The sequence below is a fragment of the Phyllostomus hastatus genome, unplaced genomic scaffold, assembly GCF_019186645.2.
Source record: "Phyllostomus hastatus isolate PE091 unplaced genomic scaffold, TTU_PhHast_1.1 phas_scaffold_21, whole genome shotgun sequence".
Lineage (NCBI taxonomy): Eukaryota > Metazoa > Chordata > Mammalia > Chiroptera > Phyllostomidae > Phyllostomus > Phyllostomus hastatus.
Genome location: NW_025334017.1, coordinates 9527490 through 9815847, shown reverse-complemented (window position 1 = coordinate 9815847; position 288358 = coordinate 9527490). Strand labels below are relative to the sequence as shown.

The following is a 288358-nucleotide window of genomic DNA, read 5'->3' as shown; positions in this document are numbered from 1 at the left end:
CTTTAAAGGCTACCTTTTGTGTAACTTATGAAATGCAAAAAAGTATATAGTGAGGACTAAAAGGGTTTCAAGTTTAAGCAATTGGAGAGGAGAATTATTTGTTGGCTTGCTTGTGTTTGTTTGCTATTGTTATTTAATTGAAATTAATTTTAGCAGAATTATTAGAAAGAACCAGTGAACAATATGAGATTAAAATGGAAAACAAAAACACAAGAAAAAAGAAAACACACTTGACAGAACTCTCCTCCATGAGAACAAAAGAAAGTAAAGAAAGAAAAAAAAAGATATTTTTTAAATTTTTTTAATTGTAGTTTTTTCCATTACTATTTAGTCCCTTTATAAACCCTCCATAGTCACCACACTGTGGTCTATGTCCATGGGTCCTTTTTTCTTCCTGCTCAATCGGCCCACCTTCCTACCCCCTTAGCTGTCATCCTGCTCTTTATCTAAGAGTCTGTCTCTATTTTGCTTGTTAGTTCAGTTTGTTCATTAGATTCTACAATGAAGTGAAATCACATGGTAATTGTTTTTCTCTGACTGGCTTATTTCACTTAGCATAATGTTCTCCATGTCCATCCATACTGTCACAAAGGGTAAACCTTTCTTCTTTTTTATGGTGAAGTGGTATTCCATTGTGTAAATGCCTCTTCGTTGTTTTATCCACTCATCTACTGATGGACACTCGGGCTTCTTCTATATCTTGGTGATTGTAAATAACACTGCAATGAACATTGGGGTGCTTATGCTCTTTTGAATTAGTGTTTTGGGTTCCTTTGGATATATTCCCAAAAGTAGGATCACTGGGTGAGCAGGCAGATCCATTTTTAATTTTTTGAGGTGTCTTCATACTGCTTTCCATGGTGGTTGCAAAAATCTGCATTCTCACCAACAGTGCAAATGGTTGCCCTTTCTCCACATCCTCACCAACACTTCTTGTTTGTTGATTTATACATGATAGCCATTCTGACAGGTGTGAGATGATATCTCATTGCAGTTTTGATTTGCATTTCTCTGATGATTAGTGATGTTGAGCATCTTTTCATATGTCTATTGGCCATCTGTGTGTCTTCTTTGTTTAAGCCAAAACTTTAACAAAGTCCTAACTTCTGATGACAAACTGCAAGATATAGCACATTTGGGAACAAAAATGTTTAACAACTAAGTAGAAACTACTCAGCCAAGGAATTAAAATCCATCAAAAGCATACAAAGGTCATACATCTTTGTATATCTAACAACATTTTATTTTAATGCATAAAGTAGAAGGTGTTAAAAATATAAGGAGGACTAAACAAAGGTGGTAGTGGAACACATCAAAAAACCATTCCAAAGCCGGTATATCAAAAAATTAACAAATAGGCTTATATACAAATAATCCGGATAGCAGTCTTGATTCTTTATACAAATGCTATTCAACTTATGATGGGGTTACCTCTTAATAAACTCATTGTAAGCTGAAAATATCCTAAGTCAAAATACATTTAATACACCTAACTTACTGATCATCACAGCTTAGCGCCACCTACCTTAAATGTGCTTGAACACTTACATTGGCCCACCTTTGAGCAATTATCTTGAGTTTCATCTCACTTGCCTTTTTATTTTCACCAGAAGCAGGAGATGGAGATGGGCATTGTGTAGATATGATAGAGTGTGAAAACACAAAGCACACACTATCTTAAAAAATGCTGGAAATACAAGTGTGCGGTATAGAGTATCAGTTGTTTATCCTCATGATTGTGTGGCTGATTGGCAAGAACAGCTTTCTGCCACTGTCCAGCATCACAAGAATATTGTACTGCATATTTCTAGCCTAGGAAAAGATCAAGATTCAAAATTTGAGAGTTTCCACTGAGTGGGTATTGCTTTTACATCAACATAAAGTAAAGACATACTAAGCAGAAGCATGGCAAATCAGGGACTGTCTGTACATGCACTATTGCAAAATTTAATCATATACTCAGGCTCGATTCCCAGTCAGAGCACATGCCTGGGTTGCAGGCCATGGCCCCCAGCAACCGCACATTGATGTTTCTCTCTCTCTCTCTCTCTTTCTACATCCCTTCCCTCTCTAAAAATAAATAAATAAAATCCTTAAAAAATTTAATCATGTACTAAAAAGTGAACCATCAGGAAAATGAGAAAAAGTCATGAAGAGGAATTCACAGAACAAGAAATATAAATGGATAATATAAATAAAAAGCATGCTTGATCTTATTATTAATGAAAGATATGCAAAATAAAAACAATGAAAGATACCTTATCTTTCATCTTAGATCTCAAAAGATGAAAAAAACAATAATGCCCAGTGATATTGAAACTATGAGAAACTATGGAATAACATATATTTTAGTATGAGCATAAATTGACAGTTTTCTTAAGATAATTTGGCAATAAAACTAAATCTTAACTATTTAAATTTTGTCAAGAGATTCCACTTTTAATAATTTCTTCAGGATATAGCAGATTAAATGTGTATGTTCAAGAATGTTTCCTTCATTGATGTTTAAAGAGTCATAAATTGAAATCAATTAGAGAGTTTCAAAATAAAATGGCAGCTTTGCAAACATCAAAGAGAATAAATTATTTATGTACTGACATGAGAAAATAATAATAAAATTAAAGAATGTATGTTGAATGAAAGATAATGAATAAATCATGATTTCTCTTATGTAAATGAAAAATTCATATATGTGTATATGTAGCAAATAAGTTTTTTTTTTTAATTGAAGGAATATTTTTTTACTTGGGGATTGCTTAAGTGTCTCTTAGACAAATAAGGAGTTCTCTGCACAAAGATGACTGTACCTTAGGTCATCAGTTGCACAAGATTCAGATCTGCTCCCTGAGATCTGAAGTTATGTAGACCTAATGACATGGATCAGAGTTGCGTCACCAAGGCCCATGTCAGGAAATCCTTCTGAAATAAAATTACCTCGAGGAGATACTGAATATAGGCCCATGAGCAGGGCAAAAGGTAAGAATCCCTTGTGAAGATCATCCCAGCAGAGCTTTAGCCGACCACTGAAACAACTTGAGAACCCACCACACAAGTGTTTGTCTCTGTGAAATAATGGAATGTAGTTGGAAAAGGGATACAAAGCTTTTATTCAAGAAATACTTTATGAATGCTTTCTCCATGGCAGTTGCTGTTCCAGGTGACTTTGCTACAGCAGTGAACCAAACATACAAATATTCTTGCCTTCATGGATCTTGCAGTCTAGCAGGAAGAAATAATATATAAAGAAATACACATTATATTGGTGGTATTAAGGGCTATAAAATAAAATATTGCCAGGAAATGGGCAGGATAGAAATATTGCTATTTTTATATAAAGTAGTCATTGAAGACCTAGCAAGATAAATTTTGAGGAGTCACTTGAAACAAGTGAGGGAACAAGTCATCTGGATATCTGGGAGAAAAGATTCCAGATTAAGAGAACCACAGAATCAAATACCTGGAATGTGTTTCCTATGTTAGAAATGTAAAGAGTCCAGTAAAGCTAAGATGAAATTAAGGAGGAGGAGGTAATAGGAAATGAAATAGGAAGGGCCAGTCCCTGAAGGGCATCCTAAGCCATTTTTAGAATTTTGGCTTTTACTCTGCAGAAGAGAGGAAGTCACTGGAGGGTTCTGAGTAAAGGAGAAAACTTGACTGAGGTCTGCACTGAGGAACTGAGACTGTTATTCAAAGGACTACAGTTGTTTGCATAGGAGGCTATGAAAGATGTCCTGCAAAAGATTACTGAAGAAAACAGTAGTAACAGCTGAGATCCAAAATGAAGTATTTTTAATATGCATGGAGAATGGCTTTTACTCTTCTACAGAGTTTCATCTTTTGTAGTACTCATGTTTTCAGACAAAATAGTAAAGGTACAATAACAATAAAAACGTAGTAAAAGAAAAATGTAACGGGGAAAAAAAGCAATTTATGATTAAAGTCACAGGAAAGAGTAAAAGAAATATATAATGAGCCCAGAGGAATGATGTGGTTTGAACAGGCAAAGAGTACATGCCCCCAAAAGATTAAAAGGAAAAAAGTAGAAGTAGGAATAGATATGTTTGTAGTCACATTAATGGGAGATTTGAGGAATTTCCATTAAGAAACTCTTAAGCTCCTCTGTAACATATAAAAAGAGTTAATTTGCTTGACAGATTCTAGATGTTGGAATTGGGGACTTGAAGAAGTTTGCAAGCATTTGAAGTAGCTGTAGTAGGATGTAGTATTATTGAGAAGACAGCTGAAATTGAGAAACAGAAAAATATAATGTCATCATTGCTCACATTTATTTATTTCCTCCTGCAGCTCGCTAGCATCTCAGAAATACAGGTAGAAAAGGCAGATGTTTGAGTTATACCAAGGTTCTAGTTGCAATATAACATGGAAGAGACTCTGAGAGGCTTTCTTTCATTTACGGTGAGTACTTTCATAATGTACTAATAGGGACTGGGTTTGCCCTGTACCTTAAACTACTACACAAGTAGACAAAATACATGAAATAACAATGTCAGAAAATTTATGAGGCCAAAACAGTGATCCTTGAAAAAAGGAAACTGGTGAGGTGAGACCTGTAGTTGTCCAAGATAACTACCCACAGAAACTTCCCAGATCTCAGGGCAAAAAGAAACCCAACTAAAGCCAAGAGGTCTGGCTGAGTAGAAGAGATGGAGTTGGAAATTCAGGAAGGCCAAGATGGCTAGAGTTTGTGGGGAGGGGTGAAACTCAGAGAAAGGATCTGCATTGAGTTAGCTCCAGAGATCTGCAAAGGCTTTCTCTTGAATGTTAGACTAAGGACTGATTTTCACATACATGGGAGTAAAGTAGAAGAGGCTGAGGGGGAAAGTATGAAAAAGAAAGGAAATAAGTGTGATAATAATACAGTTAATGTGGGATTGGGAAGAATCTATGTCCCAATCAGCTAGAGTGCAAAGGCCTGCAAATAAAAGAATCAAGTAGTGTCTAGAAGGATGTTGTTTTGGTAGTGGGGCTCTGAATGTGCCCCACGAAAGCTTTAAAACAAGCCTGGAAAGAAACAGACTGATTCCAACCAACTTAACTCTGTCCCAGAAAAAAGCTCAATAACATTTAAAGAAATACAAATGTAAAATTCACAATGCCTATATATTTGCTCAAAGAATAAGAAAATGGAACTCAAAAACAGGAGGTAAAGCAGTCTATACAAACAGACACAGCAATGACAGGTTGAGAGAATTATCAGATGTGAACACTCTCAGATAGTGTTATTTCCACTCTCTCAGATAAACTCCATATATATTTTAAAAACAGGAAATCATGAACATGATAAACACAGTAATGGAATATGCAAAAAGACTTCCAGAGTTAAAAATAAAATATTTAGTTTAAAATTCACTGAGATGCAACCATAAAAAAGAATGAAATCTTATTTGTGACAACACAGATGGACCTAGAGGGTATTAAGTTCAGTGAAATAATTCAGTCAGAAAAAGGCAACTACTATATAACTTCACTTATATTTGGAATCTAAAGAACAAAATAAACAAACAAAATTAAAAGAGATTTGTGGACAAAGAGAGAGAACTGGTATATCATGAAGAATGAAGACACTGAAGACACACTGTGCTTTTGTCACAGTTTCTCATGTGACTGACCCTGATGATTAACATTTCAATTGAAGAAGTGTTATGCCAAATATTTAGAAATATTACTTTGAGATAAGTTTTACTGATAAGGCCTGCCTCTTTTAATATCACAATCCATCAGTTAAGTGAATGGCAATTAATTTAGGGGCCCAATCCCATTGGAGGATAGGGAATGTTGCTGAGACTCTTGCAAACAAAAAATGTCAGAGAGTGTTGAATAGAAGAACTGTGGTACAAGCATAAGATTGCATATTACTCAGCAATAAAAAAGGAATGAATGGTTGATATGAGCAAAAGATGGAGGAATTTCAAAAGCATGATGCTAAGTCCCAAAGTTACCTACTGTTTGACTCCATTTACATGATATTATGGGAATGGCAAACCATAGGGACAGACATGTGGAGGAGAAGGGCATTGACCTCAGGACACGAGGGACGTTTTGGGTTGGTGAAACAGTTCCATATCTTGATTGAGATGGTGACTGTACAACTATGTGCATTCACCAAGGCTCCTAGAACTTTTAACAAGTTAGTCATACATCTTTGCACATTTTAACAAGTGAATTTTACTATATGTAAATTACAACTAAGTAAAACTGAAAAAACAATAGCATAGAGATCGTTACAAAATAAACCTATAGGCAAACATTTTTTGTACTTTAAAAAAGTTTAAATTCACCTAATAAAATGCACATATACCTTGACAATTACTCCTACTTAATCTTTGATACAGATATTCACTAGCAACACAGGGAGATAAAAGTATAAGCATGTCTATTACCTCATTGCTTGGATTTAGAAAAATCACCAAATTAATATATGAAAAAATTAAAGGACTAAAAGACAACCATTAGGGGAATGCTTAAATAAATGTATATATTTATATAAAAGTTAATGTAATGTAATGTCTTATATAAACTTTCATGTCAGATTATAAATATATATACTGTGTACATACTATTATATATAATTATAGAATATTATGCTTTTAAGTTGCAGAATAATATGTATAGTATGATCCCCTTTGGGGTTAAAAGAAGAGAACCAAATACTTTATATTAATGAAGTCAACACACCCTGATATTTGCTACAGTGAGCTTTAAGTTTTTAGACAACCAGGAGCAAAATGGTCAAGACCGTGAATTCTTGAGCCAGATCTTTCCGTTCAAATGCTGGTTCTGCTGCTGTGAGCAATGTGACTTTAAACAGATTACTTAACCACTCTGTGCCTCAATTTTCTCCCTCACAAAATGGAAATAGCAATAAATGTCCAACTCGTAGGTTTTTTGTGAGGATTAAATATGTCAGTACATAGAAAGAACTAAGTGTAGCACTGGTGCATAGTCCACATTAAATGTTTGCTGTTATTAGGAGTAAAGTCTGAAATTTCAACTCATTTTGGAATCTGAAGTAAGAAAAATTAAGATCATGGTTTCTTTATAGATTATCAAACTCTAAATAAGTTTCTCTTTTTATTATTCAAGGAAAGAAATAATCAAAAATACATATAGAATTTTCCACCATGTCACTTAAAAAAGTAAAACTCTAGTAAAATCATAGTGTCATTTTTAGTGACTAAAAATGTCTTTCTGTAAAAGCACTCTTTACTCATAATATAATTCTGTATATTAAGCCTGACACTTTTTTTTCTTTTCTTCACCTCCTTATCCAAAATTGTACCCAGGTGCAGAAAAGGATTTGAGTCAGTAAAAGGGAATTCACTGCCATCTAAACTCCATATGGTCACAAGAGATACCAGAAAATGAAAGAAGTTTCAGTCAAAAAGACACTCGCAGTAAAACTGAATTTTTAAAGCTACATCTGTCATATTATTTGTGCCACATGAATCATTTGGTTGCAATGAGGACAAAAGGAACTCAGTGCTAGGACTGTAGGATATGTGTATATTCCCCATGTGTGTGCATGTGTGTGTACATGTGCATGCATGCACACATGCCTTTCTCACAGAACATATGTTATCTCACTCAGATTTTGGCAAAGGTGAATTTGGACCATGTAATAAAATACAGTGTTACACAATCAAAATGTTGGGGTTTAGTCCTCATCTGAAGAAAAGCATTTGATTTGAACTTGGATTACGTGACTGTGTTGACATTTTAGCTACGACTATAAAAAAATGTTTTTATCATTTCCAAATCAGCTTTTTTTCCCTCCTCCCCTTTTGTGTGGCACTCAACAACAGGAAGGAAAACTTTGCAGACAATAAATGCAGCCGAACCATGAAAAAAATAAAATGGAATTGCTTTGTGACTCGCATGGTGTGGCTACAGCAAGTCAGATCCTACAGAGTTGGAATCGTATCACCCTGAGCATCTGCACCACTCCTCCTTGGAGAGTGCATACTAATCATCTCTCTTCATGGTCAGTAACCACATAAGGACAACACCAGACGATGCCAGTGGTTTTGGTCCTGTAGCATTTATATGCTTCCCCGCAAAGATAGTCATGCCAGATAATATTCGTCAACCTTGTCCTTGGTCTTTTCTCTTGATTGAGGCAGATGTTTATTTTCCATCTGTACTATATGTCAGTGCAACTGCAGCCTTCATCTGGCAAAGGGTGCCTGTAATATTATGAGGCCATCACATAAGCTGCTGGAAAGATTACTCTGGTGAATAAAATCAGTTTATGGCTAAAAACATTTATTCTTCATTTTGATAAGCTCTTAACAAATGGAAATTTGCTTTCTTACACTTTTGCCAAGCATAGGACCATGTTTATTTCTTGCTATATGGGTCATGAAGGATTCCCAGCTGTTAGCTAGAGTCAGTTGTGCATTGCTGCACTCAACAACATCTGTTTCACAAAAACAGTATCCAGCTTTTAGCACTCAAATGGAGGTTATACCATATGCCGGCAGACCACTTAGTTTTTACCTTGGGAACCAACTTTACTCTAGTCAAGGTAACAGAGGAAAAACTGAATATTTAAATGTTACCCAGCTTCAGTCACATCTTCACGCAGGCTTGTCATTTCCAACTATATATAGTAAAATTAGTTTCAACCATATAACGCAAGCTGTTCTTCTGTTTAATTATTAATTGGAAGAAAGTTTGTTTGCAAAACAGTTGAAATGTATTTCATGATAGATCCTGGTATTGAAAGTTAGTGCCATTACTGATGTTGCAGACAGAGCATTCTGTTGAAATGTTGATTAATACTATTAGCTATGGACAAAAACAAATTAGGCTTATAACCCACAAGTAAAGTGTGACATGATAGAAAACTACAGACTATCAAATATTTTCTTACATTACAAAATAGTCTTCATTGCTTGACTTTTGTCTTGGTTCTCTTATCTTAGCATATGATACTTTTTTTAGAAAATTAGAAAATAAAATTGTGACTTCAGTTTATGAGAAATTTAAATTTTAAAGAAACATATTCAAATGTGTATTGGCTTTCACATTTATATCCCTATTAGCACAGTCTTTAAATCCCTATGAAAGTTAGCTCACTTGTATCCTAGAAGCATAAAAATAGTTTATTGATTCTGATAATTTAATGTGCTGTCTTAGAATTTTTTTCATGGGTAATGAACATTAAAAAAATAATACTAAAGAACATTAAAATTCTATGTTTAGGTTTTCTAATTTCTGCAGTTCCAAAAATGAAGACATTGGTCCTTTTTGCCTCTAAGGCCCTTTCCAAGTGCTGTGATTCTATTGTACAATAGTCTATAATGATTACTCAAAGAAGTCTATGTATTTTCCCCCTGGGCAGAAACATTAGTATTTTTTAAGATTTCCTTAAAGCTATGATAAATGCTAAGAGATTTTCCTGAATCAAACTTTAATTATGAAGGCAGAGCATCAAGAAGGCCTTACTTGAACCTCAACTGGGGAACATCTTACTTTTCCAAATATCATTTTCAAAGTAAGTAGGAAATATGCCCTTCTGCGGACTGATTCTCCTTAGAGACTCTAGAACAACCAAGTTAGAAATCTGATGAATAATTACCAAAGCTAATTATTAGGTTATTGAGATTTTTCACTTGTGAAATTTCATGTAAGATTATAAATCCACCTGTGGATTAATCACACAATTAAAAAAGAAAAATATGATAGGTTATTATTAGCATTACAGGTCATTCTAATTCTTAACTTTGATTATCTTCTACTTTAGAGAATTGTCTTTTTTATAGTTTTTTTAGTTTTCTTAATTTTTTTTAAAATTAAGTCACATTCAGTCCTGAGTACAAATGTGAATTTGTCCAAGTTCATTGTTGGCCTTCTCTGTAGCTCAGTCCCTCTCTCCTTCCCTTGAAATCTCCTGAAATGTTCTATCTTTTGAGTTACACCCAAATAATCTTGTCTACCAAGTATCAAGATGACCAGTGTGCCTTTTGGCTGCCCACAAATTGACAACCTTGGTTATAGTGAATAGGAATCCAGACATAGTAGTATCCTATGGAGCCAAAGCAAGAAGAACAGGTAGCTCTTACAATGAACTCAAGCCAGGAACCAGAAAACAGGAATCAAAGTCTTTTCTCCATCTACTTGAGGCCTTGAAGTGTTTGTTTTCCTCTGTGGTAGTGTATGTGATGTGCCAAACATATGACCATGCCCTGCAGGAAGTGGCTCTGTAAGGCTTGACACTACACAACTTTAGTCTCTAGTGCTCACTTTGTTCTGATTCCAAATTCCAAGAAGGGAGAACCTGACTGGCCCAGGGGGAGGCCTGTGTTCAACACTGGTCTATTCAGCTGTGGTCAGTGGGTCCATGACCACACAGAAACAACATGGAAGAGAAGCTTGTTCCTTCACTAGGAATTCTGAGTAGTAAACAGCTCTCAGACATGAGGCTGTGACTCAGTAGTGCATTGCAATAAGTGTTTCTTATACCGCCTTTTCCTGGAAGTACCAGTGAGCACTCAAGTTCCTAAAGCCAAATTTGGAGAGGCAGCTTGGTGTTGTGGTTGAGGATGTGGACTCGACCCCACCAGCTGGGAATGGAGCCTGGATCTAGCATTCTCCATAAACCTTAGCCTTAGTGCCTCACTCTTCTGGCTTACAAATTGGGTATTGCTTCTCTAATGGGCTTGCTCTGAAGATTAAATGAATTGCAAAGCTCTTGGAATAGTGCCCAGTGTGTAGTAAGAGCTACATAAAGATGTATAAATGTTGCTTGAAAAGATAATAGAAATAAAGGCACTGTAAAAACATAGGAAAATAAATTATACAACTATTTCTTGATCATATTTGGCACTAGAGGTACAACCCTTCCTATGGAAGCTATAATGCTAGGAGATGAATATCATGAACAGATATAGGGTATAAGGAAAATCAGTCTATGGAATGTAATCATGATGAGGAGAATATAGCTTAAGATCTAGAGTTTGAGGATAGTTACATATACATCTAATCTCATAAATATGGCAAGGTGGAATACTGCCTTTGTATTTGTTATAAGGCATTCTTAGTACTCTGTGGGCCCTCGATACATGTTAATAATATTGAATGTCACCTATAACACCTTTTAAACTTTCCCTACTACTAAAAAAATACACAGATTGTATGCCATCTACCAGAACAATCCTCACTGAACAGTAATTTATTTGGTTATTTTCCACTACATTAATATTGCAAAATTTTGTGGAAGAAAGAGGAAGTTGTCTGCCTCAAAGGGATTCTTATGTTATCCAGATACTATTGTGGCAAAGATGCAGAAATTTAGGGTGTAATTTTCTGCCAACTAAAGAACTACATAGGGAATTTTAATTAGGAAAAGAATATGATGTGGAGAAGGGATTGGGAGTGAAGCTTAAAAGGGAGCAAAACCTGTCCATGTCAGACAGTGCAATTTAATAGGCATTACTTAAGTGCTTATACTGCAGTTGGCAAGTTGATAGGTAGATCTATTTTTTATTTGTAATAAATTAAAATTACCTCTTAAGATGTCTGTCTTGCACACATGTCATAAATTATTGGAGGGCTGAGATTGTGCCATTTCATCATTCTTACACCCTTCTTCCCAACGAACTCAACATAAGAAGTAATGAATGAATATGTATTGAACTGAACTTGATGTACAACTTTATTAGAGTTCTAAAAGAAGAGACCTTGGAAGAAAGATATGCTGAAAGATCAGCAGCAAGCCAGAGGGATTGAAGAGGAAGTAGGATCTAGCTTATTAAAATCAATCTTGGTATAAAACTGCCTCTCAAGAAGGGGGTCTCACAAGAACAACAAAACCATGTTTGATTAAGATCAACCAGACATACTATTCCAAAGATTGTCACTTGTGAGTGGAGCATGGGAACAGGAGTTACAAAGTGATGGCACTGCTCAACATCATATCATGTAGACTGATGCTTATCAGATGTTTGGTGAGATGCCAAACAAAGATCAGAATTTTAAGGACCCTGGGCAGAAAGTGACACGAACTAGGAAGTGTATCATAGCTTCAGCTCATCAAACTACTGTTCAAGCTCCAATTCCAAAGGAAATAGAATGCTCACCAAACCCATAGGAAGACTTACAGTGTGAACAGATACCACAAGATCTGGGGATGATAAAAATTCACATTCACAGGTGACTGGGATTCATGTTGCTTCAACAGACATCAGGCTTACAGCGTTACTGTAAGCTGTTGACCCTGACTTTTACATGCTCAGGAGCTGGTGTGATCAGGTTCTACTGACAGAACAATGAGAGAGTTATGGAAGGCAATGGCTAATACTATAGAGATTACAGAGATAGTATGGATTTGGTCTCAGAGAAATTAATGAATAAAATTAGCAGTGGCAATTATTTTTCTTCAAATACAGGACAACTTAGAGATGATAGGGAAGCTCAAGCCAGGGTAGCATAGAGAGTAGGCATAGCTCAAGGACAAGATTGCTTATACTGTAGCTCAACTATTGGTTAAGAAGGGGCAGTGAAACAGAAAGGAAAAAGGGATAATCACACTTTGAGTCCTGGGAGGAGGTGACCACATGGCATTCAAGATCTGGATGGCAATTTCATGACTAGAGTGTAACTCAAGCAAGATAAAACATAATCTTTAATTCCACTTGGGGTAATTTTACTCAACCTGAGGTACCTATTGTTAATTAACTTCCTCTGTGAAGAAAGCTTTCAATTCATAGTACTTTTTAGCACTTTTTATAGAGAAGGATGAGCTCATCAAATGGAATAAGCTTCAATTAAAGATATAAGAAATGAACACATGGCAAAAGGTTAATAGACCTTATAAAAATGAAATCTTTCATGTTTTCAAATAGTTCATTTTCTTGGTTCTTGACTCAAATTCATCCTCCTGCATTTCTACTGTTGACTGTGTTCAGTTTCAAGGAAGGAATGTGGTTTTTCAGAATTGTGTTTCGATATGTAAACCAGCAAAGATACTCTCACAGAAACCACTTAGTTACTTCATATTCGCTGTGTTCTATCACTTTATTTTTAAATTAGCAATCAAATTCGATCAAAAGAAAGGGTGAAAAGCAAAAGACAACCTAAAATAATAAGACTCACTTCCTAAGCTTTTGAAAATAACTCTGGGAAATTAGTCTTTAGCTGTTAATTGAAAATAATCTTACTTCCCCATAAAAGTTTATCTTTGAGTTACTGATAAAGACTGAGCATAACTTCCTAAGAAGCTCTAACAAAATCACCTCCTTCTTTTTTATCATCAATGATGATCATGCAAAGCTCTGAGCAAATTTAAATTTTATTGTTGTCAAGCTAGGATTGGAATGTGTCCTTGGCTTTTGCATATTATATTTTCAAAAATAAAGAAAAATTACCAAATATTCTTTGTGTGTGTGTAATTCTTCTTCCTCTTTTCTTTATTCCCAAAGTATTTAGAGCAAGAATTACTATATAATTTACTGTATAAATAAGGAAATTTTTGAAAATAAAAAGGGATATAACTAAGAATAATTCTAGGACAACTGGTATTACCCTACTTAAAGAGTACTTTAAGTTCATCTCTCTCTTATTGTTATCTGTATAAAATGGGTTATAAACTCTTTTGTCAGCATTTTTGTTGAATTAAATGTTTTTCTTCTCAGTCCCCATTTGAAAATTATATATAAAAAGAATGTCCTTACAAGCCATGTGAGTTTTGATCTATGAGCACAAATGCTGCTATAAATAATTATAACAAACACATTCTTTAACCTTGACACAGTCACCTGTTTCCCATTCATTTATTCATTCATGGGCTAATTATTGAGAACTTACTGGACTTGAGATATATTGATTAGAAAACCCCACACTTCACTGCTTCATGAGTCTGTCATTTGGTGAGAAGATATTTAGAAACTGTGGATGCAAGGGCTATGTTGAGGATGGTTCATGGTGCCATGGCAATATCTAAGAGGCGCACTGGGGCCAGACATGGGATGAGTGGGTATAGGGGGACAGCTTCCTGGAGATGCAAGAATTTAATGATGACTTTATTTTCAAGTGAAAGGAGGTCTACAAGGATGGGATGTAAGATGGAGGAGGAAGGAGTGGGATAAAAGGTTTTCAGGAAGAGAGAACGACATGCATGCAGGCCCTAAGGATAGGGAGATCAAGAGAACTAGAAGCAGTTTGGTATAGCTGGGGAACTCACCAATGCAGTTGTGGGAGTGAATGTAGAAACAGCAGATCACTTGGGGTTGCAGTTTAGAGCTCTAGGCCTAAACCAGGCAAGAGATAGTAGTTAGATGAATCAAGGAACTGAGAATGAAGACACTAGATCTCCAGCTTGAGGGAACTTCCAAATACCATACTTATATTCAGCAGGATCAAAGAGAATATTGGCTTCTAACCGTCTAGTTGTTTTAAACCAGATAGGTCTCTCTGTGAGTTCTAATGTGTGTTCAGCTGCAAGGCAAGTGTCTCTCAGCCACAGCACTGATAAATGACAAGTAACACCTACACCCAGTGTGGAGAAGCTGGTTTTCTTCCATGCCTGAGCACCTCATAGAGATCCTCTGATAATCCCCAATCCCCATTTTGGGGTTATAAGGAGACTTTTAGTTGTTCATTTACTACCTCTGTTACCATACAGGGGCCTGGCCTTGAGTAGATCTGCTAGAGCCAGCCAGTAGTGTGTGGGTTCTTGAATTCATGCAGGAAAAATTTCATGGCACAAACCCAGGTGACTAAAAGTGTATGTTTATTAAAGCTGGAAACAGTAAAACAGGGAAAAGCTTAGCACAGAAGAAGCAACAGGAGAGCCCATACTGGGCTGCCTTAACTCACTGGGAACTCTGAAAAAAGGGGCCTTGGGGACAGATTTAGGGGACTAGCCTGGGATGAGCTGCTGCCGCCCATTGCTCCTCTAGTTGCAAGTCTCATGGGGACTCTTGCAGTTCAGGAGATGTGTGCCTGTGGGGAAGAAGACAGAGAAGACAATGCCATGGGCTGCTCCCCAGAGGGAGAGTACGCATGCTGGGTCCTTTGTCTTGAGGCTTTTATCTTTCTCTTGCAGATGAGAATCTTAGGAGAGGTCTCAAGGGAGGTTTTCAGCAGAATATTCATCAGTTTTTCAGGTGTGCTCTTTCAGGGTTGTGGTCTCTGCTGATTGGTCAGTGCCAGGGGAGGGGATCGTTAGTTATTGTAGCTGGTCCTGCTTTTGTTGCTTTTCTGGGCCTGGAGCTGAAATATAACTGGGGCCTGGATGTTATCTATAGGGAGGTGACCTTCTCTATATCTGGCTGTAAATTGCTCAGTTTGTTCAGCTGTTTGTCTCAGTTCCCCTATTCTACTTGTCCTGGCTTACTGGCCTATCATATCTCCATATCTTGAATTGTATTTTAAAAGAAAAATAAATTTTGTTTAAAACTAAAGTACTGTCCTGGGTTATCTAAAATCCCTGGGGATTTTTTAAAGTTCAGTTAAGAACCAAAACTTTTATCGACCACTTACCGTGATAAACAATGGGGATCAAAGGACATGACTAAGTTCATCCTTGACTGCTGGGAACTCACCACCTGCTAGGGGATTGCAACATCACACCATCCAGTCACGCACAGGATGGGGAAGGCATTAGATGATGTTTTGTGGAAGATTCAGAAAACCCTACCTTGTGAAAGTGAAAGTACTTCTGGTGAGCTTTTTAGTCTCAATTCCTTTTTCATTGACATAGATAGGGATATGTGTGTGCATGCTTACGTGGTAAAAACTATGATGGGGATTTTCAGAAGAGAGTGAAGAAATGAAAAAAAATTTGTAATAAAATAGTACTAGGGCTCTAAAGAATCCCTAATTTTCCATGACACCTTAAGACCCATCAGCTGCTGCCTCCATTTGGGTCTGAGGAGAGGCTCCTAGGTCCCCTTCATGTATTACAAAATCATCTTTATAGACCAATGGCCCTTCCTTTGCTTTGTTTGGGTCACTGGCCCCATGATATTCCGATAAAGCTGAAAAATCCTCTCCTTGGGGAGGAGGGGTGGGAATTCTCATCCAAATTTTCTCATTGAATTAGTGAAATTGTTTTCTCCCCCAAAATTCTATGTGGAATTCATGGACTCCCTGACACCTATCTGTGGAATCCCATTTACGAAGCTCTGTTTCACACTGAACTGTCAGAAGTTAGGGAAAAGATGGGGGATATCATCACTCATTTTTTATTCCCACCTTTTATTCCCTTCTGGCAGGGGGTCTGACAAAAAATTCTTTTAACAAACAGCAAATAGTAATAATAAAACTGATATTTATCCTCTAACATTTATTACGTGCTTACTAATTACAAACTTTTTTCAAACATAGTATAGTTAATGAAATTCACAACAACCTTTGAGGTAGATTTTATTATCTCCTTTTTGCAGATGAGAAAGGTCACAAAAGTTGTCACAAAAGTTGTCTAACTTTTTAATGGTGAAAGTTCAGAAGTGATAAAACAAAGTTTCATACCCAGATGTACTGTCACCAAAATCAGTGTTTTTCACAACTAGTTAGGGAAGAAATAAACGAGTGAATTAAAATCATTTTCAGGTGTCACAAACCTAGCAGGTCAAGGTTTAAGTTGTAACTTTCTTAAAATTCTTCTTAAGTACTTACCTAAATTTAGCTAGGAGATGGTAACGCAGATTTCCTATAGTTCAAATTCACAAGAAAAGAATGTATTCTGTTCTAAGAGGAAAAAATGCCACAAAATCCCAGATTTTCCTATTCTATAGGTTCTTTCTGAGTAACTTCCTGTAGTTACTCATTACCAGTAAATACCCTATAGACCTTCCCATTCATCTGTTGTTATTAAAAATTAAAAGTCTGTCCAGTGATTTCCAAGGTGAAAGTTCCAAATACCTAAGATAAGAAAATATCACCATTGAGTTATTTTTAAAGGTATCACAGATTCCTCTAAGTTGACTAACATTTCCCAATAGAGAAATGCACAGATTCTAGAGAAATTGCACAGATTCTAGAGAAATTGCTAGATTTTTTACTCTATTTTCCTTTTTAATTGGTATTTCCATTGTAATTTGTTGCTGCTGTATTTTCCTCATTTTTAGTTCCCTATTACTTTCATTTAAGTTCTCCCTAACCTATACACTTGATGAGCTTTCTATAAAGAAAGCGGGAAAGATATTAAAAATAAGAGGATTTTCCAGGTGGGTTCTCCCAAGCTCTCGGTTCTCTCATTAGAATAAAAATTTTACAGTTACATCTGCATGGTTCTTTAAAAAAAAGGAGAGGGGAGAACAAGGGACATAAAGGGGAAAGATTAAAAGGGGTTTGATATGTGCCATCGCTCTTCCCCCAGCGCCATCCACATATGCAGTGCCATTACCGGTGGCGCAGAGACTGGAGGTGACCCTGAGTGGGAGTGCACCAAAGCACTCCAGTCCGCTATAAAAGCATCACTTTCCTTCCCAAACGGCGGCAGAAGATGTCCTTCCCTGTAAGTGTGCCCAGCTAAAAGCGTTCTTCCCATATTTGCATATCTTATTACATTTTATTGAGATTCAATTAGTGAACAAGAATTAAGGAAAGCACACACAACCAGCCTCTAGGTAAAATAATGCCAGAGGACAAGGCAACCGGCGGTGCGGTGGAGTGGTGCGGAGAGTCTATTTTCTTTTATGTTGCTGTAAAATTGCTCTAGGAGCTATTTTTATTAAAATTCTCTAATTTTTATATTTTTTAATTGGGTATATCAATGTAGCAAATGTCCAAACTTGTGGAGAATTTTTATGAATTTATTTAATCAAACTGCTGACAATTGCTGGGAAGCAAAATCTCCATGGATTGAGAAAAGGCTCTAAGAATGGCAGTTTTGCAGCTTATTTTATATATTACAATCAAAGGAGGAGGTGAGTCCTGGCTGGTGTAGCTCAGTGGATTGAGCGTGGGCTGCAAAACAAGGGGTCGCCAGTTCAATTCCTAGTCAGGGCACATCCCTGGGTTGTGGGCCAGGTCCCCAGAGGGGGCAGGTGAGAGGTGACCATACATTGATGTTTCTCTCCCTCTCTTTCTTCCTCCCTTCCTTCTCTAAAAGTAAATAAATAAAATCTTAAAAAAAAAAACGAAGGAGGAGGTGTAAAGAGGGTTACATGAGATCTATTGGTGGTAGAGTAAGAGGATGGGAGAAAGCAAATGAGGGCAGAAATCTCTGGGACTGAATAAAAAGTAAAATGGAAAGACGAATACTATTCTTACATTGGTGGGTATAAGATAATTAATTAGCATTTACAGCACATAGAAATGGTATTCAGTGAACAAGATACCAGTGAGAGATTCTGTGGTCTCCTGCTCTGGTGTGGAGGTGGTGCCCTGAGGGGTCTGGAAAAGATTACTCTGACATTCCAAAGGTTTGTTATCTTAGATGCAAAAGGACAATAGACAAGCTCACTTAAGGTGAAGACTGACCTTTGTCAAGAAAGCTACCGGCCTACCTGTCATGGCTTGTTTTAGTTGGGAATTTTCATATCTAGACCATCTTATGTGGTTACTTTTTTAATAAAGCTTTTATTTATTTATTTTTAGAGATGAGGAGGGAGAGAGTAGAGAGGGAGAGAAACATCAATGTGTGGTTGCCTCTCTCGTCCCCCCCTACTGGGGTTCTTGCCCACAACCCAGGCATGTGCCCTAGACTGGGAATCAAGCTGGCGACGCTTTGATTCTCAGGCCAGCACTCAATCCACTGAGCCACACCAGCCAGGGCTTTATGTGGTTAGTTTTAGTCCCTGGGTTTGTAAGGCCAACATGCAGGGCTCTCCTCAGCTTTTCAGGTTTAGTATATGACCCCTTTTTCATCCACAGATAAATGCTGTCTCATATTTATCTATCTTAACTATGAACATCTGTATAGTATTGTTAAATACATGGGCAAGTGACTAGAATTATGTATGACATGGGCTCCGAGTTACTGCTTTCAAATGGACACTTCATATTACCCATTTTTGTACTAAGAAAACTTAACCGTGTGAAATCAGCCCAGGATTCTTTGAAACCATATTTCTTTTGGCCTTTTGTCTTGCTACGGATAAAAAGGACAGAAAAAAATGTCAAAAATCTAAATATTTAAAATAAAAAAATTTCTCATAAATTAGAAAGTAGATGTTTGAAATTATGCCCATATTAAATTAACCCAAGGTGCAGTTTCAAGGCAAATAATGTGTCTGGGAGTAGTCATCTGCTTCCTAAATTAGTGTCATTATTTTATCTATGGGAAGATAATCAGTCAGTATCCTGAAGAAAAGAGGGCAGTTTTCTATTTATTAGCTTTCTTATGGAAATTCCCTTCAAAAGAAATTTTTCATTGTACTTACATCATTGAAAGACATGCTTACCTAGTTAAAGAAATCACTAGAAGATGGACACATTGCCTACAATGGAAACAAAATACCTAGCTCTCAGAGCAAGGGTCTCAGCAGCAAACCCACCAGGCATTCATCCAGCCAGAGTTGAACACAAAGCATGATCTCTGCCCCAGACAGCTTTCCATGTATGAGAGAGAGAAGCTAGAATAAGACAGGCACACCTATGGGGCTGAGGCTCACATCAGGGTAGCTGCTTGGTAAGCAGGTCACCAGAGAAGCAAGGCAATTTGAGTAGGTGACAAGTTTTTAGGAACATGACACTACTGTGGTAGTGTCTAGGAGGAGATAAACTAAATTAGAATTGTTAAAGAACACAATTCAACCTAGTAAATTTAAAGATCTAATTGACTCTATTAAGTGAGTCACGAGTTGGGCAGCATCCCACCTAGCACCTAGCACTGTGTTCCCAGGGATTGTGCAAAATGGAAGGAAAGAAGGGTGAGGCGAGGAACCATTTACAATGGAACCAAAAAGGAAATAAGCATCTGGAGTGTGGCAGTGGAAGGGTGTCACCACCATGTCCCTGCAGGCTGATTTTGATCAGGCAGCCAAAGATGTGAGGAAGCTGAAAACAAGGCCAGATGATGAAGAACTGGAAGAACTCTACGGGCTCTACAAACAGTCTGTAATTGGAGACATCCATATTGAGTGTCCAGGAATGTCAAATTTAAAAGGCAAAACTAAGTGGGAAGCATGGAACCTCCAAAAAGAATTATTGAAAGAAGATGTCATGAATGCCTATATTTCCAAAGCAAAGGACCTGATAGAAAAATAATGAAATTTAGAATCCAGCATATGAAAAAACTTTCCCTTTGAAGCCTTCATAATGGTATCATGACCTAATATTAGGGGAGAAACACATTTTTAACTCTTCATATCATGAATGTTTTTGCAGTAACATGAATTATAATCCTTAAGAGATATAATGAAACTACATATTTAAGGAAGTTTTACTTGCTAAAACAAGGTGAATGTTTTTTACATTTAAAAAGTTATCTTTAGCCCTAGCTTGTGTGGTTTAGTGGAGTGAGTGCCAGCCTGTGAAATGAAAGGTCTCTGGTTCAATTCCTGGTCAGGGCACATGTGTGGGTTTTGGGCCAGGTCCCTGGTTGGGGGCACACGAGAGGCAGCCGATTGATGTTTCTCTTGCACATAGATGTTTCTCTCCCATTCTTTCTCTCTTCCCCTCTCTCTCAAAATAAACAAATGAAACCTTAAAAAAATTGAACTGAAAAGGTTGTTTTTAGACCAGGACCTCTTTTTTTATGGTGTGGGAGAGGAACTGCAAGGGCTTTTATCAGATGGATTGCTTCTTCTTTCTATGGGAAGAAGGGATGGAGAGGGCCCACATGAGAGATTACGTCATTCATGTTAACTGGAAAATTTCAGACTGGTTATTAAGATTCTATTTCTGAGAGAGGTTAAGATAGCAATTAAGTCAGGTATTAAATCTCCATTTGGTGTCATGGGCTTTGGCACTAGTAATTACATTTGGGGGCTTATAGCTTTCTTTTTAACAAGATGTAGGATAAAAACCTCTCATAGAAATGGGGTTGGAGCTGGACCTACAGGATAAGGAGCCAGCTATGCAAAGATCTGGAAGAAGAGCATTCCAGACAGAAGGCAGTGCAGACACCTAGAATGTGTGGTGCGAGGAGACAGCAGGTTAGAGGAAAATCAGAGGTACCCAATGAATGAGCAAAGGTAGGAATTGAGACAATGAGATCAGAAAGGAAGGCAAGAAATAAAAGCCAATCTGTCCATTCTGACAAAAAATTTCATGGGTGGCTCATAAGAGAGGCCACATTTGGATATACAGAGCCAGGCAGGGCTCTTTAAGTCAAATTCAGCCCACCCCATATACACACAGCCTAACAATAAGCCATGGCCCAATGCCTCTCTTACTTGCCAAGACAATGATGCAACTCATTCTTTACTTCATGTTCTTCCTCTATTCGTTCTGTTGGTTCCCTAAACTTTGGTCTACCACTCTTGTAATTCACCCCCAGACTCTCTGATCCCAAACTATCTGCTAGAAAGACATATCTCTGCCCTTAGTCTGGGCCAGAAGGGACCAGAGTAGCCAAGCCTGTCCATGCAGCTGCCTGCCAAGGGAAAGGAACTGGATAAAAAGAAGACACCCCCATCCTCCAACTGTAGCCTAGAAACTGTGAATGGACTGAAGGAGCCATGGGCAGGAAGAATGACTGCCATGGAATAGAAACTGGAGCTACATGGGAACCCAGGGAAAGCCACAAATTCTAGTAGAAGCAAAGACCGTGGGTGTGGCCTGGTTTCTTGACTCTGTTCTTCCTCTCTGCCTCTCAGAGGATGGTAGCTTTGTTAGTGTATCAAGTCCCATATTCCCGCTGGTAAGGCATCTGTTGGAAGTTGTCTCCACCACTAGACTAACCTGCAAGAACTACATGTACTCATCTTTGTATATTCAGTGGGTAGCAAGCACATTGCTCAAGTAATATTTGTTAAAAAATTAGAGATATGCAGTGATATATGTCTGTGATGTTCATTACAGCATTATAATAAAAAATCAGAAATTGTCTAAATATACAAAGATGGGGTCAATTTTTTATAACCATAATACAGAGAATTATATGATGAAAATTTTGTTTTAGGAAACATGCATCTATAGAAAATAATTCATAACAGAGAAATGAGAGAGAGAGAGAGAGACTTATTTTCTCTCCAGATTTACTCTCAACTTTACTTCACAGGATGGTGACAGGGCATGGTTTCCTGGGACCATTCCAGTTTATGCTGTAGTCCTGGATTCATTGGCATCATGAGTAATTCACTCCTTCTCACTCTCAAAAGTGTCCTTATTCTCATACCAGATTTTAAAGTCACCCTTTAGCTCTGCATCCATCAAGGAATCCCAGACATGTAGGCATGATAGCCTTGTCTCTTGTGTCCTGTCTTCTAGCTGGGCTGATCTAGGAGTAGAACTAAATGGTGATTGACAGTAGGGTGGAGGCCAAGGAGGCACAAGAGTTTATTCCTCCAGATCCCTCTCTGCAAAGCCAGTCTGGTCCTGTTGTACTTCTCTGCCAAAAAGCCAGGCAGCTCTCTTCATACAGTCTCTCCATCTCCAGGTCCTGGACCCCTTCCTTTCATTACCCCATTAGGCTTCTAGGTCAAGTCAGACTCCTTGCTGTTTTCCCTGATCCTTCCAGTTACCCCTGTTCCTTCCAGTTTCCCTACAAGCAACTCATATCTTTACAGATAGTCTTTTTATGAAACTCATCAGTTCATCCCAATTGAGTGTGCCATCTGTTTTGTACTGGCACCTGGCTGATTAACAGAGACAGCAACAGAAACAGACAGACAGAAGAAAGAAAGAGAGAGAAAGAAAGAAAGAGAAAGAGAGAAGGAAGGAAGGAAGGAAGAAAGGAAGGAAGGAAGGAAGGAAGAAAGGAAGGAAGGAAGGAAGGAAGGAAGGAAGGAAAGAAAGAAAGAAAGAAAGAAAGAAAGAAAGAAAGAAAGAAAGAAAGAAAGAAAGAAAGAAAGAAAGAAAGAAAGAAAGAAAAAAAGAAAGAAAGAAAGAGGGAAGAAAGAAAAGAAAGATTACCAAAGTATTCTCAGTGGTTATCTCTGTGGCGCAAAAGTATGGGTGATATTCTAAGGCCTTTGTGTTTTGACATTGTCTCATTTTTTTCCATTTAGCTTGTATTTAGTGTTTAGACAAATGATACAAAATAAGGTGCAAATTCTCTGAAGAAACTGATAAATTATTGAAATACCTTTCTCTGACCTCTAGAATCAGAGTTCATGTTCAAGCTTGATTCATGTTTACACTAAAATGTGCTGCTTATGAATGTATGTTCAGTTTAAAGATCATTACTGTTATGCTTGCCATTTATGGAACCATCACTATGACATCCTGTTTAAGTCCATTATTTTACTTAATCCTTGCAACAACCAAAGATAGGTGTTTTTAATCCCATATTATAGGAGAGAAAATGAAAGTACATAGAAATTCTGTCATCTGCCCAAGTCCATTTAGGTAAGAAGAGGCAGAGCCAAGGTTTAAGCCCACTCTCTCAGTCACTGCCTCCCAGAAATAACACAGACATGCACATAGACAAGTTAATTAGAGCACGGCATAAAATCCCTTTGAGAACAGACTGGTTTTTTGTTCTAAAAGAATTAATTGACCTTTTGATTATGCAAATATCAAGTAAGAAAAAAATCTATTCTCTTCATCTTTAAGAAGGGGCCTTGGATAGGAGAGCTATGTTCGAGGGGACTCGTATTAGTAGTGGCCCAAGAATTTAGAGACATGGTGGTTCCCAAGATTAAGGAGAAAAGCTACCAGCAGGCAACCCTGGTGGAGAAGCCAGGGTAGATTCTTATCTATGAGCTGTTGTTTGCATGTTTTCTGCATTGTAATGCCCATTTGGTTTTCCCTGCTGTTCAGTATATCTCATTAATATAGTTTGGTCTCATCCAGCCCAAGGTGAATTAACTATAATCTGTTTCCTCAGGTAACATTGAAGTGGCTTAAGGAAAGGAAGAGAAGGCCGGCACAGGTGTGGAGCAGTGATCCGGAGCCAGACCACTGGCTAGGTCAGGTGACCTCCAGAATCAAGCTCTGGGAACACATGCCCTAGGGATTCTCAGAGATCTGTGGGGTGATGACTTTGGCGGGGGGTGGGGGGGGCACACACTGGATTTTCTGTAGCCAAGCAAGATGGAGGCTCTTGCAGTCTTAACTTGAGGATAAAAAAGGAAATGTGAGCTCAGTTTGTGCTCAGTTTTTATGAATATGTGAATATAAGATACATATATCAGCCAATCTCCTAAATCAAAAATTATGTATTGATTTAGTTTCTTTGATAATTGAGGATGGTAATGAGGCTGGACCTTTAGTCAGAGGTTTATTGGCAGTATGTATTCATCTTAGTGTGCTCTACTACTTTTATGTTTTCAGTTTTTAAATTTCAATGTTAATACATCTGAAATTTATTTTAAATTTTTACCCACTGTCTAAATTCTACTTATTGAATTTATCCTTTCCCAAATGAATTGAGATATCCCATTTTTGGAGCTTTAAAATATTACACATATGTGTATATCTATTTCTGTTCTGGCTTTCCTCAAATTTGTAAGAAAGAGATTTATCTTGCAAGATGCATTTTAAAAAGAATTCTAAGGTCAAATAAGCCTAATAACTATTGTGTATAATAACTCCTTAGAAATTAACAATGTATATCAGTAAATTAAACATCCAGAGCAGTCCTAACACCTTTACACAACTTATGGTCCTAAGGTTCGTCGATACACATCTACATATTGTTCTATTCTGTTCTATGAATTCACCTCACTATTTCAATACCAGTAGGAAAAAACTTAATGGAATTATCATTGCTTTATAGTAAACACTACTATCTTATAAGGAAAGTACCCATATTGCTCTTTGTTTTCAAAATTGGTTTGGTGATTTTGAGCATGGTTTTGCTTTCTAAAAATTTTAGAATAATCGAGTTGCATTTTAATATCTCCCCCATTAGTATCCTCATTATGTTCACCTAAATTCAGAACAATTTGGGGTAGAATTCACATATTAAAAATTGAAAATCCTCTAATTCAGAAACTTTGTATTTCACTCAATTTATTCAACTTTGTTTTTACCATGCACAGTAAAAAATTTCAGTTTTCTTCACATAGTTGGTACACATTTTTGTTAACTTAATTCTAAATATTTTACATATTGACTGTAGTTAGGCATAAAATTGTTTCACATTATTTTTAGGTGACTATTATTAATACACAGTAAAGTCTATATTTTCATAATTATAATGCAACACTTTATTGAATGTACATATTAGTTTTAATAGTACTTACAGCTGATTTCTATATGTTTAACAAAAAGTAAAATAATAAAACTACTTATCAGCTAATTTCCTGTAACTATACTGATTATATATTTTTCTCATCTTATATTAGATAAAATTTCCAAAGCAAAAGTTAATAATATTATTGATAGTCAATATGTTTGCCTTATTGTTAATTTATAGCAAAAGACTCTAGTAATTATCTGTGAACAGGTTGCATTCTAATTGAATTTGCTTTACAAAGCAGCAACATTACCTTTGCTAAGGCAAGAGGGAACTCAGTATGAGATGATTGCAAAGAACCTGAGGAAATCAAATTTTATGATTCATCCAGCTACTTCCAGACATTCTCATTGCAATTACCAATGCCCTACATATTCAAATCTGGGCAATACATATAAACAAAACCACTTTGATTGTTTCTACTCTTACAAATTATGCTTCAATAATTAAAAGTGTTGTATGTCTTTTCATGGTGTCCTCTATGTATAAGAGTATATTGGTATGATACTGACTTATCACTGTCCTAATTCAAGTCCTTATTTTTTATCACCTAAAATCAATACATGGTATCCCTTTCACTATCTTATCCTCAAAATCCTTGTTGAATTTTGCCTCCACACAAATGTCAGAATGTTTTCTTTAAAACATGAATCTGGCTGATTGAATACCCTGATGAAATCTTTAAATACTCAACTTTCTATTGAGTTAACTTAAGTTCCTTGAATTGGCCACACAGAGCTCTTGGCAATTTGATACCATGTGTTGTTTTTGCTCAGTTTCATGATGTACCTCCCACCTCTATTTGTAGTTCCATGTGCACATCACACCGCTGCACACACCATGCCTCTGCTGTGTCCGGAATGCCTTCCCCACCTTTCCTACTTATCTTATTAGACACACAGAGGCAGCATGTCCTTCAGGAAGCCTCTCCCATTCCCATGTCTTCTTCTGCACTGGTCAAGTCAGGGTCCCTTTATCTGTGGTCCAGTAAGGTCAGTGCCTCATCTATCACTGCATTTAGATTGTTTTTATAAGTAGGTGCTATTATGTCTATCAACTTGAGGTCAGAGGTTATGTCTTATTTTGCATTGGTATTCTCTGTTCCTAATATATTTCTTAGCATATAGGAAGAACTAAATATACTTCTTTTAAACTAAAGAAAGTAAGAAACAAAGACATTTTATAAATTGTTTAGACTTATTGCCTCTTTTTAGGAGTTCTGTTGCAGCTTATGCACCAGGAATCACATCTGAAGTCTTAAGATTTTATTTTACAACATATGCTTGTGAAGTTTTTTTCCTCTAAATCAGGTATTATGTTCCCCTATTGATTACATTCTTGGGGAAACATTACATTTGCTCTAAGTTGTCATCAAATTGGTTTTCATAAAACAGAAAACTTAGCCCTTATTCAAAGGAAAATGAATCTTTTGAATTTAACATTCATAGTATTATATAATATTGTATATTGATATTTAATCATTTAATTTAGTCACAACATGTTGTGACTAAAGATGTAAGGGTTACATCTTATTTGGGCACTAATGTTTAATGGATTCTAAGGAAATAAGAGTCTATAAACAATATTTATAAAGCATTTATAATTTATCATGTAATTATCATATAATTTATCATGCTTAGGGCTTTATAACAAACTTAATCCTCAGAAACCTCTTGTAGTTGAGTGTCATTATTCTAATTTTAAAATGAGGAAACCAAGTCTCAACAATTCTTTTCATGCAGCATTATTCCACTTCTTTGCAGGAGTAAGATTTGCCAAAATAAATGATCATATTCATAAATATCTTTCCCTTCCTCTTTCTTACCTCTGAAACCATACATCCTGCTCTCTAAGAACTTCCCTCTTTTTCTTTTCACTAGGAACCTTGTTATAGAGATTAAAAAGGCTAGTTTATGCAACCGACTATTAAGAAAGCAGGGAGGGAATAGCATTTGTCATAATAGTTCCCCCTAAGTGTGCCTTCATGAATGACAGGCAGACCCACTCTGGTTCTAGACTCTTAGAGGCAGTCACTGAAACAGTCCCCTAGGACAGCACACACATTGGATCCTTCCCTCAACACATGAAATATTTACTAGGAACATTCTATCTCCCCTGTGCATACAGAGCTCAAACATTAGCAAGCTTTCCCCACCTGAAAGATAGTAAGAATCAGAAAGCAATCAAACTGCATCAAACTTGTTTATGGTCACATCAAACAGAAGAAGGCACATTGGAGTTCACTCACTCGGCTGATGCGTGAACCTCTCTTCCTCACCCAGAGCACATTTATGCCCATGTAGCATTTGTCTTTAACAACTTTCTTTGTATTGTTTTAAAATCTACTTCACATAAATAGCAGAAAAATCACCAGAGAGAAAAGCAGCCACCCCTCTCAGATGAAATGACAATCCCCAGAAATGGCAGTTGAGAGCAAAGGAAGACACCAGGACACTGCAGATGTGTGTAGAATGTTAACAATGACTAGTGAAATATTTAAGGAGAAGCTTGTCTAGGATCAACACATTAGACTGTCTTTCTATTTTAAATGCTCAAATAAGGATGTTATGAGAACAAAAAATTCTAACCAGTGCTCACTGCTTCCTCTCAGAATTCAATTCACCATTCCTCCACTGGTAATGCCGTGTCGAAATTGCAGTAAAGCTCTATATGGCCAAGTATAAGGCAGATCTTGAATAGCCCTGTAATATTATGGGTAAGGAGTCACAGCAGATGACAAATATGTTTTAATTAAATAGGGAAGCAAATGGTCTCAAACTGAAGTTTGCAGTGAACCAAGCCCTAGATATTAACTTCACAGACAAGTCAAACATGGTTTATTTTCCTCTTTTCCCAAGTTTGCTTTAAGGCTAAATAGCTTTTCTCATCTGTTACTGTATGCAGAAAAGTGTGTTGTGTTATTTTAAAATAGCTTTTGGGTGGGGTGTGTACACATGTATCTGAGTGTGTGTGTGGTTAACTAATTATTTTGTGGCAAGGAGCTACTATCATTGATGAATTGATTTCATTTAACCAAATTAACTCTGTTAGTTACATGAAAGATTAGGCACTATCGTCTTATACTGGTATGCAGAGAGTTACACAGAAGTACAAAATGTACATTGAGGGCCAATTACACATGAAGAACTACTGATAATTATGAGAGCTGGTTAATATTTCTGAATTATTAAGCCTGACAACATAATCCTGCTTTCTGTGTGGTTTGTTCTATTGATACCAGATGCTTAATGCATAGGAAAATGCGACAGTGCAATAGAAGTTAATGCTATTTTGAAAAATGAAGAAAATTACTTTGTGCAATGTGAAATGCAGCAGGCACAAGCTGAAAGTTAGAATTGGCTTTAAATAAAAGGGCGGCTGTAAGTCTGAAAGCGTATTCAGCTTCAAACATGGTTAGATCTAATTTCTGCATGCACCAGAGTTCAGAGGGCTGCTGTTGCCTTCCACCACAACAGCTGGTTGGAGACTGCCCATCTCCTATCACCGTGTCTGACAAAGGCCACTACACAGTTATGTCACAATACCCCTTCCCTCAGATGTTGAAACTGCTATGTATCCCTTCTGACAGTTCACGTCCCAATGTCACTGGAACTTTCTCACCTGTGAGGGTGTTATTTTGGGGTCACAGGTCATTTGCCATCAAGCTGATGTTCAACACTGGTTCACAGCTGTGACACTAAGGTTTTTGTACCTAAAACTAGTTTCTAGAAAGCAGCATCTAAAATAAGTGCGAACCATGCACCTGGTTAGATTTGAAAGAATGCTAGTTATAAAATTCACTTAGTGACACAAGGGAACAAAATTCACAAGGGCCAGCTGTACATAATATACCAAAGATGATTATGAGTGAATTGATATTCTTGAATTATTAACTCTGACAGTACAGTAATGTTTTTTCTTGTTTCTTCTGATATTTAGTGCAGAACAAAATGAGGTAGTAACATTATATGCTGTACTTGTGTCTAGAAAACACAAAAAGTATACATGCTACCATTGTGACTACATACAAACATGTACATACCATGTAAGAAAAGACAGATCTTCTTCAGGATTTTCACAGTTAAAGTAGGTGAATCCCCCATAGAAAGTATGAATAAGAGGGAATTTTCTGTAACAAATGGGATTGCATTTCATCGTTTGGATAAGGAAATGTGTCACTTTTGTTAACTGGTATTATTAGTTGCAGAGATAATGTGATAGATGTATTAGACTCTTCCCACAGGAACTGAAATTTCAGTTGTATGAACTTTGGTCAGTGAAATTTCTTAATGAAAATAGCTAAGTAATGACACAAAATAGGCTAAGTATACTACATGTATTAAGTTAGTCTTAATATCCTTGTGAGATGGGAACTGTCATTATCCTCATTTTGCAAATGAAGAATAGACTCAAATAGGTTAAAAAAGTTGCCCAAGATCATGCAGATATTAAGCTGCAGAACTGCGATATGAAGCCAATGAGTTTCTAGGCCACACTCTTAAAGTACACGTTAATACCAACACCACAGCCCACTTACCCATAACACCCTCACTTTCCCCTTAAGGGGAGCCAGCCTAACTGTTGTTTAGGACACAAAGTCATGGCTCTTGCTGATGCAAAGAGGTAGAGAGCCTCTATTTTCTTGCTAACAGAATAGGAGATAAATAAGGTGCAGCTATCACCACAGACATGCATTCTGTATGCTTCCATTCTTTAGCAATCACTTATACTTCATGGCATAAATGAGCTGTTTCCAGTAAAACAGGATCCAGTAAAACAGGATTTGCCAGACCAGTCAATTCTACCATCATTCACTAGCAAGAAGCTTAGTCATGACATTTTATTTTTTTAAAAAACCTCAGCAAACAACAGGAAATGCTGAGACCAAAGATATTTGTAATGTGCCAGGACACATCGGTTAGTCCTGAGTAAGTGGCAAGACTGACTGTATCAGCATTTGTTTAACCTTGAAAAAAAAAAAACCTCCAAAGAATTTTAGGTTGTTTACATACAAGGAAGTCAAATTCCATGTTTACTTTTTGCCACTTGATATTGAATTAATTCTGATATTTTCAGACAGAAAAAGAAGATCTTATCTTAGCAAAATAGTTTAAAGAAAATAATTACTTTGTATTTATGAGGGGAATATATATATAATTATAATATATTAATTCCCTTCATAATATCAATTCTTGTTCAAATTTCTTTTTATGTAGTTTATATTTTTACAACACTGTCATTTGATTTCATTTAGGAATAGGGATGTCTTCCTCCAAAAAGAGATGCTTTAGCGGGGAAGGAAATGGTAAATTACTGAAAGGAAGGAAGGAAGGGGATGTATCTTGAAGGACAATTAGCAGTTTCTCTCAGAATAATATTTCTTATTCTCCCCCTGGTTGAGAAAATTGTTGTTAAGCTATATCAAACTCCATGCAAGGGATGGTTTATGAGCATGAAGAAGGAATGAGTTTCAGGCCACAGTCCACATGGTTCAGGCAGAGCCTACTAGAGACCAGAATTTGAAGAAGCTAGGAGAATGAATGTGTCTAAGAATTTGCAGAAACTCTTTGGATTCCTAGAGGCCAGGGAATTGATATGTTGGATGCAATTTCCACTGAAATAGAAGTGGTAGAGTATTCCCCAGCTAGATGGAGTCTGGACCTCATTATTAACATTTAGAACATACTACAGTTTGCACAGACAGGAGTTCTTATATTCAGAAGTTTTAGGGCACACAGAGAAAACATAAAGAGCAAACTAATTATTAAAGTTTTATGAAGAAAAAGACCACGAAGAAAAAATTGGAGTATTACTTATCTGTGAGAACCATTTTATTTGAAATATGTCTAATGTCATAATAAATGGGCAGCAACCACTGAATTTGAGAGTGGCATTTTGGAATTCTATAGAGCAATGTTTCACAATCCTGGTAGACCATCACATTCACTCATGCAGCTTTTGTTTTAAAGAAAAAAATTAATGCCTAGGCCCATTCAAATCCAACTGAATTGAAATCTCTAGGTCCAGGGACCTTGGCATTAGTATTCTTTGTGCTGTATTCCTACCATTGAGTGATTCTAATGACTGGTGATACTGAGAACAACAGTATCACCTGTTTCAGTGGAACATTTTAATTAGGTTTTCTACTGATCATACTATAGCTGTTGGAGTTTGAATTCCTCTTTATTGATTATGTATAACTGTAATCTGATGAATAAAAAACTTACCCAGATTGAAAAACTAATTTAAGAATTTTAAACACACCTTGGTTTGATAAAATTTGTTTTAATTTCCCTTGTTTTTGGAAACAAGGAAGATGCCTTATGTAACAAGTTTATACATTTGAATTTTTCTGGGTTTTTTTAATAATGCAAGTAGTAGTTTATAAATTAAATATTTCAGTCTCTGGTAAATTTAAAGAAAGATATAACTGGAAATTTGCACAAATGCAAAACACATTTTAGAAGTGGGTATCTTCTAGAAGCTAATGATGTAAGTAATAGAATTTATAATGAGAAAATAATGTTTTCCTTTGGAAAAATTAAATAATAATTTCTTCACTCTTTATAAACTATATTTTCTAGTGCATCATCTTACTAGTTGACAACTTTGAGATAAGGTAAAATATTCAGATGTTTCTTTTTTTATCTGAGGATCTTCAAGCATGGTATGTCCTGGATATATTATTTTGAGGTTTAGGGTCAGGTAGGGTGAGGTGCTTTTGGTATATTGGAAGTGAAAATAAGGTACTCCTCAATATCTGCAGATAAAATTGTTCTCAAACAAAATAAGCTAATAAAAGTTTCATCATTTACCAAAAAATTCTCACAAATCAAATCCTCAGAAAAATCTTATCAACTTTATCTTAAAAATAATTGACTGCTTCTCACTTTAACCTTCCAGTCAGCACACCTGAGAGTCCCTATACATTCTTACTAAGTATGCCAAGAATATAAGGCCCTGACCACTGTTCACTCAAGAAACCTTTTATGGTTGTGTTTATAATGAGCAACCTGAAGGGAAGGGACAAAGAGCAGCTTTGTTTACTGTCTACTACTATAAAAGAGATAGATTTCCTAAGCTCAGTGTTCCTCAGCTGTAGCACATGCCCACCAATTATGTAGCACTCATCTGGACCCATCCATATTGCCTCCAAGGGACTTGGCAGGACAAGGGGAACTAACACAAACATGAATCTCATGCTGCTTGCTATGCCATGAGTAATAAAGTCCTTTGTCTCTGACCCAAGAGTCTCATGTCTTTTGCCAGAATCCATGAAGCAGTTACAGTTTAATATATTACCTTATAAGTAGGGTAAAATCAAATCCCATATTACTGATACTCATCAAATACCACCCTAACCCGAGACACCCTCATCTCTTACCTGGATGATTACAATAGTTTCCTCATTGGTCTCCCTGCTTGTGCCCCTTTGCTATCTTTTCTCAACACAAAAGTCAGAATAATTCTGTTAAATATAAATCTATTATGTCACTCCTCTATGTACACTCTTTAGTGTGTTCTTATCTTAGAATGAGATTCAAATTTCTTACCATGAGCCAAAGGTCCAACATTCCAACATTATCCCTCTCAACTTTGTCTCTTACTACTTTCACCCTAATTTTATCTGAACTGTCCCCTTTCCCACCTGGCACACTCCACTGTCTGTCAGCGTTTCACTAGGTTAGCTCCCTCATTTCCTGCAGGCATTAACTCACTTCCTGAGGACAGCTTCTCCTGCCCATCCTACATAAAATTTCCATAAAAACACTACTTATTCCTCAACATTTCATATTCTCCTTCTGCATTTTATGTTTTACCTCTTTATTCTTATAACATTTATTTTGTTTATTGTCTTTATCCCTCTTAGATAAGATACAAGATCTATGAAGAAAGGGGATTTTTCACTTCCGTATATCTCTAGCATCTAGAACAAGGCCTGACATATAGCAGCAATACATATCTGTTATATGAATGGATAAAGACGGCTTGTGAAAGTAATTAATGAGTAACTGAATACAAAAGAATATAAAGCTTATTCAATATCTTAGTCTATCTAAAAAGATAGACTGGGGAATGGTAGACGATTGCTTCTAGAATCTATTGCTGTATATAACATGTCATCACAAAACTTATGGCTGAAAACAACAATTTGTTATTATTTCTCATGGTTCTGTGATGTGACTGTCCTTAGCTGAACAGCTCTTGATCAGGGTCTCTCATGCACTCATGTCAGATAAAACGTGAGGCTTAATAGTTGTCTAACATGGGTTGGGCATAAGGTGGCTCACTTACAGGACTCACAGATGATGCTGGCTCTCAGTTGGAAGCTCAGCTGAGACTGCAGCTGGAACACCTATCTATGGTAGCTGGGTTCTGGGAGGAGCATCCTAAAAGCCAGTGTTCTAAATGTCAAAAAGAAGAAAAAGCCAGGATTATAAAGGGCTACATCTGGAACTAGCTCAGTATCATTTCTGCCATATTCCATTGACTGGAGCCGTTACAGGGCTCACCCAGATTGAAAGAAATGCACACATAGCCTCCACCCCTTAATGGAGGACTGGCAAGCTCATAATAGAGAATGTTGCAGCTATCTTTGCAAAATGCAGTCTGCCACAATGATCTTTAAAGAAGAAAGGATTATAAGATTAAAGAGCATAAATTTAGCAATCTTCACAAGAAGGTAAGGGAAAACGACCCTGATTTTAGCAGGCAAGAGTGTTCATTTAATTAGAAAGTTGGACTAACCTTTGTTACAGAAAAGTTTCATGAGATTTTCTTCCTTGTCTAAGGGATATCCCTCCTCAAAACATCCATTCCCTAATGCCCCTTTTTTCTCTCCTCACAAAATCACACATTTGATTCTTTATTAACACATTGACATTTTGATTCATCTATCCATCTCTGTCACAGCATTCAGTGTGAATCTATTCTAGACAGTATGATTATTCTAATATGCATAAAATCAAATATCTCTTACAAACCAGAACCCAGTGATCCCACTAACAAACTGTTGCCTTGTGACGTGTCCTATCAGCATTCAGCTTCTATGTCATATTTATCTTATTTCAACCTAAGATTCTAGGAGTTTCAACATGTAAACATCATTTTTCTTAAAAAGTAGAGGGCAAGTCTATGGAAAACTGTCCATTTAGACTATAGAAAACTCTTACTGCTTTCAGGTGTCTATTGAGTATAGGATGTAGTCATAGTTTCCTCACATTCCACACATCTGGTCATAGGATTTGTTTGATTCATGAAAATTTACATTTGAATACTTACTACAGGCTAGGCATTGTATGAAAGGCTTTATGTGTATTGTCCCACAAATGCATGGGTTCTATTATTCTCAATATCTTACAGATAAAAAAACAAAGCTATGAAAAGCTAAAGCCATGTGACTGGTGGAAGATGTAAATGGCCCTATCTATTTTACTCTTTATCCACAGACTATCTCACTTTATATTTTTTTCTTATTTGCAAACATAATATGCTATGCTCAAAAAAATAAGAATTGACTACAAAATTATTTTACATTCATAATGCCAGTGTCAGCATTTAGTGTGGATTTTATTTTATATACATATTAGATATAGACATATAATTTATATATAAATATATATTATTTGTTGATGCTTTTACCAAAAAAATTAAGCTTGAAAGACAAAACTTCTGCTATTTCTTCATCAGAGGTAACCTATAGTCTTGGGAAGATTATTAGCCTGCCTAGTCTAGTTGATTTATTATCTGCTAATTCGGGGAGAAAAAAAACAACTGTCTTAAAGCAGTTTAATTTAGCAAAATACTTGATTAAACTACTTACCTATTAGCTAGTAAAACTATAAAAGCTGCTGTAATTGATGATATTAGTGCTCTTATAAGTCTTGACCTCTCTGTGTTTGGATGGGATCTGAGAAGCAGTTCTGTATGGTATTTGGTAGCTCTTCAGATCAGAGCACCCTGTCAAGGTGCTCTGATATTAGGTTGGTGAGAAGTAGGGGGTTTCCCTTGGCATAATGTACCTGGTCAGAAGTTTTATTAATAATTTTAATTGAGATTATGTGCTTCTTTTAAAGAATTAGAGTTTTGGTAAGTTACTTCAAAGTCAAGGTGCAGTAACACAACTTTCATTAAAACTAAGTGGGAAAGCACAAGGAATCCTAGTGATCTGCTGAGATCTACAGCAGAGGTCTTAGTTAAATGTGACCAAGAGGAGAGTCCAAGTGTGTAACCCTCCTACTGCCCTTTCTTTGTTGGTCACCTCACTCAAACTTACAAGAGCATTGTAGTTGCCCTTGTTCTCTCTTAACTTTCAGTGAGACCATCATTTCTGATGCCTTTCTATAGATTTAACTGTTTGCATAGTCACTGTTTCAGTAGGATTTTTGCCTCCATATGGCTGAGATTAAAAATGAATACAACTACACATCTGTCTAATATAACTAATTTTTTAATGAGGCCTCAGAATGTTAAGTTACATTTCTGTTTGCTTATTTTGCTGTGTGGCATTACTTCTCTTATGAGATCAGTCATGGTCATTTTCTTTTTCTTCTCTATTTTCTTTCATTTATTTCCATTAGCTGTCAAAGTCTAATGCACCCCTCGTGCCCTGAGTTATGTGACTCATAAATATGCATCATCACTCACTACCTTCCCCTTTCCCAATTCCCTGAAAGTAAAATTGTTTACAGAAACTGACCACTTTTGAGCTATGTGGTAAAAAACTTACTTGGAGATGCTCAGAAGACAAATATAAAAATAAGAATCCTTGGAGAGATCTCACATGTATTTCACTCTATATGTTCATGTACAAAATGTGTTTAAACATCAAGACCATGACCAGTTCAAATATACAGTATATAAAGTAAATAAATATACAAAAATAAAGGCAGGTCAAAATGGCAGATTTGATCAGATGTACATAGAATGATTGGGATTCAAAAATCCCATTGGAGCCCTGGCCAGGTGGCTTGGTTGGTTGGAACACTGTCACATACACCAGAGGGTTGCAGGTTCAATCCAGGGCACATACCCTAGGTTTCAAGTTTGATCCCTGGTTGGGGAGCTTATGGGAGGCAACAGATTGATGTTTCATTTCTCTTTCTCTCTCTTCCTTCCTCTCTCTCTTTCTAATCAGTAAACTTATCCTTGAGTAAAGATTTAAAATCATGTCGGAAAAGATTGAAATTGCTTTCCTCAGAAAAGTCTTCCTCTATTGATGGATCATCCAGTTTGTGGGAATTGGGGAAAACCCAAGGAAGAAATCCATGAAAACCAGTTGCACTTCTTGCACAAGTCACATAAATCCCTTTGCATAATCATTAACAACATAATATAAATAAACAGCCTTTTATCTTCCTCCTCTCAATCTCACTTGGCAGTGATCTGCATTCCAACTGACGAGAATCCGTCAGACTAACTTAAAACTATGCTTATTTTATTATTGCTCAGTGACCACCACTGGAAGACTTGTGTGAAGATGACTTTCATCACTTTCATGACTGCTGGTCATGCCAGAAAGCTGGATGAATGATTGTTTCCAGAAGTCAGAAGAGATGTGCTATGTGACATTTATTTAAATTTAGGTAACTGTCCATTTTACAGAGAATATACTGTGACTATTTTACTTTGTCATTTTAGGTTTGGGGGCAACCTTCTCTCCAGTCACACTGATCATGTTCTTTCCTTCTTAACTTCTCACCATGCTGAATTTATATAAATTTACTTTTCCACAAATAGTAAGTGAAGGCATCAAAGTTATTCTAGCAATTTCATCTTGGCAAATAGTCTTGCATTATGGTCCTTCATACACATAGCAGCAAAATTGGGGTCAGGCAAGGAGGATTTTAGCTTCTTTGTGTGGCAGATACACACTTCAGGGAGTGTGGTCATTAACACAGGCTCCAGGTCCCAGCCCCTCGAAGGTCTGCTTCAGCTGCAGAGAGCACATGCTTCCTAAGTGGTCCACACTCAGTGACTGCATGAGGTAGTGATATAAAGACCTGGACAATTTGACCCAGCAGGGAACACTCGGACAGTTGATCTGTAATCCAGAGTTCCCAACAGGTTGACAACAACTTTGTGGGTCAAATACGGCATTTGGATTTCTTCTTCTACCCAAATATGCTTCCTTCTCCTTTCATAGGTGTTGATCACTAAGCCCAACCTGTGACAATTATTTTAGCTCTTTCTGTATTCCTGTATCAGGACATTGGAAGGAACTTTTTCTGTGATTCTGATATTAAAGATTAGGAACAAAAGCTAGTACATTGATACCAACAGTCCAGTGTCAAAGAATTGGGGGACCAGACTTCCCTCTTCTCAGTCTTGTTTGGCGTGACCAAACAGTTCTTGTTACACCCATCACCCCAGGAATCTCTTTCACATGACCTTGTAAGCTAAAGGCAAGCGGGACAGGAAATGTCCAGCAGGACTGCTGCTTCTGTTTCCATCCCCTTTATTGTCAGAAAGAAAGAGAACATGCCCCCGCTCTAAACAGGGCACCAAGAAAATCAATTGTAGAGATTTGGGAAACCTGTACAGAGAAGACTCACAGCTAATTCCCCAACTGATCAGCCACATGCTTTTTGTTCGTTTGTTTGTTTGTTTGTTTGTTTGTTTTAAGCAGACAGGAATATAGAAAGAAAGACACCTAAAAAATGGGCACAATGATACAGCTTTCACTAACACATCTTGATTCAACAAGGGTATGTGAGCTTCTTATTAGTCAAATTGGCACAGCTCAGGTGCCCCACTTGGGCCATCCTATAAACCTCCCATGAGATCTAAGAGGGAGAAAGACCTTACAGGATTAAGATCTATCAGCTGGACCACGAGGGAAGGGGGCTGAGAGGTCAGATGTCCTTCCAGACTGTATCTTCTGCCATAGGAGCTGGGCAGCAAGGATACTTTGTCTAATCTCCCTGAGAAACACACACAAGATGCCCACAGGAGGATGAGAGGTTTCCCACACACAGAGTACTGATGGTCCCTCTGTGCTGCCCCTGGCTGAATGAAGAGTGCAATACCAGAGTTGCACAATGCCTGTGTGCTTTCCACCAGTCCCACCCTTATCCCGTGTTACCACTACAGAGAAGTAAAAAACTTTAGGTGAGTGTGGAGTGCCAGAAGAGTAAAGAAGAGGTATTCCAGGGGCAGGCCTTGCCCCTCCCCATTCATGTCCCTTAGTGGAAGCTTGGTGGACCTTGAGGATAGGGGAAGGGGAAGCATAAAATTATATGTAAAACAAAAGTTTTAAATTGGATTAAAGTGGTTTATAATTTTTATGCCTTAAAGTTACACACAAACTATGAAGTTTGTGGCAGATGTCATTACAAGACCTGAGTTTCACAATAGCACTGTTGAAGGCAGTAATTAGAGAAAAATTAAACCATTTACTGTTTGCACCTCATTGACTTACCACTCTTCAACGTTTGCTTCCAAATGGTTGTTTCCAAGCGTTTGCATGACAGATGGAGGTGAGGTTTTCTTTCTTTCTCTTCCTTCCTTCCTTCCTTCCTTCCTTCCTTCCTTCCTTCCTTCCTTCCTTCCTTCCTTCCTTCCTTCCCCCCTCCCTCCCTCCCTCCCTCCCTCCCTCCCTTCCTTCCTCTCTCTCTCTCTTTTTCCTTTCTTTTCTTTCTTTCTCTCTTTTTTGATTACTTTCAAAGGGCTCAATTTCTGGTCTTATTTTTATAACTGCCTTATTGTATGAAGACAGGCAATGTTGATAAATTAAAAAAATACCTTGAGATAAACTACAAAACACTTTGGGTACTTAGACTCACTGAAATGATTTCATGCAACTGACTGAGAGGCTGTGAGATAGAAGCCATCATAAACTGGCTAAAATCAAATGTAATTTTTCTTCGATATATGGGCTGACCATTGCCCACTGATCCTGCTTCACAGCAGCCTCAGACAACAGATCTTTCTTTGGTGAACATTGTGATTCATCCACATAACGTGCCTTCTATATTGACCACACCTGTGACTCAAACATCACTTAGACTACTTAACCTTATAGAGCTCAAAATTTTTAAATACCCTCTTTATTTACTCCTTTGCCCACCATGGTCCAGAGATCCTTGTTTTTTTGGAGCCTTTTTCACAAGGGCTCTAATCTCCCAACCTTCCTTCTTCTGGCTCAAATGCCTTCCTATCCTGTGTAGTCCTGGTGGTTACTTTAGGACCTGCCCAGATTTATTGACGGAGACAATGACAGAATAGGGACTAAAATGCAGTTGTCCTAATTAACAAAATTAACATCTCGAAGGAGAACCAGGTTGTAGTTAAAGCCTGGCTTTTCAAGTCTGAGTATCCCCCAAGAGATTTGGGTATTGTGCCAGAAGCAAAGGGAGGCCCAAGAGGAACAAGACACACCTTCACGGGGCACCAGTTTCCCTCATAGGACAGGTGGAGGCAGAAAGTCATCTGAGCTAAGATATTTACAACATTGGTTTCACATTCATGGTATTAAAATTTCTCTTGATTTTGAAATTAAAGTATAATAGGAGCTATTATTGTTTTAGCTGGCAGGTTCAAGGCCAGCTGCAGATGACATGAAGAATAAACTTTCTTCTGTGTGAGATAGAAGTGCCTCGGTAGGAAGTATTTATAAAGTACCATGTTAGGGAGAAGATGAAGACAGGTTACATGTAAGAGGGAGAAGAAGAGGTACTTGTGCAGAAGACCATGGAAGATCTCACAGAGCAGTGTAGGAAGCACTCACAGAGGAGCCTGGGTCTAAGGAATTTGAATTGAAAATAAGCAGAACCTGGGATCAGGACAGAAGAAAAGTGACCTTGCAAATGACACTGACCTTTATCAGTTTCCTATTGCTGCTTTTACAAATTGACACAAGTTCAGTGGCTTAAAAGTGATCTTGCAAATGACGCCAACCTTTATCAGTTTCCTATTGCTGCTTTTACAAATTGACACAAGTTCAGTGGCTTAAAACAATGCAAATTTATTACCCTACCAGCATCTCTCTGAGCTAAAACCAGGATGTTGGCAGGACAGAGTTCCTTCTGGAGACTCTTGGAGAAAATCCATTTTTTTGCCTTTTCTAGCTTCCAGTGGTCACCCATGTTCCTTGGCTTGTGGTTCTCTTCCATCTCCAGAGACAGGAATGACATTAACCTAACCTGTGCTCCTGTTGTCATATCTCCTCTGATTCTCCTATGTCCTGCTTCCCCTTATAAGGACCCTTGTTCTTACAATTAATCTTCCCACCTCAAGATCCTTCACTTAATTACACTGGCAAAGTCTTACTTGCCATGTAAGGTAACATATTCATGGGTCTCAGGGATTAAGGATGTTAAAATTTGGAGGCACATTTTTCTGCAGACCACATTTAGGGAGTTGGAAGGCAGTCTGGAAATACACAAAGTTTGATATCAGAAAAGTTTGAACCATTAATCTGCTTCAACACCACAATAAGGGCTAGTGGGTCCAGAAATGTTATGTCAATTTTCCAAGGACACATACTTAATGAAAGAGCCAGACCTCAAATTCTTTTTACCCAGACTGCATGCTTCAGGATTATGGTTAATAGGGGCTACAATATGTAAAATGAAAATCTAAAATAAAAATTAAGATACTTTGATTAAATGTTAACAAAATATAAAACTAAGTCAACTCTTTTATATTTATTAAATTTAGAGTTCATAGTAGTATAGTAACATTTTCAGTATTTTATATTTGATTTTGTCACTTCTCAAGAATTCCTAAGAGGGCAAGATGATGGTTGACAAATGATATCTAATATAAATTTTAATGAATTACTTAAAAAATAACTTGTAAAATAAAATTATAAAATTCTTTCCATCTTTATAGTAAAAAATGGTTTTTATAGTAGGTTGTGAGTATATTTTCATCTATGTAATATGATTGGGGGTTTACTCCAAAAGGAAGAGTGCCAGGGCCTACCACGGTCTTCTAGCGCATGAGATGAAATGAGGGCTCATGGCTGGACAAATGCATCATGAGAATTTTACCACTGGGTGAACTCCCCTCAATGAAACCTTGATGCAGTACATTTGAAGGAGTTCCAACTCCATCACCTTCCTCCAAGTCATGGAATTCTGAAAAAGGAGGTCATTCCAGCTGTCTAAATAAAGGAGGTTCTCCTTCGTTTGTGTTTAAATGTTTTGATTTAGCAGTTAGCATAAATAGAGAAAATGAGCAGTTCCCCTTCAATTCAATTTGTATATTTAAATAATTTCTAATTAAACAGCACTACATGTTCACCAACTAATTTAAAATACATCATCTCATGCAACCTTTGCAATAATCCCATAGAGTAAACATCATTAGTTTCACTGTACATGTGGAAAAAGAGCCTCTGAAAGGCTCCTAACTCAATAAAGATAAAACATCTGGGAAATATCAGAGACAGAATTCAAACCAGGTTTTTTGTTTTCTTTGGCTCTCCACAAATTTGTTGATCCTGTAAGTTTTTATGGCATCTTTCAATTACAGAAATACTTTTAGAGATTTAGACATAATAGGTATGGAAAACTGCAAGAAGTCAAGAAAAAGAAATAATTAAATTTGTGGGTAATGATTCTAGAGAAACTCTTTTTGTCACCAAATCAAAAATCCCAACAAAGCACACATGCAAAAAATATATATTTTCTCATGCTGCAAATCTTCTATCCCAAACATGTAGATAAATGTGATATAACAGAATATTAAGACAGATTTATACATACTTAATTTGATATGCGATTGTGGCAAGTTAATTCAAAGAACACAATCACTCTATTTTCATTTAAAGCAGAAAGAAAAGTGGAGAGAAGGCACTGCAATATATATAATAATTAAAAATATATGCACGCGCCCTGACTGGCGTAGCTCAGTGGATTGAGCACGGGCTGCGAACCAAAGTATCGCAGGTTCGATTCCCAGCCAGGGTACATGCCTGGGTTGCAGGCCATAACCCCCAGCAAATGCACATTGATGTTTCTCTCTCTCTCTATCTCCCTCCCTTCCCTCTCTAAAAATAAATAAATAAAATCTTAAAAAAATATATATGCACGCATGTTTGTAGGCACTGAAGAATAACAGAATATCAGTCTCATCTTTTTATTGGGATACAAAGAAAGGTAGAGAAAACAGCTCTTTCCCTGAAGGAACTGCAGCAACTGGAGGACAGAATTGCGGAAGCCACTTTGAGATCATACATGAGGAAAAAAGTCAGCGAATGGCTACTAAGTGGTTAATTTAGGAGTTAACATGAGGCGATTGGCTCCAGCATTCTAAATCAATGGCTAAAAAGAGACAAGACCTCAGATTGCATATGACATAGATTTCCCTCCCCATTATCATTGAAACACAATTACTAAAAGAGTTTGGAGGGTTTGCATTAATGTTCAGTACATAGTGACTCCTCTTACTTCCCACTGTGCATTGGGTACACTTCCCTGTGTTATTGATATTAGACTTGGCCATGTGATTTCCTTTGGCCAAAGGAATGTTAGTAAGCAAGATACATGCAGAGGTCTTGAATATTTTGTGGGGTTTGATGACCTGATGATCTATGAAAATAATGTGTATAAGGTAATTTCTGCCTTCAGCTTGAACTTCAGAATGAGACACATGAAGCAGATCACATGACCTAGTAAGTACTGATGCCCAGGAAGGTGAGAGACACGTATCTGACAGGAATCCAAAGAGCAGCCTAGGATCTGGAGTCTAGTCAGACTGCAGCCAACCTGAGGACCTATAAACAGGAAAATAAGTTTTAAGTCACTAAGTTTGGGGATGGAGTTTTTACGTAGTATCATTGTAACAAAGCTGATTAAACAGAGTAAATATATCCCTGTCAAGTATGAGAATGTACTAGGAAAGAATACTCCTATTTTCAGTCTGTAGGACTGTGTGTGTTTGTGTGTGTGCATATACATGTGATTTGTTTGTTAAATAATACTTGCATATATTCAATCATCTATCATTATATATGTGTTGAAACAAGCTTGATACATTGTTACTTTTAAAAAGTCTGTAAATTGGTATACATTTACAGAACTTACCTTTACCAAGATAAAAGGAATCCTCATTAGGCTATTAGCAGATTTCTCAGCAGAAACCTTACTGGTCATGAAAGAGCGGGATAATATAGTCAAAGTGCTAAAAGAAAAAACTGCCAACCAAGAATAGTTTACTTACCAAAACTATCATTCAGAAATAAAGAGATTAGGGCTTTCCCAGATAAACAAAAGCTAAGGGAGTACATTATTATGAGAGCTTCCTTATAAGCAATGCTGAAAATTTTGAAACTTAAATAAAAGGACACTAATTAGTAATGTGAAACATATAAAAATAAAAAACACACTGGGAAGGTAAATATACAGTCAAACAGCATACGCTAATACTGTAATATGGTGGTATTTTAATCATTTAACTCTAGTGTAAAGGTTAAAGTAACTATAGTACAATAATTTAAATATTTATAACTACAAAATAACTATAGTACAATAATTTGTTAATAGATAAACAATATAAAAATAAATAAATTTTGACATCAAAAATACAAAATCAGGGGGAGGTGAGTATTTTTATATAATTGAAGTTAATTTATTATCAGCTTAAAATAGACTATTATAATTATAAAATGTTTTATGTAAGCCTCATGGTAATCAATAAACAAAACCTATAGTAAGTACACAAAAAATAAAGAAAAAAGAAATAAAAGCATACTGGTATAGAAAATCATCAATTCATAAAAAACTTCAGCAAGAGAAGAAAAAAGAAACAAAGGAACTACAGATCAGCCAGAAAATAATGAATAAGATGTTATTAGTAAGACCATAACTATCAATCACTACTTTAAATGTAAATGGATTACATTTCCTAATCAAAAGGTACAAAGTGACTGATTAGATATGAAATCAAGACCCGACTATATTCTACCCACAAGAAATTCACTTCAGTTTTAAAAACACACATAGATTGAAATTGAAGGGATGGAAAAAATTTTCCATTAATATGAAAACAAAAACGTAGCAAAGATAGCTTTTCTTCTATCAGACAAAACAAACTTTAAGGAAAAAATTGTAACAAGAAACAAAGAAGGTCATTATTATATACTGATAAAGGGGTGAATTCATCAAGAGGATATAAAAGCCATAAATATATATGCAGCTTACATTGAAGAACCTAAAAATATTAAGCTTACATAAGAGTTCTGAGGGAGAAATAAACAATAATGAAACAATAGTAGAGGACATCGATGCCATATTTTGCCATGTAAAATGCACACTTTTTGCCCAAGTTTTTGAGGGAAAAATAAGGATGCACATCATACATAGGTATAATGATACATACCATGAGTATAATAATGCATAATGCATACAAAAAGGTGGGTACACATTATACATGGTAAAAATATGGCAGTTTACTTTCTTTTTTAAAAAGATTTTATTTATTTATTTTTAGAGAGGGAAGTGGGGGAGAAAGAGAGAAAGAGAGAAACATCAATGTGTGGTTGCTGGGGGTCATGGCCTGCAACCCAGGCATGTACCCTGACTGGGAATTGAACCTGTGACACTGGTTCGCAGCCCGTGCTCAATCCACTGAGCTACACCAGCCAAGGTGGGTACTTTACTTTCTGTATGGAAGGATCATCTTTATAGAAAATCAATCAGGAAACATTGAACTTGAAGTATACTCTAGACAAAATAAACCTAATATATATGTATTTATATATGTATGTATATGTATACATATATATATACACACACACACAGGGCATCCTATTAACAGCAACAGAATACTAAAAATCAATAGTCAGAGCAAAGATGGAAAATTCACAAATGTGTAAAAATTAACAATTCTTGAATAACCAATGTATCAAAAAAGAAATAAAAAAGAATTTTTTTTAAATCTTAAAAAAAAAACAAAAATGAAAATACACATACCCAATTTTATGGGATGCAGCAAAGCAATTCTACCAGGGAAGTTTACATTGACAAATGCTACTTTAAAAAATAAGTAAGTTCTCAAATAAACCACTGAATTTTATGTCCCAAGGAACTAGAAAAAGTAGAACAAACAGCCCAAAGATAGCAGTAGAAAGGGTACAACAAAGATTAGAACAGAAATAAATGTAATAGAGACAAGAAAATCAATAGAAAGCACAACAAGCTTTGCACAGTGGCAGTATTGTAGCACAATCCCACAATCTGAGGTGCTATTATTGCTATGTGAAAAAAGAGAAAGAAAAAAAATCAATAAAACTAAGAACTAGTTTTTTAAAGATTAACAAAATTAACAAATTATATTAGCTAGTTTAAGAAAAATAGAGAGAAGACTCAAAATCAGGGATGACAAAGAAAGCATTACAACTGAAATCACAGAAATACAAAGTACTTACTTACTCTGTATTACTTAAATACTTACTCTGAACAATTATATATGACAACAGATCAGATAATCTAGAAGAAATGGATAAATTCCATGAAACATATAATCTACTAAGACTGAATCATAAAGAAATAGAATACCTTAACAGATCAATAATGAGTAAGGAGATTAAGTCAGAAACCAAGTACCTTTCATGAAATAAAAGCCCAGGACCTGGTGACCTTATTGGTGAATTCTGCCAAGCATCTAAAGAGTAATTAATATCAGTCCTTCTCAAATGCCCCCAAAGAATTGAAGAACTTCCTAATTCACTTTATGAGGCTAGAATTACCCTGATAACAAAACCAGAGAAGGGTACTACAAGAAAAAAAAATACAGGCTAATATTCCTGATGAATATATGTGTAAAAGTCCCATAATCTTCTAGAATATAGACGTAAAAATCATTGACAAAATAGTAGCAAATAAAAATTCAGCAATATAGAAAAAGAAGTATATGCCATAACAAAATGAGTTTTATTTTAGAAATTCATAACTGGGTAATGTAATTCACATGTCAATAGGCTAAAAAAGAAAATATATACTGTGATCATATTAATCTATGTAGAAAAAAGCATTTATCAAAACCAACACACTTTCACAATAAAACCTTCTGAAAAACAGCAATAGGAGGAGCTTTCTTAACTTGAAAAATAGCATTTGCAAAAAACCTACATTATACTTTATGATGAATAAATGTTCATTTCCTAAGATCAGGAACAAGGGCAGGATAGCCATTTCACCACCCTCACTAAACATAAAGCTACAAAATTCTAGCTAGCGCATAAGACAGAAAAGGAAATAAAAGATATACAGATTGAAAAGTAATAAATAAACCTGCCTATAATGACTGTCTAGATACAAAATCCCAAGGAATCATATGCAAAAACAAACAAACAAACAAACAAAACAAAACCATAACCTCTAACTAATAAAAGTTTAGCAAGGACAGGCAATGAAAGATAAACATTTAAAAATAAATTATGTTTTTATATAATGGCAATAAATGTGAATACTGAAGTTAAAAATGTTATACTGTTTACAATTATTCAAAAACAATGAAATACTTGTATATAAATCTAATAAAATATGTTACAGTACTTGTATACTGAAAACTACAAAATGTTATGAAAGAAATCATCAAAAATCTAAAGTAATGGAAAGACATGTGTTCAGATATTGAAAGACCAAACATAGTAAAGATACCAATTCTCCCCAGATTGATATACAGTTTTAAAATAATTCATGTAAAAATCCCAGCAAAATTTTTTAGATGTAGACAGAATTGTTTTAAAACTTACACTGAAAAGTGTAAACAAACAAAGTTTGAGGATTCAGTCTGTCTGATTTCAAGATTATCTTTATAGCTACAGAAATCAAGATGGTGTGGTATTGGTAGAGGCAGAGAAACACTAATCAACTGAACAGAACTAGATTCACGCAAATAGCATTAGACACCAAAATATACTCACACACATACACCCAACTGATTTTTGATATAGATGCAAAAGCAATTCAATGAAGAAAAGAGAAAGATTTTTTAACAAAAATACTGGAGTCACAATGTATCTATAAGCAGAGAGAGAGAAAAGAAGAAAATCAAAGAACCTCAACCTGTCTCAAATTTTATATAAAAATTAACTCAAAATGGACCAAAATTTTAATTGATAATGTTAAACTTATAATACTTTTTAAAAAAATCATAAAAATAATTCCCTAGGATCTCAGGCTAAGCAAGTATGTCTTAAATTTGACACCATGAACATAATCCATAAAAGGAAAAATTATTTGCAAAGTACATATCCAACAAAAGACTAGTATCTAGAATATGGAAAGTACTCTCAAAATTCAATATGGAATAAAAATCAATCCAATTAAAAAATAGGAAAAAGACATGTTTTAGTCTGTGCTGCTATAACAAAGTACTATGGACTTTGTGGCTTATAAACAACAGATATTTATTTCTCACTATTCTAGAGGTCAAGATCAAGGTGTAAGCAGATTCAGTGTCTGGTGAGACTCCTCTTCTTGGTTCATAGATAGCCATCTTCTTGCTGGGTCCTCACATGGCAGAAAGCAGAGAGAATATAGCTCTCTTAGATGGGTAGTAATCCCATATATGACTTCACTCTCATGACCTCATCTACTCCTAATTACCTCCCAAAGACCCCACCTCCTATTGCCATCACATTGAGGGGAATAGGATTTCAACATAAGTTTTGGGGGATGCAAACATTCAATTGATAGTGACATGAAGAAACGTTTTACCAAGGAAGACATACAGGTAGCAAATAAGCACATGAAAAGATGTTCAGCATTGCTAACTATCAGGGAAATGCACATTAAAATTATAGTAAAATATCACAGCACACTCATCAGAATATATAAAATTAAAAATAGAGACAAGCCAATGTCTAAGCAAACCATGGTTCATCCACACACCATGAAAAACTACTGAGCGGTAAAGATGAATAACTATTGATACACACATCTGAATGAATCCCTGGCGAATTATGGTGACTGTAAAAAGCAAATTTCAAAAGATTATGTGTTGTGTGATTCCATTTAACATTCTTGGAAGGAAAAAAAACTATAGAAATGAATGACAGATTAATGATTGTCCAGGATTGAGACAAGCTAGAGGTGGGAGGGAAGTGGGTGAGGCTAATAAAAGAGTAACATAAAGATCCTTGTGATGATGGAATTGTTCTGTGTCTTGAAGGTGTCAGCTTGGGTATATTATTCAGAGAACTGGATAAAGAATGCAGGGGTTCTCTCTGTATTATTCTTATAACTCTATGTGAATTCACAATTATCATAGCCTAAAAATTTTTTTTTAAATTATGAATTTATTTGTTATTTTTAGTCATGTATTTCAGAGCCTAAAAATAGCTTGTTTATCTCCACTGCAGCCCATAATGAATAACAAAGAGAGAGATCATTTAATGCTTATCTTATACCAACTGTGTGACAAACATTGTCTTAGCAAAATCAGAGTTCTTGTTTTTACATAAATACACACACAGTCACAAATATAAACCTTTCCATATGTATTTATGTTAATTAAAATGCATAGAATTGTTTTTTAATAATCTCTCATTTCCCCAAATACACCAGTGTTGTTAATTTGCTCATGTGATTAAGTTAGACCTTTTTACAAATTTCGAACAATATGTTTGTGTTGATTTGACAAAAGCTGAGGGCAAAGTCAGTGACTTTGAGAACACAGAAATATTAAGACTTTACTTTCTGTGAAGACTGAAATGTAATCACAAGGAGCATTAACATGCCTAGCCTTTTTGCTGCCACATTGGTCACCAGATATTATAGTTGACATAATAGGAGTCTAGAGTCATTACTGCTCAGGGCCATTAGGTCCTACTAGGGAATTTTGTGCAAAATACCTAGAAAGATAGATGAAGATGGAGAAAAATGAGTGCTAAAATTAATAAAAATAATACACTTCACTTACTTTGAATCTATTATTTAATCTTTGAAATATCTAATTTATATCATAAAATGTGATCATGTTAACTTATAAAAATGTTTGAAATTCTGTGTAATAGGTTAAAACCCTCTTATTCCCTTATTTAAACAGTTATATCTTGGAAAAATATATACAGTGAATTATGTGGGGGAAATATATGTCAGATAAAAAACAACATGGTAAACAAGTAAAAATTTTAAGAGAAAAAAATAAAGGAACAAAATAAGAAAAAATATGAATTAATTTTTTCAGAAATAATTAAATTAACATAACAGCAGAAAATTACCTACAATTAATATTTCCCCAAAACACCATTTTCTATAAAGTAATCAAATGTGAGATGATAAAACAGTGCATAGATGCAAAAAGACATTCTAGAGCTAAACAAACAAAGAATTAAGGAACAAAATGTCTCTATTCAAAACTAAAATAATATATATCTAAGTCTAAAATAGTAACAAAAATAAGAAAATAGATTACTATAAATTTCATTAACATCATGGGGAAACCTTGAGAACATCTAGGAACATCTAATCCAGGTGCTGTGATTCAGCCAGGGTAGGGGATTGAAGAATAAGAGATTAAAGTATATGGAGAGAAGACATGGAAAGAAGGGACAATTGTAGACCTAGGGCTAATTGGCAACTAAAATAGAAAAAAACAACAAATGGAAAAATGAAAGAAGAACCAAATAAAGGCATATTCTATTTCAATAAAAGTTATACATAAAACAGAAATAAGTATACATCTTTGAAACCTCTAGGGGATAAAAAATAATGTTTAATCTTAAGATAATAGGAAACATCATCATCATCTTTTACCACCTGGATCCAAGTGGCTTTTTTTATATAAGTGACCAGTGGGGGTGGGGGAGGGAGATAACCAGGGAAAGAAGGGGAAGAGACAAGTCAAGGAACGTGAATAGAGGGCTCCTGGGCACAGACAATGGGGTGGGGATTGACTGTGGGAGCAGGGGTGTGGAGTGGGGCAGGGGAGAGCAACAAGGGAAAAAGGTGAGACAAGTGTAACTGAACAGCAATAATTTAAAAAAAGTAAGAATAAAGGACTAGTGAAAAACAACTTTATTTAAAATTTTAATAAGGCGTTGAACATGTCAACCACAGGTATTCCATTTCATCCTACAATAACAACTCAAATTAACTAAAGTATGTGAATATGGCACTGTGGGAACCAATGATCTGAAGACAGTTACATATCAAGGTCACCTTCTTTAAAAATTTTTGTTTATTCAGTGTCGCAGGTTCGATTCCAGTCAGGGTACATGCCTGGGTTACAGGCCACAGTCCCTAGCAACCGCACATTGATGTCTCTCTCTCTCTATCTCCTTCCCTTCCCTCTCTAAAAATAAATAAATAAATAAATAAAAATCTCTAAAAAAAAGAAAGAAAAAAATTTTTGTTTATTCTTTTACAGTTGTCCCAATTTTTCCTCCTTTGCCCTCTTCTGCCCAATCTACCCCCATCCTCCTGCTTCCACAGTCAATCCCCATACCATGTCCACATCCATGGGTCATTGATACATGTTCTTTGACTAATCCCTTCCCCCTCTTTCCATCATTTCCCCATTTTCTCCTTCCTCTCTGGCAGCTGTCAGTCTGTTCCATGTTTCCATGTCTCTGGTTCTGTTTTGTTCTTTAGCTGATTTTGTTCATTAGAGTCGTCTTATAAATAAGATCATGTGGTATTTGTCTTTCACTGACTGGCTTAGTACTTCACTTAGCATAATAGTCTCCAGTTCCAACCATGTTGTCACAAAAGGTAGGAGTTCCTTCTTTCTTTCTGCTGTGTAGTATTCCATTGTATAAATATACCAGTTTTTTAATCCATTTATCTACTGATGGGCACTTAGATATTATGACTCAACAACAAGAAGACAAACAATTCCATTAAAAAGTGAGCAAAGGACTTGAACAGACACTTCTCCAAGGAGGACATAGAGATGACCCATATGAAAAAATGCTCAACATCACTAGACATCAGAGAGATGCAAATTAAAACCACAATGAGATATTATTTCACCTCTATCAGAATGGCTATCATTAATAAATCAACAAACAAAAGTGCTGGTGAGAATGTGGAGAAAAGGGAACTCTAGTGCACTATTAATGGGAATGCAGACTGGTGCAGCCACTGTGGAAAATAGTATGGAGTTTCCTCAAAAAATTAAAAATGGAACTGCCTTTTGACCCAGGAATTCCATTGCTGGGAATATACTGTAAGAAGCACAAAACACAAATTCAAAAGGATTTATGCACCCTGTTTCTAACAGCACTATTTACAATAGCCTAGTGTTGCAAATGCCTTTTCTTTTTATGGACATTAATGCAGGATTTCACTAAAATGAGGAAAAAGAGCAAAATGTCTTTTAAGAATTAATGTTTTTACAAGATCTTAACAAACAAATTTGGGGAAAATCTAGAACATTCAAGCAATTTCCTTGGCACAAGTCACCTTTCACTGTAATTAAGCATTGCCCTTAAAGCAAAATAAGTGCTCCAAGTACTCCTTTGTCACTATAATCATACCAACAGTTATGATTAGGAACCCTGTTAGCTATCCCGGGTTCCTCTGGGAATGCTGGGAAATACAAATTCTGTGAGAGAGAGGTCAGCTTTATCAAGGAAATTTCAGCGATACCCTATCAGTTCCAGTGTATAGAGAACTCATGGTGTCCAACAAGCCCCTAGGAGTTGTGTCCTGTTTGTCATCAGTGAGATGTTAGTGTTTATAAACACAGGTTCGATCTGTTTAACTCTTTTAAACCATATCTTAGAAAAAAAACAGTTTTCACCAAACTTTGAGAGTATGTTTGGAGTGGTCTGATTTAAAATACAGGTTATATACTATGTACAATTACACAAATAATATATAGGGGCTAAGGGAGCATAATTTTAAGGATTTCAGTCAGTTATATTGTATTTTGAAAAAATGCTTTGTGTTTTAAATAAAGAGGGCCCCAAATGTTCATTAACTTTCTAATATGATTAATTTCAATATTCTTTTGGCCACAGACATGAGTATATCAAAGGGCAAGCTCAAAAATTAGTACATCTCAGCTCTGTGTCATCAAAAGCCTAAAAGCACAAATGAGAATTTCAAAGTGAGCACAAATGAGAATTTCAAAGTGAGTCCAAATGAGAAAAGCACAAATGAGAATTTCAAAGTGAGTCCAATGGCTGTGTGGAAAGGAAAACTACTTGAGGCCACTCAGGAAAGGCATGTTCTGTCGAGGAGACTTGGGACTGATGCACAATGTGAGGGAGGGCTGACCACCAAGGACAGGCATCTTCTAGAACAGCTGAAACTGAGGCATAACCAAATGCTCATGTGACTGCAAACCCAGACAGGGTTGCCACCAGTAGTTAAAAGTCCAGCCTGAGGGAAATTTGGCCACAACTCAGGAGAGACATGCCTTGCATATTTAGATCTCATGGACAGGGAAAACAAACAATGGTTAGAAATATGAGCCCCGAGCCAAGGAATGTAATATTGGTTGTATCTGAGCTTTGTCATTATTGATAAATATTAAAAATAAATGATCAGTGCAAAGGTACCATGTGGTCAATTAATGAGTCTCCAGAATTATTAAATAATAATTAACAGGACAAAAACCACAAGAAAATTTTGAAAATGACATCAAGGTAAAAAACATTATATGAACAAAGGGTGCACTAAAAGGAAGCCAGTGTTTTACATGCTGGATTGCACTGTTTCCTTGTACCACTCTTCCTGTTTTAAACCTCCACAGTTCCTATGGAGCATTTCTTTCACCTTAGACATCTATGGGCCACAAGTAGAGATGCTACAAATTGCAGGCACTAGTTGGTGACTGAGCTGCTTCTCTATGCAATGTGCTCCACAAAGAGAATAGCATTCATGTGTGCATTGTATAGCAAATGTTTACACGTATAAATTTTTTAAAGTTTTAAGTTATTATAGCTCTATTTTAATTATATTACAAAAATATTGCAACAGTAACTTTTAAAAAATCACACAAAGATGATTTCTTAAGTATTCTTAAGAAAGGCTGGACAATATGGCTGGATGTAAAAACAAGAGAGAGATAAACAAGAGGAAGAAAGAACAGAGGAGGAGAGGGGAGGGGAAGGGGAGGGAGGGAAGAGGAACTGATTGAGTTTAAAAATTTAAACTAATAAGCTGACTTTTATATAAGAATTTGGACCAAGTACACATTTTTGTTGATGGTTGAAAACTTCAGTGGACATCTCTACCCCAAATATACTTTTTCTCTTTCTTCCAGTAGAAAACCTACACTCCCCTTTTTTTTAACCTTTAAAGAACTTTATTCTTTGTAATTATGATGGAACTACCAATTATAATCACACAGCTATTCCCAGAGATGGAAAAATGACCCAAGCAACATAAACCATATTCATGCCCTGAGGGGGTTAAATTGGAACAAAGATCCATAGGTGCCAAAGGTATTTGTGACAAGATGATCTAAGAAAGTCACTTCAAGAAGTGGGCTCTCATATTCCTGAAGCTGAAAGCAACAGACACACTAGATCCTATCTTTCATTTTGGCAAGCTTATCTATATTCTGAAAGTGGATTCCATTTTCTTGCTTAAGTTATGGTTCTTTTTGCTTTCAACCAAAAGATCCTAGATAGCATCTCCATCTATTTCACTCACTGCTACATCCCTATCTTGTCTCTGCACTGAGTTTTTGTAGGCTTTCAACTCTTTGTGAAATGATGGAACATGGTGAATAAGTGTACCCCAACTCCTAAAGATACTTCCTGACTTTAAGACACAACGAGTAATTTATATCTTAAATCGAAATAGTTGAAATAATTTTCACTAAATATATAAAATAATATGACAGATGAGATGAATATTAATATGAAAAGTTGTGTTCTAAAAGACAAAAATTAACAGAAATTTTTAAAAATGACTTTTGTCATTTCTATTACATGTTCCATTTTATAGAAACTAAGTGTAATTTATGCCCAATACCTACTCATTCTCATTAATAAATAACATTTTAACATGCTTCTTTTCATTCTTATCTGTGCACATTAATGGCTTATCTGCATGAATTATTTTGCTTTATCATAGCCATCAACTTACTAAAATTTAATGATACTTTTAATTTTTTGGAACACTGCTATGAACTGAATCTTTGTGTGGCCCTGCTTCAATTCTTGTGTTGAAATCTATTCTCCAATATGATGATATTTGAAGATGGGGTCCTTGGGAGGTAATTAGGTCATGAGGATACCACCCTCGTGAATGAGATTAGTGCACTTACAAGAAGAAGCCAGAGAGACTGTACCCACCATGGGAGGAAGTAAAGAGAATTCAGTAGTCCGTAGCCCAAAAGAGCACTTCCACCAGAATCCAACCACGCTAGTACCTTGAATTGATCTCAAAATTTTAGGTTTGAGAACTTTGAGAAACAATTTTTTTGTTATTTATTGACTAAAACAAGCACATAGGCAATAATTAGCAAATTAGGTACAAATGCCTCTGATGATCCATGAAGATTTTCTGAGAACTTTGTAGGCAGTGAAAGATTTAAGAAATTTTTTTCAAATTTTCAACTTTTATTTTTAACTAAAACTGATGTCTGAGAATAGGCTTGTGATCAAGGAATTAATTTGGCTTATCTTTCCTATATTTCCTTCTCACAGTGAAACTTTCCTCATCTCACAAAAGAAAAGGTTGTGTTTTGTCCAACCCAAATTTTACTGCAAAGTATCAGAAAGTTCCTTTAATCAAGTCACCATAAACTTCTCACAAGACTTTTGTCTTTTACTTACTCATACATTTTTCTTTTTGGACAGAGTGTGTCATTAAAAATAGGGTATTTGGCCTGTGTTGGAATATTCTGAGATCAGATACATTTGTAGAGCTGGATTAAAATAGTGACAATCATCTTTTAAAAACCTGTTTGCTTCTCTCTCTCCCTAGTTTTTGTCAAAGAAATTGTTGATGCTGAAGAAGACCCTAAGAAGAAAGCAACAAAAGTGTGTCCAGAGCAAATATTGGAGGGCATTGTAGGTTATTTCATTTAGGTGAGAAACTCATAGAAAGGCTGTGTTCTATCTATCTATCTATCTATCTATCTATCTATCTATCTATCTATCTATCTATCTATCTATCATCTATCTAATCTATCTATCTTTCTTAGAATAAAAGAGTTTAGATTTGTAAAAATGCATGCTTTCTTTCCCCTCCCTATCTTATTTTCTTTCAGAATAATTTGGTCCATAGGTCAGTAGTTGAGTCAGAACAAAACACAAAAAGGAGAAGTAGAGTGCAAACCCAGTGCTTTTGTTGTGTCTAAGCAGGATGAAGGAGGCACCGGCACAGTGACCATGCATAGAGTGTCAGAGCTAAGAGGTTTGAGGAGGTTGTGGGAATGGGTGATGCTGGTGGTTGTTTACATGTAGATGGGGTTGATCAAGTAAGTAAATATATTGAGGGTGATGGGATCCCAGGTTCTCACCATCAGAGAAGAGAGTTATATGTATTACACATATTAATATGTGCATTTCTAATTAAACTTTATGTTTATTAAATTTCTATAATATATTTAAGTTTCTTTGATCAATAATGTGCCAATAATGACTGTAGTGACAACTTAATACAGATAAAGACTTAAATAACACTTAGGTCTTCTGGTCACAGAGAATATAAAAAAAATTCCAATTTATATACATATTTTTATAGCAGAAAGATAAAATGTTATCAATAAAATACCCTCAAGCATAAAAATATATTATGTTAGGAAAAGGTCTGTGAAAGAAATGGAATGGAAATATGAGTTCAAGGAGAAAATGAAAAATGTAAAATTTAAAAAAGAGCTTGTTCATGGATTTTAAAAAATGGATTATTGTGGGCATTGTCACTATAGTATTTAAATTGCATTGAATAGACCCTTTCCCCAGCTGCTACTAAGGTGCTCTGTCCTTCCAAGGAACCTAAGGCTGCACTGGGGTGAGGCCCCCATTTCATCCCTCGGGACTAGCACCACTCCTGGCAGCACTAGCCCAGCATTCGCCCACACCATGGCCACCATCTCTTTATCCGGAACAATGATGAGGTGATGGTGACAGAGGATAAGATCGATGCCCTCATTAAAGCAGCTGGTGTAAATGTTGAACCTTTCTGGCCAGGCTGGTTTGCAAAGGCTCTGGCCAATGTCAACATTGGGAACCTTATCTGCAATGTAGGGGCAGGTCAACCTTCCCCAGCAGCTGGTGCTGCACCATCAGGAGGTCCTGCCCCCTTAACTGCTGCTGCCCCAGCTGAGGAAAAGAAAGTAGAAGCAAAGAAAGAGGATTCTGAGGAGTCTGATGATGACATGGGCTTTGGCCTTTTTGATTAAACCTCTTTGGTAACACAGTCAATAAAAGCTGAACTCTAAAAAAAATAAAAGCAAAAATAATAACGTATTGAATAGATAAGTTAAAAAGAATAGTGCAGTTTTGAAATCAAATGTTAATAATTAAAATATGCCAAAAGACACATCTTTTGAAAGTATTTTAACTTATGATGAAAATTGTTCACTGTCAATGTAAAAATAAACAAAAAGGTAACATAGTTTTCAAATGGCATATTAGGGGCATGCAAGTAATTCCTGACAGTAAATATTTTATACTGTGTTTTAAAACTGGAATAATAGAAATCACAAAAATTGAATCAAAGTTCCCAATTTCACTATGGTAAGTGGTGAAACTGAGAGTGTCTGACTGACTCTGATCCTCTAAACCTCTTACTTCACCTTGCTTCACTTTGCCAGATTTTCCTCACTCCACTTCACTTCCTGTTCAGCTCATCTGTCCAACTATTGGCACAGGTGACCCACAGCGACTCCAAGATACCGCTACAACCTGCTTGACCGAAGACTCATAAAGGCAATAGCTGCACCTATGCCACAGCTTCCCACATACCTGTCCGTGAACTTGAACTCTGTAAGCTCCAATAAGTTCACCTGCCACAGTGCTTCAGGAGGTCTGGTACTTGAATACTTCTTTCTCCAAATTGTCTTTCTGTAACTTCATTTTAATAACTCCTCCCCTAATTGTGTAAAGTTTAATCTCTATAATACATCTTCTATTCTCATAATATGCAGGATGGCTCTGCTTTTTTTCTGACACAATTATTGTTATCTCAAGTAATTACAGAGTAATAGAATCTTAGTACTAGGAATCTGGAATTGGTTCTCTGGTCTGGCTAGATTTAAAGATAGTTATAGTACTGTTGCCAGCAGCATGTGAGGCAGTGGTAGTTTCTGGCATGCAGTGTAAAAACAGTATTTAAAGTAGAATTTATAGCCACCTGGAAAGATCTTACATGTCTAAGTGATTGTTGTCATCAAACAACTTAGTGGAAATAAGAGTAAAATTACCATGGATTGATTTGCTTGATTCTCAGTGTGCTGGAGAACATGGAGGAAAAATGAGATTATTTATTTGAGTCTGCTTTTTTCTTGGTGAGCCTAGCTAATGTTTTTCAATTTTATTTATGTTTTCAAAGAACCAGCTCCTAGTTTTATTGATTTTTTATTATCTTTTTAGTCTATATTTAATTTATTTCTGCTCTGATCTTTGTTATTTTCCTCCTTCTACTAACTTAAGGCTTTGTTTATTCTTTTTTTTTAGTTTCTTGAGGTGTAAGTTTAGGTTGTATATTTTAGATTTCTTTGTTTTGTTTCTTGATTAGGCATATATTACTATGAATGTCCCTTTTAGAATTGCTTTTGCTGCATCCTGTGAGTTTTGATATGTTGTATTTCCATTTTTATTTGTCTCAAGCTATTTTTTATCTCTATTTTGATATTATCTTTGAGCCCTTGGTTGTTCAGTAGGTGGTTGTTTAATCTCCTGATATTTTTAAATTACTCCTATTTCTTCTTGTAATTGATTTCTAGTTTCATACCACTGTAGTTGGAAAAGATATTTAGTATGATTTCAAACTTAATAATTTAGTAAGACTTTGTGGTCTAATACATAGTCTCTCCTAGAGAGTGTTCCCTGTGTGTTTGAAAAGAATGTGTACCAGTGGTGTCTGACTTATCATGGTTTGACTTACAATTCTTTGACTTTAATATGGTGCAAGAGTAGAAACTATACTCAAATTTTGACCTTTCCTCAGGCTAGTGATACATAGTATGACATTCTGTTGTGATGCTAGGCAGTGAGAGTGAGCCACAGCTTCATCAGCCATGCTATTAGCAGTGTGAGCAACGGACACTCTAACCCTGTACTGTGTTGCCAGCATTTTTGGACATTGTGTTTTGTGTTTTTGCTATCCCATTATGTCTATAAAATGACCATCTGTGTGCCAGTGTGCTTTCAGCTGTATATGTTAATGATGAGAACCCATACAACTATTCTGTTTCTCACTCTCAGTATAGTATTCAATAAATTACATAAAATATTCAATATTATAAAATAAGCTTTGTGTGAACTGGTTTTGCCCAGCCGAAGGCTAAAGTATTCTGAGCATATTTAAGTTAGATGAGGCTAACTATGATGTCCAGTAGGTCAGGTGTATTAAATGAAATCTAGACATAATGTTTTCAATTTCCAATGAGTTTATCTGCACATAGCCCCATTGTAAGGTGAGGAACATTTGTATTCTGTTGCTTTTGGATCTTTTAAGTCTATCTGGTATAACATGTCATTTAATGCCAATGTTTCCTTATTATTTTCTGTCCAGGTAACCTACCTATTAATGTAAGTGGGGCATTAAATAGCCCTACTATTATTGCAATTCTGTCATTTATCATTTTAGGTATGTTAGTATTTGCTTTATATATTTTGATGCCCCTTGGCGGGTGCATATTTTTAAATGTTATATCCTCTTGTGGGATTTACCCCTTTATCATTATATAATGCTCTTCTTTATCTTTTACTACATACTTTTTTAAAAATCTATTTTATCTGATATAAGTATAGTTATAGCACCTTTTTTTGAGAGGGAAGGAGGTTCCATTTTCATGGAGTATCTTTTTCCATTCCTTTACTTTCAGTCTGTGTGTATCCTTACATCTGAAATAAGTCTCTTGTAAGCAGGATATAGATGGACCTTTAAGAACAGCAACAACAAGAAACCACTCGGCTACCTATGACTTTTAACTGTAAAACTTAATCTATTTAAATCTGAAGTAATTATTTATAGGTATGTACTTATTGCCACATCATCCATTGTTTTAAAAACTGTTTGGCAATTCCTCTCTGTTCCTTTCTTCTTTTAAACTCTTTGTGATTCAATGACTTTCATTAGTGGTAGGCTTAGATTATTTTCTCTCTATTCAGAGTTTCTTAAAGCTTACCTGTTCAGAGTTTGTAGCAAGAAGAGAGAAACACCTGGGATCAAGCCCTTTGACATTTACTGATCAAGGAGAGGATGAATGGGCCAAGGAGATTAAGAAGCAACTGGAGAAGTTAGAGGACAATCAGGAGTATATAATCATAGAAGTGAATAAGAAAAATAGTTTTTTCTTTTCTAAAGATTTTATTTATTTGTTTTTAGAGAAAGGGGAAGAGAGAGAGAAAAACATTGATGTCCTAGAGAAACATCAATTGGTAGCCTCTCTCACACCCCCGGCGAGGACCTGGCTTGCAACCCAGTCATGTGCTCTGACTGGGAATCGAAACAGCAACTATTTGGTTTACAGGACCATGCCCAACCCACCAAGCCACACCAGTCAGGGCTAAAAAGGAAATATTTCTTGAGAATTAGAAAGCTGCTAGGGGAAAAATAAGATGCAGACTGTGAAACAAACAGTGAATCCAGCACCATGGAGTTGGGTTACAGCAGATCACTAGTGATATTGCAGAATTCTATCTCTTCCTTCAGAATTTGATCACCCAAGTCTAGGACACCTAGACTAGCATTTCATAAAAGAAGAAAAATACTCTTTTCCCTCTATCAGGAAACATGAAATGTGTGGGCCACAAAATGATACTGCTTTGTGCTACCAGTTATCTTACAGAAATCTTAGCAAAATTGTTTTTTTTAATGGACTTCATTTTCTAAAGCTCTGTTTCAAGTTCTAAAGGAAGTGAGAGATGTAGAGACATGAGAAAAAGAAATGTCTATTAATTCAAAATTTATCCCTTTTTTCTCTTTATCCTCCAAACGATCTTGTATATTTCATGTGGCCCAAAATCTCTTATGCAAGTGAGAACAACTCCTTTGGCCCTTCTTCAAGACTAATAAATTCTTACAATAAACACAATGAAGCTGTTAAGATGAGGGCCCTGCTAGATACCATTGAGGTGTTTTCTTTCTAAAATAGATAGTTACTGAGCCTTAGGAGAGATTGTTGTTGAAGTTTTTCATTATCCTGGCATGTGAATTTTGCAATGCTTGTCTACATTCTGCTCCAGATTATTTATTTAGAAAAGAAAACAACATTCAGGAAGATCAGTCCCATCATTGATCCCCTAGAGTTTTTACTATTTGTTCTTTTGATTTCTCAGAAATAACCAACTAAGTCTACCCTTTGTTCACTCTAAGTTAGTTCTGTGTTCATAATGTTTTCCTCAAATTGAAGCTTAAAATGTTATATAAATCTTGACCCCAAATCTAAAAATATCTTTTAGAAAGAGTTATATTGCAAGGTAGGCTGATACAGAAGGAATCATTACACATAGTAATGCATTACATATAGCGAGATAAACTCATACAGTAGAAAAACTACCACTAATATTTAGGTTAAAAATGAGAATCCATATGTTTGTACTATCTGACTATTGAACTTGGTCAAGTTCATAGAAATACTATAAAGATAAAATGTAGATTAAAATATTTAGCTTGGTGACCAGAACATAGCAGACATTCAACAAATTGTCATTTTATTTGTGAACATTAGTTTTCTAATTTTCATTCATTCAACAAATATGTATTGAGGATCTTCTAAGAGCCACACCAGTCTACCAAGCATTGTGTGAACAGTCTTAAACAAACAGACAGATGTGGTGTGGTTATTGCCAGGGAAGTTACTGGGTATGTGTATAAAACTAAGAATATTTAGCTCATTAGATTTTCAAGTGGTCACATGAAATATTGCTTGAAAGTGCCTTGTTGCCTAGAAATAACTAAAAATAAATATGCAGGTTCATTTTCAGGCTTCTAATTGCAAAATAATCATGTTCTATTTTTTAAACTTTATTTTTATTGTTGACACTATTACAGATGTCTTCATTCCCCACCCTCAGCTTTGCCCATGTCCTCCCAGTCTCTAGTGCCCCTTCCCTCTGGCCATCACCACACTAGTGTTTGTGTCTATGGGTTATGCATATATGAATATGTTCTTTAACTAATCTTATCATCTTCTTTCACCCAGTCTTCTGTTATTATTTCATTTGTCCATATAGTTTGTTCATTAGATTCCACATATATGTATATTCATACAGTATTTGTCTTTCTCTGACTGGTTTATTTCACTTAGCATGATAATCATCAGGTCCATCCATGTTGTTGAAAAAGGTAATATTTTCTTCCTCTTTTAATGCCATGTAGTATCCCATTGTGTAAATGTACCACATATATTTTTATCCACTCATCTACTGATGGGCACTTGGGTTGTTTCCAGCTCTTGGGTATTGTAAATAATGCTGCTATGATGATAGGCGTGCATATAATCTTTCAAACTGGAGTTTTGGGATTCACAGGATATATTCCCAAAAGTGGGATCACTGGGTGAAAAGGTAGTTCCATTTTTAGTTCACAACCAATGATATATTGATATTGGGCTCTAAAGGCCTGAACCTTCACCCCATCTTGAGACATTTCTGAAGGGCTCTCTGAGTTATCACCATGGTCTTAGTCATTTGTTGAAACTGCATCCTGGCTCAATTTCTCCCTCTATCTGTTTCCTTAACTTTTCTACCTCTAGTGCTGATCCTGTCCTAAAAAACTCCTGTTGTGGTCCTAAGTCTGTTTTCCAGGACCTCTTCTATGACAGCTGAAAAATGACACAACCTGGTAGGAGGGGTGGTGTGGGTAGATCTTATTTCAGACCAGGGTTCTTTGTTGGTTCTTCAAGAGCCAGGAAGGCCAAATTCCCCACTCCCACAAAAAACATTTTTAGTTTATAAAATTTTTCTTTATATATTGATCATAGGTAGCTGGGGGGTGAGGGTGAAGAGAATGGTTCTTATGTAAATGAGAGCTTAGAGAGTTTCTTGTGCTTTCTCTGCTCAAAAGTCTGGGATGAAGGGCTAATCAGGAAATGAAATTTTGGAAAAGCCAGTGAGTCAGAGAAAGAGAAAGAGTTGAGTCTTGAATCTTGGCATAGGAAATAGGGTCAGACCATGAGAATACACTAAATTTTAGCATGAAATTGTTAATTTATAAGCCAGAGCATTCATAACTCAACTGTATAAAATTCTAAGACTATTAAACAAGAAATTACAAAACTCTTGAATCTTTTCCTTCCTCTCAGAGATAATCAGAGCCATCTGTTCCACCATTTTGAAAGTTGATTCAAAGTAAGTATATTCAGGTCTTAACTAAAATTTTAGTTTATTTAAAAATTAGATTTAAATGTGATAACACTTTCTATTGTTGGATTGTTCTGTTCATTAACAGCATTTTATTTTATAACCATTTTTGCCTGCCATGTCTTTGTGTATAAGCTGAATGCTAGGTCAATGCTATAAAATGCCCTTTTAGAAGGAAGAGAAACTGAAGTAAAGAGAAAATAAGGGAATTTATTTAAATCATAAATAAAGACAAAATAAGAGGAAGCATTTGTGATTTAAAATACTTTTAGTTGGGTTCAGGGCCAACATCTAAGGTGCATCACTATTTGCAATGTGCCAATTAATAACTATAGGCTTGCAGCATCTCAGGAGTCAGGATATACTGTTATTGTTACCTCAGCTTCACAGAATAGCCACTTAAAACAAGAAAATGGAACATTTTACATTTTAATTGGGCAGAAGTCATATATCAACAAACTAATACCTCAGCTGGGCTGAGTTTGTGTGATAAACTCATTTCTAATTTTACCTTATATCAATGGAAGAAAAGGTGCTCCAATGAGAAAAAAGGGAGAAGATCCAGACGTTTCAATGATCATATATTTACTCCTCACAATTTAACCCTCATAAATCTAAAGGGGAGGTAGACATATCATTTTTCAGATGGAAAAACTGAGACTAGCTTCAGAGCTAGATAAGGGTTGAGGTAGGCCAAGGTACAAAGCAGAGACCCAACTGTCTCCATGAGGTAGCTCAGGCATAGACAGCTCAAGGTAAAAACAGGAACCACAGACTTGGGGCCAGAATGACTGCACAGAAACAGTAAGGTGTTCGTGAAAGAAAACTCAAAGAAAGGCAGGATAAGACACTGAAAGGAGGGGTGACTTCACAGTGAAATGTGAGAGCTGAATAATCACAGGTACCCTAAAACTCTGTGAGTCTGGTTTTCTTTTATGTAAAAAGGAATAATACCTATATCAGAATTTTGTTTTGAAGACAAGATGAAGTAATTTATACAAAACATGAGGCACTACCTGACACTAAGCAGGTCCTCTCTCTCAATCCATGTTCCTTTCTTCTTCCATTTTTATCCCTTCCTCTCCTTCCCAATTTTGCCCAGGTGTGGTCTTAGTTCTAACAGAAAGGGATAGGAAATCAAAGGTAGTTAAAACAAAGCTCATGAAGAAGAGGAGAAAGTTAACTGCAGTCATTCTTTTTAATTATAGATATGACTCTATAGGGGAGGTAATAACTTCAATTCATCTTCTATGATGTTAGGGCTGGTCTAATAATTAAATCAACATAAGACAGATTAACAAGAGAAAATAACCAAATTTGCCTATGCATGTATGAGAACCAATACACTAAAGGTTCTGAGACAGAGGTTAAAATGGGTATATATGACATTTGGAGTCGAGCAAAGAGTTAAGGCACTGGGACTTCAGAGGGGAGGAGGGCAATTCACAGGACAAAGAGAAGAGCAGTAATTAGAAGTTTGTCCTGCCGTGTAGATAGGTTATAAACAGTTATTTTTTGGTGACTCTTATTACTGGCAAGGCTCTGAATTTAAATTATTTAAGGGAGAGGTAAATTTTTCTCTTGAGCCCACAGGGTCTCAATTAACTTCAGTGCAAAATAATTCATAGACCAAAGTGGCACATCTTGAGGAGGTTGGTTCTGAATCCTTTCAACTCAAAACCCAATCTACATTTTATGTCAAAAGTTGATAGACCCTTTCAGGCTTAAATGGTCAAATCTGATTTTTGGAACTTACCAATATTATAAAAAAGAATGTGTAAAATTCTGCTTTGACATTTCCCACAGTGGCAACTTCAATTGTTTCCCAACAACTGAACCTTATAACCGACCCTTCTCCAGGCCCAATTTGCAACAGGATTGAAGCCATATGGATGCATATTCTCAAATCCCTTAGTTGTCACACTACAGTCTCACGTTGACTAGCCTCTTTTCTTTCTCCTTTCCAATGTTAATACTTTTGGTCCCCTTAGTCCCAGCCCTTTGAAGGTAAGGCCACCTCATTCACTTTTATAGCTGTAGTAGTCCAGGACATTATTTGCACTTAACAAAAGTTCTTGACTACATAGGTGGACTTGGAGATCTCAGTTCAGTGTTATCAGTATTTTCAAAGTCACACCAGGAGAATCAGGACATAGATGTTGCAATGCAAGGGAAAATAGTCACTATTCAATTTTGGTGACTTCCAAATAGGATCTTTAGAATCAAGAGAAGGCCTCAAGGGAGAGAAGCAGGGACAGAATCCAGGCACTAATCACTGTTCAGAGAACAGAGGAAGAGGCTGACAGCTCCTACCAGCTGGTAGATGAGGGTCACCTAAGCTGGTCATCATCTAGATTTCATGGCTCTTATTGTAGAAACTTCAATGTATCATCCTCTCCCTTTACTCCTTCATTTTCAATTCTGATTTTGTTTGTATTTCTCTATCTCCACGTGTCTCAAAGTCAATGTTTTCTGAAGAGAGATCAGTTGCTATCTATACTGAACATATGTCCGTATTTGGATACCTCAAAGTCTAAGGGCTACACCATCACTCTTTTGGATTAGACTGTTGGCCCAGGTTTAATTAGTGTAGCCAAGGTACACAAGGCACTGACACTGGTATATGATGTTGAAGGAGCAATTTGTGGCTGGGTTCTGAAGGGGAAAGTTGGGCAGCTACAATTTTATACTTGTCTTATCTGTATGCCTTCTGAACCCTTGTGTTGGAATTAAGCTAGAGTTGCCAGATTTAGCAAATAAAATGAAAGGATACCCAGGTATTTTGTAAACAAATTTCATGTAAACAGAAAACAATATTAAATGCAGTATTTGGGACATACTTAAATGTGCTAGAGGGCCATTTGAGTTCCAGGAATATCATCCACATGCTAATCAGCGGGAAAAGGGCAAGGAGGCAAAGAGTGTGTCCATTCCTGTTAAATGTGCTTTTCCGGAGTAGTAATTTATATTTGACCTAGTTAGAATTGAGTCACATGGTCACAACTAACTATAAGGGAGGCTGGGAAAGCAGTGTGTACATTGGACGGTCTCACGCTCAGCTAAAGATTGAGAGCTATTCCTGAGGAGGAAAAAGAAGTAGATATGGAGAGTCAATTGGTCATCTCTGTCAGAGAAGTGATGGGAATCAAGGCATGTGTATGAGGTAAAAGAAATTGAACTGGACTGAAGATAATGATGCTGTAACTGGGTTACATAAACGAAAGAGGATTCAAAGATGTCTTCAGATTTTATTTCAACCAGATCAGTTTACAGAATGGAGGCTCCTTTTAACAGAAATGGAAAACACAAGAGAAACACTCAAAAAGTATTAAGTGGATATCAAGTGGAAGATGGCGGTGAGATAGGTGGGAGTGGAGTCCACTTTTTCATGCACACGGGTGGAACACCTAGCCAGTCTTCTGAGGAACAGAGTGAACAGCCAAAGGTATCCCAGCATATATGAAGGTTGGAGGCCAAAACTGTAGAAGGCATTGAAAAATCCGGTGCTCAGGAACCTAAACAACAAAACAAAGAAACAAGCAAAATATAACCAAAGACACTGAAATAGGGGGCAGACCAACAGTGACCAGAGGGGAGAGAAGAGGGAATTTCAGGGGGGAATGGGTAGGGTTTACAGGAACAAATTTGGAGGACACATGGACAAAACCTAGGGGTGGGGGGTAAGGGGGGGAAGAGGGGAGGGTTGGATGGGTGGGCTGGAATGGGAGTAAGTGGGAGAAAACTGTACTTGAACAATGATTAAAATAAAATTTAAAAAAATAAAAAACAAACAAACAAAAAAACAAAAACCAAAAAATCCGGTGGTAAGGAGAGTGCTTCAGGACAATAAGGTCCCTGGGAGCAGTGTGGGGACCAGGGCAGCTGCAGCCCCAGGCTGGCACCCCTGGGTCTGCTGCAGGGTTCTTGGGAGAGAGCCAGGTCAATGGCTCCCTCCCCTGCTAAACAAGGTTTGAGCAGCACCAGGAGGGACCTGGATGCTTGAAGTAACTGGGGGGAATAAGGACAAAGTGGCAAAAACACAGGGGCTATGTGCACCTGCTGAGACCGTGGACGCTGGCTGGGAAGAGTTGGGTGGAGATGGACCCTGACCTGGTGCATCCTTGGTCTGGTTGGAGAGTTGGACTGTGTGAGAGGCCAGGTGCTTGTTTGGAGGGGCAGGCTTAAACAGGAGGAATTTTTCAAAAAGAAAAAAAAGGCACTTGCTGGCTGTTTAGGGAATTTTCCCGCAACAGCCACCTCTGCCACCCCTGAGGCCCCCGGCTGCACCTGTGCAGCCTCCGCAGCCTCAGCCATGCACCCACCTCTGCTGCAAGGACTGAGGCTGCACCCCTACCCTTAGCAGTGGCAGAGGGCACCCATCTGCAACACTTGTGGCATACCACCGACCCACCTGCCCCCCACCCTGTCTCGGCTGCAGCCACAGCAGAGGAGGCCTTGAACTCACACCAGAAGCCAGGGGATGGTATGCACCTGACCCTGTGCCCCAGTGGCTGCCCATCCTGCCCCAGCAGCAGAGGCTGAGTGCTCACGCCCAGAGCCCCGGGGGCACTGAGTGCCAACCAATTGCCCCTGGCCCAGCAGTATTGGAGGTGCATGCTCATGTCTACCACAGCAGCCACAGTGGCGCCCCTGCCCTGTGGGGTGACTGGGTCACTAAGAGGAAGGTGGAGATTCCCCAGCAGAGAAAAGCAGCAGGGCTCAGGGAGTCAGCAATCCCCAGAAAGACTTAACTCAGTGGGGTAGCTGAACTACCCTGAAAAGACTCTGATAGTCCCTAGCATCTAGGATAGCAAAGAGCGAGAATGTGCTGTGTGAGTTGCCTCTAACTGGTGCACCTCAAGGGCAGTGCAACTGATGGACTGAAGGCATAGGCTGGGTGCAGAAGGGTACTGGGGGCCCAGCAGCAAACCTAGGAACTGGGCTGGAGGCTGGGCAACTGTGAAGTGGGTGGCTCAGACCTGGTCTCCATGCTCACAAAACCACAAGAAGGGAGAAAAGTGAAACCAATCCCCTCTCAGCCTGCTGCAGCCAGGAAGATGAGCAGAACTGGCTTGGCTGGTTTAAAGCCAGCAGGAGGCTTTTTTTTTCCTCTTCTTCTTCCTTTCCTTTCTTTTTTTTTTTTAATTCCCACAAGTAAGACAATAAAACCTGGAGCTGTGTAAAACCAGAGTTAGACCCACAGAGGGGTCATCCCAACAACTGAGACAGTGAGACAGATTTCACTTTGCTACTCCAGAGAACTTGCAACTTATTGTATATTTGTATTATTATTATTTTTCATTATTTTTACATCTTTTATTCTATTCATATTTTTTTATTTCTCTTCATTCTGTTTAGTCTTCTTCACTTGGTTTGTTAAATCTCATTGTTTGACTGGTTTTCGTTGTTTTATCTTTCATAGTGCATTTTTAATTTTCCTTCTCTCATTTCACTTGTGTTTCAATAGCACACTACTCTAGGTTGTGTACTTCCCACTCTTGTTATTCAGATCACATAGATTCTGTCATATGATTGTTGCTCCATTATTATTGTAAATCATTGCTGTTCCATATCATTATAAATACTACACTGAACCCCGCCCCAGATCTTAGCTCCCTTCACTGTTTCTGGAACTCATTACTGTTGTGGTTAACTCTATTCTCTCACACACCACACCTATTTTCTATCCTTTGCTCTCACTATGTCTCATACTCTGGCCTCCCACAAGCTCACTGCTTTCTAGATACGACTCACAAAACTCCCCCCCCCCCCACAAGAGTCTTATCTTTATTCCACCCTTTCTAAAAATTGACTAGTTGGGTTAAATATCACAGTTAACACTATACATATCCAAAGGATCTCCTATCTCTTCTCTACAGGTTGGTACTTTAAATACTATAGAATACACGCCCACTGTCTTCATCCATTTTGCCTTCCTCCTCCAACTGATCACATAAAAGAGTAGGTGGAAGATGTGAATACCAGTATACCTGCTGGAGGAAGAAACCCACCAACAAAGGAACCACCAACAGATAATAACAGAAGAAGGTGAAGGAGTGAGTGGAAGACACACTAACCTCCAGCCAGGATCAATCTGCAAATACAACTAAAAGGCAGAGAAATTATCCAGAACAAACAACTGAACAATAGCTAGAGAGAAGCCTCAAAACCTCATATGGATAGAAGAACCAGCTTTAATACAGTCTGTCCACACCCACACAACAGAATACAAGACGTGGTAGATGGAATGACCCTCAGCTAACCACCTGGAGGGAAGGACCCACCAAAGAAAGATCCAACAACAATCAAAACCCAAAGACATATGGAGAGCTAACATAAACAACAGACCAAGACCAGCAAGCTCAGGAGATTAAGGAGACAGCACTACTGAATCTCACAGGTCTCCTACCATAGAAGTTCACACCATAGATCCAGAGAGTCAGAACCGATCAATTTAAGAAGCTGAAGTTAACAAGAAGAGTCTCACAAACAATGGGAATACAAAGAAACAATCCCCAAATGAAAGGAAAGGAGGAAGCCTCAGAAAGAATGCTAAATGAAATAGAGGCAACTCAACTATCAGATATTGAGTTCAAAGCAATGGTTGTAAGGAAGCTCAATAAGCTCACAGAGAATTACCAAAAACTACAGGGAAAATACAATGAACTCACTGCAAACTTTATCAGCATGAAAAAACATAAAAAATATCAACAAGGGCCAAGAGGAAATGAAGAATATAATTTCTGAACTGAAGAACACAGTAGGAGTCAAAAGCAGGCTAGATGAAGCAGAGGATCAGATCAGCGAGCTGGAGGACAAGGTAGCAAAAAAACACACAGAAGGAGCAAGAAAAGGAAAAGAGACTCAGAAAGAATGAAGAGGGGTTAAGGGAAATTCAGGACAACATGAAATGTAATAATATCCATATAATAGGGATACCAGAAGGAGAAGAAGAAGAGCAAGGGATAGAAAACTTGTTTGAAAAAGTAATGATGGAAAACTTCCCTAATTTGATGAGAGAAAAAGTCACACAAATCCAGGAAACACAGAGAGTCCCAATCAAGAGGAACCCAAAGAGGCCCACTTCAAGACACATCATAATTAAAATGGCAAAATTCCAAGACAAAGAGAGAATTTTAAAGGCAGCAAGGGAGAAACAGGAAGTAACATATAAGGGAGCCCTGATAAGGCTAGCAGCTGATTTCTCAACTGAAACATTCTGAGCCAGAAGGGAATGGCAAGGAATATTCCAAGTAATGAAAATCAGAGGCCTGCAACCAAGATTACTCTACCCAGCAAGGCTCTCAATTAAATGGAAGGCCAAACAAGGAGCTTCCCAGACAAAAGAAGCCTCAAACAATATACCTCCTTCAAACCAGCCCTGTAAGAGATGCTAAAGGGTATGTTTTAAGAACAGGAAGAAAAACAGTGAGAGAGAGAAGAACACAAATATGAAAAAATGGCAGTGAATAAGTACCTATCAATAATAACCTTAAATGTAAATGGATTAAATGCTCCAATCAAAAGACACAGGATAGCTGAATGGATAATAAATCATGACCCACACATAGGCTGCCTACAAGAGACCCACCTCAGAACAAAAGACCTACACAGACTGAAAGTGAAGGGCTAGAAACAAATATTCCAAGCAAATGGACAGGGAAAAAAAAAAAAGCTGGGGCAATGATACTCATATCAGAAAAAATAGACTTCAAAAAAACCCATAAACAGAGACCCAGAAGGTCACTTCATAATACTCAAGGGAAGAATCCATCAAGAAGACATAAACATTGTAAATACATATGCACTCAACACAGGAACACCCAAATACATAAAAAAAAAAAGCTTGGAAGACTTCCAGAAAAATATTGATAGCAACACAATTACAATAGGGGATTTTAACACCCCACTGTCAAAAATGGACAGATCTTCCAAACAAAATATGGACAAAGATACTGAGACATTGAACAATGACCTAGATCAAATGGACTCAACTCATATATATATATATATGTGGGAAGTCTTTCATCCCAAAGAAGCAAAATACACATTCTTTTCAAATGCACATGGAACATTTTCAAAGATAGACCACATGATAGGACACAAAACAAGCCTCAACAAGTTCAAGAAAATTGAAATCATATCAAGCATTTTCTCTGACAACAAGGGACTGAAACCAGAAACTAACCTCAAGGAAAAAACCCCAAAACATTCAAACACAGGGAGATTGAATAGCATGCTATTAAACAAAGAATGGGTCAAGAACGAGATTAAGGAAGAAATCAAAAAGTTTCTGGAAACAAATGAAAATGGACTCACAAAAATCCAAAACCTATGGGACACAGTGAAGGCAGTCCTGAGAGGGAAGTTCATATAACAGCAATACAGGCCTACTTAAAAAAGATAGAAACATTTCAAATAAACAACCCAACCTCATACCTACAAGAACTCGAGGAACAAAAGAGCCTAGAGCAAGTAGAAGGAAGGAAATAACCAAGATCAGAGCAGAATTAAATAACATAGAGGCTAAAAGCCCAATTCTAAGGATCAATAAATCCAGGAGCTGGTTCTTCGAAAATATAAAAAAAATTGACAAGCCTTTAAGCAGGCTCATCAAGAAAAAAAGAGAGAGGACCCAAATAAACACAATGAGAAGTGAAAGGGGAGATATTACAACTGATACCACAGAAATACAAAGGACTGTAAGAAATTACTACAAAGAACTATATGCCAAAAAATTTAAAAACCTAGGTGAAATGGAGAAATTTCTAGAAAAATATAATCTTCCCAAACTGAATGAAGAAGAAGCAGAAAACCTGAACAGACCAATAACAGCTGATAAAATTGAAACAGTAATCAAAACACTCCTGACACACAAAAGCCCTGGACCAGATGGTTTCATAGGAGAATTTTACAAAGTATTTAAGGATGAGCTAACCCCTATCCTTCACAAACCATTTCCCAAAACCCAAGAAGATGGAAGGCTCCCAAACTCTTCAATGAATGATAGGGGTTAGCTCATCCTTAATCCAAAAACCAGATAAAGATATAACAAAGAAAGAAAACTTCAGGCCAATATCACTGATGAACATAGATGCTAAAATCCTCATCAAAATACTCACAAACTGTATCCAACAATATGTTAAAAACATCATACACCATGATCAAGTAGACTTCATCCCAGGGATGCAAGGATGGTACAATATTTGCAAATCAACAAATGTAATACATGACATAAACAAAACAAAAGACAAAAATCACATGATCATCTCAATAGATTTGGAAAAAGCATTTGATAAGATACAGCACCTGTTTATGATAAAAACACTTAGCAAGTGGGATTAGAGGGAGCATTCCTCAACATAATAAAGGCCATGTACGAGAGACCCAGAGCCAACATCATACTCAATGGGCAAAATTTAGAGTTTTCCCACTAAGATCAGGAACAAGACAAGGATGCCCACTTCCACCACTCCTATTCAACATAGTACTGGAAGTCCTAGCCACAGCAATCAGACAAGAAAAAGAAATAAAAGGCATCCAAATTGGAAAGGAGGAAGTAAAACTGTCACTGTTTGCAGATGACATGATAGTGTACATAGAAAATCCTATAAACTCCACCAAAAAACTACGTGACTTAATAAGTGAACTTGGAAAAACAGTGAGATACAAAGTCAATATTCAGAAATCAAAGGCATTTTTGTATACCAACAATGAAATATCAGAAACAGAAATCAGGAAAAAAAATCCCATTTGATATAGCAACAAGAAAAATAAGGTACCTAAGAATAAAACTAACCAAGGATGTAAAAGACCTGTACTCAGAAAATTACACAACACTGAAGAAAGAAACTAAGGAAGACACAAACAAATGGAAGCATATACCATGCTCATGGATTGGAAGAATTAACATCATCAAAATGTGCATACTACCCAAAGCAATTTATAGTTTCAATGCAATCCCTATTAAAGTACCAATGATATATTTCACAGATATAGAACAAACATTTCAGAAATTTATATGGAACCATAAATGACCCTGAATAGCTGTAGCAAGTTTGAGACAGAAGAACAAATTAGAAGGGATGGCAATACCTGATCTTAAACTGTATTACAAGGCAACTGTAATCAAAACAGTCTGGTACTGGCATAAGAACAGACACATAGACCAATGGAACAGAACAGAGAGTCCAGAAATAAACCCAAGTCTCTATGGTCAATTAATATTTTCAAAGAGGGAAGAAACATAAAATGGAGTAAAAATAGCCTCTTCAACAAAAGGTGTTGGGACATCTGGACCGCTATAGTCAAAAAAATGAAACTCAATCACCAACTTACACTATACACAAAAATAAATTCAAGGTGGGTAAATGACTTAAATATAAGTCATGACACCATAAAAGTCCTAGAGGAAAACATTGGCAGGAATATCTCAAGACCTTCCATGCAAAAATATCTTCACTGATATGTCCCCTAAAGCAAGGGACATAAAGGAAAGAATAAACAAATGGGATCTCATCAAATTAAAAAGCTTCTTAATGGCTAAAGAAAACAGCATTAAAGTGAAAATAGAACCAACTATATGGGAAAACATATTTGCCAATGATACCTTGGAGAAGGGTTTGATCTCTAAAATATATAAGGAACTCACATGACTCCACACCAGGAAGACAAACAATCCAATTAAAAAGTGGGCAAAAGACTTGAACAGACATTTCTCCAAGGAACACATAAAGAGGGCCCAGAGACATATGAAAAGATGCTCAGCATCACTAGCCATCAGAGAGATGCAAATTAAAACCACAATGAGATACCACTTCATACTGGTGAGAATGGCCATTATAAACAATTCAACAAACAAGTGTTGGAGAGGATGTGGAGAAAAGGAAACCCTAGTGCACTGTTGGTGGGAATGCAGACTGGTATAGCCACTGTGAAAAATAGTATGGAATTTCCTCAGAAAAATAAAAATGGAACTGCCTTTTGACCCAGCAATTCCACTGCTGGGATTATATCCTAATAGCCCTGAAACACCAATCCAAAAGAACCTATGCACCCCAATAATCATAGCAGGACAATGTACAGCAGCCAACTACTGGGAGCAATCTAAGTGCCTGTCAGTAAATGAATGGATCAAAAAACTACGGTACATTTACATAATGGAATACTATGCAGCAGAGAAAAAGAAGGAGTTCCTACCCTTTGCTACAGCATGGATGGAACTGGAGACCATTATGCTAAGTGAAATAAGCCAGGTGGTGAGGGACAATACTACGTGATCTCACCTTTAACAGGAACCTAATCAATAAAAGAAAAAAGCAAGCAAAATATAACCAGAGACATTGAAGTTAAGAACAATCTGACAGTAACCAGAGGGGAGGTAGGAGGGGATAATGGGGCGGTTTTCAGGAACAACTATAAAGGACACATGAACAAGGGTGGGGGTGGAAGCAAGGGAGGGAAGTGGGTTTGGCTGGGGTTGGGGGAATGATGGGGGATAAATGCAGACAACTGTAATTGAAAAACAAAATATTTTTAAAAAGTATTAAGTGCATACTATCTTCTAAGTAAGGTTCTATACTGCTACCATAGGAATATGACATAGCTGCTAACCAAATCTAGTAGGGGGTAGTGTAGTCTTTTTCCTTTCATTTCTAGGGGACAATGTGATCAACTGCAGGCGTTTGATGTTATTGTTTAATAAAAATTAAAATGTTTAGCACTTAGTAAATGTTCAAAAAATTGATTAGTACTTGATATTTTTACTATATTTTAACACAGGTGAGTCTTCCAAGTGACCAAACAGAAAATAAAAGTACAAAAGTTGAATCTTCTTGTGAAAATTAGCAAGAAGAGGGGATTGCTGCCATGGTTACAGAAAAGCACAGCATGGATACCATCCTGTAAACGGGCTCTGCTGGCCAAACAGTGATGGAAACCAATTTGCTTTCTTTTGGAGGAGGCATTGTAGCTATTGGCTCACTGTACCCTTTTGGATTTCCTGGAAAACTGAATTTACAGCAGGAGGAAGGGGAGGCAGTAGAAAGACCCTGGAATGAGAGTCAGAGATGAAGATAGATACTCATAAACATCAGGGTTCCAATGCTGGCCCAGCCATTCACAGCTCTGAGGCCAAGGACAACAGCACAGCAGTAATTCAGTTATGCAGACTGACTAACAGCCAGACACATGCAAAATCCTTCCAAATATGTTACCTCAGGATATGGGGTCAGGAAGTTGGGGGATAGAGAGTGGGTGCAGACATGATTATCCAAGAGATGGTTTTCACCTGCTATAACAGGAAAGACGGTCAGAAAAAACTCAGATGTAGTGGGAAAATGTGATGGGGTGAAAAGTAGAGACTGTTAACATTTTTGTATGGAGGAGAAACAGATTAATTACAAGAGAAGAGTAACATATGGGGGTGCAGGGATGGAGCAATAGACAAAAAGAATTCATGGACATGGACAAAAGTTTGGTGATTATGGGGTGGAGATGGAGGTGGAAGAGGTTATAAGGTGGATAAATGGTAATGGAAAAAATACAATGAAAACAACAGCCAAAAGTAGTTAGGGATAATTTCTCAAAGGAAGGGGTAAGCAAAATTTTAGTATTTAGGGAAGAGAGGAAAAATTTTCATGCAGAATGAGTATCATAAACAAAGATGTGAAAGGGCTGATTGTGAGGGACATATTGGCTCAAGCTTTAATGAATGTGGAACTGTGCTAGCCATGGGAATTGTACCATAAACAGAAATTGTGGAGGGCTTCTCATTGCAAGTCGGAGATTTACGACTTTATCACGGAGGCAACTATGAAGGACTTTGAACACTGTAAAAGCAGAATAGGTCTATGTTGTAGAGAGGTGGCAACAGGGGCAGGATGGGCTGGAAAGATCAAAGGTTTGAGGTATGGAGGGCATTTCTGAAGTGATAATAGTTCAGAGAGAATCCTTGGAATAAAATGTTGCCAAAAAAAACAAACAAACCCCACAGTTGTCTTGGAATAGCCTTGGTTAGAATGGTTATTATTTTTTATTTATCAACAAACCGGGGTAAGTTACTAAACCTGAGTCTCATATGTTCTCTAAAACTCTGCTAAGAATTGTATCATAAGTTTGGTGTGGAGAGTAAATAAACATATGAGGTTGCATGTGCATGGTGACTACTCAGGAAAAGGTATGTTAAAATCTCTCCCTTCTTTCTAAGTACAACCTGTGGGGTTTCTACCACTTCTACTTGGGCCCTTAGAGTTGTTCTGCAGTCCTCTCTCTCTCTCTCTCTTCTCCGTTGCTGGGCTGTATGCCACTTTGGGGCTCTTGAAGGGTCGGCTGCGCGTCTGTACTCCAGGCCTGGGTATTCCGGGCTCTGGGACTGTCCCTACACACAACACACTCTCAACAAAAGCAAATAGGACGTGCGGGGTGACAAGGCAGCCCGAGGCAGCGCACTCCGCAGGTATCTGCCACCCGCCTGCCGGACTCTCGGGTGCTAAGAGAACCCCGGTGTCAGAACGTGACGGGCAAAGTCCTGCTCTCCTAACGGGCAAGCAAGGTCCCTCTTGAGGGGCGCGGGCTAAGGGACGGAAAACCTAAGCCACACTCACTGCCAACTCAGAACAGAAATCCCCCTCCTCCAGGCCTTTAGAGGCTCACTCTCGGGAAAACCCAACGCTTTCCCTTTCTACGGCCCTTCTTCCCGCCTGGTTTTCAAGGAGTAGCCAGGAGGAAGGCGTAGCCGAGCGGGGCGGTGCGCGTGGGTGGGAGTTGTGCCGGGGGAGGGGAGTCCGGGAACTTTGAGACCCAGCCTCCAGGGGTCCCACCGTGGCATCCCGACAGTGCCCAGGACAGGCCAGCCTCTTCGGCCAGACCGCGCGCAGAGGAGAAACCGCGCCAGTCTGCAGAGTCGCAGCCCGCACCACGGGGAGAGACCTGAGCAGCTCACTGCGGTCGCGGGTCGCGCGCGAACCGGACTGCGGAAGAGGTGTCTGAGAGCATGGGCCGCTTCCCGCTGGAGACGTTGCTGCAGAGGCTACTCAGCCCCTGGGGCCTGGCCCTGGCCGCGGCCCTGCTCCTCCTGGTCCTGTGCCTACGTGCCCGGCGCACCAGGTAATGCCTCCCCGAGACCTCCCTGCGCGGCCCCGCGGCCGGGGCCACGCATGCGCTCTGGGACCCCTGGACCGTGCGCAAACCAGAGGACCTAGAGACCCCTCCAAGATTTTGGGAGCAGATAGTCGAAACTTGCGGGACACCGGCGCCTATTGAGATCCTGTGTAATGATAAAGGCTTTTTCTGCCTCTCTCCCGTACATACGCATACATATGAAAGCGCCGGGACCCAATTCGATATGCTGTTCCAGTACAGTTTGTAATAAGCCTTAGGTTTGTGTTATACATTATGCATGACGCACGGCTTCCAAACACATTTTGGTGCCTTCTTACAGCGAGTTGATAACTTCAACGCCTAGAATTCATTGAGCATTTCGGGAGGGGAATTTTGTTTTACATTTATTTCATTTGGTTAAAACTGAATGTTTCGGGAATTGTGTGGTATGGACGGTAACTCTGGGTGCCTCTCTGCTTCAGTTCACCTCATTGTACTTCATCTGGAAAAAGCGAAATAAAAGTACCTCTACCTTTCCTATTTCCCTCCATTCCCCTTTCCCTCTGGTAATCACCATAATGTTGTCTGTCTATGAGGGTCTTTTGTCTGTTTTGCTCAATCCCTTCACCTTTTTCACCCAGCACCCAACGCCCTCTCCTCTGACAGCTGTTGTTTTATTAGTCTGTTTCTTTTTTGTTAGTTTATTTTGTTCATTAAATTCTACATGTAAGTAAAATCATATGATATTTGTCTTTTTCTGGCTGCCTTATTTCACTTAGCATAATGTTCTCCAGTTTGATCCATGTCACAAAAGGTAAGATTTCCTTCTGTTTTTACAGCCAAGTAGTATTCCACTTTGTAAATATACCACAGATTTTTAAAAATTTGTTGACACTGTTACAGATGTCCCCATTTTCCCTGCCTTTGCCTTCCACCACCCAGCTCCCAACTGTGCCTATGAGTTATGTATATTCATTCTTCTGCTGATGGGCATTTGGGCTTTTAGTCTGATGTAGTCCCACCTTTTTTCCTTTTGTTTCCTTGTCTGAGGAGATATATCAGAAAAAATATTGCTGTGAGAAATGTCTGAGATTTTACTCCCTATATTTTCTTCTAGGATTTTTATGGTTTTGAGTCTAACATTTAAATCTTTAATCCATTTTGAGATTATTCTTGTATGTGGTGTAAGAAGGTGTTCTAGTTTAACTTTTTTTGCACATATCCGATTTTTCCAACACCATTTATTGACTAGAAAATCTGTCCACCACTATATGTTTTTCCCTCCTTTGTCAAATATTAATTGACTATAAAGGTGTAAGTTATTTCTGGGCTCTATTCTGTTCCAATAATCTAGGTGTAAAAGACCTGTACTTGGAAAATTATAAAATACTAAAGACAGACACTGAAGAAGAGCCCTGGCTGGGTAGTTCAGTTGGTTAGAGTGTCATCCTGATATGCCAGGGTTGCAGGTTTGATCCTGCAGTCAGGAAACATACAAGAATCAACCAATGGCCCTGGCTGATGTAGCTCAGTGGATTGAGCACCAGCCTGCGAACCAAAGGGTTGCCAGCACGATTCCTGGTTGGGGCACATGCCTGGGTTGTGGGGCCAGGCCCCCAGCTGGAGGCACATGGGAAGCAATCACACAACAATGTTTCTCTCCCTCTCCCCTTCCCTATCCCTCTCCCCCAAAATAAATAAAATCTTTTAAAAAAATCAGTCAATGAATACATAAATAAGTGGAACAATAAGTCAATCTCTCTCAATAAATAAATGAATAAGTAGATAAAAATGTTTAAAAAGAAATTGAAGAAGATACAAGTAAGTAGAAGCATATACAATATTCAGGAAGAATTAACATCATTAAAATGCCCACACTTCCCAAAGCACTCTATAGATTTTTTTGCAATTCCTATCAAGATACCAATGGCATATTTTGCAGAAGTAGAACAAACATTCCAAAAATTGATATGGAACCACAAAAGGCCCCCAAATAGCCACAGTAGTCTTGAGAAAGAAGAACAAATTTGGAGGAATAACTTTACCTGATATCAAACTATACTACAAGGTCATAGTATAGGCCAATCAAAACCATCTGGTACTGGCATAAAAATAAAGGTCTAGATCAATGGAAGAAAATATATTTTAGACACCTTTCTATGTCATGTTATTGAAATCATTATTTGTAATTATTTTATAGAGATATACCATGCTGACACACAGATATCTTTGTGTTTTGGGGAAGTATTTGTGTAGGATTTTGGAGTTGTCAAATATACATGTGCCTCACATTTTAATAGATGTCACCAAAGTACTCTAAGTCCCAATTTATGTTACTACTAATGAGTTATGTAAGCTCCAGCTTCTCCTTTTCCTGTCATACTGGTATAAGTCATTTTAATTTCACCAATTTGATATTAATAAAAATAAACCTTTACATCATCTCAATTTTTATTTATTTACTTTTGAGGGACTTTGGAATTCTTAAAGGAGATAATTATCTCTTTGTTTTTGTATGGTTAATAATGAATGATCATTAACTACTTCTGATTATTAGGAGCTGTTATATAAAAGGTATCTTTAAACTTTCATATGAGCTATAATTATTTTTACTATTGTTATTAGTATTTAAGAGTTTCTGGATATACCTCTTGCTTAGAAAGCCCATCCACACTTCAACATGATAAAAACATTCACCATTATTTTCCATTTAGTTTATTTTTGAAGTATTTTACACATACATATTACATTTTTATTTTCATTCAATATCCATCCTTTGAACAATTATGTCGGACAAGTTTGTAATATAGCATAATATAGGAATGCTGGATATTCTAAAGCAAACATTTAAATGTTACCTAAAAAATTGGTAAAAATTTTTCAAAATAGGTAGACATCAGCTCAGAGGTCATTTGTTGTCCTTGGCCACCTACCAGCTCATTCCTCCTCTTTTGAATATAGCACTTGGATTTCCTTCTGTGAAATTGTTTTCCCTTTTAGATATGATCTGGTGAGACTGTCAACCACAGAAGCTGTTACAGTGTCCTTCAGGAGAGAGTACAGTGGCTTGACCTAGAGTTGTAACTGTGGGGTTGATGGAAAGTAAGTAGAATCAGGATATATTTTTGGTGGTAAAGTCAATAGGACACACTAAAGGAATTAACATGGCATATAAATGAGAGAAACGTCAACAATGAAGTTTAGAAGGTATTTTTTCTCCATTTTTTATGCTTCTTGTCTGATCATCTGTGCATAGTGTGATGTTGTTTCCTGAGATAGGATTTCTGGGATTTGAGGAGTTCAAAAATTTGATAGGTAATGGGGTATGTATTTCTGGTGCTCAGGGGAGACGTCCAGGCAGGATATAAAATCGTGAAAGTCACAAATATGAAAGTGGCATGTAAAGTCATGAGTGTTGATTTGATCACCTGGTGAGTGAGTCTGATGGAGAAGTAGAGGGCCCCGGCCACTCTCCCCGCTGAAGAGGCTGTCAGAGAAAGAGGAACCAGTAGACTGAGAAAGAAGAGCCAATGAAGGGGAAAGAAACTCAAATGAAGTTGGTGTCCTGGAAGCTAGGGACAAATGTCAACAAGTTGGGGGAGTTATTTGTGTCAAATGTTGCTAAGAAGTCTAGTTTGATGAGGACAAAGAAATTAGTATCAGTTGACAAGATGCAAAATTGGTAAGAGCTATGCAAAGAATTGGTGGGAATGAGTCTCTTTGAAGTGGATTGAAATGCTGTCCTACCTAGCTTCTGAGATTTTATACTCAGACTAGAATGCAATTCAATATTATATTTTATATCTCTTGAGTCCATAATTCCAGTAATTTTATTTAAAAGAATTTCTCTTGGTGAAATAATCATGAAGTTTCTTAAAAATTTAACCTTGACACAGTTCATTAGGACTGCTTATTATAGTGAAACATTAGGAAAAAACTAGATTATCAAAAAATGCCTTATTTAAAGTATTATTTATTGCTTTAAATGCTTTATTTAAAGAAATTCTAGTATGTCCAATAATAGAAAATCATGTAGCCATAAAACATATAATGTAGAATATACAAAGATATGGAAAGCCATATTCAAGCTATATTAAGTAATAAAAATTATAAAACAACATGTTCATATACACGGTATTAATGACTTCCAGCCAGAGACCAATAGGAACACACCTATATTTGAGCAAGAAGATTTATTGTTTATTGTTTATTGCAGTGAAAAAGAACACATACCATTCAGTCTCCATAGAAAACAGTTAAAAAGACTATTTTGAGCATGTGGTTTAGGACTTTGGAGAGGGTTTAAGGAAACAAGGTTTTGCTCTATTGGTAAAGTACTGTCAGAAAGTGGAAGCTGTTCTGATTGAACATTATTTTTTAATTCCATTTTATTTATTTTTACTGTTTAAATTCTATTTTTCAATTCAATATTATTTTGTATTAGTTTCATGTGTATAGCACAGTTAAACCACCATGTACTTTACAAAGCATTTCCCCAATATTTCCAGTGCTCACTTGGCACTATACATAGTCATTACAATATTATTGACTTCTGTCCATGTTCATGAGTCCTTTTTCTTTTTTGCTCATTCCTTCTACTCCCAAAGCCCCATGCCCCTCCGCAGAGCTGTCAGCCTGCTCTCTATCTATAAGTCTGTCTCTACTTTGCTTGTTAGTTCAGTTTGTTCATTAGATTCCACATATGAGTAAATCATATGGTATTTGCCTTTCTCTGACTGGCTTATTTCCCTTAGCATAATGTTCTATGGGTTCATCCATGCTGTTGCAAAGGACAAAAAATTTTTTTAATGGCTATGTAGTATTCTATTGTGTAGATGTCCCATAGTTGTTTTATCTACTCATCTACTGATGAGCGTTTCCATATCTTGGCGATTGTAAATAATGCTGCAATGAACATAGGGGTGCTTAAGCTGGGCAGCTGAGTAGTATAGCTGGAGACATTGATTAAGCCTAAGAGAAAGCCTGCAGGCAAAAGTGGATCTCTGGGAGCTCTGAGACTTGAGTTGACCCTACCCCAGGCCCAGCGCTGGATAAAAACCTGCCTTGGTGCTCAGCTTGGTTCTTTCTGCACACACCCAGGTCCAGCACAGGGAGCTACAAGCTGTGGATCACTGATAGCTCCAAATAGGTTGCCTAGGGCCAGTCACAGGCAGCATTGTACATAGGTTTGATCCAGAGTCTTTGCAGATCTACCTGATACATAGACACAAACACAAAGAGGCAGCTAAAATGGGAAACAAAGAAACAGGCCCCAAATGAAAAAACAAGCAAACAAACAAACAAACAAGAGAATCCTCCCAAAGAACAACTAAATGAAATGGAGGCAAGGAATTTATCATATATAGAGTTTAGAGTAATGATTAAGGATACTCAATAACATGAAAAAAGACATAGAAAACATAAAAATGGACCAGTCTGAAATAAAGAATGCAATATCTGAAATAAATAACACTCTGGAAGGAATAAACAGTAAGTTGGATGAAACAGAGGATCACATTAGTGATTTGGAAGACAAGATGGAAAAAAAACACCCAAGCCGAGCAGCAAAAAGAAAAAAAAATTAAAAAATGAAGAGAGTTTAAGAAACCTTTAGGACAACATGAAGAGTAACAACCTCCAAGCAGATAGGAATACAAGGGGAATAAATGGTGATGGAAAAAAAGAATAAAAAATAAAAATACAATAAAAATAAATTAAAAAAAACATTATTGACTATATTCCCTATGCTTATGAGTATTCCCATGAGTATTTTGTAACTATGAGTATTCCCATGAGTATTTTGTAACTATGAATTTGTACTTCTTAATCTTTTCACCATTTTCACCTAGTCCCCTCCATGACTTCTCCCAGCTGGTAACCATCAGTCTGTTCTCTGTATCTTTGAGTCTGTTTCTGTTTTGTTTATTTATATTGTTCTTTAGATTCCATAAATAAGTGAAATCATGTGGTATTTGTCTTTCACTGACTGATTTATTTCACTTAGCATAATGTCCTTGAAGTCCATCCATGCTCTTGCAACTGGTAAGCTTTCATTTTTTTATTGAACATCTTTCATAACTCTCATCTATAAGGCAAGAAGAATGGATTGAGGCTAAATTGGTAATTGGTAAATAAACAACAGACACTAATATCAGTAAGGTTTGGGGAATGTTTCTTCATCTTATTGATTTTGATGATTTTGTCAGTATTTAGACATGGTTTTATGTTTGTCTTTTTCCATAATGGTCATGGAGTAGTGTTGCTTTATGTGGATGTTTGTGCAAGTGCATGATCAGTGGAAGAACAAGGTATCCTAGCTGTTGGTGCCAAACAAGCAATTAAATCTCAGGGGCTACATCTATCTTTCTTAAAAGTAAAAAAGGTTTCAAGGCTACACCTCAGACGGTTTGGGAGGGTAAAATTTAAATGAAATGTGCAGATTTTTAGTGTAGAGTTTGATTAGTTTTCATAAATGTATATACCAATGTCTCCCATCCCAATCAAGACAGAATATTTTCATCATCCCAGAAAGTTTTCTCATGATACTTTCTAGTTAGTCCCCACTCTTGAACTCTGATTTAGTTTTGCCTATTCTTTAAACTCATATGAATGAGATTTTGTGGCACCTGCTTTTATGTATGGCTTCTTTCTCTCAATTTACTAATTTTGAGATTCACCCATGTTATGGCATGTGTCAGTAATTCATTTATTTTATTGCATTGCAGAATAGTTTTTATATATTAGGTTGGCCAAAAAGTTCATTTGTTTTTTTTTTCATCAGATGGCTCCAGTAGTGCTGAGTTGTCTTTAACTTCATTCTAAACAATTTTGTTAGGTTGTATCATGACAGCTGTCATATCAGCATGCATTTAAAAAATTATCAAAATTGGTGAATTTTTATGTAGCCATTTTAATATTGAAGATGGAAGAAAACAAGCAACATTTTCTTCAAGAAAAGTAAAAATGCAACTGAAATGCACAAAAATTTGTGCAGTGTATGGAGAATGTGCTGTGACTGATCAAATGTGTTCAAAGTGCTTTGTGAAGTTTCTTGCTACTATTGACATTTTGGCTAAATAATTCTTTCCCATGGGGCTGTCTTACACATTGGAAGATGTTTAGCAGCACTCCTAGCCTCTGCCCACTAGAAGCCAATAGTGGGAGATGGCCAACACACTCAAAATATTTCAGGTCAGTAAAGTTATTGGAGAAAAGAAAAATGTGTCTTTTAATTTATGGAAAAAGCTAAACAATTTTTTTGGCCAACCCCAACATATAATGCATATATATTTAGTTTTGAGAGGGTTAAAACCTTAAGGTCTTGGACAAGTTTGATGGGTCATATGGTAAAGACTTATATACCCACAACCATTTTGGAAAGTTGACCCTTTTCCATAGTAATTGCACTATTCTTTACACTTCCACCAGGACTGTCTGTGAGTTCCAGTTGTTGCATATCCTCATCCATACTTAATGTGTCTAGTCTGTTGCTTATAAGCACTATCTTTCTAGATTCTGTATTTTGTTATCCTCCCCTGAAGAGTTTTGGATTTTGTTTTAGTGTGTAGATTTCTGGCTGATTTTCTTGATAGCGCTACATTTCTCTTGGTGGGTCTAGAGGAGTGTCCATTTCCTTGCCTTTTCCAGCTTCTAGAGGCCACCAGAATTCAAAGCTTGTTTTTATATGCTGACATTCCTACCTCTTTCTTATGAGGACCCATGTGATTACATTGAACCAATCCATATTAATCTAGGATAATCTTCCCATCTCTAGGCCCTTAATTTAGTCACATCTGCAAAGTTCCTTTTGCCACATAAAGTAACATATTCACAGGTTTGGGGGATTAAGACATAGACATCTTTGGGGGACATTATTCTTCCCACCATTAGTACTCTCACCAACCACCAAAGATTTATTATTTCCATCCTGCATGCAAAATATATTTACCCCATCCCAACATCCACAAGTCTCAACCCATTACAGCCTCAACTCAGAGTCCAAAAATACCATCTAAACCTTATCATCTCAAAAGTTCCAAATCTCATCATATAAATCATCCAAATAAGGTCTGAGAATCTGAGTGTGATCTATCCTGGGACAAAAATTCCCAAGAACTTCATGGGTCTCCTGAGTATGTCACAGGGATTTACTCTATGAGACAAGAGGCTCCTCCACAGATTATGTTCTCTACCATATTCCTCACTTCCTGGATAACCCCATTTATAGTTCTGGCTTTTTCTGTGATGGCTATGATGAGTCACATGCTTAATCTTTCAATGACTGACTGATACTCTGTATATAGGAATGGAATCTATGACTAAATACTCCAATGTTTTGATTCTTCTGCAGCACTAAGAAAAACTGTCCAGCCACATTTTTGGCCTTCTCTCCAGAGCACTCTTTCCTGACAGTGAATCTCCTAGTTTTGGTTGGTGTCTTTTGCAGTCTGGATAGGCAGAGAGTTCCCGAACTCATCAATTCCTGGTTCTTTTGTGCTTAACAGTTCTTCCCTTCATTGATATCTTTCCTGTCGCATTTTACTAAGGGCAGCAAGAAAAAACTAGGGTGTGTCTTCAACACTTTGCTTAGAAATCCCCTCAGCTAAATATCTGAGTTCATTGTTTACAAATGCTGCTTTCCATGTAACTTCAGGGCACAGCACAGCTAAGCTTTGTGTAATTATATGACAGGGGTTTCTTTTCTCCCGTTTCCATTAAGGTGCTCCCCATTTCATCCGAGCCCTCCCTGGCAGTGCCAGTGCCTTTCATGTTAGTATTTCTACTCACAGCCTGTTTCTGACAATGTAGGTATCCTTTAAGATAATATATTTGTTCTCTACCACATTCCTCACTTCCTTCTGAGTCCTCACTAGGGGAGTTGCTAACATCCGTATTTCTACTCACCCAGCTGTTAAAGGCAATCTAGGACTCTTCTATCATCTTCCTCAAAATTCTCCCAGCCCCTTCCCATTGCCCATTTCCAAAGCCACTTCTACATTTTAAGGTGTTGTCACTTCCAAGTACTGGATCTCTATGAGTTTCCTACTGCTGCTGTCACAAATTACCACAAGTTTAGGGGTTAAAACAACACAGACTTATTCTCTCACAGTTCTGGAGTCAGAGTCTTCCTAGGCTTATATCAATGCATCAGCAGGGCTGAGACCCTTCTGAAGGCTGTAGTGGAAAACATTAGATTTCAAGAACACATCTGAACTCGTGCTGGATGAACAAAGTCTTCAACTAGAAAAAGACCTTTAGGAATGAGCCCAGAAGAGAACGTCTCACCAAATGACATTTCCCAGGCTACCTCAGAGAGAATCTCCTTACTCAGCAGGAGATTCCAAGGGTTCATGAACTCTGTGACCACTGATCAGTTAGACTAACCTATCTGAACCATCTTCCTTAACTGGAAAATGGAAATAACAGCTTTTTCACAAGTGAAGTGCATGAGAAATGTGAACACATTTTATAAAGTGTGAAGTCACTTAGAAGACAGGTTACTTACACCATCAGGTATCCTGGGCACTTCCCAGAGACTCTTCTCTCCTGGTTGCCTGTTGGGGGAAAAAAGTGGGGTGGGTTTCCTTCCCCCTTTCATCTTGTTCCCCCAATATATGTATTCCCACACCACCAAAATGCTTTAATAGGTAAGAAATAAGATATAAACGCTAAGATAAATTTTAGGCAAAGTAAAAATTCACTGATTTTTTTTGAGTTGTAAGATGTCAAGGTTATGTTGATAATGAGTTGTTTTGAAATGTTGATTTGTTGACATCACTGTATCACATTACTTTCTTTGGAATTACTTAATTACTCTCAGACAAGACCCCCAGTGTTGTAGGTTTTTCACATCGTTACCATTGCCTAGAGAATGAGAACTAGGTTGCTATCATTAGTGGATGTTTTTCTTTTGTTCCCCTTTTCTCATATCACAATTAGGAAAAGAATGTGGGCAGCCAAAAGCCAAGTCTTTTCCTGCTGAAGAGTATGCTGAATTTAAGAAGTGAATTTTTGTGTTTTTACATAGGAGGTAGGAAGATCTCTATGTACCTCCGTGGCTCTTGATTAAATGACTAGGCAGTTACTATGTGGTGTTATACCTTCCCTTATTAAGCTACAGAGTTTGAATTGGTCTTGTTACCATTTGAGACAGATTTCAGGCTTGCTTCAATGTTTTATTTTATAACTTGAAAAAACATTTCTGAAAATCCAGAACATTCCTGTTGTGTAGTTCCAGCAACATGGGAGTTCTAAAAAACAAACACTTTGCTGTTTATTTTGTGTGTCATTCAAAGTGACCATTTAATCCTTCATGAGATGGTCAGAACTGCTAATATCATCAGCATTGAGGATTGGTCGATGCTATAATCATATTTGGCTGATAAGTCTCAGCTATCTCTTTAAAAAATCACCTGTTTGCATAAGAGAAATCAATTCAGAATTTGTACTGGATCAGCCTAAATCTGTTACCTTAATCAGAACAAAATATTGGAATGCTTACCTTAGCAACAGAGGGACATTTATGTGTGTAAATTCACACATGTCTCAGTGTCTCCCAACAATGAAACTTTCTTGTAGAGGCAGTATAGCTTAAGGAAGTGAGCATGGCTAGAAGCCAAAATGGACCTAGATCCAAAATCCAACTCCTCCCCTTATGATGCTGACTTTTGAAAAGACAATAAGAAAAGATAGAAATTATAAGACAAAACAAAAAACTTCCACAGTTGAAAGCTTTTTAAAAAGGTGTTAATTGGGCCATAAAGGACCAGGTTCAGGGGCATGAAGTCTAAACCACCAAGAGTGTGCTTAGGTGGAGAAGGTAGCAAGTCCACCATCCTGGAGATGATGGTGCTGTAACACACATCAAGTTTAGGGGAAGATGGAAGTTGTTTTAAAGGAATTTACATTGGCTACAGATAAGGTAGGCAGAATAACAGGAAGTGAGGGCAGTTCTGGGATAGAGTCCAAAAGAAGATGTGTTTGCTCTTTTGGATTGGTTGTGGGCAACAGTTTAGAAAGCTCATGGGAAAGCAAGAAGTGGAGGCCCCTGTGGGGGGGCGGGGGGTGGCACCTGGCTTTCTTCTTTTAGATAGTCTTTGTGGTAGCCACCAGGGAGTAAATTCAAAGTTCCAACATACACTCAGAAGTGTGAGCAGTCTTTTGTTGGTTTGGCCCAGCAGGTGTTAATTAACTCCCACTTACTCTTCCATCCACCTTCTGGCCTGCTGTAATTAATTTAGAACATTTCAGAAATTTTGTCCTTAGCACAATGAATAATGTTGAGGCTGTGCTTTATACCAGGCTCAGTGCTTAGATGTTTTGCATATATTATCTCATGTAATCTTAATTGTTGTTCATGAGATAGCTATTAAGCTATTAGAAGGGATAACACAATAAGAGATTACCTAATTTGCCTCAGGTGGCAGAGCTCTGGGTTTTTGAATCCAGGTCCATTATAGCTGTGTTAGACAGAACAAAGCCTCCTTAACCCTGAGGTTGTTCACACCTTAATGTCGAGAACCTATGACTATATTAGGTTACGTGGCAAAAAGAATTACAGTTGCAGAAGGCATGGAGGTTGCTAATCAGCTAGCCTTAAAATATGGGATGATCCTGAACTATTTGAGTTGACCCCATGTAGCCACAAATGGAAACTGCAAGAGGGCAGAAGAGAAGGTCAACCAACCATTGCAGGCCTTGGAGGTTGGATTAAAGAGTCAAAAAGCCAAAGAACATGTGTGGCCTTTCGAAGCTGGAAAGACAAGGAAGTAGATTCTCCTTTAGAGACTCCAGGAAGGAACCTTGCTCTGCGAACACTGATTTTAGCCAAGGGAGATCCATTTTGGACTTCTGGCCTACAAAGCTACAAGATAATAAATTTACACTGGTTAAGCCACAGGTTTTGGTAATTTGTTACAGAGGCCATAGAAAGATAACACAATAGTCATATTCCCCATGCTCTCTGTATGAAACTATACCAACTCTTCTAAGAAGGTTGCAAAAAGGGGTAAGACTGGGATTTGGATGACTTTGCTGGTTGCCCATGACAAGCAGGATAGAGAGTGAATATTCCTAAATACTCAGTGGCTTTCTCACTTGGCCAATATAAAATAATTTGAGATTTTTTTGGTCCCAAACCTCACAGATTATCATAGGCTATTCATTGATGTCTCTCTTCCTTATCCCTCAATTCATGAGTAAGTTTTGAAGGTTTCTGATGTATTTTGTGTTTCCATGAACCTTTAGGATCTTTTTGAAAATCAGATATAGGTTGTAGGCATTGAGATACAGATGTGATTTGGTCAGGAAACTTTATTTTTAAGACTGGTAGAGTCCTGCTCCCTGCCACCCACAGCCTGGAGAGCTGAGGATAACTCTGAGGATTTATTTTTCATTATTATGTATTTATGTATTTATTTATTATTTATAGTTTACCATCAGTATTATTTTGTATCAGTTTTAGGTATAGAGCATAGTGGTTCAACAATCATAGACTTCACAAAGGGGTCCGCCCCAGTATTTTCAGACTCTGAGGATTTGGAGGTCTAGCGGAATGGGATGCTGTACTTCACTGATTCCTCCCAAAATAGTAAAGCTGAAAGAGCCATCCACTGCACAGGAGAGATTAACAGCTTTTTGTAGGAGAATATTTTGTATTTTATCCAAAATAAAATCCCATCGAAATGACTTCAGGTTACTGTTCTGTGAAAGGCAAAGGACAAAATTACAGAAAGCTACCTTGCTGAATGAGAGAAGGTGACATCTATTATATCATGCGTTTTTATAGCTGCAGTGATCATTTTTATGTCTTTGGCATTTTTTCAACACAGGAGTATTTGGATGGTATCTTTTTTTGTCTCTAGGAAAGTGGAAAGAATTAATTAAGTCTGTAATTGTGTAATACAAAAATTAATAGAAATTTTAATAAAAGTGCTACCATAACAGGATTTAAATCCATTGTCACTTCTCATTATAACTTAATCCTAAATAGTTGGTAGTAATGAAGAAGAAACTTTAAAAGCTCTACTTTAGTTTTAGCACCTAGCACAATACCCATCACTAAGTAGTTCCCAGTGAATATTTGTTGTAAGAGTGAAGGATGAATGGATGAGTTTACTGCTTGGTGCATTAATTGTACCTGTTTCCAGTATAAATATTTTAGAGTTGGAGATCTCAATATCAAAATATACAAACTGCAAATAAAAAGGATAAATCATGTGTCATCCATATCAGGTTTTTGCTGCTTTAATGAAAAAAATGAAGTTTTTATAAGCAAGTGCTTCTATCATGAATATTTAAAATGGAGAACATATTGGTGCAATAATTATTCTTCAGTGTAAACTCACTGAAAACATAGCAATTGGAATGCAGTCAATTCTTAAAGTCCTGCTTCTGAGAATGCAGAGTTTAAAAATATGTATTGTTAACTTTTAGATTCAGATACTGGATTTGTATAACTGTGTTTATGATTCTCTTCCCTGGTATAGGTGGACACTATTTCATTTAACAGATCAGAGCTCCTTTGTGAAAAAGTTGAGCCTTGTTTTGGTTAATCACACAGAGTCACACACATTTTGGTCTTTACACACTGAAAACCAATAATGATAGGATGATTGCTCATAAATATTAAAAGGATAAAGTTTTCTGTTTGAAAATCAAAGTTGCCCTGGTGAAAGGATTGCTTAGTTTCAGTACTATGGACGCTCATACCACTTTACCCCAGGGAGACAAATGGCTTGTTGTTCAGTCATATCTGGTGAGAATTTACCATCCTCTTAGTGCAGGAAGTGAAGGGATTAACATCTTTGAAAGATGGACAGTTACCACTTTAGGTTTGGCACTCCAACATTGTTGACTCTTCTATATGTCTTTGTATATTGAGTTTATAGTAACGTAGACTTATTTTTGACTTGTTATGATGATAGCCAACATTTTTGAGAACTTCCTATGTGCCTACCAGTCATAGAGGCAAGTATTTCATATTCATTATTGTATGGAATTTATTGAATTCTCCCTCATAACAACCTTTTTCATTTTAGAGAGGTAAAAAAGTAAGTCTTATTTAAATAGTATCTTAAAATTATAAAACTAGAATATAGTGCAGTTAGGGTTCAAATATAGTGTTTAACTTCAAGTCCAAATATTTAATACTGTTTTTTCTTTTTTATTATTTTTAAACTTTCTTGTAATAATGTTCTGATATTTGTACTTACACTTTACTAAAGATAAAAGTATTAAGATCTAAAACAACTTTTAAACATTTCTAGTAGAAATTTAACTAAGATATGACTATATACATTTGTACTTTAAAAGAATATGTTGTCTATAAAAAGCAGGAAATAGTAGTCTGCTATCTCCCTCTGACACGACATTGTATGAAAGTCATATGTAGTGAACAGTGTGAGAAAATACCTCTTTTCCTTATCCCATTTGCCAGCTTTATCACCCACTCACTTAATGGCTCAGCAGAGGAGTTGAGGTTAATTGTGTTCCCAATTGCCCTTTATTCAGATCAAATGTCTTTATTATTGTGAATAATACTTTAATTAACATGGGAGTGCAGATATCTCTTTGTGATCCTGATTTCAATTTTGGGGGGGTGGAGGATTTTATACCTAGAAGTGGAATTGCTGGGTCATATGATAGTTCTACTTTTAATTTTTTGAGGAACTTCCATATTGTTTTCCATAGTAATTGTACCAAATTACATTTCTACCAACAGTATGCAAAGGTTCCATTTTCTCCACATCCTCACCAACACTTATTTTATTTTAATAATAGCTATTCTAACAGGTGTGAGTGATATTTCATTGTGTTATTTAATCCTTGCCTGAGGATATGGTTATTGATTTGAGAGACAGAGGAAAGGAGAGAAAGGTAGAGAAACATCGTTATGAAATTTCAACCAGTTGCCTCTCATATAAACCTGACCAGGGACTGAACTGCATCCTATGCATGTGCTGTGACTGGGAATCAAACCCACAGCCTTTTGGTGTATGAGATGAAGCTCCAACCAACTGAGCCACTTCTAGCCAGGACTCTCAATTGTGGTTTTATTTGCATTTCCCTGATGATTACTGACATTGCATACCTTTCCATATACCTTTTGGCCATCTGTATGTCTTCTTTGGAAAAATGTCTATTCACTTCCTTTGTCCATTTTTTTTAATTGGGTTATTTGTTTTTTAATATTGAACTTTAGGAGTTTCCTGTAGATTTTGGATATTAATGATTTATCAGATACATGATTTGCAGAGATTTCCTCCTATCCCATTGGTTGCTTTTTCATTTTGCTGATAGTTTCTTTGCTGTGCAGAAGCTTTTTGGTTTGATATAGTCCTACATGTTTATTTTTGCTTTTGTTGCCTTTTGCTTTTAGTGTCAATCCAAGAAATATTTGTCAAGGAGCTTTTCTTCTATGTTTTCTTCTAGGGGACCTGTCTCTTGACACAGAGAATATTGGGCAGGCTGAGATCCACACTGTAATCTTTCTAAAAACTTATGAAGTTTGATTTAAAATCACTGTTTTCCAAAGGAAAACCATGTTGAAGCAACCTGGAATCAAAGGGGAAGGATATTTTCACCCTCTGGGAATCCATTAAATACAGCTTAGTGTGTTTCCCCTTTTAACAATCCTTCCCAAATGTATTATACAAGCTGTCACACCATTACTGCAGTTCCTATTGCGTATAGAGAAGCAGCATTAAATACTGCATGAGAAAGTGTTACAGACGGTTCAAAGATGTCTTGATAGAGCAAAACTCAGTGGTTCCTGATATGTTTCTTGAATGCTTTCAGATCTATAGTGAGATTTTAATCTTGCTTTGGGTTGAAAGACCTTTTTCATGTGGACAGAGAAGCTCAATACTTTGTGTAGAATGTATAACTTTGCTTTTATTTCTTTGCAGGCACACATGCGACTTCTCTCACTATGCATGCAGTGTATGTGTGTGTGAATATATAAATGTGTAAATATATGTGTGTATATATGTGTATAGATTTCAAACTAGTTCTACCCTTTTTGCTTGTCAGTGTGTTGTACCATATGGTTACAGTATCATGCCAAAAGATAAAAATATTCCTAGACCATATGAAATCACCAGTCAGCTGAAGAAGGGTAAAGACTTTTGACCACAGCATTTGTGACTGTGATGCATTTGAGGACAGTAGTACATGGCTTAATACCCCAATTCTAAAAACAGGACGTATTTTGAAATAAATGTGACTTACTTTTTAAGAGAAGGAATCCAAAAGTAACATCTTTGAAAATCTTATTTTTCTAAAGTAAAGGAATTTATTCAAATCAGTGTTTTTTTTTCTATATGGAAAATTTCCATATTTATATATAAAACTTTCTCCCCTTATTTTACTCTGGTGTTACCATAAAGAGAAGCCTTAGAGATGAAACCTACTCTGCTACAGGTGGATGGAGTCTCTTGGTTGTAGATAATATGGCCACTACACAGTTTCTTTAATTTATTCTGTGAGTGGGATATTTCAACCAAGATAAGAAAGGTATGGAAAATCAAATCCCACAGCATCCCTTAGAGACCATGAAATAAAGTCATAGTAACAATGTGATTCAAGGCTGTTTACTCCCCCCAAAACAAGCAATAAAGGGTCCGCAGGTCATCTACAATATGCCTCACTTGTGCTACTCAGATTTTACTCATTTTAGGTCTCAAGTAGACCCAGGGTCTTTTGTGACACATTGAATTTTGTTTCTAACTAATTAACTAAACAAAAATGGGTGGGGGTGGGGGGAACTTCAATAGTTAATTTTCTAACCAAAGACTGAGTATATTTTTTACTGGAGAGGTAAGTTAATACATAGAGTAAGTGCCATCATCATGACATTTCTAGGTGACAGTTCTGTAAATAGTACTCATGTTATTTGACAAAGATGCAATCTTGATTTTTGTCTCTTCACTAATTATGATTCTTCTTCTTCTTTTGTATTTAATCCTAGTTTTCTTGTTTAACAAAATGATCCTACTGGAGCTTTTTTATAGGATGAGTCTAAAATAGAATGGTCTTGATACACTTCCTCATTTTATAATATATGTTTGAACCCTCCTATTTTGCAATTGAATTCTTAGATAATGGTTCCCTTACCTTGAGACAGACAGGTGCCAAATATGTTCAAGTAAAAATCTTAGTCCAGAAGTATCTGTATATTTTATGTGTTCTTGTGCTTTTCTCTTTGTTCGCTGGAGATCTACCAGAGAGAAATTATTTTAGCCTCAAATATAAATCAACAAAATTGAGTGGGTAGGTAAACATGTTCTTAATTGCAGTGCATTGGAAGATATGTGTAAATTGCATCCCACTTTATAGGTAGCTATAATATTTTTAAAGGGCTAGTCTTTCCTTTTCAGGAGCCAAAGTGACTGATTCATGTCAGTTTCCTTAATCTGCTTTAATATAACTCAATCCCTCTTTGAAACTGCACTTATGCTCTTAAAACAGTCATGTTTGAAAAGAAATTCTGGCCAAACTGAACCAAAAACTGGAGTAGTGTCTGTTTTGGGACTTTAAAAATTGTTACTGTGTTATAAAAAGGAACTCATAAACTAAGAGTCTCAAGCACTGTGCTTATCTGATAGGGTAAGAGGGCTTTTTAAGTATTTTAACGTGACTCAAATTTGTAGGATATCTCATGACCTGTGTAAAAACATTTTGCATAATGCTAGGTTATTTAGTCACTTAAAATTGATCATTTTTCATTTAGAAACCACTTTGAACAGTGGCAGTTTTATAACTATTTATGATATGCATAGATTTATTTTCAAATTCACTCCCTTCTATAGAAACTATAGTTATTTATAAAAAGAGAAAGAAGGAACATGGAGGGACATTGTTTTGGTCTGTCAGAGGCTGACTTTGGAAAATGACTAGAATTTTGGCTGCATCCAGAGCCTGCTTTCCCAGGGTCTCTGAAGCCTTAAGATCAAGTAAGAAAGAATCCATGGCAGTGAGTGCTTTCTTTTTCCAACTGCTGTTTCCAAGTTTCCATTGGAATGCTACAGTTACAACCAGGTCAAAAAAATAACTTAGAGTACTTATCCTTATTAAAAGAAAACAACTAGGGGAGTGATATTTGTGGAAAAGGTAATGATGGAGCTAACTCCTGCAGAGAACATGGCATGATAGCATTTCACACTTATCTCTCTGTGAGCCTCAGTTTTCTCATAAATAAGGATGTCAGGCTAGATAATCACTTTGGAAATGATAATGATTCTGCAAGGATATTGTCATTCTTCAGTTAACCCCACCAAAAATATATATTTCAGCTATCTGGAATGTATATGTCTTCAAACACAGCATGTCTTTAAAAAAAATTCCATTGCAATATCCTTCTTTCTTTCCTTTTAGATCCAGTGCAAAAACTCCACCTGTCTGGAGTTTTTCCAGCTCTTTCTCAGGCAAAATTCACCATCTTCTCTCCCTGCTTCTCCTAGTCTCCCCCAGCATCTCAGAATTCACTTTATGATGTAATTTAATGATCAGTCAATAGACATTACTCCAAGCCATTGTGTTAGGACCTAGTATGAGAATAAGAGTCTGCTTTTCATTCATCTATGTCCTCAGCTCCTAGAAAAAAGTTTGGTATATTATAGGTAGTCAATAAGCAAATCATTAATAATTTAAAAAAGAACTGTCCTTAAATAAAATCAGTGCTCATCATAATGTGGAAAATAAAGCCTGTGGGCAATTTTCTTCGTAGTCATTATTGGTTCATAAAAGTGCTGAGAAACCTGATATACACAGTTGACTCTAAAGATATGAGTCACAGCTTCACATGAGTCAGAGCTAAGCCAGTTAGACAAGTGGGAATTCCTTTTAGTCTGCTTGTCAACTACAGAGTAGTTTCAGGGCCCAACATAAAAGGATCATAAGATCCTGAATCCCAGAGGGTTCAGGGCCATGAGAAACAACTCATTTTTAAAAACTGAGGGCGATACTCTTTCTGAGAATTGGAGAAAAGAGTTGTTCAAATGGGATTAGATGAGGACATTTGGAAATCTGAACATGCTGCCAGAACTCAGATCAGAGGCAAGAAGACCACTTCAAAACACAAATTGGATGAAACTCTTGGTACAAAAACAAAATAGCAGAGGGTGAGGTATTCAATACATTTGTTCCAAATACTTCAGGTGGCAATATGGCAGTATGGTGAAGAACTAGCACTTTAGAACTAGAGAGATAAAGAAGAGTTTAAATACTACCTCTGCTACTTATTTGAGGTAAGACTTTCCACAGTTTATTTTACCTCTCAGAATAGTAGTTTTCGAGGCAGATGGATGAGTTTTGAAAAGGTTTCATTTCTTATACCCTTGAGGGAAAGCAGGTATGCACTATTCAGCAAATAGTTATTGAACTCCTACAATATCCAAAACCCTGAGGGGTGCAGAAAGTACAATAAGATACCATTTCTTCCACACAGAGTATATATAAAGCTGCATTAGGAAAATGTATAAATATGTCTCAATCTTCAAATGTTCACACTTCCCTGCTATATTAGTTTAAGACTGCTTAACACCTACATTTGTCAGTATTTGCACACTTAGTGCCTAACAATACTGACAGGTGAAGTGAGGTGATCCCTTAAGGCTGTGTTTCTTACACTAGGAGAAGCTGAGGCTACTAATGTCAACTGTTACTGTTGACATAAATTACCCAACAGTCACCAAGGCAAAAGAAATTGCTTTCCCTCAGATCCATTAGTCTTTCCTTTCACATGTTCTTTTCAGTTCAATTCAACAAATATGTGTTGGTTGCCTACAATATTCATGCTTTTTTGCTGCTGGATGTACAGAGAGGAAAGTCAATTTCTATGTTTAACCCAAAGTCTACAGAGATACATAAAGGGTCCAGCAATTTTATTACACAATGTGATAGGTAGGCAGGATAGAGATAAGCACACACACACAAATGGAAACAAAACAAAACAACCCTTCATAATAGAGCTATATTAGAGAAATTCTTAGGAGCAGAAACTAGACTGGACTTGGGCTTGGGCTGCATGCGGATGGAGGAAAGAGAGAAGGTGCAAGGATGATTCCTAGGCTTCTAGTCTGAGTGTCTATCACTGGCCATTCAACAAGGTAGAAACTGTTTAGGAAGATTAGGTTTGGGGCCCAGAGGATGAAGTCACTTTTTTGGACATAATGAATGGGCAGTGTCTACAGGATACCCTGTTGTCCTATTGTTGACGTTATTTTTTCTTTGCTTCTAACCTCATGATTTTTATCAGGAAAAGGGGCAGAATGGTGGGTAGGACAGTAGAAATAAATGGAGGTGGCTGTCAGCTGAAGGCGAGTCTCCCAAATGTCACATCTTCCCCAGCATCTCAATGTTACACGTATATGTTATCTACCATTCTTTCACAAGATGCATCTTCTGGGCCAAAGCAATTGGCTTAAGGGTAGGCATGTGACCTAAGAGTCTTTCACCTCATTTTTTTCAAGCTGCAGTTGATATGGAAGACTCCATTCATTTACGGTCCTGGTGCTGTAAAGATGTGAGCCTGGAAATGGCTAGCAGCCGTTTGCCCCATCTTGAGGGAAGCAGGTCTACACCTTGAGAGAAGGTTTAGCTGATTAGCAGAAAAAAAGCAGAGAGGATAACCGAAGGTCATTTTTAATTTCTCTTTTATTTTTTAATTAATTTATTTTTATTGACTTTATTGGGGTGACATTGGCTAATAAAATTATATTGGTTTCAGGTGTACTTTATATAGTACATCGTCTGTATATTGTATGTGTGTTCCCCACCTCAAGTCAAGTCTCCTTCCGTCACCATTTATCCCCCCTTTGCCTTCTTCTACTTCCTCCCGCCCTTTCCCTCTGGTGATCACCTTACTGTTGTCTGTGTCTATGAATTTTTCTTTTTTGCTTAATCCCTTCATCTTCTTCATGCAGCCCCACAACCCCACAACCCCCCTCACCCCTCCAACAGCTGTTAGTCTGTTCTCTATTTATGAGTCTGTTTCTATTTTGTTGGTTAGTTTATTTTGTTCATTAGATTCTACATATAAGTGAAATCATATGGTACTTGTCTTTCTCTGACTGTCTTATTTAAACATTTCTTGAATGTCAAATGTATGCCAAATGAAATTGTTTTAGATGCTCGGCAAATACCAATGAACAAAAGGGACAAAAGTAATTAGTCTGCACTTGAGCTCACATTGGAGGCAGACATTAATAACACAATAAATAAATAAAAAGTTCTATGACATGTTAGGAGTGAGTGCTAAAGAAAAATAGAGCGGAGGGATCTAGAAGTATAACTGGTTGTAATTTTATGTAGGTTAACTTTCATTGAGGAGGTAATAGTTGTGCACAGAATTGAAGTGAGGAGGCGGTGACTGGAATTTTGGTGGGAAGAATGTTTCAGTCAGAAGCGGCAACCAGTGCTAGGACAGTAAAGTGGAAACATGCCTAATGTCTCTGGGGAGCAGTAAGCGGCCAGTGTTCTGAGAGCAAAGTGAGTGATGCGTGATGTGGCTGAATATCAGGTCAGAGAAGTGACAAGTAGTCAGCTTGCGAAAGGCTTTGAAGACTTTTGCAAGGCTTTGGCTTTTATTCCTAGGGAAATGGGAGATATTGGGAAGTTGGGGACAGTGGAGTCAGGACATCTGATTCACATTGTAAAATAATCACTCTGGCTGCAGGGGAAAGAGAGCAGGCCAGAAACCAGACACCTATAGGATGTTAAGAAGTGATGGTGGCTCAGGTTAGACATATGGTGGTGAGAAGTAGTCAGAAATCTGAATATACAAGGTCTGGCACAAATAATTTCCCCTTTTTATTACAAAATCTTTTACTATGAAATCATAAGCATGTAATTCTGTACCATTACAATATCACACTTAAGCACAACATATGACATTTTAGGTGAAATGTTCAAATTAGAACTATAAATTATTATTCCCATATTATTACCCTACCAACCATGCTCAAGCAGGTGTTATTTCTTCTAGACCCTGTGTTTTTAGGGTAGAGCTGACAGAATTTCCTGAAAGAGGGGACTGAAATAATACTCTGAGATATGTGGCCTGAGCAACTGGAGGATGGAGTTGCTAAGAGCTGATGTAGAGTACTGTGGATGGGTGTGTTTGGGAGGGAAGATCAATTTCTCAAGTTTAGATGTGTTAAAGTTCAGATTTCTGATTACATAGCTAGATGGACATGTCCTGTAGGTAGTCAGATATTTAAATATTAAGTTTAGGAGAGAGGCATGGATTGGAGATGCAAGTTTTTGGATCCTTAGCATATAGATAGAAAATTAAGGCAATGAAAGTGGATGAAATAAGGGGGAAGCAGTGTGGATACAAAAGAGCAGAGGACCATGAACTGCGCCTTGGGCAAAAGAAGACTGACAATGGTCCAGTCAGTGAGGTGGGGAAAAACCTTGAGGAGGGGTGTCCAAGTGAAGGAAGAACGACCCATGAACTGTGTCAGGTGCTGCTGGTCAGTCAAGTTAGATAAGTACCAGGAAGTCTCCTAGGTTTGGTAAGGTAGAGATCATTGTTGATCTCAACAAACGAAGTTTCTGTGGAGTAGCAGAGATAAAAAACTCTTTAGAGGAGGCTTAATGGAAAACAACAGGAGTGAGATTTGAGACAGTGACTACAGATAAATCTTCTAAAAAGTTTTGTTGGAGAGGGAATGAGAAATAGGGCAGTAGCTGGTGGGGGACATGTGACTAAGGACAGATTTTGTTTAGATATATAAGAGAAATGACAGCATGTTTGAATGTAAGTGACAAAGATTCCATAGGAAAAGAAAATGATATAGACAAGGGGGGGTGGAATTTCCAGAGAGAATTCCTTGCATTAATGAGAGAGACTATTAGTCAACGTCCTCCTGAGAAACAGAACCAGTAGGAGGGCTGTGTGTGTGTGTGTGTGTGTGTGTGTGTGTATGTGTGTGTGTGTTATAAAGAACTGGCTCATGTGATTATGGAGGCCAGCATGTCCAAAGTCCAAAATTTGCAGAGTGAACCATCAGGCTGACGATCAAGGAAAGAGCCAATGTTGAAATTCAGGTGCAAGGCCATGTGCTGCAGAATTCTCTCCTGCTCAGGGGAGGTCAGCCTTTGTGTTCTCTTCAGGCCTTTAACTAGTTAGATAAGGCTACCAGCATTATAGTGAGCATCCACCAATTTAAATGTTAATCTCACAAACCCTCACAGAAACATCCAGAATAACACTCAATCTGGCCCAGCCAAGCTGAAACATAAAATTAATCATCACATGTGGGATCTCATGTGTAAGAGGAGGGTTGGGTTGGTCAGGGCCATGGATTGTTCCTTCACAGAATGAGGTAGGAAGGCAGAGCATGGGTGTGTGATGCTGGTTGGTGGGTGGTTGTGATGCTGAGAGTCTGGGAAAGTTTTCTGCAAATTATTTCAATTTTGTCAAAGGAATTGAAGTAATTTAAAGAGAAAGTAGGAAGCAAGGTCATCTGATGAGAGTAAATACGGGGGACTAGGTATCTGGAGTTTGAGGAAAAAAGCAAAGGGAAGGAGTGAATTAGTTATCCAGAAACGTGGGACAGTGAATGAAGCAGGGAAATGTGACATGGTTACTGATGGAGTTCAGGATTGCTGGAGATTTGGGGTCATTCATTTAAAGTGATACCTGTTAGTAGGATTGTGTATTTTTCTCCAGCCATGTTCACTGCCTAGGCTACACATGGAGAAGGCAGAGCATCATATGAATGGAGTGATGGTTTTGCCCATGAGCTCCCTGTAGTATGAAAGGGACAGGCACTTGAAGGGGTAAGCCAGGCACAGTTATGATGATTAGCCATGGGATCCAAACAAGGAAATGGGCAAGAGAGGACATCAAGTGGGAAAGAAACTCAAAAAGTTGAATGTTCTAAGGGCATGAAGCCCCTGGTGCCTGTCACTCCCGGGGCCAGTTTCACTCCTGACTTTAGTTATCTGAACAAATTCCCCTTTGAGCCTAAGTAGGTTGGGTTTCTGTCACTTGAAGTTGAAAAAATCCTGCCAGTTTGGGGAGAAAATATAAAGGAAAAAAAAACAAAGGGAAAGGACCTGACAAAATTTCTGTTACTTTTCGAGCAAGTGATTCTTAACTCACACAATGATTCAGAATTTTCTGAAATTGAAGTGCATCAATGTTTTTTTTAAATGCTTCTCAGATTTCACCCCAAGATTCCGATTCAGTTGGTGAGAACTGAAGAACCTGTTTTCAAAACTCCCCAGTATAATCCAAATGTTCAGCCTTGGCTGAGAATGAGAGTTCTAAATCTTCTCAACTAAGGTCTTTAGTGACAGCCTCAAATTATTTGGATGCTGCAAATTAATCTTTGAATTAAATGATCAATTAATTTTTGGATTATCTCTGCATGCTCCTGGGAGATTTATGGGGGAGAGAAAGGTGTTCACATTTCCCCTGAATAGCTTTTACAGCTCTAGAGACTGCTGTGTGTGAAGTCTGCGGCCAGTGGTGGACTTTGGTGACTGGTGTGCTGGGGACTGTGCAAACAAAGGAATGGCTGTCACTTTCCAGGAACTCACTGGGGCTTTTTTATTTGTTATTATTTGTTTAATGTTTATTATAAGGAATATATTGGTTTTAGATCTATGGTTTGGTTGTTTTATTTTTTATGGTAGTTGAACACTTTATTGCAAATTAAGGTTCCTTAAGTAATTGGTGTGTAAAGTATGCCCCTTTCAATTGGCATTTATAGCAGGGCAGTAGAATATACTAGTAAGAGCCTCGGTCTGTGTGTCAATAGAGCGCTGCTCGAGTTGCATTCTCACCCTATCCCAGCTCTGAAATTTTGGGCCAGTTTCTCACCCTCTTTGTGCCCCAGGGTTCCCATCTGCAAAATGAGGAGGTTGTCTACTACCTTGCCCCTCTCACACTATAGGGAGATCATGGGCAAACCATAACTCCATTAGTATGACTCTCCACCTTCTCCACATGTAGCCTGTGCAGTGAACGGAACTCTAAGATCTGTTTCAGCCCAAGATCTCTATGACTCAAGCTATAGTTTTATTTTCCCCCCAAATTATTTTTTATATAGAGTTGTAGTTTTATTGTTTTATGACACACTAGATCTTGCCCGTGGTTTATTGGAATATTGCATGGTACCAGGTGGAAAACATGAATTGACTTGATGACAATACACTTTCCAATATGACATTTAGGGAAGCATTGTGGGGGAAGTGAAGACATCTATTCACAAAACAATGTCATTGAGAATACTAAATGGTAAAGATGAGGTAAAGAATAATGGTAAGAACACTGGTTTTTGCTGGACTTCAAAAAGGAGGGAGAGAGTGTGTTTCTTTGTTGTTCTGGGAGGACTTCATGCAAGAAGTGATAATTGACCCAGTGCTTAGAGGATGAACTTGGAGGATCTCAGTATTCAGAGGAGAAGAGGACTTTATCTGACGTGCCTGGCTGGAATGGTGCAATGACAGTGGAGGAAGAGAGGACTATATTTTTGAATGGAAGGAGAGGATCAATTTGTCTTTGTGGAGAAAAAGAAAAGACTGGAAATATAGAAATTGTAGACATTGAACTACATACCAGCAGCTGACAGTGTTGAAGAATATAATGATGGACACATTCAAGTATTAATATTTAAATCTGTTTATAAAAGGTTGCGCACTTAAAATGTAATGGGGATTGGAGACTCTGCGGGGGTAAAAAATCTTTAGAAAAATGGAATATACAGTGGGGTTTGTACTTGCCTTGGAGGACATGTAGAGGATAGTGTGAAGGTAGTTCCTGGGCTCTTAACATTTATATACTTTATAAGCTTTTAACCTAAACTGACATTCTAATTTAATCTAAATTGATATACTCCTTGGCATCATGCTTGGATGCCAAGGAATCTATCATACCTCTTCTTTTATAATTTTCCAATTCTTGTTGAAACTTACCATTACCTTAAGGCATAAAAATCTCTTTGGTGAGGAGAAAAAGTGAAGATTCAAAATGTTTGTGTGTTTGTCAAGACTTCTTAAATCAAGGCACTGTACCACCCCCTCCACGCATTTCATTAAGGGATTAGACACCAATGAGTTCTACACTTTTTAGGTTTAATAATAATGTATAAAAATATATTGCATTCAACTTTTTAATTTAATTGTGTGTTTCTAATGATTGCAATAAGTTAATTATAATTTAACTCAGAAGAACGTTTTTAAATAGAGTAAAATGGTCATGAACATTATAATAAAAATAAAATAAAGTAAAATAAAACAATATTTTAAAGTATAGTGCAATAGTTTTGCAGAGATGTATAATAGATAATCTACTTTTAAAAAAAACTGGTGTGTAGCTAATAATCTTGTGCCACTAATCTCATATTCTTTGCATTCTGTTTTGGAAAATCCACCAGGTATTAGAAACTCTTAAAAAAAGGTGATTCCTTTTATTAGGGGATTTGTTTTTATTTAATTTGGTTTTTCAAATGGTCAAGTCAGGCATTTTCTTATGCTTATGTCAAATGCACCTTTGAATCAAAGCATAGCCACCTCCCAACTATGTAATCTTAGATAAATTACTTAACTTTTCTAGGCCTTAGTTTTCTCCTAAGTAAATTGGGAATAATAAGACATGCCACATAGTTTTGACTTGAGGAGTAAATAAGAGAGTGATGTTAAGCACATAGTAGTGTCAGGTACACTGAAGACTCTCAGTCAATTGTCTCGTCATCTCTTCTCACTCCCTCATTATATATAAATAATTATATATAAAAAAGCTGATTGTAGATCAGTCACTAACTTAAATGTGACTTTAAAAAATAACTTCACTTGGAAAATTATCACAGAAAAAGATGAGTAAGTTAGTTTAAAAAAATGAAATACTAGAAGTGCATCAGAAAATTGCAAAATAATTTCTCCTTGAAATATGGATAATGCCTCTTAGTTCACTTCCTATATTTTAGACTTTTGTATATTGTTTATGCCTGTCTAAATACCTACCTACCTATTTATTAATGTAGGAAATATCTGAAAGAAATATTTATTATTCACTAATGATTGTAACAATGAATAATAAAATACAGATGGAAGATATTTTGGAAGAAAGAATACTACGGGTCTGGTTGATCCATACAACAATCACCTGAAAGCTGATTGGGAGGATTTGAATTTTTATGTGTATACTGACCATCAAAAATGTTTTTCTCTCAAAAAGGATATGAAGTACTAAAATATGTGCCTTTAATATTGTGTCGACATGTGCTATAGCAAACAGTCATTCATCATTTAACCAAGGTTTCAAATGCATGGTGAAAACTTAGTGAAGTAACCTATTTTCTTCCCTAACTGGATTATCTTCTCAAATGAATTACATCCAAGTATTGATAATTCATTGTCATAATTTCCTTGCATGTAACTTATCAGTGCTACAGAAATTCTAGAAATCTTTTGGGCCACTTTTTTGGTTAATATAAATAAATAAGACCATTAAACCTGTAACTGGAGAGAGTCAGAAAAGAAAATCAATATGATCACTCATGAACAGGTAAGTTTATTCACAAAACTAATTTTACTACATTCAGACTTGTGTAGCCTTATGGATAATTGTTTTAGATAAGATAAAATTACAACTTTAGCATTTTTACTAATGCACTAAAAATCCACTGTAGTAGGTTTCTGAGCTGTAATTAAGAGAACTACCATGTCGTGTGACTCTCCATAAGCTGAAAGTATATGTTCAGTGCTATCATTTATAACAGTTTTTGCAAACTAAAGAAATTTTCACATTTGAAAAGTTGGAAAGCAGTTCAGAATCTCAACTTTGGAACATGCCTGTCTTTCTCATTTCCTGCCTCCCTCTGAAGCCATCCATTTCTCTTCACTGTGGAATATGCGTGGGAGTGAATGGCTAGAAGACAGTACTGTACACAGTTCACACCAGGTCTTGTTAAGAAGATGGGAGGGACTACATCTTTAACCATATGGAGTGCTGAAATTTTTGGGAACAAACCAAAATGGTAATCCGAAGTCTTATTTAGGAAACAAAACTTGTGTGACTAGAAATAGACTAGCTCCTAAATATATTCTGGTTTATGTGCATTATGCTGTAAACCACATGCCACAAGGTAGGATTTTAGGTGGTCAGCAGAGGGCAGGTATATTTTCTACCTAAAGAATGTGTCTACAGTCTGGGAACTGATTAGATTCTTTTTTCAGTTTGATAATTTCAAGCCTTTTCTGCCCTTTTGACAAATCTATACATGTATACATGTTTTTTTAATATTGCCAATCCCTTTGAAGCCATGAGTGTTCATTTTTAGATAACTTTAATTATGAATTATGGCTTCAGAAATCTCTTCTCTACATTTCAATTTTTAAAAGCATCATATAAGATATTCTCTGAAATATTGGTCTTTTTGGACTTAAACAACTGGAGATAAAATTGTAAACTCTTGTTGGAAATATTCTATATTTTTTGCCAAAATAATCAGAGTTACCCATGATATGTAGCTATGATAAAGTGGGTTCAAATCTCTATACTTTCAACCATCAATAACATCCTCACTAATTAGCTGCTTCATCTTAATTCAAGTGACTTAATAACTCTGAGCTTCACTGTCCTTGTTCATAAACTAAAGATTTTTGTATTTCATGATCTTAAAGACTTATGCCATGTCTGAATTTCCATTTTCACAAAAGTTTAGCATACCGTACTCATAGTTTGATTGTTTTCCATATATTTTCTTATAAACCATTTACCTGTCAGCATTTTTGTTTGCTGGATTTTATAATTTGGCATATGGTTACTCTTTGCTACTCTCCCTTTGATTTTCCTGATACATTTCTTTTGCAGTTGATAAAGGGGAACCCACTGGAGTGTATTTTTGTAAAATAGTGTAAGAAGTATAGATATTTAGAGATGTAAGTGATCATAAACAGCATCAAACTCATCTGTTAAAAATAAGAGACATGATGGCCAGATTGTCCAGGGCCTTGATTTCAGTGTAGAAGGAGGATGTTGGAACTCAGACACTGGCAGACTGATGACCTGTTATCTTTCATCCTGTGTTCCATCCTTTGGCTGTGTCATAACCAGTAATGTTGCTACTGTGATACAATCACGGGTTTGTGACATTTAAGAATAAATCTTTGATTCTGGTGAGATACCACAGTTCCAGATTTTTGTAGCCAAAGCTCCAGTTTCTCCTTCTGTCTTGGGATTTGGAGCTGACCCGGCTGAGAAGGCTAGAAATACTTACTCTCCTCCTCCTTTATTGTCCCACAGTGCAGCACGACCCTCATGATGCTTGGTCAACTCCTGGGTCAGCATTTGCTTATCAGGGGACCTTGCCTTGGACTTGTCTTCCTGTGCATGGTGATCATGATTGTCTAATGGCCTAGATGGAGGCAGCAGAGTGTTGATACGAAGGGGTGTCAAGGATCTCTTAGCTTCACCATTTTAAAATGTAGGTTTTATTATTATTCAGATATGGTGAATAATACCACACCATAGGGGGCCACACAGGGTAGAACCAGGTTTGTCAGGAGGCTGAGAGAGCCGAGAAAGAACTAAGGGGAGGGACTTTATTGTGGTTTCTACAGGAAGGAAAGCCAAGGCAGAGTAAGGAGGCCGAGGATGTCTAGTTTGAACGATTTTAGCAGGCTCTGGGGCACAGGAGTTGTCCCTGGTTTTTGGTACCTGGCTCTGGGGACGTTAGGGCAGGGGGCTAGTCCCCCAGATTGTGAAAGCCCAAGATAAAGGAGATAGCTGGGATGTATTCTCTGAATCGGTTGGTTTGTGTATGAAAGTCATGCTAACCCTGGGAAGCTGGGGGCGGTGAACTGGGATGGGCGTCCCCTCCAGTGTCAGTAAGGCCTCAAGAGGTCAAAGTATCAAAAATAAAATAAAAACATATATCTAATACATTCGCTAGGCCGCAGCATTTTTTCTTTGAAATAATATAAATAGTTGTATTATTATTAATGTAACAGTAATAATTCTTATATAATTTCTGAAAATAGTACTGTGGTCTATTTATTATTTCGTTTGATTCTCGCTCTAATGAGGAGTGAGCTATGAATTTTACATGCTTTTTACAGGTGTACAATATGAAGATGGGAGTTCACTTGCTAGGTTTCCACACTGAGTAACTGGGTAACTGCCTGTTCACTGAGCTTCAAGATAAAAGGAGAACAGAATTACGTTTATTGAATATCTACCATGTGTCCAATGTCTTCTTAGGTGCTTTAGGGTAGTGTGTTATTAAATAAATTAAAAAATTCAGTACTATTAAAAATTCCTAATAACCATTTGAAAAGGGATTATAATGTCACTTTATAGATAAGAAAAACGAGATTCATAAAAGTCAGGAAAGTTGTTCAAGGCTATATACCTAATAAGTGGCAGAACTGAGATTTGAACCAGCTGGGTCTGTTGGACCCGAGGTAGTAAAATAATTTTATCTCAATCGTCAGCTTCAATGAACCGATGGAGGCTGGCTGAAACAGTGGAGAAGGCATCTATGTCTGGACTCAGTGGTAAGCGTCACATTTAGTTTGTGACCTTTGTCACAGGAGTGAGGGGAGAGAGGCAGCACCCAGCCATTTGTTTCTCCTCCTTGAAGTAAACTCTCTTTAATGTTTCTTTCAGCTCCACAAAGCTGTTGTTCTAGGTAGTCATGTTAACAGGTGGTGTCTTAGCCTGCACTCCCTGAGAGCAGAGCCTGAGAGAGAGGTTTGCATGCAGGTAGTTTGAGAATGTGTCCCCAGGGAGCAGGAGCCAAGGGTAGGGAAGGAAGGAAAACCAGTGTGTTAAGCTACCTCTTGTACCCAATCTGCTGTGACCTCCTGAGAACCTTTATGAAATGTATCTGAGAACATTTCCGGAGGGAGGATCACAGGGGCAAGTAGCATTTATGCATAGACTCCTAGGCCCCATGACACACCAGCCACTGCTGAGATGACAAAGACAGTGCTGGCTCTTACCAGATCCAGTATATCAGCAATCTACGCTGTGCATTTCCTGCTTTCCTCCCCGATGTTTTTTTGATAGTACAGCCCAAGAAGATACTGACCACTGTTGATTTTCGTAACTCCCAGAGGCCTTGGGAGACCCCATGACCCTTGTAAAATCTGTACTTGTCCTATGAAAGTGCTGATAACGTGTAGTCTTAAGAATTTCCTGAACTTTTTCTCTGTCTTTTATTTTTCTGACTGTTGGGATTATAAATATCCATCTGTTTTGTACAAGAGCAAGTATGTTGGGCACTAATAGTCCTATTTATTTGAATAGCTATTATGTGCTAGACTCCATAAACCCAGGATCTCCCTCAGTCTTAACCACACCATTGTGAAGGAGGTATTGCTCCCCTGCCTTGCACAGGGAAAAGCACTCTAGGAGCCAAACAATTGCCTAAGGCCACGTCTACCAAGCAATTGAACTGAAATTCAGACATGCCTCCAGCTAATTTCTAAGCCCATAATCATTTCGTTCTGTGGTTATCTGATGAGAGAAAGCAGGAAGGACTTGGCTATTATTTGACCAGTACTTGAGATCTTGCCCTGGGGTTCAATAAAATGAACTTACTTCTGGGTATCAGGCCCGTCAGCATCCTCCACATGAGTCAACTGGAGGCTGGCTCGTTCGTTGTCCACGAAAAATGCTGGAAATCCCCACTGGGTCTCTGACTCAAAGATGTGTCTCTGAGTCTGTGAATCTTTAAACAGTAAAGCACAAACTGAAGTTGTCGAAAGTCCCTAGAAGCTGTACCTTTTTTTCCCCAGAAGAGCTGGAAGGCCACATTTTCTCAGAAACAAAATTAAACAGCAAATCAAGTTGCAAAGAAGATTAGCATCAACCTCTCTGAAACCAGTTTTGCCATGTATGAAATAAGGCTGTGGATTTCATGATCTCAAAGGTCCCTTCCAAGCTAATTTTATGAGGCCAGGGCTACGCTGAAGCAGATTTTAAGAAGCCAGAGGTCAGAGGCATGGTTTCAACCTTTCTGTTTCTCCAGTACTTAGCACATAGTAAATCCTGATCCTGTGTTTGTCAGATGACAGAGGAATGCAAAGCTTACAGGTCCCCTCCTGCACACCTTTCTGCCACTCCATAATAGTTCTTCATCCTATTCTAGCACCTGTAAGTTCTACTTCCAAAGCAATCCCTGAGCTTAAAAAATGGTGGGGCATTTAGTTGTGCCCTTGTGTCAAGGATCTCAAGTCAGTATATTCTCTTCCACAGGTGCATTTTCAAATTGAGATGTGTACCTAATTATGAAATTGAAGGAGTTTTGTCTGTCAAGCTAGTTTCAGTTTTGAAGGACAGATGTCTTCCAAGGCTGTAAAATCACCCCACTGGACATAAAACCCAAATTACCTGTTTGATATACAGAGAAGGGTAGAGTGCTTTCCTTAAGGACAAGAGGGGGGGAAATGAGGAAAATGAGTGAATAGTGGGACATGAAGTGACCACAGGCACTGCCAGGAAGCCAGCAGCCTTTCTCTTGTGGCTGCAAGCCCACCAGGTACAAAGTGCAAAGGGTGAGAGGATGATGTGAGTGTTTAGAGCAGGAGTCCACGAACTACAGCCTGTAGGCTGAGCCCAACCCTGCACCTCTTTTTCATGTGGTGTGCAAGCTGGGAATGGTTTTTACAGGCGAATATTTGGTACTGATTTGATGATTGAGAACACTAACTTCAAAATTTAATTAAGTGAAATGTTAACCCCTTCACCAAAAAAAAAAAAAAAGAAGAAGAAAAGAAAAGAAAGAATTCCATTCCTTTCTTAGAAGGCTTATATTATTTTAAAAAATGTACTTCAGCCCTGACCAGTGGGACTTGGTTGGGTGTCATCCTGCAAACCAAGAGGTTACGGGTTCGATTCCTGGTCAGGGCACATGCCTGAGTTGCAGATTCATTCTCTGGTCGAGACACGTGTGAGAAGTAACCAGCCGATGTTTCCCTCTCATATTGATCTTTCTCCTTCCTCTTCCCTCTCTCTAAATTTAAATAAATGAAATCTTGTAAAAAAGATTGTACTCCATCACTATTATTGTATTTTAAATTTCAATGAGAAATATGTGGAGATTTTTTAATGTGAATACCTATGTGATATAATTCAGTTTTCCTCTTGGCCCACAAAGCTTAAAATACTTATTCACCAGCTCTTTACGCAAACATATTTGCCAGTCCCTTGTTAAGAAGAAAAGCAACCAGACAATAGGAAGATAAACAGGGCTATGGGAGAGGCTAAAAGAGAAACTGAGGAAAAGTGAAGTGATGTTACAAATGAAATGAAAAAAGTAAAATGTTCTTTCTCTCATCTTGAGATGCACATACATAAAATCTTTAAGGACTAGCCAGTCTCTGCCTTCTTCAGCAAAAAAAAAAATTCTCTTCCGTGTTGAAACACACATGGCACATGCACACACGGGCGCACACACTCGCAGTGGCCGGCTACGAGGACAACGTGACCCTGAGCCCAAATCACAGCTCTGCCTCTCACTCATTGTGAGGTCTGGTGTGTTATTTCCCCTCTGATCTCACCATCATTTCCTGAGGTTGCTGGTGGAACTTGGAATCATTAAAGCCGGTGGGTTTTCCCACTTATCAGCACACCGTAAAATCCCAACCCCGTGTTTGCCAGATGACAGTGGAATGCAAAACTTTGTCTCTGGCTTCCACATGCTGCTCTCACAACTCTTCAGCGATTCCACTTTTGTCCTGAAGTTCTCTCTATAAATATAGGCCTTGCCCAAGGTTCTGTCCTCAGCTCTCTACCCTCCTTTTTTGTTGTTTTTTTTTTTTTACATTTTCCTTTAAAGTGCACATTCCTTCTCCAATCTGATCACGTCATCCCTTTTCATTACCCTGACAAAGGTCTGTCTGTTGCATACAAGGCGTTTATGTCCACACCTCTTCCCCACCCTCACTAGCAGATACACGCTTCTTTCTGTGTCTTCTTCTAAATGCTTGCTCCCGATTCCAGGGCTCACTTCAGCTTGCCTGCTTTGTCTACTAAGTCCTGTGAGCCCCCTCTCACTCTTGCTCGACTAACTTCTAGTCCTTCATGACCCTGTCTGTCTTGACTCCTCCCAGTTAAATTATGGTAAGCATTTAAACATTGTTTTAAGCTTAATATGTGGAGAAAATCTGATTATATTTTGGAGCACTTCACATTACTATCAGGGCTATCAGTCACAACTCCAGTGTGAAAACATTCCCAAACACTGAGACCTTAAAAATAAAATTGATCAGTGTAGTGTAATGCATCAAGTATGCACACATATCTCAATACTAAAAATACTCCAGTACCCAACAAGAGATCCTGCACTTTTTGGACAGGCTTTCTATAACTTAAGCAGATCATGCATGTCACTCCCCTGCTTCAGACTCTGCCTGGCTTCCTGTTTTTCTCACAAGACAGAGCACATCTAGCTGGGGGGGCTGGGCCCTCCAAGAAGCCTCCACCCACCACCCTCTGCTGCCCTGTGCAAGGGGCATTGGCCACACTGGAACTCTTTGTTCCTTGGACATGCCAATCCGATTTGGCTTTGCACCTTTGCACCATTGCCTGGAGTAGCTTCCACATTTCCATAATGTGCTCAAGCTTGTCATTTAAAGTGCAGCTCAAATGTCATGTCTACAGAAAGGACTTTCCTTATGACCTTATCTAATGCTATCCTTTCCCTCTGTCAAACGAACGCATTTTGCTTCCTTTATAGACTTTTTGGAGTCTGAAACTCTCTGGCTCCTGTATTGGTGTCCTTATTCTTTTCTGTTTGTAATTCCTATAATGTAAGCTTAATGAAAGAAAAAATCCCGACTGTTTGGCCATTGCTAGTAGGCCTTGTCCGTTGTCCTGCCCCATATGCTTTCCTTCAGGATGTCAGTCTGAAGGGTCTGATTTATTCTTTGCCAGGAATGGGCTGCTTTGGTGTAACAGGGTTACATGTTTGGGGTTCAGAGAAATTCTAAGCATGCATGCTTAATATAGAGAGGAAGGTATGTTTGCAAAGCAAGCTTTGTTTGCAGAACAGTGGGTGCTGGCACAATGCTAAATATTAGCACAGTGATTCTGAGTTCAACAAAACAATTATTTTGTAGGCTCAGCAAATTACAGTCAAGAATAGCCCTAAAAAGTGGATATTTAGCATTGTTTTTGTTTGAAAAATTAGCATAATATTCTTATGAGAAATTCCCATCAGTGTATTCAAATCTGAGTTCATGATCTTTATTTTCAAAAGTGTTAACTATTTAAAGAGAACCATTGAATTTCCCATATGTATTGAATTCTGGTACATTTTAAACAAAAGTGTTCTCTTTAAATCTTCAGTGGAAAATAACATTTAGAACACTGGAAGACCTTAGTAATTTATATTTGACCTTTACTTTTTGTACACTCTGTTAACTTTTCCAGATTGTTAATCAGGTTGTTAATTGTGTGTGCTATCTGTAGGTTATCTCGAATCTCATCTCATCTCTTTAACATGTAACAGAAATAGTGTATGCATAGTTTAGGGTACCATTCAAATGTACCAATTTATCAGGTTTTACTTTGTACCTATATTATAAGAAAATAATAACAAAAATTATACATATATATCTATATATACAGTGTGGGGCACAAAATAGGTTACAGTTGTAAGTACATGAGTTTATTCTTGTGTTATTATTTATTAATTATTGTATTATTTTCCTGAGAATAACTGTATACCTACTTTTTTCCACCCTGTATATGTGGTCAAAGCTTCAGATATGTATATATATCTATGTATATAGAAAGAGACATAAGCATTTGCAGTTTTTCTTCAAATATTGTGTTGTATAATTTCACATAGAGAAAATTAGAAAAAATTCTCTCAGTTCAGTGAGTCCCATTCTGCATCTCATACCTCCTACCTCTGCTCTACATGATATCCCATGTCTTTCCTCCTTACTAGCATATTGTAAAGTCATTAGAATTCTGTGGGTGGCAGAGATGCATTGGAGAACAGCTCATAATGAATATAAACCCCTTGAGGGAACTTTAGAGTTTATCTTGATATATATACACATACATGCACACATAATTTAGTATAACAGAAGGTTGGATATAGCATTTACTTATGAAAATGTATATCAACATATATAGCCCTACTTGTAACTAAACTTTGTTACATAGTTTCGCTGGAATCTCAGCAGGGTACCATTTATGATCTGGCTAGAGCACTGATTTGCTTACAGGACCTGGAACCTCATACTTAAATACTTTTTTTTCTTGTTCTACATCGTGGATCAGGTAGTGGCATCTGCTGGCTATGAGTGATATTGCTTTCTAATTCTATAGGCAGCCTGGCTTTTCATAACAATACATCCCTGGAAAGCAGGTTATGATTTTTTAGAACAAACATATGCCTGAAAAGATAAATAACAAAACAGAGTGGCAATGACAGTTTACACATTGGCTGGCATGTAGCATGTGGACAGAAGAAGAAGAACTTTTATTGTGAATTTACTGTGCCTATGTGGTGTGTGTTCTTTCAGATGCTATCAGAGAGGTTAAGAGATCAGAGAGATTAAGAAATGTATCCAAGTTCACAGGCTGGGAAAGGCAGGAATCAGTGAAATCTGATTCTGCAGTACATAGTTAGGATGACCTAGTTTTTGAGGCAAACTCAAAAAGAGTATTCAGAAAAAGATCTGGGTGGAAGCAAATACTCTCATATACTGTTTCAGTTTTCTGAAGGACAGTCTTCCCAAATGCATCAAAAGCCCTAAAAATGTGCATGCCATTTGACTAAGCAATTCCCATTCTGGCAATTTATCCTCAGGAGATAATGATAGAGATGCTTGAAGATTTAGTAATGTATACAGTTATTGCATCTCTATATGTGCATACCATATATCACAGCATCTACTATGATCCATGAAAACTAAATGCTTTAAATACCAACCAGTAACAAAGGGTTGTTAACATAGGTTGTAGTATATTTCTATAAAGAAATCATATTCATCTATTAAAATATGTTGTATAGGAATATTTATTGACATGAAAAATGTTTATACCATATTATTAGGTAAAAGATCTGGTTTTTGATGCTGTATGATGTTACTTCCAAGTAAACCTCTTTATATTAATACATCTGTGTGAATTTTGTGGGCTTGTAAAGAAGATACACCAGAGACTAGGAAACTGGAATTGGAAGGGACTCATGTCCTTTTTCTAAGTAGATCCTGGGAAGCAGTAAGATCCTATCATTTCTTTGAGGAATGAAAAGACTGTGACAGGCAGAGCTGGATGGCTAGATTGGAGACAGCCCACACAGTTCCCATGCACTCCATCATTGGGCTGGGAGCTGCAGAATAATTTGTGTGTCCAAAATACTAAAATATGCTGGCAATGAAGACACCATTACCGTAAGGGCTGACGATAGTATGGACACATTGGCATTAGTATTTGAAGCCAGGAATCAAGAAAAGATTTCAGACTATGAAATAAAATTAATGGAGTTAGATGTTGAACAACTTGGAATTCCAGAACAAGAGTATATCTGTGTATTAGATGCCTTCTGGTGAATTTGCATGTACATGCCGAGATCTTAGTCATATTAGAGATGCTGTTATAATTTCCTGTGTAAGAGACAGAGTGAAATTTTCTGCAAGTGGGGAACTTGAAAATGGAAATAATAAGTTGTCACAAACAAGTAATGTCGATAAAGAAGAGGAAACTGTTACCATAGAGATGAATGATCCAGTTCAGCTAACTTTTGCACTGAGATATCTGAACTTCTTTACAAAAGCTACTCCACCCTCTCCTACAGTAACACTCAGTATGTTTGCAGGTGTACCCCTTGTCGTGGAGTATAAAATTGCTGATATGGGACATTTAAAGTACTATGTGGCTCCCAAGATCCAGGGTGAAGAAGGATCTTAGGCATTTCTAAAGTCTGAGGAAGTAAAACTAAGCTCTTTGAGAACTGCTTCTGAGATTCCAGCATGCCCTTAAAAGTTTCTTCTGTCACCAAATTTGTGCCTCAGTACATATGTAGATAATGTTTTCTGTAAATAACCTTTTTCCCCCCATGCTCTACAATTTAAAGGATAGTCTTAAGTCAAATCTGGTCTTATGAGCCTAGAATTACTTCTGCCTTATTTAGAAATACTCTTTAGGATTTTTATAACAAAGGGTTTTAACTATTAGTGCAGTTTTGAGAATTATGTTTTCAATTTAAATAAAAGTTATATGAATTTCAAAAAAAAGAACACCAACACTTGTTATCTTTGAGAGATAAGATAATAGGTTACATTTATTTTCTTCTTTTCCTTGTCTCTATTTTATAAATTTTCTTTAGGTAAAACACATTATTTAAAAAATTTAAAACCGTTTGTATCTTAAGAAAGGGATTGAGAATAGCAACTATGAGGCCCAAAATACAGAGACCCAACAGGGATGGAACTGGAGAGGGACAAGTCTCTCCAGTGGGAAGTTAATGAGATGTGACATTAAACAAGATTCAGCGCCGGACGAAGGATGGTATCCTGGTATACTGTAAAGAGAGATGCAAGAGGTACGAGGTACCAACAGGTGCACAGGTTGCATCAGAGATGTTAAATGGCTGTAATGGTTCCTGGAGAGGAGCCAGACACCACAATGTCTTCATAGTTTTTGTTGTCGAGAAATTGGTGGACCAGGAAGAGAACTAACAACAGGAATTAGGGTTGGCTGTGAAAAGTGGATGCAAACTCAGGGCAGTATTAAGTTATTGAACAATACTGTCCCTCCTGGGGGCAGTCCTTCACATTTCCTTTTGATCATGCTCCAGATAAGTTTTGTTCCCCCTCCTGGCACCACACTAAAGATTTAGAGAACCATTTGTCTGCATAGATGAATCACAATATCTAGTATACTAAAGGTTGCTTAAGGCTACTAATGTACTTGGGACAAGTTGGGAAACAAAAATAAAACCAAGCCAACAGATGGAACCAATATCATTTTTTTTACTTATTTTTTCCCTAGAAGCAAAGGTGATTAAATTTATTCCGTTGACTTCAAACATTTCTCTAAATTGGGATCATTTGCAACATCTAGATGTATTAAAACTTGCAAAAGTTTTTGAATGTAAAGTTTTGGAGAGTAAAAGAACATTAAACCTAGATCTCATTGCACTGCCATGCCTGATGGAGAAATTCACTTCAAGTTCTTAGATCTCAGCTCCCTCTTCTATAAAGGGAGATCAAATGGGATAAAGGTGGAGGGTCCTTTCAGCCTGGAAACTTCAGGACTCTCTGGACCTGAAGCTTTGCTCTTATTTTCATACCCGTATTGTTTTTCATGTCTACCCAACCCTGGCCCCCAAATACAAGAGCCACAAAAGGCAAATTCAATCACAGAAGGTCAGACTGAGGGGGGAGCTGGCTCTTTACTCTTTTCCTGGAGTATTTTCATATTTGTTTATTCAAATATGAAACTGCTTATATGAAGCTTATATGAAACTGCTTATGAAACTGCTCTGGAAAATGCTTCAAAAGGAGCATTTTCATATTTGTTTATTCATCTACTCATTCATTCAAGAAACTTGGACTACCCAGTTTTGTCCCAGATATTGTGCTAAACAAAAGCACAATATCATAGGTAAACAAAATTGAAATGGTATCTCTTCTGAGAGACATTGAAATGATGTCAGGAAACTTCTTATGTAGGGAAGGAATTTCAATTATCCTACTGTATGTTCCCCTAGAGATTCTGAACTCCCTCCCTCTTCTCCTCCCCCTTCTGCCTACACTTCTGACAAGAAATATTATAACAAGAGTTGATTGAATATGTGGATAGTATGGATGTAGAAAAACACTGAAAACCACTGCCCTGGCACAGGAGACAGACTCATATTCAGAAAATTACAAATTGCCATTGTACAATCTATAACATGGTGATTTTTTTAAAATTTTTAAAATTTTTTCTTAAATTTACTGTGGTGACATTTGTTAATAAGAAGATCATATAGGTTTCAAGTGCACATTTCTATAATACTAGATCTGTATACTGCACTGTGTGCTCACTGCCCAAAGTGAAACCATCTTCTGTCACCATATATTTGGCCCTCCCCACCCCCCTCTCCCTAATCTTTCCCTTTGGCAACCACCACATTGCTGTGTGTCCATGGCTTTCAATTATATATCCCACACATGAGTGAAATTATATGGTTCTTGGATTTTTTTGACTAACTTATTTCACATAGCATATATTCCCAATGTCCATCCATGTCATTGCAAATGGTGGTATTTCATCCTTTCTTATAGCTGAGTAGTGTTCCATTGCATATGTGTATCACATCTTCTTTATTCAGTCCTCCAGTGAAGGAAACTTTGGTCACCTCCATGTCTTGGCCACCATGAACAATGCTGCACTGAACATAGGGGTGCATTTATCTTTGTGAATACATGTTTTCAAGTTTTGAGGGTAGCTACTTAGGAGAAGAATTGCTGGGTCATGTGGTAACTCTTCTTAATTTTTTGAGGAATCTGCTAGACTTTTTTTTTTAATTGGATAATAGAAACAAGCCACATGAACATACCTGACCACATGTTTCCTGTCCTGTTTCCAGGAGTGTTTTACATATCCAACTTCAATCAATAAGTATTACAAATCTATTCAATAAATTTCTCTTTTTTTCCCACCACCTCTTCTTTAATCTAGTTTTCCATCATCGTTTACTTGGATTACTTTAGCACCTCCTAACTCATCTCCCTGTCCTCTAATCCATTAGATCCAGAATACTCTTTCTTTTTTTTTTTCAAATTTTTTTTTAAGATTTTACTTATTTATTTTTAGAGAGTGAAGGGAGGCAGATAGAGAGAGAGAAACATCAATGTGCGGTTGCTGGGGGGTCATGGCCTGCAACCCAGGCATGTAACCTGACTGGGAATCGAACCTGCGACACTTTGGTTCGCAGCCCGCGCTCAATCCACTGAGCTACGCCCGCCAGGGCTCAGAATACTCTTTCTAAAACACAAATTCGGTGATGTCTTTCTCCTGCTTTTATACATTCAAAGTCTAAACCCTCAGTGCAAATTAGGATAACCATCCCTGTGCACCCACCTCTGTGCATCATTCAATATTATAACTGCTTGTGTAGTTATCTTTCTCTAACACTACATGGAAAACTCTCTGAAGACTAGTTTATTCAGCAATGAATGAACCTAGCACGATGCCTGGCTCAGTGTAAGTGCTTAAGGGTATTTTTTAGATGAGTGTAGGATGTCAGTGTAGAGGTCATTTTAAGTGAATTTGAATACATAGATAAAATCCAGATGTAAGAGATGCTCAGTAAGGGTTTGATTGAATGAACTGATAGCTAATGAAGGTTAGTAGACTAAGAACAGACATAGACAGTAGAACCCTGAGGAACACTGACATTTTACTGAGTGGTAGAGAAAGGTAAAATGTGAGTGATTGAAAAGATGGAAGGAAAGCTAGGAGAGAATGTGGGAGGGCTGCCAAGAGGCAGATAATGTCAATAAATGCAGCACAGAGACAGGTGAATGAATGAGTTAAATGAATGGTGGTCAGCAAATTTGGTTAAATACATTCCACAAAAGGCAGTTGATAACAACAATATGTCAAAATGTCCTCTTAGTCTCTGTTGTGTCCTGTTGTGCAGCAAAGTTGAATATCATCAGGACTGAGAAGTGTTTATTGAATTGGGCAATTAGGGGATCCTTGATAATCAACTGGATAATTATTATAGTTTTAATGGAGCATTTGGTGCAGAAGCATGGGGTGGGAATGGAAGTAAGGAAGGAGGGCAGAAAGTATAGACCACTCTTGGAAGGAAAGGGAAGGAGACATACAGTATTTGACAATAACTGAAATGAGACTCTAGAGAAAAGGGGGATTTCTGTTTGTTTGTACTTGTAGATGGGAGACATGTGAGGACATAAGCACATTTGAAGGAGGAAAACTGTACCTCCCCCCTCAGTGCTCACCGGAGTCATGACCCCTCAGCAGATGCTTTGGTCCTGGACAAAGTCTGCTGAATGTGTGGATGGATAGTAAGTCAGGGAGTGCAGGTGTTGAGTAGGCAACATCAGGAGTCAAGGAGGTGGAGGTGAGAAACACTTCAACACTGTCTGTGCTTGTGAGGCCTGGGAAACATAGTCCCCAGCAGAAGATTTTGGGTAAGAAGGGGCAAGCATAGACCCTGAAGTTGTGCAGGTACCACTGCTTCTATAGAGCAAAACACAGGGGTCACAACCGCTGCTTCTAGAGCAAAGTGCAGAGGGCCATGGGCCAGGACATGACCTTAATTTTTCCCCTTTCAAATTTCCAGCTTTGCCCATTGGGTGACTTAATACTTTTTTCTGCTTTGTATTTTCTTTATATTTCTCTAATAATGATAATGATAATTATACTGATGATGATGGTGATAATGATAATAATCATAGGCCAGGTACTGTGGTAGGTGCTTTTATGAGCACTAATTTCATTCAGCTATAGATAATATTCTTATCCCCCTTTCACAGATCAGTAAAATAAGTTGAATAAATGAATACTTTCTATTAATTTATAGTGAAGTCAGTGACAACATAGAATTATTTTAATACATTTTTTGTACTCAAATCTTAAGAAAAATGTCTTTCCTAAAATGATGGTATATAGAAGTTATAGATTTGTAAATGTAGTTTGGGGTTAAATACATTCCATAAAAGGCAGTTGATAACAAGAGTATGTCAAAATGTTCTTTTGATATCTTCTGTGTACTTGGTGGGTTGTGATATAAACAAATGGAATTTAGAAAATATGTAGCATTGGGTTGGTTACCTTTTCCAAAGTTTTATATCTTAAGTAATGAAAAAAATAATTTTAAATTGTTTAATATTCTGTTTCTAGTAATTTGTTTTTGAAATTAAAATATTTCTCTTGCCTCATGGGTAAAATTTTTCTTTGTCTTAATGCTTACAATATAATAATGCAGAAGTAAAATAGTATAGCAATGATAGCTCACACATAAAATTTAGTTATTGTTTCTTTTAAAGTACCAAAATATAAAGGTCTGTAGGATCAATAATTGAGTCTTCAGAGCCATTGCAACCAACTGAATACAAAATATATTTTCATATTTTGCATGAAGAAGTAATCGTAACACACAAGAATGACAGTGTGTCTTGTGTGATTTCCTATGCAATTTTCAGAAGTGATTTTTCTCATGGTAAAACAAAACCAGGGAAGAAAATACACACTCTTAAAGTAACCTTAAAGGCCTGCCTTTAAATAGACAACAGAAGCTAGGGAAATCAATTCGGGGGGATCTTAGCTGCATTATTAATCTACCCTTTTGTGTTGCAGAATTACGACACATAACATACAGGAGGGTCTACACTGCAGTTTTAACAAAAGACCTGAGCTAGACTGACTTCAGAAAGGGTTTTATGCTCACTTCCTAAATAACTCCTTCTTTCTTTTTAATTCAACTTAGATTTAGCAAGAGATTTTAACTATATTTGAAAATTTTAGTGGAGAGAAGTACTCCTTAATATCAAATAGATTAAAAAATATGCATTGAATAGCTGACTCAGGGGCTTTCACTAAACTGGCCATGAATGCTGAAACCATCTGTTTTTCTGGACGTTGTCAGGGTGAGTGTGGCAGAGGCAGCTGTTTGAAAGGGGACGCTTTGGATGATGAACCAGCCATTGTTTCTAAGCAATTCACTTGCATTCAGAGGCTCTACCCAAGCGTACTATAGAGTAATCAAAATCAAACTATTGTTTGTACCAATCATATTGATCTGAAAAGAACGTGGTGGGATGACCCCATTGTAGATGCAAATAGTTGTTCTGAGCAGCTGTATGCTGGCCAATATGTACCCCAGTAGGAAACAGAGAAGCTAGAGGGCTCTCTGCACCCTACTGGGGGAGGAAAAAAGATTATACCAGATTGAGCTGCAGTTTAAGGGGACTGGGGGGAATGAAAACAAGTCTATTGGTATTAGTGGTAATTTTCACTTGCAAAGAAATTGTCAACATTAACTCTATGGTGGTGAAGCTCTTTTTATATTAAAGCCTCTGCAAGGTAGAAATTTAGAATGTCCATAAAATTAGATAATGACTTAAAACTATAGCACAAAAAGTGATTTGTTTTAGTTGCAAATGTCAAGTCCTGACTAGTTCTGCAAATTAAAAAATGCACACTCTTGCCATATCTGGAATTATTCATACACTGTTTAAAGTTTTATAATTTATTTACATCTCAGAAAAATGTAGAAACAACCCTGATATTGTAATATTTGCATGGATATTAAAAAGGACATTTGTGTCTATGCAGAGAGCAAATGGAAGCACACAAAATTAAAATTATACCATTTAGTGTTTAAATATAATCTGAATGCTATCTTTTATCCATTAACATTTAAGCTTTTTGGTTGTCCTTGTCACTTCATTGCATGCATGCTAATATCTTCTCATATAAAATTTAATCTGTTGAACTAAATGAAGGAATTAGTATCTGAAAGACATCTTTCATTAAGCAATTAACGAATCTCTCCAACAAATCTACAAAAGCATATGTGTTTATATTTAATAATTATTTGTATGATCAGCCAGTTATAACACATGCATACATTTTGTTTTATTCACGGGATTACTACACCTAAAGTTACTATCATTGTACTATAAAGTCCAAATAAAAATGTGGTTAAACTGGATATTTGCCAAAGAATATATACATCTGTAGTTGATGGACTCTTAAAATCCCTCTGTGGTTTAGTATAGAGCAGTGACAATTCTCTCAAACAGCTGTTTGGTTGTGGGTGCAATTTGGTGTTATATTGCACTGAAAACCAGAAATAACCAGTAAAGTTAAGATAATTTATAGGTTTGTGGAATACGGTTAAAAGAAGAATCAACATCCTATGTACCAACCAACCTTTATTGTCAAATATAGGGTCCATGATAAGACTTGAAGTTGAATATAAAAGAAAATATCTAATTTATCCACAATTTTCATTGCTTAAATAATCATTTCTGAGCAACAAATAAATTAGTAGCCTGCTCTGTTTCTTCTGAATTTATTTGGTTGTCTTGGTGTCACTGTGAGTCTGGAATAGGGTTGAGCCTATGAAACATTCTGTCATGGCCAACTCAGTCCATCATTGGGTTGGTAGGCCTATATAATGTGAAGAAAACCTATTTTTCAATTAAATCTCTGATTTTTACTTGAATTATATGTCTGGGTGGAATGGCTATGAAATATCTGAAAATGAACTCCATTAGTTCAGATTCTTAAATGTTGTATGTATACATTTAAGAGACATAGACAATATTTCATTATTCTAGCACTCAGTTTTCTCTCTACTTTTAGGAGAATGAGACCAATTACAATTTTTTAAAAAGCAATAAGGTCCTGGCCAGTATCTCATTTGGTTAAAATGCCATTCCAGTACACCAAAGTTGCAGGTTTGATTCCCAGTCAGGGCACATACAAGAATCAACCAATGAAGACATAAATAAGTGGAACAACAAATCAATGTTTCTCTCTCTTATCAATAATAATAATAATAAATATAGGATTTATTCCAAAAGCAATTGCCACACTTTATTCCTCATATGAGTAAATAGTTGACCGAATTCCCCATGCCCATCTGTAGAAATACTGATTGGGGTGGTAAGTGATACTCTGAGTGAGGACCTGAGGTGACATGATGACATGTTAGCCACCAGAGAATAATGACATAACGTTCATACTACTGTATTTAAAAACAGCTATAAAAACAGCTACTTACTATTGGATTTTTCTGTGTGTCCATGAGGTAGTTCAATATTTTAAATGAAAAGAAACAATTCTACAAACTAATAAAATGAAAAATATATTAGTAAGCATTATGGGCTGAGTTGTATTGCCCCCAAATCTATATGTTGAATTTCCTCAAAATGAGATTATATTTGGAGATAGAGTATTTAAAGAGGTAATTAAGTTTAGATTCAGTCACATGGGTGGGCCCTATTCCACTATGTGTGGTGTTCTCATAAGAAGCAGCATTTGGACATGCAAAGGGATGCATATGCACAGAGCAGAGGCCATGTGAGGACACAGATGTGGCCAAGGTGGCCATCTGAAAGCCAAAGAGGGAGACTTCAGAAGAAACCAAACCTGCTACCACCTTTGAGGTAGGGTGTTTGTGTTGTATTTTGGTGTTGATAAGGAAGCAGAGGCTGAAAGAGGTTCATATTTGCCAAGGGTCCTACAACTCATAATTGGGAAACTTGATTTTGAACCCATGTCTATATGTTGCCAAAGCCTTTCTCTTAACCTCCATGCCACCCCCTGTTTCAACCAAGGAAAGTAGTCTATCAATGCCATTTATATAAAGAATTGCAGCAATAAATGCAGAACTATAAAGATTATTTATATTTTTAACCCTCCTTAATATTGAAGCTAATAACAAAAATGGTCTATTACCCAAGAATTTTGTTAATAGAGGTTCATATTACATATTCAATATCTCACTTTTGGTCATTTTATTTCTGAGTGAATTTATTGGGAAAAAAAAGAAGCCACCATTTGTATTGATTCTCTACTATGTAAAACAAGACAAATTCAATTTCTCCAGGAGATGCTAACAAAAAGAGTTTAAGTTTATAAGAAAAGTGTGTTAGAGATAGAATATTATAAAATAAATAGTATAGGAAATTAGTAATATTATTTTTAATGTACTATATGTGTTCATAAGGAAGTTCAACTTCTTTTTCTAGAAAAGAACAATTGACCACTCCAAACTAATAAGATGGAAAATGTATTAGTATTCAAGAGCATGCCATTTATCCTGTTTTTCTTCTCCATTGGATTGAACTGTGTGATTCAGGGAGTGGTTAAAGGTTGAAGGTGAGACAACAATAAAACCATCTACTTCATATTTACTCATATATTGCTCATATCCTTGAAGAGCACTATTTATGAAAAAAACTATGGACACAATGCTGCATTTTCTTTTGTTCTCTTCCACCCGTCATCACTTGATATCTTCATAATTGACAAAAAGAAACACATTAAAAAAACTTATAGACCTGCTTTTTATTTTTAAACATGTAAAGAATGCTTACTTTAAGTGGAGCAAAAGAATATACTGAAGGTTTGAGATAGATCAAGAAAATCTGCACCATGTATGCATCAGTAAATAGAACATTAAAAACAATACTGACAATATTCCAAAACAAGCAGACAAAGTTGGATATCCCTCATCCATTTCTATGAAATTTTAACTCCTTGATCATGGGTCACAGTTGACTTTTCCTAAAATGATCTGTTTTTGGACTAAGAAAGAGTTCCAGAAATTCAACCCAGTGCATTGTGCCAGTTGTCCAAGTGATGTTAGTTTGGGAGTTTGAACCCATATTTTAATAATTGAAATGTTAGTAGTTAAAAGTATCTGGCACTTTCTATCACAGTTCTGAGTCTGTCCTTTGTTGAAGGTACAGTTTCTAGCCCATAGTTTATAGCAGAGCCTTCAGGCACACATGAAAAGAAAACAGAGACAATCTGCTGCTGAAATTACCAACTGTGTGTGGTCAATGGTTACAGTAACCAATAAAATATTAGAAGGTAGGAGAATAAAATTTTCTGTGTGAGTATAAAACATAACTGTTTCTCCTGAGGGAAAGAACAGTAATGGCATTGACAAATGCTGTCCTTGCATGAATTTATATTAATAATATTTTACTACATAAAATTAACCTAAGGAAGGCTATTTTTCTCTTTTGATTGGACAGCTCTTCCCATGCAACTGATCAGTGTTGAGCCAACTAAGAAATATAAAGCCTGCTAAACAAATCTACTTCTGGCATCTCTTCTTCTATAAAGTGAAAGAGTAAGTCTTTGTGATTGCCTGGGAGTCAACTGGGAAACCTCAGAGATAGTTTAGGTATAAAAAATAATTTCAAAAACATTTTTTCATTAATCTAGGGTCTAATCTTGGGAAGGCAAAATCAAGAGTTGTTAGTGGAGGGAACACTGTAATAGCATAATCAATAAAAATATACTTAAAAACGGACTTGTTAGTGAAAATGTGGTCGCTCGATTAAGAGGGGATCATAAATGCCTTAGAAGAAGGAATGGTGTTAGTGTGACTACTTACCAAAATGACAAAACATTATTTTTTACATAAATATAGAAGAAAGAAACACAATTATGATGAACTCTAACATTCTTAGAAATGAGAAACCTTTTAAATAAAGACATGATTAAATAAGCAAAAAACAGCAAATTATTCTATTGTTATATAAATGGTTACAAAAAAAACCTCTTTGCTACCTTTAATAAAGACTAGACTGAATTCTCCAAGACCAACTTGATATTTAACAGAGAAAAACATTCTGATATTTCCTAGAAAAGTATTCACATGTTGCTTTCTCTTATGAATATACCCATCAAAACAGAAATGTTTCTTAATATTTTAATGCATTTCAATGCTTCTTTTCAGTCTTATTATTTGCAGTAATTATGAACCAAAGCAAATGAATTCCACAAAATTTCTGCAGTTTTCTATATACATTCATATTATGTCTTCACTGTCCTCTTTTACAATTTGGAAAAAACAGAAAGTTTACTTGAAGGAAAAAAAAAACCACTCTTTTTCCTTTGATGAACAACACACATCTTATTACCTTACATACACAACCTGTTTCTCTACTACTACCACTTCTAATGTGGTTTTAATTGTCTGTGTTAATCATAATTTTTAACTGAACCAAGTTCTATTTCTCAAAAAGAACTGAGAGGCAGGTAATCAGGAAAGATTTGTCACATGCAGAGATGTTAGCAAACCAACCAAGTTTATGAGCACACACACTATGAGCCCCTGCAGCCACAAATGCCCATTTATACCTTCTTAAAGTGGCAAACGTGAATGCAATTATTAATGTAACCTAGAGGTGAAACTGCTCCACAAATATAAAAATAGAAAGCAAAAATACACATATTAAAACCCTCTTGGGACTAACTAGAATAGTTTGGTTCCGTATTGTATTGTAGTTAGCAACATCTGTATCTGTATTTGATTGTCTATTAACTAACTCAATGTTCGAGATCTTCATGTGAACTAAAGATATTGGAAATTAGATTTAAATCAACATAGGGCAGAACAACATTTCTGTTATAAAATATTTATCAGAATCATGGTTCAATTTAGTTGAACACATAATTTTCTAGTTTTCATCATCATAGAATTTAAATAGCAATAATGGCGACCTATGTGATCAGTAAACCAGTATTAGAAGCTTAAGAAGTTTATATGAATTTATCTCTTTGTTGATATCTACAAAATAGGTGGCTGGGATTTTGCTAAATCTATAGATAAAGTTGAAAAGAACTGATGCCTTAACAATGAGTCTCCCTATCCGTGAATATAGAATAACTTTCCATTTATTTAATCTTTAATTTCTTTTATCAGAGTTTTATAGTTTTCTGCATATGTATCCTGTACATATTTTATTAGTTTTTTACCTGAATATCTTATTTTTTTGTGCTGTTGTAAATAGTATTATGTTTTTCATTTCAAACTCCAATTTTCATTGCTGGCATATTGCAATTGAATTTTACATATTAATCTTGTATTATATAAACTTGCTATAATTTATTATTAGTTCAAAGATTTTTTTGTTTGATTCTATGGTATTTGTACATAGAAATCATGTCATCTACAAATAAAGGCAGTTTTTTTCCTCCAACTCTCTCAATATTCCCTTTCCTCCCCTCTGCTCCCCTCCCCTCTGCTCCCCTCCCCTCCCCTCCCTTCCCTTTCTTTTTCTTTATGGTCTTAGACTGGCTAGGATTTCCATCATGATGTTACATGTGAGGGGGAGAGAGGGGCATCCTTTCTTTGCTCTCTTAGGGAGAAACTTTTAGTTTTTCACCATTAGTTATTATGTTTTTGTAGATGTTCTATATCAAGTTGAGGAAGTTCCCCTCTATCCTTGGTTTTGTGGGAGTTTTTATCATTCTGGATGTTGGATTTTGTCAAATGTTTTTTGTCCATCAATCAATATTATTATATGACATTTATTCTTTAGCTTTTTGATGTGGTAGATTATATAAATTGGTTTCCAAATGTTAAAACAGACTTGCAAACCTGGAATACAAGGGGGGACCCCCTCAAAACCAAAATTATCTTTTGGAGTGTGGGCCTCTTGTACTAGTGGCTTCCCCTGCTAGGTGAGCATTCTAAAAACACATGTTGGTATTGTGAGAGGCTGCATTTGGCTTCAGTGAATTTTTTTTTGAAGACTCTGAGAAAAGTCCTCGAAGGGAAACATTTTGCTGATGTGGAGGAGATGAAATAAAAAATGGCAGAAGCACTGAATGGCATCAAAATTGATGAGTTCAAAAACTGTTTTGAGCTGGGGGAAAAAACATCTCAATAGGTGTATTGTATCAAATGGAGAGTACTTTGAAGGTGACTGAAGTTTAAACATGTAAGAATAAATACACAATTTTTTATAAATAAATTCTGGCATTTTGGGGTACTCCCTTGTAAATCCTACTTGGTCGTGATGTATAATTCTAGGTATACGTTGTTGGATTTGATTTGCTAATATTTTGTTAAGGATTTTTGCATCCATGTTCATAAGACATGTTGGCCTGTAATTTTCCTTTCTTGCAATGTGATTATCTGGTTTGGTATTCAAGTGAGACTGGGCTCATCGAATGAGTTAGGAAACATTCTGGAAGATTTGTGGAGAATCAGTATCACTCTGTACATGATTGGAAGAATTCACCAGTGATGTCATTGGGACTGGTGCTTTTTTGAGGAAGGTTATTAATTACTGATTGGATTGCCTTAATAGATATAGGCCTATTCAAACTATCTATTTCTTTTATGAGATTTGGTAGTTTTTTTTTCCAAGAAATTGGTCCATTTTCTCTAAGTTATCAAATTTGTGAGCATAAAGTTGTTCATAGTAATAATGAACCTTTTAATATCCATGATATCCATTATTATTATTGTGATTACCCCTGTTTCATTTTTGATATTGATAAATTATGATCTTTCTCTCCCTCATCCATCTCTCTCTCTCTGTAGTTAGCTTGACAAAGGCTTATCAATGTTATTGATATTGTCAATGTACCAGCATTTCATTTAGTTGATTTTCTGTTTTTCTGCCTATTTTTAATTTAAAAAAAATTTTTAATTTAATTCATTTATCCTATGCTATAAATTCTATTTTTTGTTTTCTTCTGCTTGCTTTATATTTAAGATGTTCTTTTTTTCTCTAATTTCTTGAGGTAGAATGTTATTGATCTTTTTGCTTTATAATATGTGCTTTTAATGCTATAAATTTCTCTCTAAACACTACTTTTGTTGCATCTCACAAGTTTGACAAATTGTATTTTTATTTTTACTTAGTTTGAAATATTTGTAATTTATCTCAGAACTTCTTTGATCTATAAGTTACATATGATCTGTGTAGTATAGAAATCTGTTGTTAAATTCCCATATATGTTGGAACTTTCCAGCTATCACTGTGTGACTCTCTTTTAGTCTAATTCCTCTGTGGTCTGAGAACACACTTTGTATGACTTCTTAACTCTTGTTTAAAGTGTGTCTTATGGCCCCACATGTGGTCTGCCTTGGTGAATGTTCCATGTAATCTTGAGAAGAATGCTTAATTTGCTGATGTTGCTTCTCCAGTGCTCTTCCTGTCTCTATATGAGCCAAGTCTTTGATTTGTATCATTTTTGTTCTTCCTCAAGAAATTCTTTGCAGGACAGGTTGGCTAATGGTGAATTCCCTCAGTTTTGTTTGAGAAAATCTTTATGTCTCCTTTAGTTTGTAAGGATAACTTTGGTGCATATAGTAATCTAAATTGTTTCTTTCAACAGTAAATACTTCAATCTACCCTCTTCTTGCTTGCATAAACAGAACTCAGCTGTAATTCTTATTTTTGTTTCTCTTTAGATAAGAGATTCCACCCCCTTCTGATTTTCTTCTGGATTTTTCTCTTTGCCTTTTGAGTCCTGCAGTTTGACTATGGTACAGGACTAGTCGTAGATTTTCAGTACAACTGCTTGATGCTGTTTGAGCTTCCTGCTTGTGTAGTTTCATGTTTGTCATTAATGTTGAAAATCTTAGTCGTTATTACATCAAATATTTTTCTGTTTTGTTCTGTCTTTTCTTCTGGTATTCCAATTATCCATATGCTGCATATTTTAAAATTCTTTCACAGTTTTTGAATGCTTTGTTATGGATGTTTTTTAAATTCTTTATTCTTTTCTTTCGCATTTCAGTTTGGCAAGTTCCACTGAAGTACCTTTAAGCTCACTCATTCTTCTTTTTGTTCTCTTGAGCCTATAGATGAACACGTCAAAAGCAATTTTGTTTCTGTTACACTTTTTAAAAAATTTTTAGTATTTCTTTTGATTCTTTCTTAGAGTTTTTATCTCTCTGTCGACACTATGCATCTGTTCTTCCATGTTGTGTATGTTTTCCATCAGAGCCATTCATATAATCATCATGGTTATTTTAAATGCCCTGTCTTATAATTCCACAGTGAGTGTCATATTGGACTCTGGTTTTATGCTTGCTTTGTTTAGTCAGGCTGTTTTTCCTATTGATTATTAGGATAATTTTGCACAGTTTCAGCTTTTACAATTATTTTTATGGTTCCTCACTGCTTTGAATTGTAAAGATTGTCTGTGTGGGGTGGGGGGAAGGTTGGATAAATATTCTGCTCAAGTAATGAAGTACTTAGCATAGGAAGTCCTGGGTTAAGACTTTTACTTTGCTTTGATATATACTAAATAACATAAAATGATTTAAAAATATATCTTTAAATGGGATGTTATCTTTTACCTGGTCCTTGATTTAGTTGTGGAGCTTTCTTTCTTTGGTCTCAGGTTGTTATTGAGGTAGAATTCCTTTTGTGAATTTTTCTCTCTTAGGAAATAGCAGAAATTCCCTAAACATTTTGAAATTGCATTTCAGTTATTTTTCTGATATTTTAGAAGCATGGGATAATTCCCTGGTGATTTTCTTAATTACAGTAATAATTGCAATAGTAGCATCTAGCAGTAACTGGATGTTTGGCATGTTATCAGGTTCTTTACAGAGCCCTTCATATATATTAAGGCAATGTGATGGTTTTCTTCTCAATAAATAGAGTAACTTAAATTTTGAATACATCCAGAAGAAGAAAAGTCTTTTATTAAGTCTTTCATTGATGTTGTTGATGTAAATATCTTAGATTTTTCCCGGGCTGAGGCCAGGGGCTAACAGAAGATAGGGAAGGGTCTTTGTTAGATCCAGGCACTTCCCACTGTTTGCCTGGGACCAAGTGGCTCCCATAGCCTGAGACTTGTCATCTGGACACTAAAAGCACCAAGGGAATCTAAAAGTTGCTTTTATATTATACTTAATAATGACATACTTGATAACTTCATAGGATAATATGAATACTTAAACACAGCCCTAGATTAGAGAAGGAACCAGCCCACTGCCTGGAGATACTAGCAATGCAGGATATTATACTCTCCAAATCCTCCCATAGAAAACTCAATGACCTGTATTTACTTCTTTCTGGTGTTATAGAAGTTACGTATCTGCATTTAAAATGCAGAGACAGTTCTTTGGGGATGAAGAGTTATGCATGCTCATTAACAGAAGAATGTGCACCACAGCAGGTACTGCATGCTAAACCCAAGGCTTATGACCCCATTGTCCACATGAGTGGCAAGCATAACTTCTCCATTGTGGTGGCGAATGAGAGGATGAAGAGATAATGGTGATAATGAAAAGATAATTTAAATGTTCTTGCTCTGTACTTTGGTTAAATATTCAGATACATTTCAAATTAACATGTTTCTTCAAAGGTTGGAATCCAAGTGTGATCAAAGCATTACCTTTTTGCTTTAAAACATTTCCTATGTTTTGAAATGGAGGATACCTTTGGTACTGTGTCTTAGAGTTGGCAAAGCCCTTTGCCCTGGCCGGGAACCTTGAGTGTTGGTTTTAAGTCTTTCAGTCTAAAAGGACGCTAGATTTTTTTTCTTGGTCTTTCTACACTGATTTCCCCCCTGATTCTGTTGGCAAGTATATTAGCATAATCTTTGCCAGAAGACCTGTTACTTGGTCAGCTGTTCCCTATAGTCCTTTTCAGTTTAGAAGAATGAAGTAGTGGGACAGATGAGGTCACTTCAATGTCAGAATCTTCCTGATAATTATTATTTTTAAAAAGTCAGGTCCTATGTGTCATTTACCAGTATGATCAATGTATATATTGTGTGAAGATCTGATTCATGAGAAGTATCATGGAAATTGGTTCATTGGTTATATGTACATGAAAAGAGCTCATGTGAACAGAAAATAATTTGTGAAGAAAAAATGACTTAAGGAAAGCAATGAATGCTCAGAATTATGTCCTTGGGAAACCTAGTCAGCAAAGAGAAATAGTGTATTATTTTTACACATAGTGTTTAAAAGAAATCAAAGCCATGAAAATTTAGACTCAAATTAAGAAAAATAAATTACCAGATAATTTACAATAGCATATTGTCTTAGATCAGAGTCCTTAGAAATCGAACTTCTGTGCAGGACCTCCCAGGGGAGACTTGAAGGGAACAGGAAAGCAAGACAGGGAAGGGAGGAAGCCGAGGAGGTCAGGGGTGATCTCAGGCAGAACCTCCCAGAAGGTGGGTTTCAACCTAATCCTGCAGAAGAACTTTGGAATCTGAATTACATTTACATGGGTTGAAAGTTCATCCTCTCTCACCCCATAATCACTGGCTGACAGTCACAGGGTGTATGGGAAGTTCATGGACCCTCAGGCTCTTCCCACATTCTGCACCTGCAGCAAAGTGACCCCAGCAGCCTCTGAGGGATGTCCTCTGAAGAGCTGTAGGCCTGGCCATAGAACGTACCAGATTAAAATTTCAGGGGTGGGGTGCATGCAGGGACGGCATAAAGGAATAGAGGGGGGGATTCAACATTGTCTGCTATGCAGATGATCCTAAATTACTTAAGAGTAATATGAAAAGCATATATGAAAATTCAAAAAGGATATTTCAAATCTGTATAATTCTTCAGATTAAAGAAAAAAGTCAAAGCAGCCCTATCAGGCATCCTTGTTTGTTGCTTTATTCTTAATCATATAACAAAAAAATAAAACCAGCTGTTTATTGAGTACCTACTGCAGGTCAGAAACTGCACTGGGCATTGTAAGTGCATTAAGTCTTTGATCCATTTTGGGAAGGGCAAGGACTAAACAGATACAATGGTGTGCCAAAAATGATTGTTGAATGAGCAAATGAATGAATGTACCATATTGAATTAAACATAGGCTGGCTGTCTGTACACTTGTACTCTGTTTATTGCATTAAAATTGAGTTAGTGAGTAGCTGACTTAAGACATAAGTGTATGTCTGTGTGACTCTAAAGCCCCGCGTGTTAATATACTCTTGTACCCTACCTTTCCAAAACAAACACAAATTAAACCCCTTGAATCTCTGTTTCCCAAATAATAATGATAACTCTCTGCACTTGAACAGCACTACGCAGTTCACACAGACTTTCACATTCATTGTCCCCGTTGATCTTCGCCACCACCCAGTGAGTTATAACACCCTCCTTTCAAATTAGGCCACTAATGTTCAGAGAAGTTAGATATCTTACTCAAGGTCACAGAGTCAGAAAACAGTAGGGCTAACGCCAAAGCCAGCCCTCCTGATTCCGAGTCCAGTGCTCTTTCCAAAATTGGAAGTTTTTATTATGATTTCCTTTTTTGTACATTGAGTGTCCCTGAATGATTCAAAGGTTTCAAATGTTCAAATGATTCAAATGTTTCCCTGAATGATACATGAATGATTCTACGTATTTGGTAGAACTGTGTCATTTCAGGGTGATTAGTCAATACACATTTTCTAAGCTGAGTTCTATGAAGTTACATTAAAATGAAGGACTTCCTGATCCCCAAGGTGCATATTCAATCTCTGTGGTTTCTCAGATATATGTAGCTTTATGAGGATGGCCTTAGGGTTCATTTTAAATCACCTTTACAATAATTTTGCTAATTAAAAAATGAAAAGGTTAGGGAGTAAGAGAAACAGTGGAGAGTATTTTTGTTAGTTTATTTTTGTTGTTGTTCTTCTTTTAAAGATCAAGAGCTGAAAAAAAGATTTTTATTCTACATACTTGTTCCATAAAAGGGATATATTTTTCTTTTAGTTTCACTTCAAGAAGACAGCACCTTAATTAAACTCCAGTGGGCCAGTTTAATTAAAAAATGTCAGTCAGATCTTCACAAGGGGACCAGCTATCCATGAAGCATACCGTCTGCTTCCTTTGTGATTACTCAGAAATCTCTGACCCCACGCCCACCACGACAGCCCCTGGTGGCAGTGGGAAGGTCTGGGGAGTGTGTGCTACTGAAGAAGACTGGGCCTTTGGTGGGCCGGTGAGCCAGGTGGGACACAATAAAGAAGAGACATCAGGTGGATCACCAGACCCCCGATTTCAAACATTCAGAGATTTAGAGACTTTCTTTTTTCTCACGGTACGAATTCATCATCATATTTTCTATTCACATCACCAAGAAGATAACTAAGAATTTAGCCCCTCTTTCCTCATTGTTCTACTTCCTGTCCCCCTGCTTTCCTTTCTCTGATCTGACTGGAGGCTCAGACCCCAGTTTTGTGTATATCTGAGAGCCTTCTAGTAGCTACTTCAGCCTGTACCCAGATACCCCTGTCAGCAAGGAAGCCAGCTCCCTAGGTCAAGAGAGTGGTGAGGGATGTATGAATCACAGTGCACAGAGGGCCTACTGTGGTCATTCCCTCTTCTACATGCTTTAAATATGTGATATTATTTAATGTCTGCTTTATTGTTTTATGCAGATGTGGAAATGGAAGCTTAGAAAAATTCAGTGATTTCTCCTAAAATTAAAAACCAAGCATATGGAGAAGCTAGGAACTGACCTGCAAAGCTGTCCATGATCTGAAACGTTTCCAACTAGACTTGATTCTCAGCTATCTCTTCTTTATTTATGAAAGTAGCTTTATTGTTTAATCTGATTGTATAAACATTACATGCTTATTTTAAAAATCCAATATGTAATAGTTCATTGTATGGATGGTTCATAGTTTTTCTATTTTGTTTTGTTTGTTTTTGCCCCAAGAGACAATTCTGTAATAAATGTTTTTTATTACATCTGATTTCATATTGGTGCTTTTATTTCTATGGGATAGGTTTCCTAGAGGTAAGGGTTTGAGGTGGAAGAGTATGTGCCTTTTTTATTTTCATAGTTATCTCTAGTTGCCCTGCCAAAGCAGTTTGTAGGACATGATTATGCTTTTATCTTATCAGGGCTTGTCATAATTTCCTTTCTTATAAGACTTCATAGCAGATAATTAATTTAAAACAAACTAAGTTCACATTACTTTTAACTTCAGAAAGCATCATTTATAAGATCAGATTTAAGATGCAGTTGATTATAAATTGTTTTGATGAATTATCATACTGTCTACATTTAAAATAAGGGATCTTTTTAATTACAGAAAAAAAATCAGACATACATTAGAATGGATATAATGTGTTCCCATTGATGCTCGCAAACTCTGACTATCCCTTATCAAATGTGCTATACGTGTTTTAGCCCTGGATTGGTTACAGATAAGAATCCATAGGATTGAATTGAAAACAAATTGCCAGAGATAGTTTGTGTACTTGTGTATACCCCTACTGAATTTGTGGTTTACTTAACACTCACAGAAGTTCCACAAATTTTCCTTACTGGGAATTTGGATAGCACATTGTTACACAGCAAATCAAGATGGGCACTTTCGTATGGAAACTGCCCTGATGGTGCATCACGATAGTATCATAGGACTTCAGAGGCAGAACTGTTACTCCAATGGTTCCTCTGTGTACTGTATAGAGTCCCTGTGACTCAGGTCTTCTTGATGGGATGACATGCTACAATGTTATCTCATTTAGTGCTTTGCTGAAAACCTATTTTCAAAATGTCTTTCATAATGTTCAAATTTTTAAAAAGAATAAGACATTTATTTAAATTTACTTAAAAGACCACTGATTCAGGGCTAATGCTTGTATAGTTTATTAATCAAATTGTATTTAGCAGGGAAAAAAAGCCAGCTACAATTCACTTACAATTGAGATTTCACTCTATTTTAACGTTATTTTAATGAGCTACAGATTTGAATGTGGGCTTTGTTCATCTGTTGCTTCCGCTCAATTGCAGCTTTACCCTAAGAAGACACAAGACAGATTGATCGGGCTTCCAGTCATTGTAAGGCTTAAATGAAGTGAACAGGGCCTTATGTTTCTAAACCAAATGAGAGGATTAAGGCAAAAAGAAAAAGAAGGGGAAAAATTTTAAGTTCTCCTCCCCCCCAAAATACTCTATAAATCCTTTAAATCATCTGTTTGCTATTTTTAAATTTGCTACTATAGTTTCCCACTTTTCCTAGGAGAGCATCAGAAGATGACATCATAAAAATGAACATCAAAAACATCTCATTTTTTAAACACAATCTCAATGCAAAAGCAAAACATTTTAATTATGTTAGATTTTCTTTGGTAGGTATTATTGCTATGTGCACATTTAAAAAGCTATTTATCATCTAATACTTCACTAAAAATCATGCCACATTTTAGATGATTTGTTTAGATGGAAACAAAATTTTTTTGAATTAAAGTGATTTTGTGGCTTATATTATAACCATATTTTCAACACTGCATATGTTTTGGGAGTTCTCTAAGGGGCCATCTAAGGTCTGGTGAGCAGATAGTGGACAGGTTTGGGCTGCTCTTGTTTTTCATTTTCAAGGGTGGCCTAGAGAGGCCATAGATTCCAAATGAAGTTTTCCATTGCATTTATATGATAGCTGTGATGCTGAAGATGAGGAAAGAGCTTCACATTCAGAATATGGAACTTACAGAGTGGTCTTCTTAAAGCTGTGGGAAACTTTGGCCAGTTTTGTTACACAAGGAATTAATCATAGTTTCTAACTTTCATAACTTTCTGACAACCAGAAAGCATGTATGTACCATTATGTTATTTTTTAAATTACAAATGGTTTATATTAAATGCAGGTCCCATAAGTTATGTTTTAGGTAAGAACAGCTTAACAATAATATTGTTGTTAATTATTGTAATAATATTAACAATAATATTGTTAATCAGGTAAGAACTGATTAACAATAATCATATTTTATGAACAAACATTCTTGGTGGAATAATTCCTATTTCTAATGCTGTACATTACAGATATGAGTTTTTTAATCACCCTTCACCTATATTTTTATGCTCATTTTGCTTAAAGTGAGATGGAACTATTTTAGCTTTTCCTGAGAGCTTGTTGCTTATTATATTTCATTTTACTTTATTTTGCAAAGTAAAAGTATCCTATTGGGCAAACTGCATACATTGTTATCTAGTGAAAGCACATTAATGTTTGAACAACTCTTTACATGAGGAAAAAGTTATTTAATCTAACAGGTTAGCTGATGCACATTATCAGTAAAAGCAAAATAAAAAAGCCTTTTATTTTAAGTTTTTTCTTTGAATTCATGAAAAAGTCTCCTTAGGCTGTCATGGGCTGATACCAAAATCATTAAAAAATTTCCAAATAGAAACTTAAGGACTGGCAGGAAAGTCAGCTGGCCCATAATTCTGCACATGTGAGTTTAGGAGAATTTAAGATTGTGTGCTTCGAGAAAAAATATATTCGCTAACTTAGATGTTCAACTTAAATTGTTAAGTATATTTGTGCTTCAGAAAATGGCAAATTCTAGCTATAATACAGATGTAAATGGCCCCCTATCTGGAAGGGTGTGGATGACAAGAGCAGAAAGAGAAAACTCCTTCCCCATTTGGAGGGGTCCAGAGCCTAAGCACAGGCTTCGGCGCCCAAAGGCCAGAGGAAGAGGGAGCCAAGTCACGATGCAGAGAAAGAAGCTGGTGACCTCAGCACGCACAGGAAAGGAGGAGCAGAGACTGGAGCAACAACAAATCAAAAACAATTATTAAGTACACCAGGCAGATGATAACAGGGAGACCTGAACATATTTTATTATGAAATACTTCAAACATGCAGAAAACTCTAAAAAATAATAACACACAAGTATTATATTGATAATAGGGTACATGTGGTAAGACCAAAAAACATATAAAATAAAATATAAAAACTAAAGTATTAAAAAAAAGAAGTAGAGAAACACTGTATCTATGTGATTCTGGCTGGGTAAAGCACAGTATTCACTTAGAGTGTTTTAACAACCAGGACAGATGCTTATGTTGTACTGGAGCTGGTTGTGCAACTTGGTGAACAACAGAGTTGTTTATAATTTCAGTGATGGTGGGTTTTGTTGTGTTGTTTGTTAGCTAAAGTTAATGTTGAAGTTTTAATACATTTTCTGTAAAAAACAAAACAATCACAAAGCAAAAATATTCAAGAAAGTTGAGATTGACTTTACAGGTAAAGAACCAACTAAGCATTACAAAACAAAATTAAACTGAGTAAATATTTAAGATCTTAATAGCTTTATGCAAGGATGCATGGATTGGGCAACATTTCATCTAGCAAATAGGAAGGACCTCCAAAGAGTTGTACAAAATGAAAGGCTTTTATAGGCAGAAAGAGGTAAGACAAGGAAGTTACACTAGCAAAGAGCTGATTGTGGCAATGCCACCTTTCATTAGGGGACAGCCGAAGCTGTAATTAAATTAGTTATTAAGTCTTGGTTTGGTGATGTGGGGCTTAGCATAAATGACTCCATTTGGGGCCTGTTGTCTTGTTTTTAACTTAAGCAGAATTGAGTGTTTTTCTATAGCTTGCTATTGGTGGTTATATGTGACTGTAATATTTTAGATTTCAATTTTCTGTTTTATTTTAGAGAATAGATTTTTGTTTAAAGAAAAAAGGTTTATTTATATATTTAATTTTCAATAAATTTGGAAGTAATTTACAGATTAAATCCAAAATATAATTGCTATAATTCAAACTTTGCTAAAAGTATTGCTGAAAAATTATATAACACTTTTATTATACAGAGACCATTATGCTAGTTATTAATTATTATAAACTTTATATCTACATATAATTTTATAATTATATAGTTTAAAGGGATATTTTCATAACAACTCTATATTTGTTTAACTAATATGTCTTTTAAAATATGCGGCCCTGGCTGGTGTAGCTCAGTGGATTGAGCACCAGCCTGCAAACCAAAATGTCACAGGTTTGATTCCTAGTCAGGGCACATGCTTGGATTGTGGGCCAGGTCCCCCAGTGGGGAGCATGTGAGAGGCAGCCACACATTGATGTTTCTCTCCCTTTCTTTCTTCCTTGCCCTCTCTAAAAATAAATAAATAAAATCTTAAAAATAAAATAAAATATGCACATGACATACATTTTGGCTTCAGACAAAGAAGCATGAATTAACATTATTTAATGACATGCAACCAGTTTTAAAGAGCTCAATTTCTTTTTGATGGCATGTGTGTACAATCACTGTGTGGATGTTTTTACATCGCTTTAAACATCATCATTTTCTCTGAATATTCTGTGTATCTAAGTAACTATGATTGTGGTTCATTTCACTTAATGGTCATTCATATAAAATTAAGGCTTTGAGAATATTATTATTTGCTTCAGCTAATATCAGTTATAGTACTCTTGTATAGGATGGCTGATATTTTTCAATAACAGAGATTTTCTCAGTCTCTTGACTTTTTCATTTTATTATGTTGTTCCTTTCACTGAAAAAAAAAGCTCATAATAAGTTCAAGGTGAAGTTTTCCAGCTCAAAGCTCTTAGTCAGTTTTCATGAAAACAATTGGCAACAACCATCTTTGACATCATCCCTTTGTTCATTCAACTTTGCGTTCTGTTGTGTAAATGACTATACCTGTGTGTTTTTAAAAATCGCTATTTCTAATGGGCACATTAAAAAATCCTTAGGTAGTCAATGCTTTTCTGCAAATAAATGTAAAGTGGGTTATTGTGCTTTAGATTAAAGGCCAGTAAGGCAGACAAAAGGGACACCATTGCAAATTAAACCATAAAGGTCTGAAGTATTATTAAGAGGTTCACAGATACTATGTTCCAATCAAGCTCAATAAGGACTGAATTCCTATTATGTTTCTTAAGCCTCCAGAAAAGACATGGGAAGGGACCCAAAGTTAAAGTCGTCAAATAAAAAGCACTTAGACCAAGAGCACATGAATGTATGACTGGGTAATGGGCCTTTCATCTTTGAAATAAAAACAGTTCAGTTCAATTGGAACTGAAGGTTCCCCCTTTGAGAAAGTTTATTTTAATGAGTTTCCATTTTATGCGTGGGCTCCTCTTTAATCCAGGCTGTTCCATTGAAGTCTTACCCAATGAAGACGCAAGACAGATTGTCCAAGCTTGCAGCTATTGTTAGAGGTTGATGAAGTGTATGGGCCCTTACGGTTGATAACAGAAGTAGATGGTCAAAGCCAATAAATAAAACTTTAACTCTAATTGTTGGGTGCCTTACACTGAAAAGGTTCCATTAGCATGGATCTCTGGTTTCGAACGACTTGTGAACCCAAAGGCAGCTTGTAGCTCTGTCACACAAACTGAGTCACTTGGGCAAGCAGAAATGTCAACTCAGTTTGGCTTTTAAAATTATAGACTTCTTTTTAGAAATAAACACTGTTAATATCTTAACAGACAATTAACAATATATGGATCTGCTGCATATAGATTTGTCACAAAAGTGGTTTAAGGAGTGCCTTGTGCATTGTTTTGTGGGATCTTAATAATGTAAACTTTAGAATTAACCATTTGGTATATATTAAGTAGTTGTGATTTGAATATGTGTGGGAAGAAGGATATTTTGTGAACAACAGTATCATCTCATCATTATGAATGTTGGTTACCCATCCAAGTAACATTCATGTGCTCTCTCCAAATTTGTACTCCTCTAAACCCACTTAATCCAATGTTGGGGGTGACAGATATAGTAGTTGTGTACTCATAGTTGTCTTAAAACCTACCAAACCCATTTGTCATAAGTTTAAGTTCCTTACAAATATGCCCCAGTGACCTCAAAATTAAACATCACTAATTTAGCACTTCAGAAGCCACTGAACCTCATGACTATTTAAATCACAATTTTTGTAGCACAATAGATGGAACCTTGGTGGCCTTGAAGGACTAACCCCACCATTGTTGTCTTGATACTGGAATATAAGTTAGGTCCTTGAGGGAAGTCTACCTCATGTTTAACTTTCCTGTTACCCTGAGAAAACTCCATCCCTGGTATATTTGAGGCAGAAATACGAATGGCTGCCACTAGCCCAGCCATTTGCTCATGTGGCTCAAATTTGGCTAGTCTACAGGGGACCTTGCATGCCTGGAATGAACCACTCCTCCCCCAGGAAGCTTCATCAAACTCTCCCACATCCCAAACAACCACCATTGGCTGACTTCAGACCTGGATGTGAGCATAATGCCCGCATTATGGAAAAACAGAGGCAGGATCCTAGAATTATGGCTGAATAGGTTATTCTCTCCTCTCCTCTATTTTGTATTAAAATCTATATGAATAAAGTGACTAACAAGAATAATAATGAGAAAAGGAGGAAATGAAAGAAGGTGGGTTAGAAAGCCTAATGAGGGAAGGCAGAAGAAAATGTTGTTTGATAATTTATGTAAATTATCCAGTGGGCGTCCTTTTCTGTCCTTTTTATCACGTTCAAAGTTAGTGATTTCCCATCTCTTCTTTAATAAGATTATTTACAATTATTTTACAGCCTCAGTATATTTCAGTGGTATCAGACATTTAAAATAATTTTCCAGATTTTTCTTTTTCAGAAAGGACAATTTAAGTATTATAATTCCCACTTTTTTTTTTCTTGGAAGAGTAGCAGAAATCCCAATTTCTACCAAATCAAGGTAGAAACATTGGAAAGAAACAAAGGTGCTTCTAGAATCCTAGCCTGTAATTCATTGGTCAGAGGCCTTGGGGTCCATCAGGGTCTCTGGTCTTCTATTGAAGCCCCCTATTCCCTCCTTCCTAGGCTTGCTGTTTTAATTGTTGGAATTCCCAAACAAGGAGTGTGGGCAGCTTTATTCATACATAAGGAGAAAGGATTCTATACCTTTCTACAAGACATCACTTCTCTGTATCATTAGATCACATGTATGTTTAAGATATGATTAAGTGTTGAGTTTATCCTGTTGGTTTTTTCTAACCTTTAAAAAATCTCATCATTATTGTATGCAGCTATATGTCCTTAGAGTAAGTAGGGTGATGGGGACATCAGTCTTCATGCAGTATGTGACATAGAACCAGAAATGGGGTGCTGTCATGTCCAGATCTGTCTATCACTGAGGAATGGCCATAAACTTCCTGATCAGTTCTGACAAGTCACTGACAGTTTGCAGGGGAAGCACATATGTGACAAAGGGCAAGCAGAGGTTACATGTGTCAGCAAGAACCCTCTGATTCTGGCTACAAGGAGTCAAGTTACTGGCAACTTTGGTATTTGGATGCTCTTGGTTTTCTTTTTAAATGTGGCTTCAGAAAATCACAGGTGCTCATTCTTCCAGATACAGTTTTCTGCTGATTTAGTCAGTGGCTAAATGGCAGGTCACACTGGTTTGAATGCTAATATGTTCTTGGTCTTTTTGCCACTTCACTTATGAATTTACATACATTTTATTAACATAATTGTGGATTCTGGGTGGTGAGGGGTAAATTGATATTACATAAAGAACCACAATTGAACTGAATTGTTTTCATATCATGTTTAGCATAAAAATCATCACCCCTGGCTCCACTTTGAGTCTTAAAGTGTTAATGTCTGTACTTTACACAGATGAGACAGAGGCCGTGTAGCTTAGTGGTTAAAAGCTTGAATGCTGAAGTCAGATCTCATAGATTTGAGTTCGGGATCCAGTTAAGATTGGGTTGTGTTGAGCACTCTACTTAGTATTTCTGGGAGTCAGTGTCCTTATCTGTAAAATGGGAATAACGAGAACTCCTGCCTCCTCAGCTCGTGCGGAGGTTACTACCTGCTAAGTGTTTAGAGCAGGTCTGGTATGTGGTAAGTGCTATATAAGTGTTTGCAGTTATCACTAAATTGTGTTGCTGAACTTTTATATAGCTGATATGCAATTTTTATGAAATAGCATAATATAAAAAGGATCCATGACTTTATAATTTGATAAACTTTGGTAAAATTTGGGCCATTATTTCTTGAAAATGTTTTTGCCTCCCCCTTTCCCATTTCTCATTCTGGAATTCCAATTACTTGTATGGATCAGACTGCTTTATATTGGCCCACAGGTCATTACATCTCTTTTATTTAGTTTTTAATCCTTTATCTGTTTTTTTCTTCCTTTTGGATAGTTTCTACTTCTATTTCTCCAATTTGACTGCTCTTTTCTTATATAGTATCTAATCTAATCTGCTGTTGCTCTCATCCAGTGTAGTTTTATTTGATATTTTATTTTCCATCTCTAAAATTCCTATTTTTATATTTCCTATTTTTTAAATTTATGTTTTCTTGAACAAATGAAGCCTGTTTTTATTTACCACTTTATCGTCCTTATCTGCTAATGTTCTCTCTCTTTCTCATTTTGGAGGCCTATTTTATTGATTGTTTTTCTATATTTTCCCACTTCTTTGCATGCCTGATAGCTTTTATTGCATGCTGGACATTGAGGATTTTATTTGTGCATGCTGAACTTTTTATTTCTTTTAATAGCGTCAGGCTTTATTCTGGATACAATTAAGCTTCTCGGTATCAATATGATTACTTGGAAACTTGCTTTTAATTTGTAACGTTGGGTCCTTAAACATATCATTTCACAAATCTCATACAATATACTGATAATTTTTTGATGGTACTATGTATTAATTAATTAATTCACTAATTAGCTTTCTATCCATTCATTCAACTAATGTTTTATTGAATTTATCTGATATGGTAGAGTAAAGATGAAAAAGAATCCTCAGGGAACTTATAGTTAGGAGAGAAGATCAATATAGACATAAAATATTTTCAGGCAGTGATATGCACTGATAGTATAATATGCAAACTACTGTAGAATCTGCTGGTATTTACTTTCCCATGTGTATACAATGAATGGTCAACCAAAGTGTACTCTCTTGTAATTACATGTCTTTTGTCTCATTATTGTCTCTTGGCCTCACAGAGTTTTTAATTTTTTTATTATTGTAATTTCATAAGGAGGAAAATATATCTACTTTTATAAAAATTCAAGCATTTATTCAACAAATACATCTTGACTGGCTATAATGTGCCAGTTCATAGCTGGAGCTACAACAATGAGCAAAACAAAGTCCTTTCAAAATGCAAATTCAAAAGGCACAATCAAGTGGCTTTAATATATACCATATTACAAAATTATGACTCTATATTTATGTTCCTGCTTTTAAGTGACATGATGATTCTAGCATTGAGTTAATGGCAGAAAACTTGCCCTTGGGCAGGCCAGCTTGTTTCCTGTTCTGAGGTCCAGATTATAAGTGCTACTGAAAAAAGCTAGTTCCAGAGCGGTGTTTTAAAAAAGGATTGCTGATGTATTCATATTTTTGTCTGTGAGAGTGCTATTTTTGTAGAAACAAATTGGATTCCTTTATTTTTAGAGTTTTAGGATATGAATTTCAAGAAGATTCTTAATTGCAAAAGAAAAGTTGGGCTAAGAGCAACTACTACAAATGCTACTACTACTGCTCCTGCTGCTGGTTATGATTTCCTGAATTGCCAACATCTGCCCATGCTCTGTGAAGTTCTTTACTTAATCTCTTTTCATCCTCAAAAGAATCCTATGAGCTGTAGGATAATAATAAGTAGGGGAGAAAAAAGTGAGGGTGTCCATAAAAACATTTTTTAAGTATTTCTGAAAATGAGACATAGTCACCAAGACAAAAATAATTTTAAATCTGCATTATCAAAAGGACTATAATAAGACTATTAGTACATGCTACATTGCACATTGTAAATTGCAATTAGCATTGTTGATTTGATGACAGGGTAGATGGCTTTCTGAGCAAGTCTTATTTGGAAGATTCAAATGAAATTCTACATTCTTTTCTTGGCATATTGCAAGAATATTTGGAATTTAAAATACCCCTCCCAATAGTGCCTTCTTAGTATCTCTGCCTTACTGAACAGCAAATGCCCCACTCAGTTAGCTTTCCAAAGAACTAACCGACAGTTGAGAATGCACATTCTGTCCTCTGTCAATAGACATGCACGTGAGGATCCTTTGGCTTCCTTCTGTATGACGGGGGCTCCTTTCTAAGAGTGACAGATGACAAGATCAACACTGGGCAGCCGGTCTTTCATGACCCCTCACCCTCTCTTAGTGCCACCATGCATCCCTTACAGGGAGCGGAGGTGATGGGCTGCCTTGCATTGACTGGTGCCAGAGCGGTGGGGCCACTGATCTGGACACTGGTAGGTTTACTGTGCAGCTGTGAAGTCATTTGCACTCAGCTGTGAAGTGTGTAAAGATAGAGAGTTAGTGTGCAGTGGTTCTGCTGTTCAAGAAGTTGTAGCAGATCTCTCTACATCTTTTATACATATACATTATATACATTTACATAAGTATATAATAAATTAATACACATGAAATCATATATTACCTATATTTTACAAAGTTCTCCCTCCCCTCACTGCCCAGCATACACCCATGTACATCTCTCTATTTCCAGATATTCTTTTGTAGTGAATTATAAAGAATGGCCTCATCTCATTTTTCTGTGTATATTGATCAATAAACCTTTTTCAGAACTCTTGAGTGAATGATTGGTGAGACTACAGAGAATTTTACTTTGACTTTGGATTTTGAATCTTTAGCAAAACAAGTTATAGTCCAAGACATTTTTTTTTAAAAATGAGTTAACACATGTTAATGTTTTTGTGACATGGTATACTAGCATCACTTGGCAATAAGTGGCTACCCAAGAGAGCCCTGCCATTTTAGTCACTGTGGAGACTTTTTATTTAAGGTGACAGTGAATTTCAAACCCAGTGATTGACTTCATGTTGCAAGTCACCTTTGCAGTAGACTCTGCTGAGTTTTTAAACAGCTGTAATCTGATCGAGTTTGTGAAGTCTCTGTTCATTCAAAACGGAAGAAGAGAGTCCTCTTCAGCACCAAATAAACACAAGTCAGTTTACATTTTTGCCTAGAAAAGAACTTTTACCTGGAGATGACATCAGAAAGCTGACTGATGTGTCAATTGACTGATGAGTCAATTGTCAGGAGAATGTGGCTTGGATTCAAACATATTGAAATAGATAATAGACTCTGGAATTTGGGAAGCACTGTTGGCTTGGTTATTCATTTTTTTGGCCTGTAGGTACCCTCAAAACTAAATGGAAATGTACTCCATTAAGGCTGAAACTATTTTAGTAGAGCTCTCAGGCTTTTATTTTCTCTCTTGAAGGTTTGTTTGGTGCATATATATTGCATTGCATATGAATTTGGGTTCTTCAAGTGTAGGTTCTAAATGCACACTGTGTTATTTTTTACAGCTGAATCAGTCATGGTTTCTAATACACATTCTCATTTTGTGAGTTACTAGATGGCTTAAGTAGATGGATTGCTCAATTCCATCTTTGATAATAACCTAAATACCTTCTTAAAAGAAAACATATTTCTGATATCAATCTTTGCTTTCTTTTCTAGAAGGCTTACTATGTACCAGTGAGGCAGTACTATTATTGTGACTCAAAGAGGTAAGACACGTGTGCAGTGTTAATAGCCAAGACAGGTGTAACCCATGTCTTCCATGTGAGCTTCTTCATACAGGTGATGCTGGAGAGCCCTGTGTGAAACAACACCTTGGTTTATGTGTTATTTTAGTATTTTAATAGGGGATGAGCCCTGGCTGGTATGGCTCAGTGGATTGAGTGCCAGCCTACGAACCAAAGGGTCATGGGTTTGATTCCTAGTCAAGGCACATGCCTGGGTTACTGGCCAGGTCCCAGTGGAGGGAGTGAGAGAGGCAAGCCACACATTGATGTTTCTCTCCCTCTCTCTATCCCTTTTCCTTTCTAAAAATAAATAAATAAAATCTTTAAAAAAATAATACATCATATAAAAATAATATTTTAATAGGGGATGAGATGGACCTAATTTGATCCTATTGATAAGAATACTAGAGCTGTTATTTAGGATAAAAACTAATTTCTATTATCCTAAGAAAACCAAGATTTCTTGCTGAAACTTGTTTACCAGAAACTAACTAAATGAAGGAAACTTTCATAATTTCTAAACTTTTGACAACTATTTCTATTTCAGTAGAATTAGGATCTTGATAACCATAGTTAGAAGAATGAGAAGTCACATACCTACATTACTAACAATTTCTTAGTTAGCATATGGGAAGCATGATTGTTTGGGGAATAACTCTTTTCCTAGCTTGAATATACAGGAGCTCCTAAATTAAGATTTCCCCTTATACTCATTATTAGCCTGTTTTACTCAGAGTCCCAAAGTCAATTTTACCATGAACTCTAAATTGAGCTTTACCTTCACAGTCTAAAATGGCCCTCAGTGAGGTTAAGTTTACAGCTAAATAGGGAATATACTTTTTTCAAATACAGTTCTACTGAATATATTTTCAGAAAGAAATAAATGTTACTATAAACTTACAATCTACTAGAATTTAATAAGAAGAATTCTTAGTACTGTTTTCTTTCTAGAAAAGTATTTTCAAATAGATATTTGATATAAAAGTAGTTTTATATAAATAAATTTAAGACCGTCTTTAGACGTCCTGGGTTATGATAACCTGTTGGAGTTCAGAATGCACATATATATATATACACACACATATATATATCTCACTGTGTATATATATACATCATTTTGTGTATATATTTATGATGTACATGATGTGTGAGTGTGTGTGTGCGCGTGTGTGTGTGTATATATATCTCACCATGTTAAAGGCTCCAAAAATCAAAGTGCCATGTTTCTAATTTTTATTGTTCTTGCTGAATTGCTCTGTACTATCTTGATACTTTCTAGCATTTTCAGCACAATTATTAAAACAGTTATAGTGGCTCTAAAGGAATGTAATTGGAAAGGAAAGATGGCTTGTACTGGATGAAGTTCTTAATTAATCTTTCACTGTTAAATTGTTCAAGATTAATCAAGTATATTGCCTATAAGAAGGCAACTACACTTTACATATCTCAGTATTATCAGCACCAAGCCATATATTAAAAGTTAATTTCTGATTTAAAAGTGTACTTTAACTACAAAACCATCAATCCTAAATAATTCCATTACAAAAAAAATCTTATAACACCAAAGAACATGATATAGTACTTTGTGCTTAACATTTGAAATTTATTTTTGGCATGAGCTTTGCAGCATCAAATTAGGATATACATTTTTATAAAATAACTAATCTCCTTTGGAAAATACCATTTATTCACTCATTGATTCATTCATTTATTCAACACATATTCATTGAAAAAAGTTAGGTTTCTGGCATTGAGAATAATGTCTGTAAAGTGCAATTGCAATTTTCTGGTGTATAAGGAGACAATAAACAACCCAAATTCTAATCACATTTGTAGATAAATGTCCATGGGGCTGTTTGAGAAAATTATGGAGAGGCGATTTTCCCCTCCCGAATTGTTCTGAATTACGCAGGCTATACTTTCCACTGGTTCTCAGTGTTTTTACCACCCTAATGCACCAGAGTGACAAGACACAGCCCGCCAGACACACTTGATCCCTAGGGTAAGTGCTTCTCAACTGGAGGAAGGAAGTCACTTGTCCCTTTGCTGGAACTGGAGATGAATAAAAGACTCCCTGGATGTCTGCCCCATTCCCAGGTTGAGAATCACCAGAAAGTGTGATTATCCTTAATTACTGAGCAGACCACAGAGATAAATGCCTGAATATATCCAATGCAAAGTCCATATGGTCCTTATACAGTCAGTAGGACCAGATAAGTTTAGTTGATTGTTTTCCCATTAAATTAACCTGTTGTGTGATTTAATCAGTTAACTAGATGTTTTCAGGTCACACAGATGTAATGTATGTCAACATAAATATATTATTTGATTGGATAGTTTGTTAAGGTATGATTGTAATTAGGACCATTGTAAGGTAAATGTGGTCATACGTACCTCAAAGCCAGAATAGCATGAAATATTGTATTTCATTGAATGCAAGAGTCAAGAGTCAAGTCTAAGATGCTTTAATGCTGGAGTACTCTTGGTCTTACCAAAGATGTCAGCAGCTGCCACCTGGCTGGCAGAGATTGTAAGAAGCTATTTCAAAAGGATAAGAGGTAAAAAAAAAAGTGCTATTCTTAGAATTAATGAAATAGAATACTTTTTTAAAAAAAAGCTTTATGTTCTGATATATACTATATTCTTAAACCTATATGTAAAACACATAAAAAGGTACATATCAAGAAAGACTTGAGTTACTCAGATAAGGGGTATTATATGACTCCAAGGGGGAACTTGCGGGGATGATTAAGATCTGTCTGTGGAACTTACAGGCATTAGTCATCTACCAGAATGCCTTCTGAAAGGGTATCCTGAAATACCAGGTTGAGTGAATGACTTGAAATTGGATAAAATCTTTTCTGTGTTGGGCTAGCCTTATAATCCAGTGGGATGTTGCATGAGTAGAATGGATAAGCTACTTTATGTCACGACATAAGGAACTCAAACAAATAATTTTAAAACATTTCTTCATGTTTAGGATTATCTCGGCCTTGCCTTTTCTTTAAAATAGAAGTGCTTCTCTGCGAGTTAACAGGTCATATCCCTAACCACCTAGTTTGAGTTAACCTTTCTAATGTTTTCTCCCTTATTAGGAACATAGAAAGGAAAATTCAGAAAACAAAAGGGAACAGCACAAGATAAATTTCACGATTTCTCTGGTTTGTCTAGTCTCCTATGAGGACTTTATTGATTGCCTACACTATTAATTTTAGAAAACCACTTTGAGAAGCCAGCAAACAAAACGTTAAAGAATTAAGGTGAGCTTCTTCCATAGACAAAGTCTTCTCCTGTAATTTGGAATGAGATGTTGGACTATTAACTAAAATGCTTCTTTCAAAAGGCAGACTATTGCATTATTAGTTCAATCTGCCCTGTTTCCCAAATATGCACTCTTGCTGTAAACATAAGAGGACTAGACTAAAACGATCGTATGTGCCAATGTGCTTTCTCAGTGTTCATATAGTCTCTTCCCTCTCTGAATAACAGAGCTTGTCAAACAGCCCCTGTTTCTATTATGTGCTGTGGGATGTGCTGCATTCTCTTCTTCACCCCGTCAACTGCGCAGGTTTCTCATGCTTCTTCCTTGAGACAGGGGGTTTGTCCTGATGGCCTAGCTGCTACTTAGGTTTTCCTTTTTTTTTTGTATAGTCTTGATTGCGACTTAAAGGTATCACCACATTATATTTGCATAAAAGGAAAAAATAAACAAGTATGCAAGATTTGAACAGTTTTATAAAAACAGTGAGTATCATGATGCAGGAAATTTTTCTGCGCTTCTGTTACATAGGTAAGCAATTCATGCAAATCAAGGTAATTTGTCTTAGAAAGTAGATGATTGTTTTTCTCCTAGTGAATAGGGAATATCTTTTATTTTGTCCAAAAATACATTCTTACCTTATATTTTGGAACAGAATAAAAATGGGAAAAGGACAGAATTTTGCATTGTTGAAAGCAGGGGGAAACACAAGGCTCCCATCTCTTTCACAAGCCCCTTTCAGCCCATCTCCAGCACGGTGACATTGGTGCAGACAGGGTTTGTCACCCATAAATTTACAGCTTATTCCAGTCTCTTCATAAATTGACTAAATTTTTGAAAGAAAAAATATATATAGGTGTATAAAATACCCAGTTACAGGTTGTGTTCTATTTAGCCCTTGATTGAAACGTATTGCTCCTCAGTATCTTTTAGCTATGAAAATTATAATATGGAACAGAGATTAGAATGAAATTATCATGGCTAGAAGGCATTTACTCAGTGGTGGCAGCCACATAAACCTGAGTCCTGAGAATGATGATAATGCATTAGGTTCTGCATGCCCGATATTATTGCCGTACATTATGTATGTTTCATTTATACTATTTCGCACACACCAGCAACGCTGACAGATAGGTAATTACTCTCTGCGCCAATGAACAGTTATCAGCACCACCGCTGTTTATTGCTGGAATGAAGTGCGTTTGTCAGTCAAGGTCACTTGTTTGTGTGTCCTCTTTAATAGTTCCTTCACAGTTGTTGAACTTTGCACGCCGTTCTTATTACAGGGTTCCTGGAGGTTACTTTACTGTATAATGCGTTTCTTGTGTTATCAAAGTCACTTGTATTTATCACTTTAATTGATAAACAACTAAGTTGCAGGAAGCAGAACTAAAGATGTGAAAGAACATATTTTGCTAGTCAGCTGAGCCCACTAGGTATTCAGTAATGAATGACCTCACAAAGATGCGTTCAGCACAAACCCTCTTAGGTGGGGATACCCTGCCAGCCTGAGCTAGTGAAATTTCATTTTATAATGTTAGCCTTAATTTCAGCCACTGATGGATATGGACACAATTCCATAACTACTATAGCCTTAACATTTGCACTCTCTTAGAAGTATTTTTCTTTGTTCGTTTCTTGTCCAGTGCAGAGTTATTTTCAGGCTTAGTATTTTCATACTTATATAATGGGCTAAATCCATTTGGGTTGATTTTAAGCCAGTTGTGTTTATTTTTTTTAGATGTGTGCCATTAAACCTCCCCTTTCCATAAAAGATGTTATCAGTCTAATGGTGGTTATCACGGTTGTGTGAAGCCCCAGTCTTGTTCCAAAATGAACATTACATGGTGCATTTCTGAGAGTACAAATAAATTCAGTGCCATTGTGTCTGTCCTATGCAGCCTGTAATTTCATCTGTTATAAAATAAAGAAAATGGTTGATCTTTTTATTTTCATTTGTTAGCCACAATGCTTTTTTAGCAACTGGAATAATCTCTAGGATATAATAATTTACCCTGTCAAAATAACTGGAGCTATTTCCTTAAGCCTGTGATCAGCTTGAGTTTGTGTGTTGGGAGATTTATACTACCATTGCTTATTACCAAAGAAACAGTTAGAAAGGATTTATGGTGGCGCACATTATATGTGTGTCTGGAATTTTTGTGTACTTAACTTCTCTCCTTGCCTTTCTCTGTTTTTTTGCCTCCCTTAACATTATTGTCAAATAGAGAGAATATCTATACCTACTATTAAATGCAAATTTTATTCAGGCATTTAAGCAGAATCACATTCATTCATTAAACCAATGATTCTTTTATTTGGAAAAATTCATCAGCACATGGTAATATCATACCATGTTTACAAGGGACTGTAGTTCCCCATCGGTGCAAAAGTTTACTATTTCATTATTAAAGGATTAAACTCTGGCAAAAGGTGCCTGGTGACCGTGAATGTTTTAGTTAATTTGATTATACCCATAAAGAAAGAATTTAATTCCATAGCAGCCACGGGGTCGTATGCCTGACAGTGTGGTTCCAACACATTACAGGTCTGCTCTTGTCTTGGGAGGGACTGAAATCGCCATTTGGGTGAGGCGTGGAGGAAGAGATGAGCAGCTTGGCTCACTGGTGAACTCAGGGTAACACCATGCCTCAACGTTTGCAAAACGCTTCCTTTTCTTAGTTCTTAGTTACCAGAGTGTTACAAAGAAAGGGTTTTGATCTCATGTAGATAGCATAGCATTAATTACCCTGACACTAATTAAACTGCATCAAACAAATACCACCGTGTTCCTCAGGGGGACAACAGAAGGCAGTTTAAAATAATTACTGGAGCTTCATGCATGTGTGATGTTTTCATTACTCTTAGGACACAGCAAAAGAGATTTGATATCATTAAAATAGCCACCCTTTAGTGATTGCAATAACAACAGAAAAAGTGACTAAAATTTCCTTGGAGCATATTGATGTCTAAATAGTAGTGCCTTAATGCTTGAGAATGGTAAGTTTTCCTTAAGAATTGAAAGTCTGTGAAGCAGGAACAGGTGTGCCAGTTCACATTCTGGTATGATTATGTATTAGCTTATGTTTGTCAGACCATTTCATTAACCACCCACAGCTATCACATATACATATACTTTGTTCTTTCTGAACCGTGAAATGAAATGCATATATCTTCACTAATGCTTGCTATCAATGTAAATGAGAAAAATAAGCTTATTACCAATCACGGCTGCTGTGAAGCCCACACCTCTGTATACTTACAGGTAATAAACATCTTTTCATAAGTAGGACACAATATGTATTGAGTTCTTCCTATAATAAGAAATGGTGATCTTGTCCTACTTTTGCATTAATGGATGGTACTTCTCATACATATTCAGGCACAATAGGATCATTTTGAAGCAGGCTTCTACTCTCAAAACTGGAGGTGGTCATAATGTTTGAGATCTTTTGTCATTCTGGAGGTAAGCAAACCTTCCTGGTCTTAGAGAATGGGCTTTTTTTTTGCAACTGGACAAGTGCACTGAGTCAGTAGCCATTGTTGCAGGGATTATAGATGGCTTCTGTGAGAAGAGCTGTTAGGAGGGACTGATGTAATCATTGCTAGATCCCAGCTAAATGGAGAAGTGAAAGCGATCAAGAGAGCCTTGGATGGTTACAGTGACTGGGAATTAGACATTTGATTCTTGGTTCAGGTGTACTTGCGCATGTTCATGCATGTGTACCCATGAGCCTGTGTACATGTGTGCATGCATGTGCCCCCGTACATATGTGCATTCGTGTGTGCATGGCAGAGTATATGTATTTTCCCCTCTTGTCTGCTTTGTACATACACACATTGCCTGGTCTATGGTCTTTACTTCACAAGGTCACTTACCCTGTTCATTTCAGTGACATACAAGCAGTAGGAATCAAGTTGCCTGGGTTCCAGCACCAGGTGCCAGCCATCCTCCCTGAAAGATGTGAATTAAAACGGGAGAGTGGTCATTTCCAGATTTATGCAAGTCATATTTCACCCACTGAATGATTCTTTGAATGTGATTATGGAGTGGTTCTATGTATGCAGTGCTGCATATTATAAGCCTTTTATTTTATTTTTTTACTTTTCTATGAAAGCAATAATTTAAGGAAATTATGCATTATAAGGGTTTTCCAGTGATTTTTAAAGAAAATTAAAGTAATACCAGCTATTTTAGGAAATTCTTGTTTAGGAAAATAACACTGAATTAAGTGTTTTATAATTGTCATACTAAGCAAAAAATGGATCAAAACTGATTGTAGAGGAATAAAATTGATCTTGTAAAAATTTGGTGGGTCCAGAAAACATGCAAAAAATATACTTTTGTTCCTCTATAGCCAGATGGTTTGTCCTATTTTAAGCCAATAGTATCTTCATACATATTTCTTGAATGCCATTGGTTTTAGCTGGAAGACAGTGACTACTATTAGAATTTTCCTTATTCCTGGATGATCTAAACTATATTTTTGGAACATTTGGATGATCATATTGGATGATCATACCAAGAAAAATTTTCATTACACTTAGCTCATAAAAAGTGTTTATATAATTAAAAAAAAACTCTTAAAATGAACAGTTCTTTTGACATGATGTTGACAGAAGTCACTTTGATGTAGTTTAGAGTCATGAATTTTCTATCTGTTCCATTTTTCCTGGGGGTCCATCAACTCAGACATCCTGATCTGTCATTTTGCAACTCCTTGCGAAGGCCTTGACAGAGAAAGGTTTTGACAAGTGCTGGACATCCACAGCAGTGCAGAATAAGCAGTGTGCATTTCTCCAGGTAAAGTGACAAAGTGTCTGAAAGCGTCAAAAGAACTGTGTGGTCTTCCATCGCATCCAATATAATAAAGCAAACTGCTGTTTACATTTGGTGTTTTAGCATTGTGTGTTGGCAAAGATTTAAAATTCTGTTAGAATGGGAGGTTAGAGATCTTTTGCCTCATTTACAAGTGTTTACGATAATAAGAACATTTAGGTCACTAGAAAATCTTTTAAATTCCCACTGAGTGAGTGATGGGAATAATTGCGTAATGTGATAGGAGTCTTTAAAACTGTAACATGTCATTACATACTCTTTTTGTGTCTTCAGTACTGATTTGAGTAATTCTGCCTGACTAAGAAATACTTTGTCATCCTTCAGGGTTGTCAGTTCAGAGGTCAATTTAGAACTTTCACTGGGCCCTAACTAGACTTGTCGATAGGGTATTAACTTTTCAGACATGTCAGAGTCTTCCTTAGTTATATCCTCTGTTAATGACTGTGTGATAAATGTAAACATCCTACATATTGAATATGCTGTTCTTTTTATATAATTATTTTGCATCTGCATTCGCTCAAGAAACAGCTGTTGAAAGTTGAGCGGGATGCAAAATGGCACAGCCTGAAGACGTTCTTGTTCACGCAGCTGACTCTTTTTGATGTGATGCCTACTGGCAGGGTTGTGTGGTGAATTCAACTTGTCTGACAGCCATCAGTGCTGCTGACCAGTGTGGTCTCAGGTTTTCTAGTGATGGGAAAGAGTAGGAAAGTGTCCCATAGTTTAGTGTTTTCCCCCGCTGCTGGATCTGAAGCTTCTGCCAACAACCATCTAAATCAACACCATGCCAGAGTGCTCTGCAGACCAAAGGTCACCCCAACATCTGGCCCCACTGTCTGCTTCTCTCAGGTTTGTCACTGGGCAGCATCTGCTTATGGACTCCTTCTCAACCTCTCTTTGATCTCTCTGACAGTAAAAAGAAGCTTCTATTACCCATCATGTGTTAGCATTTAAAAAAAAACATTCAAAAGCATAGGACATTAGAAAACTGGTGGGATTTTGTATGTTTTCTGCTACTTTCATTTTTAAGCTGGACATTTCGTTTGACAAGAGACATGGAGTGAAGTGGTTCTATTCTTGATTTCCAAAAATGTCATTACAGTCAATAAGTCTAGCATGTGAAGACAGGTAGTCTACGAGAGCCCTGCCTTATCCCTCTCGGCCAGTCTTTAAAGAATAAAGAGTGAATGGTACAAATTGTTTTTGTGCGTGTTTGTTTTGTATGAACCCCAAAGAATCAACGTTGATATCTATCATGTGCTTTTCTGACATTTCTATCAGTGGTTAAGGTCTCATGAATTTTTCATCTACCAACTTGCAAATGGGGGGCGGTTTGGGGATGCTGCATAATCTCTGGATAGGCATTAGGGAATGTTGTCGGAGTTTGCCCATCTGAAAAGTGAAGTCCAACAGAGTATTCTCCCCCAGCAACAGGCAGCCAGGTAGTGTGCTATCTGCAAAGGCTGGACAATCTCCTGGACAAGGCACTCACTAAAACATCCCCATCACCTTTAGCTCAGTTCTTCTTTTGTTCCTACTCGATGATCTCTATCTAGCCTGGAGTCCAAAATCACCAAACATGGAATGAATACCTACCTTGCCCCTGGTGTTTTCCTAAGTACAGAAGGAGACAAGGCAGACACATGCCCTGTTCTTCACAGTTTACAATCTGGACTGATGGGGGGATGGGGCTTAGAAATCTTCATGTCATGAAAAACACTTAATGATTCAAGTGAGTTTAACCCTGCCCAAGAATTGGCAACCCATTTCTATATTTGTCTGTGAATGTAATTATGGTAGTTCACAGCTCTGACTATAATAGGACTTTAATTCTAGTCCAAATCAAATGGCACAGCTCTCAGGAGGAAGTTGTAGTGTGTTGTCCGTCACTCAGTGCAGCCACTAAATGCACATTTGTGGAGAGAATTTGTGACTTTCTTCTGTTTCTATTCATTCTCCAAAATGTTCGACTATTTCCTTCTATATTCCTTTCACCTTTTAGGAAACAAAACAATAGATAAAATTTGTTTTTCAGGTGGGATTTAACTTTGGCTAAGTAAAACAAGAATTTGTTTTTTAAACAGCATTTGCCACAATTTCAAAGCACTTTTACTAGTTTGGCACCTTGGTTTTTCACAAAATCCTAGATATTTAGAAGAAATTTGATACTGAACTCTTAAGTCCATAGTAACAAGGAGAGCATTAGGACCAGGAATCTTCATATGTTATTGTTATTATTAATTTCTCATTTTCATTCTGTAAAAGCAATTCTCTTTCAGGTAATAAATGCCTCTGAAAGTGCTTAAATAATCAATAAAGTGTAAAAAGATGTGAGGTCTCTAAAGAAATGAGATTTTTTTCCTGGGGGAATTGGTCTAAATACCTCATAGTCACAAGCCTGTGCTAGGATGCAGACGGAAGGGGAGAGCAGGACAAACCAGGACTGTTTCCCCCGGTTATCCGGAGTCCGGAAGGACGGGGTCGCGGCGGCCGGGTTCCACCTCCTTCTTCTGCTCACCAGTGCGGTGACCCGGAGCAAGCCATGTGAGCTCGCTTGCTCCCAGGTTTTCATATTTCATCTGCATAATAAAGTCTTGGGATTAGATGGCAGAAATAATCATCTGATTTTTTAAATTTTTTTGCAGTGTATATAGAATTTCCATGTATGTGTTATCTCCTTTAACCAAAACTTTTAGGTCTAGTATTTTAGGAATTGATCATTTCACTTTAAAGGGTTCTATTTTGTTAAATAAAGCCTTCGTTAGAAGCATCAAATTGTAAGGATTCTGTTTAATGACCTGATACCTGCTTTGGAAATAATCTGTCTGTGGAAATTCAATCACCTAAATGGTAAGCACTAGAATTGGTAAAGAATAAGCATGGCCCTATTGAAGAATTTGGTAATAGGTCTTCTTTGTTCTGAACATTTATGGTTACACATTCAGAATGATGTGTTAGTGTCTAATCAATTATAAGAATTACTACTAAATATGTATAACATTTACCATACACATTGAGATAATTTTGCATATATGTAATTATCTTATTTGAATCACTCCAAAAATAAATTACACATTTAAATTTTTTTCTTTTAAAAACACCACAAACAACCTTTTTTGTTAAGAAACCTGTGAATCTACATGTGTTGCTTTGGCCACTAGAGGGAGTCTGCACTGTCACAAGTGGCCAAGGAACCTCAGGGAATGGGAAACAGGCTCTGTTAAGAGCGTTGGTGACACATCCATTGTCTACCCACGAAATTATGCACCTACAAAATATCGTGATAATCAAACTCTATTCCATCGGGTCTGTTATCCTCCTCCCCAAAAAGGAAGTTTTCATCACTTTCTTTTGTTCTTTTTTTAAAAAGTTCAACTTTCAAAAGACGATAACTTAAAATGCTTCCTCCGAAATGACAGACTTAACAATCAACCTAAAAGAACAGGAGAGGTTAAAGGACATATGTTAGTAAAAACCTGATCACTAACTTTCTGAAGTCAATTTTGGTGCTTGTGAAAGAAGTAATCCGGAAATGAAACTCTTCTGCTGCTCCCTCAGGTCCTCCCCACATAGGCAGCAGCTGTGCTGGCTTTTTTCATTCTGACCTACTGGTATCCATCACCCCTAACCTGCAGGGACCTCCTTCTAGGGTGAGAGGGTAATTGTGTCTCATGTCCGGTCAGTCTGTAGCCCCTCTTCTGAGACCACCAAACAAGTGGCTTTGTGTGTGTGTTTTTGCAGAGCTGGTTTATAAATGAGGAACTGAACCGAAACCACCTGCTCATTCCACGCAGCTACCAGAACGCAGAGGGAGGGCAGGGACGGCCATTCCTTCCTCAGCGTGGCTGGTTCTAGCCAGCAGTGTAACAGAGTTCGAATTGTAAAATTTCCTGTTTCCAGTAGGGCTTCTTGTGTTTTGCTTAAGTATCTTACCTTACTCATTATTGACATCTGACCTGACTCACTTCTGAATTGTTTGCTTCTCATTACCCATGGGTAGGAAAGTTAGCTGGAGGACCCAACACAATGCATGAATGAAAATGTATGTGGATATTATGGATATATACAGGCTATTTGTATGGCAAAATAATTTAGAAATAATATTTCAAGAGTAGATGCTGTGTTTCATGTAAACCTACTTTTGTCCCACTGAATATTATATATTTTTAAATTTTTCAATACCAATTTTATTTTGTATTGGTCTCAGGTGTACAGTTTAGTGATTAGACTATCTATACTTTACACACTATTCCCCTCAATATTCCCAGCGCCCAACTGGCACCATACACAGTTATCACAATACTATTGACTCCATTTCCTATGCTTTCTTTCCTTCCCCATGGCCATTTTGTAGCTTTTGATTTGCACGTTTTAGTCCCTTTGCCTCTTTCACTCAGCCCCTAACCCCCCTGCCCTCTGGCGACCACCAGTTCTCTCTCTGTGTCTATGAGTCTGTTTCAGTGTTCTTTGTTCATTTATTTTGTTCATTAGAGCCCATACATAAGTGGAATCATATGGCATTTGCCTTTCCCTGGCTTACTTTACTTAGCACAATACCCTCTTGGTCCATCCATGCTGTCACATATGGTCAGATTTCATTCCTTTTTATGGCTGGATAATATTTCATTGTATACATGTACCACAGCTTTTTTATCCACTTGCCTATTGAGCTTGGGCTTTTTTCATATCTTCGCTATTATAAATAACACTGCAATGAACCTAGAGGTGCATATATTCTTTCAAATTGGTATTTTGGGTGTCTTCTGATAAATCCCCAGAAATGGAATTGCTGAGTCATAAGCCAGATCCATTTTTAATTTTTTGAGAAAACTCTATACTGTTTTCCATAATAGCTGCACCAACCTGAAGTATATTTACATTTAACTTTGGTTCTCTCATTGAGATGTGGGTATCTTTAATGCTCTAGAAAATCATTATATTCTTCCCAAATAACACCTGACTCAGAAGGCTTGGTGGCATCACCTAACATAGTGCTTCTCAAACTGGCTGTGAAAACAGAGCGGTCTTTATATTCCTTTTCCAATTTGTTGTGGATCAATACTTCTGTCAAATACAATAAAAATAAATGACTAGAAAAGTGAAATAAAAAACATTCGAAATGCTACCTAGTTTTTTACTATTATATTCAGCAGACATAAAACTACTCTGAGATTGCTGTAAGAGTTTCGGAACACTGCCTTTCATTTTCTGGGTCTCATTGTGGACAGCGCGCACTCAGTCTGCAGGCAAATTTGAGTGGCTGTGACCTGGCAGCATTCTCAGTTCACACCGAAGTTCACACCTTCCTGACGGTCCAGTCAGAGAAGCAGTGATGTTGCCTTTCAGATTAATAAATGCAGAACAGCAACTATAATAGCTCTCCCTTAGTCTCCTCTATGTGGATGGAGGGAGGGTTTGGAAGGATTTGCTTCTGATGAATATAGGGTAAGGATAAATAGAAGAAGAGCTGTACTAAAAATTAAAAAGCACAGTTGATGGCAGTGCCAGTTTAATGAAAATAAGTTTCCAAATGTTTGACCCTGAGCATATAATTAAAAGTTTATTGAAGACGATATTTTCTAATCACCTTACACTACAAAAGATTCAACAATAAATTATTTTTGTCTTCTAAGTTTGGGGCAGGAATGAAGCAATTAAAGGGGGTTTTTGTTGTCCATGAAATATTCAATAGGCAAAGAATCTGGAGAGCTCAGTAAAATAGTAGGCTGAACACATTGCCTTATTTTTTTTTCTTTTTGGTTGCCCTTTGGAAATGGAGCTGATGGTGATTTTGTTTCCCAAACCTCAACAGATACTGAGAATAGATTAACAAAGCAAACATACTGGTCTGGGGATCAAGAGACCTAGTTATTTTCTTGTTACTAGTTAACTAGCCATCTGGCCTGTAGCAAACCACCTTAGAGCTCAGTTTTCTCTTCTCAAAGTGGGAAGACTGACCCCTCTCTGTCTTCCTCACACGATTACCAGGAGGACCAGGCTGATTAGTCAGTGGGCTTTGAAAAGCACAAAACATGTTATAGACACATGCATGTGTGTATATGTAAATGTGTACATGTGTATGTGACATTGTTCTTCACTTTTCGTAATCAAACACTTATTTTTCTGAACTCTCTTGAAATATACCCTCTACATCCATTGTTAGCCCATTCCATGTATATTTTATGGTCTCTTCTCACTTCACCTCCAGTCCATCCATAACTGTATATAACATAAGTGCATAATGATTTTTATCCTCGTTTTAAATGGTGGAAGAAAGAATCTTTTACATACCATCTCTAAGATTTAGCCTCACCTGCCTGGTGATGCCGTGGTTCTGAGTTTGCAGGTCTGGATAAAAGGGAGTCCTGCCTCTGAAAGGTCAGTGCCAGTGCCTGCGTGCATGTGCACGTGCGCGCACACACGCGCGCGCGCACACACACGCGTGTGCAAGCATGTGCCCAAGCTCTTGACACTCAGCTGTTTTCGATAGCCATGGTCGGACCTCAGATTCTGCATGACAGTTCTTGGTCATCCTGGCTGTGCTCCACAAATGGTCATAATGTGGCTTTCTTCAGAGAACAGGAATTGCATGACAGTGCAAGGTCATTGCCCTGGGAATAATGGCAGATAATCTCAAGGCTGGGACCAGTCCTGATCAACCTCTTTAATTCCTGGGGAGACGGATCTAAACAATTGGAATCTAAATACGAAGTTCTGGTAATGGGAAATGGAAAAGTATCGTTCATTCCTGTAAGCTATAAAAGTCTCTGTTAGTTCCTGGAAGAGTCACTTGTGGCTTGAGAACAAGTTAGAAGAATTCCATGATCTCATTCATTCATTCTCACATCCATCCTTTCAATTGAGCACACATCATAACCAGGTCCAGTGCTTGGTGCCTCCTAGACCAAGGCAATGAAAAGGATAATCTGAGTCTCTGGCTCTTGTGTAAAATACAGGTAATTACAGGGTGTGGGAATAGCTTCAGGACACTTTATTTCTTCTTCTGCTGTCTTTGAAGGTGTATGCAGTATAACAGAGAAGTCAGAAAACCAGCTTTACTTTATTCTTGCCCTTACACAATTACAGCTCTGACCCAGCTTCTGCTCTCTCCCCTCACTCCACTAAGATACTCTTTGAAGTGTATCTGGTCAGTTTCTGTTGCTCTTTGAGAAGGCTGAGCTAACAATGTTGAGGGAGATGTCTGGCAAACCAGAGCATGGTCCTGGCCCCATCCCTCAGCTCCAGGGTCTAGCTCTGCTCTGATCAACTCCATTCCTTAGCACAAACATCTGACTTTGTCAGTGACTACAGATTCACCATGTTCTTGTGGGTCAATGCTCACTTACACCCTCCCAAGAGACATGGTTAAATGAGAATGTCCATTTACTAATTTGTAATTGAGGTGGACTCTTTTAGAGACAGAAATACTTGTATATCCTAATCAGGGCATCCCTTTATAGACCTCCAGGTACCTGGAGATCACATTGGTCTTATAGAGCCTGATGCTTCATGATATTGGGGCTATTTTAGGTAGTCACCTATTTTCAATGTGTTGTGTATTCATTTTCAAGGTCCTTTCTCTTTGTTTCACCTGTGAATTTCTTTTCTAATAATGCTTCACCCACAGAGGACACTAGTTTAATGCTGACTGATTCAGTTCTTTGAGATAGAATCTGCATATCTCCACTCTGTACCTGCCAGTATAAACACATTCTAGGCATGTCAGAAAGTGCAGACCTTCATGTGTTCCCAGTAGCTCTGTGATAAGTGTGGTGAGTACTGAGGAGTGGGTGGAGGAGCCATCCTGACCTACGTATGTTATGTGGAAGGAGAGACTTGCCCTAGTCCTACCCCTTAGTGCAGCAGTCACTCTCTTCTTCTCTAGGTGGGGGAGGTTAGACTTGGGGGGCAATAAAGGGCCTGTCCAGTTTTGAGGCTTTGACAATCCCAATTCTGCCAGTGACATGTTAGTTTCCCAGGGTGCATTGAATTGGAAGGCAATTTTTGTACATTACCATCTTGTTTAATATATTTCTTCCTATACCTACTGCGTCTCAGGCACTTGGGAATCACTGGTGAGCAGAAACAAGCCTATTGCATGTAGACTCGAAAAGGACTTAGGAGGCCATCCACGTTCCACCTCTGATGACCACCATTCCCCACCCAGTTGCCATCACAACCATATGATTAAACCGGTGCCTGTTTATACATATGTTGGATGAATGTGCCAGGGGATCCCTGCTTTTCTGGCAGTTCGTAGCCTTTGACGGTGGACAGGAGTAAAACAGGATGGGGTGGATATCCATTTGGCTCCCTCTGTTTTCATTTCAGAGCTTTTGGAAGAGTTTATAAGTCATTTTCCTCTGCAGTCACTAAGCCACTGATTTTCCTAAACTCTGTAACCTATTTAAGAGTTGAATTAGTGTTGATAAATTGGGACATTTAGGCTTTTTGGTAAAGAACACAATTTTGACAAATGCTTATGTCAATTTAGAAGCTGTGGATGTTGATGTAGAGTGTTTAAATGATACTGAACTGTTTACATGGCGCATCTCACTATCATTGCTGAACTGCCTCCACCCCCACGACAGCATTTACCCCAGGAGCCGCTCTATCCCAAAGCACTGAATTGTTCATAAAACCAGGAGGGGGGATGGAGTGGTGAATTTTGTGCACAGTGACACATGTGTAGTCCCTTCCTCGCGTGAGTGTTTGGTTCTATTTCTTACTGGAAGGCATAAAACTAATTGCTTATGTGCATGTTTAAACCCCAAGAATGTCCTGGCAGAAAGTGAATGCCTGGGGGTGTTTGTATCCACAACCCACAGTGGAGTGAACAGAAGTGGTTCCAGCCAAAGGAGAAGCAAGCCTGCCTTGAAAAACCATCTCTTCAATTTCCAAATTTTATTTTACATGTTCATTTTTAATAGAACAGTCACAAATATTTCTTCAACCACACTTCAACATATGTGTTGTTGAAAATCAATGTTATTCCTTCAAATTTGGGAAAGAATAATACAAAAGGTTTCTTTGGTGATTGTGTTTGCATGTGTATGTGTTAAACCAGAATTTTCTAAGCAGAAAAAAGGCCTTATTGTTTCTTGACTTGAAAATAGGCTGTGAATAAGAATAGCCCTATAACCTCCAAAATGCATAGCACCTCGGTTTAGTACTTTTTAAATAGAACATTTTATCCTAAACCTGGGAAATGTAATGGTGTCAAATAGTTGGTTTAATTTTAGGGAATATATAGTGTTGGGACTTTTTTTTTGGAATTAGGAAAAAAGAGTGTTACATCAAGATATATTTCTCCTTATTTATAAGGGGAATATACACACACATATACATACACCCATATATATACACACACATATGCACACACAGTACACAGCTACAATTTATTTGAGGGATTTTCCAAGAGTGGAGATGCCAGTTAAAATTCAGACTCAAATATGCTTTTGCTAGACTGTTAGCCAGTTAGAGGCAGGGTATAATCAATAGAGACAATGAATATTTCAACGTGGACTAATTTAATTAATAAATAGTAGTACAGAGGAGGGAAAGTATGATGTTTTTTTCATGATGGTTCAGGGGATTACAGTAGTTCTGCCTATTTGTCTGTGTCTGTGTATAAGACAGACCCTCACAGTTTCTGTCAACAAAGTGGGACCATGTGCGTGGGTGAGTCAGGGAATTCAATGATTAATATGCCTCCTCTACTCTTCAAAGAAATTCTAAAAATATGATTGAATTCAGTTATGAGTATTTTGAATTTCTATGTGTTTACTTCATTATTTATTAAGTAATGAGCTTTGCTAGCATGTTAGAAAATAACATATTTTAAAGTTTGATGTTCATATGTATAGAGAATTTACCCAAAAATATGCAATATATTTGGAAACAAAGAAGAATATTTTTAAAGGTAAAAAAGTATACATAGCTATTTTATAAAACCAATTTAACACTAGGAAAGAAATGAAAAGTTATTTAAACTTAATGACCAGTATCTCAGAATTTAATTTCAAATGAACAGTTTTTCAGCACCCAGTGCCTAGAAAACCAGAACTCTAAAATTTGCATTTCAGCAAAAGTTGGATTCAGGAAAGTTTACTGGAAGTGTGCATTTTAAAACAAAGTGTGAATTCCTTGTGGGTGTGGTTTTTTTAAAAAAAAAGATTTTATTTATCTGTTTTTAGAGAGAGGGGAAGGGAAGTAGAAAGAGAGGGAGAGAAACATCAATGTGTGGTTGCCTCTGGCATGCCCCCACTGGGGTTCTGGTCTGCAACCTAAGCATGTGCCCTGACTGAGAATCCAACCCTAACCCTTCAGCTCGCAGGTCGTGCTCAGTCCACTGAGCCACACCAACCAGGGTCAAGGCCTGTTTGTTTTTGTTTTTTTGTTTTTAATTCACTGTATCCTCACCATCTAGCACTATGTCTGGCATATAGTCTATAGGAAATAAGTATTTATTACAAAATAAATAAGTGACATTTTAAAAAGATAGGAAGGCAGAAAAGAAAGAAGAGGGGCCTAGAAAATGGAAAAGCTTCACAAGAATCTAGTTTTTAAGTGCTTTTCACACGTTAATTGTAGTCACTATAGCCACCCACGTCTCTAAAGCTTTGCTAGGAGAGGTGGTAGATATAAAAGGGTACAGGCATTCTGTGCAGGAATGGCTACAGAACTGTCACAGGTGCGATGATCCAGCCTGAACTTCGGTTTTATGTGCAGACATCTATATTATCACCATGGCTCTCACCGAGTCAGGAAATGAGTTTTATGCTGACTGCAAGAGCTGAGAGCAGAGGGAGTGATAGTTGAGTATAGTTATACCCAGTATACTCAGTTATAGTATACATTTGGTACTAAATGTATTTGTCCGCATTGTGATACAGGATGAGAGAACTCAGCCCACCCAGGAGATGGCTGGGAAAGGGAATGTGACCTGCAGTGTGTTATGTCCAAGAACCAGTGTGCCATGTCCACTCCCAGTGCTACCAGCTTCAGTTAGCCAGAGGCCTGTTGTGGACAACCTCAGGTAGCTCTAGCGAAATGTGAAGAGTATTTTTAAAGACCTACCATGAATGAGCAAAGCTTTCCTTACTTATTACTCCTTTCACAGGGCTGAAAGCAGGTGGAACTGTTTTCCCGACTATGCAGAGTAACATGCATGTGAAAAATACCTGAAGGAACTTTGAATTATCCAAGAAGTAATATGTTTTTTAATTTACATCTCTGGAGCACCTTTTATGTGCCATAGACTTTTAGATGCTATCAAATGTGGGAGAGGAGGGTTGAATTTATTTATTTTTAAATTGTGATGTAATTCACACATCATAAAATCCATCTTTTAAAGACATACAGTTCATCAGAGTTTAGTATATTCACAAGGCTGTGCAGCCATCACCACTATCTAGTTCTAAAATATTTTCATTACCCTCCAAGAATACCCTGTTAGCAGGCATCCCCAACTCTGCGCTGCCTGCCTCATTCCTAGGTAATCACTGATCTACTTTCTGTCTCTATGAACTTATGGATGTGCCTATTCTGGAAATTTTGTATAAGTTGGATCATACAATGTATGACCTGTTGTGTCTAGGTTTTTTTAATGAACATCATGTTTTCAAGGTGCATCCGTGTGGTAGCATGTATCTGTACTGCATTCCTATTTATGGGTGAATAATATTCCCTTGTATGGGTATACCTCATTGGTTTATTCACTCACCAGTTGATGAACATTTGGAATGCTCCTACTTTTTGGCTATTGTGAATAATGCTAATATTAACATCTGTGTATATGTATTTGCGTGGAGGTATGTTTTTATTTCTCTTGGGTATATACCTAAGAGTGAAACTGTTGGGTCATAAGGTAACTCTGTGTTTAATATTTTAAGGACCAGTCAGGAGTTTCCCACAGTAGCTACACCATTTAACAGCCATCCTAGTGGGTGGACAGTGGTGTCTTGTTGCAGTTTTGACTTTCATTTCTCTAATGACCGATAATATTGAACATGTTTTCATGTGCTTATTGGTCATTTGTGTTTCTTCTTTGGATAAATGTCTAGGAGTAATTTTGTTTGGTATTATTATGCATTTCTGAATTAATCAGGAGACAAAAATTAAGGCAGACTTCAATCCAAACAATTATCCACTAGAAAAAGGGGAAGTTTTTGTAGGGTGGATGTTGGGTGACATCTGGGGTCTAAAGGAGGTGGGTTGAGCATCGAAGCAGGTACATGGAGAGTGGACCTAGGTGGTACTGAGTACAGTTGTACAGAGTTTAAAAGGCAGAAACACATTACAGAAAATGGGAATGGAGGTCCTTAAGAAAATTTTACTTTCTCAAGTGAAACATAGCATCATTAAATGCTGCTTCAAATTTTGATTTCAACTTTAAAAGCTAGGGAAAAGTGAAAGCATGTAATGGTCAGGATCATCTGTGTGTTTTTATTGCCATATAATGTGCTTTATCGGAATCATATTTACAGGCCCTGGTCAGGTAGCTCACTTGGTTAGAGCATATCATCGATATGCCAAGGTTGAGGGTTTGATCCCCAGGTCAAGGCATATATAAAAATCAACCAATGAATACATAAGTAAGTGAACAATAAATGTATGTTTCTCTCTCTCTCCTTCCCTCCCTTCTCTCTCTAAAATCAATCAATAAATAAAAATTAAGAAAAAAGAACCATATTTCTGGCTAAAGCATCAAAAATTTGTGTAACTGGCACAAGTTTATTTTTTATGTTTTTAATTTTCTAAGGGTCCATGCATCAGTTTATTGTTAATTCTTATAAATCATAGAAACTTCTATATTTTAAATAAAACAATGCCCCAGAGATGCAGGACACAGCCATTTGATTTCATGTTTTTAATTTAAATAAAATAGAAAATTTGATATAGTACTTTGTTCCTCCAGGCACAGACCTGGGTTGGGCAGGGACTGTCACTTTAAGAAAACAAGGGACAAATCCAGCTTATCAGTGAGAATAGACAAAAGGAATATATGAGGAAAACCATGTATTCAAAGGGATGGCTCAACTGGCTAGACAGATTGAATAGGCACATGCAACGCTGGAGGGAAAATGCAGGTGTGAGGAAAGGAGCCTTTGAAAGAGAAAGCCACCGAATAGCTGAAAAGAGAAGAGTTGTTTTAATGGAGGATAAAATCTCCTGTACCTGGTGGAGAGGGAAGTCAAGGGAGGAAGCTTTTCTGTTGCCTTTAAAATTGAAAAAAAATCTTTTAAAATAGAACTAGAAATTAGAAAGCAAGAAAGAAAAATTGAAAAACACATGAGAATTTCTATTAAAACAAACTGTTCCATCTCTACTAGCATTCATTGAGTTGAGCCTTTTGCCCCAAATGGTTTTTTTTGTAAAAGGAATCATTTTTAAGTGATAGCACTAAAAATATTTTCAAAAGCAAGAAAATATTTGTAAAGGTTGTTTCCACCTATCTACATAGCACAAATCTCCCTGCTTAGTTTGGAGGCCACCTTGGTTTGGTCAAGGCTAACAGGTGTTTGCTTGAGGTTAGACATGTGTTTGTAGCCTCACACCTCTTCCTCTTACAAAGGTCTTCTTCACTATTCCTTGTTCGTAGGCCCTCAGTACTGCTCCGTGAAGCAGACCTGACAGAAGGAATCCCCGTCTCCTACTTCCCTAAGTCAGGGAGCTCTACCCAAAGTAGAGGCTGGTTTTTGTCAGCTCTTTTTCCTTCAAGCTGACTGATGGAGGAAGGAATGAACGAACCAATGAACGAATGAAAAAAAATTACACATTCTAGTCTTACTATTTTAATGAAGTTTAATTTCTATGAAAAGGTTATGAATGTTTCACAGGTTTATGAATCATCAACTCTAACTTTCTTGTCCCTTTGAAACTCAATACACAAAGGACTGTCCTAGAAATGCAACCATATACATTTTTTAATTTTATTTTTCAAAGCATAGTGGTTAGACAAATACTTTACAAAGTGTTCCTTGTCCAACTGCCATTATGCTGTCTTGCTTTTCAGAAACTCACACTTCAATCTCTTTGTTTCTGTCTCTCTTTCTAACTTAGATAGATAGATAGATGATAGCTAGCTAGCTAGCTAGCTAGATAGATAGATAATGACTTTGGTTTTGATTGCTGTTTAACGAAAGCAGTTTTTTCAAGTTCTATAATAGTCCTGATTTCTTGCGCTATGAAAGGCCTATACAGGACTCATCACAGATGGATAGGATCCTTCCTGGAACATCAGCTAACTCTGCATGCAGACCTGGTTATCACCATAGATTCTGCACCTCTTTATTTTTCTGTGGACTGAAGAGTCATCCACATCACCAGCTGTGTGACCACATACTGACTGTAGATACTGTTTTCTCTGCTCTGAATATCACCACCTGTGCCCTACCTCTTAGCTTGGCTCAGCGTGGGTGAGATACCTGCCCTGGACCAATCAGCTGAAACCTGGGATGTACTGCACATGGCAACTCCCATGAAGATGGAGATAGGAGTAGTTGCTGGATCCCATGGGTGTCTACTGCATCCTAACAAATGAGCCAGCATCTTATTTGTAACTAAGATGTTGGTTTTGTTGTCACAGGAGTTTCTTTGATCAGGATAAACTACCTTCTTTAGTTCTAATGACTTCCCTGGGGATAGCAAATTTATGCAAGTAAAATGCTGCTAGAGTAGTGACCACGAGAACCCTACAAACTTCTTTAAAGGAGAAGATTAAGATCTGTTTTAGGGGCTTCGGACAGGGCCACTGGTAGGCTCTCAACCATGGTGCACACAGAGAGCAGGCTTAATGGAATAGTCTTTACTGTCACACACATGAAGAGCCTAGCCCTGGACTGCATTTGTAGGAGGTTTTGTTTCCGATGTCGAAAGTGATCTGAAAGACAAAGTTGGGGTGAAATGAATAATAAAAGCAAGACATACAGTTCAAACCTTCAGTCCTACGCATTGAGGCCAAGAGACAATTTAGGTAGAAGATCAGAGCTTGGAAGCAGAGTGCCAAACCAGAGCAAAAATATCCAGAAATGACGGTAGAGAAATGTGGCTTAGCCATGAGAAATCCTTCTGGGGTTCCTTTAAACCTTGGGAGAGAACCATGAAAGGCAATGAGCAGATTCTGACACCACAATAATAATAACAATAATAATAGCAGCTAACATTATTGCACACTTACTATGTGCCAAAATGTATGCTAGCAGCTTTTAACAAGGAGCTCATTTGACAGACCATATTTTATAATTAATTTTAAAATGTGGATCCTATGATACATGTCTGTGTAGAGAAGTCAAGAAGTGTGGTTCCTTCTTACACATTCCTTTCAGCACATAACCTTTGGGAATATTTTGATGAATCCTTAATTTCCTGGTTTTAGATTAGATTTTTAATGTGATGGGGATAGAGCTTTTACAGCTTATCTCCTAAGTTGCTCCAGAATGTTCTGGTGAGCTGTTAGTCTTGTACTTGTATGTAATTGTCATTTTTCTGGCAATTGGCTAATATAATCACCAGGAAATCATTGCTTTTTTTAGCCCTTAAAAATGTGCTGTTTACCTCATTTCTATTGTTTTTCTCTAAGAACATTTAGTTCTTATTTAGCTATTATTGAAATGTTACTGTTACTTCTGTGGCAACATTTTCCAGCATATCGTTTTGATCAGCTTTAAAAAGGTTTAGTTTTTTTTCTTAGGATTTTTGATTGTCCAGTGAGCACATGAGACTGCTTTGTTCTGAATTTCAATGGCCAGTTAGGGAGGAAGGAAGCACCACTTTTTTAAAATATATTTTGCCATAAGTGCATATTTTCTCCCTGTAACTCAAAATATTGTATGCGTATGAGGCTTATCACAAGCTTCATTCGAATTGTACATGTAAATATATTTTGTCTGGTGGGCTTTTCTGTTAACATTCCTGAGTTTTTGTTCAAGCATCATAATGTGCTGCCTTTTACATTAGAACAAAAGCTTCCAAATGTCGGTTCATCAGCTGACAATACCAGTTTTGTCTCTTAATTAGAAAAGAGAATAAAGCTGTTTAGGGGTGTCAATAAAATGACAGATGCATCATTAGCAGACGGCTATGGTGGATCAGTTCTGTGCAAATACTTGGAATGGAATTAATAGAAATTTCTGCTAGCACATTTAAATTGCAAGCTTGGGGGAAGAAAGCAGTGTTTTAATGCAGTGAACAACCATTTAAGACTGAATTAAGAGTGTAAGAGAAATCAAGTTGCAGTAGAGAATATATTATATTATGGAGAATTTTATATATTATTAATATTTAACAAATGAACCATCATAGATATTATATGATTAATTCATTTAATAAATATTTATTGAGGGTCTACTACATGCCGGGTGGTAAATTTAATAAGAGAGCACAAGCTCTGAGTCCAAACCCAATGTGACTGTCCCTTACAATTACTAAGACAAAATTTCAATTCAACCATAAATCTCAGAAGGGGTTCTTTCAAGGTTTTGCACTGGATGGCTGCATGCTGTGTAAAGCCCGGGTTACCCAGTGCGATTCAAAGCAGAATTTCATTTAGTCCATATTTCCTGAATGGTTGTCGGCAAGATTGCTTTAGCAAGCATAAGTAGGTATACGTGAGTATGTCCCACACAAGACATTATATCATGAAATTTAGTGATTAGGACACACTTTACTCATGGACTGAACACTACTTGTTCAGTTATATTCCTGATATTTAAAATAATGCCACAATAGAGTAGGTACCAATAAATATTTACTAATAAATGGCTGAAAAAAGAATGCATGCAAAAATGCCAGCTGACTGAGGCAAAGGAACACAAACAATAGGCTAATTGTATACATTTTAAGAAAGACATGAATGATTATGCTAGAAGCCCTTCATTTTGTTTGTAATCTGTTGACTTGCTTATTAATTCTGTCAAACACGTAAGCTGTTCCAGGCACTGTGATAGAACCAGAGAGGTGAGCGATGAACATACAGTCCCTGTCCTCAAGGAGCTCCCAGTCTAGCTTTTATGTGCTGATGGATTCTGGTGAAATTACAGGTCTCCCTCTGGTGTATCAGCATGATATAGAAGAATACAAAATGTCACAGACCTCTAAGGCTTGGCCGTGGAGCTGTGTTGAAAAAAGTCTTTTTTTTTTTGAAATCTCAACAGGAAAAATGTATCTGCCCTTTGTAAAAACCTAGATATGTAACATTTTGGGTGACTCTCAGGAACTGCTGTGTTCCTACTTCTGGTTCTCATGCTCCCCATTTCAACCACATTTGTTCAAACAGTACTGTAGCCAGTGTATTTAACACAGAGAAAGGGCTTTAATACTCCTTTCTCTATATGACAATGTCATTTAATGATAAATTATGTAACAAACCAGTAATAAGTATTTTCTTAATATTTTAGTTTTTACATTAAGAAAGAAGAAATTTTAGTTTAATACTGTTCAAAATCGGGTAATACCTTATGCATGAATTAAAATTTGCATTTGCCAAATAAAAATATTACACCTTGTAGTTTGCATTGTTACACTGTTTAAAATTTGAAACACAAATAATCATCTCAGGGAGTTACATCAAATGAATTATAACACAGGTTCAGTTTCTTCACCATAGAATCACCAGGCTATCACAGTTTAGAATTTACTGTTTAAACAAGGACCATGTAGAACCCTTGGGTTAGGAATTATATTCCAAGTCAATTTACTTCTTTCCTAGTAGTTTAGAACACACTCTTGAAATTAATACATGTAGCTGAGTGTGGGTGTGGCAGAAGGAACAGGTGAGTAACCGGTAGTTCTCCCCATTGAACTTTCTTGCAGAATATCAAGTTCATGAAGGAAATGTAACAAAAATTAGCTGACTCATGTCAGCCTAACAGCTGTTTAGAATTTAGATCAACAAAAGATTTGTTAGGATGAGTATTTTATCATGAACACCATTTAGAATTGTTGGCACATAGTACTGATAAAGAGCAGACCAGCTCTCAGTGGTTTTGTCATTATTCTTCAGTTCTCTGAGGAGAGTGCCACTGTATTGTCTGTGCTCAGGGTGGACCCCTACCACTGCTCTGTCCTTGGCCTATCACTGCACTCGAACATCTTCCTCCACACGTGGACCCACGCCTACAAAAGCAGGGTTTTCCCAGGCAGATCTTAGGAGTGCTTGGTGGTCCTTACCCAGACCCCTGTCTAGACCTTGATTCCTGTCTGTCTGACCTACCTTATTTGTTCCAGAAGTGCAAGTCTCAGTTATTTCTCTATCCTGGTGCAACTCTGTGACTTAATTGACATTCTAGACTTTGTAACTTGTCTGCCTGAACCTGCTGTGCTTACCTGCCTATCTTTGCCTTCATTGACACTGATCTTCCCATCTTTTGTTGCTAGTCAGCTCACCCCGTGCCCACCCCCCCCTCCCCACCACCACCCTGCAACTTTGCCTTGGTCCACATTCTGACTCTGGTCCTCTTGCCTCCCTGGTGTGGTTGCTGGCCCAGCTTAATCATGGCACAACCTATTTCCTTGGCTTTGGTGGCCAGCAATTAAGGAGTTACAAATTGATAAGTCAAGGTATGTTTATGTAGATTTCTTCTGGCAGTTCTGCAGGTAGAGGTGGGGTACAGAGTCGCTTTACTCAGTTGAGAGCCCTGGGCAATTCCAGCTGATGGAGGCAAAGGAAGGTAAGAGCACCTGCCTGCCACCGCCCCTGCTGTTTCACTGAAGCCACCTGGTAGAGGGCTTTCCTGGGGCTTTCCCAGGATTTACCAATCTTTCCTCACTATTGCCTGTTTTTCTGTGTTGCCGTAGGGATTTAAAACACTCCCTCCTACCCTTAATAAAAATCTTTAATGACATAATGGCTTTCCCCTTCCAGTCTGGTCTAGATCTTTCTAGCTGGTTTCCAGACATCAGAAAGTCTTCTCCACCCTATCCTCCATTATCTACCTGCCAACAACCAATTCCTACCCGGTGCTTGGTTTGTACCGTTACTTTCTCTTCAGTCTTCCACTCCACCTGCTAGAATTCTGCTCACCCTCTAAGGGGCCATTGCCCTGTGATACCTCCTCCACCCCCTCCCTGCACCAAGTGCATCCCTGCTGTCTTCTCTCTGGCTGTCAGTAGACACCACCTCAGAGCAATGGCTACATTGTACAGTATGATTTTTTGTTACCTTCCTGTATCAACGACAGACCTCCCAGAGGAGAGGCTGTGTTTTGCTCATTACATGTATGACCAGTGTCTGGCACTGTCATTCGTAACATACCATAGGTGATGTTTTTAAAGTTTATTAAAGAATGAAAGTCAGTGCAATAAGAAAACCACCATGGTGACTTTGAGAATCACTGCTCTTATTTATTTACTTAGAAACATGACTTGTCCCAAGGTTTGGAGTGAAGATAAAGTAGACCAAATTGCCAAGTGTAAGGAAATCAAAAGGGACACAGACACTGCCTGTTTACTCAGTGGACTGACACTGTCATTGTGCAGAATGTCATTTACTAGTTGCTATTCATGTCTAAGGCCTCTAGTCTTAAAAAACAAACAAACAAATCAAAAAAATTGTTTAAATTGCAATTGTTGTCTAATGATATTGAGCCAGGGATATTTGTGATATAATTTACATATATTGCTTTCCTGAACATGTTGTAATAGTTGTATATAGCTGTGTATATCATTAAAAACTTGTATATGGCTGTATATACAGTGATTAGTTCTACATAGCTGTACACATAGTTGGACACTTGTATTCGGCTGCACATATAGTTGAATAGTTGTACATAGCTACACAGTAAATTGGATGAAGCTGGCTCACCAAAATATTTCAGTTGTCTATGATCCAAAGCAAAGGTATACCTTAACTTTCATTAACAGCACCTCAGGTATACATGAATTTTGATTGATAGTGGGTCTGCTCTGAGCCAAGTCTCTCTGGAAGATTCTTCTGCACACTACATAATGTTATAAACATTAGTATGCTTAGTTTCTGTAAAGAAGAAAATGCCTATTTTATTTTATCTTTACTTCTTTTCATATAATAACCACAGGTGAGGAAAGTAAGGTGGAATATTAATGGCATCATTTATTACCACCGATTTTTAAAGTTATAATTACTCATTCACACATTTATTCTTTCACCAAACATGTGTCAAACACTGCCATATGCCAGACAAACCAGGTCCAACAAGGTCAAGAGTACATAGTGCTGACGGACAAGGAAACCTCCTATAGAATACAATGCTGCTTGTGGGCATTCTCAGCTTTGGGAACATAGGCTCTCTTGCAAATGGAAATACCAAATCACACAAAAGAAAAGTGGAAATAAATTTAAAATATCTGTCTCTGTGCACATGAGAACTATAGTCAATAGTCAGATGTTAAATCCAGCAAAAATTCCATTGCTTTAATTAATTTCGTTGTGCTGATTCTTCCTAGTAAGCCTCAATTTTAACAAAGTTAATTAGGTTGAAGATTAAAAATCCCATTAGTGTCGATCATTCACTTCTTGGCTCCGTCAACAAGATGCTAAAACCTTGCTTAGCTCCGGAGGGGCAGAAGGAGGGAAGGGCCAAAGGAGCGCTTCAGCTTGCTGCCTGGCATTCTTCAGGACCAGATATTTTATGCCATTTTAAAGACTTTAGATGGATATCAGATACCACCATCATTTTAAAGCATATTTTTCTACTTTTCCAAATACCACTTATCTTAAATCCTTTCGACCTGTGGCTGTTTATTTTCTGAGCAGTCTATGGTAATGGTACTGTTTGCTGAGGAATTGTCCCATCTACTCTGATTATCTAATTTGCAGGTTTGCAGGGAATGGATTTTTAATCAAGGACCTGTTTCCACTGTCACCTTGTCTGCCCCTTTATTATGGGTAAAGACTCAATGGTGGCTGAATCTCACCCAGAGCAGGGAAGAACAAACAATTAATAGAATCATGATTTACCTGCAGGTCATAATTCTGTTCAAAATACTGGTTTGTTTGAGTTATGCTTTCTGCTTTGGCTCCCACACTCAACTGAACAATGGCAAGACGTATTGCTAACACGTACTGTTAACACTCCAAGGAAGTGGCTATATGGTGCTAATAGTGGATAGACCTGGGATCAAGACCAGGGCAAGGGAGCACAGCTGCAGGCCTAAATATATTGTCTCAGTTGCAATGGAAAATTATCAATGGGAAAGAGCCCAGAGAGGATGGAATAGGCATGAGGCATCTGAAATCAATTTCAGACAGGGATATATAGCAAGGGCATTTCACTTCCTGTACAGACTTGAAGGCCAGGAGGAATTTGATCAAGACTTAGGATTAGAAAAACTGAATAAACATTATTCAGAACAGTGTTTTCCAAGCATAATTATCTAAAAACATGAAAGGGAGTATCAGAGGAGAGCATAGCCCCACAAAACTTGTCTGGGATACCAGGGCGCATAAAAGATGGAGAAACTCCAAGACACATGAGCAAACGGGAGGTTAAGGTTGGTAGCTTGAGCTTTCAATCTGAGTTTGTTGGGGGTGGGGCAGGAAAGGGGTGTGCTATGGTGCAGAGGATGCTGTGCACATAGTGGATCGTCAGAATTGTAGGGTTCTTGGGGAAAAGCCTAATGTCTTTCCTTCAGCTTTTGCATGGGAATCTCTACTATTGGCATTATTATTATTATGTGCATATCTTGAATCAGGGTGAATAGGAAGGACTACCACAGGTTAACACACGAAATACAAAAAACCCAGAATTTTATTTATAAATGGTCTCTTGCTATAGTATTGAAAACTAGGGGCTGGAACAGGCTCTGTAGGCAGTGTTGTGCTGAGGGAGGTTTGGGTTGCCTCCACCCAGAGAACAGAACTACCTATTCATGGTGAAAGAAAACAGGTGGAAATTCTTCAGGTGAAATGTGCCTCTTGGGCTTCAGGTTTATCAAAGGTATAATAAAGGTGAGACAGTACCTTCTGTGGACCTTCTTAATTATAAAAACCTATGATCCTTGCTTGACTCTGTACAGGTGTTATTTCTGTTGAACTTATCATGGCCTTTCCCTTCCCTTCTTCTTTGCTGACAGAAAACTCTTCAAATCTATCACTGAAGGGCCCACCCCAAAACATAGCCTGTTGGGAAAATATTCTGTCTCTTTCTCAGAGCATAGGTGTTAATGAAGTCTTTAGCACCACCTCTTATCTCTTCACACTCTCCCTATTGTGGTTAACCTCCACTGCGTAGGAGAGTCTGCCTGAACGAGCTCCAAAAGTGCCTTCTCTGTTCAGAAGCATCGGCCTTTACTGAAGAGGTCTCAGAGTGACAACCTGCAAAGGGACCGACAGCACAGTCCTAACTCGCTCAGGAATCCCTCCCAACAAGTACAATCATCATTTTAAAACATCACTTCTCTACTGGAAGCTCTTTGAACCTTTAAAGAAGCCAGTATCTTAATCTCTACCATTCCAAGTATCCTGTTGTGGATGGTTTCACACGGGTTTCTTTTGTCTAAGCTCCAAGATTTGAGCTGGTGAAAGACAGGGACAATGCCTCTTGGGCTGTAACTGGAGACACGGAGTCTGGCTTTCTTATGTACAGCTTCTGAAGTGGATATTGTAATTCTGCCATCGGACTTCTTTTGCTTTTTTAATCTCTTCCATAGCCTTGCACACGACTACTCTGTTCGTATTGACTATCATGAAACCCCACTGAAAAGTACTTTTAAAAAAATTTTTAATCCTCACCCAAAGATGTTTTTTATTATTATTGATTTTAGAGAGAGAAGAGGGGAGGGGGGGAGAGAGAGGGGGGGGAGAGAGAGAGAGAGAGAGAGAGAGAGAGAGAGAGAGAGAGAGAGAGAGAGAGAAAGAGAAAGAGAAAGAGAAAGAGAAAGAGAAAGAGAAAGAAAGAAAAAGAGAGACATTGACCAGTTGCCTCTCATATATGCCCTGATAGGGGATCAGAACCACAACCTTGGTATGTGCCCTGACTGAGCACCAAACCCACAACATTTTGGTATATGAGATGATGCTCCAACTAACTTAGCAACCCAGCCAGGGCCTGACCAGTATTTTTAAGCCAGGTTAAACACCAGTTCTTACATGTCACTGGAAATCCAGCAATCTAAGAAACACTAGTAAAGAACAAACTAGCTGGTGATGGCCCTAGGTTTTGTCTACATTTGGTCTTTAGCATATAACATACATCTCCTACACTCACATTCAGAAGTCAACTTACTTGTGCTAAGAAATATAAACTGGAAGTCTGCGTTCCTTGCAAGGCAGATCTGGGTCTCACTGCTCCATCTGAAGTGGTCATCAGATCTCCCCTCACTGATCTGAGTTACAGCTCTTGGATGATAAGAACGCCTGCTGGGTTAAGGTTTGGAGGCATCTCAATTTTCTCTCCTCCACCCCCCACCCCGACACACACACTGAAAAATAAAAATAGTAAACATAATTGGCTGGATAGTAGGAATTATAGATCAGAAATAAAAAATATGAAATATAGCATCTATTCTCCCTGTTAAGTAACCCATCAAATCTGGAGGGGTTAGGGTGGGTGAGTGTTTATATGCTTTGAAGGAAAGAAGGAGAAAGAGAAAGTAAGAGGCAGCATGTGGTCAGAAAGTGATATTTAATCTGCTTTGTACCTTATCTATCAACTGTGTTATATTTATATTGTTTTCAAATTAGTGCAAGAAAAAAATGCATGCCCAGAACAACTTAATCAGTCACCTCTGTTCATTAATCAAGTCAGAAACAAGAGCTTCCAGATCCAAGTTGATGTAATTGTGGCTTAGGAAAAAAAAAAGATTTTCGTCTCATTAAAGTCTTATATTTGGCTTTTTCTTAGTTGCCTAAAATTAGAATGGCCAATCTTCTATAAAATCATGTTATTAATCTGCTCATTCTTTATTCAAAATAATTGTGTGCATACTATGTAAATCACTTCATACAAGCTCTGTGGATTAAACACAAAACTAATGAGAATATTAACTCCTGTTTCAGCTTAAATGTCACCACTTCAGAGAAGCCTTCCCAGACCACTCAGTCTAAATGTGGCTCCCATGCACTTGCAATCATATTTGTCTTTCCTTTCTCCCCTCCCCTCCCCTCCCCTCCCCTCCTTTTCTTCTCTTCTCTTTTGTATTGATTCTAGAGAGAGGTGAAGGGAGGGAGAAAGAGAGGGACAGAAACATCGATCAGTTGCCTCCTGCATGCATCTCAACTGGGGACCAAACCCGCAATCTTTCCGTTTGCAGGACAAACGCTTAAACAACTGAGCCACACCAGCCAGGGCTGCCTTGCTTTATATTCTACATAATCTTGTTATCACTCACTATATTTCTTTTGATTCATGATTAGTTTTTGCTAGATGAATGTAAGTTCCATAATAATAGAACCTTGAATCTTATTAACTTTTGCATTAGTCCAGGTTCTCCAGGGAAACAGAACCAGTATATATACACACAGACACACATATGTACTGGCTGTATTTTTTCCAGAGAGACCTTGTATATACTCACTCTAATAACTGTATTTTATTAATTAGTTTGACAGTCTTTTTATCTTGAAGGAAATAGTGGAAGCCGACCTTTTTCTCTTCCTTTTTAAAATTTTTATTTATTTACTTTTTGAGAGAGGGGAATAGAAGGACAAAGTGAGGGAAACATCAATGTGTGGTTGCCTCTTGCACACCCCCTGCTGGGGACCTGGACTGCAACCCAGGCATGTGCCCTGACTGGGAATTGAACCAGCGACCCTTTGGTTCACAGGCCAGCGCTCAACCCACAAAGCCACACCATCCAGGGGCTGGCTTTTTTCTTATTTCACATACTTATTCAGGTTATCTTTTACAAAAATTATCCTTAAAGAAACTAGAAGTCTTTAAGTGGTTTCACCTGTATACAGTATTAAAAGGTAAGTATATACATTGAAGCAGAAATGGATAGGAAAGGTGGCATAGACTGAGTTCTGCTTCTGATTTCCAAGTAAGGGAACCTGTGATATGCCTATGAAATTGGGTGACTCGCAGGTTGTGGGGAGGCCATGTGGTACAGGGCACCAGGGAGGGAGAGAGGCTCACTGTGCTACCAGGGCTCAGCCTCTGGGGTGTGGCCTCAAGCAAACCACATTATCACTGTGGGAACATATTAAAAATGGAGTTGGAATAGCCCTTAAATATTTCTAAGTCCCAAAACACTTCTCCCACAAAATCTTCCATTTAATTCTAATTTGTGAAACAGAGGACAGCAAAGCTGAAGACCAGAATTGGCAGGAATGTGTCTGACTGTGTTCATGTTAGTGTCTGCAGCCCACTGGCTTCACCCTTCATTCCCCTCCCACTCTGGAACTCTAGGACATCCTCAAGGCTTCAGACTATAGTTTGCAAACCATAAACTTGTTGAAATGGAAAGATGTCTTTGCCTGCTTTGAAAGTATATGAAAAACTCTGAAAAGGTAATTCACAAGTATTTATAAAGCTGTGCTTTCTTTGAAATAATAACTACCTAAGAAATATGAGGACACACTGCACTATAAATAACTGATACAGGAGTATCTCGAGTAAAGTGTGAAAAGCCCCTGTGCCTTGCACTCTGTTTCCACTCCCCCAGCCTCTGTCCCAAGTTCTTTTGGGAGTTTGGTTTGAAGCCTCCAAGATGTTTATTTTTGCATTTATTTTATATGTGCATGAGAAGGAAACATGTATATACATCGTGGAATTATTATTTTATAACATAACCTCTTTTATTTAACCACATGCCTTAGAAATCTTTCTATGTCAATAAAATATACTAATTCTAAGGGCTAATTGTGCATGAGAACTCCCATTTACCCCATACTATCAACAGCCCTGAAAATGATTATCTTTAAAATGTTTCCTATCAGAATGGCAAATCTGAAGTCTCCCTGTGGCTTTTATTTATTTCCTTTGACTTGAACACTAAATATTGGTAAGGTAAGCTTTCCGTTATCTTTCATGGTGATTATCACCTAAGGTCTAAAAAGAAGTGAACATTTTAACCGTGTAATCTGTTTAACAGAACTATTGACTGTTGTGTCTCATGTCTCTGGTAAGAAATTGAGGCCCTGTAACCTGTAAAGTAGTTTGCTTTTGGGTTTCAAACATATTTTCATGCATTCATAGTCATTAGTGGCCTTGGACAGAGAACATTTCATTAATTAGAGGAAACTTGTCATTCTCATGATGCAATGTAAATAGAATTTTAATTAATAAATGCAATAATTATCATTCCCACCTTGATTTTAATTGCCAGGTCTAGCAATTATAAAGTCCCAGTATTCTCTTTTTAACTGTTTTTTTTGTCAATTTAATAGAGACTTCTTTTTGCTTTTCAAAAGGAAGCAAAGCAAAACTTAGTATCAAGCCCCAACTTCTTATTTCATGTACTAGGATGTCAAGTAAGTTGCCAAACCAATCCATCATAAGGAAGCACGAATCTCCTAAGCAAATGCCACTAAAAAAGGAATAGATTTAGTAAGATTAATAATCACTTTAATTTATAGCATTCTTTCTCCCGAAGACACTTGGGAAGCATTGCGAACATTTGAACCAAAATGTATTTTAAGCCACTGGGAAACAGATATGTAAACTTGCTAAAAAAATAAAATATGAGCCTCATAGAGTGGTCCTTCATATTCAGAGATGACACATTCATATTATATAGATATCAGTTCAACAAGTTTTTACTGCATTTTATTTGTTCTCCCCAAAGCCTTATTTTTGATAGATGATGTCTAAGATATACAGGGAGCATCCTTTCAATAACGTGTGAGTGATGAAAGGCAAAACAAAACAATTTATCAAATCACACAGCATACATCCCTATAAATTTGGAGGATGATGAATCTGTAGACCCATAGAACTTGGCATGTCATGTATTCATCAAAGGTAAAGCCCCAAACATCTCAAACACTGCTGGTGACAGGAAGGCTGATCTCACACAGGGGAAAAAAATGTAATTACCCTCTGAAACTATTCATATACTATAAGAATCTTTGGAAAATTGAGTGTTATCTGTCAAGTTTGAGTTCAGGGTTGTATGGAAAATTTGATATGAATATTTCAACACAGGATGATGTCATTATATTCTGTTCTTATTTAGCACAGTTAAGTGCCTTTACAAAAAGAGTCCAAAACACCTACTATGTGTTATGCTATGTCTAGTATTTATAACTGCTAATGAAGATCCAAATAAAACCCTTCTTCGGAATGTAGGAAAAAAAGGACTAGGTATTCATTTTCCTCAATTCTACTCCAAGGAACCAAAAGATAGTTATTTTCCCACCACACGTGTGGTTTGCAAATAGGGATAAGAGACACATTGACCCAATTTTATTCGCCAATGTCAAGGTGCCCACGTGATACCTAGTTAGCAGTGAGTCTCGTTCCGTATAACTTGGTGAGTAGACTAAATGAATTATTACCGTTTGTTTTCATACAAAAAGCTCAGATGAGAATTATCTCTCTCATCTTCTTCAAGAGCTCAAGATTTTTAAAGGTCACTATTATCACTGAGTCATGAAACATTTAAGTTGTTTCTTGGTAACATTAGGAGGATGGTGACGTTTTAAGGTCCTGTGTGCCTGTGTTCAAAATGGTTCAAAATAGGAGAGAAGGTCTTCATTAGCTCCTGGCCTCACACTGCTGTGCCAAAGTGCTCTCAGGAAACACACTTTTTCACTGTTCGGAGGTTACTGCAGTGGCTTGCCCCAGGGGGAATGTGTTCTTACTCCCAATTTCACATTACCTCATTATTAAGAGACCTTCACTTCAACAGCCTTTTATTTATTTATTTATCTTTTCTACTTTCAAGTCAATAATTCTATCACCATAATTTAGCACATAGTGATAGGGTTTGGGGTTTTGCTCCTTCTATTTCATTTAGTCATTCAAAGTTTTTTTTTACCACTTTGAGAAAAAAATAGCTGTATTTAATTAAGGGAAATATTTTGAAAATCTATCAGAAACTTTCCTGGGGTGGCTAGCCCCTTCTCACGTGAGAACCCTGGCCTCCGTGTCATGTCCCGGTACCAGAAGCTGTGTGAGTGAGACGCTGGGTGGCCGCCGAGGAACGAGAACGCCAGTGCCCGCTCGTAGGGCTGTAGAGGACAGGAGAAGTAGGACAGATTGGCATTCTGGGGTAGATACTTTTTCACCTAAATTTTGCAGATTAATAATAATACCACCCTAACACAACTTTTAAATAGCCAGCAGTGTTTGCTATTTGGTGGTGTGCATAATTTTTTAAGGCAGATAATGGCTATAGTAAACCAACTCATCATTATGGTAAATAACAGTCATAATCAATACTATTGAAGAGGAAACATCCAAACAAATAATTGGATGCTAGACTATTTTTCTCTCTAGTTCTGTGTTCCGATTAGTTCTACTCATTCTCTGTCAGCTAAGTCAGTCACAAGTTAGTATCATCATCAAAACTAACAATTCTTCAGAATGCAGACACTCTCCTATATGGTCATTTCAGATTTCCCTCCTTCATTTGCATTTCCTCTGGATGACAAGCCTTTTGGGTTAGATTTTTTCTAAAATGCATTTGTGGTAACATGAAAAAGTAGGTTATCCTGGCAATGCAAAATAGACTTGTTTAGCCTGAGCCCAGTTAAATATAATGGTGCAAACCTAAAACAATGATCTACAAGAGAAAATTTGTATGTGTGGGCACATGTGTTTATATACAAGCTTATTTCTTTTTAATCAAAAATGGATACCCTAAAACTAGGCTCTTTAATTATATATCTCTCTTAGTTCCATAATCAATAGTTTCCCTTTTAAACTAGTACATGTAGCTTTTGTTTTCATATCTAAAAAGAAATTATGGAAAGGATTTTTGATATCCAAGATGTCCCTTGGTAACCATCATAATTTGTTTTTTAATTGATTACTCTATTCTAGGCACCATTCTTCAAATACATTACCTCCTTTAAGTCTAACAACCACCACACGAGGTAGAGGTCATTCCATTTTACAGATGACTAAGGTGGAGCTTAGGGAGGGGGTTGTAACGTCTTTGAGATGAATCTGGCATTGATACGAGGTCGGGCTGACTGTAGCCTCTGAGTTCTTTGCCCCATCTTTCATTGCCTTGAGTTCTCTCGTTCCTGCTTCCAACACTGGAAGCAGGATTCTGGAGAACACATGGACAGTTTCTGGTAGGGAAGAGCTTGCAAGTTCCCATGACATTTGGACCTTCTCTATCTCCCAAGTTCCCCTCATCCAGTCCATCTTCCCACTCGGAGTGCTTAGCCCTGCTACTTTGCCCAGCTGTTTTCCACCCCAGGCTTCCAGCTCTCTCGTTCACCACATGCAGGCAGTCTTCCCCAGCCTGACCCTGCTCACCCTTCAGATCTGGCACCAAATGTGTGCTCCTCTGAGACTTCCTCCCTAGTCCCTCGCCACCACCAATTTAATTGTGTCTGTTCCCATTACCGTCTTTCATGGGACCCTGTTCTTTCCTTTCCCCTCAACTCATGATTATGTATTTTTAATTTATCTAAGCCATTTAATTTCTTTTCCTTCAGTAGACTGGAAACTCTGTAAGGGGTCTTGCCTCACCTCTGTATCCATCATGGTAAGGGCAGTGTCTGACATGTGAGTGGGACTCACATATTTATGAAATGCATGAACTAAGTTTACTTCTGGGTGTCACTGAGAACTAGTATTTTAGGACTGGGCAGTCATTAAAGAAATCTGAAGAGATTGTATTAATTTTTAAAGTTGTTCTACAGGTGAATTTAAAACAATTTGCCCAATCTCAGTTTGCCTACTCTAGTTGGTATAGCTTGTTAAATATTGACATTCACTCTTCTTAGACTGACTTCTCCAAACATTCCTGCCTTTTGATGTAAAAGGCCCCCTCCTCTTTGAAGCCTTTCCTGATCACCTCATAAGAACAGGACCCTCATATCCAAAGCTCAAGAGTCCTTCCTTAATCACTTGATTTTATAGCTACTCGTTTTGAGGAGCTATAATGAACTCCTAAGTGGGGGGCACACTCATAGCTTTTCACCTAGATATCGTACATAGAGTCTGACCCAGTACCTACAATACAGTAGGCATTCAATTATTTTCTACTGAATTAATAAATATTAATGTGTGTCGCACTGACAATAAGGGACTAACATCATTTTCATCTATGACACATAGAAAATAATTATATAAATTTCCAGAGTCCAATTCACTGGCCAGCCGTGGTCTGGGTTCCTTTTTTATGATGATGCCAATGTGATTGGCAGGAACAAATTTTAATTCCATGCATAATCAAGCCAAATTTCAGTTGGCTGGGCTTCCTTTGGACAAACTAATTATGCCATTGTTCTGTCGGTATTTCAGCCCTATATTCTGTCTCTATGTTTCTCATGCTTCAGTGCCTTTAGGACAGACAAGAATTTATAGATAAAGGACAGGTGCAACAGAGGGGACTCCCTCGTGGTGATTACAACTCAGCTACTCTCCTTGTCTTCATTGCAGATCTCTCAAACATTTGCACACATACCCCTTAGGCCTGTGCACGTCAAGTGAAAGTCAGTGAAACTCGGGTGGAAAGGCTTAATCAAGTAACAGTTCTGGGTGTGGCTTTCATGCAGCATCCAGCCTGCAGGCCAGAGCCATGCTGAGGCTCACTCAAGAATGCGGAGGCTGTGAAAAAGAATAATGATAAAATCTGCTTCAGAAAGTGACTATAAAAGATTAAATGAAATAATCTATTCAAAGCATTTAGCGCAGTGTCTGACATAAATGAGTTCTGTAAATAATAGCTGTTATTAAATTTGAACCAGAAGCAATAGCAGTGTGTGTGTGTATGTGTGTAAATATGTATGGTGTGATCTAAAATATAGTGGCTCTTTTTGGTTGGATTGTTCAAGTTTCAAATACATCAGATCTCAAATACTGCCTTAGGATCCCCCAACACACACACACACACACACACTCCCCTCAGCTGACCTTAGTCCTTAATCATGGACAGTGTGTGTGATTTGAGACACAGCCATGAAAATCAGTACAAGCAACCCCTCCCTTCCCTGGCCTGGGTGAATCTTGTAACTGTCCAGTAGCAATCTGTATTTCCAACCCCTCTGGCAGGGGGCAGAGTGGGTCTGACCAGGAAGAGCAGCGACAGGGACAGTGCTGCTAGAGCCAAAGAATATTGGGCCACTGAGGGGGAAAGATTCGGTGTCAGGGGGACAGGCAAGAGAGAAACATGGTGCTGTCAGATGACAGTGGACAGAAATGAAATTCTTGGTCCTCAGGATCTAGGGGTGAAGCTGAGCTCAACTTCATTTCTTTGTATTGACACAGTCAGTGAAAAGGAAATGCAACTTAGCAGAGAAAGCATGAGAAGAACAGTCATCCCTGCCCCTTCCCCAGTCTTGGCTACTAGACAGGGCTATGTGCGGTTTGTGGTTTACACCCTGATTGATCAGTTAGGTAGAAGGTGGGCGAGAGAGCTGGGGAACCCAGGATGTGAAGGGGCACTGTGGGAGCTACCTAGCAAAAGTTTCCTTGGCATTTGTGACTTGCAGGAGTTCGAAGTGTTCCTTGGCTATTTAGTGCATCTTTTAAAACCTGGTGTTCAGATCATGGAGGCCCTGTTTATGAAAGGGGAAGGCAAGTGAATCATGACAAATCACATTTCAGGAGCTTTATAATCTGTATCAGAAATGACTGCTATTGATTTCAGCTCCTGCACGTTTCTCTGTGAAGCTTCTATTTATTTAATCATTTATTTATACAGCCATTTTTTTTAGTATTTACATGTCAAGCACTGTGCTAAGAGCTGGGAAAACAGAGATAAATATAAGACACATCAGGAGGCATTCAGGAATAATTAGTTGACCAAAATGAATCAGTACATGATTCCTCATCACTGTCTATCAGAAACATTTGTAGTAAAATGAGATAGCAGCCTTCTCACAATTATTTACAAAGTATCATTGGAAATAAAGTAGATATCATCTTTTAACAATGACAGAGTGGAGGGAAGAAGAGCCAAAAAAGGTTCATAAGAAGAGGTTTGATTAAGCTAAGTCTTAAATGATATCTAGAAGCTTGCCAGGTGGATAAGGAAAGAACATTTCTGGGTAAAGGAGAGAGCATGTTTCAGAAATCACCTCTGTTCCAGAATTACTGGAGTGTAGGAGTGGATGAGGGGAGGGAAAGGGGAAGACAAAGTCTTAGAGGTGGACAGAGACTAGGCGATGAGAAAGGCAGAGTGGCTGAGAGGAGAGAATCCAGGACTGGGTCAAACAGACCTGGTTTAAATGCCATTGCTAGTGGCTGACAATAGCTGTGCAACCCTGGACATCCCCTTCCAGATTTCCTTCCTTCATCTCCCACCGTGAAAAGCACACATATCCTGCAGGCTTGTGGTAAAGATTTGCTACCATGTGGGTGTGGGTAAAATTATGGAAACCTAGTATTTGACTGTGATAATTATTTAAATGCCACACGAAGGAATTTGTGCTTTATTTTGTTTGTTCCAAGGCGCCAGTAAGGACTTACTCAGTGAAGTGGCATGATTTTCATTCCCCTTCTGGTTAAATGGGAACAACAGAAATGACTTGATTTGGGCAAGTTCTCTAAATCTGAGTTTGCTCACCTACAACAGAACTTATCTTTGCATCTTATTTTGAAGATTAAATGAGATTGCACCAGCATTTCACACTGTGCCTACCCCAATAGTAACCTATCAATATATGTTAGGTATTTTTCTTCTCTTTATCAGGGTCAGGTGACAGTAAAGATCAGCAGCTAGCTGGGAGGCCTTTGTTAGGGTCCAACTGGGAAGCTAGGGAAAGCCATGCCTTGTAGAATGGGCTAAAGATATTTAAGAATTAAAAACAACAGTCCTGGGATTCTTGAATGTGGAAAATAATCTTGCTGTTCATGTGTTTTCCTTCATACATGTTTTGCCCTCTACAGAATAAAAACTGTAGTGAAAATTAGTTTTGTAAAGTATGCATTTTATAATAAACGTGTACATTTCCAAAACAGTCAGGTCCACATTCCCTGATTGTCGCTGTTAGTGAATCATCACAATTGAGTGTCATAGCTTTAAGGAAGAGATTACTAAGAGTTCAACACAATTGGAATGAGTACTGGAGAGACCACAGTTGGATTTAACAAATTGACAGGAATCCGGCAGGAGCTGTGACTTCCATTCTGCACCAGATCTTCCTCCCCCCCCCTTTACCCTGCACACAAATTTAAATATATTAAAAGGGTTTTTAACAACATTAAGCAGTTTAACAGAAATCAGCCTAAGCAATGCAAACCATCTGGATATAGCTAAGATCAACTGCTCAGGCTCCAACTATAATAGAAACACATTTGAAATCATCTCTGGTTCTCAGAAAGGGACACAAAACTCAACCTAACTTCTTGCAAACAAACAGCAATAACTCACATCAGAGTGCTTTTGCTGGCACGGACCAACTTTCAAGAACACTGAAGTGGCCTGACATGGAAGATTTGACTGCCTTCTTCCAAACATTCACAAAGTCCAGGAAAAGCCTACCACAGCCCTCATGCTCAGGAAGCTCCCACCCTGCATCATTCAGAATTGCAAGGGTGTGTTCAAACTTCGGTGACCTCCTGTATGTACGTAACAGCAATTCCCACCAAGGCTTTATCCTTCATGCTTATGTGAAACCTGCGTGTGCAGTTGAAGGCCACTGTGTTTGACTCTAATTTACACTGAAGAGCTGCAAGTCACCATACATCTTCTTCTGTATTTTCAATTCTCTGTGGAGTTTCTCCTCAATTTTCTGATAATTTCAAAGTGTTTTTCTGACCTCACAATCATTAGCATTGTGAGTTTTCTCATTAACTTTTTCTAGTTAAACTCTCTCCTCATAGCTAAAATTATTGCCTACATGATAGAGTATTGCTCAGCAATGTGTAAGTACTCACCTCTTGATTCCTGAGATCTTCTAGTTAGCCTAATATGATAAACCAGATGTGATTGGGCAGTGTAATGTTGTGATTTGCATATAACAAATAGAATAGAGAATGAATGCTCTATTCTCTATAGAACAGAGAATTTGTTCTCTAACACATAGAGAACAAATAATAGGATATCACTTTTGAGATTCAGTTACAAAAAGACTACGGCTTCCATCTTGGGCACTCACGCACTCTCGCTCTCATGGATCACTCACTCACTCTGAGGAAGCCAGCTCCTTATGCCCAGGGAGCCCTGCTGAGAGGCCCATGTGGCCAGTGACAAGGCCTGCTACAGCCCTGCCCCACTGAGCTCTCAAACGAGACCGCAGCCCTGGCCAACACTTGAGTACAGTTTCATCAGAGACCTTGACCCAGAGGTACCCTGAACCTTGCCTGGCCTCTTATAATTTCTAGATATTATAAGAAAATAAATGTTTGTTGTTTTAAGCCTCTCAGTTTGGGGGCAATTCATTATACAATAATGATAATGAATACAAAAGGCAAAGCTCCTGGAAACACAATGCATGAAAATCCTGCCTGTGTCATGTTTTAGTAAGTGGCCATGGGCTAGAGTTAGCTTTTATAAGGTTCAACTTTCTAATCTATAAAAAGGCTGTAATAATAGTAATAATACCTCCCTTCTAAAGGTGGTTATTTGGGCATTAATAGATATGAAAAGTGCTTGACAATCTGGCTCATACTAAGTACTCAATGAATATTGTTTCACTGTTGCTAGTATCTCCAGCACTTACCATTTTTGAGTATTGGGTTTTGCCTAGGGCCCTGTCCTTTAGTGTCTTTCCTTTGGTTCTCTCTGGTGTGTCGCATGCTCTAGGACTTGACTTCCCACCTGTGTATTGATGACCACTAAATGTCTACATCTCTTACAAACTCAAGCATGTATTTATTGTTACCCATTGTATAATTCTATCAGGATGTCCCACCCTCAAGTATCTCAACTCAGAAATTCAGAGTTCTGTCTTGCACCTTGCCTCCCAACCCCAGATTGCTGTTGCTTCTTCTGCTTGGGAGGAGGCATGATCTAAGAGCCCTGCCCTGAGTATGAACAGCTGAGATTGTGTTGATTTACTAAATCAGTCATTCCATTCATATAGTGATCATGCACCAAAATATTCATCATAATGTTGTGGTAAAAATTAGGAACTGTCTAAGCTTTCTTTAATGGGAAATTTACTAAATTATGCTCAAAAATAACATTTCTTCTTACTATGGGGTAATCTCACTTCTAAGAGCAATACAGGAGTGGGCAAACATAGGTTTATAGTTGTTCACATGGAAAATAATATAATAAGCCCTATTTATATTCATTCAGTGGACTACATGCAGTACATTTTAGAAGATGCTATAGGTGTAGATTACTTGTATAGAAAGATACCCATGAAATACTGTAAAATGAGAAAAGAAAATTATGAAAGATATATAATAGCATAGTATTAGAATACCTCTATGCATAGATGTGAATATATAATAAATAGATTTTCCTTGCAGGAACTTTGCATCATTTCAATATGCATAAATATTCAGTTATTACAATTTAAATAACAGCAGTTCTCAGATAACACAGTTCAAGTTTTTGTTGATACAGTATATTACTGTGAAAAATAAAGTACAAACTTTACTATTAGCTCTTCAGCCCACAAACCACTATGCAAATAACACATGTACATTACATCAGTGGCCAATCATATTTCTTCTTTCAAAGTCTGTCGCTGATAGGCCACTACACATCTGTTACTCAGTGCACACAAGTGTGTAATTATGTAGTATCCTTTTCTCCCAGTGATAAACCTAGTGATAAACCTACGTGAAAAAACGCATACTTGAAGAAGAAACTGACCAAGAAAGATCAGCAAAGAAACAAAAAGTGATGATGCTGGAAGTGAGGTGAGAATCTAACATAAGTAGATTGACAAGAGGAGCATTCGCCCCTGGGAATGAATGGTGAGATTGCCGCCCTTCTAGAGACTGGAATGTGCACCAGAGGAGCTTAGTGAAGGGAACTTAACGTAAATGAAGACAGTGGTTGTGATGAAAAGAATGGCTTCCCAGGAGACGTGGCCACCAAATAACTTACTTGACCTTAAAGGAACTCTTAAGATATTTCACAACATTAAAAGCATGAAAGATAAAATGTTGGAAGCTGATCCAAACTTAACAAATGAATGTGACAATTCACTAAGGCGGAGAAAAGATGTTCACTCCATGAAGTAAGTTACATGACAAGAAGAAGGCAACCACTGTTCAAACTCTTCTCGATAATTTATTATATTTTTAAAAAAGTTGTTCTCCATGTTTCTAGTGTTTCAAATCACAATATTCTAAATTTTCTATGTTTTTATTCTATTTATAACCAATGGTAAGAGAAATTTTGATGCTTTGACAAAATCTTTTAAAGATCACAGAATAATCATAATTTCCCTTATGGATTAAGATTATTGCACAGATGCATCTTGCACAGTTTTATGTCCTGCACTATTGTGCGAAGCCAGGACTACCTGTATATATTAGTTTAAAAAAAACAGTGCTTAGGACTTTCATTAAGATGCTAATATTACTTTGGGGAAGCTGAATTACAGGCGACTTTTTAAAAAAGATTTTATTTATTTATTTTTAGAGAGGGAAGGGAGAGAGAAAGAGAGAGAGAGAGAGAGAAACATCAATGTGCCGTCACTGGGGGCCATGGCCTGCAACCTAGGCATGTGCCCTGACTGGGAATCGAACCTGCGATGCTTTGGTTCGCAGCCCAAGCTCAATCCACTGAGCTATGCCATCCAGGGCTAGGCAACTTTTTGATTACATCCATTTTATAATGTCTCTACAATGAATATAGATTTTAAAAACTTAATTTAGTTAGATAGGCATCTCTTTCATGAACATACATTTTTGAGCACTACCAATGAAAGAAATTTGATGAGTACTGGACATTGAAGGAAGAAAAAGACATGGTTCTTTCCAACAAGACATGGAGTAGTGCAAACATTTGCCATGTTATACAAATTTTTACACTGCATGTCAAGTAAAATGGAGATATAAGCAAAAGCCAGGACAGCACATGAGAGAAAGCCTCATCTCCTCCTGGTGAAGTTGGAGAGATCCTCAGGCTTTATACACTCCAACATTCCAGTGTTTTCTCCCAAGGAAAAATGCATCCCAGCTGGCCACAGCAGTTCATACCGGAGACTACTGAAATCTGTAGCCCTCTTTCTGGAGAATCAATGTCAGTTCTAGGCCTCACACACAAAACTGGTCAAGTTAATAAGGTAGTGAGAAAATACACTGAGTGTTTTGCCAGGAATTATTTAGATACTTGTTTTATCTGCTTCCTTCTGTTATTGAAACTTGATCAAAGGGCTCTCACATTGATTGGTCTTTGTTTTTGTTTTTCATGCTGCTTTTCATAAAAAGCCAAACCTGTGTGATCAAAATCGTCAGTAGCGAAGAGCGTGAGGCAGTTAGCCCTGCTCTGGGCCCAGGGATGTGGCTGACACAGACAACTCCTGTGCCACGGTCTGCGTGGTTGCTGGCTGTGCTCTGCCTTTTGTTTTGAGAGTTTTAAAATTAAAGTTTAATGAGTTGATGATGGCTTAAAATTTAATTACTTCTCCCAATCAATTGCAGTTGTGAGATCACCTTATCACAAAATGACAGCACCAAGCAGGAACACTTCCTAAGGTAAATAAACAAATTTTAGAAACAAAAAATCTGAGTGTGATATGAAAGGCTTGTACAATTGGGCTTCACCTGCCTGGTGTCTTCAGTAAATTCCCATTTGTTAAAATGGTTTTATTTTCAATTTTGTGATCTCACTCGTTCCTAGAGTGTGATGAAATATGGTGGTGAATGAGGAGCTTCACTAGTGTTTTGGCAAGTGTGGCCTTCCCTTCCCTCTGTTGCTCTGATGTTGGCTCCTCAGGGCCTTTCTCCAGAGGCAGCACAGTGTAGGTAGACAGCTTTTCCCAAAATGCAATGATGAGCAGATGAGCTTACCTGAGTCAGAAGGCCACTGGGAGCGTGGCATCAACATTGCATTGAATCACCTTGTGAGGAAGTCACCTTGCAGTTTGTTCTAAAACTTTTATTTATTTTTTTATCTTTTAAAAGATTTTATTTATTTATTTTTAGAAAAGGTAAGGGAGGGAGAAAGAGAGAAAAACATCAGTGTGTGGTTGCCTCTCACGTGCCCCCTACTGGGGACCTGGCCTGCAACCCAGGCATGTGCCCTGACTGGGAATCGAACCAGCAGCCCTTTGGTTCGCAGGCCAGCACTCAATCCACTGAGCCACACCGGCCAGGGCTGTGTTAAACCTTTTAAGTCAAGGACTGAGTCTCCACTCACTGAAACACTTGCTAATCTTACATTTAAACCAAGAACAGGCCATAAACTTGGAGTTATCAGCAGACTAGAATGTCTAGTTAGAATTTAATAATAATGTTTTCTTCTCTTTTTCTGTATGGTAGTGATTTACGTATCTAAAGTAAATGGATCAATTTAAAGAAAGGAACTAAGAAAATAGTGTGATCTGTGTTTCATAGATACAGCTAAAAATTGTCAATGGCCTTTGAAGAACTAAAGTTGAAAAATATCAATAATTTGGAAAAATCTTGGCTAGGAGTCAAGAGGCCCAGATTTATATTCTGTGTCTCTGTCATTTTTGGATGGTTGCAAATCATCAGCACATCTACAAGGCTGTCTGGAAAAAGTCCTACAATTGTTAATATAATGAGAACAGTTTATACGATATTGATGTAACCTGGCAGCCAAGGAGAGTGGACTGGAATGCACATACATGGACAATGATGACTTTACTGTACTAGTCAGTGGGGGCGGTAGACGCCGTTGAGTGACCATGTGTGCTGAGTGGCTGTCGAATTCAGAATGACTGAGAAAGGAGAGCAACAAATCTGTGTCAAAATTTGCATTGAGCTTGAATATTCCTCTGCAGAAACTATTCAGATGTTTCTAAAGGCCACAGCTATGGACAACTGGTGATTGGCAGCTTCATCACCACAACACACCCACCATGTATCACATCTTGTGTAGAGATTTTTGGCAAAACATCAAATCACCCAGGTAACTCAGCCCCGCTACAGTCCAGATTTGGGGCCCAGAAACTTCTGGCTTTTCCCAAAACTAAAATCACCTTTGAAAGGGAATAGATTTCAGACCAGCGATGAGATTCAGGAAAATACAACAGGACAGCTGACGGCAGTTGGGAGAACTGTTGAGGCCCCACGGTGCCTACTTTGAAGGGAACTGAGGCATCATTGTCCTGTGAACAATATTTCTTGTATCTTCGTCAATAAATGTCTCTTTATTCATATTACATGGCTGGATACCTTCTGGACAGACCTCATATAGCTCAATATTCTCTATAGATTATATTTAAAAATCTATTAATTTTCAGGTTAGGGTATATGTGATTCAAAATAATGGTTTTCATTTAATGGAGGCTTTCTTTTGAACTTGAATGTTCCTAAATATTTTATATACACCATTGGATCCTCATAATCATCCACTGAAGTAGGAGGTATCATGAGGCATACTTTGCAGAAAAGGGAGCCAAGATACGAAGAGTATACATGGAGCAGGTGGAAACCAGGAATCAAACCTAGGCAGACTCCAGATCCTGTGCTCTTAAGTCGTTAAGATTACCAACCTAGGTCCTCAAGAAGCATTACAACATTTCTTTTAAATTCCAACGTTTCAATATGTTCACCCACTTGCCCCAGATTGTCTTCCAACCACACAATTATATTCTGTGGAAATAGCCTCAGCCCTAATCTGGACCTTGTGGTTCAAACAGTGCAGCTGAGTGACTTGGTGGAAAAATCTCTCCATCTGCCTGCTAGCTGCAAAATGGGAGAATGAGCTGCCTCTTCCTGACACCGTCGGAGGGGGAGAGAAACCATCTCCGAAGAGCGCAGAGGCTTTGGAACATTCAAGAATGCTCCAAAAGAATAGTATTTGGGAAATACTATTTCCCAAAAAGCTCAGGTGATTAGCGTGGGTGGCCTCAGCCACAGTTCCTCACCTCCCCCATGCTTTCTAACCTCAAACATACCTTTACGTAGTTTTAGAATCTGAGACATCAGCATTTGTAATTAAATTTTAGGCACCCACTGAAAACTGTAAAAGAATCCACAGATCACTGTCATCTTCTGAGCCTAAACCCACAGTGCTCTAGAGAGGAAATGCCTGGGTACAGTCAGAATAAAGTATGTTTGCTTGGGTGAAGGTGGCGTGAAGATCAAGCATAGAAAATTTTCTGCTGCTCTTAGTTCACATGTTGAAGTATAAATTTCTCAGGAGGTTCAAATTAAATAATAAATCCCAAAGCTATTATAATTTAAACTAAAAAAAAAAACACTTTTCCAGGCTGCATTAGAAAATGATTTTACATGTGGCATAAAAGAATTAAATATTTCTATATCTGAATGTTCTATGACTTTGTTTCTAATTATTTTTAGGACAGCAAGACAGTTTACAGTAGCATGCCCAATTATATTTATTTGCTTCATTTTATTATTGGGAAAAGATATACAACTTGCATAAACTTGACCCATGTCGAGCATCAAACATATATCTTTTCTCTGGGAATAGAATTATTAGAGAGAAGCCTCTGTTAACTTATGTTCTTGTTTATTTTGAAGTGAAGTCAACAGTATTTTTATTTTAAACATATGAACAGATTCTAGAGCATGTGGGCATGGAAGACTGATGCTAATGATTATTGGCACTAAGGTATCATTCATACTATATTTTTAAACCGCAGATCATTTTGGAGCATTGACAGTTGATGGTTTTAGAGTGTGGAATCTACTTGTTACCTGACTCTCCCATATTTTCTCCCAACAGAAATTGCAGTATGCATTTTGGAGAGTTAAATTTTAAGAAAAGGTGTATAGTATCTTCCAGATCAAACATAGGAAAAGTACTCCAACACCCCTCACTAAACTACCTTTAACATAATCTTGGGACATGAATCAAACTGAGTTACGAGATAGAGCACGTAACCCTTAATAACCCTTGCCATTACATTCGTTACAGAGTATCTTAGTTATGTTTTGTGTAAACCCAACACCTACCACCGTCAACACTGAGTTTCCATGGGGAAGATCTTGTGTCCTTGTCACCTAGAGCAGTGCCTGACACAAACTGAGTACAAGGTAATAGTTTGAATTAATACATTGATTGATCCAGCGATTCATGGGTGACCAAGCTAAGATTACTACAAGTAACCAAACTGTATTTGAAATCATTGACATTTCAAAGGAACTATATGACCAGATAAAAGACAATTTCAGGATATTCTGTGCCTGGGAGGCCAAATTAAGATGGCAGGTTTTCAGGAAGGAAAGTGTGTCATTTAGTATAAAACAAAGATATATCCAAATGATTTATGTGAAAGTTGACAATCAAATGTATGTCACAACAATTCATTTTAAAATGTTTTGTCGTTAGCAATAACTTGGATATAAAACAAAAGGTTAAAATCTTGCTGATTCTCCCAGGGACAGGTCACTTCACATATGCCCTCACCAGGCTTAGTTACACCATGCAAACTGGGGCTCTTTCTCCTGCCTTCACCGAGGAAGGAACTGAAGAATTCTCAAATGTTAAAACAATGATTTCCAGCCCACACCAAATAAATCATTATCTCTGAGACTGGGGGAGGTTTATTCAAAAAGTTTTTCTAATGTTTTTATGGTGAATCCAGGGTCAAGTACAATTGCATTAAAATTTGGGAGAAAAAAATAAGAAGAAGATACATTTAGGGATCATTCAACAAGGTGGACATTGGGTAGAAAATAGGACAATGGGCTGTGACCCATTGTGGAATTTAGTGGGTTCAAACAAACATTTAAAAAAGCAAAATAGAACAATTATTAAAGTGCATCACACATAGTATTATTTCACGAGTTTTTGTCATATCTGCATGTCCATAGATCAGCATATGTGTGCAATGTATCATAATGCATACACTGGATCAAAAGCATTCCCAAAACATCAGTCTAAAATGATGGAAGTGTGTGTCAACCCTTGTTCTGCAATCAGGATGAGGTCTGCAGAGTACCATGCAATTTATTAATCAAGGCATATCTCTTCATTAAACTCTTATATTAGTCATCTTTGGCTAGTTTACACTGCAGTAACAAATAACTCAGTGCCTTAGAACTAATTTATTTCTTGTTAAATCTATATATTCTCCATGAGTCATTGTCTTCATTCGTTTCCAGATTTACAGAGAATTTTCAATGTGGGATATTTTTTTATGTGTAGAAATAGGAAGAGAACAGTGGAGCCCTGTGATGGCTTATAAATTTACTGCTAGGAAGTGGCATGTACTACTGCTCACAGTTCATTGGCTAAAGAAAGGTCACATGGTTCAGCCTGGCACTGTGTATAATGCTCCTATAGAGAGGAATGGCAGATTTTTTCAACACCACCACAATTTACCACAGCTCTTAAGCTATTCCCTTAAAAATTTGTCCTCATATTCTTTGTTTTCAGGGCTTTACTGAGATTTTGACGAGATTAATTTATCTGAGGTTTTGTGGGTAAATATTTCCGGTTCTAGCCTCTAAGAACTTTGGTGCCACAGATTCCTTACACTTTATTGTCACTTTGCAACAAATAACACATCTGTCTGAGTTGGTGGTACTGAAGACTTTAAAACCTCCTGAGACCCAGATGTCTTCATCTTTTGCTTCAGATGCCTAACTTTGGGCCCTGTAGTATACTTTCATCAACCAGAGTTATTAAAAAAACAAACTTTACACTTGACTAAGATTCATATCAGAAGTTTCTAGAGATACTTGTTAGAATATGGAGATGGTGAAAGGTATCCATGGGTTGTAGAATTTGAAACCCTTCAGCTACCACACTCTGGCTGGTATCAAGTGGCTCATTTTGTTTCCAGAGAATTAATGTTGTTTCCAAAAATTAGCTCTCATATGGCTCATTCAGGTAACCAGTGTTGAGTATGGAAATTAGATTTTTGTTCATACAAGTTTATTACATTATAGCTTATGAATCACAGTGGCTACGTGCCAAATTCCCTTTCAAGCTAAGCAGCCTCTTTGCTATGTTATTCCAGCTGAGTCTTTTATTTGAAGTGTTTCTTCATCTTGGCTCATTCAGCCACAAACAGAAGTTGCCCTATGGGAGATAACATCTTATGTTTATTTACTTTATAGGATTATCACCTCTGGGCTCATTGCAAGTGCAAAACATATCAGGAAAGAGAAAAATTTGATTTCAGGAAGTCAGGAGTCCCTTAACCCTGAAATGTACCTGACTTTCCCTGGATACCGTGGTACAGAAAAATCAAGTCATTGGCTTGTCTGTCGGGAGACTGGGTCTGTGATCACTTTTGTTGCACTGTGGCCATGTGACTTTGGACAAGTTATTTTACTTCTCTATTCTCTTTTCATATTTGCAAAACACATGATGAGTCTCCCAAAACTCTTAGTTTCAGGGCTCTATTCTCCTTATAAAATTCTGCAGAATATACATTGCTCATATACACTCATATACATTATTCCAGCAAATCATTAAAGAAGAGATTCTTGTTTAGAAAATATGAAAATAAAAATTTATTTTTTCATATATAGAAATTGCCAATAACATCTAAGTTTCAACCTAATGCTTAAGTTCTGTTAAATCATTGAAAATGACTAGGTCCCCTTCCAGTCACAATATGGTGAAGGCCACCAGCCCCACCAGCATAGACACAGTCTTATTTCCAAACACGAAAGGAAGCTAAGGATCATGAGACACTGGGGAAAGAGCGCTTCCGTTATGAAAGAGAGGAACCATGACAAAGAAACTGGGGTGGGGGTGGGGAGGACAGGGATAAAATCAAGGAAGCATCTCATTAAATGGAGCAAAAGAAAAAATGATGGAAAATAGGAGAGAAACTATATGAAAATTACAGGACCATACATCTGACTGTATTGAGAGAGATTTTAGTGCTGAACGGCTTAATAAGATTTAGTGATGGATACATAGAAAACAACTTGAACACAAAACAAAGCCATTGAACACTACCTAAACAATGATTATGGTGTAAACACTGAAAACTGATTTCACAAATCAAGTGAGAAGATGCATTCACGAGGGAGTAGCTTAAGCAAAACAAGCTATAAGAATTTATGTAAAATGTTTTATCTTTAATAGAATTTTCAGAACCTTAGTGATAAAAATAGAATATTCTATTAGTGATAGAATAGATAGAATATTCTCTTAGTGGTAGAATAGAATAGAATTTGCAAACCTTAGTGATTTCTGTGTCTACACATGGTGCTCTTTCTTCTATGCTCCATGATCTAATATTAGTGATGATAGTTTCCTGAAGTCACTCCTTTTATGCCATGATTTAAAATCACCAGCTAAAGTTAGAAACCAATCTTTGGAAAATAATGGTATTTCCCTCTCAGCCCTCTAACTTGGAACAAGATCAAAACGTTGCCTTTCTCAGTGCCATGTGCTTGCTATGTTACAAATGTAGAGATACTGTTATGTTATCCTATGTTAATAGTTTATCCAAATTAAAATATAGTTATGAATTATTACATTATGAAGCAGATGCAGCATATGGTCCTCAGGCTTCTTAGCTCCCCACCTCAGCAAACCAAGTACCCTTTAATTCTTTCCCTATGGTTCTGATGAGCTGTATTTGCTTATTTTAGTGCTGTCTTTTAAAATTTGGAACTGTTTCTTTATTGGCCCAGTTTGATGAAATGTCATTTGATAAGTTGACTTTGCATTTACAAATTGTTGGCATTGATCTCTATATTGTCATTTCCAAGGCTTTCTGGCCTAGCCCTTTGTTATAATTTAGTTTGCACAAAAGTGTGGGTTCCGATCTTTGATTAAACATTCAAAATCAAGTGAGTTAGTCCAATGTAAGAAATGACAAGTTAATGGAATTGATATCTCTTCCATGGAGTACAATCAAATCTGTTGGTAAAATACATTAGCAACTGATCATCTCAGAAATTACAAATTCAGTTGCATGGTTTTCTATTTTAATTAAGGAGTTGAAATAACTTTCAATTACAAATAGATTTCCCTGTTTTAGAATTGTCTGGGCCATTTAAACATTCTTGACTGGTTTTCTCCTATAATCCAGTGCTCTTGGGAGCCAGTTTTGTTCCTTGCAATGTGTTCTCTCAGAGAACAAAAAGCCTGAAAAGTTGTAGTTTTTTTCAAAGTACAAAGGTTATTCTGGTGCAACATTTCCTGACCAGCGAATCACATATGTCAGCCCTAAGCAAAAATCTTTATTAGGCAAATAAAGGAAATATGAAATTAAATGAAAACATATCTCTAAAAAATGGTACTTTATAGGAAACTTTTTGGAAATGGAGAGGAGAAGAGAACCATTATTGGATGTGTATTCTAGGTGACCTTGTGTGGTGATATGGAGATTGTCATAGTAATAAGAAGAATAGCAGCTAACATTTTTAGTGCTTACTGTGTGCAAGTCATTACCTTTAGTTATTTGCAGTCATCAAGCTATTTCTCACATGAGGAAAGGAGAGTAGAATATCTATTTTACAGGTGAGGAACCCGAGGCACAGAAAGGTTAAATAAACTGGCCAGTCCCCAAGCTGGTGAGAGCTGGCGGAGCCTGGAATTTGAGTCATGCCATGTGGCAAGACTAATCAGGAGGCTATTGCAGCAAAGCTGGTGAGAATAGATGAAGGCCTAAACCACACCCTCCTATTCCAGGGTCAAGTTCATAAAGAAATGTACTCCAGTGGTGTGCTCATTGATTGTGAGGCCTGCTCAAGACTCAAATTTTAAGTGACAGCTTTTAAAAAATATGCCTTGACATTGTTTCCATGGTGTTAATGTATCCCAGTTGTGTGTGTGTGTTTGTTTCTTTGTCTTTTTAAAAAGCTCATTCATAGACTTCTCTGAGTGAAATCTTACATGGATGTGTTTTGGCTTCTTATCCACAGGAACATTTACAAATCACTCACTTGATCAAGGCATTGGTATAAACCTGCTAATGGAATTGAGTTTACCAGTCACATTCTATAGGCAAAGCTTTGCTCGATCACACAGTTGCGGAGATGAACCGATGGCTAAGGACTGCACGGCAGTGTGGCTTGCAGAGTTCAGCTTTAGGGTGTGAGGATGTATTCAGTCATCTTCACACTGGTTTTGCTCTAATTCCATGCCAATAATGCCAAATTTGTGACCATTCAATATTGCTTGCTTTTACTTTGCCATTACATTTAATGCTTTGATCAAAAGGGCCTGAACAGTGCATATCTTTGCTACTGGGAAATTAAATCAAGTTTTTAAGCCAGTTGCCATCCTGGTCAAACCAAAACATTTTGTGAGTAAAGGTCTTATTCATGACCTTCAAGTCAGCAGGCCTTTCTACAGTGGTACAAAAGTTGCCAAAAAGCAGAGTTAAATCACTGAGAGACTGAAGAGTGGCATTTTTTATAAAGATTTTTCTTGTATATTCTTTGTGAGGCAGTGGCTGTGAAGGCCAGATGCCAATCACACAGCACCAGTGGGTTTGCAAGGTTACAGGATGGGGGAAAAATGAAGGTTAAGTGCATGCCACAGCAGAGATTACTTACGGTAATGAATTCTATCATTTTTCTAGACAGAGTTGGATTAACGTTCATCCTGAAAAGAGATTACAGTAAGTCTGACTCTTGCAGTGAACAAATATTAAGCAGATCATTTATGTTCAACATATGAGTCGAGAGTCCTAGTGAATGTATGATTTATCATGTACAAGGGGGGAAACGTAACCTGTCCCCTAACTGTACACGCCAGATGCCCTGGGGTTTTGTGAAGGAGCGAAAGCATCGTGCCCTGTGCTGCAAGCCTCCTTCCTCCAAGTGGAGCCTTGAGAGACGACTGGGGACCTTAGTGTCATCGTCCTGCAGCCGCACCTCCTGTTGTGAAGAGCACCCCTCTTTCCCATGACCATCACAGAAACCACCCCAGACCCTGATGGAAGTAGGGGGGCATCCTGGGGGCTACCATGTGTCCATACTTGTGCACTCACACAGTCGGACCCCCGTGTCTGCTCTTCCTTTTCCAAGTGTGGGTGGGGTGGGTTCTGCTTGTCCTTATGGTAAATCTCGGGCAGTTGCGCTCATTTTTAGAACCAGCCTTTGATTCATTTGTACAGTGTATTTTTTGCCATCATCTACTTTTTAGAAGACAGTGCCTTCTGTACATGGCTTTCATTTTAACACTATAATAGCATTTTTTTTTAATTTCAAAAACAATGCTATGAGAAGGGTACATCATTTTGGTGGGATTCTTTCCAAAAATGTTACAGCCTCAATCTAATCATGATAAACCATCCGACAGCTCAAACTGAAGGCTATTCTACAAAACAAATGACAAGTACTCTTCAAAGGCAGTGTGATTGTGTCATGCAGACTAGAAGATACCAATAACCAAACCCAAAGAATCTCACCATCCAGAAGTAAGAACCATTTATATGGTAAAATATACCTGACCTTTCTCTTTACATTTATATTCACATAATTTTTTAAGAAAAATAAAAATATGATATGGGTCTGTGGTTGCTTAACTGCTTATTCACTCAAAAGCATGTTGTGACCGAATTTCTCTAAAAGGCAGACATGGATGGACTCTGTCATACAGTGCCCTGGGGTGTCTTTCATGGATGGAGTCTGTGTCATACAGTGCCCTGGGGTGTCTGTCTGTGGATGAGGACTCAGGGCAGAAAATCGTCACACCACGTCATTGCTGCCCCCCGCCCCCTCTCCCTCTGGAGCTCACAGAAACCATCCGCTCAGTCCACTGCGGTCCTTGTAGTCCAAGTGGCTCTGTGTAAGCCTTTATCTTCATCCTCATGAGCCGCAGTCACACATGGAACTTTGAGATGAGCTCTACAGCACCTCTCTTGTTACTGAGGGTGACAAATTTCTTAAGGAGGCTTTCACATCTGTGGACACAGAGAAGGAATATAGTACATTCCACTCAACCCACACCCCCTGCTCTGTAAAGTTCTGTCCATCAAAAGGTGAGAATCCTCCAACCAGTGTATGTGACTCTCAGGCTCCACACATCCACCTTGGGGACATCTTACTTTGGGCCCTGGAAAGAGTTCAGGACACTATGAGGGGCTCCCACATGGGTACCCAGCTATTGCCAAAGGTAAACCAAAGGCTGCAACCTTGACATTCAGGTCGGCATCTGAGAGCAGGTGTTTTGCCTGTAGATGGACAGCATCCTTCTGGTTGCAACATTGTGCTGCAGACACTGTCTGGCAGAATCTGCCGGGTGCCTCTTTGTCTTTCCTGCTGTGGTGATCTGCTGGGGGAGGAAACACCCCCTTCACTAGCACACTCCGTGATGAGGTAGGGTGTTTCCTCAGTCTTCAACATTTCAAATAATTTCACAATGTCAGAGTGATCCAAGGCTTTCGTTATTTTGACCTCATGGGATACTCCCTGAAGCCTGGAGATCTGCTGACTCTTGTAATGGGGTCCATGGCCACCTCTTTCCCCAGCCTCAAAGTGTGATGAAGAAGCAGACCTTGACTGGAATCCCTTTCTCTCTCTCACCTGTCTCAGACAGCTGCTCTTCAACTGGCCCAACCTCTCTGATTGCTGAGGTCACTATAACCCTGGATATCTAGGTACTTTTATTTATACAAATATTTTAAGTAAACATGTCTCAAGTTTCTATCCTGCATGGGGTGGGAAGTCCAAGTCCCCTTTCAGTGGCCCCAGGATTCCTTATGAGGCAGGATGAGGAGCTAGTGATCTCTGTTTCCCAGTCTCCCGCTAAGTTTTGTCTCTTGCAGGTACATCCCGTGACCCTTCCCCTCGGCCCAATAGAGTCCCTCAGTGGGATACTGCTCTGCATCCTCTCCTGTTCACCTGCCTCCGCCCTAAGCACATGTGGTGTGTATAACAGACTTTAGTGAGTGTTTTCAGATTTAAAAAAAGGTCATGTGGCTCCCAGGCCAGCAAACAACTTCTAGTTGAAGATGGGCCATTTCTGTCCCTATAAGCTCCCTCCCATCCATTTAGTCTCATCATTGTCCTTCACACTGAGTCCCAGTTTTCCAGGATATGACCTCACAATTTTGTCCTCTGTGCTTCCATGCTTTTCTTCATTTCTCTTGCTTCTTAATTCCAACCCCCCACATTTCTGTTTGTATCTTGTGCAGAGAAATTTTATTATCTTTTAGACCAGGTCATGCCTAGAGAACCTTATCACAGCCAAACACGCCCAGTGAAAGCATTCTTCTAAATATAGTTCTTTTCCTGAGAACGTCAGCTCTTAGCATAGTGTCTTTTTGCCTGCTCACACTTAGCCAATAGTTCAAAGGATGGAGAGGTTCCTCCTTCTAACCTGAGCATCTCCATCAGAGGTGAAGGTGCGCGGGGAGGGCTGACAAATGAAACTCTTCAGGCAGAGAATGGGTGAGCAAAACCACTTACATGCAACTGCTTACGATATATGAATAACAGGGAAAACTAATCCTGTCCTGTGTACCAGCTACTTTCAAATAATCTAACCTGAACAGTAAACCTCTCAGGTATATATTATGATGATCATTTTCAGATGAAATTGAGCATCCTCACAGCTAGTATACTGAATTTAAAATTTCCCAGTATGAGTCAGATGTACAGAAATGCAACTTTATGACTAAATTCAAATTTCTCATGAGCCACTATATCTGCTGATGGCAGAAAACACTAAATATTTTCAGTGAAAATAGCTCAGTCACTTAGTCTCTTTCATATAAATATTAAATAAGATTTAGGATTCTCTCTTCCCATTCCTCCCTGTTGGTCCAGTGAGTCCTGTTGTGCAGATGTTTACCTTAGTTGTCTTTGGTGTCCTGGGGTGCCTCCTAGCTAGGGCTCCCCACATGGCCCTCTATCTTTGCATCCATTATTAAGGTGCCCACAGTTGGCTGTAACTCCCACCTGGTTTCCCAGCAAAGTAACGCATGTGGTTCCAAGCTTCCTTTGCCCCAACTGGGATGTCACGGAGGATGCGGGCAGCCACGAGTCAACCAGGCCCTCCACTCACTCCTACTCTCTTGGGATCTTTTACCCATAACCTTGCAAAGATGTCCCTTCTTCCCAGTATCCTGAAGACCATGTGGATTCTCAATTATCAAGAGTTGTAGGAACACTTTAGGTATCCTCATGCCCACACTGGAGCCAAGGGAGAGAGGAAAAATAGAGGGTATTTCGACAATACAGTTCTAAGAAGCACTGTGAGGCAAATTCCATTTTCTAATTAAGTGACTTCCAAAGAAAGCCCAGGAAAAGATAAGCAGAGCAGCTTCAAAAGTCCCTTGCTTGACAACAGTTTATTCAAAAGGTCAGCATTATAATGAAATATTGCAATGCACATCAGTTTTATAGTTTTGGAAAATTTAACCACACACACACATCACTCATCAGAAAAAATCTTCACTCATCAGAAAAAAATTGAAAAAAAAGTAAAAAATTTAATTATTAACGTACTATCACAAATATTAGGAGACCTGATACAAATGTATTAAAAAAACTATCAATCAACACATATGTTTAGTGCTTATTTTTCTGAATTGCTATGCATGTATAAAAGCTGCTCACCACTTACCTGGGAGGTTGTTACAATAGCCTGGAATCCTAGTCTAGAGTGATGACAGGAAAAATGGAGATGAGGGAATGACTTCTACAGATGCTGTGGAGAGTGCTGGGCTTTAAATGTCTATGGGAACAATGTGTGATAAGTCACTAGCCAAATCTGTCACATATTTATTTAACTAAAGCTGTAGCATGAAGATGAACTTGAAATATTATTAGAAACCAAGGATTTTGTGTTGGTTCACTCTTTTCTGCTTTAGATGTTTCCTTTTAACCAAAGAAAACATGTCTTAAATGTCTTTTCTATTTTATATACACATTTTATGCACTTAGATTGTTTTCCACTACTTGCTTCTATATAAATTTGAACCATAGTTGAAACTTAAAACTTCAAGATATGTTCCACAACCTGTGTGGAAAAAATCTCGAGCAGCGATTCAATGGTTTATGCATAGAACTTGGTCTAATCATTGAGAAACTTTGTGAGCTCTCATTGGTATAATTTGTGAGATGTGTACTTGTAGTCGCTGAAACAGCTTAACTGGATATTTGAGAAAGTGCATATTGAGGATATTTGAGAAAGTGCATATTGTTTGAGGGGGACTAAGATGGGGTATGGACCTTTTTTTTTCAGTTTTCTGTTTGTTTTTGTTTTTGTTACACACCATTGCTTCAAGACCCTTTCAAGGTGTGGAATTTGAGCATTCCCAGCGAACATTCCTTCACTTAGCAGTGGCCAGTGGCATTTTATTTTCGAAGTCACAGAGCATGAGAGAGACAAACAGCAGTATTTGTAGTGCACCAGATGCAAGAGGGACTTCCAGGATCATTACGGTGATATCCTTTCTTCCCAGATATTTCACATGAAATATCTAATGAAGACAAATTCTGTTATCTGCCTTCAATGTCATAAGTTGGACTAGCACTGTACTTTTTTTTCCCTGAAAATATGTAAAGTTGTGACATGGTGTTTAATAGTTTTAAGCCATTGCTGTCAAAATAAACACAGCTGTATGAAATGATGACCCTCTCATCTTTGTAAAAATACAATGGCGTCCTGATATGTTTTCCTAACTCTGGATGTTGTTACTAATCCCCTGGATTTCTGAGCTCCCTCCTTTCCCCCAGTGAAGAGTGCAGTTTTTTTTTAAGTGATTTTATTTATTTTCAGAGAAAGGGAGGGAGAAAGAAAGGGAGAAAGGGAGAGAAACATCGATGTGAGAGAGAACATCAATCATTTGCTTTTGTGCCCTGACTGGGAATATACCCACAACACAGGCATGTGCCCTGACCAGGAATTGAACCTGTGACAATTCTTCTGACGGACAATGCCCAACTGAGCCACACTAGTCAGGGTGATGAAATTAGTGACATTAAATTACAATATGACAAAAAGCCTTTTTGAAAATCTATGTCACAATGCAACATCCATACGATGTTAAAACAATAAATGTAGACCAAGGAGAAGTTAATGAACTGAGAGGAAATTTTGTGAACTAGGTCACCTGCAAACCTTGAAAGGGTCATTAGTGATAGCTTGCACGAAATGGTAGTTGCTGACTTGGGGGTCCTGCTGTACAATCATATGTGTGAGCTCTTCTTGTTTGATCTTTGGATATAAAAGTCACTGTTATAATATTTTCTTGGTACACTTTTGTATTTCTCAAAAAAGCAAGTCTCTATTGCTAAAAGTTGCATTCAAGAAAAGAATGGGGAAAGGGATGATGAGTAAGATACATTTCTAAGCAATGTTTCCTGTCTTCCCATTTCTAAGTATATTTATTTAAACAGCAGCATACATTTTGTTAATTTTTATAAAGATAAATTGTTTTCACCCTGGCTGGGTTGATCAGTTGGCTGGAGTGCCTTCCAGTACACCAAAAGGTTAGGGGTTCAATTCCCAGTCTGTGCACGTAGCTGAGTTTCGTGTTTGATCCCAGGTCAGAGCACGTACGGAAGATGTATGATCCAGGTTTCTCTCACACCAGTGTTTCTCTCTATGTCCTTCTCCCTTCCTCTCTCTCTAAAATCAATACACATATCTTCAGGAGAGGATAAAAAAAGATAAATTGTCTTCTAAAAACAGAAAGCAGAGTTTTGATACCTAGTTACTTTATTTCTATCACACTCTAGATTTTTGTTTGTTTGTTTTGGTTCATTTTTTTCCCCCTGAAAGACCTTATGTTTGTTTTTTAAGTTTAATTCCACCTTGTTGGGTTGTGGAAAGATAAAAACTTCTGATAAAGTTAACCTAGCTACATAAAAGTCCACGTTGCATATGATCATAATCTTGATCTTTGACTAGATCCGAACTAGTAAAATCTTGTGATTAATCAGAATGGGTTACATTGTTTGTAGTGTGTCATCTTCACAGATGGGAGAGAGAATTATCAGAGTTCTCTTGAATATTTTTAATCCCTTCTAAGATAAAATGGCTTTGATGTTTGGGGGGGTTCTTTAAACTGGGTTGAGTTCCCCAAATAAATGACTTGGAAGAAATTTTGAATTCTAGTTTTGGTAGGACTATAGGTCAAAAAGAAAAGAAACTTGTTTTTTAATTCATAGTATTTCAACATTGCCTTGAACATGCCTCATATGTTTTAAAATATTGTAAAATTTAACAAATATTTCTATCCATTGTAGGATGAATAAAAATGTTCATAAAAATATAATGAAATATACCTCTTGGGAATGATGTTGAGGTTTTTATTGTTCTTCACAGCATAAACATTTTGTCAAGATTATTAATTGCTCCTTTTCTAATTGTCTGATTCCAGTCTACTGGAGATCTGATAACAGAGCTTTACTTTGACCACTAAAATACCTGACATCTACCAAACACCCAGAATGCAGCAAGAGCTCCCAGATGCCAAGTGTTGCCTAAATGTATCTGTCATTTCAGCCAGCCACTTGGACCTTGCAACACATAATTTCCTTAAAGTGTTGCTCACCAAATGCTCTGAACTGAACTGTACGCCCCACAGCCACACACAGCAGGGGTGTCCAACCTGTGGCTTGCAGGCGGCACATGGCCCGGGGTGGCTATGAATGAGACCCGACACAAAACTTAACGCATTATTAGATTTGTGTGTGTGTGATTACACATCACAATGTATTTAATGTGTGGCCCACGACAACTCTTCTTCTTCCAGTGTGGCCCAGAGACACCAAAAGATTGGACACTCCTGTCAGAGACTCATTAAATATATTTCTATGATTACATAGGAATCATTGAATAAAAGAATAAAAAAAACTGTGCAATTCATCTAATCCCCTTAAAGACTAGCTTAATAACACACATATATTAAAATAAGAATGATTTAATTTATTTAATTTCTTTTTTTTTCTTACAGGAGACCTGGCGAGCCCCCATTGATACAAGGCTGGCTTCCTTACTTTGGAGTGGCCCTGGAAGTAGGAAAAGATCCCATAGGTGTCATGAAAACTCTTCAAAAGCAACACGGTGACACTTTCACACTCCTCCTTGGGGGTAAACAGCACTTCATATATCATAACATCTCACTTGTTCTATAATGTCATTCTGTCTTTCTCTAGGCAGCATATGGAATATTTGTACAAAATTGTTTTATTTGTAGAGCTAATACAAAAGTAAACTATGTTCTTGAGCATAGTAATGTTCACATTAAACAAAAACAAATTATAAAACACTCTTGAGGGTAACTAGGTAACCTGATTCTCCAGCCATCACTTGTCGTTACAGTTTGGTTTGGTTTGGTTTTAAGAATAGTTTTGAAAAAGTTATTCTGTATTAATGGCCTTTATTTTGTAAAGAAGTTTTAGGTTTATAGAAAATTATAGAGTTCCCATATGTCCCTCCCCCTATTATATTTTCCCCTGTTATTAACATCTTATACTAATACTTCTTACAACTGATGAGCCACTGTTGATATGTTAGTAAAAATCTGTGGTTTACATTAGGGTCTACTCTTTGTGGTATATGGTTCTTTGAATTTTGACAAATGCATACTATCATGTATACACCATTACAGCATTACACAGAATAGTTTTCACTGCCTTCAAAATCCCTTGTATTCCACATATTTGTTCCTCTTCCTCTCCTGGAGCCCCTAGCAACCACTGATCTGGAATGTATTTTTAAATTGAAAATGTTCATTATCTTTCTACTTTAATAAAATGTTTACAAAGCTAGATAAAAGAAACACAAGTTTACTAGGTACCCCAACCTCAAAGGACTAAGAAGAGAAGCTACAATGTTCTTAATTTATCCTCCTTTAAGGGTTTTGCTGTCCAGATGCATCCCTATCTATTGCTACATAACAAAACCTCCCACAGATTTAATGCCTTAAAACAACAACTGGTCTTGCCAGAGTCACTTGTGTGGCTTGAGTCCTCGGCCCTCTTGATTGGGGATAGATGGTCCACACTGGCCTTATTTATGTGCTGGCAGGACCTCCTTGTCCACATGCTGTTTCATCCTCAAAAACAACATCCTCACTATATCAGCTGGTGTTTCAGCAGCATGTGAGGAAAAGTTGCAAGGCCTTCTGATGTTACAAAACCCCACTTCTGCCTCATCCCATCAGTCAGATCAAGTTGCAGGCCAGCACAGAGTCAAAAGTCGGGAATTAAACTCCACCTCTTCCTGGAGAAGGAAGAGGTGGAGTCACTTTTCTACACCTCTGACTTCTGCTTGGGTGTGCTGGTGAGAGAGGCAAGTGTGTTCCAGCTCCCCACCTCTCACTGGGCTCTGATAACACCATTCACTCTCCTTCCTAAGGAAATTGAAGACATCAGGTATGGCCTCACTCAGATCCCCAAATATCTACCAAATGTACCAGGTTTCACAACTGTTCTTAACGTCTATTCTCCAATTTCAATGTCTGTTCAAGGCAATCTGGGTAATTTTTCCACGATGCTTACTTTCTGCTTTCTCTGGGCTGGCATTTTATTGTGTATTTCTCTCATACATGTATCTTCATTTTTTTCTCTTTCGAGCCCTTATCCTTCACTTATAACCATGCTTAAGCTTCTCCTATATTCTCTATCTAGTTACTTTTCACTTCTTTTTTTCTCTTCAGCATCCAGGCTTTTCAAGAGTTATCTATATTTGCTGCTCCTACTTACTTATCTCCTAGAAACCTAACCATAATGAGCCTTCTGCCTTGCTGAGCTCAACAATGGGCTGTCTCCTGGTTGGAACTCTCTATTTGGTTTGACAGCACTGATTCCCCATTCCTTCCTGAAACTCTCTATTCCTTCATTCTCATGACACTGCACCTTCTGGTTCTTTCTCCAACTCGGAGTATTTCTCATCTGAGTCATCTTTAGGCATGCCTGTTTTCTTTGCTCAACCCCATTTATTTTCCTCTTACCAGCCTTAGAATTTTATGTTCTATTCCTAAAGAATTTGGGTGATTTCTTCTTACTGTAATTACTTTGCTGAATATCAGAAGCTGCCTTTTGTACATAGAGTGACTTCATTTCATTGCTACCATTTTAATGTAATTGGGAGGAAAAAATGATGCAATTGGATGAAACTGTAAGCACGACTGAGTTCTCACCTGGGCGGGCAATATTTGATTCACCACAACTTCTTCCTTCACCTGGAAGCTGGCAAGTCTCTTCCAAAAGTAATTGTGTGCACTCTTATTTCAGAAAAATTAAAATGGAAAAAAAATCATGCATCTTAGAAAGAAAGAAATCATAATATGTGAACATAATCCTCACAAGTATTCCCAGAGTCTCGGCTCCACCTACCTCCCCAGCCTCATGTCTTGCTACCACTTGCCTTGAGCTTAATGCACCATTAATGCACAAAATGGTTTGAAATTTCCTCTCCACACACCAGGCCCTTTTGTGTCTCTGTGTTTTCTCTTGCTATTTATTCTTCCAGAATGCTGTTCTCTTTCAGTCGTCCTCAAAAGGTGGCTGACCTGGACTCATGCCCTGAGGCCATATAGTCTACATATCACTTCCTCCCCAAAGCCTCACTGACCTTTGCCCCTTTCCTTGTTCTGCTGATGCTTCTTCTCCAGGCCCAGTTACACCCAATAGCTCTTCTGTTATAGCATTTAATAAGGTCTGAATGTGTTGCTAATTCACTTGTCGATTTCCTTCCATTATTTTCTAGCTCCTCTATTGCCAACATTTAGTCCAGAGCTCAGCTCTGATTGATTCACAATAAATAATTGATGAGGAATTTCTCAATACCTTGGAGCTGATGAAATACTTACTAGAATACAAATAAAGGCCATAGCTGGTTCTATTCTAAGTGAGCTTTGGCTTCATAATATAAAACTGTATTCTTCACTTTTTTTAAAGAGTCACTTTAAAAAATTCAGCCATATGTTCTAGTGAGTAGATACAACACATTATTGAAATTTTAGTTTTCCTTTTAAAATGCATTACACAGAAATAACCTAAGATGACTAAGCAGAAACTTGTGGCAGATTTGAATCATTGTATTCACTTTTCAACCAAAAACCACACACAATTTCTTCTGACACTTGATTTCTTAGTTTTAGTTACTGAGAAGCTTGCTAAATTCCTTATGTCTCAATAATTTGACCATGATTATGTTTTTGAACTCAACAGTAGACAACCACGGTTGAATATGTACTACTAACTTCTCTCTGGCTTCTTACTAGAGTTTGAATAAATTCCTGTCAAGATATCTTATTAACGTATATGGTTCTGATAATCAGTTTGCAAAATGCCTCATTTGGAAGATGTGACATGAGGAAGAGTTTTTCACCCTTGTCCCATAACATGACTTCAGTGAATAATGTTCTTGTATGATGAACAAATGATTGTCATCCCAAAACGTCTCAAGGGACATGGGTGTCATCTTAATAAAGAAATAAAAAGGTACATCTTTTCATGAGAAATCATGTAAATTTGTGACCTGTCGCAGAAAATAGTTCTCTAATTGGTGTTGTGTGGTGGTGCGGCCAAGTCGCTTTCCCCGGGTGTCATGCCCGGGAAGCCGTGCTGCACATCATTGTCAGCAGCTGGCGAAATCTCCCTAATAAGTGGGAGTGTGTGATGTGGTCACACATCAGCCTCGTAAAATGAAAAGGTGGCTTCCATTCCACTCCTCCAACTAACATTTTCAACTTGAGATTTTTAAAAATTTATAGAAGAACCAACTAAACATGGAAATTAAAAGCTTATAATTCTGGAAAACTTCTTTAAGGTTCAAATTTATTTCATATTTTGTTGACTAGGCATTTCTATTCCATATAGTCAAATAATTGTTCTGAATTCCCATGGATGTGTCTCTGTAAAGCACCAAATATCTTAAATGAAAACATTAAAACCCCATTTATAATGATCCAGATGTCCAACTCCTTGTGTATAGAAGACATTAGTGTGGGTGATCTAACTTGTTTTTTGACATTTACTGACATACTTTGCATCATATAGCTTCACCTTCCTGAAGGATGTAATTTTGAACTAAGCGAAAAGGCTGCTGAGTCAGTAAAGGATCATGCACAGGTTATACAGGAACGCTGGAGTTAATGTCTTAAGGCCCAGAAAGCCCCTAAAAAGGGAAGAGAATGAATTATTGACAAAGAAAACATTAAAAATTTTGACCCTATTTCAAATTCAAATATACTGCTCATAAGGAATATATCTAGCAAATGTAAGCCTCATTTTAACATTTATATTTTAGACATATGCAAACTCTGAAATTCTTTAAATCAATTATTTTATGTCAAGTGCTGACACTATTTTTTTCCTTTTTGAAAAACATGGCAAAGGCCATTGTTTCCACCTTGTGATCTTTGTGAATGAGGCAACTTGCCTATTGACACTTGTTCATTTACATAAAATTACACTAGAGGAAAAGTTCATTTTGCTCCAAGAATCCATGGCCTTCCAAATAACTTCTCAGGTTTCCTTTGTTAGGAAATTTAAATTCATTTTATGAATGTATATGTGTTTTCCTAACTGTCTGATTAAAGATTACAAAGAAACTCTGGTTTTGCATCTCACATTAACAGATGGTGGACAGATGGTTTAAATTAATATTAATTTTGGAAAACTTAGCTTAAATTGTTTATACTGAAGATTAAAAGTTGGAAAGCCAGCTAACATCTCCAGGGTTATTAGTACTTCCAAACCCACTTGAAAAGCAAAATCCAGAAATTAAATGTCCACTTTTAAAGAAATCCACATCTTACTCAGAAAGATAGATAAAATGCAATGCTTTGATGTGGAAGAAAATTAAAATAAAAATGAGAAAGAGAAAATACAGATCCTGGAATATAAAAAGCATGGAAAACAGTGAGAATTTTGTCTATACACAAATTGCTTTAAACTGATCCGTAATGATTTTTATACCCAACAGCCTGTGTGCAACAACCGCCTGTTTTTTTTTTTTAATATTAATAAACGGTTGCTAACCAGGGTGCTTTTTCCACATTTTATTCTTTTATTTGGAATTAACCTCATCAGTTTTCTCCCACCCTCACCCCCGAAGAGAGATGGAGGAAAAGGGACCGAAGGTGTGTGTGTGATGAGTTACCACAGGAGCGCTCACCTGCACGCAGTCCTCCCGCAGCCCGCCCTGCGGAAGGCTCCCATGCTGCCCTGGCGGGATCGCTTTGCCTTTCTACTCTGATTCTGATGGCTTTAGAAAACTGATAGGAAACATTTCAAAATATACTGTAAAAAGTGTGTGTTTCACAAGCAGGACCTTTTATACATTCTCTGAACTTCCATGACAAATTTAAAATAACCCTAAAGACATTTAGTAAAAGCTTTTCATTTAGTGGAAGGAGAAAAGTATGAATCACCACCTGTGAAAATACACAGCTTTGCCTAGAATTATGCCTTTTGCAAAATAAGAAAGTTGATTCTTTTTTTCAATGATCTGTCAGGCAGATGCTGGCAATTTTATTTAATTAAGCTGCTATGGTAAAGCAGGTGTCAGAAAATATGCCCACGGCCCGTTGAGTCCTTTCTCCGCTCCCCAGGGGGAAAAATACTGAGTTTGTTTTGTAGATGCAGCTTTGGGATTGGACCAGACTGAGTAGTCATTGCTCGCTTTCCTGTCATTTCTATACTGGCCCACCTTATTAAGTAAATCAAGAGGAAATAGAGTGAATAAAATTGAAGGCAGATGATTTATTTTTAGGAGAAAACCATAGCACATGTATCCTTGTGTACAGTAAAAACTTAAATTATGTTTTAAATTGTAAAACAACAACAAAAAGCACTTATCTTCTTTCTAGGGTTGAAAGTTATTCAAAACTTTATCCCAAATCTTGTACCAAATTAAAGTTGTGTGATGCTGTTGAAGTAACCACAAACAACAAGTGAGAAGTCGTTCATCTCAGAAAGCTATGCAAACATACATGCACACACACCACAGAATGATAAAGTTAAGGAGAAAGTGTAGATGATCCAACATACTTCAAGGTCTAATTATTTTTTATTCTCTAGAAGTCAATAAATAGGCATTTAAATGTACAGGAGCATCTAAACTTCATGTGTGTTCTTGGGAAGGAAATACTTATTAAATGTTGTTATTGAATACTATCTACATATTTCATATAACTAGAAGGAATCTTAAAATAGTACTAGAATTACTCCAAGCCTGATGAATCAGAATCAAGAAGAAATCTGTATTTTTAACCAGTACCTTAAATCTTCTAAGTGGTTAAGGTCGGACAACACTAATGTAGTAAAAAACCAAATGCCAACACCTCAAAGAACACTTTGATAAGTCTTGAAAGCAGGCTGAAGCAGACTCTACTCTCTGTCTAACAACTCTACTATATAGTACACTTATCCATAGGATACAATGTTTTCTTAACATCTTTATAGCTCAAGGGGAAAGAGATCCGACCAAGTGTCTGGGTTTCAATAAAAGTTGAATGAATATAAGAATGAATGAATGAATTCTAGTTTGGGATCCTGTTTCAGTATGTGACCTCAGACATGTTACTAAACCTTCCTGAACCACTATTTTCTCATCTACAAGAATGAAAATTCTGACCTTTTATAATTTGTTTTTAGTGTTGAATTAGTCATTCATTTGTAAGTACCTACTTCATACCACATCTTTATTTATTTGAGTTAAAATTATTGTATTTAACCAAAGCTAAGATGATACCAAGTATGAAAAAGCTATTTATAAAGTGTAAATAATCAGTAATGGAATGGCGTCTTGCCAATTTGATTTGATTTTGTGTTGTTGGAGCAAAAATATGAGAAGTGTTTAAATCTAGGGATTCTGAGAATATTTAAATGCTAATTTAAATATTTAAGTTTTTAGTTAAAAATTCAAAGAGTACATTACCTTCTTGTAATTCATTAAGAATTTCAGAATATTTAACTTCAAGCTTCTAGAGTTTTTCCCACCATCTTCCATTTTAAAAAGAAACTTGTAGTGGACCTTTTAATGAAATGGATTTTATTAAACTTTTCACCTTTCTAGATGTTCGTTATTAAGACCTAATTTTCATTAAGATATTTTCAAATTGCTGGGGGAGGGTGCTGTTTGTTTCACCTCCAAATGAGCTCATATTTTCATTTTTTTCAGGAAAGTACATAACATTTATTCTGGACCCTTCCCAGTACCAGTTAGTGATGAAAAATCACAAATTAAGCTTCGAACAGTTTTCTAATGACATATTAAAGAAAGCATTTTCCATCCAAAAGTTTATAACCAATGAAGGCCTGAGCAATGAACTGCACGACTGCTATCAGTATCTGCAAGGGAGATCCTTGGATGTACTCTTGGAAAACATGATGCAGAACCTGCAACAAGTTTTTGAAGCCCAGCTATTTAAAACCACGAACTGGACCATGACGCACCTGTTGACATTCTGCAGCTCAGTAATATTCGAGACAACGTTTACTACCATATTTGGAAAATTCGTTGCTGGCGATAGGACAAAATTTATTACTGAACTCAGAGATGATTTTTTTAAATTTGATGCCAAATTAATACATTTATTATCAGACATACCTATGGACCTTCTAGGAAATGCCAAGTCTATTCAAAAGAAACTTATAAAACGTTTGACATCAGAAAACTTGGCTAAGATACAGGGATGGTCAGAAGTTGTTCAACTGAGGCAAGATATTCTGGAGAAACACTATACTTCCACGGACTTTGAAATAGGAGGTAAGAAATTTCCAAATGATTACTTATCTAAAATAGAATAATTTACAATAAGACCTTTGAAATAAAAAGACAAAATCGTGACCTTGAAAATTTTTATGCTCTTTCTAATTGGCTAATGATAAAATGTTTTACTCTGAAACAACCCTCTGTGATAATTGATTTTTTTTTCTTTTGCTGAGGTGGTAAAACAAGATACTTAATGGTGATAATGAGAAAGAGTATAACTAAGCTGCATTTACTCCTCTTATCTCATCCCCCATCTCCCCCCACCACCACACACACATTACATTTTAAACTATTCTCATTAAGCAGAAAATTAGACTTCAGAAGCCTATTGGTCCTCATTAGCATGCACTGATCCTTGGCTGGGTCTGTGTCCTAACATCTTTTAATTAGCACACTGCAAATCTAATCAGTGTAATAAACGCTATTAATCTTCCTTTTCACTTATTTTCTCCCAGCACATCATTTAGGCTTTCTCTGGGCCTCTGTGGCAAACACTATTCCAAGCATGGCCTGGACAATCTATTACATTCTACGGCACCCAGAAGCTATGGCAGTGCTGCGTGACGAAATTGACCATTTGCAGGAGTCAACAGGTCAAAAGCGAGGGTCTGGATTTTCCATCCACATCACCAGAGAACAATTGGACAGCCTGGTCTACCTAGGTAATTTATTTTTATCTGTTATGAAGAAAAGAAGGTTACTTCTCGGCAAACTCAGTTTATCACTCAAAGCTATTTACCAGGAGGTGGAGGACACAGCTGCCTAATTGACATAATAACACCCATTTACATCAATTATAAATTATGTAGTTTATAGCTGTAGATACTCTCGTTGCATGTAAACACTAAGGCCTAGGTAATTAACTATGCAAGGTATGCAAAGGGCTAGACCAAAGCTTTGCAATTATTTGAAAAAAAAAGTTTCTGCCTATTAAGTCATTTGATTCTGAGCATCTGTTGGCATGCTAATGCTTTCCAAACACTGCTGTTCTGTCTCGTCAAGAAAGGTATTTGGGGCTTGAAAAAGAAAGTATTTCAGAAAAGCAACTTATGTGCAAAATATATTTATTCCACCCTAAAATGGTGTCTATATTTTCATGCACTGCTAGGATGTTTTATACAGCTTGGAGTGCACAATTCTGAAAAATGTACTACAAGTGATTTCCATTGGAAATTCATGATTTAAACACACTTTGGTTTGGGCAAGGAGGGAGAAGAAGGAAGGGAGAGAGGGAGGGAAAAGGAAAAGCAATAACTATAAATTACTTCATGTGAAATATCAATATTTTATAAAATATTCACTGACATCAGATATGCGTGGTCACTATGTTGAATACATTTTAGGTCAGGGGTGACAAGGTTGTTTTTCTGTTTCTACATGCACCTGTATACCAGTGACACCTGCTTTTGATGACTGTGGTTGCATTCTCCTTTACTGGTTTTGATGTGAACTGCCTATGACAATGTGATAAACTTCAATTCTCAAAGTTAAATTCCATATCAATGACTTATCCTCTATTCCTTCTGTATTGACATTTCATCCTGTGGTATCCTCTACTATACAATAGTCCAAGTCTCATTAGGCAAATACAGGAGTAAGTCTGTATATATCTACCTTCCTTCACTCCTTTGACAATGTAGGAAAGCATTTTAGCCCATGTTGGTCTCAATTTTTTATCTTTTAGATATGTTCGAGTTTTTTTGGTAGGAACTTCCATGCGCAAATGTCCTACAGGTCTTGTCCACCTGTTGGCCTTAAGAAGAATAGCCCAAGAGATTGTTCTCACTGTTTAGGTGAAACCCATCAGAAGCAGTAGCTGGAACCCGGCTTTGTGCTGACTGTTGGCGAGCTTGTTCAGTCAATTAGGAAAAATGTGTCACCTTATAACATACATTATCAAAGTAATTTTATATTTACTTGGTGAAAGAAAATAATCACACATTAGTAAAATACAAATATTATTTTATTTTTCTTTTGAGAATTATTGAAGAGCAAATGCACAAAATTTGCATAAAGTTCTGGATAGTTGCCTTTACATGGATACACAGTATTTCCTGAGTAGAAGATAGATGGTTCTATAAAGGTCAAGTTTGCATTTCCCATCTATTCAATTGCATTTTATGAATCTGATGATGGATACTGAGAAATAAAGCAAATAAACTTCAAAAATATATGTTTATATTCTATAGACAATTATTACTCTTTTTTAAGTATATTTTATTGATTATGTGTTACAGCTGTTCCAATTTTCCCCCCTCTGCCCCCTTCCACCAGCTTCCCCCCTTTTTCAGTTGAAGTTCATCAACTCTCTTTTTACCTACCTTCTCATTATTGAAACAAAAGGTCATTTTTAAGTGGTGGTATGAAAGGAGGAAAGTTTAAATGTATTTGATCAAAAGAAAAGGGTCCATTCAAGCCCACAGCTAGAGCTAGAGATTTTCATCCTTAGAGTGCTCATAAATTCACAATTCATTGACCATCGACAAGGGAATGACAGCAATCCCATCTGAGTGTAGATCCTCCTGGATATAGGCAATGTCTTCCAACACCTGGAAAGCAGACCACTGTTTATCACAACTGTGGTTACAAGCAGAGGCCAGGTAACACTCATTACAAGAACTTAATCTTCTAGAAAATACTGTGCATTTTTTTCTTTCATGAGATAGTTTTATGCAGAGGGGAGCAAATTTTTATATGGCTCAGTAACAACAGATAACCTCTGCATCTAGTCATAGCTCAATTGTATTTCTGTATGTCAAAAGAGTTTGAACTGTATGTACAAAAGGCAAGATTTGCAGAATTAAATATTTGTACAGTGTACCATATGGTAGGAGTGTATGTGCTTCCTGTTCTCATCTTCTTAAGGAAAGTGTTCTATGTATTCTACATATAATTTCTCTTTAAAGAGATATCTTTAATTTTTATTATTATAAAAAAAGATCGCAAGGATTGAATGAATACTGCATTTTTTAAAAAACAAGAACAGAGAATTTTGTTATTAGTACAGCAGAGGGATGGGAGATTATTTTTTATAGAGATATTGCATGCCACACACATTTTTTATACAGTGAGGTTGAAAAGGAAAACTAGAATGTCATAGAAAATGGTGTCTTATTCCTGAACAAAAATGATTTCTCTAGAGTGGTCCAGAAGACAGAGCCCAGCAGGGCACAGGTGATGTAAATCTTCATGCATATCTTACTGACACTCCTGGCTTAACTGTATGGACCTCAAATTTATCAAATTTCCTCTGGTGTCAATATGCACCTAATGTCAGCAAAAGTTAAAGTGTGTAACATAGATTAGACTTTTAAATACCAAGCCCAAAGCAATCGTCTGTTTTGAGAGGTTGTAGTGGATTTATGCTTTTATTCAATACCCTTGAAAATCTTTCTTTAAAACCATTCTACCTTTCACTTAAAGAATAACACAACTTTAACCCTGGCTGGTATGGCTCAGTGGACTGAGTGCCAGCCTGCAGAACCAGGGGGTCACTGGTTCGGTTCACAGTCGGAGCACATGCCTGGGTTGTGGGCTGGGTCTCTGGTTGGGAGTGTGTGAGAGACAACCAGTCAATGTATCTCTCACACATCAATGTTTCTCTCCCTCCCTTCCCATCTCTCTAAAAATAAATGAATAAGATCTTATGGAAAAAAAAAGAAAAACACAGCTTTATATTTTTATATATTTATGTAACTGATAAGAATTTGGCTTATCATGACCCTCACTAAAATGTTATATCAATTAGTAAAGGTCTCTACCATTAAATTTAAATTTAAAATAAATTAGTAAATACAATGAGGTTCAGATAATGGTTACTTGGGGCCTAAATCTCAATAGAAAGATGAGCTGAGAAAATAGAAATTTTAAAAACTCTAAGAGAAAAGTAAGAGATAATGCAAGGAGCAGAAGCTCTCAAAATTAATTTGTACTTCTTACTTCAAGGTTTACTGAAATAATGTATGTAAATAATAAAAAGTATGGGTTCAATAAATATTATCTATTATTATCAGCAAAAGGATATTAAACTTCAATGTCATCCCTACAATGTTTATGTTTTCTTTATTTTCAAGTATTTGTGAACCAAGCTGGTATGCTATTCAAGTCCACTTCACCCTGCAGGAAGGTGCTTTCTGCATAGCGCCCATGAAAAGAGCAACTGTACTCTAAGTAAGAACATAAGGCAAAGTGGATTATAACTCTTAAATTCTATAAACTCTCAGGTGAATTGCCAGCAATTACATATCCTGAAAATGAGAAAAGTTGGAAATGTGGTTCAAGTTGGGAATATTAGAATAAAGGAAGGTACTGCAAAACTAGGGTTTGGCAAAATTTGTAATACTTTTTATTTTTTTAAACAGAGGTCAGATATTTCAAAGCAACTTTATGGACTTACATTCTTTTGTGTGGTCTTCACTGAGATACTGGGGGACTGGGGCAGCTATTACTTTGTCATTAGTTTTACCGACGAGAAAAGTTGAGGGGAGGGTGGTACAAGGGAACTACATGGTAATGGAAAAAGAAACACAATAAAGATGAAAAATAATACTCAAGGTGCTATATAATTAGCCTAAGATCATAGAGGAAAAGGAGAGAGGCAGGACTTTAACTTGGGCTTTCCATCCGAGGCTTTTCCCCTCAGACCTCTCTGCTGTCAGAATCACTGGAGTCCTTTTCATTGTCCAAACTGAAAGGGGGGAGGAATTCTTTGTGTCGTGACCAACAAAGGCAGCCATAATAGTCACACGGACAAGATCCGAAAATGTGGGCTAGATGATGATATTTTTAATTTCAGATGAGACATTAAGAATGATAGTATTAATAATTATTTTACTATGTGGCAGGCATGTATTTTAGCTTATTTAATCCTCAAGTATCATCTATAATTACTGGGTAACAAGGTTCAGAAAGTTGAGTTAACCACCCCAAATCCTACAACTAGATAGTGGCAGAGCCAGAAATTGAGGCCAGGTCTGTCTAACACAGCGCTAACTTATAAACACTGTCATCTTATGGAAAAATGCTGGAGATGTACCTGAGACCTTGACCGCTGTTTTTTACATGTTTTTAAAATAAAAATAAATTTTTCATTTTGAATAGTTTTAGATTTACAGAAAAGTTACTAAGATAATAGTGTTCCCATATATCCCTGACACACATTTTCCCTTATTATTAACATCTTAGTGTGGTATATTGGCAAAATTGTGGGTGTTATTTTGAAAAAAAAAACTAATTTAGTATTATAAAATATGGTTATTTGAGAAATTTAAATTGTACATAGTTTACACAACAACAGTAAAGTTTACAAAAACAATGTTCTCTTCCTGTGGGGTTACATAGGAGGTATCAATTCTACTTCATATTAGAGACTTCCAACTAGAGCTGAGGGGAAAAGCATCTTCCATAAAGGGGTACACCAGAAATAAGGGAGTGAAATGTTTATATGTAATCTAGGGAAACATCAGTTAAAAAGTGAAAAATACTGATTTGGATGTTTATCGAATTTCCAGCTCAGCACAGAGCTAAGAGGGTTAGATAATATAATGAATGCTGGAAGCAGGAGTTGAAAGGATTGAAAGGGAAATTTAATGAGAATGCAGATTATGGTATTTAGGTCTAAAAATCAACTGCATAAGAATAGGGTGAGGAAATTCATGGCTGAGCAAAAAAGGTTTGAAAAATCATCTGGGTTTGGGAATCATCTGGGAAGCTTCAAAGATACTCAAACTTGCACCCTTCCCCCCCTCCCCCCCACTGGCCCCCGCCGCCACAGAGGTTCTGATTTCAGTGGCCTGGGGTGCAGCTTTAAAAACTCTCTGGATGATGCTAATATGCAACCAAGGTTTAAAAGCATGTATTTTAAAGTGTTCATTATTGCATTAGTCTTGATTGCCTTAGTCTGGGATGGAGTGCTTATACTTACTATTATTATTATTAAACCATCTTATGTGATTCTAATGGACAGCCAGCACTGATAGCTTCTGGGATATCAGAAAGTTTAAAACAAGTCAGTGATTATATTATTTCAAAAATATATTGTTCATCTGCTTCCAACAAAACAGTAATGGAAGTATGGTATTTACGGCAGAGAAAGTAGTTGCTCTCTACTTTTCCAACTGAAGTAACACACCCAGTTCTGCCACATTTTAGTGGAACATTTACTAATTGAATTCATCCAAGTATGTCAAAAAGAAGGAAAGCCATATCTTCTCTGACACACAATTAAAAAATGACACAATAGTTATCTTTAAGTATTTGTTAAGGGCTGTTATGGGGGAAGAGAAATTAGAATTTTTTTCCTTTGGGTTTTCTAAAGGGGAATAATGAAAGGGAGGCAAATTTCAGCTCCGTGTGAAAAATATCTTTCTACTAAAAGGGACTTCCTGGATGCCAACATTGGAGATATCCAATTAGAAATTGTACAATATCTGTGCTAGGATCGTGGGAAGCATTCCTATTTACATGTTCCTTCCAATGGTGAATTACCTAGATTGCACTGGCTCTGAAGTCCAAATCCACATGCTGTGTTCTCTTGTTTCTACATATGTGAGCTACCGTTTCACACCAGCAGCAGTAGCTCAGTGCCCTGAGCAGAGTAGGACCTGAATAAATGTCAGTTGAATATACGAATGTTGACCTTACGTGCCTATATTTTAGCAGTAAACCAAAGGCCATGTCTGCAATGCAGAGTAAAAGCAGGCCTTCATTTGCACCAGTACAGATTCATTTTTGACTTTGCTAAAATATACAACTGTTGATCCAAAAACTAGTTATTCTACTTCACATTATCTGGTTATTATAATTCCAGATTTACCTTCTCGCCTGTCTTGAAGGCAGTTGCATAAAATCATACACACATCTGGACCCTCACACCCTGTAGGACGTACTGCCTCCAGCTTCACCTCCCCCCTTTTCACCGACCTTCTTCCTGAGGCCTCCCTCCAAGTGCACAGCCCCAGCACACTGCGGCAGGGCCTGGCTGTTCATTTCACTCCAGTCACCGTTGCTATCCACTGATCACCATGGCTAATCAAATGGTATGACAGTCTGCCCCAATCATTAAGATGACCCAAATTAACAGCCTGGCCATGTCACAGTACATTCATTCCACACACACAGACATGGTTTAAGTGTGAGGCAGAAACTTGGATGTGCTTATTTGTGTTTGCACTGTAACATGCATTATTGATAGTCCTATGCTGCTTCCCCACTTTAAATCTGCAAATGAGAATCATCTGTCAATTATTACAGCCAGAATGGAGATCTAAGGGCAAAAGAGAAAGTGGATATGCCTTTTCCCACTGCTATTTCTTTCATTTGCCCTTTTCCTTCACAGTTACATTGTGAAGCATTTTAGCTCAACACATTCCTCAGCTTTTTGCCTAAAGTGGATACTGAATCAGAATATTTTTATATCCTAAAGAGAAACAAATCTTCCCTAGCCAGGTGAAGAAGGCAGTGCAGGCTCAGAACTGTAAACTGCTTGTGGGAATTCGGTGACCCAATTTCCCTGTCAGTACTGGTCAGTGAAACTTAGTTCTTAAAAAAAAAACACAGGCAGCCTTATCTTAATCACCATTGCAATTCTTGGCACTTTACAGTGCCTGGTGTAAATTATCCCACAAATATTTGCATTCTTGATAGCCGTTTTTCTACAATGCATTTAATAAGTAGAGGGTCCTATTACCTGCTAAATGTTAGTATAAATTAACAATCCATTATGCACAATAAGTTGTATAAAACATTTACAGATAGAGATCATGTTTAATTAAAATTAACTTGCATATGAAAGCCAGGCGCACTAATGATCTCAATGACCTTTTATTACCTGCAGCCCCTTGTTTTGGCTGGAATGATTGACAGCTTGCTGTTTGGCTACCATGTTGAATTTCAGCTGACAAGACTTTTCATTTTAACTCAATTTGCCCGCCTATCACAAGCTGGTGGCAGGCCAGACCCAAGTCACCCAGCTTTGCCTCAGCAGCTTGCTCTAGTTCTCATTAGTACGCATTTATTCAGTGGAAATTGGAAGACAAATGCTTGAAGGCATGTGAACTAAGTATAGCAAATTAGGTTTAAAGACTGAATATTTATAAGTATATGGAAAGTTTTTTTTTTAATTCTAGAGCAAATTGAGAACTGAGTGCTAGCTTTGGCATAAAAGAAATAAAGATAGAAGGGGGAAGGAAGATTCTAAGAATAACAATACTATAAGCTTTTTCTTTCCGTTTTGGAAATATGTAAAATGCCTCTGACAACACCTTATCAAATACCAACCTGGCCTCTCTTTCGTGGAGTGCTTGCACAATGAAGCTTAGCACCTCGTGCATGAGAAGGGGGGAAAAATGAGGGTCATGTTCAATTGTTGCTTGGTTATCCCTTGGTATGTTTTAAATTGCCTTGTTTGTTCGGCACTAGCACAGAAACAGATGTTGCTCTACCGTGCAGGATAATTTACTGTACCTCCTGGTGCAGCATGGAAGGCCTCCCAGGGCCCAGCTGGTCTGTCAGTGGCACTGGCTGGTGTCTGCTCAACTATGACAACTACAAGTCGAGGCTGCAATTTTTTTTTTTGTTGTGCGGTTGTCATTCTTCTCAACATATAGCTCTGCCTGCACTCGCACTGGGCTGGTAGAGAAGCTGCTGGCTTTTGTGCCTGTATGTGGCAACACAGAGGCACGGAAGCTCCACTCTCCGTTGTTAATAATAATGCAACTCATTACTTCTGTCGTCTAATGATTATCGGCATGATCGCTCAGAGCAAGAGCCAACGTCGCCTTGCACACATAACTGGTACTGGAAGGTAAAACAGATTTGTCATTTACGATCTGACCGCTAAGCCACACTTTGTGTGCTCCATTATTGTGATTAACTTCTGCCTAAGATATGCTCGCCCAATTGTCATTTGTGATACTGCAGTGGGCGCAAGCTGCCGTGCTTCCCGCGAGCGCCTCAGCCAATCGGATGTGACCATGTTATTTGGACTGTTAAACGCCTGCCCTGTCACAGCAGCCACCCCACAGTTATTTAGTTTTTGTATTCCTTCCTTCCACACCCCTACTGGAGCTGGTGGGGAAACGATGCTGCTGCATATGTCAGCTACCATTTCACACCACAAGCTAAAATGATGCTGTGCTGTTGTTGACCCAACAGAGCCGGCAGCCGTACAGGGGGAGCCGGCCCTCGATTTTTACCACAGAAAAGTTGGTCGCTGGTGTCCTGCCAGCTAAAATCCGTTGTGTCAGGTGCCTTGTGTCTATTGCAATAGAATCCATGTTCCAAAACCAAAGTTCTTTTCTGGCCCCATCATCAACAAACCGTTTTGACTCTGCCTGATTATAATAACGAAGGCAGTCCAAAAGAATATGTACAGCCTCACTGTACGTCACATTGAATCACCACACTGGCCACACAGAGCTGACCGCAGCCTCATTTCTTTAGACAAACGCAGGCCCAGGGAAAAACCTCCTGGGAGAAGGCACCCAAAGCCACTTGATAGTGCTATGCAAGCTATGCCTAGGTTTACATTTTAGTGAAATAGTTACTTATTTTTATTTTGTGGCTGATGAGAGCCCCCACTGACCAGTCTGCTTCTATAATCTAATGATGAGTACTTACATTTCAGAGCTTTGCTGAAAACTGCTAGGGGACTGGGCTCTGTGTGTGTGTGTCTGTGGTTGTACATTGCATGCCACAAACAACTGTGTGTTACCAGGGGAAGGGGGAAAATACTTGGTTTGGAGCTCTCTTTTACATTGCTGATTAGAAAGAATCAAGCTTTATATTCTAGGACCCATTCACGCTGGTGAAAACATAGTCAGTTTTGATTATGAAGGCAGAGATGCAGACCTAGACAGGAGCTACATGCTGATATGCATGCTATCAGAATGATTTATGCAAATTATGCATATTATTCCCAAAGGGATTCCTCCTCAAACTGCCAGGATAAATTGCCGGAAATTAGCCATAAAATCTGTCGTGCAAGGAGCAAAAGGTGAAGGCCACTGGGAAAGCAAGGACATTCAGCTTCTGGAATCTTCCAGGTTATGATGGTGGCTGTTATTTTCCCTGGATACAAGGGAAATAGAGTTTTCTTCTGAATCCTATAAACGTATTTTTTCTTTGAAATTTTTCCAGCAAATGCTGACTCACATTTTATTTACAGCTAGCATAAAAGAATTTAAGTGTTAAGCTGTCGCAGAAAGCACCACTACAATCACTTTACTATTAACTGCCTAAGTGGTTATTAAATGTCTCAGCCTGGCTTTAAAGGCATAGCTGTTCTGTAGGTTGGTGAAATAACCCACCAGCAGTTATTTAACAGGGATATGGTTTTAATTTACAATGGGTATACCGTAACGCAATGTTTCTCTGTTGCAAACTATTCTTTCCTACAAAAATTCTAACCAATGACTTTCTGCCTCAGCACAGCACTGTTGCTCCGTCTGTGAAATGCCAGGCCACAGCTGTCTCGCCAGCCCCCTTCCCACTCTGGTCTGGCAAAGCCATCATCTCAGCACTCAGTGAATCTGATTAGGAAAGCTATTGGTGGTGAGCTTTAGTGGCAAATTGTGGGCACTCCCCAGGACCTGTCATAGTTTAAGAAGCTGTTGCTTATTTTCCTTCAGAAAGCGCCATTCTCGAGACTTTACGACTATGTTCATTTTCGTCCATCATGCGCTTCATCCAAGAGGATTTGACTCTACCGTCAGAGACCCGAGACTACCTTCTGCGAAAGGGAGACCTGCTAGCCATCTTTCCTCCCATCTTGCACTATGACCCTGAAATCTTTGAAGCTCCAGAGGTAAATAAATGTCGAACTGGTCACTGGCATTCTTAGATATTGAAAGCACATTCTTCTTCTTCATGAGCTGTTTCTATCTCTTTTTTTTACCACCTCATTTTAGATAGGATTTGAGACACTTTGATGACTTCTATTTTTCCTCCAATGGGAAAATGTTCCTGTTCACTAACGTGCTTCCTAGGATCTCTCCATCAAAGATTTTGTGGCCCATAAATAGGGATACTGTGATGAGACTCAATGCTAGTGTCTTCCAATGAAATGGGCATTGTGCCTAGGCCATCATTACCTTTAGGGCATATATAGGTTTCGTTTGGCAGAGAATTATTGAAAGCCATAAAAGGCAAGCTATTGACAGGCGGCTTAGAGGATAAACAATGACAACCATGTTGCCAAGTCTTTCCAGACTGGGTTTATATCCCAAAGTCAAACACCTTCATGGTCGTAGTTAAGCCCATATACTTTTTAACCTCTTACTAAAGATATGTGCTCCTTCTTGATCAGTTAGGATGGCGTTATGAACTTGAGATTGTAAAGCTGCTGTTCACAGGCGAAGCTCTGAGGGTAATTGTGTCATCTCCTTGTATTTTTTTCCCCCAAAGCTGGAGTTAATGAATATCAAAGACTGGAAATTAATCCACCCTGGCTCATCCCTTAATACCACTTTAGAGGTTCACCACCTGCATGCAAATTGAATGCAGTCATATTCTGCCTGTGTGCCTCATGAAGTAATGCTGTTGCTGCAGTGGTTTTTGTATATAAAAGGCCACTTTTCAAAGGGAATCTCCGTGCTCTTTTGAGCAGTTCAAAAGCTGGACCACTTTTAAACCCAGTTTCTTGAGTGAGTTGTCATGCAGCCAGGCTGGATTAAAAAATTGTTGAATTTTGGAAACCAAAGAGAAGAAGACAACTTCAAATATAACAAGATAATATGCATTGATTTCATCAGCAAGGCAAAATTTTTTAGGCGAGGGAGAATGTGTGTATGGTTTCTATCCGTTTCAGAAGAAGGGGCATTAAATGAATGATGAGAGTGAGTCGGAAGCGAGGTATTAGTGAGTGAATAAGCATTTCCCAGACAACAAGCTTTATTTCCACATGGGCAAATATCAACATTTTCACACCCAAGTAGTCAGTTAACAGGGACAATAATTAATATTTGAAAAATACTTTAAAATTTTAAAACTGCTTTATTTTTAGCTCTGATTTTTAATGTATTTAACTTTATTTTTTCATTATATAATTATTCCAATAGTCACTAAGTTTACCCTTCATGTCATGATAATAAAATCAACAAATACTCAACAAATGTTTGCCAAATCATCACTGTTTTTGTGGAACTGGTCTTTGGGTTCCTCCTACCCTCCACTCCTGACCCTGGCCCAGTGATTAAAAAAATGACCATAAATGATACTTTCAGGAGTTTAAAAATCAAAGTTAAATATTGAACTTGTGCTGATTTATATTTACATTATAGTATTTCTATAGAATACTAACTAGCAATGTCCAAACTTTACATAACAATTGACCAATCTTAATAATAATTGGAAGGGTTGGCCTCATGCTAAACCTGTGTAAAATGGAAATCATGATATTGTGAATGCTGACTTGGTGTCACTGGGGTAGCTCTAACTTAAGTTGATAGGCACTTTCTATTATTTACTAGTCTTAACATTAGTCAATTATGCCTGACTAATGTTAAAGGTAACTAGCTAATTCTTTGCCATGGTATTGTTTTCTTGAAATTAATTGTGGAATGCTAATAGTTATAGTTCAGAACCATTTTTATATGATTTGGCAAGGTCCTGTGTAATCATCCTATAAACATTTACTAAATATTTACTACTGTCAGGCATATAAATTGATTCCTTTTTTTCTTATCAACTTAGGATGGCAATAATATACTATAGATGCTCATCTGACAGATGCCCACCCCAAAACAGTGATGCACTGACAGTAAAGACGGCACATTTGTCCTTGTTACAAAGAGCCTTGGCCCAGGAGCTCTGGCCCCTGGAGCTCATCAGACGCCCTTATTTTCCATCTCCTTATCTTTGCATACTACATATCCTGAATGGGAGGACGGGCCTTAGGTATAGAAAACAGACCATTGCTATTGGGTCAAAAACATGAAGATGACAAACTCCACATATCAGTATTGTTATTCTCAGAGAGAGCACAAAGCCACTGAAGAGCCTTAGCAGGACATGGGTTCCCCCAATTCAACAAGGTTGTTCAAGTTGTTAAAAAGAAACTGGCTTGGCCATACCAGGTTTCAGGTTGTTCAAGTTCCACAGACCCTAGAATACTACATTACAAAAGCAGGCCATGGTTCTCCTTCACCCATCTTTCTGTTCCTGAATGTCCCTCCCAAGAAGCATCCTTAATTATCTCTTCTTTGACAGTGTCACTGATTCCCACCTTACTCCTAGAGAATTTGCCATTGCCCACTCTGTGCCCTGTGTATGCCTTTCATGTATTTTTTATTATGGTCCACACCACATAGTATTTTTCAATTACTTATTTACTTCTCCCTGCTTCCATATGCTACAAGCCTAGTACCTCCCACACAGGAAGGTGTCCATAGATGGTGAACAAACAAGGGGATGCCAGGATGGATGAATGCACTGAAAGTGAAAATACGCTCCAGTTAAATTTGTAAATCACCCCGGATATTGCACACTCATGTATGTACTGGGCCTGAATAGATGAAGTGGCTTGTGTATAAACATGGCAATACTATCTGGAGTGGTGAGAACTGTGGCAAAAGGAGAACCCAGGAGTCATCTTATTGAGTCCATGTGACTGCTTCTGAGTTAACCCTCAGCTCTTACAAGCATGTAGGCCTGGTATGGCCAAGTCAGTTTCTTATTGACTCAAAAAATGTGTTTCTAAGTGAAGCTTAGAATAGAATTTTCAAATGTTTGGACAAAATAAAGTTTAAAACACAATGTTGGCTAAACAAAAAGTGTCTGTGAATGTAACTGAATCTATAAGCTATGGACATGTAACCTCTGTGTTATGAATTATTTTCCTGAATATTTGTTGTTTAGCTTATTGTAATGTCACTGCTCAGGTGGTTCTTGCCTGTGGGAGAAAACAAATTGGCAGTAACATTGAAAACAATGAGAGAGAGCAAAGAAAACACCCCTTCCCAGTTCTTTCTTCCTCTTTCTCTGTTGGTCTAAATACTATCCAAGAATATCCCAGGGGTGTCAAACTCATTTTCAATGGGGGCCACATCAGCCTTCAAAGGGTCAAATGTAATTTCAGGACTGTATAAATGTAACTACTCCTTAACAGTTAAGAGAGAGCTTGGTGCTGCTGCCAGGTAGAAACAAGATAAAACAAAGTGGAGGGCTGGATTTGGCCCTTGGGCCTTGTATTTGCCACCTGTGAGATAAATTAGTTAGGAATGGATAGTTCTTTAAATTTTTCTGAAGGCTTCCTCAAATTTACATCTATTACCAGACATAATTCAAGCACTGGCTCTCAAAGAATTGGTTAATGGTGATGATTTCTTTTGTGCCAAAATGCAAAGTCGGAGCTATCAAAAAGATCAAATTTGTTGGGTTTTTTTCTATGGCCTGAAGTGATCTGGCGTAAAGGGAGGCCTAGGGAGGTCCATATGGAAGAAACAGCAAACATTTAAGATGATAACAGATTATCATAATGATGTAGCCTCCTAAAGTAAGAAAACAGTGAAAGAGTTAAGTAATTATAAAGCTGTTGAAGTACCCACTAAAGCTCTGAAGTTCAAAGACCTCTAAATAATTATTGTCCATATTTCAAACTGGAATAGAGTTGCATTCCTTGTATATTTCAAGGAAACAAATGTATAGTGCATATCTACTGTCCAGAAAGCATGTTGATGGGTGCAATGGGTGACACGGAAATAAAAAAGACCTCTGTCCTTAAGAACTTATGGCTTAGGGCTTGGCCTTACCACATGGCGATCTCATAGCCAAGCCCTTCATGTTGACAGGGTTTCTGCCATTCCAGTGAACTGCTATACCTGCTATGTTGGAACCAGCTGGTAGACCAACACTCTGAAAGCCCCGAGTTTGTCAGTTTTCCTGGTATAAATAATCCCACCTTGGCTGATTTCATGTAACCCACTTGAAGACCCTAAACATGAAGTTGAAAAGAGATATATATGCACACTTGTTTGAGCCAGTATAAGCTGGCTGTAGCACACCACTGGTTGGAACCTAGGTTGTGGAGATAAAAAGGGACTTGTGTCATCTGTCATCTTGCTCCCAGGAGGATTGACTGCAAATCAGGGCAACAGTGCAGCTCCTCATCCATTCAGAACACTGGCAGTTTTTATTTCTAGGAAGTCACATCTTTTATCTACTCTAGATCCCTATGCTCAAATGATGAACTGAGTGAATCCAAGACCTGACCATACTGAACATCGTCTACCTCAGCAAGACCATGTTTGTGCCTTTTTAACTTCTGTACTTCACATACAGGAAGTAGTATAAAAATCTGTTGAATGAACTAAATGTGATGTTTGGAGAACACAAACTAGGGTGTTAGACAGTGCTCCTCAGTCACTTACACCAAAAAGTCTCCTCAATTCAGAAAATTGAATCATCTATCCAGTGCTGATTTGTAGTGCTAAATATTATACCATTTTCCCCTTGTAAACACTGAATATTCATCTACTCTTCATTCTCTACATGTTTATTTACTTATTCAATATCTCTATTTTTTCAAAAGCTTGAAGATTGCTTTTAAAATATACTTATTGTCATGTATTTATTCATTAATTCGACAAACATATATGGAGTCTCTACTATGTGTATAGCACTCTGTTGGGTGCTTCAAAAATACAGAGATAAATAAGACAGTGCGACAACTCCAATCTCCTGGGAATTCTTGGCTCTGCCATTTCCTGTGGGTTAGCTCTGTCTGCAGCCTGTGGCAAGATGGCCACAGCAGTTGCAGGCATCATTTTCACATAAAAGTAGGTCCAGAAGGGAAAGGGTAGTGAACCATTTTTGTTTGTTTGTTTTTGTTGAAAAGAAGAAAACTTCTCCCAGATGTCCCCACAGACTTTTCCCGTACAGCACTAATGAGATTGGTTCACGTACCGTAGCCTAAATCAGCCAGAGGCAGTGCGACGTGAGTACTGCCGCTGGAGCCTAGACAAATCTGATGCAGAAGAAAGACATTGAGGAGTCATGTACAACAATCGTCAGAGGAGCAGTGGGGAATTTCAATGTCTTACCCTTTCTCTTATGGCTTCTTTATTCTTATCCATTTAATGATATTGCATTCAATATTATTAATTATGATACACTGAGATATTTTAAGAGCTCATTTTAAATATGAAACACTGAGCTATTATAGTTATAAGAGTTGAAGCCAACATGATGAATCCTGTATTTAAGTTGTTCTAAGTAAACATGTACATCTTGAGGTTTCTAACCCTTTGTTCTATGGCACTGTGACCTCCAAATCTCAGGGATGACTCTTACACTCCTTGTTATGGCCACACTATATCCCTAGCAGCTGCCACAAGCTTTCCCCAATATCAGTTCCTACTCTGGTTCCCCATGCCCTCGCAATAGAAAACTGAAAATAAATTTCTACTAAAAAATATATTTATGCCTATGTGCCCTTTGCCCTTAATGATGGTCTCAGAGCAAAAGAAGGGGGTCTCTTCCCTTCTTGTTTCATAATATATTTAACCAAGTAGGAATTTCTAACATGTTTAGTATGAGGAAATTGAATAGAATATGATAAAAATTAGAGGAGTGACATTCCTGGTTGAGTAGGAATTTGAAGGAACTGAATGTAAACACTAAGGTCACAGGGGTAGGGGACCAGTACGTGCAGATCACCATGGTCCCCCAGAGGGCAGCACAGCCAATTTCACAAAGAACAGGAAAGCAGTGACAGTCTTGCTTACTTACGACATTATAAAGGACATTTATAACAGGACATTATTCAATCATAACCCAAGCTAAGTTTTCTTTTTGTATTTTCTGGCTTAAACAATAGAACTACAGTGAGACCATTTTTAACAAATCATTTCATGGCAAAATTAACTTGAACTGATTTGACCTCGGCCAGGAGTTCTTGGGAAGAGTGCTGGTTTCCTCAGATTGGTCAAGGGCCGCAGCACTAAACTGGGGCAGGTGGGCCTGGGCCAAGGTAATGGACAAAGGTCACCAGGAAAGAGTGCTATACAGTAACTCTATGTCACAAAATATATGTCAACAAAGAGTATTCTTACTCATAGGATGAACAGATAGTTTCAGTTTAGAGCTGATTAGATTGTATTCGAATACATCCCAGAAATTTCTCTGTGGGAAAACACACTTGTATTCTAATGCAGATTAATTTGCCATTTTGATTGCATCAACTTACAAGTTGGAGTGGAATAGAAGCTACCCAAAGTGTGTTTTCTAAACCTGACTACTTATCAAAATACGTATCCTAGGTAAATGAGGATAAACCCAGTTTTTTTTTAAAGAAATGATTTTGCTGGCATTAATAGTGGCATGAAATGAGATGGGTCTTTTATGATGAATTCACAATCTATCCAGGTATTGTAGGGTTTTCTCTATAACCTGAAATGCTTTTTCATCTGACCTGCTTCCTTTGCCTTTGACACTATATAGTTCATACCCAAGTTGTGTGCTGGCAGATCTAATGCTAATGAGCACCAAGCACAGGAAATACTTGGTCATTTTCATGCATGCCACGTGTTAATTTAATCAATGGTTTAATTCACCATGGGCTGAAATAAGGTCACTCAGTCTCCTCTTGGAAACTCGAGTGAGAATAAATTAAGATGGCAGGCCAACACCCGAGATGATCCAGGCCCATCGTTTTCTGTAGCAAGTAATAGAACTTATTTATGAAAACATATCAGAAACACCTGCCAGCCTAGAATTAACCCAAAGAGAGTTCATTAATAGAACTGTCATAGGAGAAATTCAGTCCACCATCAAAAAACAAGCAAGACCAATTTTGTGGCTTAGCTCCTCTCTAATGCTTCATGTGAATTTTATTATTTTACATCTATTGAATCTAAACATAAATGAACACTAAGCTCATAGTTCTTATCCATTAGTAGCTGACTGGGAAAGAATAGAGAAAAAGCATGTTATGGATCCTCAGCAGCTCCTATTCATTATTCCAGTAACCATGGTGGCAGTACCAGAGCCCTGACCTTCCACCCAACATTGGCCCATCAAGTGCCCATTAGTCAGGACCCACCTCAATGAACAAAAATAGAGATACTGCCTCCATACTTAGGAAACTCAGCATGGGAGAGAAAGGTCGATTAGGAAGGAAAGTCATATAGGTGCTTGAATTCCCCCTTCTTATGGGAGACGTAATTTCTTAGTAGAATTTGAGTTTTTTGAAAGTTTATACATGATTTGCACTTAATCAAGCTTTACATTCTTAAAAGGAGCCTTGTAAGGCAGGCAAGGGAAGCTGGCTACTTTGTGGATGTGGACTCAAGCTATTTCATGTAAATTTTTTAACAGTCTCTATTTCTTCCTCACAGGAATATAGATTTGACCGCTTTGTAGAAAATGGTAAGAAGAAAACGACCTTTTTCAAAAGAGGTAAAAAGCTGAAGTATTACCTCCTGCCATTTGGATTAGGAACCAGCAAATGCCCAGGCCGATTTCTTGCAGTTAATGAGATAAAGCAATTGTTAGTTGTACTTTTAACTTATTTTGATTTAGAAATAATAGATGATAAACCTGTTCAACTAGACTATGGTCACTTCTTGTTTGGTGTTCAGTACCCAGCTTCTGATGTTTTATTTAGGTACAAAGTCAAATCTTAAAGAAGCTAAAAGGAAACAAATGAGATCTATGGAAACTAACCTAAATGTCCTTAGCTCCCTATTCATTTCTGATTTCTGCAAATGTAATTGCTTTGTTGCTTTTGTTTAAAAAAGTGCCAAATTTGATTTGATTTGAGATCTGTTCGGTTTGTATTTGGTCATAAAATAAAACAGGATGGTGGCATGAAAATAAACATTAGAATCAACATAATGAACCTAACAGCAGTTTTCAGTTTCTACATACTGTGATTTCTCACCTGTGATTGTAAATAGGCAGCAATAGATTTGGTACTGTGGGATTTTTAAAAGTCACTCAAATTCGTTTCTAATATATAAATACACATTTTACCTACTGCTGGAAATTGACACAGTCTAACAACTTCCAAATTGGCAGAGAACGGAATTAAGTTTTCATGAGAAAGACTGGATGAAAGTATTCCCTTCAAGTATAATATTGATAATACCTATATCACCATGGTATATTTGCATTAAATGAGTTTTGCAGTAGATTAAATACTTCAACTTCAATATTTAGTCTTCCATAAGTGCTCTTTATTACTTGTATACTATAGTTCAATAAAACAAAATTTCTTGTGGTATAAGACCACTCATGTTCAAGTTTGATACTGATAAGATTTAATGTATAAGAACACACAAAACCTATTATATATTCAGCAATTGCCCTAAACATTAGTATTAGGTTTATTGTAGAAGCAAATGTTGAAATCATTGCAGGACTGATTGTAGCATTTGGCTGGAGTGTAAACTATATCATTATGGCAGTGTTGCAATTGAGACTTTCCTAAATGCTTCTATTCATATAAATTGAGAAACTGGATAGTAGCATTTGTTCTTGACACCTGACCTTTTGGACTTAAAGTTTACTTAATTTTGAATTACAACATTACATAATGGAGTATAATTTTATATACCACAATGCAGCATTGTGTCTATGATGCAAAGGTTTCTAGTACCAGATTACCAAGTGATTGTCTGGAATTTGATATAATGATAATGCTCTATCTACAGAGGCAAAACAGGTGTTAAAACCCAGATAATTCATGCTGCATTAATTGAGACTTCTAATATTTCAGAAATGTGCTATTGTTTTTAAAAAGAAATTGATTTTTAATAACATTATAAAGTACTTACCATATATAAGAAGAAAATAGATTTCCCAGCATTTATTTTCTCCTTCCTAAAATACATGCTTTAAAAGGTCCTTTGTGAAGGATTTCTGGTCTAAACTCTACTTTTGTTTGACTGAAGATGTTTTCATTTTTGCCCTCATTCTGGAAACATGGTTTCACTAGTTGCCCATGTCTAGGATGAGAACTTTTTCCTCACAGCGCTTTGAAGATATTGCATGTTCCTAATAGGGCTTCCATCAATGTTTTCAAGAGGTTAGCCCTTTATAAATTTAATTACTCAGTAGGTAGCCTGTGTCTTCTCTCTGACAGCTTTAACATATTGTCTTTGTCTTCAGTGTTCTTTGTTTTTATTGTCATGCTTGTGATTCTTGAATCTGAGAATGTGTGTCTTTCATTAAGTACGAAATATTGTTGGCCATTATTTCTTTAAATATTACTTCTCTCCACCTCTCTGTTAAATCCTCTCACTCTATACTCAATGTTGTCTGAACTTTTCTCCTCATATTTTATATTTCTAATTTAAATTCTTGGTAATTTCTTTAGATCTCTCTTCTAGTTTTTTTTTTCTTACAGTATATCAAATCTGCTTTTTAACACATCCATTTAATTTATTTCTTCCTTCTTTTTACTTTAACTCCAGGTTGATAGGATTGAGTAATCATACTCCTTATACCTGTTAGTTCATTGTACACAATTATAGTTGGTCCAGGCAAGGCCTCTCTGGCTTTATTTACTCATTCGATTTTATCCCTAACCCCCCACCCTAGAACCCTCCCCATTGTAGGCAAACATTCTAAAGTGTTTTATGTTTATCTTTTTATAAAACATATATTATTATCTTGGGTGCATGTTTTGATTTACATAAATGTATTTTCTGTAAACTAGATCCTTGTCAATTCAATATTCCACAATGTGCACCCACCATGTTTTAATAATCTGTTTACCCAGGAAACTGTTGGTGGGACAGTTACTGTGAGGGAGAAGCCAAAGCCCAACCTACCCCCACTTATCTTTCTGCTGCTGTGCTTAGCCACCCTCCACCATGCGCTGCTGCAAACCTTGTCCTCAACGCCAGCACCACAAACATACACGCATGCCCCACTTGGGCCCTCAGCTTTATCTCCTAAAGCATAAGCATAGCCCTATAAGCATAGCCCATGCACTTCGTGCCAGGACATCTAGTCCATCATATTACCTTAAATGGAAGCCTTCAGATTCTTGAATTCATCTTTGTAGTACACTTCTGTGATTTTACAGCAGAGAAAATGCAAAAACTTATTCCATTCTAATTTCTGCTTAATTTATAATTGGAAGTGTATATGAGAATTTAGAAAAAAAGTAAGAGTAAATTAAATGGTTGAGAAAATATTTTGCAAAAGCAATGGACAGGAGAACCAAAACAAGAGAATCCTGTGACCAGCTTAAACCTAGTAATTAAAGAGTGTTCATGAACAGAACAGATGTCATGGTGCAATAAGTTAAAAGACATGGTTTCTAGCTGTGACATCACTGGTTTATTATTATCAACAAGTCACCTTGCTTCTCAGTGCTTCAGTTTCTTTATGTGCAAAATAAAAATAAGAAGGCCTTTTCTACACCAGGGTTCATTATGGGGATTAAACATAGTAAGATGTGTAAACTTATTTTGAAAAGTGTAATGCAATATGCAAATATAAAGCTGTAAAACAGGTACTTTGACAATGTTTGACTTTTAAAAACTTTTTTATGTATTTGTAAAAGTTAATGCATTAATCATTTATTTGATCAAACATTTATTGAACATTTCTTCTGTTCTAAATATGTTGTTCATTAGATTACCTTTCCTTAAAAACATACAGTTTATTAAGGAAAACAACATATTCACAGTTAATTGATTATAAATGTAGTTGTAAGTAATAAATTTATCCTTTTAAAACCATTCTAAAATTCTGATTTATCACTAGTTCTGACTAACCTTCCATCATTCTTTCCACATTAATGTTTTGTAATGAGAAATTACTATGTGCATAATCATACACAACAAAACATATACAGCAGGGATTGTGATTGTATGGTAAAAATAACCAAAACCAAATACAGTCATTGAGGCTCCAGAATGTTTTTCAAACTGTATTTTACATATTATAAAGTCCATCTTTTCATTTGTAAGTCTCCCCTAAGTTTCAAAATAAAGAAAATGAATCATTAATAATGTTGCTTTATGTCAATGGCCAATAGTAATGAGGCATTCAGTTAGCAAAAACTAAATGTTCTGAAGGTATTAAGATAAAAGCTATTTATCACTAAACAAGGCATGTGATAAGCAACCCATAGGAAATTTTATCTGCCTTGTCTTGGTTTTCCTGACATAGTTCATTGTATCTTCTCCATTTCATCATTAAGTTTTGGGTCACAAGTCTAAGGCAAAGGAGCTTCCCAACTTAATAGGGGTAACTTTTCCTGTAAGCATCTTCTAATTTAACAGTGGAATCTTAAAACCAATTTCAAAGATCAAAGCTAAAAATTGTCTAGATTTTGATTGTAGTGTAAAATAATGTCAGTAATTATAAAACAAGAATTATATGTCAGTAGAATGTGCCCTGTTTTAACCTATTAAGTTTGCAAATGTTGCAAACTATTATTTACTTGAACTGCATTATTAGGTATTCATATTCACATACTCAATTAAGAAAAAGTTAGCAAGCCAAGATTACATTCCCTGTAGCATTATTTTAAATTATAATGAGCGATCACATAAAACTCTGGTATTTCTCTAAAGCAATTATTGCTTATTCTACTTCAGAGTGTTAATCTAAATCAGTGATCATTGATGTTTGAAGATTTTAGTTTTAAATGTTTATTCTGTTTATAATACCTTCTTGAGTAAGATAAATTTAACTCATGAAAAGCCCTACTGCATAATTTTAAATAGAAGATAATTTGGCAATATTTATGTTTAAAATTTTTTTAGGCAGAAGAATGCTATACATCATTTAAAAAACTATTGCCCTGAATCATATGTTTAATATTATCTTTTTATTTTAAAATGGCATATATGTGGGTTTATGAGGAAGCACATTATCTTAACATTCTAGGTAAGAAACATGCTTTGTAAATCTATTTAATTTTATTTACAAAACAAATTCAATAAATCAATTTTTAAAGCACATACCAATGGCTGTGTCTTCTTATTTCCCTATAAGGAACATGTTAGACTTGACTACAAATAGCAAATTCTTTGGGAAATAATTTTGCTGTCTGAGTAGCCCCATGTCTCATCACCTCCGCACACACATGTGCATGTATTTTTATTTTGATATTCTCCTTAAAGGCATATTAATTGTTATATTCAGAGTATTTTTCAATATATTTTAGCTTAGTTATTTATGTGGGAAGTAAACACAGATCTAAAAATATCAGTAACTAATAAGTTATTTAGTTATTCAGTTATTTATATTGATTTTAAGGAGACAGAGGGAGGGAGACATCGAATTGTTGTTTCACCTACTTATGCTTTCAGTAGTTGATTCTTGTATGTGCCCTCACCAGAGATCAAACTCAGAACTTTGGAATATAGGGACGGTGCTCTAACCAACTGAGCTACCTGGCCAAGGCCATAATAAGCTTTTCAGTAAGTTCATTTTAACCAGACTGACCTTGCTAGGCTACAGTTCTTAATAATTATTATTATTCTGTGGAAAGACATATAAGAACAATAAATGAGACAGAACTTCCCATTAGATGTGGGCTTTGTCCTCCGTGGATCACTGTACCACAAATAATGAATAAAACAATAATATTTGGACAGTATTCTATTCTATATAAAGCTGAAATTCAAACTGTAAAAAGGCATATAATGCAGAATGCTGTTGATGGAAATGAAATGTGGCTCCTTTAGTAACTGGCCATACCTTGTTTCATTGGGATACTTGGCTTTTCCAAGAAACACTCCTGTGAGTTATTAAGGTTTGAAGGGAGCTCGCCTTAGCCTCTGTAGGTGTCCGTGTGCATTTGAACTAGTCAGTTCAGATTTGTTGAACAATCAGGATAAATTATGTCCTTAAATGGACAATCTATGAAATAGTTATCTTCATTTCAATTTTACTCTAAGAGACATTTATCGAGCAAAGTTTTTTCAGAAGTATCTGAAATTAACCATGCTCATGTGAGTAATAATGTGCATTTTCTATTCAGGGTAGAAAAAATACACCATGGTTATGCTGGATAAGTTCAAGTGTTTGATACAGTTTATTGTTAATTATTTCAGGAATAGGTTATGTTCTCAATTTCTAAATGTATTATTTTTTTATAAGGAGAGCATGATATATTGCAGACTGAATAAAAAGTAAGTGTTTTCTATAGCATTTTGTTTCCCTTACAACATTTTGTGCTTGTAGGAGAAACTAGAGGGAACACAAGCAACAGGTAAAGGTACTAATATCTAATGATTCATCACTGAGTCACATTTAAACATTTAAAAATATAAAGTATGTATTAGTTGAAAATGTTGCGTGCAAGAGAATATTTACCCCATATTACTTTTGTTTCTAAAAATTAGCCATTGTAGTTAACATAAAATGTATGTCATTATGTGTGAAAACCCACAGTTTTCATAAATGCTTTGATTTCATGTTTAAATTCATGTTTAAATGAAATGTACTTTCATTCTATAATTTCTAAGAACTGGCCAATATACTCAAAGTTTCATAAATGCTTTGTTTTATACTTTAAATGAAACATTTTTTAAGTCTTTGAAATCACTTTTGAATTTTTTCATGAATCTAAAAGTTTACAGGAAGTAATATTTTCTCTGTGTTTTGAAATCAGGTATTAATTTTTAAAATCTTTTTATTTTGAATGAGTTTTAGACTCACAGAAAAACTATAAAAATAATACTTACTTTTAAAGAAGAGAGTCCTCATACTAAACAATGCTTGCAAAAACTTTAACTAAAGAATGGAACCAGGACTTTGGCAGTGCAGATCTTAGTTCATTTTGACCTTTGGAGATGGCCATCCACAATACCGCCCTGTAGGACAATGTACTTGACCGGCTGAAATAATGGGAGTATGCATGCCACTCAAATTCTCCATAGTTCAAAGTGTTTTGTTTTCATTAACTTTTTTCCTAAATTGTAAAAAGAGCTTACTTTGTTGAGTAATTCCAGGTTTTACTTAATTTTACTCTCTCGAGAAATCTATGCTTTAAAGATATGTCTGCCTGATGCTTCTCCAAAAGAAAATTCAGTTATTCCCTGGCCCTACTTCCTGGTTTCCCTTTCTCCTCTACGGTTCTTCACTTTTCTATTGGAGGCCTGATTAGGAAATGTGTTTATTTAGTTATTTTATTTCATTTCATTTTTTTATGGAAGTCTCAGATGGAGGGCCAGCCTGGCACATGAATGTTGACCCTAGCTCTGCAGGAAGACTGTACCTAGCCAATGGAGCTGCACTTACTTACTTGAAGAGATAATGAATGCCTGAGCTAATGTTTTAACCACTTAGGTACATACTCTGAGGCTCTCCCACAATAAAGTATTATTTGTCTTCTCTTTTCAAAGAGTAGATGAAAAATATTTATCAAAGAATTCTTTTTACCAAGTTCTTCAGTAATTGCCAGAGCAGATAAATGCATAAAATGAGGGTAGGCCATGAAGCACTTTTATGTTTAAATCTAAATTTTCACCTCTAAACATCTCTGCTAACATAGCGGATTTGAGTTGCAACCATCCTCCTAATAAAATACAAAATCTTTTAAGATTGCCAAGGATTTGTAAATAATGGATCCTTTAAATATCCCTGAACTTTATTCTAAAACTTATAAGGAGAAATAATAATTGCTTTATATAACCACTGATACCATTTTAGCATTTGATGAAGATGTTAATTTATGGTTGGTTAGCAGTTTATGGCTGTCATTAGTTTCTCAGTTTGATTCACATTAGAAATCTATTTTTCTTTTTTATTTTAATCGGAGACAATTATACAAAGATATGGTTATGTTTTATCTAAAATGTATCATTCTACTATAGCATTTCAAATTATTCACAGATCATAGTTCTTATATGTGCATATATGAATTTAAAAAATACAGCAATAAAATGCTTGAAACAGATCATAAATTTGCTTCATATTTTATTGCATCTCTGAATCAGGTTGAGACGACAAGGGCAACTATGGGCTTTGGGAAAGAATTAACTCTTTCCCAAACTGGGAAGGAGAATGATACCACAGTGTGCATAATTAAAGCCAATGCCCCCATCAAAGCTCGCTGGTGACTTGTCAGATAGGCTTGTCAATCATATATTGGGGGGAGGGAGATGAAGGTAACTGCAAAATCCTCTCTTCCTTCACAGTCTAACCTTCCCAGCACAGTCATTTCTCTTCCCGAGCTTTCTAGCCTGTGTTTCTGTACTGCTGAAATTAGAGAACACAGGGGAAGGAAAAGGAAGAAATTCACACACGCACATGAACACTCACTCAGGGATACTAGGTAATTTTGCAGTAGCCCAGAAGGCACCTGGATCATGTTAAGAAGAGTAATTTAGAAAAAGTGGTAGAATTTAACACAAATCAAGCCTTGGGGAAAGCAAGCAAAGAGTTTCCCTGCCTTGCTAGGAAGAAAAGAAGTCTTCCGGGGGTTAAAACTGGGGCACTTTCCCAGAATTACTGAGTGTGGCACAGCTGCCAGGTGCTCTTGAGAAGCCTGGCATCTGAACGTGAGCCCCCCAGGCCCTGAGGTGCAGGGGACAGCCCAATCCCAGTGCTTGCCACCTCTCCAAAGAGTTTGAAGCAGAGTTCTTTAAGTTCGCTTTTTGTCCCAAGGAACCTGGAGGTTGCACAGCTTTGTGCCTGCCTGCAGGAGGGACCCGGGGCCCGTCCAGGGGAAACTCTGGGAGAAGAGGTGCTCTGCGGCTGCGGATTCCGAGTCCCTCCCCGGACGCAGCGCCAGCTGAGAAGCGCTGTAGGCGCGCTTATTGTGGACGTGGACGTCGTTCTGTCTGCAAATTTGAGCTAGCCGATCTGCGGGAAAGCCATCCCTCTCCCCTCCTGCTCTCTCAGGACCTGGTCCTGGCCCTCAGGCAAAGCAAACACCAGGTATACCACACAGCCTACAGAACACTGGTTTTAGTAAACACTTAACAGTCGATCAGAAGAGCCAGCGGATACCACGGGGAGACAGGGACTTAAACTGAGTTGCTTTTACTCTTAAACTGAAGTTATTGTCTCCTCGTTTTCCCTCCTGTTCCCCTCCTACCATCAACGGTGCCCAATGTCTGATTTAAAAAGGCCACATTTAAATCAACCTGCAGCTCATTGACTTGGCAATCCAAGGGCCTCGGAGTTATAAATGCCAACACAGAGAGCTCAGGAAACGGGCTCATTTATTTTGCCCACGTGACAAAAATGTGTTAATTGATGTAAAGTTGCGTGGCATGTGGATAATTTAGTCTGACCCACATTTTAATTAAAAGAAAACTTATGTACATTCCTGATGTTTATCTTTTGCAATTTAATTTTGTTTGGAGGCGCCGTTGTGTAGTTAACGCCCATCTGCCCCCAACCCGCATTTCATAAAGGTTTTACTAAGGACCCTCGCCTGACCGGGATTCATTACCTCCTGCCGTCCATGTGCACACTTAAGGGTCTCCACTGGCTTGTCCGCTCCACCCGGCAGGGTCGCCACAATGTGCTGTGAGCCGGGAAGTGAACTCTCATCATTATTTTTCAAAGTCTGGGAAGTGTATTATCCTTTTTTCCTAGTGGTAATTAGTTACCATAGCATCTAATACGTAAATGTGCCCAGAGCACACCATTAACAGTTAAACGGAGGATTCAATTTAACACATGATTATATCTTTCATAAGTCATTACATTGGAAAAGTCAATGCCACTCATGCTGGAACAATCTCCAGATCCGGGGCGCACAGAAAGTTTCAGTTCTGGCGTCGGAGACCAAGGGCGCGTGGAGAAGGGAAGCCCATGGGATTGCTCCTACCCTCCTACCGCCCGCCCCCCTCCCCCAACCCAGTGAGCTTTTGGCAGTAAAGATGTGTGGTGGATGGGGTTGAAGAGAGAAGAATTTAAGCTCAACACAGGGCGTTGGAGAGGATGCCCAGCTGAGGAGTGGAGAGCGCACCACGAGTGCGCGCGCGCACTCGCACACACACACTCGCACACGCACCACGGGGAGGGAGAAGGAGGGGTAACTGGCGAGCTCTTCAAAGATGATCATTTACAGGCCCTGTAGGAGTCCACGCAAAGCCCCGGCGCTTCTGTCGGTGCCCAGTATCAAACTGGAGAGGAAACCTAAGTAAGAATTAGAAATTAGAGAAGATTGAAATTAGAGAGAAATTGGAAAAGGAAGCAGATGGAATAAGGGGCAAGTGGGACCCTGGGTCCTTGCTTGGCCTCATCAGCCCACCTTCGGTTCCTAAGAAACCAAACAGAGCAGAGAGATCCGCGGGGCGCTGCTCCTGGAGAAGTGCCCCAAGGCGCGTGGGTGTCAGAGCAGACTCAGGGGCGGCCAAGGTACACGGGCAGGTTTATATGCCAGTCTAAGGGGCCAGCCGCTCTGCCCTGTTCCAAAACCTCACTGACCCCTCTGGTCTCATTCACCCGGTCCCGATGCGGATACTCCAAACCCGAAGGACCTCTGGTACCCACAAGCTGTGGGTCAACTTTCCAGACTGGACCGAACTTCAGGACTCAAATTTCAGAAGAAAAGCGGACCGGGGTTTTGCCAGGTGGGGAAGAATTCTCTCCCCAACACTCAGTGACCTCTAAAAGCTTCTGCTGAAGAAACTTTGGAAAGGTTGGGGTTAGAGCAGGAAGACCACCTAAGGCAATCACCAAAACCCCCTTTCCTGTTCCTTTCAGATGTCCCACGTTCATTTCTAGAACCAAATGCTGATCATCTCCTGGATTGGAAAAAGAACTGATTGGTCTGAAATTACCAAATAAAAAAATAAATGTTATTAGCCTGCTGCTTTTAATAATTGTTTGTATCCCTCTAACATTTCAACTTATTCTCAACATCCTCTTCTTTGGCCCACCCCCCTCCACTTCAAGTCTTTCAGCACTAAACACTGGAGATTAGGTTATTAAAGGGTGAAAGGGGGTTAAGTATTTCTTTTTCTCCTGAAGTTCAAGAATTATTATTTGTACAATTTCTAATAAGAGTTGAACAGTACAGAGGTTGCCGAGAAGTATTTCAAGGAGGCCTATTAACTAATGAAAAATGCTGAGCAGTAAATCTTGCAGCAAATGTGTCCCCTACAATGTTAATATGCAAAAAGAAAAAAAAAATCGACTGATGGTGGCTGTGTTTAATTCCTAATCAGAATGATGGACAGCAGGGCCAGAACAATACAAACTAATGGCTGTGTTGCTGATCACTTTACCCCTTGATTAAAGACACCCAATTATGGCGCAGAACAGTGTCGTAATTATGTTTCTTAATCACATCCAGGAGGTTTAATTGCCTTAACGATGTGTTTCATTAAATGAATTTAGGTATTATAGTCGACAGTTTTCATACACAGTTGTTTTCAAATTAACATAATATTAGACATCGTCATGGAAATTGTTTTAATAATCATAATTAGATGCACCCAGGCTTTGTCTGGTAAATGCTAAGAGACGGGTCTCCTCCTGCCTGGGGGCTGCCCTGGTCTCTTCCCTTCCTCTACCCCCACTCCCAGGCTGGGAGGGCTCCAGCTTCAGGGCCCTCTGCTGCTATGTTTTCTGCAAAGTTACAGGTTCTGATTAATCTTTTTTGATGGCAAGTGGAGCAGAAAATATCCTCCCTCACCCCCCACTAAGTCTGATGCCATTTAGGGACAGCATTCTGAGCTGAGGCTATACAAAAAATGCATTTAGTAAGCTGCCTACAGAAGAAACACTCTCTCTAACTTTACCACTTCCACCTCTATAACCACTACCACAACACAAATCAAAACTGCTATATTTGAGGGTGTTACACAGGTCCAAATACAAGCCTATACAGATATTCTTTAATGGAATCAATGTCCCATTTATGCAAAGTCCCTAAAAATCTCATTAACAAGCAACAAGTTTTGAAAATCTCTATGGGCACTGTTTACACTTAAAATTCAACCTGGTTGACTTCTTCTGTCAGAAAAAAAATGTTAACAGCCACAATAAAATTTATCTTCAGAGAATTTAAATCCATCTCTTTTCCTTGGCTTTTGGGCAAGTTGGAAAAAGAAATTTTGAGCAAAACTCCAAGAACCTTTACCATCTTTGTTGGGTCATACAACTGGGAAAAGAATTCCAGGGACAGCATGGCCTTCAAAGTTATGCCAACAGACAGAAACCCTGGACCTCCTCTGGGTCTTACCGCTGACCCCTTTTCTCTGACCACCAATGACTAGGCCCAGCCATCCTTTGAACAAGTAAACAAGTGAACTAGGGTCACTCCTAATTATGTATCCCTGACAAAACTTCTCTAAAACTCCTTTCTTTTTTGTTACCTTTCAAGCAAAAAGTAACACAGAAGAGAGGGGACTGCTCCTTCCACAAAGCACAGCATAATAAAATGTTTGATCAAAATATTTTAATAAAGATTCTTTCTGACATAGATACACATACAAATGGTCGTACATAGCTGTCATAGTCTGATTGACCTATTTAATATATATATATCATTCTTTATACATCCAAAACCCACCAACAGATCCATCACAGCTCCCAACTCGCCATCCAACCTGACAAACTAAATTTGTATTCTCTGCAAGGAGTGGAAAATAGCAGGACTCCATTTTTTAAAAAAGGTTTTCTCAATTTTTGTAGGATAGAAAGGCAGGCAAACAGCCATGCAAACTAAAACTGAAAGCTCACTTTGGGTGAATAGCTTCTTGCTCTTCCTTAGCTTTATTTTATTTGTTTTTAAATTTTATTTTTTTTTTAGAAAAATAACAAAGGATTTCACACCATATGCAAATCAAACCAGTCCTTTAACTTAAATAATTCTCCACAGTTAAAATAACTTATATATGTACATATATATTAAAAGCAATTAAATTAGACCTTTTAAAAATGCACAGCACAGCCTGGAAAAATATTTGCTTAGCATGTTCTTACTTATAGGTTCTATTGCTGTGATGTTTTTCCCTTTTAGAATGCAAAGGAGTCCCCTTTCAAAAGAGAGCAATTCATTCATCAATTAAGAATACACCTTTCCTGTAATTTTTGGACTAAAGCAATTTATTAAAGCTCAATTTAAATACAGGGATGATGCAACTGAAAAACTCCAGGTGACCTTTGATAAACCTAAGCAGCTCAGATACATCCATAGGTCTCTTCATACTCGTTGGCAAATTAACCTTTTAAACACTTGGCACGCAGTATAAGGTAATCTATAGAACAGAATTTTAGAGGCATTAATAAAATCTGCACGTAAGACCCATGACCTTAACACATGATAAATACTGTCAATGTGGAAGGGTCATTGAAGAACAAATAAATACCATGAATCATTAATACATCATTGCAGAGTGGAAAGTAACAAGGTGCACATAAATATATTTAAATGCAATTCTTGTAGCCACAGTCAGTTTTTTTTATATCACTCTTGCCAAAACTTTTGAGCATTTTCACAGAATTAAAGTTCAGAGACAATAAAAAATACAAGTCTTTCATAGCAACATGTCTCTTTCAGGCTTGTTTAAAATTATTATTTTCACTTAAATAAATCTACCTTTCAAGTTTTTCTCCTGGCTCAGAATCAAAATTTATTTTCAAGTGCCCGTACTGATTTGTCTGAATGAATATTCCGTCGCACAAGCCACCCAGCCCCGGACTCCTCCTTTCCCCCTCAGCACTAGCCAAATTCGCAATTATTAGTAGGATTAGCATTTTGCCATTTAATATTCTCTACGCTTTATAACCAAGCGACTGCTTCTCAACTTATGTTCAACCTGAAAGGAAAACTCTGCTTCCTCGCGGTCTAGGCTGCCACCAAAGTTTCCACTTTTCTGAGAAAAAAGACATCCATACTTCAGCCCAACTCCACCTCCCTCCTCCCTCCCTCCCCACCCCAAAGACCGAAATTCTGGGGATGTCAAGGCTAAAGTCCCGTTTGTCTCTGCTGCGTCTCCAGTTCTCGCCTCTGCTTTCTTTGCTCTGCAAGTGTTTCACAACTACCAGGAGAATAAAGGGGGTGGGGGCAGCTTTTCCCTTTCCTCTAGCTTTTGGGTCGGTTTTGTGTTTCTCAGGGGTGTGTTTAAGGCTTCTCCGTGCACTGTTTGCAGAGGCTGGAGGAGACGCTGTTGAACAGGGCGCACTTCTCTGGGCAGGAGGCGGCCGGGGGTAGCCCCGCGCTGAACGGGTAGCCCGCAGCCTGCTCGTAGGCGCCCAGCGCCGGGTGCAGGGCCGCGGCCGCCGCAGCGGCCGCCGCGGAGCTGGGTAGCGAGGCGGCCGAGATGGCCTGGCCCTGATTGAGGTAGGCGACAAGGCGCCGCATCTCCTCCAGGGCCTGTGCTTGCATGAGGATGTAGTTCTTGGCCAGCAGCAGCGTGGCAATCTTGGAGAGCTTGCGCACCGAGGGGCTGTGCGCGTAAGGGATCACCGCGCGCAGCTCATCCAGCGCGTCGTTCAGGTCGTGCATCCGCCGGCGCTCTCGGGCGTTGATGTTGAGCCGCAGCGCCTTTTGCTCTTTGGATTTCTTGCTGCTGCTGCTGCTGCTGCTGCTGCTGCTACCGCCTCCCGCGCTGCTGCCACCCCCGCCACCGCCGCCGGGGCCCCCTGGGGGGGCACTGGCGCCTCCGTGGAGGTGGGCGTTGGAGCAGCCCTCCGCAGCTTTGGCGCCGCCGCCTCCTGCACCCGGGGAAGCCCGCGGGTCGACGCCTCCGGCCCGCAGCACTAGCTCGCAGCGGCCGTCGCTGTCGTCGTCGGGGCTCTGCTCGCCACCACTGCTCTCGGCCACCGAGCCCCGGCTCGTGCTCTCGCCGTATTTGAGGCACAGGGCGGCCCCAGCCGGCAGGCTGCTCAGTCTAGGGTCGCCCCCAACGCCGGCAGAGCCCACCAGCAGCCCCGGGACGCCCACCCCGCCGCCGCCGCCGCCACCACCTCCCGCGCCGCCGCCACTGCCTCCCCCCGGCGGCGGCAGCAGCAGCCCTGCCCCCTCGGGATCAGCCGGCTCGAAGCAGCCCAGGGGCGACGAGGAGGAGGACGCGGGGCGCTCTCGGGGCGGCGGCACCAGGGACAGGTCCATGCCCGGGGGCGTGGAGCGGAAAGACGCCTCCAAGCGCTTGGCCGTGGAGGCGCTTAGGCTCTTGGGTAGGAAGAGGTCCTCTTCGCCCGCTGCGGCCGCGCCGAGGTGCAGCCCGCGCTCCATGGTCCGGCGCCGGCGCGCAGCCCGGGCCCGCGGCGCGGGCCGCCGGCTCCTCGGCTCGCGAGTCAGGCGGCGCGGAAGACGCGCCCGAGCCGGGCTCCGGAGCTGGTGCGCGCGTCGGTCCCGGTGCTGCTGGCAGCCCTCTCCCCTTCTTTTTCTTTTTCGCCTTCCCCCGCGTTCGCCTCCTCCTCCTCCTCTTCTTCTTCGTCTCCAGCCGATGGTGCTGGCTGCTGGGGCTCACCATGGGCCGCGGCCCCGCATGGTGGGAGGGTGGGCGCGGAGGGAGTGGAGCCGCCGCAGCTCTGAGACCAGCCCCGCGCCTCCTCTCCGCACCGTTTATCTTGCTTGGATTCACCTTCAAGAGATTTCCGGACCCATCAACCAGCCGCCGCCACAGACGGGGGAGTCTTTTACATCATTATCTCTGAGTAGGTTATTATGAAGAAGACTCGCCTGTTGGGACAGCGCTTTCTACCCAATCAGGTTAACGTTTTAATTAATAGGATTAAAACGGTAACAAACAATCGCAGGCGCTATCTGGCCGCGAGTCTGAATAGTTTCCTTTCCCAGGTCTGAAGACAGGCAGCAGCTAGAGCTTTATAAAAGGCGCCTGCTCTGTTATTCTGCCTGCCATCTGTATACACAGCTTAGCGCATATGTTTGCAAGGCGCTGGGTCCTGTTAGTAACCCAACAACTGCCTTTAGCTTGACATGTGTGGCGACTTTCACTCATCAATGAGCACACTAAAAGCCCTACTTAGAGCTGAGGATGTTCTTTGCTCCTTCAGCAAATTGTAGATCCGCGGCGAAGCCTGGGAGTCCCGTGGAAAGCCTACGCTCCCTCCCACCGCCCCCCACCCCCACCCCCACCCCACCCCCACCCCTACCCCCACTGTCCTTCCCTCACCACTGCTGCCTCATCTTGTGCTAAATTATCCTTCCCTCGAGAATTATACTCCGCTCATGTTCGTAGGATGACACTGGTCTGGATTTGGAGATGGGACTTGGCAGGGTGGGGGGCTGGTGTCCCCACTGACTTGCCCAAAATTCACCCTAGATTCTCAGCTAGTAAGAGAGCAAAGCAATCGTCCCTCTTAAACACACTGCCTTATTTCCACCCCACCCCCCGCCCATTTCCAAGCGGGATTGGGGGGTAGGGGGGGGCGGGAGAAAAATGAAGAGCAAATCACCTATGCAACCCATTCGGTTAAAGGGGTGGGGGTGTCTTTGCGACGCTTTCCAAATAACTGCTACAGTGATGGTGACTGAAGTACACGATCTCCTAAATAGCAAGGAACTGATTTCTCAAACTTTCTACCAGATTAATATCCCGAGGTTTCAGAATAATCAATTTAAGCAGGAGTCAAATCCTCTCCCACCCCAAGTCGGGGCATTTGTGCATACTGATTTGCCCGACACGTAACCGCCAGGGCTGGGAAGCCATTCGGGGACATCTGGCCCTGCCTGGCTGCTCTGGGAGGGCCGCTGAAGGGGGATCTGCGCGCAGAGTGCTCCTCTCCGGATGCCAAGTGGTACACGCCGTCCTCCCGTCCCCGAGTCGCGTGTCTAGGAGCACATGGTATTTAGCGGCTGGTGTTCATCCTTCTGACATAAGTAAAAACAATATTTCCCAACACCTCCAATAAATCTTTCTTATGTGGCAGAATTACTGAAGCCTATGAAATTTTTGGTTTCTCTGGTTTCATTAAAAACCTTTTAATTGTGGCTTTCTGAGTTGGCCCCAGGTGTTGGACTCTTTTCATTACATTTTGCTCTAATGTGATGAAATTCTAATTCTCTCCTTACCATATGGTTAAATTTCCCAACTGAGAATTAGTTGAAAAAAGGAGAAATAATCTATTAATCTCTGTAATAGATTCACAAATGAGTTTCGCCACAAAACCTGTTTTTGAATGGTAATATCAGAACAGTTGGGCGCCTTATTTCATAAAGGAAGAGTGAGGGAGACGCAGAAGCTTCTGCATTGTCACCTGGAAGGGATGAATAACCCGCGGTATCTTTTCAAAATAATTGCCTGAGATTCAGTCTCACGGGGACAGAAATACTTCGCCGTCGTCGGTTACCTTCGCGCCTTAGGATTTACTGGAACCCAAAGACTGACATACAGCACGAGGGCTGTGGAAGGCGTTCCAGCCTGGGACCCAGGCTCGCGGTTCTGGGAAGCTTGAGCCAGCCCACGGGTCTCACTGGGGACCCCAAAGCCCTCGCTCACCGCTTTCCTCCTACCCTCCCTTCCCGGGCTCTCGCAGCTGTTAACCTCTCCCTTTAGGAAACTAAAGACATGCTCCTGTTATTATTTTTCAATTGGCAGCCCCTACCCCCACTGGGATAGTAAACAAAGGTTCTCTATAAACGTGTAGTTGAGTCGAGTGTGCCTGACACTAACTTATTCAAAGTCCTCCGAGGACCGAGGCTGCCACCGTTGTGGCTCTGGGCGAAGTGGAGACACACACGGGAGTCTGACTCGGTTCTTCATCCAGCCTGCTTTTCAGTGGGACTCCTGCCGGCCAATCAGTAGGCCCTGGAAGGGCAAAGGATCTTCCTCTCCTGGGCCAGGTGGTAGCTCCGGCTTTGCCTTGCCCTGCGAGGGCCTTCTGGAATGCCCTGTAACCACAGAAAGCCGCCCAGGCGCCTCCAGCCCCGGCTTAGACTTGGGACCCCCGCAGGCTTCCTGTCCTTCACCGTTTTCAGATAACTCTGCACGGAAGGGCATCTCGTGGCCTTCCGCGACCCCACCTCCACACTCTTCTCCTTCCTCCCTCCTCCTCCCCCCACCCACCCAAACTTCTGGGAACAAACTTTTGCACAACTTTATTTCATTCAGTAGGGGGCAAAAACCTCCTTTTTTAGCGGTTCGAGAAAATCCTCCAGGTCTCCCCGGAGGAGGTGACTGCTTAATAGATACTGGAAATTTAGTTTTGGGAAACTGCCGGAGAATTTATAGAAGCTCTAAATGTGGGCCTTGTAACAACCGTCGGGGAATGGTCTTTGAGGTTTATGCACTCGTAAACGTTTGCTGATTGCTTCTGGGAAGTTGTCAGGCACTTAACACTGCATTTATCTCACAGGGCAATGAAAACACATCTGCCTGGCCTCTCGTTACCTGGTGTAATCGTCCTCAGCCCTAAGTCACCGGCTGGGCTCTCTCCTCACTTGAGTAGGATCCCGCTGCCTGGTTTCAGGCTGGCGGAGGAGGGCTGACGTCAGCTGCTCACTTAGTGCCCTCTGGCCGCAGGAGCTCAGGAAATCTGTGCACTTGAACTTTGTTCTCGGCAAGAAACGGGGGGGGGGGGGGTGCTGAGCTCCTGGTGTAACTAGCAGGCTGACAGAGTAGCAGAAAAAAAGCCAAAATAAACACATTCCGGTTCCTTGGCATGAAAGGCTGGGAAGTTAGCCCTGGGCGAAATCTCCTGACTCAGAGATGACCCCAGAGAATGAGCAATGAAAGTGAAGTTTTCTGACGGTGCTTATTCAGAGGTCACTGTGAGTTACCCAATAATTGTGGGACAAGAAATGCAGGGACTGTTTCGTCTCTTCTGCCGGCAGCCTGGCAGGAGAAGCTCAGGCCCCTCGGCAGGCAGGTCCATGCTCACCACCCCCAGAAACACCCAGCAGAAGCCCTTGGTGCTGGGCTGGTTGGCTGAGCGCCCGTTGGCCCGCAAACATCAGCACAAGGAACGTTCTTGGCCGAGTGCTGGACACCAAGTTTACAGGCGACAGAGCATGTTGTACAAAGATGAATACAGTTTTGTTACTAACTGCAGGAGGGAACAAACCTATGGCATTGAAAAGATTCTAAAATAGCAAGCAGCACTGCACTGAAATGAGCTTCAGACCAAACTAATTTTTTTAAGTCACACTTAAATTTGTTAGTGATCGTCTTTATTAATCTTTGCTTGAAATTTGAAATAGGAACCTAAATAAAATCAGAACGGAACACAATCTAATCTACTTTTCAAGAGGAAAGCCTTGGAGTACCTCTTTGTTATGTCTATAGCCCCGATAAACAGTTTATTGCTTACCTAGATTAAAAAGTTGGAGAACTCGGAACACTGGGATTTGTGTATCTGTGTTTTCTCAAAGGGAGGCTTGTCCGTGTGTGTGTGTGTGTGTGTGTGTGTGTGTGTGTGTGTGTGTTTCAATTTATCTACTTGAGAACATTCTAAGAAGTAAAAGCAAAGTTTAGCATAAATGACATGAACTTTCGCTTGAGAGCTGCTCTGGAAAAGCAAATCCTCTGAGAGTGATGGGACCCCTCTGGGGGAGGCATTTACCGGCCGCGAAGAAGTCCAGTCTGGCTGGGTCCCAGGAGACCCCAAAGGCACATCCTCCCACAACGTGAAGTACCCGATCCCGCGCCGGAGAAGCAAGGTGCACCCCTCTTCGCTCCAGGCTTGGGCACCTTTGGCGGCTCTCCAGCCGGGGTCGGAGGCGTGCTGACCTTGAAGTTGCACTTGCCTGTCTCAGCCCCTCGCCCGCCCCAAACTGTCTGGTGGGTGGCACTTGGGTCAGCTTGAAGCCTGCACAGCAGAGAGTTATCATTCTGCGCCCCTTCAGGGTTTGGGAGCTCAGGATCAACCCGCCGGCAGAGAAATGGAAGCCCAACGAGCTCCTGAAGTCAAGCCTTTCGGTGTCGTTTTGTTACCAGTGTTTCCTTAGTTTGCCAGGTCCTGCAAAGCTCACTGCAGAGAGATACTATGGGTCCACGCGAGTCTTGGGGACAGGAGGGGCTAATGAGGAGGACGGCAGCGAGGGTGCAGGGGCCAAGGGAGCTGAAACGTAACTGTCAGTAAGCCCAAGGCCCCAGCCTTCCAATTGCTTTGAAAGATTTGGCGATTCCAAGAACTTCGACCGCGGAAGTGTGGAAACCTGTTGATATGAAGTTCTTTGGGGAAGATTTTTCTTTTTTGTCTTTATCTATTTTAAATAAAAAGAGGTTGATCTTCAAGATTGTTAGCCGACAAGTTAGCTTAAGTTTGAACAGACGTTGAAGGAGGACCTTCATCGCCCGAGAAACCGTTTTTTCCCGGCGCGACTGTGCGCCCCACGCGGGCGCGCAGGTGGGTCCGCCAGCGAAGGGCTCACCTTCCACCTGCGGGAACTTTCATATTATGGCGACTTTTAAGGCGAGCGGAAAAACTTGCTGCCTGCACTGCACTGCTGAGACCCTAGAGAACAATGTAGGATGTGTGGATGGGGGTAGACGAAAGCTGGTGAAAAGAGTTTCGAAAAATTAACTGGGATGTTCTGCATTCAATTGCACTGACCAGGTGATATACTTTTTTCTGTTACACGTCCTCCCTCCACCGAATCTTGTGTTTAGCGAAGGTTGGAAAACATCTCAAGTTTAAAAAAAGAAAAATTGTTAACACTTTTAGGGCTTGCCTGGTCTCCACTAATCAAGAAACAAACTCAAAGGGGCTGAGATCAGCTTTGGGATTTTGGTTTTGCGATTTAAAACCCACAGCGCCATCTCCTGGCAACGAGGAGAATATCGAGGTGGATGACAGCAATACTGAAAAGCTGAATATGAAATATTCAAATACGACTCTAATGCCTCAAAAATTGTTTCAGTGATAAATAGATTACCGTGACAAAACAAGAGCTGGAAATTCATGATCATTAAAAGTTTCCAGACACAATTATGGAAGCTAATTATTTGTAAGTAGGAGTTTGTGTTTTATATCTACACACATAATTTTTATAGATTCAAACATAATTATTTTAGGAATTGATAAATATGATTCTTCAATCTACCACAAGTGCATAATTTGAGGGGATAAATTAAATCACAGGTTAATTTCTAAGTCAGGATTTGGACAAGTCATTTTCTGCCAAAGTTACTGTAACTTTATAAATGCTTCAGTGCACCCAGGAATTGATTGACTAGTGAAAAGCAGTGCTGAATTACTATTCAGACACCTTAATCATCAACAGATTTCTCTTTCAGCTATTGGTACTTTTAGTAAAAGCAGTCCTATTTGTTTACTTTTTGTGGACGATTCTTACTACCCATAGGAGAAGGGAGACTAATGTGAAATGACCATTTGTTGAAACAAATTCTTCTAGTTCTTCATGGAATTTTAGTAGTCAACATTAGTAAGCAGTCTGTCCCATGTTTCTCAATAGCCCTTCACTTTCTTTATTTAACAGTCATCTCATGTCACAATCTTTCAGGATTAGGGTTTCTGAGCCTGAAATACCACCCGAAGCTAAATCAAGTTCCAAAAACTTAAAGCACATATTAAAATCTGATTACCTAACACTTTTGTGAATCAAAATGTTTCTGAAGTGTATTTTCCAAAATGTGCTCCCTTTTATAAGGAAGACTGAAATCCAGTAAAGCCTAGAAATGACATCCCAACTAAGAACATTTTTCATTTACAAGTATGATTATATATACCCAGGCCAGCTGTTTAAAATATAAATACAAGTAGCTATGCTTTTTGTAGTGTACAAAACATTATGAATATTCCTCAAAAACATTGCAGATAAAACAGACAAATATAAACTCCATTTCAGGAGAAAGATTAATTTTATTTGATTAATTAAAGCAAAGGTCTATTAAACCAAATATTTGGACTCATTTATTCTGTCAATGCAAGAGTTTCTGTTTGAGAGAAATTTGATTATATTTAGGAAGAACTAGATCAACAGATGGTTAGTTAGGGAGCTTTTCACAGTTAAATTTTAAAATTTAACATGGATAAATTTGACACCTCAAACAATTTTGATGAGGTCATTTGATCTATTATAGCAATGCAGTATTGTCGGACATATTCATTTTAACTCATGTTCAAGAAACATTCGATTCATGCATCTGGCTGAAATCTGCATTGAGTGAGTTGTCCATTTGGAACAATATACATACAAACATCAGACACTTATATTCTTACTATATTTACATGTTGCTAAGAAAGTATTATAAAAAGGAAACCGACAGCTGCAAGGCATCAAGGCAAGAGTGACTAAACATGAGAATACTGTTCCTCTGGTGCAGTGTTTCACGTGGACTACCTGAGAGGCCTCCCTGAGCAGGCAGTGGTAACAGCATGCCAGCTTGCCTGTCTGTCCATTGTATTGTAATGTCCATGTGAGAAATGGATGTTACCATATGGTATGGAGACTTTAAAAGTCAATCCCAAAAGTGATTGGGGAGCTGCCTAGGCCTCAGATATTTCCGGAAAAAAGAACCTCCCACTACCTCATGGATAAGAAGCTGAGTTTTCCCAGAAAGATTGTTTTGTAGTGCATGTGCCAGAATGCAGGTGGGGCAAAAGTAGGCTTACAGTTGTTCATATGGAAACTAATGTAATACTTAATAAATACTAATCCAAGAATAAACTTGGTGCTTCATGTGCTCCTAACTACTTTTTCCTCACTCTGAATTCTGACTCCCTTGAGTTGCTTCCCATAGTCCCACAGCTTTGGAGAACACAAGTCATGGGGGAAATAAAAAGGACAGAAGGAAAGCTAAGGAAAAGTAGGTGCACAGATTTGAGGACAAAAATGCATTTAGTGTATTCATTTTCTTTTCTTTTAAAATTAAGTTTTTGAATTATGATTTTTAAAGATATCAAAACCTGATTGCACTTCCTTGCAAACTGCTTTAAAAGATATGAGCTGGTATAGTAGAAATCATGGATTCTCAGCAGAAGTGCTATGTAATCTTTGGCAATTTTCTTGATCCTACTTAGCTTCAGGAGGAAAATGGATCTATTAATCATTGCTTTCCCGACTGCTTCAAGGTATTAATCAAGGAGACTATGTGGAAGCATTTTGCAAACACTAAACTGATATGTGGATTTAATGTTAATGCTTTATTATGCTTCTGTGACCATTTTGTCTAAACCAGTGTAGTCACCTTTAATTATCATTGTTGGTTAGCGTCTAATTTACTTTTTCTTTTTTTCTCTCTCTCTCTTTTTAAGATTTTATGTATTTGTATTTAGAGACAGGGGCAGGGAGGGAAAGAGGGAGAGAAACATCAATGTGTGGTTGCCTCTCCCGTGCCCCCTACTGGGCACCTGGCCAGAAACCCAGTCATGTGCCCCCACCAGAACTGAACCAGTAACCTTTTGGTTTGCAGGCTGGCACTCAATTCACTGAGCCATACCAGCTAGGGCAATTCACTTTTTCAGTCATAACTTTCAGGTGCTGGTATACTAGGCTAGCAATTCACTGCTTGAGCCACACTTGAGGGTCACAGGGTGGGGGTGGGCATGAGGCCATTTCTGTGGGGCCTTTTATGCTGCCAGGCCATCCGTGCCCATACCCTTCCCTGCCTCTCCCTACCCCTGAGTACCTGACTGCTCTGCTTGTGGAGTGCTCCCTCTCTCTCTTTCTGCTTTATCAAACTGAAGGAATTTGTCTCTAGCCAGTTTCAAAGTGGTCACCATAATGTGATTTGACTGAATCAACTGGTATATGGATACAGAAATGGCCATGGGTTTGGCTCAAAGTCAGTTCTGATTTGGATATCCTACAGTGTTTTTATCCTTTGCAAGAATCTTATATGATAATGCTTCAAATGTGTGGAGTGAACTTTTCAATTTAGTGGTTTATATGTTATATTTATGATTATGCTATTTTTCTTTCTTCCTTATAGATTGTTTATGCAAAAGCTTTGTGTATCTGGATCTATCTGTGTGATCTTTGTGTGCTATTTCTTTCTTCCTCCCTATAGCTGGAAACATCGATGTTATTATTAGTTTTGTTGTGTATAGTCCAATATAGTTCATATTGGTTGACAGTGGTCACCTTAATGCCAACTTGAATTAATTGTTAATGAAAGATTTATGGAGACAACATAAAATGTATTACACATCTTATCTTCCCTGACCCATTAATTTTTTTAAAGATTTTATTTATTTATTATTAGAGAGAATTTTAGGGAGGAAGAAAGAGAGGGAGAGAAGCATTGATGTGTGAAAGATATATTGATGGTTGCCTTCCATATGCTCCCACCTGGGGATCTGGCCCTCAACTCACACATGTGCCCTGACTGGGAATCGAACTGGTGACCTTTAAGTTCTTAGGCTGGTGCTCAATCCACTGAGCCACACCAGCCAGGGCTAATTTAATTATTATTATTTTTATCAAGAAAAGTAATCAGGTTTGTCTAAATTATTTTTTCTTTTTAAACTTCAGCTATTTATTGCCCAGAGGTTTCATTATTCTGGAAGTATTCGGAGAGAATTTCTACTTATATTTTATTATTTTATTAAAATCAGAGTTAAATCAATTGTATATGGATTGAGAAATACAGGTAAAGTAAGGCAATGATAACATTACTGTGTTTATAGAGATTGTTTTTTAGAACCTGAGGGTGGAAAAGTTTTCCTCAACAAGACAAAAATCAAAGGACTCACACAAGAGAAGGTTGACATATTTAACTACATAAAAAATTTACAATTCCTGTTCTGCAAAGGAAGAAACCATAAACAATGTTAAAAAACAAATGGCAGATTAGAGAGAGAGAATAAACACATTGAATATGCAAAGAACTTCTACAAAACAAGAAACTATCCAACAGGAGAATAATTTAATCTGGCAATTAACAAAATAAATATAAATGTCCCCAAAATGATATAAAAGATTCTCAGACCAACGAGGAAAATGGGGACTGACTCGTAGATGGACAGCAGATGACAGCTGGCAGGGACACGGTGGCGGGGCGGGGCCCGGGGAGGTTAGGGGGTGGAGGGATCGAGTAGAGACGGAAAAAGACTCAGGGGCATGGACTACAGTGTGGGGATTGCTGGTGGGGGGTATGAGGAGAACAAATGGTAATGGAAAAAATACAATAAAGACTAAATTTTTAAAAAGTTGTTCAGAATCATTAAGAAAAAGAAAATACAAATTAAAACAGTTTTATAAATAGTCCACATTCTAAAACGTTAATAATATGAAGAGTTGTGAAGACAATTGTGACAGTGAAAGTTGGTACAATCCTTTTGGGAAAGTAACTTGGGTTCTGATCCCTAAGAATCTACCGTATGAAAATAATGGCGTAAGTGACAGGATTTTCTTAAAATGGCAGAAAATACCAAACAACCTAAATATCTTTCAGTAAGTAAATGATTATATAAACTATGGTGTCTCCATTCTATGAAATAGAATGCTGTTATAAAAATAAATGAGGTTGATATATATACATGGAAAGACACTTCTGACACATAATGAAGTTGAAAGACATCTTAAAATATGCCACAGGCATATTTGTTATTAAACAAAAAGGTATGTGGAAAAATTTTGCAGGAAAAAATCCATGCAGGAAAAAATTTGAAGAAAATTTACTGACCACTTAACTGAGATTGGAGGGTCAATGGGGTAGGGGTTTCATAAGTTACATTAAATACTTTTATAAAAAGTGAAGAGGATATAGATGACAGATGTTTACTGTTTGTTATATGGATAGTTTTTTTCTTTAACAATTAAAAAAGCTGAAGAATAAAAGATTACAGTCCCTAGCTGAGTAGCTCAGTTGGTTAGAGTGTCATCCCAATATGCCTAGGTTGTGGGTTTAATCCCCCCATCAGGGCACAGGTTAAGAATCAACCAATGAATGTATGAATAAATGGAATAACAAATCGATGTTTCTCTCTCTCCCTAAAAATAAGTAAATAAATATAAAGAAAAAAGAAAGAAAGAAAGATTATATTAAAAAGTATTAATATGTCCTCTAGGTTCTTTGCATCATTATTCATTCTTTATCTTTTAAAAAATAATTTTCTAATTTTGAAAATTTGCTCTCCATAATTTTGCTCCTTAAATTGCATTATTTAAACCATATTCTTTCATGTTATTTGGATGAAGAATGAACTTAAAAATAATAATGGTATTTGTAAACAATATATTTTCACTTGACCACAGATATCTGACTTCTTTACTAATAATTCAATTTTTGAAGAAAATTGATGACATTAAAAATACTTGATTATATTGTAATACTAGTGACTTTTATTGAGTTTCAATAATGAATAACCTGGTTTAACTTTGTAAATTAAGGCATTTTATGCTTATACATTAGCACGGTCACAAAACTATTTTTTAAATAGCAGAAGAAATAAAGATTTTTTTGTGATGCAAAAATGCTTTTAGCTCTGACAAAGTGATTTTGGGAGTGTGATTTTATCCTCTTGATCTCCTCACATGTCTTCATATTGTCATTCACCCATTCTGTGCCCTGCTTCCCAAGCAAAAGAACAATGGTTTCTGCCTTTGAGGTTACTAAATTCACACTTTAATCTTTCAGGGGCTGCTATTTCCCAGTCACACTCGGGTGTCTGATTGTCAGCTTTATGTCTCAGAAAGTATTCCCCACAATTCAGGTACAGTAAAGTATCTAGCTCCAGCTAGCCTCTGTGTACTATATAACTTTTATAGTCATTATAAAAAATAATTTATTGAAAAAACTTAAACCTTTTCCAACTCAAGTGACTTTTGATTTAAATGTCTATGATCCTGGCTATGGTAATCAGTGATGGCAGATTTTTTTTCTGAATTAAGTTTGCTGTTTTGCTGCTTATATTATGAAGTTTAGAAAATATTAGAGTAACATCATCTCAAAGATAGCTGGTTAGAAGAAATGGAGAGTCTATAGTCTACATTTTAGCATTACTTGCTTTGGAATCACATTTAATACAAGGCCTGGAAAAATTTCCTATTCTTTTGTGTCATATTTTTCCTCTTATATATATTTTTACTTTATTCAGGCTGCTACAGTGTAAACTCTAAAATATAGGTAGCCTCCCTCTGTTGTGACTATTTATTGGAAATACATTGTGAGGTGAAATTATAAGAAGCAGCCTAAGCTATTAACAGTAACATTAGATATTTAGCATAATAATTAATTATTAAAAGATTTTTAGGAGGTCATTTAAAGGTGACGGTATAGGCAACAAATCTCCGAGAATGCTTAACTGCTTAACCTCTAAAGACATAAACTCTCAATATACTGTGATGTGAATTTGAAGGTGCTGAGCTGACAGCGGTATTTCCTTCGCACACGAATGTAGCTGACAAGATCAGTGTGTCCTCTGCACCCTTAGACACTCTGGTCGGGGACTTTATCCATTGCTTGAAAGGTGTGTTTCACTAACTGTGGGCTGCTTTGTTACCTGCTAGACTTTGGGCACTAAAATGAAATCACCAGTTATTCAAATGCAAATGCAAATAACACGAAGATAATTTTATATTTGCCAACTGAGTTCTTCTGACTCAGAGTATGGTCAAAGCAATTAAGTCATCTTTCATCTGTGGGTAATTTGATGTGCCAAGACCCAGAAATGTCATTTGGTTTGATCATGCTACCATTTTAAAAGGAAGCAATTTGCATACAACTTACAGTCAGAGCAGCTCTTCACTGTGTGTGTGTGTGGAGGGGGGGTGTTCTTTCTCTTTTTTTTTTTTTGTAGGGTCAAGCTCCCCATATTTTCTAGTTTCTAATGCTGGTATTGCAACTTGTTTTAAATGCATGGACCTCTTTAAATTTTAAAAAAGATATTATGATACTGAAATAGAGTTGAAAACAATGTCAGAATATACAGTCAAGGGGGGATCTGTTTTCTTTGTTTTTGTAGAGCCTGCTGCTGATTTAGGAATAAAGGATGATATGTTTGTTGTTTGCTGTCTATTGAAGCTTTAATATCAGTCTTTACCATCAATTTCAAAATATATTGAAAGACAATAAAAGACAAGACAGTAAAGCTTCTTAATAGAGATCTGAGGAGATCCTGAACACTGCTAACTTTCTTAATAAGACGTCTTGGCCTGACTGGTGTGGCTCCGCTGTTTGAGTGTCATGCTGCAAAGCTACAAGTCCCCTGTTCGAATCCTGCTGAGAGCACAGGCCTGGGCTGCGGTTGCGCCCCGCATGAGGGTGCGTGCAGGAGGTAATCGATCCATGTTTCACATCAGTGTTTCTCGCCTTCTTTTTCTCTCTCTGAAAATAAACAAATACAATTTTTTAAGAGTTAAGGTATCTCAAATGAATGCATGTGGGGAAAAAATTCCTCCCATAGTAAAAGAAGCTTCAAAGGAGGGAGTGTATTGGAGAGGCTTACAGGTGACGACGTATGCAAGAAAGCATTTTTAGTGAGTGTGACTCTTACCAGAGTTGACAGTTTTGAGACATGCGTAGGCTTTCGAGGTAAAAGAAAAAAGCAGAGGGATCCTGCAGTAATTTCTTCAGTCTATTTTTTAGAAAGAGCAGTCCTGCGAATGAGAAACTGTGCTTCAAACCTCATTAGTAGGATACAATGTGATTTTAATCTTGATAAGAGTAAGCAGGGAGTTTAAAACTCACCTGAAGGAGCAGAATCGGGAAAGCTCCTGCCTCTATGAAGTATGTCAGAGTAATTTCGTAACCTAAATTAAGCTAAGTGGTGACAAAACCTATTTAAACATTCCGGCGTCTATCTGTGCTAACTTCCATCAGTTCGTGCAGTACAATTCAACTCGGTGGGATGCGGGGCCATACGGCAAATATTCAACAGGGTACAGGGCCTTCTTTCTTTAAATCTTGATTCTAATATTATTTCTTTTGGAAACAGATATCTAAGTACTGTTTTATTTGTTAATTCAGTTGTATTTTAATGATAACAATTCTAAATGAGACGTGTGTTAATTGTTGGGAATCTCCCAAAGCTATAGACAGGCGTTGGATAATTAAGATGAAGTCGGTGTTGCCCTAGAAAGCGCCAGTTCCACCACAGGAATTTGTAGACATGGTTCGAGTACATAGAGCAGTGTCTAGTTAATAAAATATAATTTCAGCAGCAGCAACTGTTATACCAGACACCATAAAATATAAGAAAAATTTTTCTACTAGTGACCGAAAGTAGCAAACCTTACCTTTTTATTTACTTCAGAGAAAGACATGCCCTCCTTTCACAGCCTCCCATTCCACTTAACTCTGTGTACACTCCATTGCCCTTATAATTGCACATACAGAGTTTATTTTGGAAAAGAGACAGAGAGTAGTCACAGTCTACTATGATTGTAAATTTATTTGGAGGCCACAAATGTACTTACTACAAAATGGGCCACCAGATAAACAGATATTTCTTAAAATATTTTGTAACATAAAATTGGATTTTATGGATTTTTCCATGTGCTTATATGCATAACATAATTTCCACACTTCACATTCTTGTAATTATTTGAAGTTTTTAACAGTGGCTAATGAGTACCTTACATATCTTAGCTTTCACTCCTTCACGGATTCTTTCTTTTTAACACATCTGTAAACACATATTTGATATTTTATGTTCATCATATTCAGGTTTCATTTGATTGACTTCATTAAGACTTTAATTTGTAGATGTGAGAATTACACACTTTATCTTATGTCTTAAAGAGAAAAATGCAGCCATAGACTATAAATCATACAGTAAGAAGGGTTACTCCATTACCTGCCCCTTCACCTTCGAGAGCAGCAGGTCAAGTAAGAAGATGGTCCTCTTTTGAAACACATTCAAGCTGGGGAAATATGAGAATAAGGCGCCCAGCCAGCTAACCCTCCCTAACCCATGCCTTTCTGTTACATGCTTCAGGAAGCCACAGGACCTGGATTCTGGTTCCAGTTTTCTTGCAAATTAAGTTGTATGACCTTAAACAAGTTTTTTAACCTCTCTAATCCTCATTTTTTAATCTATAAAATGAATATAGCATTTTACTATCTGTGAAATGAATCCTATCAATTTGAAGGGCTTGTGAAGCATTATTGTTGGTATCTATTCCTTCCGAGGGTCTGTTACAACCTTGGAGTGAGTGAGCTTTGGACTATGTGTTTCAAGAACCTCCATCCCCACCCTAGGATATTTCAGCCATACTCAAACTTGTATGTCCAGCCAAAATACTGTTTACTCTCTTTTTCCATAAAATTCCATATTCTCATGTTTTTCCTATATTTGAACACAGTTTTGAATAAAAGATTGGCATGATTAATAACTGCAAGGCTTTTCCTGCCCATGAAGGCAGAATAGCCATCTTGATTCTTTAGTCCATAGGCGGGTTAGGATGGTGGTTTTGTTCCTTATGGTGATATTTAACTCAAATACTTTTTACTCCCTTGTTCTACTATTTGATTATAAAATATAATCCTTTTTATTTTTCTTTACTTCAAGATCCTAATTACCCTCATTTTAGTCTTATTCTAACCCATTTCTGTTTTGCAAAAGACAAACCTTAAAATAACACACTCCACTGTATTCTTTGTATTCTTAGAAAATTATTTTTAAAGATAAAAAGTAGTTATTTTTAAAAATAACCTTTTTTAAGTGACATGAAATCTGGAAGAAAGATACACATTTCAAAACTCCATTTTAAATAGCTCTTATCTAGGCTTGTAAGGGGGAAAGTGTCAGATATTAGACACAGAAGATTAAAGTACAAAGTATTGATTAGTACCACTCAATGATAATCAGAACACATTATATCAGAAGCTTGAGAAAGTCGTTCTGTTTTGAGTTCAGCACATTTAAATCACAATTTATATCAGAAGCATGTTTGAGGCAGGGATAGGTTCAAAAGCATAAATTTTCATTATTGGAAACACCAATTACTTTTGTTTAAAAAGCATAGCTTTTCATGATAACTGCCTGATGCCCATTATTCTGAATTTTTAAAATTAGGTATACAGGAGTGCCAGCTTTAGTTTAGAAATCCAAAACAATACTATTGCAAAATTCAAAACATTATAACACCATGGGATTAGAAGACAAACAAATGAATTCAAAAGGAAAAGGCAAAAATCTTATACGGCTAAAAAAAATATACATGAAGAAAAGCTATTGTTCAACATTAGGATAGTTAGTGTTTTCAAAGTTGAGACTCCAACAAATAAGACAGAAATAATTGAAAGACATCAATTAAAAAAAAAGTCCCTTGAAATAAATAAAGAATTGACTCTGCATATTGAAAGACAATGCCGTGTGCCAGAGAAGGTTAATATTGGATGAAGAATCCTGACTTATGCCTTAATCAAGTTACCAAACTTTACAGATAAAAAAAATATGGTTGGGACATTTAAGCAATAATTGAATAACATCTATTGGGGGAAATCAGGCTGGTTTCAGACTGCTACATAACAATATTGAATGCCCAAAGACAATGGAGTAAAAGAAGCTTCATTCTGAGCCAGAGTTGACCCACGAATATTGCACTCACCAAAACTAAGTGAAATTAAGTGTGAAAGCAAGAGGCAGGCATTCCCAAACACGAACAAACCAGCATCCTTGAGTCTTTCCTGGCAAGTCTACTTCATGCAGAAATTCAGGCAATTCATTAAAATAAAGAACTCAAAAGAGGAGAGGACCTGACAAAAAGAACAGATCTGAGTATTGTTTCATTTCAGTATAAAATTAAGACTAAACATTTATGGAGATTATGAGAATTGAGACAGAATGTAAACCTTGGTAGCTCACACAATATTTAATCAACAAAAATGAAATAAAAGCCAGGAGGAAATATTAGTGTGGTAATTGCCTCATGTTTTCATATTATCAATCAGTAGCATTTAGAAGTGAAATACAGTTTAAAACATAAACATAATAATTCCAGCCACTCCATAGTTTTCTTTGTGATTTTTATTAATTTGGTTAAACAATTTATCCAAAATTAAAATATTTTACATATTTTATGTATGCAAAATCTGTTTTGCTGTTAAGTGCAAATGCAATTAAATAATTTTAAAACATGCATAGAACAATCCCTATTTTATAGTAATTAATGTCTCTTTTGTCTATTTATTTTTTATCTGAATTTCTTCCTAATGATGTCTAGTCTGATATTCACTTATGGTTAGTAAGAAAAGTTTCTAGCTATTTGGATTTAGAATCATTATTTCTTTGTTTTTTGGCTTGAATTTCATAAACAATTATGTGTTATTTATAAAAGTAATTTTTAATTAAAAATAAAATCTGGCATCTTAACTTTAGACCATTCCCTTTTTTTATGATTTTTGGTTTGGGGCTTTGTTGGTTATAGACTTGGAGTGAAATATTTGAATATGTAGTTAATTTGGGGACTGAAATAACTGGTACTATTTGACATACTGAGTACATAACACAAAGATCATATTCAAATGAAATATTATGCCAGATGTACCCACACTCCATATGAGTAGTTTGCAAATGTTGCTTACTGTGTATTATGCATATTATGATTTCCTTTGATACCTAAAACTGTGAACTTTTGTTAGAATATGCATTATTTTGCTTCCAAACTCTTAACTCCATGTTGTTAAAATTGTATATATTAAAATCTGGTCCCTAAAAGGAGGGCTCTTTGGGCTTCTCAAATAGAGTTTAAAAAGGGGTTAACATCAACTTAAACAAAATATCATTAATTGCTGTGTGAACATAGAGATGTAATTTTAAAATTCAATGTAGGTTTTGGAACACATGAAGGATTTTTGGAATATTTGATAATGGTTAGTTGACAGCAATGTGCTGGTTAGAGTTTTTGACTATACCCTCTTAGGAACATCAGGGTCTGGCCCAGAGCAGGAATGTGCTGTCCCTGACTATCAATCGTGACTTAAGTTTCACTGTCATCAACATGTGCAAATAGTCACCTTTACAATTATTAACATGTATACTATTTTATGCAATCCACATCACTGATTCCTTTTCCATCTTAGTTATTTCTTAATTATCTCATTCTAAGTGTTTTAAACATTTTTCTCTTTTATTTGTCTTCCTTTGCAATATTTTCATTTTATCCTGCTGTGAATATGAAAGTAGGCATGAGGAAATTAAACTTAGTACTACAATCACCTATTGGACACTTTTAATATATCAAAGCAATGAGTTATGCGTGGTACCAAGGTGAAAAAAGACATAGACCTTGTTCTCAGAAAGTTGGCAATATAGGAAGTCAGATGTGGGAACAATATATGTCAATTCTGGTTTTTTTTTTGTCTGCCGAGTGAAAGCTCTTTCATTGCCTCATGCAAGGGCAGCTTGGAAGGACAATGGGACTGTGAATGTTTAGGTCACACTGACGTGAGTTCGAACCCTAGCTCTGTTACTTGATAACTATGACCTGAACTCCAGTTTACTGGTTAGAAGATAAGTGAAAATAATACCTTATGCATTTGTGATGTGGAATGAATGAAAAAATAATTGTCAAACTAATGTGTTCACTACCTGGCACATTGTATTCCCTTAATAATAATTAGTTCTCTTTTTTCTCACATAACTCAAAATATTTGCAAGATAGCTATCAAATACATCGCCAGTATCTATAAAAAGGGTGCTTTTTCCTTCTATGTATTGTTTTTACTGCATTTCACATCTATATTCCTATATGTGAAGCTACGTCTACATTTATATCTTTGCAGTCTTCCTCTTTATTCGGTCTTATACATTTTCATTCTTATTTGAATATATACTGTCTTGACATAATCCCATGTTTTATTATTGACTGCAACATTATGGTCCACATCTCCAAGCTCTTTGCAGTCCCCATAGTGAGAGTAGACAGCCATCCCCTGTCCAATTTACACCTGTGTTTGCTTTTGTTCATTAGTGAAAGAAATTCCTTTCCCGCCATCCAAAGGCAAGTCTGTCTGTGTGGACTTTGTACCACACTCTCCCATTTTCTCAGGGATTCTCCTGTATCTCACATTACTCCTTTTCTGCTGTAGCATTTCCAGTAGAATCTACCAGTTACACCAATCTGAAAACAAAACAAGTCTATTCCTCATTTTTGCCACTTCCTCTAGCTACCTTACATATATCTTTCTTCCCCTTTCATTGCAAGTTTCTTGAAGTAGCATTTTGCATTCTCTTCCCTACTCAGTTTTACTTAAGTTCTCAGTCCACTGTACTCTGATGTATTCTACCAACAGTCAAGGAAAATTGCTTTTACTAAAGTCTTATATGTCATCTGGTTTCTGAAATCCAAGTCACTTTAATGAAATTCTTTCTTGTGTTATTGACCTCTGTACTGTATTTAAGAGTGGGCCATTCCTGCCCCATTCACTCTATCCTTTGCATAGTCTGTGATAACTGGTTATTCTAATAACGAGGTGTTTAGGTAAAAAATTCAACTTCAGAAGTAAAAGTAAATTACTAGGAATGGTAAAAAGTTTATAGGAATGGTAACAAACAATTCTAAAATATCAGTGGTTTAACAAACACAATTTTATTTCTTGCCCCTGCTCCGCCCAATGGGGACATTTGACTTGGGTAACTCTTGTGGGTTGCTTTCCTTCAAGTGGGGACTCTGGGATTCAGGGTCCTTCCTTGCTTTGATGCCACTGTCTTCCACATGCAGGCACCAAGGGAACTGTGGGAAGGCAAACGATTATGGCGGAAGCACAACTATTAATTTCCACCTCAGTCTGGAAGTGACACACATCACTTCTGATAACCTTCCATCAGCCAGAACAGCCCCACGGCTTCCTTTAGAAGTGAGGCGGCCCAGAAAGAAAACAGAGCTCCTGGCTGGGTAAGTGCTTCCCAGGAGCAACTTAAAAGTCTAGCAGGGAAGCATGGATTGTCAGGGTTAGCCAGACACAATTTATTACATTTTTCAACTTTTCTATGACTTGGCTAATTCTCAGTCGTGATTGCATTGACTCTCCCAAAGGGTACCTAAGTGCTCTTTTGTGTCTCGCCAGTGATTGCCATTAACATTCACTGTTATCTGAGATGCTGATGCATTTAATGTCCTAATGAGGTCCCAGGGAACGCAGCAGATTGCCTAAGAAGAGACCTTGTCTCCATCTTCTCTCAAGTAAAACAGCTTTCCAATATCTCTATGCCTCATTGATTCACCCTATTTTTAAATCTCATCTGAAAATATGCCCTTGTCCCTGGGTAATGCCTCTTAATTTATCTCTTCCTCTGCTCTTTATTATTTAACTTTGTATTGTTTAATTAAATCAGGTTACATAACTGTGTATTGAAGATGCTATTCAGAGGAAAGTTGTTACACAGTATTAGCATTTTTATTTCACTTGATGTTTCCAAAGCACTTTATAGTATTAATTAGTAAATTGTCACAACATTTCAGGGAGGTAAATTAATTATATATTTTTCTTTTGAGAAGTAGCCCATCGCAGTGAAAAACAAAAGGATATACTTTGCTTCACAGATGCATCTGTGCTAAATTCCTTCCCCTTGGTCCAAGACCAGTGGAAGTTTGTAATGATAGAAGTACTAGCACTGGCCTTTTGAGGTCCTATGATGCAACAGAAATCATGGTAAATGCCTTACAAAGGTTAAATCTTTAATTATCACCATATCTCAAATATGTACTTTGATGTATTATGCCTGAAATCATTCACCTCATGAACCAAGTTGCCTCATTCACACTATTAAAAAATAATTTAAGGGAGCAGTAGGCCAGTACCTTATAATTAATTCTGTGCCCATGACATCAATATGCATCATAACCATCAATTAGCCACCCAAAACTTTCTTATTAGGATCTTCTGTGGGAAAGAACTTTCTGTTGATGAGTTTCTCTGCATCCTACAGGGTGATTCCGTAGAATTTAATCCAAAGTGCATATCCTGTTGTTAAAAATAATTTGGGGTTTAAAACTTGGCAAGTTAGCCCTGGCCTGGTGGCCAGGTTGGAGCGTCATCCCATACAGGTTGCAGGTTCAGTTCTCGGTCAAGGCACATACCTAGGTTTCAGGTCTGATCCCTGGTTCAGGTGCATTCCGGAGGCAACTGATGGATGTTTCTCTCTCACTTTGATGTTTCTCTCTGTTTCTCTCTCTCCATCTCTCTGTCTCTCTCTGTCTCTCTCTCTCTCTCTCTCTCTCTCTCTCTCTCTCTTTCTCTCTCTTTCTCTTCCCCCACACACACTTCCTTTGTCTCTCAAAATCAATAAACCTATCATTGGGTAAGGATTTAAAAATAAAATAAAATAAATAAATAAGTGCTTTGGCAAGTTAGGGGTTCAGCCTATCCCATGAGCTGCCTCACACTGCATCTGAGGATGTTTTCTTTGGGTCTCCTCAGGAAATTTTGGTAGAAATCCCTACCTAATAAAGCCAATGCTGTGCAAAATTTTGAAGGGTCATTTTGATATCACCTTTCTGCCTGTTTTTTTCTGACCTGTTTGCATGCTGATGAGTCCATTTTGTTTAGAGAGCCACCTTTCTGAGCGTTCTCACTGTTCTTACCCTTTTGGACTCAGTGGAGAAGGCATGAAACAACTTCGCCCAGGTAGGATGACTTCCAATCATACCACCCCACTCTGAGACACTTTAGGGGACCTGCCACACTCACACCCATGCTGAGGGGCTCATGCTCTAAATCTTGCTAGGTGGTATGTCCCACATAACATACATGACCCCACTTTTTTCAAAGCCGAGTTTAATACTTTACATAGTAGAAAACCAACAAGTAATGTCTTGCTTCAAGGGTGACTAAGGGATTATGCAAAGGTATTAGTATGAATGTAATGACTGGAAAATTATATAAACTTTCTTAAAAGTAAAAGAAGATAAAGTACAAGGAAAAGAGACCACATGCTTATACTGGTCCATATAACGTACAGCAATATGACACTAATGAGAGCAAACCTATCAACAATATTGATACAAGTAATATCACAATTACTAAAAGAGAAAAGTTTTTATACTGAGTCACAAAGCTAACCGAAATCTGTGTACCCATGGTACATGCTAAAATAAACTAATTCAAAAGGTTAAAATTAAAAGGATAGAAAACCATATAACAGGCAAATATAAAAAAAAGTATGATTTACAATTTTGGTGATATAAGATGTTAATAATAAGGGAAAATGGGTCTAGGGCATGTAAGAACTTTCTGTACTACCTTTGCAATTTTTTTTATAATTGTAAAACTACTCTGGTGTCAGAATAAAAACTATTAGTTGTATGTCAAAGGACATCGGAGGCAACATAAAAGGGCTCTATTAGCTAAAAATGGGAAAATTTGGAAGTCCAAATGACTGACATACATTGAATATTCAAAAACCCATAGTTTCATGATGCAAAAAATGAAAATCAAATAAAATTTCTGGGCACTATTTAAAGTGACTAGTTGTCTAATTCTCACTCTGAAAATTTGCAGTTAAAAGAATCTGATTCAGCCTAATTACATAGCTCTACTTGATGAGAAAACTAAATCAAAGCACTGGTCAATCTTAGTATCAATAAGACACTCTGATGATTTTGACTTGGGACATAATGCCGTATAAGCCCACAGTAGTAGTGAAGAAATAGTCTTGTAAAAAAGGTAACTCCAAGTCTAACTACTCTTTACAAAAATTATAGGGATAAAGGAACAAGTTCAATGCCACCATGCAAGGAAATAGACTGCATCTGACAAGTGGGAACATTCTTTCGGATAATAAATCCAGTTTGTGTCACAATTCAATAGCAAGGAAAAAATAAAGAAAAAAGAGCAAACATGAGAGACATGAAATCCATAGCATGCAGGCCTTCTTTAGATATGATTCAAATCTACCAGCTATTTTTAGATAATTTGGGAAATTTGATACTGATTGAGATATTATGATCCCAAGGAATCATTGTTGATTTTGTTAGATGTATAATTGTTATTGTGGATTTGCCACAAGATTGTCTTTAGGGATGCATAGAGAATGATACAGGGGCCATAAGATGGCAGGAATTTGCTTATAACTCTTTAGTGAAAAAAAAAACTGGTAAAACAGAAACAGATATATACAGCAACAGTTGCAAATGCTTGTTGACTCTATGATGGGTCTATGTGTAATTCTCTCCAATTTTATGCATGTTTGAAACTTTTCATCATAAAACATTTTTCAAAGCTAAATGTAGTGACTGTAGATTTCTTTGAGCTGGGTGGGAAAGACTTTCTGCAAATGACACGAAATACAGAAACCATAAAGGAAATGTTTGGCAGTATAGCCACATAGACATTTAAAAATTTTGTACTAAAAATTTACATAAACAAACATCTAAAACAACTATATTTGGAGAAATTATTTGCAACACAGATGTAAACAAAGTTAATATTTTTAATATAACAAATATTTTTGAAACAGAAAAAATATAGAAAAAATGGGAATAGAAAAACAGGCAAATTCATGTTACATATGTAAAATAAGAATTATCAAATAAAGTAATGGGATATTGTTTTCAATCTATAAGAAAGATAATATTTAGAAAGATGTTGACATTCACTGAAGCAAGGGAGTAGAAAAATGGCACCTGTATATTACTGATGAGAATAAGTTGCTACAAGTTTTTAAAACTATGTATTTATATTTTAAATGGACACTGTTTGACTTAGTTAATTCTATATCTGAGGTCTAATATTAAGGAAGCACTTTGAGATGTGTACAAAGATGTTTTCTGAAGCATGTTTTAAAAAATAAATTTTGAAATGTCTTCGATGTCTATCAGCAAGGGAATGGGTACATAGGTTATTTTACCAGCACACAATGCAACAGTATGAAGTCACTAAAGTTAATTACGTGGATCCATATTTACTGACAGAAATATGATGCCAGGAAGGAGAAATGAAGGTAAATGAGCCAATATGCTCTGTGATTCTCAGATATGTATTATTAAATTGCTATTTATGCTTACCACAAAAGGAATATTTTCAGAATGGAATCCTTGAGAAAAGTGTCAAGAACAATTTGAAATCTTTTAATATATTTTGCCCAACTGACTTAGACAAGATGCATGTTAATTTGTGCTTCTCGGAAGGACCATTTTCCAGAACACTTGCTAATCCCTAGAATTTTAGCTTTAAAACACTTTTGATAATTTGATGGATAAAAATTATCATCTTATTATTGTTTAGTGTGCATTTCTTGTTATTAGTGTTTTATATACTTCTTAATATGCTTACCGATTGGTTGATTTCATCTTTTGTAAAGTGCTTTTTTACTTTGCTTGTAATTTTTTCTATTGGCGCTTTCATTTTTTCTAATTTGTTTGTGGGAGACTTTTAATACCTCACTTCTTTTCACAGCTTATGTTGGAAATATTTTTAGTGACTCCTGTGTTGCCTTAATTTTTTTCACAGTGGATCCTTCATATACATAAATTCTAATTTTTGTATGATCAAATTTAATAGTATCTTCTTTGAACAGTTTTTCCTTTTGGGACAATCCTTGCAAAGGCCTTCTCTACACCATAATTATGTCAAATCATCACTTCTGCTTTTTGTTAGTATTTTATGGTTTAATTCTTATATTTAAATCTGTAATCTATGTGAAGTTTATTTTGATGCTGTATAATATATGAACTACTCTAATTTGTCATACCAATGATTGGTAATGTGTTCCAATACCACTTAGTGAATAATACATTGTTTCCTCAGTGATAAGAAGTTCCAGCTTCATCAGAAAATGCTATCTTTTAACGTGGTTTGTACTCAATGGTTGATAACTTGTAAAATGTATTTTCCCCTTCTCCCTTAATTACATGGCCTTCCTACCCTCACTTTTAATCCCATAATTTTCTAACATCAATCTAAATTACTATTTGAGATTTTAAAAAAGGAATATTAATTTTTTGATGTTGTGTCAAGGCTCTGAAGTTGTATAATTAGTGTTATATTTTGTCACACATATACATACAGCACTATGAAAGACATATACCGAAGACATATCAATAGTTTAACTCAGTAGATTTATAGAGTTTGAAAAGATTTGGACTAACCTAAGCTTGAATGCTGCTTTGAGTTTTAGTGATGCTTTTGTTTAGGGGGGAAGGAGTTGTATGTTTTCTCTCCATTAGTCGTGAGACATATGCAGCTGATTTCTAACGAGGCACACTTATTCTTGAAGGAAGAAAAGATTTGGACAACCTGAAAAAGCCAAATGAGGAACCTTTGCCAAGTACTAATGAGAGGCGTGAGGATCCCCCAGGGAAAAATGATAAATTAAAAAATTGGAGGAGCACAGAAACTTGTAGCGATATAATCTCTCCCTGGCTTCATAATCTGGCCCCTGGTAGTCTTGAGAAGCTCTGCTTTTGAGGCAACAGAGGGCATCTTATATTCCTGCTTTCAGTGAAGCTAGTTTCTCCCACCCACCCATCTCCTTCACTTAATCAAGGAAGTTCGCAAGGATGATTCATTCCATGATGCTGCCCAGAGCTGGCTCTGGAAGATGCTTTCTCAGCTGAAACTAAATGATACTTTATGTGTCTTCCCTAAATAGAGAGATTAGAAAGTTATAAAAAAGTGGTAGAAAAGCACATTAAATATGTGATAAAGTAAGTGGTTTTGTAACTGATTTTATTACTTAAGTTAAAGCATTTTTTTCTTGCTAGACTTTGTCAACTATAAATGAAGATAGAAGCAGTTGGAGAAGGGGCAACCAGGGAAATGCAGAATGCTTCAGGGAACACGTCTTTAAGGGTTATTAAACACAATTTGTTTTTGTCAGATTCCAATTTATCTGTATCTTAGCAAATCCAGGGAATGTGAGTTCTGACATCTTGTACATCCTCATTAATTATTCATGCTTCAGATTCTGTACTTGCTTGACCTTAAGGAATATGCACTGTGTACTCCAGTCAGAAGGGACCAGAACACCCTGCCCATTTTGAAAGAATGCAACTGACTCCTCTTCCCCATTTTCTGGTTTCAGGCGCAGCCCATGTTTGGTACGCATCTCCCTCACTCCCCATTCCCTCCTCCAGAAGGAAAAATGATAAGTGGAAGTGAATGTTGCGCGTGGGTCACCTGCCAGCAGTGACCACGGAACGCTGTGGATGGCTCGACAATAAACACGCGAGAAAAAACAACACATGCACAGAGACAAACTAGTTTCTGTGGGGAAGTAGGGACGGAATGGCCACCCCCCTAGTGGGGAGCGCGCTGATTTACCGTCCATACCTGCTTTTATTAGGCTCATTTTGCATAATAACTCAGGTAATGTACAATACTCATTAGGGGAAGTAAGGAACAAAGAACTCTGCCGGTCTATTGAGTTGGGGGGTCAAAGAGCTGTAAGGCTGAGGAACAAACTAGCTTCCTCCTAAGACCCTCCTCATTCAACTGAGAGCATTCTTGAACAAAGAAGGTTTCACAGTAATTTACATGTTCTTTCTTAGGCCTGATCACCCTCGGGAAATCCGCACTTCCCAGTACCGAGCTGTACTTCCCCGTCATTGTTTCAGGCTTAGGTGGAGCGCGGGAACTAAGGCCACCGAGAGATAAGGAGATTTTCTTCCGGACGCTGAGAACTCAGACTTTGTCAAAGCCGAGGAGTGAGGGTCCATCACCCCCTTTTGCTGCAGCCCCCCAAGTCCTTCTTTTGGGGGGCCTCCCAAAGTGATCGTGCCTGGCTTGGGTTGTTCCCCCCGTGGGGAATCTTACCCGTCTTTGGCTAACCGACCAAGCTTTTGGGGGTTCAGTAGCAGAAACAGCATTTCTGCCAGGAAGATAAGCTTTTGTCTCCTTGCCGGCTCACGGTTCCAAGGGCGTTCCCTTAGCCTTAGCCTAGGCGGGGGTCTCAGTTTCTGATACCAGTCAGGGCGGTTCCCAACATATCCCCCTTTTTTTAGTTTTTTTAAAATCAATTGTGGTCGTTAAGCCTGTGAAACCTACTTTTGCTGTTTTCGAATGCAAATCAGAAGAAAAGCAACATCTACATACATCATAAGGCAATAATAGAAATATAAAGCAGAAACTAAATTCTATGGGTGGTGAATACCTAAATTTCTAAATTCAGTGCAAGAAAACATATTAAGGGAAAAACAAAAGTAATAGGTCTGATTACATTTCAATCTTTGAGAGAAATTACATAGATATCAGGAAAGGCAAATTACAAGGCAGTTTGAGCATAATGCAAGCCTGACTTCTTACGAGAGGATTTCTTAACAGGTGCAGTTCTGCGCACCGACTCATCACCTACTTTCTTACGTGGGTGTTGAGTTTTAATTTTACGCCTGCCAGAGTGGTTTCTCATACCTTCTCCCTTGTTTTCAGTTAGGACTGCTAAGGGTTCCATAAAGGTGGCTACCTGCTGGTCTCTGATACGACCCTGGGAAAACAATTTGCAAATACACCGAAGTACACAAATCAATATCACAATCAGTAAACAACCAGCAGCTCCAAAAACCCAAATTCTCAAATTAATTCCATCAAACCATGTTTTAGGATTCAGCCAATTAATATTTTCATTAAAGGGCTCGAAAAAATGTCCTGTTTGGTTAAACGTTGAATGTCCTGCAGCTGATGATGTAACTCCAACTGCAATTTATCAATTTGTCCTTTTAAGTTAGTGGAGAAAGCTCCTCTCAAGCGATGTTGTATATCAGTCCAATTATGTTGGCTGGAATTCCACTGTAGCGGTGTGACACACAGTCTGGAGAAACCAGGGTCACAGGTTAGGTGCTGACGAATCACGAGAGCGTCCTGGCGTTCGCCAATCCAGTCCAGTGCTGATTCAACTGCAGAAAGGCGGGTCACGATCTCCTGATCTATTTGAGCCTGTTGGACTAATTCTAAAGTAGCATTGATTAAACCATAAGTGCAACCAGGTGTTAACAAACTGTCGGACTCATAAAGGAGGGCAGTGCATTGTTAAATGCTATAATGCCATTTGGATTCATTCATTTTTTGGTCATATTCTGGAGATAACAGATTTGGAAAGAGTTGGAAGACACAATTAAATCATAACCACTATTAACGACTGGTCTTGTTAGATTTATGCAAAGAAACCTTATGTCATTACTTACTCCTTTAGAATGCCAAATTCTGGAGGGATCAGGTAGGGAGAAAAATATAAAGTGTGAAGGAAAATCCTTTTCCTTCTGATATCTACCAGGCTTCTTAAAACTTTCACTTCCACAGACCTTCTGCAACATTCACAAACTCTCTATTCTTTTTCATACACTTTCTGATATCCACCAAGATTGTATCTTCATGCCTTATACCTTCCATTACTAACACACACCACATAATTCTTTCTTAAAACATTTACTTCCACAGACTTTCTGCAACATTCACAAACCTTCTAATCTTTCTTTCATACTCCTTCTGATATTCACCAAGATTGCATTTCCATGCCTTATACCTTCAATTATTAACTAACATCACATAACTTCTTTCCTAAAACATTTTACTTTTCCATTTATCTTTACAGTTTCCCATTTACATTCCTAGAGTGTGAAGTTTCAACCTTCCCTGGAATCCTCAATTTTTTTTTCAGAGCAGATACAGAGTAAAATCCATCCTTCTCTGTGGGGTGAAGGTGGGGGCCTCCGTGATCTGCTCACTCAAATTTGCACACCGTTTCACTGTCAGAATCAGATTCCTCATCATCTAGCTCTGTTTTCTTTGTCCAAATGAACTCAAGAGAGTCCCTGACAAGCCTCCAGGTTACAAAGGTGTGCACACCAATAGATATACCACTGTTTTGCAAAGATTTCAACCTTTCACCCACTTTTTCCCAAACATCAATGTCTAACGTCCCTCTATCAGGAAATGAAGGACAATATTTTCTTATAGATTGCAAAAGCTGAACCAGATGCTTTTCCTTCACCTTATACTTTGCTTCTTTAAGAACTTGTTGTAATATACGCAGAAAAGATTTCTGCCCTTTAGTTAAGTTACAACCCATGTTTACCTTCCTTCTTTTTTTTTTTAAAGAAAAAAGCTTACTTTTATTTACTTTTAATTGGCCAAAATAAATCACCTGATTACTTTTTTCAAGGCAAATCGTTTGTTTTTTTCAAACTTGAGAATTAGATTACTATTTACCCAATTATAGGCGGTCGCGAAGAGAGAAACGACCTAGAAAAGAAAGACCTACTTCCCTGAAAATTCAACGCATCCCACGACATGCCCGAGAAAGAGTTCGGGGTCGTCGGCCCTTACCTGGGCTGTTAGCGCGCAAATCCACCCAAAGTTGATGCGTTGTCCACAGCGACGGCTCGTAGCCGCTGGTTCCAAGTGGTCTCGAACGGGGTCCCACCTCTGTGGTCCCGAATCGCTGCCCCACGTTTGGGCGCCAGCTGTTGCGCGTGGGTCACCGGCCAGCAGTGACCACGGAACGCTGTGGATGGCTCGACAATAAACACGCGAGAAAAAACAACACATGCACAGAGACAAACTAGTTTCTGTGGGGAAGTAGGGACGGAATGGCCACCCCCCCTAGTGGGGAGCGCGCTGATTTACCGTCCATACCTGCTTTTATTAGGCTCATTTTGCATAATAACTCAGGTAATGTACAATACTCATTAGGGGAAGTAAGGAACAAAGAACTCTGCCGGTCTATTGAGTTGGGGGGTCAAAGAGCTGTAAGGCTGAGGAACAAACTAGCTTCCTCCTAAGACCCTCCTCATTCAACTGAGAGCATTCTTGAACAAAGAAGGTTTCACAGTAATTTACATGTTCTTTCTTAGGCCTGATCACCCTCGGGAAATCCGCACTTCCCAGTACCGAGCTGTACTTCCCCGTCATTGTTTCAGGCTTAGGTGGAGCGCGGGAACTAAGGCCACCGAGAGATAAGGAGATTTTCTTCCGGACGCTGAGAACTCAGACTTTGTCAAAGCCGAGGAGTGAGGGTCCATCACCCCCTTTTGCTGCAGCCCCCCAAGTCCTTCTTTTGGGGGGACCTCCCAAAGTGATCGTGCCTGGCTTGGGTTGTTCCCCCGTGGGGAATCTTACCCGTCTTTGGCTAACCGACCAAGCTTTTTGGGGGTTCAGTAGCAGAAACAGCATTTCTGCCAGGAAGATAAGCTTTTGTCTCCTTGCCGGCTCACGGTTCCAAGGGCGTTCCCTTAGCCTTAGCCTAGGCGGGGGTCTCAGTTTCTGATATCAGTCAGGGCGGTTACCAACAAGTGAACTTAAAAGGATACTATTAACACCCAGGGGATTTTTTAAAGCTATAAACAGCTTAAAATCCAATGTTACAAGCCTGATGTGTTGCGTTGTTGGAAATAAACTGTACACACTTGAGTTCTGTGATCCTGCTTTTTAAATCCCCAGTTATTTCTGAGAGTTCTTCTGATGTGCAAAGACAGTGTGGCCTCCTTTGTGGTCTGTTACTGTGTTGTCTCACTCTGGGTACTTAGGTTTGAAATCCTGGACATTTGTCAAAAATGATTTGATATTTGAAAGATGAGCAAACCATTGAGATTTTATTCTTTAGAATGGCAAAACAACATAAACAGATTTCTTCTAAATATATGATATGAAGCAGTTGGTAACATTCATTTTAGGATCACTGTGTCAGTACTTACCCTAAAATAGTTTCTTACAGCTGTGTTGGGTTTGTAGATGTTCACTCTTCAGGCAGAAGGATGCACTAACTCTAAGAGTTCAGATTTTTATTGATTTTTTTAGTGAGAATTTCCTACTGTTGCTTGAATAAATAAGCCAAACTGACCTAGCCATATTGTGAAAAATATTTGGTTCCTCACAAGGCTAATAATCCTCCTAGTGTTTGGAGATTTTATTTTCCATTTAGAAAATTTTAGTTTTGACTTCCCTCATACCCTACTAATTCTGTCCCATGCAGAATAAGCGAGCCAGAGGGATCAGACAGCACGGGGCCAAGTTTTATGGCCTTTCATTGGCCCCACAAAAGAGAATAGGAGCAGACCAAAGAGAATAATGCCAGAAGTGGCTTTGGGAGATTCTTCATTTCCAACATGTTGCCAGTGAGAACCAATGGGTAAAAACCAAACTAACAATGAACAAAAACTGAAAAGCAGTTGTGATACTGAGCAGGGTGGTATAATAATATTTTAGAAATATTGATTGGTATCACTCCCATCAACTTCTATTTTCCCCTTCTTCCCACTTGAGCAGAAGAAATGGACAGTCACCAGCTTCCCCACTGGCCTAAGGCCTTTTCCTCAAGTCAAAGGCAGACAAAGCAATCTAAGAGCAGGTTGAGAGACTAGAATTCCATCAGGACCTCAAACTACAAAATGCCTCTGGGCTTGGGGAGAAGAAAAACAAAGGAGAAGTGATGAGACTGTCCATACTGATTGGTCCTGCATAGAAAGGCACTGCTCTCAGACTCTGGGGCAAAAACCTGCAGATTAGCCTCCCCAGCAGCCCATCTTAAGTGGGGAATTTCTGTGCAAGTACTTTCTTGAGGAAGTGCTCCCAGGAGATACCAGCAGGGGAGTAAGCAAGGTGGGCCCGAAAAGGGGAAAAAACAGGCAAGGGTGCTACTCCGGTTAAACCCTACAGTCTTGATCCTGCAGAGTCGATTATGCTGCAGAGCTGCCCCAGCCTGAGCCAGCTAGAGCCTCCCTCTGCACAAGGAAAGCTTTCAGGACAAAATGGCCTCTATTGGCCCCGGGCAACCCTCAAGGGAACAAAAGCTATGGGTCTAGGTATGGGGGTAAAGTTTGCATAAAAATGTTAAAAATAAGATCCAAGTTGTTCTGCCTAGAGCACATAAATCAGTCCTACCCAGAGAATAGGAAATAGATTACCATAGTATTAAATATATTAAAAGTGTGTATATAGCATTCCACCATTTTCAGTGCTCTCCCTGCCACATTATCTTTTCTGACCTTCATTAAAAACCTAGAGGATACTGCAAGATGGATATTATGATACTAGTCTCAGATATGTGATTGAGATATCTCATCAAGCAACATACTCAAAAGGTGAAAGCCTATGTCATTAACTCTAATCCCAGCAGTCTTTTTGGAACCTCAGTCTAGGGAATATTTCTGTAATCTTCTTATACAAATTCAGAATCCAGGGTTGTTACAGAGTGGAGGCTATATTGCGGTTCCTGTCAGAATTCCTTGGCTCACATCTGACCCCCTCAGAGTCACTCAGGGTGAAGCCAGTAGTTCCTGATGTTTGCAGGCTCCTCAGGGAATGTGTGTGTTAGCTGTGGAAGCACAGTTGTCTGGCCCTGGTTTAGGACACCACTGGTTCAGAGCACAGTCTGGGGTTTTAGGCAGGATGGGGTTTGAATCCTGGTTCTACCATTTACCATCTGTGCAAGTTTTGCTAAGTCATTGAAATTCTCAAATCCTCACTTCTGTCATCTACAAAATTACGTTATGTTATACTTCAAAACTCGTGCTGAGAATTCAACAAGATGACATTGGTAAAGTGCTAAGCCCAAAACCAAGAAGGAGCAAGTTCCCAATAAGCAGACTCTACTATGATTTTATTATTTTTAATCCTCTCACTTTTCTGCAAGTTACTGAAGCTCAGGACATCCATTCTCTAAAAATGGTGTTTTTGCCCCTACACCACATTGAATGTCAGTGTGGACCACTTTTCAGGACTTGAAAATGATTCAGCAAAGTGAACCTTTTGGTTAATGTTGTTTACTGGAGTGGGATTTGAGCTGTAGCAATTTAGACACTTGGCTGGCAGATGGTGGATGGCCTTGGGAGGCTGTACCATTTGCTTAGAATACAGGGTTTGTAGTCTCTCTTCACCCGTCATTTCAAAATTGAGCCTCGCATAGAATTTCACAGAAGCAAATGAGCCTGTATTTAAAATCCTGGTGAAATAACCACTCACTTAGTATTTATTTACAGCTCAGAAACCCAGCAGGTACAATCCCTGGTCTACTTAATCTTAAAAGCAAATTCAACAGTTCCCTTAGAATTCCTGACTGGTGGGCATCTAGACAGGTATATTTGAAAACTAGCTTTCTCCAAGCTCCTAGGCCCATGACAGAAATAAAACTCAGAGAAAGAATTTTTCTCTCTAATTTGTAAAGCAAACAAGAGAAATAAAAAGAGCAGGAGGAAGCCAGCTGCTGGAAAGATACCCAAATAGAATAGTTTTCAATAGGTGAGAAATCACAGCACGAACTAAGCTGGGAAAAGGGTGGTTTCCAGGCTCTCAGACCCTTCACCACATGCATAAGCAGAAGGAAGCATCAAGTGATGATTGAAGGACATGGATGACAGGACTGGGACGAAAAAGTATCAGTTCATCTTAGCACATGCGGAGCACGAGAGCGAACCTGCTGAGCAAGCTTGTCATCAATCCTGGACACCCAGTGGCGTCATCCCAGAACTGAGAGAGGACCTAGAGAGGATTCGGCGCAATCCCTCCTGAATATGGCTGGAGAGGCTAAGGGAGCTGGCTTTTCACAACCAGAAAGACCAGTGGGCACTAGAACACACATCTCCACGTTGCCACCGTCTCTCTTCCCAGTGTGCTCGCCAGTGTGAAACAACCTGCAGAAAACTTCTGTGAAATGTGAGCCCTCAGTTAAGATGGGCTAGAGAGAGGCCATAGCTAATGAGAAAAGATCTCACCTTTCCTGTGCCTTTCCTGAGGGCTAGGCTGTGCTGGGACCCTTACATCCCCTATTTCAGCTACTCTTCAGAATTGCCCTAGCAGAAGTGTGCTTTTTCCATATTATGGGGAAAGACATTGACTTTCCAAAACCGTAACTAATAAGTAGCAAAACTCACCTTTAATCCCAAAATTTCTCTTTCCAAAACCTATGATCTCAACCTCCATAGCCTATACAGCAAATAAAACCTCTTCGCTGCAAATAATTTAATGAGGTCCTCCTGTGTCACGGGAGATGGAGAAAAAAATGTGTACAATGCAAATGTTTCGCTGGTGAGATCTGTGTGTTTCCTTTAGGGTTATACCATGAGAAGCAGGGGTTTACCTTCTGTAAACACATGCAGTGGCTAGACCTGTACTCACACAAGGGGAGGGAGCAGGCAGGATCAACAGGATGTTGCTCCACGCATCTGGCCTCCCGTCCTGAAGCTGATCCGGCTCAGTGGTCCAGTGCTGGGATGCCTTCAGTACCTTCTCGGCTCCCACTGCGTGCTACAACCACCCTGCAAGTGCAGTCTGCACAGAGTGGGTGTCTGCAGAAAGGCACTTTCCCCAGACCTGAAGAAGCAGCAATTTTGTCTAATTCATATCAACAAGCAGAAAGTCAAACAAAATGAACAGCCCCAGAAAAACACTCAAAGGAAATGGAAATAAGTAATTTGTCTGAAAAAGAATTCAAAGAAATAGTCATAGGGATCCTTACACACTTGAGAGTGGAGTAGAGGAATTTACAGAGAATTTCAACAGAGTCAGAAAGTATAAGAAAGAACCAAGCAGACCTGAAGAGATCAAGAGAAGAACAGAGGACAGCTATAAAAACCACCTAAAAACAAAGAACAAAATGACAATAGGTATATACTTATCAATGGTGACTTTAAATGCAATTGGATTAAATGGTTTAATAACAAAGACAGGGTGGACGAATGGATTGGAAAACATGACTAATCTATATGCTGCTTGCGAGACACTTCAAATCAAAAGACACGTAAGGACTGAAAGGTATTATATGCAAATAGAAATGAAAAAAAAGCTCAAGTGGCAATACTTACATCAGAAAAAAATAGGTGTTCAAACAAAAAATGTAAAAAAAATGAAGAACGTTAAATTATCATAAAGGGACCATTCCAAGAAAATATAACATTTGTAAAATGTCTCTACACCCAACATAAGAGCATCTAAATATATAAAACAATTATTAATGGACATAAGGGGAGAAATACACAGTAGTACAGTAATAGTAGGGGATTTTAATACCCCATTCACATCAATGGGTAGATTATTTAGACAAAATTAATGATGAAATAATGTCCTTAAATGTCACGTGGCCTTAAATGGCCTTAATGGCCTGGTCTTGTCTACAAGATCAACTTAATAGACATTTTTTAGAATATTTCATCCAAAAGTGGCAGAAAACACAGTTTTTTCAAGTGTACATGAAACATTCTCCAGGCAGATCACATACTAGGCCATTCTGTACCAGTTTGACCAGGTAAATTTACCTTGACAATGTTACTTGTAGGGAATACCTGGTTTTGCTTAGAGCAGAAGAAGGTCCAGGTAAAAGTAGCTGGGGTCAGTCACACAGTCACCACATTACTGACCCCTAATAAAATTTAGGACACCAAGGTTCAAGGGAGCTTCCCCAATTGGAAGCATTTTGCACATGTTACACATCATTGCTGGGAGGACTGAGCCTAGTCTCACATGACCCCCCTGGGAGGGACTCTCTGGAAGCTGACACTCATGGTTTCTTCTTTATAGTCTAGCATTTAAGTCTTTAATCCATTTTGAGTTTACTTTTGTATATGGTGTAATAAAGTAGTCTAATTTCACTTTTTTGCATGTATCTGTCCAATTTTGGCATCATTACTTATTGAAGAGACTGTCTTTACTCCATTATATATCCTTGCATCCATTGTCATAGATTAATTGACCATGTAAATGAGGATTTATTTCTGGGCTCTCTATTGCATTACACACACACACACAAACACACACACACACACACACACACACACACACACACACATGGTCTGTCTGGAAAAAGTCCAGCCACTGTTAATATAATGAGAACGGTTTGTGCAGCATCAATGTAACCTGGCAGCCAAGGAGAGTGGATGGGATACATATGTATGAACAATGACGACTTCACTGTACTAGTCAGTGGGGGTGGTAGATGTGTTGAGTAAGTATATGTACTGTGTGGCCATTGCATTCTAAATGACTGTGGGGGTAGAAAAACAAATCTGCATCAGATTTTGCATTATATTTGAATATTCCTCCATGGAAACTATTTGAGTGATTCAGAAGGTTGCAGCTGTGGGCAACTGTGATTGGCAGCTTCATCACGTCAACACTCATGCATCATGTCTCGTGCGGAGTTTTTTGTCCAAACATCAAATCACCCAGGTGACTCAGCCAAGATTTGGCACCCTGCCACTTCTGGCTTTTACCAAAATGAAAATCACCTTTGAAAGGGAAGAGATTTCAGACCATTGATGAGATTCAGGAGAATACAATGGGCAGCTGATGGCAATTGGGAGAACTGTGTGAGGTCCCAAGGTGCCTACTTTGAAGGAGACTGAAGTGTCATTTTCCCATGTACAATGTTTCTTGTATCTTGTATCTTCTTCAATGTCTTTATTTTTCATACTACAAGGCTGGATATCTTCTGGACAGATCATATATAAATTTTTTCTGTTTTTATGATAGTACCATATCGTTTTCTTTTCTTGTGTGTTGACCACCGCAAATCAAGTCTCCTTTCATCACCATTTAATCCCCCTCTTTATTCTCTTCTACCTCCCCCTATTCCTTTTCCCTCTGTCAATCACCATACTGTTGTCTATGGGGTTTTTTGTTTGTTTTTGTTTTTCTTTTCTTTTTTAAAGATTTTATTTATTTATTCTTTAGAGAGGGAAGAGAGGGAGAAAGAGAGAGAGAGAGAAACATCAATTTGCAGTTGCTGGGGATCATGGCCTGCAACCCAGGCATGTGCCCTGACTGGGAATCAAACATGCTACACTTTGGTTCCCAGCCTGCGCTCAATCTACTGACCTACGCCAGCCAGGGCTGTTTTTGTTTTTTTCTTAATTCCTTCATCTTTTTCATCTAGCCTCCCAACCCTCCTCCCTTCTGGAAACTGTCAGTCTGTTCTCTGTATCTATAAGTTTGTTTCTATTTTGTTTGTTAGTTTATTTTGTTCATTATAATACCATACTATTTGGATCATTGTAACTTTGTAGTATAGTTTGCTATTAGGGCATTTGATATCTTCTACTTTGTTGTTTCTCAAGATTTCTTTGGCTATATGAGGCCTGTTGTATTTCCATATAAATTTTAGGATTAGTTGTTCTGAGATTGCCAGTGGTATATTAATAAGGATTGCATTGAATCCTAAATTATTTTAGGTAGTAATAACATTTTAACAATATTAATCCTTCCTATCCATGAGCAAGGTACACTCTTCCATTGATTTGTATCTTCTTTAATTTCTTTCTTCAGTATCTTATATTTTTCAGAGTACAGGTCTTTCATGATTTTGGTTAAATTTACTTTTAAGTATTTTATACTTCTAATGCAATTTTAAGTGGGATTGTTAATCCTGCCTGCTCTCTTTTTTCAGACCTAAAAGGGCTTGGGCAATGTGCACAGGAACACACTGTAAAGATGATTCAGGTGGGCCAGAGCTCCTGCCCACCCTCTGGAGGTTTGCGGGGATAAAAACAATGGAGCTCACTGGTCCCTCCAATCCTGGAGAATTTTTCCAGTCCCTAGAGAGCTCCCATGGCTCCCCAGTGTTTCCTCTCTCTTGTTTATTGTACCAAAAGTGGACCCACGCACAAGACTGCTGTACAAGCTTTACATGCAGGGTAGTTTGGGGAAGCTGCTTAGAGCACAGCAGACACTTAAAGCACCTGGGACTCTAGCCTGCTGGGTCTGAGCAGCTCTGGGCAGGGAGGCCAGCTAGGGGTGGTGAAATCCTGTAGTTCCTGTTTGTTCTCTTTGGAGATAAAACACACTGGGCAATGTAGCTGGGATCCTGCTGTGGTGATCCCGCAGGTAAGCCAAAGATCTCCCCTTCCCAGTAGAACTCCTGCCACCTTCTGAGTGGAGCGGAAGCAAACAATGGCACTCATGGGCTCCTTTGTCCTGGAGAGCTGACACAGCTGCAGCCTCCAGAGGGCCCCCTAGGCCTCCCAGCCCTGTCTATTTGATCTCCTTCTCTTGATTGTTGTCAGTAGCTGTTCATTCAGTGCTTGGTTTTCTCTCAGAGTCATTGCTGCCTATATACATGTGTATTTGATTTTATTTATGGGAGAACTTAGTTCAACTTCCTCCTTTCAGGCAGCCATCTTAATTTGTTGCCATTTTTAAAGATTGAATTGTTTGTTTTCTCTTTATTGAGTTTCAAGATTTTTTTGTATATTCCATATAAATCACTTATCAGATGTTTTGCAGATAGGTTCACCTATTCTGTGGTTTGTCTTTTCTGGACATTGAGAGTGCCTTAAAAAAACAGAAATTTTTAATTTTGGTCAAGTCCAATTTATTAATATTGTCTTTTGTGACTTTTGCTTTCTGTTTCTTATTTTAAAAATCTACCCTATACCAAAGTCACAGACTTTCTCTTTTTTTTTGAGAAGTATTATAGTTTTAATACTTTAATTTAGTTTTAGATCTATTTGAGTTAATTTTTATGTATGATGTAATGGAAGAGTTGAAGTTTTTAAGAGATATAATGTATAGTTATTACAGAAATACTTGTAAAAATAGTCTTTTACAACACTAAATTATCTCGATAACTTTGTCAAAATTATTTCACAAGTCACATGTGCATCTGTTTCTAAACCCAACATTCTAGTCCATTGATTTATATGCCTATCACCAACACCACACCGGTTTGCTTATGGTAGCTTTATAGTAAGTTTTGCAGCCCAGTGATCATAGTCCTCAAACTTCATCTTTTTCAAGACAGCTTTATTTCTTCATTTCCATTCTCTATATATTTTATCTATAGTTCCTGCCTAATTGCACTGGTCAGGACCTCCTGCCCAGTCTTGAGGAGAAGTTTTATCCTTGCCTTGTTCCTGATCTTTGTAGGATGGTATTCAGTTTTTCACCATCAGTATGATGTTAGTGGTAATGTTATTTAATAGCCTTACTAGTTTTTGAGTTTCTCAGGGCTGCCATATCAAAGTACTATCACGAATTATGTGGCTTAAAGTAAAATGAATTTGTCTTATTGATCTGAAGTCTAAACACTTAAAATCCAGGTGTAGGCAATGTCGGTCCTTTCTGAGAGCTGTGAACGAGAATACATTCCTATTCCCTCTTCTAGTTCCGATGATTTACCAGCAATCTTTGGCATTTCTTGGCTTGTAAGTACATTTCTGCAATCATCCACCTTCACGGGGCATTTGCCCTGTGTCTCTTTACACAGTCTTCCTTCTGTGCATCATTTTGTGTCTAAATTGTTATGTTTTTTAATGCTGTCCATCATATTGGATCAGAGGCCACCCTAAAAACTTTAACTTAACTTGGCTCCATGTACAAAGACCCTATTTCCAAATTGAGGTCACATTTTGAGGTACTGGAAGTTAAGACTTCAAGATTTGGGGGTGGGGAGTGACTGGGGAGTAATTTAACCCATAAACACATCTTTTATTAAAGTCAATAAGTTCTCTTCCATGACAAGTTTGTTTGGAGGTTTTATATAAATGGTTGTTAAATTTTGTAAAATACTTTTTCTGCAGCTATTGAGACGATTATATGGTTTTTGGATTTTAGTCTTTTGATATAGTGAATTATACTGATTGATTTCCAAATGTTAAGTAACTGTTAGTTCTAGGATAGATCCCTCTTGATTGTAATGTATTATCTTTATACTACTAAATTCAATTTGCTAATGTTTTGTTAAGAATTTTTGTGTGTATGTTCAGGAAGGATTTTCAACTGAACTTTGTTTTTTTCTCATGTATTTATTTGGTTTTGAAATCAAAGTAATAAAACCTTCATAAATTGCGTTGGGAAGTATTTTTTTCTCATCTAGTTTCTGTAAAAATTTGCTATAATTGATGTCATTCCTTCCTTAACTGTTTAGTAGAGTTCACCAGTGAAGTCAACTTGTCCTGAAATTTTCTTTTTTTAAATTTCTTTTTAAAGATTTTATTTATTTATTTTTAGATGGGGAAGGAAGGGAGATAGAGAGAGAGAGAAACATCAATGTGTGGTTGCTGGGGGTCATGGCCTGCAAACCAGGCACATACCCCACTGGGAATCGAACCTGCGACACTTTGGTTTGCAGCCTGCGCTCAATCCACTGACCTATGCCAGCCAGGGCCTGAGATTTTCTTTGTGGGAAAGTTTTAAACTAATTCTACATCTTTAGGAGATATAGCATTATTCAAGTTTTTCCTTATTGAATAAATTTAGCTAATTTGTGTATTTTTAGGAACTTGTCCATTATCTAAGTTATCAAACTTACTAGTGTAGCATTGTGATATCCCTTATCCTTTCCATGGAGGGTATATAGTGAAATCCTTTTCATTTCTGATGTTGATAATTCAAGTCTTTTTTCCACCCCAATCTCCTGACTTTTCCATATTCTCTCTGATCAGTTTGGTTGGAGATTTATCAATTTTATTAATTTTTTTCAAAAAGAACAAACTTTTCAGTGCATTGCTCTTAATTA

General features: G+C 37.8%; 4 protein-coding genes across 4 annotated transcripts; 3 read left to right on the top strand and 1 right to left on the bottom strand.

Moving 5' to 3' along the window:
• The first annotated feature begins 19920 nt into the window (after positions 1-19920).
• LOC123832897 (acyl-CoA-binding domain-containing protein 7-like) lies at positions 19921-20178 on the top strand. Its single transcript, XM_045860735.1, has one exon. The coding sequence runs from the start codon at positions 19921-19923 to the stop codon at positions 20176-20178; it is 258 nt and encodes an 85-aa protein (XP_045716691.1).
• Positions 20179-76404: 56226 nt separating this feature from the next.
• Positions 76405-238211, top strand: LOC123833187 (cytochrome P450 7B1). The gene is made up of 6 exons (XM_045861308.1): positions 76405-76757; positions 207516-207652; positions 214697-215284; positions 215746-215952; positions 225919-226094; positions 233623-238211. The coding sequence occupies exons 1-6, from the start codon at positions 76645-76647 to the stop codon at positions 233908-233910; spliced, it is 1509 nt and encodes a 502-aa protein (XP_045717264.1). The 5' UTR covers positions 76405-76644; the 3' UTR covers positions 233911-238211.
• Positions 100569-114642, top strand: LOC123833042 (proliferating cell nuclear antigen-like). The gene is given in 3 exon segments (XM_045861045.1): positions 100569-100729; positions 114071-114268; positions 114270-114642. Coding segments are annotated over 3 exon segments (732 nt in total).
• A 7387-nt stretch (positions 238212-245598) lies between the features above and the next one.
• Positions 245599-248776, bottom strand: BHLHE22 (basic helix-loop-helix family member e22). The gene has a single exon (XM_045860721.1). The coding sequence runs from the start codon at positions 248397-248399 to the stop codon at positions 247287-247289; it is 1113 nt and encodes a 370-aa protein (XP_045716677.1). The 5' UTR covers positions 248400-248776; the 3' UTR covers positions 245599-247286.
• Positions 248777-288358: the final 39582 nt, after the last annotated feature.

Excerpts from the sequence above, each read along its gene's own strand:
- LOC123832897 (XM_045860735.1), top strand. The coding sequence starts at position 19,921 with ATGTCCCTGCAGGCTGATTTTGATCAGGCAGCCAAAGATGTGAGGAAG.
- LOC123833187 (XM_045861308.1), top strand. The coding sequence starts at position 76,645 with ATGGGCCGCTTCCCGCTGGAGACGTTGCTGCAGAGGCTACTCAGCCCC. Across the intron at positions 207,653-214,696 it reads TTTCACACTCCTCCTTGGGG|GAAAGTACATAACATTTATT; the intron begins GTAAACAGCACT and ends CATTTTTTTCAG. Across the intron at positions 215,953-225,918 it reads GGACAGCCTGGTCTACCTAG|AAAGCGCCATTCTCGAGACT; the intron begins GTAATTTATTTT and ends ATTTTCCTTCAG.
- BHLHE22 (XM_045860721.1), bottom strand. The coding sequence starts at position 248,399 with ATGGAGCGCGGGCTGCACCTCGGCGCGGCCGCAGCGGGCGAAGAGGAC.